Source organism: Marmota monax, unplaced genomic scaffold (assembly GCF_021218885.2).
Source record: "Marmota monax isolate L192 unplaced genomic scaffold, Marmota_monax_Labrador192_F-V1.1 WCK01_AAM20220418_F8-fsc00232, whole genome shotgun sequence".
NCBI lineage: Eukaryota > Metazoa > Chordata > Mammalia > Rodentia > Sciuridae > Marmota > Marmota monax.
In genome coordinates this window covers 610,227-854,019 of record NW_026695232.1, presented here as the reverse complement: position 1 = coordinate 854,019, position 243,793 = coordinate 610,227, and the positions used below count along the sequence as shown (strand labels likewise).

The 243,793-nt window shown below is 37.8% G+C and overlaps 1 protein-coding gene across 4 annotated transcripts; it reads left to right on the top strand.

Annotated features, from left to right (window-relative positions):
* The first annotated feature begins 9,580 nt into the window (after positions 1–9,580).
* Adcyap1 (adenylate cyclase activating polypeptide 1) lies at positions 9,581–133,046 on the top strand. 4 transcript variants are annotated; one of them, XM_058577087.1, is made up of 6 exons: positions 9,581–10,167; positions 10,515–10,625; positions 12,765–12,896; positions 13,383–13,481; positions 14,583–14,723; positions 132,793–133,046. In XM_058577087.1, the coding sequence occupies exons 2-6, from the start codon at positions 10,516–10,518 to the stop codon at positions 132,818–132,820; spliced, it is 510 nt and encodes a 169-aa protein (XP_058433070.1). In that variant the 5' UTR covers positions 9,581–10,167; position 10,515; the 3' UTR covers positions 132,821–133,046. The 4 variants fall into 4 exon arrangements, with proteins under 4 accessions (XP_058433070.1, XP_058433068.1, XP_046294461.1 ...); XM_058577085.1 differs by lacking the exon at positions 132,793–133,046 and adding an exon at positions 15,821–17,251; XM_046438505.2 differs by lacking the exon at positions 132,793–133,046 and having other exon boundaries at positions 14,583–17,245.
* Positions 133,047–243,793: the final 110,747 nt, after the last annotated feature.

Genomic DNA, 243,793 nt, shown 5'->3' with positions numbered 1-243,793 from the left:
GAATTCTAAAATCAAGCTGTTGAGCCATGCTCCCTCTGAAACCTGTAGGAAAGGGATCTTTCCTTTCCTTTTCCAGTTTCTGGTAGCCTCAGACATTCTTTAGTTTGTAAAAGTATAAACTCCAATCTTCACATAATCTTCTTTTTGTGCATTTCTATGTTTATGTCTCAATTTCTTCTTTTCATAAAACCAGTTACACTGGATCAGGTTCACCTTAGTGACCTCACCTTAACTTGATTACATCTGAAACGACCCTGTTTCTAAAACTTTCATTGAAAGATGTACTTTGTGGAGGTGAGGGGGTCTCCGGTCCTTGGTCCTGCAAAACATGACAATGAATTGGATCATACAGGAGCCAAATTTGAATAAACCACAAGCTAGATCATCCACCTCTAAATAATGTAGAATAAACTAGATTTCCAAGATCCAGTTCAACCTCATTCAGAACAAATTTGATTCAACACATTCAATTAATCTTATCAGTAATGACTTACACACAAGATGATTCAATCTATACCTTGGAAATGGCCGCCCTGGATGGCTGAGATGCTTGATGCTCTCTATTCTGTGTTGTTTTTTCTCAGACCTCATTTTGCTAAGCTTGCTCCCTTAAGTGTGGATCCACTTGTTTCTCTTTCTCTTTCTCCCCACCTGGTTTGCTTTTAGCTTTTCTTCCAAGCACAGGTGAAATGTCAGCATGATAAGACAAATAGCTCAGCAAAAAGCAGAATAAACTGTCACAAAGAGGAAGTTTAGTGTTATTAGCCATGTAATAAAAAAACTATGCATTAGACATATATTTGAAAATAAATCTGTAATTTTTTTATTCTGAAAATATTCATTTAAAAACTTTAAGAAAAAGATGAACAAACTTACAAAGAAAATAAACACAATCTGGGTACCCCTCCATAATTCCAACACTAACAATGACCATTTTACTATTTTGGTATAGTATATGGGTCCTTCCAGATGCATAGGTATAAATTTTTTGTTTTTACAAAATTGATATTGTACTATACATGTGGGTTTATAACCCGCTTTCTCTCTCTCTTTCTCTCTCTCTCTCTCTGTCTCTCTCTCTCTTAATATCTTTATTTTTGTTTATTTATTTTTTGTGTGGTGCTGAGGTTCAAACCCAGTGCCTCCCTCACATGTGCAAGGCAATCGCTCTGCCACTGAGCCACAATCCCAGCCCCACTTTCTCTCTTTTTAATGAAACATATAAGAATCTTCTTATGTCATTAAAGATTTTTCTACAGCATCATCTCATTTCACCTTTCTATAGTAGAAATTATGATCCTTTGTAGGGGTGTATTAAAAGAAATTTGATGGATTCCCTCTTACGTGACATTTTAAGGTTTATTCAGTATTTTTATTAAAATCAATGGTGCCAGTTAATCTTTGGACAAATCCACACTTGCTTATTTCCTCAGCATACATTCATAGAAATAAAATCAGTGAGTTAAATTTATGCATAATTGACAAACTGCTTTCTGGACAAGTTGGATCAATACATTTTCTGCCAGCAGTGCTTGAGGGCATGTGTCCTAGCATGTTTAAAAGTACAACATAGTAGAATATAACAAACCGATTTGTTAGATTTTTAAAATGATGATTTTTGTGTTTACCTAGCATGCATGAGACCCTGGGTTCAGTCCCCAGCACCATCAGAAGAAAAAAATGATATTTTTATTTATACTTGTGTGACCAAAGGGATAAACATAACCACATAAATATAAAAAACCCCACATTGTTATGTAATTTCCAGTGAAAAAATGTGATACTGGCACAACTGCCTATCCACTTGGGGAAAAAAAATATGTTCTTGAAGATTTTTTTTTTTTTGCAATTTTGTTGTCCATTCATGTTTCTAATTACCAACTTTACATTTATGTAATTATATTTTCTTTATGGATAAATGTTTTTCATATTTTGAAGTCCTTATTTTTATTATTAATTAATTTTAAAAATGATGCCTACATTTTCCCAATGCTTTCATGGATGTTGTTTAACTTCTTTGGATATTTTCTTTTCTTTTCTTCCTTTTTTTTGAGATAGGATCTGTCTATGTTACCAAGGCTGGCCTCCAACTCCTGCACTCATAATACTCCTGCCTCAGCTTCTTGAGTAGCTGGAACTACAGGTGTGCATTCCTATGGTTGTAGATTTTAACAAAGAGAAATTAAAAATATTTAGTCAATTTATTATTCTCTTCCTTTATGATTTTATTTTAATTACCAGACTTAAAATTTCCTTCACAATTCTAAAATTATGTGTATATACTTTTAAAGCATTTTTGTGATTTTCTTTTACATTTTATATCTTTAATCCCTTTGGATTTATTTGATTCAATGCAATTTTTCTCTTTTTCCAAATGAAGTCACTTTCCCCAGTATTCTACTCTTCCAATTGGAAGTGGAATACTAATGTTTATTTCTTCATATTTATATACTTTGATCTACTTATTCCTTTGATCTATTATTTAACCAGCACCACACTGCTTAAATTGCTGAAACTTTATCACATTTTAAAATTCCTGTGAGTGTAATCTCATTTACTACTTACCACTTTTAAAATGTTCTTGGAAATGATACTTACATATAAGTTCTTTTATTGTAAAATGTCAGGAAAAAAGTGAGAACAATTGGGCAAACTATTGCCTTATAAATGATGTTTGGTTAATCAAGTGCTTTAAAAAAATGATAACTTGTAAATAGTGGTAATTCTGTAGTTACAACAGGGAGGGCAACTGAGAGAAGACTGATTTTGGGAATAGTCAGCCATGGGTTTGAAACCTGACTTTGTCATTTGTTGGCTGTGGGTTGTGGGTCAGTTACTTCACTTTTAAGAGACCTGGTTTAGTCATCAGTAAAAATAGGGTTAATAGGAGCTGGGTGTGGCTCAGTGGTACAGAACTTGCCTAGCAAATGCTGGGTTCTATGCCAAGCAACACACACAGAAATGATGATCATGTTTTGTCTTACAGGGAAATAAGAGGATTAAATGAAAAAATATTTGCTAACACAGAATATCACTGCTATCAAAGAAGGAGCTTAATAATGTTAATTTCCCTTCCCTTCTACTGGTCTAGGATCTACTGTTGTAAAACAGTTTTTAATACACATCATCTCATTTGACTCACAAAAGTCTTGACTCACCAGCAATCATAGGGCTTCTGTAGTATTGAATTACATGATGATTTAATAAGATATAGTGATCTTATAGTGGACGTTAAAAGATGAACTTTAAAATAGTGAATTTTTAAAAACTTAGACCCATCACTAAAACTTTAGCTACATTCTTAAGTATGGGATCATTTTAAACAATGACTCGGGACAGCAATATTTCTAACCTTTTGAACAACTTAGTGTATGCAAATAAGAATATTCAGTATACTATTAATGCCTTTGTTTTTAGCAGCATACCTATTCTTCAAAAAAAAAACTTAAAAATATGTGATATGTTTGTAGTTTTAACTTAGCCAATTTCAGTGATGTTAAGAGCAGTTGATTTCTATTACTTTAAACACATTTTTTTAGTTGTAGATGGACACAATATCTATTTCTACTTATTTATTTTTATGTGGTGCTGAGGATTGAACCCTGGGCCTCACACATGTGAGGCAAGCACTCTATCACTGAGCTACAACCCCAGCCCTAAACAAAATTTTTGATTGGAAAATTAATAAGAAACTGATTTTCTTCTCAATTGTCTTAGATTAAGGCTAATATTAAACTAGTTATTTGTATCTATGACAACTCTAGAGAAAATAAATACTTAAGCCAGCATAACATACTATGGTCATAAAGATTCTCTGGAGTCATTAAAATTCGACTTTGAATTTGGATAAGAACAGTGTCTACAAAGAAGATTGTTGTGAGGGGAAAGAACCCTGTATGCATTAACCAGGTATTGTTGTTGTCTTTTCTGTTATTAACTAGGGAATAGCAACATCATACAGTCCCTTTGGAAGGAAAGATTTAAAATAATTTAAAGCAACAATAATTAAAAATTTCATGCTGGGCTCCATGGCACAGGCCTATAATCCAAGTGGCTCAGGAAGCTGAGGCAGGAGGAAGGTGAGTTCAAAGTCAGCCTCAGCAAAAGTGAGGTACTAAGCAATTCAATGAGATCCTGTCTCTAAATAAGAGAGAAAATAGGGCTGGGGACGTGGCACAGTGGTCGAGTGCCCCTGAGTTCAATCCCCAGTACAAAAAAAAAAAAAAATCAAATAGTAAACTTATGCCAAGTATAATTGTATTCCATGCAGAGGATAGTTTTTTTTTTTTTTTTTTTTCATGCCTGTATCTACTTGGGTAGAGAGAGAGATTATTTAAAAAGTATTTGCATGGGCTGGGGGTGTAGCTCAGAGGTAGAGTACTTATGTACCATGCGGAAATTGGGTTCTATCCCCAACACTACAAAAAGAAAAATAAAATTATTTGCAAAATTATTACCAAAGTTAGTAATAAAAATAATGGCAAAGTTTTTACAAAATTATTACAAATAGATATTTAGAACTGAATCTGAGCCTGCAGGGCAGATATCTGGGAGGTTGTCAACTCAGAGCAAAATCCTCTTTTGATTTTCACATAAAACCTTGTTATTTATATACAGATCTGTCTTTCAACATTTTCAGAAGCTATCTCAAAAAATCATTTAGGATATTGGGTTTCCTGGCTCCTCTCCAAGTTCTTCCTCCCGCATTTAAGTCTTCCTGAGCAGAGGATTTAAACTGAAGTAGAAAGCTTTCTTCTCCTAGATTTTTAAGAGATGTTTTAGAAATCTCAGGAAAATTTGGCATATGCTTCACAGTAAAGTCTGGGGACTGTATTTCTGGTTCTCAGTTAACTAATGTTCAGAGAATTAGGCCTTAGAAGAAGCATGGATAAGGGATACTTGAAATCAACCAAACTTACAGCAAAGGTTACTTACTGGTTTGTGTTTTTTGGGAGTCTGATTTGTGTCTTAAAACAACTAGCAAGGTTTCTTGGCCCTGTGAATATGTAATTCTGTTCTTGAATTAAAGAGAAACACTTTGCTCATGTGGTTTAGAAAGGTTTCCTTTTCTGGTTGTTTTCAGAGTGTGTGAAGCACTACATTGTGAAGGTCAGAGAAGTCATGACACACTGTGGGTAAGCTCATCAGCTCCTTACTTCACAGTGAGTTCAGAAGAGCATGAGGCAGGCAGTCCAGTAAGTGATGGTCATGATGTTCTGCTGCAGAACATTTGGGTTTCCCTACAGGTGTAATCAGTATGAAGTGAGTCATTAGTCATCACATTTTCTGGAAGAGTCAGAAGAGAAAAAGTTTAGGGTGAAATTGAATACAATGTTATAATTCACTTTTGTCATTCATAGAAGAGGATGATGTTCTGCATCAAACTTGTTTACTGTAGCCTGGTTCTTATGCTAAGAACTGACTAGTAAAGAACAGAATGAGACTGTATGGTTTTCCCATTCTTGATTTATTATTACAGTGGGCATTGCAATAGGAATTACAATGGAAATGTGTGAGGATGCTTTGTGCAAACATGTCCTTTCATATGGTTTTAAAAAATCTGATGGGGTAGGTTATGGAGATAGTGGTGGTAAAGGGCACTGTAGAGAGCTAAGTGGCCAGTGAAAGGGATGTGATATGTGGAAACTATGAGTACCATGAGTTAAGTGGGCCAGAAGGAAGGTACTGGGAATTTCCTTACTTAGGGAACTGGGCACCCATTCACTGGTCTGCTTAAAGGCTCAAATGACTTAGTTGATATCACTGATTTGCAATATGTGGGCTAAAAGGGAGGAGCAGGAAGGTGATTTCCATGCAACAGAGGGAAATTAAATTTCCCAGGCAGAGATGGTTCAAAAAGCAGAGATTTGGCATAGACAAGACAATACAAGTACTATAGTATTTGCTAATGTTGTGAAACCATCTGCAAATTCAAACTGTCAGTAAATATACCAGATATATTCCTCCTGCTTCAATAAAAATATCTACTTCTTTGTGGGCTAAAGAGTTTACTGAATGGAGGTTTGAGTCAAGGTTCAAGGCTTGAGCATCAGAAAGGTAGATGTGCCAGGAATTTTTTTTTTTTTTTATCCAAAATGGTAGTGTTGACCATTTTGGATAAAAAAATATTTTCACCTCTGGACAATTGATGGGATGAAAAGGAGTTGATACATTAGAGACTTGAAATACAGGGACTTTCATGATTTCCAACAAATATTTTCTTACAACCTGTTCCTGGAAGGTCAAGGTTTAGCCCCAAAGGTCTTGGGTCATTCTGCCTCCCGGAGGGCACAGGTGAGACCTTTCCACACTGAAGATTTCCCTGGTTCCTCTAATTTTTCCAACTCAACATTCCTTGTGGGAAAAACTTCACCAGTCCGGGAAGTCTTGGAGGAGGGTGTATGGGTGAGAAGTGGGGGTGTTGGAAAGAAGACTTGAAATTCCTTCGTGTTATCTGCAAATAGAAAGTTCTACTGTCCTCCCCAACCCTGTGCCCCCCTTTTCAATTATATATAGGCGATCAGGAGGTTTCTCTCATGCTCTTACTCTCAGTTACCTTAGGAAGATCTAAAACCCCCCTTGGGAGAGAAACTGAGTAAGAACAAAATAGTATTAGAAGGCTCTTCCCCCTTGTTTGCCCTTCCCCATTCTCCTAACTCCTTTCCTTTCTTCTTTCTCCCAGAAAGGGCCCTTAGTGGAGAGGCCTTTGGATCCATAGCCCAGGCTCCGCCCTACACCTCCAGCCAGGCTGCCATCTGCATTCGTAATTAACAAGTGTACCTGACCGGAGTTTCCTACCCTGTTCTCATTGGGACACCTCGTGCGTGTGTGCAGGGTGGCTCCCAGTCTCTCTAGCCTGGCGTCTCGGGCTGATGGGTGCCCTCCTCCTCGACGCTCCGGGAAGAGCCCAGACACAAAGCCCTCCACACTCCCGCCCCAGGCAGCCTTAACCCTCCCACTCTTGGGAGGAGGAGTTGGGGGAGGTAGTTTTGGTCATTTGAGACTTCACTCTCCATCCAAAAGAAAGCCGAGATCTGGGTGGAGGCTTGAGCAGGAGGGCTGCAGCCCCAGGCTCCCGCAGTTCGCAGACCCCTCCCGCCAGTGCTCAGCTTCTAGTTCCTCCACTCTTTCCGCGTTCTTGGCCTCTGCGGGACCAGGGGCCCAAGGCCAGAACTGTCAAGATCAGGAACAACTCCTCGCTAAACTAGCCTAGTTAAACACAGCCTTTGGCAATGGGGGGGGGGGAATCGACCGGACGATCCTGCTGGGGGTTTCAATATCCTCAAGCAACTGTGGGGCGGGGCTGGTGAGTCTTTAGATTGAGCTGAGCAATAGATTATGGGTCTCCAAAGCCTGATTTTTCTGAGGCCAGTGATCAAGGCTCTCAAGTCCTCTGCTTATACTTTTATTCCAGCAAATGGGCTCCCGGCTTTAGGATTGTGATTTTGGGGTGCTGGGCCCCGAGTTCGTATAAGCGTACCTCAACCGAGAGGAGTGCAAGAGGCCACAGCTTTTGTAAGCTAGAGAGACATGGTTCAGATCTCTAGGGGCCCTTGGAATCAGCAATTGAACCACCTCACCAAGTTATTCTTGTTTGTGATTTTCCCCCTTTCATAGGCCGTGAAGTCAACAAACTCCCCACACGGTGGCTCCCTTTACTAAAGCTGAGTGAATTGCACAAGGAGTCTTGGAAATTTTCAAATTTTCTCCAGATTGAACTCATTTCGGAATTCGCGTGGGAGGAAAGAGTAAGGATTTTAATGGGGTTCACCTTTGACGTGAAGCAAGGCGGAAGACAGGAAAGCCACAGTAGGTAATAGCTTTTGGGCGCTTTAGTAAGAAAGGCTTCTCTGCTTGATTATCCGGTGGTGTTCACCGCAGGCTCTTTGTGTGGGAGCAGAGGCAGAACTGAATAGCGAACACACGCATGTAAACACTCCGACATAAATCAACGGACATGTGCAGCCAAGACAAAGAGATTCATCCCTATGTAGATATGTTTTAAGTTTTATTGAAGGCAGGAAGCCTAGAGCATAGCTAGGAAGAAACTGAGGAAGCAGGCAATTTTGGTCCACTCCTGGCCAGGAATAAGTACAACTTTATCTTTTTGGAGGAAGTATTAAATCTCAAATAAGAGCGGGAATGGCATTGAGAATGAGAAGCATTATGTTTTTGGAAAAGCATACAGAACTAATACAGCTTATTTAAATGTTAGATTCAAATCATAGTAACAGGAAACACTCCCACTTAATTGTCAGACTCTAATTTTTGTGTTAGATCCAAATAATTAAAATGCACATTAATGTTATGGATGTGATTCCCTTTAAAAGGAAGTAGACCCGAAATCTCTTACTGGAGTAAAAATTTATGAATCTTTTTGATTACAGGGACTTGGAAGTTCAGGGTGAATGTGCTCTTCCCTTATTGCTTTTCTCTTCATACGTCATTTTCAGTTAAAAAAAATTAACCATTCCCAAGGGAGGGATTTCTATTAGAAATCCTCAGCAAGTGAACTTGTACTGGGAATCCTCCTGTTTTCCAGTCTGGCTGTATTTCCCCAAACAGAATTCAACTTGTAAAGTAAGTGTAAAAAACATTTCTCACCACCAAACTCTTAAAATTTCAATTCTTGTGGAAAACATGATGTCGCAGTTTCAATTTTTAAAATCAGTAAGAGCCACAGAAAGTGCGAAGGTGTACAAACAGGAAAAAACTAGAGATCCAGGACTGAGAACAGATTTCTCTTTACTGAATTCTAAGGCAGGGATGGAGATGGTTGTCAGCATTAGGACATTCATGAACATTGCAAGGGTGTTGTATCTGAACAGCAGAGTGATTTAGACAATGAATTGCTACATTAATAGCACCACTGCCAAGTCTTCAGATTGAGAGGCTCTGGTGAAAATTAAACTGGTGGCAATTTTCAACATTTGTAGCATCTGCGCCCAAACAGTTCAGCACCTAGAGTATGGACAGCTCCACAGGCCGGTTCCTGAAGTGGCCTTAGCTCTAATCAATCTACTGGTAGCCAGACTATCAACCACAGCCAGACGCATTAGAAATTTACTGAAAATCCTCCAAGACTTCCCTTTAAAAACAAAACGACTTCCACATTTAATTGTCTATTTGAAAGAACATACGCAAGAAATTAGGAGATCTAAATTAAATTTATTAATAGGAGAGCTTGATGGTGCTTCATTCCAGAGATCAGAGCTCCCATTGGTAAGGCTTGATGAAAAAGTAAAAGAGAAACAGTAGGGATATAGTTAAAAACATAACTTTTACCCTCCTAGAAATTCTACCAATTCTTTACCTGTCCTTGAGAAATGGGTGAAATTGAAAACCATCAAAATAATTGGACTTCTTAAAAATTGGATTGTATGAGTGAAAGGTGTTTATGAGAAGTCGATGACTCCGGATCTTATCATCCTAGAGGACAGCACAGAATAGTTAATATGTTCCTTGAGGGACTGGGATGCTGACGTCTTTTTCTGATACTCGATCATTACGTGACTGAAAAAAAAAAAAAGAGGAAGTCACTTCATGAATAAAAATCGGAGCGCAACAGTGCAACAAAATATTCTGTACTTAAAGGCAAGAGGCAGACAGATGTTGGCAAAGAGGGTTCTCCTAAAACCATGTTCGGGTAGATTTTTTGCTAACTGCATATATAAATACGAGCAGACGTCCGGTCACCTCTGTAACCACCGGCAGCAGCAGAAGAAGCCGCATCTTCAGACGCAGCCAGAGGGACCTCAGAGCAGAGAAGGAGCTGCCTGACTCTGGAAGCTGCCTGACCGGGCAGCCCGGCTGCACGGCCGGCTCTCTCTTTTTCCTTCCTCCCCTTCTTTGACTTTCCCTCTTTTCCTCTATCACTTGCTTCTTTCTCCCGGCGGACTTAAGCGCCACTCCGTTCCCCCTCCCTTAGGCTCGTCGCTTCCTCTTGATTATACATCTCTCCAAGTCACGCTCCCTCCTAGTTCTGAGTCTACAAACTTTTGAACGGAATACTAGCCCCAGCAAACAAGTCCTCCAGCTCCTCCTGCTGCTTCTCCTCAGACACCAACGCCAGACAGTGATGCCTCTCGGGTTGTGATTCCAGCTCAGAAACTTGAAGGAGCCCTTTGCCCGCCATCCTTTTTGGCAGCAAACCCTCTCATAGCAGCGGTAAGAGTTGAATAATAAGGGGGAAAAAAATCTCACCAAACCAAACGACTCACTTGACTGCTGATTTTTTTTTCTTTTTCCCGCCAGCATTGGCATCAGGGTACGAATTAGCTTTTCTTGTACCAGGTCTGTCTAGTTATCGGGAGCTGGGTGTATGCAAACATGTTTTCTTTCTAACTATAGCAATCGAGAAGTGGCAGGGCGCGCGCTGGCTGTCGCTAAGTGGTATTCAACGCAGGGAGCAGAAGCTGCGCTCCCTCCCCCTGCTCCCGGAGTTTCTTGGGGTCGCAGGTTAGAAGGCCAGGGGCGTTCTCACGGTTGTGTGTCCTCTTTTCCATCCTGCGCAGAATGACCATGTGTAGCGGAGCAAGGTTGGCCCTGCTGGTCTATGGGATAATAATGCACAGCAGCGTCTACTGCTCACCTGTCGCCGCCGGACTCCGGTTCCCCGGGATCAGGTAGGTGCTGGGCGCCTGTGTTGAGCTGGGGCTTCCCTTTGCCGAACACTTTCTGACGGTCGCCCTCCTTCAGTTCCCCGGGTACAGGCTACTAAGCATTGTTCCCCGTATCCCCAGTTCTCTCTGTCAATCTTGGCTGGGCCCGGGGTCCTGGCCCTAGCTAATCCTCAGGGCCAGGCAGGCTCCACAACGGCTCGGCACCCCTCCCCCAACCTTACGCATTCCTGGGACCCGGGTACCGCGAGTGAGCTTCCGAGTGTTGGAGAAACCTCCCTTCCTCCAACCTGGCCCGAGGGGGGGGCAGGGCAAGGTCCCCAGCTTGGCTTCTTTTACCTATTCTTAGGACGAGTTCGGAGAACATCGGTTCCCAACGCTAGTCAGGGGGATGAATGTGAAGCTCCCTGGACTTTGCTTTGTTACAGCGCTTTCTGACTATTGGGGCGGGGTCTCTCTCCCCTCCGCCCTTCCTCTTCACCTCATTCGAATTCTTTCTCCTCAAGAGCTTTCTTTCAAGGGATCCATGTTCCAATTGCATTTTGTGTCCCAGACTGTCTTGGGGAGGGCAGTGTTGGCAGTTTATTATGGCTAAGAAAAAGCAACTTGAGAAAAGAACAAGAATGAGCCTGCGAGGGAGGGGGAGAAACGGATGCAAAGAAGGAGGAAGAGAAAGCATGCAGGCAGACAGCCTTGCCTAGCCCAGGGTGGAGGAAGCCTGGCTTTTCCCCTTAACCCCCGGTTTCTAATCGGATGGCACAGCCCGGGTTCCCCATCGCAGCCCCAGAGGACCCCCACCGATGTGCGGGATAGTGAAAACGCGTTGGGCAGCGCAGAGTCTCGGTGGCACTCCGGGCAGTGAGGAGGGTAGCTCTTCCCAGCCGCGCCCAAAACGTTTGGCTAAGGGGGCGGCCGACCGTTGTTTTGGCGGTAGAGATGGGTTCTAGCTACAGTGTTAGGATTCCAGCCTCTAGGTACAGGGCAGGACAAAAGTGGTTAAAAAGACCTGGTTCGGGAGTACCAGGGCCAGGGCTGAGGCGCGTCGCCAAGAAAAGACGGGGTGTGGCGCGTGCTGAGGGATGTGCTTGCCTTGGTCTGGCCTCTCCAGGGATGGAGGAAAGGCAACCAGAGTAACAAGTAGGACTCCAGCCCTGACTAGGGAGAGCTACTTGTCCTGGTAGAGTCTCTCCAGCGGCCCAAAGCGATGGGGCTTTGAGCTTTAACCCACCTCTTCTGCCCAATATCAAGGATGGAGGCGGTATGTGAGGGAGACTGTGACGTCCCCAGGTACCCGCGATGTCGGTCCCCTGTTGACCTGTGCTCTGGTGTTGAGATGGGGTCCCTCCGCCCCGCCATCACTAACAGATTAGCGTTAACTATTTATTTAGTGTACTTAAAAGCCTTCTTATTTCACCTCCAGCTATTTTCAAAGTTGTGTATGCCTGGCACTTTCCCGGGGTGAGAGGCACCGGAGGGCATGTACACAACACAGAAAGAGCCGCCACCAAACCGGCTAAGTTTAGGGGCATCTATTATTCATGTTCCTGCCAGATCCTTTCAGGCCCAAAATAGAAGCTGGAGGTTCTCCGTGACCTACATCCGTGCAGGGAAGGGCTCCCCTGGGCTCAGAGGCTCGGGTGGGGGTGGCTGCCAGAGTTAGCCGCCACACATACCACCCCCCCTACCCACCTAGCCTCTCCATTCGGCTCTGGGCCTCTCCCCCTTGGGGTCTTCGCGTTGGTCAGTGTCTAATCTCCTAGAACTTTTTTTCGTCCCAGACTGTTAATACTTTGGGGAACCTCGGGTGCTGGGAGGGCACAATTCTTTCTAGTGGCCAGGTACGCATGATTAGCAGAGACTAAGGTAGACTAAGGTAGCATGATTAGCTGAGACCCGGTTTCCCAGGGCTCCTGCAGGGCAACCCTTTTGCCAGCAGAGGGGTGGGCAAGCTTCCTCGTGGAGTAGGAATTTCGGTTGGATGTACTTCCCTCCTCCTTACCATTACCCCCACCCCTGCCCGGGAAGAAAAGACAGATCTCTTTAGGGGACCTTTAGGAGGAAGGAAAATCAGTGCGATCTCCCCTCTTTGGGTCCTCGCAGAGCTGGGAGGACTTGTAATGACCACTCTTTCTGGCTACCTCGCAGTCCTGAGGATGAGGCTTACGACGAGGACGGAAACTCGCTGCAGGACTTTTACGACTCGGACCCGCCCGGCGCAGGGAGCCCCGCCTCTGCGCTGCATGACGCCTACGCTCTCTACTATCCAGCGGAGAAGAGGTACGTCCCGCGCGGCCTCCGCCGCAGCCCTGGACCACGAGCCCTAGGACCAAGGTGGTGGGTAGGGGTAGGGTGGTGGCCCACAGAGTACGTCCGTTTTCATGAAAGTCCTAAAGTCTCTCTTTTGCCTGGCCCGATCCCACGAGACCGAAGGGAAAATAGGAGCTGGAGGATCTGTGTGGACCTAAGGACCGCGTAGGGACCGAAAGGTCTGTGGCCCGAGGAATGTCAGTGAGTGCGGGCCTCGGTAGATGGGGAACGCAGACTCCTGATCTGCCACCTTCCCAGGTCAGATCTAACTCTAGATCCCAGCATTCACTTTCGGGAACTTCTTAAGAGAGTTAGTCTCAAGTTCCTTGCCTCTAGGCGTTTCCCGGTCATCCTGCTTGAATGCCGAGAGGCGCGCGCGCCCAGCAATGGGGTCTTGGGCTGCCACGGTGGGAGCGCGAGGCAGTGACCATGGGCATAAATTTTGCCTCCCGTTAGAGATGTCGCCCAAGGGATCCTTAACAAGGCCTACCGCAAAGTGCTGGACCAGCTGTCTGCCAGGAAGTACCTGCAATCCCTCATGACCAAGAGTGTGGGGTAAGAGTTGGTGAAAGAGTTAACCCGCGCGCAAGGGTGCGCGCGCCGGGGTGGGTGATTGTGGAACGCGCGCGGGGTGGGAGGGGCAGTTTCTACGTCTGTGCGTACCGGTGAGGATCGGGGTGCGTCTGAGCCCTGCCGTGTGGGGGTACTCGCCGCCAGCAACAGGCAGAGGTTTTGAAGTGGCATGTTTAATTTGACAGGAGAGACGGAGATCAGGTGAGAGCGGAAAAGAGAAGGAAAACGGCGGATTTTGATCCGTTTTGAATGAAAAGAAAGAGAAACCAAACGAAACCCCCTAGTCATTCTAAACCTTTAAGGTTCTCGGGAGGATTTGCTATAATTTCCAATGAACGCGACATTTTTTCGGGGGAGGGGCATTGTGTTTATTATAAATTCAAATCGAAGTAAACAAATCACTAAATTTGGACACTTAGGGAAACAGTTTTTGCTCACGCCAGACAAACCCAGAGCTTAGGGCTTGCGTGAAGCCTGCCTCAGCAGAAGGCAACATTTTAATAAAGCTCACGGGAAAACAGATTACATTTTCGCAATGAATAATTCATGCGGTGAAAAATATTGCCTACAGCCTGTCGACTTATATTATTATCACGTTTTTCAACTTAGCGTGCGGAAGGAGAGGAGTGCTTGTATTTGACTAGGAAATGCGGGATCGATATAAACACCAGGGTAGCAGCCAACGTGGCATTTAGGGCCTTTTGGTTATTTTCTTTGTATATCAGGGATGAGAGGAACAGTTAGGGAAATCGAGCGCAATCGTAACGATGGCCAAATCTTAAAAGGCAGCCTTTGGAGAGACTTAGATCATGGGCCATCTTCCCTGATCTCTTTTTTTTTGGGGGGGCCCTACTGTAGGAATTGGTGCCTGGAAATCCTGGGTGGTAGGGAGGGCCTGGGGGGGCTTCCATCACAGCCCTTTCCAAAGCCGCTCCCTGGCAGAGAGAAGGCGGCGCGGTGGCCAGTGCGAGCCCCTTGTCCCCCCCTGGAGACTCCCGCGTGGGGTGGGGCGCGTCTGCTCCCGCAGGTCTTGAATCTGTATCTCCCGCCTGGTCACCCTTTTCCCGACCCCTTTCCTTGCAGTGGGAACCTTGGCGGCGGCGCGGAGGAGGACTGGGAGCCGCTCTCCAAGCGCCACTCGGATGGAATCTTCACAGACAGCTACAGCCGCTACCGGAAGCAAATGGCTGTCAAGAAATACTTGGCGGCCGTCCTGGGGAAAAGGTATAAACAAAGGGTTAAAAACAAAGGACGTCGAATAGCGTATTTGTAGCGATGAGTTACTTACTACCCTGTGTATACAACCCTGACACAGTGAAAAGTCGTTTTCCAAACTGACTGAAGTCATCGCTCATGTGTTCTATCCAAACATGTATTTATGTATGAAGTAAAGCCATTAAATGAATATTTTGATAATAATATTGTTTTTCTTTTTACAAAGCACTAGAGAATGCACAGATATACTTTGTGGACCAATATATATTATAAGTATATATATTAAGAATATATATAAGTATAATAGAGAGCAACTCATACAAAGTGTGCACAAGGATTGAAAATTTGCCTGAGCTGTTTATGTTTTTATATAAAATAAATAGAAAAATAGACAATCATTGTTTTGAATATTACTCCTATTTTTGTAAACTGGAATTAAAAGGATAGTATTTTTATCCACGACAGGCCTGAAGATATTAATATTGACCATTTGCTACTGTACATAAACAATGATGCCCTGCTCCAGGGGGATTTTGAGGTAATGATTTGGAGAATTGCTGGAGGGCATTCTTTCCCAGTGAGTCTCTGGGGCAGGCTGCTTCAATCCCAGCCTAATATATTCAAGTGGGCACTGTCCCACTGGCTGGGGGGCAATTCCAATATTTTCGCTTTCTTTGATTCTACTTTTATGTGTATTTGTCTCTCTTCAGACTCTCAGCCCAGAAGGAAAATTCTAATAAAACAACAGCTCAATCCAAATTGTGCTTCTCCCCAGAATTGATTCCCTTCCCTGGATGAAGAGTGAAGGGACTGTACAGAGAAGGGGAGCTTGGGTAGGAAGCTCTCTTTTCTGTACTTCCTGATTCACCAGGGAACCAAATATCCCAAGGCTAGGGCAATTGGAACAAAAATGAAGGAAATAGAGGTATATTGGAAGAGGCAGAGCATAAGGCAGTAGGAGGAGACCCTGGAGCGGGACTGGTATGAGGCTCCCCAAGTCTGGGAAGCTGGGAGTGAGTCCAGTCCCACCACAGGTCCACTGCCTGCCTGATTTTTGGGTGCTGGGTATTGGAAACGGATGCAAAGTACAATGTGTTTTTCTCCAGTGCTGTCCATGCTTCTCATCTTGTGAAATGGCCAGGATTCTCCCCGCCTCTGAACCCAGCTCTGTAGAAGCCACCCTTTTCCTTTGTGGTTTTTTGAAGACCCTTTCTTCCCACCCTCCTGCACTGTTTAAGTACTGTTTACCATTTTTTTTCATTCACTTATCTTAAACTTGTGAATGCTTCTGTTTTTTGTTGTTGTTTGATGCAAGCAGTTATTGTAAAGTTTAGGAACTCCTGTGTAGCTACCACTAAGTAATTATGCACTAAATATGAACCTTTTGTTTCTTGTTTATTGAGTTTGTAGGTAAAATGTATTTTTCTACATTATGGCTTATTGCTTAGTAAAATTTATTTCATAAAACCAATCTTTGTCATAATAGAATGTGTAGTGTTCACATGTTGCTCAGTTTTACTAACTGATAAATCATTTAAACCTCATCTTTCTATGTATGAGTACTATCTTATATCTGTGGTCAAGAATGAGGTAAGCAAGCTCCCTAAACCACCCTTGTATCCTTTCTTGGCTAAAGAAAGCATGTCTGTTTCCTGTCAATTCCTTGAACATATAGAGTAATCTTTATAAACAAAAGAACCTTCACCCAGCAACCAGATCAAGCAGCAACAGATTAACCAGTCAGTCCATCTCCCAAATTTCAGGCACAAATTTTTAGGAAAAAAAGAAAAAAAAAATAAAAAAAATAAAAAAAATTAAGCATTAGTTTTTAAAATTTAAAGGATCTTTCCTTTTCCTTTATGGATTTGATCAGTATGAAGTCAGACATCAAAGAAAACAATTGTATTTCCATTCCCAAGGCGGGATGGATGCTGCCAGGAGATCACATTGCAAACAGTAAAAACAGAGAGGCATTCGATCTATGCCTGAGTCCTGCGTATAGGATCAATCTTTCTTGAATTCCGCAGTCTCCTCAGGCAATGTGACACGGGATGCAGTTTGCAGCTTTAGTGCCTTTCTTCGCCTTTTAAATCGCCACGAATCACAGATGGCTATTTAGTGGCCCTATAATGCTGCAACACATCAGCTTGCATTTTAGTCTTAATTATTTGTTTCTTGGATAATGGGCAGAGTTTTCTGTATTTGTGTCAGCTGTTAGTGGTGAAATAGGGCTCTAGTTAACCTTTTATTTATGAAGTCTAATTTAGTGTTCCCGTGGCTAGTTGCAAGCATTTTACAGTGATCACCCAGTTTAATCTTTTGTATATTTTTTAGAAATGCCAAGAGCCTTACTAAACTGGAGCAGATTTATGATATAGTGATAATTTAGGTAGATGTTAGTCTTGAAGCTCTTATTTTGTGTGCAACTGATTATCAAAACATCTTAACCAAGTATTATTACACACATGATATCTATAACTAGGACTTTGATAACTGTTATATAAAGTGTGTAAAATTTGTATGAATAAATTTTTGTAAACAATGCAACTTGGTCTAATGTTTGGAGAAAAAAGACATTCAGGAAATAACTACTTTAAAATCTTTTAAAGTACTATATTTCTTTAGCAGTCATAAGATTTTTCATGTCTGGAATATCTATGTAAGCATCCACATATTTTCAGAAACTGTACTCTGATATCTGCTTGATGGGTTACTGGATTCAACTAAAAATTTAAAATAGCTGTTCAGACGGAGAAGCCTAAGAAGACATTAAGCTCATAAATAGGCATGGATGTTGGAACATTTATAAGACATACTTTAATTTCCATCCCCTAGTGTGTATACACATTGCTCCATATTCAGAAAGTTACTAGGGAGTGGTGGCAGACAATACTGGAGTATTAGTTATACTTCTAAAATAGCTATCTAACATTGTTCTTTTTACAAGTAACTGTATACTAAATGGGTCTTGATAAAATTTTGTATGAAAATGATTGACATCAGTTTTGGAGGTTTAAAAATGTGTTCAGAGATACACAAAGTTGTCTCTGACTAACATGTTGTAGGTAGATGGAACAAGAACTTGATAAAATAAGGAGTTAACTAGATAGACACCTTTAAAAGAAAATGTATTTTGTCAGGTATGGTGATGCATGCCTGCAATCCAAGTGGATTGGGAGGCTGAAGCAAGAGGATTGCAAATTTGAGGCCAGCCTCTGCAGTTTAGGGAGGCTTTGAGAAACTTAGACAGACCCTGTCTCAAAAAAAAAAAAAAAAAAAAAAAAAAAAAAGCTGGGGAGGTGGCTCAATCCTGGGTTCAATCCTCAGTCCCCTCACAAAAAAAAGTCATTTGTGAATTAGTTTTTAAAATTTAAAGGAACTTTTCAAACAAAGCCTTCACATGAAATTCCCATAAATTCCCAAGTGGTGTTTATTTTGGAGCCCTCAACTATTTCTGGGTTTAAAAAAACATTGTACTGAAAAACACTTTAAGTCTTATCATTTAATTTAAAATGTCCTAACTTGAATTCTAAAAATGTATTCAATTAATAAATCAATAAATATGTCACAATAGTATTGAAGGAACAGCAAGGGTTCAGAAAGTATTTTTAGAGCTCAGCAGTTGAGGCCCAGAATCATATAGGGAGGAATCCATAATAGAAATCCCATTTGTAGTCAATTTTTAAAAAAATGAATATAGTCAGTTCACATTTACATTGGGTTTTATTGGATAAGGAGTTTGTCTTCCCCATTTTAGCCTGCCCCTCTCCCTGCCATGTAGTCCTCCTATGGTAAATGGGAAAATGAAGAAACATAATTTATTTGCTTGAAGGATAATGACTTGTCAAGAAAATAAAGATAAGCCCCAGACTTGACTAATACCAAGTGAAGTTCATATATCTGGCAAGTTGCTATATTTTCTTACGTGGGATAACTCCAATTATGACTTTTCTTAGGAAGACGATGTAGTATTCAATAATCCATGATATGTGCCTTATTGCTGCTGAGGCTGGGAACACACTGATCCAACCCAATATAAATTTATCAAACAACCTGAAATGGGCCAGGCAGGCTGATAGAAAGAGCTTGACTAACCCCTGGGAGGAAGGTAGTATTTTTCTGTAACAGTCATCTGGGAGATTTACTAACAATGCAAATTGTAGGGTTCCATCAGAACCAGTGAATCTGCATTTTCAACAAAACTCTACATGAATATGCACGCAAATTTGAAACTACCTAGATTTTAAATTTGGTGATATACATAGGCACCTATATATGCTGAGGCTGGATGTTTTTTTCATATTGAATAAGTAACACTTCACTGTCCCAGCACACAGGAGTAAATATACTAGTAAGCCACATTCTCCCAGAATGGACATTAGGCTCTTGGACAATTGCAGTATTTCCTTCAAGTCATTAAGGTCACTAGTTAGTGTTATTTTTCTTCTACATTCTAGTTGGACCTCTCTGTTACAGGCACTTTTGGAAGGAGAATGACCCTCCAGGGTATAAACTATTCCATCACATGACTTGGGAAAAATCAATGCTATCATGGAGAGAACCTGCACAGCTAGCTGGCATTAGTTCTGGGGATCCAGAAGTCAACTTCCAATTGCATTATGTCCCAATGTTCACAGAGTGATTTTGCTTAGATGCCCCACTGTGGCCTTGAACACAATCCTGTTCACGCTGTTAACAGGATTAGAAACCAAGATGGAGCTGGGCCTCTTCTCTTTCCTTGTTATCCTTCTTTGGAGAAGGGAGATGTCTGCTTCCCTGGCGGCTGCCTCTTGCCTACCACTGGGTTCTTACATTGGTTTGTAGCTGATCATCAGGGCCTTGCTCATTTCCCCTTCAACCAGGTAGCTTTAACTTCATATTCCTCTGATGAGATATTTCAGAATAGCCTCCTTTGTTGTAGGGTTTAGGTTCTTTGCTTATCAGTCTTTCCTGTCTGTTCTTCAGTACAATCCTGTATCTTTAGAAAGACAGGTTCTTGTCAGTCTTTGAAATGCAGATGCACATTTCCAACTCCCGACAATCTCCCATACCTGGAACTTCTTCTTACTTCCCCAAGATCAATATTCTTTCAGGTTCAATAATTCAAGTCCTCTTTTTCTAGGAATCTCTCTCAGAGTCATCATCATATCCACTCCCCCACATCAACCCTTGCACTGTTTTTCTGTATTGCCATTTCTGATATTTATTTATTTATTTTTGCAGTACTGAGGATTGAACCTGGGGTGCTTTACCACTGAGCTACTATCCCTATTCCCTTTTTATTTTGAGGCAGGGCCTTGTGACTTTGCTGAGGCTGGCCTTGAACTTGGAATCCTCCTACCTCAGCCTCCCCAGCCACTGGGATTACAGTGTGCACCACTGTGCCTGGCCTGATCTTTAATTTCACACTCTTCTGCCCTATTTCTTAATTGTTTCATAAGTGCTTATCAGGTCTCTAGCTAGATGACCTCTTGGAGGGCATGGATGATATATTGTACTTTGATGCCCAATACACTGTGAGAACATAAGAAATATCTTTCTTGAGTGAATAAATGAGCCAGAAGACGTGCAAAATTCACCATGACATTTCCTTCATGTTCTAATAGGACAGCTGCAAAGCATATATAGGAAGTAAAATGAACTTATTAATTAGGTGTTCATCAAGAATCTAACTTGATATCCCTTTAGGAAAAGCTACATAGAAAAGAATGGCAAATTAATTAGGTATATTTCTGCAACAGGATAAAATGAACTTTAAAGCCACATGTAGGCAAAAGGCTGCAATAAACTCAAGTCACACAAGTCTTTATTTTCTCATTCTAATAAGGAAGGATTATATTTTCAAATTAAAGAGAATTCACCTTATGCCTCAAGACAGTAATACTTCTTCCTAGAATAAAAGAAAAGGGATATCTTGAAACACAGACTGGGAACTGGACTGCTCTCAAAGTGATAATTAGCAGAGCAGTTATGTATAGCTGCCTAAGAAATGTCCCCCATCAACTGAAATATAATTTGAAGCAAGGATTCATAGACAGGAAAAAGGACATAATGGAACAATATTTTTTAAAGAAACAGTTTAGCATTGTAGTAGGTGATGTCATGTGGTCCAAGTTAATTTTCTTCTTAGCTATGTCTTTGCTATGTATTACAGAATCCTAAATCAAGGAGGAATATTACCGATAAACCACAAAGAGAATAATATGACATGTATCTGTGCACATTTCCCTTTCTCTTTTTTTTTCATTTGTTCTAATTAGTTATACATGACAGCAGAATGCATTTTGTTTCATTGTACACAAACGGAGCACAACTTTTCATTTCTCTAATTGTACACGATGCAGAGTCGTTCCATTTGTGCAATCATACTTGTACCTAGGGTAATGATGTCCTACTCTTTCCACCATATTTCCTATCCCATACCCCCTCCCCTCTTCTACCTTCCCTTTGCCCAAGCCAAAGTTCTTCCATTCTTCCCATGCCCCCTCCCCCTAGTATGAATCAGCGTCCACTTACCAAAGAGAAAACTCAGCCTTTGGTTTTTTGGGATTGACTTACTTCGCTTAGCATGATATTATCCAACTCCCTTTCTCTTAACTACCCTGATTCTTGTTTGGTTAATCACACGTCCTTCGTGCAGGTTTTATGGAGATTCTAACTCCACTTCTAGTTATAACCAGTCAGGATAATTGTATCCTCTGACTATATTTCATAGCTTGGCATGTGATTCATTTTAGGATGGTGAGATTAGAGAGGAATTTTTTTTTCTGGAACCTTCCAAAAAAAGTATTCTTTCTTTTCTTCTGAATGGTATGGTGTGTAATGTAATGCACCACATAAGAAACCTCACAGTGGAGCTGACACTGTGCTTCCACAGGAGTGACAGGAAAAGATGTCCCTGACAACATCCCTGAGACCCTGAATCAAACCAAAACCCGAAGCTAGGACTTCCTCTGGACTTTCCTGTAAAATAAGTCAATAAATCCCCTTCATTGCTTAAGCCAGTATTTTTTTTTTTTTGGTAATATCAGGGCCTGTGTTTCAAGTGGAAAGCCAACTCTAACAGGCTTAATGTCTTTTCTTTAGAACATAGGAATGTGTTAAGACTGGTCTGCAGAGTTTCTAGTGTCCCAGTGTTCCAAAGCCTTCCTGCCCTATGATAACATTTTACTTTAACATTTCTTTCTTTCTTTTTTTTTTTTGGCAATGCTGGGGATTGAACCCAGGGCTTTGTGCATGTGAAGCAAGCACTCTACCACTGAGCTATATCCCTAGCCCCTTACTTTACCATTTCAATATTTAAATATTTACAATACCTAGAAATGAACCCTGGTAACTGTTTAACTATAATGGGAAATAGCCTTTTCCCATCAAGGATACTTCTTGGAACCACTAGTGCCTCAGAAGGGGTCTACACTGAAACTTTGTTTGAAGTTCTGCTCTCAGTACAAACTAGTTTCACTGCTGTCATTCCCTAAACACCCTTGAGTTTTGATGCTTTAAAACTCAATAGAGCTGGGGACAGAGGCCTATGCAATCCCAGGGATTTGGGAGGCTGAGGCAGGAAGATCACAAGTTTGAGGCCAGCCTCAGAAATTTGTTGAGGTCCTAAAGCAACTTAGTGAGATCCTGTCTCAACTTAATAGAGACTCCTGCCCTCCAATTTTCCAATCCAATCGGTCCCTCCATGTTTTCCCCACCCATCTTGGATCAGCTCAGTGAGTCTCCCTGGGCCCCTATGCTTTCTTTCTCTCTTCCTATATTTGCCACCCTCATAGTTAACACTCCTCCAACTTGAATCAACTCAGTGTGTTTTCTCCTGTTGTTGAGGACTATTGGGGAATGGATTTGTTTGGATACTGCACTACCATAAATTTATGATTCCCTGTGTGTGTAGGGCTGTAAGTTATCCCCTTCCTATCGGGTTCCATTTCCTGTGCTTGTTTGATTCATTCTTCAGGATTTCCCGCCTGTTCTGCCTTTCAGACTTTGCCTTCCATGTTCTGAAAACAAACCAAAACAAAACAGAACTCCCTTCATTTGTTTCCCTCATCCTCCTTGTGTTTTTTCACTTCAAATTCCCATCTCAATTTCCTGCTGTCTGTATTTCCTCTAGCACTTTATTGAAATTTCTTCGTATTCGGTTGTCGCATATCTGCCAAATCCAATATCTTTGCAGTTCCATCCTGAGTTATCTCTTTAGAGCATCTCCTTCATCCTTGGAGCTTTCTTTTCCCTGGGTTCTTAGGGCTTGACTTTCAGGAGTTTTTGTTTTCTTCCTGAATACTTTTCACTCTTCTCCATCCTCTCCTCTTTCTTCTTTCCTGTGGATGGCTTCAAGTTCTTTCCTTCCTTCCTTTCTCCTTTGACCTTGCATGAGCTCATCGACTGTAGTCTGATGGCTTCCATTCCTGCCGTCCTTGTATGAGAGTTCAGATGCCTAATTGACCCATTCACCTGGGTGTCCAGTGGGCACCACAAACTCAGTTTGTTCCCAAATGAAATTATTATCCACAGTCTTTCCTCCTCTCTGTTATTGGTACCACTATCCATCATACTCCCAATCTATGGATTTCAGGATAGTCTTCTCTTTCCTCTCCCTTACTCCATTCATTTAATCAGTCATGTAGTCTTATAGATTTTCCAATCTAATTTCTGCATAGCTCTACATTCATAGTTCTATTGGTTGCTTTTGCAATAGCCTCTCCATACTGGCTCTAGTTATTTCCTACTATGTGGTCTCCTTTGCTTCCATACTGATTGGTCTAAAATAAGGTGCTGGTCATTTTGCCTTCAGATATGGGCTTGAGTATCTTTTTTGAATGGCTTCCTGTTGCCCATAAGATGGAGTTCAAGATCTTTGTCATGTCTTTGCTAGTTTTCCTTTTACCTACTTTTCTGTTCTCATCTACTACCATCTGTCTAGAATGGTCTTCTATGCTTTCTTCCCCAGTGAAATGCTACTAATCTTTAAAGGAAGGACAAACTTCAGTTTTCTTGCTGCATTTCTTTATGCTACTGTTTTTTTTTATGCTACTGTTTTTTTAATATTTATTTTTTTGGTGTATTTGGACACAATACCTTTATTTTATTTATTTATTTTTATGTGGTGCTGAGGATCGAACCCAGGGCCTCACACATGCTAGGTGAGTGCTCTACCGCTGAGCCAAAACCCCAGCCTCTATGCTACTGGTTTAATATTTAGTTGCATATATATCTTTTGCTGATAGGATGAGGACCATAATTCTTCAACATCCTATTTTTTTGGGCCTATATTTCTGGCACATCACAGGGCCTCAATCACTACTGGTTGGCTTGAAATCAATTCCATGGAAGTTAGTGAATAATTATTCTCTACACAAACAATAGGAAAAAAAAGTAACTTGAGGTATAATATAAAGGATTTTGATTAGATATTTACAAGGACTTGGGCATCAAGAAAAATTCCTGTTGAATAATTGAGTCAAATCTTACTCTTTTGAATGCCCAAAGAATTTGTGTGTTGAGGTTGTCTGAGAGTTGAAGATTGTTCTCCTTTTCATTTTTTTTAGTTCCCTTCTGATTCAAGCAGCTGATAAATCTTATGCTCTCAGATGACAGGTGGGGATAGTAACATTGAACTTGTTCATACTAGGTGCTCACTAAAAGCTCTAGATTGACTCAGTGAATTTGTTTTCTAAGAAAATATAGGCAACCAATAGAAAGCCCAGATTCCTTGGAGTTGCTTAAACACCCCAACTATATTTGATTCTGTACACTGACTTGGATATTTCCAAAATTTATTTATTTATTTTAAAAATTTTTATTGTTGGTTGTTCAAAACATTACATAGTTCTTGACATATCATATTTCACACTTTGATTCAAGTGGGTTATGAGCTCCCATTTTTACCCCGTATACAGATTGCAGAATCTAAGCCTCCATGAAAAGTAAGAAAAAGAAGGCATTTAAACAACAGATATGGATAAGAGACTTTCTTCAGTTTGTAGATACAGATGTTCTAGGATGATCCCTTGTTAAAATCTTTCCTGTCTATTTTGCTCTGGAGTGTAAATGGGGTTCATTAGAGAAAGGCATGCTAACTTATTTACTGTCATAGACTTTCTTGCATGTGGAAGCCAGATGCTGTGTCTTAGAGTGAGTTCAGGAAATAAACAGGTGTTTTTTTTTTTTTTTTTTTTTTTAGTATTAATGAGATAGAAGCTCTCTTGGGATTGTGATTTTGCAGGGGGCACAACTTTCATCATTATGTAAGGAACTGATGATCCCATTTGCAGACTCTGTCTTCTGATCATGACATTGTTGGGCTTCAAGTGGAGAGAGAGGAAAGGAAAAGAAACAAAAGTACAAGCCAGTTCAACTTGCTGATGGCCCAGAAACCTGGTGGAAGGGCTGGTAGAAAGGATAGGAAAATTGCCAAAGTTGGATTCTGGATTTTCCACCAAACAGTGCATACTCCTCTCTATTACCATTGGTAATGGAGAGAGGAGCCTGTTTGGTCTTGCTGGGACCTTTGATTTGTAGAGTAAAAGGACCTCTCTTTATTTGTTTCTATTTTTTTAAAAGGTTAAAGTTGGTGATTTGTCTATCTTAATGGGTAGTTTATGCCCCTGAGATTCCTATGAAGGGTGTTCTACCATAGGCAGGAAAAGTAAAAAAACTTAGTCCAATTAGACCTTAAAATAAATACCTTTTTTTTTTTGGATCATTCTTAATAAATTATCTCTGTGTAAACTAAAGTCATTTAGAATAGAGTGAAATTTTCCTCTTCATCTAAGTTGTCTAAATACTGTAGGCAACTTGGTTGCCCAAGTATCACAAAAACACTCAACTCTAGTCTCTGAAAGTATTTCTTCTTTCTGGTTCCTTTAGATGACCCTCAAGGAATCCTTCAGAGAACAGAGCTGAAGGCTTGGTGAAAATGAGTTTTGGTCCCCTACATGTTCTAGAAGTTATTGTTACTGTGATATGTGCAAGGGATACATTTTTAGCAAAGGATATCATCAGACATTAGGCTGAAGGAAGTTTGATGAGTTTCCAGGTCTCCCGGGTCCCAGGTGGAGAAGTACTTGGGAAGGTAGCAATGGTAATTTGTTTCCCAGGGGTAGATCTTGTCAGATAATAGGAAGTCCAAACTAAGGGATTTCCAAGCCTCTTTTACTTCAACCTACAATGTACTCCCAGCTAAATTACTTAACATGGTCACAAAAGCTTCCTTTAGCAAGTCACCTGTTTCTAACATCCTGACATTTAAAAAAATTTTACAACCTTTGTTCCATCTTGTGCAGATTATTTAATAATGACTGGACACTACCACTTTCCAATTTCGTGGAAAGATCTACATAAGTGTGTGAACAGACATGTTCATCTGCATGATTTGTACACATGCAAAATGAAGATGAGGTGCCCCTTTAAAAAAATTATTAAGAATTTCCAGATGGCAACAGCAGAGTATTAAACTAAGTTTGGGCCTTTTGTGAGCATGGGGTACAGTTCACACATCCATGAACTTGCGTTGGTTCTAGATCTGGGAGTGCTGGGCATAGCAGGCTTGTCCTGAGCCTACACCAGAACCCCATCTTTATTTGTTTTTAAATGCTCTCCCCTCGTGTGTGTGTGTGTGTGTGTGTGTGTGTGTATGAGTTTGTCATGTGCATTATTTTTTTGTCAATTCAGTTTGCCATGTGCATTGCAGAAGAGGGTTTTAGAAATTTGTGGTAAAAAGTATATAACATGAAATCTAAACTCTTAATTTTTTTGAGTGTGGGGTATAGTAGGTTAACTGTGAACACAGTGTTGCACAACAGATCTTTAGAGATTTTTTTTCATCTCATATAACTGAAACTTTATACCCTTTGAATATCTCTCCATTTCCCCCTTCCTACACTCCCTGGAAACCACCATTGTACTTTCTGTTTGGATGAATTTGACTGTTTTGGATATAAGTGAAATCATATAAGTGAAATCATGGTAGGTGTCCTTCTGTGACTGACTTATTTGACTTAGCATGATGTCTTCAAGTATTTCTTCTTTCTGATTCCTTTTGATGACCCTTTAGATAATAGGAAATACTTTCCTATTATCTGACAAGATCTACCCCTGGGAAACAAATTACCATGATGTTGTAGAATTTCCTTGTTTTATGACTGAGTACTATTCCATGGTATGTACAGACCACATGTTCTGTATTCACTCATCCCTTGATAGGCATATCAATGAATGCTTATTTCCAAATATCAGCTATTGTGACTAATGCTGCAATGTACATGGGAGTGCAGGTATCTCTTATTCTTATTGTGTATTCAATTTCATCAATAATGGTACATCCTTTCAGAAATAGATTTCAAGTATTAAATGAAGATAATCAAATAATTTTGCTGGTGTCCTGGCTACTCTCTTTTGAAATGTCCATGTTAGGTTGCCTGGCTGGCAATGTGGGCATTGAACCAACATTCCAGAGAGCTAACCTTGTTCTGGGAGCATGTGTGATGGCCTGCGGCCCTAGGCTGCATGCTCTGGGTCAGTGGCACATGGAGCTAGCTCACTGGCCTGCCTTTCATCAGCAGAGTAAAGAAAAATATCACTGTGAAAAGAATGTTTTGAGGCTGAGTAAATATTTGCCAGCAGAGCCTCAGCCCCTCAAGGCAGAGAGACCCAGGGCATTCAGCTGCAAGCACGTCTCTATTAAGCACTGAGGCTTCAAATATGGGAGCTGGGAATGTCTCCAGCAGCATCAGCAGGCTCTCTACTGATTCTGGAATCTGTGTTGTTGGTTGCCTAAATCTTAGTTGTTGGGGTTTAGTTATCATTCTTGATATGAATGTTTCTGGGCCTTTTACTTATACAATCTTATTTTTTGCTTTAGGGAGGAAAAAAAAAAGAGAGAGAGAGAGAGAGAAAGTTCAGGCTGCAATGGATTCCTTCCCTTCCTGAGGAGCAAATAGCTTGTCTTAATATGCACAGGGAAAGAGAAAACAAGAGAGAATACTGGCTAAGATATCGCTTGTCCTGCTGAGATCAATATTCTCACAAGCTTTAGGTACTTCTGGCTTTTTTAGTTTGAGTCTCTTTGCCTTTAGACAGACCTGTTGTATAAAGCATCTGCAAATATCCTCAGACTATTTGTACCTATAGAAGCCTCAGTGGTACCTATATGTATTGGGCATTTCTTGTTTTTTCTTGCTACTGGATGCGACATTTCTCTCTCTGTCTCTCTCTCTCTTGTTTTAAACTTCTGTGACTCTCCAGTCATCTGTGATAATGAGAAGTGGCTGCTCTTATCATATTTTAAACTTTTGAACTCCCATGGATCTCTCTTCTCCAGTGGTGCTGTTCAGAAAGGGTTAGGACAGGGTTATGTGCAGGAGCACTTCACATAGACCACCAGAGATCCACCGGGGAAGCAGGCAGCCAGTGGAGCACACGGTGAATGTCAGCCACATGGTGCTGTTATATATTAGTGATATTTTGGTATGAACATGACCCTGGCTTTTATTGTGTGATCTTCTTTCATGAGCTAGAAACCAGCTTTTTATTGTTCTGTTCCTCAGAGTATTGCATCCAGGGTACTGTGTTGTGGTCTTCGCATCTTAAGGTGAATGTGATAAAATTGGAAAGGGACCACAGATGAGCAATGGAATTGATTAAAGGCATGAAAAAAAAAAGAAGTATGCCTTAAGAGACGTCAAAGGAGCTGTGGCTGTTTTAATGGAGAAAAAATTTGAAGGGGGTTCTTAGCAGGCTTTAAAATATTAAATACATTATTTAAATGTCCCTGATTATCTCTTCTTGAACAGACCTAAGAAAGCTGATGTATTAAAACATTAAATTAGGCATAAAAGAGTGTTTTTAAAAAATAGATGACTGAACATAGGAATGAATGTCTTTAAGGAATTGAAGAATGCCTCTTCTTTACTATTTATGGACAGATTGCATGACTATGTGGATTGGATAGTTGAGGTTTGGGCTGTCGAGAGGTACGACACACCCTCTAGAACTCTCGTAGAGCTTATCTTTCCTACTTTTTTTTTGGCACTGGGGATTGAACCCATTGAACTTTGCCACTGAGCTACATCCCCACCCCCTTTTCATTTTTTATATTTTGAGACAGCGTCTTTCTAAGTTGCTTAGGGCCTCCCTAAGTTCCTGAGGCTGGCTTGAACTTGCAATCCTCCTGCTTCAGTCTCCTGAGTCACTGGGATTATAGGAGTGCACCACTGAGCCTGACTCTCCTACTTATATTCATCTTCCTCTTAATTTTCTCCTGGTAGCCATTTGCTCCATGTTTTAGGTTATACCAGCTCTACTGATACAAGCAGATGGTAGACAAGTGCTGGGTTGCTTGGGTCAGTTCTGGCTGCACCAAGTAGAAACCCAATGTGTGTTGGAGGGTCCAGAACCATTTGGCACTGCCACTGCTTGGCCTGACACATACAGGCAGAAATGTGTGATAAAAAGACTTCCTGGATTTTGAAGACCTTGGTTTGCAGCCCAGTTCTGTCATTTACCAGTTGAGTGACCCTGGGTGAGCCATTTAATTTTGTAGACTCTCACATCCTTTCCCTATAAAATGTGAATGAAAATAACAATACCTAATTCACTGGGATTTTATGAAGTTCTAATGGGATGATAAAGTTCTCTGCAAATAGCAAATTCCCATGCAGTGCTCAATTTTGACCAACTTGCCTGGCTTCTTGCATGCCTGTTATCTCCAACCAGTACTTGTTCCCTGGTGCCCAGGACCCTCAGGCTGCTGGGATGTCCAGGTTTCTGACTTTCTCCCTCCAATCAAGATTTGGGTTTTCCTAAATCTTTCTGTATGTAATCTTCCCTTTCCTCATTCTTTCAGGATCCTAATGTTAAAGAGGTGCCAATAAGTGGACAGTCATGGATTGATCAGATGCACTAACCTCTTCAATCACTCAGATTTTAAATGGGCAACTTTTGCCAGATAACATGGTATCCTGATCTGGGTAAAACTCATGAGCTCATTAAGAAGGCTCTTGAAGACAAAGTAATGCTGGTGATGAGTGGAACCTCAGGTTTTTCTCGAGGCCTGTGGAGAAGTATTTCTGATAGACAGACCCTGTTGGTTTCCAGCTTATACCAGACAGCATTTTCCTGTGTAAGCCACATAGGAGCCAGAGGCCAGGGCAAGGCAAGTCTTCCCCTAACACACACACACACACACAGGCACACACAAATACACGAATCAAACCTAGCCTCTTTGAGAATAGTCATTTGATAGAGGTTAGACTGGGGGCAAGTTAGAGTGCTAAATTCTGAACATTTGTCAATAAAATAGTGCTGTCTCTTAGAATAGCTCAAGGTGCTTTCTGTGGGAATGGATATATATATATATATATATATATATATATATATAAAATCTATCTCCATGCAGAAGGTATATCTTTAGCTGCAGTATGTACATAAACACATTTAAGCACATGTCCAAATAAAAACCATGAAAAAAAAATGAGGGAAGTCACATAAGTTACAATATTTATGTCCTGAGGATGGCTAAACTTAGCTACAACATCTAATTTGCAGTGACGTCTTTCTTTAACAAGTTTTATAAGAGGGATGATTTAAGTCAAGGAGGAGCAGTGACTCATTCACATGGTGCCCAGTGGCTGAGCTAAGTTTAGAATGCAAGGATGCTAGGATCTTCTGGGGCTTAGATTCTTGCTGTTAAGTTATTTTGCTTTTCCACAGTTTTTTTTTTTTTTAAATCATTCACTTAGGTAAAACCAGGAACTTGTAATGCAATAGTAAAATTCTCATTCCCCTTATTTAATTAGTTCACTTTATATAGCTCTCTGTTTTGGGTTTTATTTTGGGACTCCATTTAAATCATTTGGGTTTATTTTGGTTGTTTTGCAATTTTTGGTATGAGATTTTTATCAAGCTGGGTTTTACCTTTAAATTATAATAAAGGTAAAGATCTTCAGCAATTAGATAGGAAAATGGAGAGAAAACTGGGAAGAGTAAGAAATTCTTTTGCCCAAAAGGGACGAGTAAATGATCTGACGAATGCATTATTCAACATTCTTTCAAACAACGTTCATTTAAATACCTGAGCTATGATAGGTCCTAGGGCTATCAGGAAGAGAAAGATTACCCTGCAGGATCTAGTATATGTGTATGTGTATGTATATGTATGTGTATGTGTGTGTATATATGTATATATATATATATATATATATATATATATATATATATGTATTTCTGAAAGGAAGATGGAAATGCAACCAAGTAATTATGAGGCAGGGAGAGAAATATAACTGGAAAGATGAGGTTATAAAAATTACTATGGGAAATAGGAAGAAGGACTGATCAAGTTAAAGAGATGCAGAGGCTGGAATCCAAGCAGCCTTAGAGGAGCAGATTGGGGTTTTATTGGAAGTCATGGTAGGGGAGGCCATTCCAGGCAGCCACTAATATGTGCACAAGCTTGGAAACAGGATGTGTGGGGAGCAGCCAGGGCTGAGTCTCTTTTGGATGGTAGAAGCTCAGGCTGTTCAAATGCAGAAAGGTTGTTTCAAGGGAGGCTGTGTAGATGTTGCAGAAGGAGGAATTCTGGAGACTATGGCCTTTTAAGATTCCACAAATCCCTCACTAACTGATTCTTAAGATTTTCCAAAGATGAAGATCAAGATATTTTTGCTTCTCTTGTTTCTTTTAAGGTGAAGGGTAGGTCAAGTCTTAGGACCTGCACCCCTTTTCACATCCAACGTAACTTGAGGTAGGGTAGTGATTTGCAGTCTAGTATTACTTGAAGGAACTTTAAACAAATCTCAATGGCCAGACTGCCTGCAAACTAGTTAATCCAAATATTGAGGTGGGAGAGGACCCAGAGTTCCCCCAGCGTTGCTAAGCTCTCTAGGTTATTCCAACGTACTGCCAAGGTGGAGGGCAAGGTGTGGTCCTTGGAATGGTATCATTAGCATCGCTGAGGAGCATTTTAGAAATACCAATTTGTGGTTCCCAACTGGAAATTCTGGAGGTAGGAGCCAATCATTTGTGCTTAAACAAGCTCTTCTGGTGAGCATGCTAAAACTTGAGAATGGTTGATCTGAGGAGATGGTTTACTTTAGAAACTTCACCTTCTTATCAGCAACTCCAAGCTTCACTGATTTTCTGAGACGATTGCTGCTGTAACCTCACTTGACCATAGAAAGGCTCTTTTCTTCATGGCTCACAGGTCTAGGTATGACTCAATTCCTCTCTTGTTTTATCTGGACAATCTGTAATTTTCAAAAGGAACTTTATGAGGGAGATAAAAAGGGCAACAAGTAATATTCAAAAGCGTAAAACCATTGATGATTTAGAATACGGAAACTAAAAGTTGACTGAAGTTTTTTCATTTAACAAATACATGTACATGGGACATCAGAGGTGCAAAGAAGAATTAGAAACATTTCTAATGTGAGGGGGCACACGGTTTTAGGGTAAGACAGGTATAAAAAAAATGTGTGTCATGAACCATGAGAGATAACCATTGTAGAAATCTGTTCTTCACAGAATGCATCAACGGAGATGGGGCCAGGTTTTGTGGCATCCATAGTTGGTACATTTCTAGGAATCCACTTAAAGAAAAAAATGCAAAATTATGGAAAAAAATATTTGGTGTAGAGCTTGAAGTGGGGCCTGTGCTGCAGCTTCATTAGACTGTTGGTACAGAGGGCTATCACAGGTAGTGTGGAGCCTCCTCAGGGCAGGGCTGGGTCAATCTTTCTCACTTCCATATTCTTTGCACTTAGTGCAGTGTCTGGCTCTTGGTAGGGATTCAACTATTTTTTGAAAGAATGATTCTGTATTTATTAAGAAAGGAGAAAAATTAGTTGTGGCCTTAGCCTGAAAACCCCCCAATGGCAATAACTTTGGTCCTGTGGAAGTTCTGGAAAGAACTCTTCTTCTAGAGCCCACTCTTCTGTAAGAGGTGGTTCTCATGGGACCGTGCTGCCTGTACTGATTATCATTAGCTTGTTCTCTCCCTCAGCCCTGAAGCCTGGACCACTGTTTGAGAAAGTTCCATCCCCTCCCAGCTTCAAGAACTCCAATCTGTTTGTTTTTTTTTGGATGTCACGGATACATCTTCTGTTTATTTAGAATTTTTTCTTTTTTTGCTCTGGCCCCTTGAAACACTTTCACTTGTTCTTGATCTCTATCTCAGGGTCATGTTCAGTTTAGCCATACTTATTCATAAGTCAGGAGGTAATGGTTACATCGGTTGGTTAAGGTTAGCATTCTCATGTTCACAACGTGAAGTATGATGGTGGATTCCATCTTTTCTCAGCATGGAGGACTTGTGTCTGTGGCTTCCCATCCTTAGTCAGATGGCCACCATACCTGCTTCTCCTCTCCGTGATAGCTTACTCTCCTTCCTTCAGTGTTTGGTATAAGGAGCATGTCGATGTAGACCTCATTTGAATTGCCATGATACGTGACATGACTTGAGTCCAGCCTTTGCTCAATGCCTTAGCTGCTGTGATCCTCCCTAGTGTTCCTCATAAAGGCCAGTTAGTACAATTTCCGGTTGCCTTAACCACACTTGTGCTCATGCAGTTCTTCAGTAGGAGGGAAGATCATCCTCTTGAGAGTGTTTCACTGTGGCTCTCAATCTTTATATTTACTGCTTTGTCTTGTTGCCTTTGGAATTTCTAGATGTCTTTATTTAAACTGCTTAAAATTGTTCTGTTTGTCCCCTCTTAAGTTTTCCTCTATTGTTGGAGAGCTCAGGGTTGTAGGGAAAGACAGGTATAAAAAATGTGTATCACGAACTATGAGAGGTACCATTCTAGAAATCTGTTCTTCACAGCATGCATCAATAGAGATGGGGCCATGTTTTGTGTCATCAATAGCTTGTATGTTTTTAGGGATTCATTTACAGAAGAGAATGCAACATTATAAAAAAAAATTGGGCAAAAACATTTGTTTTTGTTTAAAAAACCTATTATATTCTGAGGTGCTGGTAATATACGCTTCTTTATTTGGATGATGTTTATTATGTTTGTGAAAATTTATTAAACTGTCTGCCTATTGAAGATATACTTCTTTTTAAGTATGTTGTACTTTAATGAAAAGTAGAAGATTTATTATTAAATATTATCAAAGTGTTCATATTTGGACACAGATCTTTTAATTTTACAGGCATAGACCTACTGGGTTATAAACTTTATTAAAGGCTCCTGCTAACTTGCTTTCAAAGGAGCATATCAGTTTGCATTCCTACCATCAGCACTGAATCTTATTACTTAAAAAATTTTTGATAAAACATAAGCAAAATCATTTAATTATTCTAACTTAAATTTAAGTATTCATATAAACAAACATGGACCAATTTAGAAATTTTAAATTATTAAAAGAAGTCTTTGTTTATTTACATACATACATATGTATTTTTATACACACAAAACATGCATTAATATGCATATTCACATATATGTAAGGATGTATATTGTATCTATCCACATGCCCATTATGCAAAAACTAGAAATGTAGAAACCTAGGAAGAAAAAATTGAGCTAGATTATCTTGAAGCTCCAAATGCTATAACCATAATATAAAAAAAATTGTGTCTAGGTTCCTGTGGTCAAAGTCATGATAAAGGAGTGTGGTCTTGAAATCTTCTCTAAAGAGAACTAACTTTTTATTCTTAAGTAAAAACTTAGATACATTTTAATCTACTTGAAAGCCACCCTGAAAGAGAAGACTCTGTTACCATGTGTCTACAAGTTGTATCTACAATTATAGCTCTGAGGATAGATTCTCTTAGGTAAGAATCCCATTAAACATTCAAGTGATGAATATTTCACTCACACTTTTAGTTGTATTTCACTTCATTTGGGAACAAGCAACAATGGAAAGTCTGATGACTAATTCAGGAGTGATGGTTGCCCAGAAGGTGCATCTTGTCCCCAAATGATTTCTCACTTTACACCTCTCAGCTCTAATAGTCCTCCATCTTTCATGCAAAAGGACAAAATGCCTATAGCTACTCTTTCAAATTCTCAGAGAACACTAAAGCTGTGTGTGTCAAGCCTTGCTCAATATGGACGATTTCTCACCCAGATATTTCTAACTATGCTTTTAAAGCAAGTACTTGGTCTGCTCAACACCAGTCTGTCTTCGGTTAGTTTCCCAGAAGCAGATCTTGAGAAGATTCATGTGAAAGCAGTTTATTCAGAAGTGGCTTCTTTTAGGCTATTGGGAAGTTTGACTGGGCAGGGGAAGAGGCCAAACAAGGGTGTAGTGGAAAGCCAAGTCCTACTAAGGGGACCCTGCAGTTGTTGCCATCAGGTTGCAACAAGGCTATGGTCTTGTTTTCTGTACCTGTCTGTCATGGATTCAGGGCTGTTCCCCTCCTCTCCCAGATATTCCAAGATAACTGTCATAATCCATGCAGGCAGCAAAGTGGGTTCAGAATGCAGGAGGGGTGGGCCACCAAAACCTAGACACAAGTTCTCACAATGGTGAATTGCAAATAGTAGAGGGACCAGTAGACAGGGGAGTGAGTCATTGTTTGCTGCATCAGCCCACAGATAATACGCGAGGGAAAGGAGCAGGGACATCGGTGTTTTCATTCAGTGGTGCTGACTGTCGGTGACTTTAGTTCCATAATCTCTGGAGCCTGCCCTTTTCATTGCCATCACAGGCCACATTGGGAGACCTGGGTGTGGGAAGGAAGTAATGATAATGATAATCGAAACTCATATTTATATTACGTGCCAGGTTTGGCTAAGTGCTTTGTACGTATTTCTTCATTTGCTGAAACCCACTGAGTTTTAAGAAGCTTTGTTTCAGGCCACTTGATGAGGTCATAGCAGAGCTGGGTCTTCTATGGTGGACTGAGAGCAAGTTCCCGTTCTTAGTCACTGTGCAAAGCTGTTCCCAAGTGCACTCTTTTAGGCCCGTGCTTCCAGGCTCTGCCTCTGCCTTGCCAGGGAGAGGACTCCAGAGGACAGAATTTTTAATAAGGACGAGGACACGATTCTTTCCTAGGGCCCCATTTCCTTAACGACACTGACCATGACTTGTAATTACACGGGTTTTTGTTTGCTTGTCTGGTCTGAATTACATCAGTGTGTCAGCCACATGAGAACCAAAACCAAACTGTTAGTTCACCAACGACAGGTATGTTGAGTGAATGAGTGGGCTGCTCAGCATCTCTTAGATGGTGGTGGACGGTAAGAATGGGCTTCTCTTAGTACCTTTAAATGCTCATTTAAAGATGAGTTTTCCACATGATGGCTGTGTGATCCCGCCCACATTTTGCTTCTGTGGGCATTGGTGTTCCTGGCGAAAAGTGGGATAATGGCACCTACTTCAAAAAGGATGTTGGAATGAGTCAACATAATAATCATGAAGAGAGTCTGGTATATGACAGGGTTCAAAGAATGCTGAATGGGGTCAGGGGCAAAAATATATCTGCTGTAAGGGGAGCTGCGAGACAGACTTTGTTATTTTTCTTTTGAGTTATATTCAGACAGATTTTAAAAGGGTTTTTTGGTGTGGTTTGGGTATGGTTTGAATGTGTCCCCCTCTTATGGTTTAGATGTGGTGTCCCCCAAAAGCTCACATGTGAGACAATGCAAGAAGGTTCAGAGGAGAAATGATGAGGTTGTGAGAGTCTTGACCCAACCAGTGAATTAATCCCCTGGTAGGGATTAACTGAGTGGTGACTGAAGTAGTGGCTGGAGGAGGTGGGAATTTGGGGCATGGCTTGGGGGTCTATATTTGTATCTGGGATCAGCTGTCTTTCTGCTTCCTGATCACGTGGGAGCTGCTTCTCTCTGCCACACTCTTCTGCTATGATATTCTGCTTCAGCTTGAGCCCCAAGGAATGGAGTCGGGCTTCTATGGACTAAGACCTCTGAAACTGTGAGCCTAAACCTTTCCTCCTCTACAGACATTTTAGTCACAGCAGCAAAAGGCTGGCTAAAGCACTCCCAGAGTCTCATGGTGCTGGGAGCTTGGTCTCCAGTGTGGCAATGTTAAGAGGTGGTGGAACCTTGGGGAGATAGGACCTAGAACAAAGTAATTAGGTCTGGGGGCATCAAGCTTGGAAGAGATTAATACAGGTCTAGTGGGACCCTGGTTCATTTCCTTGAAAGTGGATTTTTATAAAGTGAGGCCATCCATGCACTTGGCCCCTTATATACATGGTGGTTTTCCTTCCTGACTTTCTGCCATATTATAATGCAGACAAGGGTGCCTTTCTTAGGGATAGAACAGATGAGATCACCTGGTCTTAGACATTCAGCCTCCAAAACTGTGAGCTAAATAAACCTTTTTTTTTTCTTTATAAAGTACCCAGCTTTAGTTATTTCATTATAGGAAAAAACTAATACAGGGTTTTGGACTTTGTCTCCAATAGGCTTTGCCTAGGAACACCATGCACATGTCTGAGCTCCACACAATGCCCCAAGACTCAGGTATTCTAGCTGCCACTAAGATTTAACAGAGGACTCCCTGTGAACTTGATCTGTACCCATTCATCAAGAGAAGAGCTCCGTTGAATGCATTGTCCCTTAGCCATATAGTCTAGATCCTGAAGAGAATCAGGTTCCTGAAGGCACTTCCATTAACCACTTAATACACTTAGGAGCTGGTAACACTGGAAGTGTGGTGTTATCAACGAGAAAGTACGTCTCAAGTAGGTTAAAACATATTTGTTTCCCTACTCCTCCTGTCCATTCAGAGCAGATGCTTGTTGTCATGGTAACGGAAACACGGAGCAAGTAAGAGTTTCCGAGTGCCCTAGATGCTTTTGTACAAGGAGAAGGGTGAGGTTGAACTGAAATGTGGACTTAAAATGAAATATCATTTTCATCTCTCTTTCTCTACAAAGGGCAGAAGTCATGATTGCGCCTGAATCTATTTTCTGAAAGTAAGCATATCCAGTCAGTGCATTTGAAGATTAAAGGAAAGGGGAAGGGAGGTGGAGAGAAAAGGGCTCTCTTTTTTCCTTCTTGCTCCTTCCCAAAATGTTTCATTCAGTGATTTGCCTCTGGGAACATTCTCCCCACCCCCTCTAGGATCAGGGACTGTAACCAAACACAAACATCAGTTTTATAACTTTTACTCCTCTTGGTCTCTATATTTCAGGTTAGGCTCTACTTTTCTGAAACATAGATCTCATTTAACTAAAGAGACAAAAAGAATTGGATCTGATTTTGAGTTTAATGAAGAGTGAACTTGACTTATTTATTTTTTCTGACCCCAACTGAGCTGCTGCCTAGGCTGGGCAGCCCTCTCTCCTCCAGAGTCAGCCTCTTTGTCCCAGCCTCAGCACCGAGGCTCATATTTGTATGTCCCCTCAGTTCTGACCTTTTCTGCCCCTTCCTTCTCGGGGTGTGCTTGACACACCACATGGTCACTCACATAGCGCACTCCTGCTCCAGCGTATACCAGGTCACCAACCTCACACCTGGGCTTAGCGACTCACCTTTTACAATCTCCATGACTCAGTCCAGGACTCTCAGCCCCATCAGAGGTAGGGATTCCTAATTTCAAGTCACTCCCTCATTCCATAGTACCTCCCCTTTCCTCTGTGTGTATTGGAACGCATCCATCTCCCCCAAGTCATGTCTATGGCCAACAGAATAAGCACTAGCCTCTAGAAACCCAAGGCTGGACAAAGGTAAGGACGGCCGGGTCTAAGGAGGAGAGGAGATGGAGACTGGGAGAGGACAATGATGCCAAGAGGAGAGGGACCGAGAGCAGGTGCTGTGTAGCTCCTGAGCCCAGTTGGCACCTGTGATGCTGTCCTTTCCTTTTTCTTCCTCCTCCCCTTCTTCTTCTTCTTCTTCTTTTTTTTTTTTGGTACTAGGGATTGAATCAAGGGGTGCTTTACCACTGAGAAAAATCCCCAGTCTTTTTTATATTTTATTTTGAGACAGGGTCTCACTAAGATACTAAGGGTCTTGCAAAGTTGCTGAGGCTGGCTTTGAACTTGCTACCCTCTTGCCTTGGCCTCCCAAGCAGCTGAAATTATAAGCATGCATCACTGTGCTCAGCTTGATGCTGCCCTTTTGGGCTGTGGAAACTTGGACAAGTCATTGAACTTCTTTAAGCCTTAGTTTCCTCATCTGTAAAATGAAATAACAGAACATACCCTAGAGCTGTTTTCTGAGTATTGAATGAAATAATGCATGCGAATTTCCTTGGTACTATAGTTAACCCATGTTGAATGTTCAATAAACTTTATTATTAATTGTTCATATTATTGTCACCGTGGATTAACTTTGTTGATGTGTGTAAGCTGCTTCCCAGGAAAACCTGTTTTATCGGAGCAAGCTGAGACTCCGTTGGTAAGAGAACATTAAGACATTTCAAAGGTTTAAATGGGCAGGTTCTCACTTGTGATACTTACTAAGTATATTCAGTATATTTGGATATTTAAAATACAAGAAAAGAATCCAAGAAAGCACACTTAATATCACAAAGCCAGGGGCAAAGGTATAAATAGAAGTCCATAAGCCAAGGGTCTAAATCAGACTATCAAATTGTAACTTTGTTAGAACCTCCCATCCTAACCTATACATCTTCAAGGCAACTTGAAGGCAGCTTCGAATGTAGAATCTGTACTTGCTTGGTGGTTTTTGCTGATGTATGGTGGCCTTGGGAGAACAAGCTTCTGTCCTTGGCCTGAGGCCAACCCCACCTCTCCCCAGTCCTGATTCTGTCCTGCATGTTCTTGTGTCAGGCATCCCTCCCAACTGTGCCTACTGTCCTGGATCTAGGAGCAGAGCTGTCTAACTCTATGCTCTGGAGGGGACCCCTGGATAGCAGTGTTGCACAATTCCATGGGGGCAGGCTTGGGGTTGTTTGCCCTGTGGTCTTTGAGGTCCCAGATACTAGGAACATGGCTAGGAGATGGGTGTGGGCTTTAGATGCACACAGCCTGTTGGCCCTTTGGACTCCCGATGGGAAGTGTTGCAAATGGATGAACACCAGAGGGGGGATCCGAGGACAAGTCTCCTCTTGCTTGGGCCTAAAGGAGGTATTTCTGTGGAAAGAGAAATCTGGTAGTTGAAACATTTAAAAACCCCTGTGCAAACCTAAGGAAGGGCTGATTAAAACATATTAATAGTCTATATTTAACAAATAAGTCTAGCAATGCATTGCTCTAATTATATTCTGGTAGCAGAATTACTTTTGTAGTATCAGTATCTCAGTGCTTGCTTATAGTTTAATAAGGCACATTTAGAATCAATACCATATGTTGCTGAATTAATTAAAAACACCATTTGTATTTTTGCAGTCTAAAATATGAGTCACAGATTTCAACAGTTCTTTCATTCATAGGGCAAGTGTTTATTAAGTGCCTAGTCAACAGGGACCTGCCAGGCACTGAATTAGGCTTGCTAGATACTACTATTAGTAAAGAGAGAAGGACTGGGTCTGCATTTTTATAAACTATTGACAGAAAAGGCATTAAACTGGAGATTCAGGCTTGGAGTGGGAAAAAACCAGGAGTTTTCTAGAGATGATGAATCTCGTGTGAAATATTTCTTAATTCTTAAAAATGCTCTTTTTTTTTCCAACACCCTGATTTAATTTCCATTTGCTTAAAAAAGTTAGGGAATTTAGAAGCTTCTTACCAATGAATCTTCTCTGTGAATTCCAAATTATTCTCACTTAACCATGTCTCTATGGTAATATTCTAAGCATGTACAGCTGGGATGACTCACCTATTGGTTATATGACCATCCTGTGGGATGCTGAGTGAGGTACAATGGGGGTTATATAATGGTAGCCTTATATTAGTCAGTTTTCCATTGCTAGAACAAAATACCTGAGGCCATGTAATTTATAAAGAAAAGAGATTGATTTAGCTTATAGTTTCAGAGGCTGAAAGCCCATGATCCAGCAGCCCCATTTGTTTGGCCTCTGGTAGGGCCCTCATCATGGATGGCATCACAATGGCAGGAACATGCAGAAGAGATCACAAGGTGAGCCAGGAAGCCAAAGAGTGGAAAGGGGATGGTCTTGCTCTTTTATAACAACCCACTTTCCTGGGAACCAACTCACTCCTGAAGACCTATACTAATCTTTTCTGAGGTTACATTCCCAATGGCCCAATTATCTTGAACTAAACCCCACCTCTTATGAGTTCTACTACCTTGCAGCATTGCCAACCTGGGACCAAGCTTTCAACACATGAACCATTAAGGACACATTTAGACCATATCCAAACCATAGCTGGCCTTATCAAAGGTTTTCTCCAGGCATGAAAAAACTGGGGTAGGTATCATCTTTAAGAAGAGGTACTAATATCCCTCTCTTCCCCATAATGCTGGTATTTTAAAATTTTCTCAGGCACACAAGGTGAACTCCATATTTCATCTATTAGGAATATATGTGGATAATTAAGTTCTACATTGAAAATATGAATACCCTGGAAAATGGATCTTAGAAAGAATGCTTTCAGTCTCCTCACTTTCTAATGTCTTGCTGAAATCGGCCACACTGAAAGATGGACCTTTGGTGGGAGGAGGAGGGGTTTGGTGAGAGGAGAGCAGGCCTGGTTAAGGTCCTGGGTGCAGCTGCTAGGGAGACCAGGACACCAAAGGGAGAGAGGGGAGGGATATTTTAGGGAGGAGTTCCCTCAATTTTTAAAATTTTGCCATTTTTCTCAAACCAAATGATCTAAAGGGGTGTAAAGTCATTCAATACCTTTTTATTCTAATAGAGAAAGTATGTGAATTAAATAGAAGAATGTTACACATTGTCTAAAGCAGTTGGACAACTCTTATATGTGTCTACGTTAAAAAAAGCACAATCCCCCCCCCCCCATGTAGGTTGCAGTGGTCTCTAGACAAGGTACAAAGTAAGCAGGGGTGGGGGAAGTATTGCTTTGCTCTATCCAAGGCCACTCAACTGACTGGGCCAGACGGGTCTGGGATCCTGCTCTTGTTCTTGGCAGACTTTTTCTCCATCATCCTGAGTCAGAAAAAACAGATGGTCACTGGGTCCATGTGGGATCATTGTAATTAGTGTAAAGAACTAAGGGCACTTAGACTAGTCACAGTTTGTTTACTTTAGGTTTGTGTAGGGTGGAAATATCTGGATTGTTGCTGTAACATTTTTACTGGGAGTCACAATTATCCTATGCCAGATTGTTATTTTAATTTATTATTTGTCATTAGAATTGAAAGACTTTTGCATGTCCACAAGCCATGGTCACCTCTTACATTTTCTTGAATGGATAAATAGATGCCTAATTCAAGAATAAAGGAAGTTTACAAAGTCCTTGCCATTTAAATGGGATTCTTTGAGGAAGCAGGCTGAGAGTCTGAGTCCTGCATGTGTGTTTAAGGTAGTAGTGACTAAAGTTCTCAGTTATGGTGGAAGAGGATCTTTCAGATTAATGAGAGTTATTTTAACCCTTTGGAGGGAATTCAATTTTTAACCCTTTGGAGAAAATTCAAATTCCTTTTGGAGGAGGTTCATCATGAACCAAGAAGGATCAAGAACCTCTACTAACATCCTGCTCAGGGTGAACTTCCAGGAATGGCTGCAAATGTTGAGCCTTGAAGAGGGCTTCAAAGTCTGGAAAGTAATTTTCTAGCTTCTCCAAGCTATTTTTGTGTGTAAGAACTCAGGACTGAAGGTTATTGTTAACCCCAAATTGCGATGATTAGCAGAAAGACCTAATGGAAGGAGTGTTACAGACCTCATCAGGAAGACCCAGCTTCAAGGCAGGGCTCTGTCCTCACTTGCTTCATGAGCATGGACAAGTCTGTGTGCTCTCAGCTTTCGCATCTGTACATGTGGATGGTTCTCGATTCTTATACTTCTCTCCCGCATCCTGTGTGGGTTATGAAATTTGGGTTTCCCTTGCGTGAAATGTGCTGGCTGAAAAATATGATGAAAAAAATCACAGGACACAGAAATAATTTTGAAAAACGAGAGTGGGATGGCTCTGTGACCTTAGGGGTCCTGCTTCCACACTGGAAGGAGAGTGAGAGAGAGCCTGCCTATTCTTTATCTATGCCAGGGGGATTCAAAAGGATTTCGATGGAATATTCTTTTGCCAAATAAGGAAGGACAGGGGCTGTCCAGGCCTAATGGGTAATGCCCAAGTCTGGAGCTATGAGAGCTGTCCTACTGGTAGAGCGAGGGCAGAGATCTCACATCTTGGGCTGTCTAGAACATACGGGAATGTCGGGATCTTTCCCAAGGGGAGATCTAAGTCCTCGTGACTCAGTAATAAGTAAAAGCCACTCCAGTAGTGTCTAGGGTGGTGCTACGTGGTGGCGTCATGGTGATTGCTACATTGCAGCCTTACTATGACAATAGTGATAAGGTATGTAACATTGATTGCACAGTGTCTGGCGTGTAGCATTCCACAAATATGGGCCCACTCACCACCCTTCCCTCTCTGTCCCTATGTGGAGGCAGCACAGAGTGAAAGGGAGAGTTTGGAGTTCATGAATTTGAGAACTGCATCATGGATTCGAACTGCTGCACATTTTAAAAATAAAACAAATTTTCAATGAAGCAGTGAAGCAAATCACACATATAATTCAATGAATTGTCATCAAGTATTCAGATCTGTTCAGTCAACACCAGGACGAAGAAATGACCAGCATCCCAAAGGGCCTACCCCACACCTTGCAAATGTGGCACTAACTTCTAACAAGATAATTTTGTCTGGTTTTGAATTTAAATAGGATCACTCAGAATATGCTCATTTGTGTTTGAGTCCCTTGGCTGAAAGTTATACTTTTGACTTTGACCTGTTTGGTTGCAGGTAGTGATAATTTGTTTTGAATCATGGGGTTTTTTAAGCTGGTAGACATCAGAGAGTTTCTCTTATCTACTCCTCTTATTTTTCAGGACAGAGAAGCAAATGACCCACATTTTCAAAGTTAGATAATAGAAGGAAAGTGATTAGATTCCAAGTATCCCAATGTCTAGCCCATGGCTCCTTCTTCTTCTTTTTTTTTTTTTAAGAGAGAGAGAGAGAGAATTTTTTAATATTTATTTTTTAGTTTTCGGTGGACATGACATCTTTATTTTATTATTATGTGGTGCTGAGGATCGAATCCAGCCCCCACGCATGCCAGAGGAGTGCGTTACCACTTGAGCCACATCCCCAGCCCCCACGGCTCCTTCTTGAACTATCTAAAATAGTGGCCTACAAGGTTCAAGTGCACAGTTCAATATTTATATTTACTTTCCCATTCTCCATCAGGATATAAGGGGAAAAAAAAAACATGCATGAAGACCAACATGTGTGTGTGTGGATATGTGCAGATCCTAGACTGGATGATCCTACTGTCATCTTTGGATTGGATCCTCTCCTTTACATGAGAATGTCAAGACTAATCTCTATTCTCAAGCTGGAAATCAGCTGTATACCTTTGAGTGTTAGTGCCAGAATCATCTCCACCCACACCTTCCCATATTGAAAAGATGCTATCCTCATTTTTAAAACTTTCAGTAGAGAGCCTATAATTTTTTTAAATTTATTTTTATTTTTTAATTTTTTTTATTGGTTGTTCAAAACATTATAAAGCTCTTGACATATCATATTTCATACATTAGATTCAAGTTGGTTAGAGAGCCTATAATTTCTACTACTTTTTGATTCATGAATTGAATCAGCCATTTAATTCAGTTTAAGATTAATTTACTTTTATTTAAACCTAAATGTCCACTGGCATACAAGGCTATACATCTGTATTTATAACACCATGTATTACATAGGTCCTACAACTTAGTATCATTCAGGATGCCCTTAATTTGATGAATTCTCTGGAGATATCCTCTTCTTAATGCAGATACCCAAGTATTCCATGATGCCTGCCGTCCTACAATTATAGTTGTTCTGTTAGGTTTGAGCCGTGCTTAAAGGACTCTGTTAAAATGCATATGTGTTGCCATGTTTTTTGTGTGTGTGTATCATCAGTATGCTTTGCTGCTGTAACCCAGAGAGAATGGATCCATGTGGTTGGGATGGAAATGGAAGGGAGAATCTGGTTGGAAGCTGCAATGTGATGGAAGACAGCTTTTCCTGAGTGAGAAGGTAGACTAGACGGTGTCTCATGTAACACAAAATCCTATCAAAAATCAGTTTCCCGGGCTGGGGTTGCGGCTCAGTGGTAGAGCACTTGCCTAGCATGAGTGAGGCACTGGGTTTGATCCTCAGCACCACATAAAAATAAATAAATGAAATCAAGGTATTATGTCCATCTATAACCAAAAAAAAAAAAAAAAAAAAAAATTGAAAACCCCCAATTTCCCTTTTTCAATCATTCTCTTTCCTTATCAAAAGACATATGAACCCTTGTGTTTGTAGAAGAGGTGATGGTAGAAAGAAAATACAAGTGAACCTTAATTCTTCCTCGTTATTAGTGGTTAAAACCCAGATTCTGGAGTTTGAATTTTGGTTCTTCCATTTAATCAGGGTGACCTTGGGTAAGTTATCTAATTCTGGGTGCCTCAGTTTCCTTACCAATAAATTCTCATAGGATTTTTATGAGGATTGAATAAGTTTCTTTATGTGAAGAAATAGTGTAATAGTACACAGCTTGTAATAAGTGCACTGTCATTATCATGACAATTATGCCATCCAAATCACAAAAGGGGCAGAAGAAAGAAATAATCCCTATTAGGCTCTAACTATATAATTTGATTTACTTGACTACATGCTAATGTGAAATTGTCACTTGTGTTTTTCTTTAGGCCTAGTAGGTTAGAAGTAGGCCTTCCAGAATAATAATTTTCCTGGAGCAAAATATTAGGGAAACCCTTGGAATTAGCTACCATGGAATTTTTGTTAGTTATGATCTTTCTTTATTTGCATGTTTTATTCAAGAGCCACTTAGTAGCTGTGTGTGTGCCCTTGGGCAAGTTATTTTAGCCTTCTGAATCTCAATTCTCTCGTTTGCAAAATGGGGGACTTATCCAAATGTAGATTCCAGTTGGGATGGAGTACTCACCTGAAGCAATATGTACCTTGAAGGATTATTGGGAATAAGAAAAATGATACTTGCCAAGCATTTAATTTAGTTCCAGGCAAGGAGAAGGTGCTTTCCAGGTGTTAGTCCCTTTAGTAAATTCTGAATTCCTTTATGCATAGATGATGGTGTTAACTTGGATATGTGCTAATTGGTCTTCTCAGCTCCTGGGATTTAGGTTGTTTGATATCTTTGGGTTACTCTCAAGTATATAATTGCACACACCACTCAGTTATTAAGTATTTATTAAGCTTATCCTAATAACATAGGCTTGTTTCAGCGCATATTTTCCCGATGATGTTGAAGATATAAATGTGTAAATGTGTTTAAGTACATCTGTGAATGTATGCAGACATATGTTCTAGGTTCGGAGGACAGTTCCAGCCTTTGCATATGTGCTCTATTGTTAATCCTGGTGGGTGAAACCAGTCTTACCACGTGTGAATTACTGCTTTATCAAGTGATACCTTAATGTTACCAATCTAGTAATTAGTTCACATCATGCTGGGTTCCTCTTGTACTTGGTAGATTGGGCTGGGAAATAAGAGGTTATTGAGATGGCAACCAAGACTGTGAAAATAGCCCCTGAAGAAATAGGAAGTAAAATACATAACCTTGTCTTTCCATATCTGTGGAGGATTAGTTCCAGAATCTTCCTGGATACCAAAATCTGTGGATTCTCAAGTCCCTTATATAAAATGAAATAGTATGAACATCCTCCTGTGTACTTAAATCATCTCCAGATTTACTTATAATATCTTTATTTTATTTATTTTTATGTGGTGCTGAGGATCGAACCCAGCACCTTGTGGGTGCTGGGCAAGCACTCTACCACTGAGCCACAACCCCAGCCCTCAGATTACTTATAATACCTAACGCAATGTAAATGCTATGTGAATAGTCATTATACTGTATTGTTTAGGGAATAATGATGAGGAAAAAAGTTTGCATATGTTCAATACAGATGCAACTTTTTCTCCCCAAATATTTTCTATCTGTAGGTGGTTTGAATCGCTGTATCTGGAACCTCTGGCCATAAAGGGCTGACTGTATACTCCTACATGCACACCCACCCATAATAGTTACATAACTGCTTAGAAGAAAGAACTCTCAGATATTCCATTCCAACTGGAATCTACTTTATGATATTTGGACAAGTCTAACTACAGTCCTAGGTTTTACATCCCTACCTAAAATTTAGGATAAAGCTGGAGCTGTGAGGACGAATTGGTAAAATATGTGGAGTACTTAGTGCAAGGGATAAGTTTGTAAAGCTCAGAGCCAGTTTAAAAAATTACTGTAAGAATGCACTGGAGGCCAGAAACACCAAATTTGGATTTTCAGTTGTAGCCTAAGAATTATCAAACCGACAGTAGACTTATCTGATAAAACTAGAAAAAAACCCAAAAAACATTATTGCTTCAGGCAGTGAATAGCACATCACACACTGCCTAGGTTTGTTTACCCCAAATCGATCACACTGGGCCTAGTTCATGGGCTTCTTCCAATGCCATGTACAGTCCTGGGAGGGAAACAGAAAGAGTTTCCTGAAGAAGGGTTAATGGGATTAATGAAATGGGTGCATCACCAAGGCCAGTTAAATAATTTAGTCAGCTCCTTCAGTGAACCCTCAGGTTCTGTGTATGCTCTTCTGCCAGGTCTTCTGCCAGGCTCCTCTATCTAGGAAATATCCAAGGCTATTTTCAGGGTTGGGGAACTCAGAGGCCTTTTCTGTTTCCTGGGTGTGTACCCCTGGACACTGGTTAACCCGGGCACAGTGCATCTGATTTTGTGTACTTCTGAGCTGGATCTGGTTCTAGTTTACTATTGCTGCTTAATAAATTACCCCACACTTAGTGGCTTCCAACACTGAACCCATGTTCATAGTGTCACAGTTTTTGTGAGTTAGGAGTCTATAGACAGCCAAACTGGTCTTCTCCTCCTTTAACCAATGCATGATCTGGGCTGTGTTTTCATCTAGAGGCTTCGAGTCCTCCTCTGAATTCACTGGCTGTTGGCAGAATTCAGTTTCCTGTGGCTGTAGAGCTGAGCCCTGTGCAGGCTGCCTGCTGCTCTCCTGCACACAGCCCTCTCCACAGTCAGGCAGCTTAACTTCCTCATGGCCAGTAGTAGGTGTTTGCTGCTGCTTACTCTCTGGCTTTTTTTTTAAAGTCTTACCTGATTCTTATAATCTCCCTAATTTAAAACCAACTGATTAGGGAATTTAATTACATTTGCAGAATCCCTTCACAGAAATATCTAGAAGTTTCGTATACCAGGGAGTGAGAATCTTGGTACCATCTTAGAAATCTTCCCATAGTAGCTCCTTTTTTTCTGAGAACTATTCTGTCACCGGTTGCCATGTGGGTGACATTCTTAGCCTTATATGAATGGGTTCCAGATGGTTCATAATGTGACCTGTCCCTGAAGGAGTAGAGGATGACTACAGGTCTTCATTTTCTAGGATTATCCTTATTTCTCCTTATATTTCTATAAACTCTCATTTAAAACTCTTTGGTTCTCTTTGCATATGAGCACTTAACTTTTAAGTTTTACAGTTTGGACAGCTGAAGAAATCCTTTCAGTGTTATTTTGTACTCAAAAGCAGCTATTTACTAACAAATGGTGGCCCAGAGAGCACTGATATCCTCTGTCAAATGGGCCTCTTCGTTCCCAGCAGTATTTTTATTCATCAGGAAAACCTGGTATGTCTTCAGAAGCTGCCCTGAATTCTTTAAGTAAACAGATGAAGTTCAGTTTGTAGTCCCTTTCAATCTCCCTCCAAAGTCCAGTCGATAAGAGCAATTTCTAATGCAGGAACATTGTCTTTTGAATCAGGTGACTATCCTGCCTACTTGCTTTTTATTCTTGGGCAAGTTTCTTTATTTCTCTGGCTCTGTAGTGAAAGTAATAATGACAATATCATTGTATTATTATAAGAATTAAATGAAATAATATGTATAAGTGATTTAATTGATCCAATAAGTGACAACCTTTATGACTGGTTCCATTGTATAATGGACTGTCAGAGTCGAAAGTCTGATAAATGTTTTCTGTTTTGTTGTCAGTGTCTCTTCAGAGGCAATTTTGTTGAAGTTAGATTTTTTTTGAGACAGTTCCCAAAGATTTTACTTATCCTCCATTTCCTATCATATACAGATATGTCCACTCTGTTCCTGTCCTATTATTAAGGTGAGAATCTGGAATCGTGTGACTTGTTCAGGGACATGGAGGTGAGCTTAGCTTTCCTGATCTCTGGGGGATGAGAACAGAGGGTGCCTACTTCCCTAGTCAAGTGTGGTGGCCAGAAAAATTACCTCAGCAAAGATATATTCAAGAAGTTAGATTAGATCTTGACAGGATCTAATCTAATCTTCCTCTGAAGGATAATAGGCATGTGGCTAAATCAATAACATATTTTTCTGATATTGAGGTCATCTTTCTCTAGAGGGATAGACATTGTTGGTTGATAAAATTAATCCTGGGGTTCCTTTGGTCCTTATATCTAGCTTTGAGGGTCCTTTCTAAAGAATACTAAGATTCACGTTCCAGATCGTCAGGCAGAATTTCTAGGTTACAGGAGAGGACTGTTTCTCATTTCTTCATTAGCAAAAGGACTGATTTCCTTAAAGATTTCTGGATAAGCTACAGTTGCTCTGTATGTTGTCTGAATTTGCCTGTTGTCTTCAACACTTTAAGTAAGCGAATGCAAATAATTCATCACTCCCCAGTAATCGAACTGATGCTTTTTTTTCTTTCCTTTTTATGTGTGAAAAAACTCAGATGATTCTGTGTCTTAGTTCTTTCTTATGATATGTCTTAAAGAAAGAAAGGAGCAACAGACAGAATTGTTGCTCACAAACTAATGAACCTCAGGGACTTCATATAATGCCTGTTCATAAGCACGTTAGTGGTAGGGGTCACCATGATAGCATTGGCCGTATAATTTGGAGAAGCACTGTTATGGCTTGGATCTGGAATGTTCCCCACTTTGGGGAAGCGATTGGATCATGAGGCTCTGACCTCATCAGTGGATTAATCCATTGATGGATGAATGCACTGCTAACAGGTAGGACCTAATTTGGGATATGCCTTGGAAGGGTTACCTTCTCCCTTGCTCTCTCTCTCTCTCTCTCTCTCTCTCTCTCTCTCTCTCTCTCTCTCTCTCTCTCTCTCTCTCTCTCCTTCCCAGATGCCATGAGCTGAACAGCTTTCCTCCATCACCCCCTTCCACCCTGATGTTCTGCCTTTCTTCAGGCCCAAGACAATGGAGCCAGGCCATGGAACTGAATTCTCTGAAACTGAAGCCAAAATAAATCTTTCCTCCTCTAAGTTGTTCTTGTCAGGTATTGTGGTCACAGTGACAAAAAGCTGAGTAACACAAGCACAATTTTTTTCCAGCCAAACAATGCATAGGCTGGAAGGCACACCTGGGGTCTTTACCCTTGGGTTTTGGGGAGGAATCAACAGTTTCCCCTCCACCACCTCTCAGGTGGAGTTGATTAGTGGACGTGTCTCTAAGAGATAATTTATATTTTGGGGGTCCTCAAACTCCCCCAGGTTTGAGGATTCACTTGGGGAATGTACAGGACTCACTATAATCATTTATTACAGTGAAAGAATACAAGTCAAAATTAGCAAAGGGAAAATATGCAGGGGTGAGGTCCTGGGTGACCAAGCATTAGCTTCCATTAGCTATCTCCTGGTGAAGTCACAGAGATCAACTTAATGTCTCTAACAACAAATTGTGACAACACATGTGAGAGACTCCACATCCAGGGATTTAACTGGGTGCTGGTCATGTAGGTAGCCTCTGCTTGACACATGCCCAAATTCCAGAATCCAGAAGGAGAACAGATGTTCAGCATAAATCATGCTGTTTGTACAAACAATTCGGTACTAAGGCACCACTCTTATCAGTACTGGAAAGGGTGGGACACTTCTTGAAATACAAGTTCCTAGACACCAGCTAAGGACCAGTTTTATAAGTAGGCCATCCAAAGGTCAGCAGTCAGGCCTGCAATGTGAACTTTTTCGAAGCAGTAATCTATAGACTTCCACTTCCAGACAACTATGTTCTATAGTGTAGTAGTAGCTCTATTACTTTGTTCCCTTGACAGAATTCATGAATGCTGTCAGGGTCAGGCACTTCAGAAGACTGACTTCTTAACATTTCTCCTACTGGCTCCCTACTTGGGGGCCTCTCTGTTCAGACAGGTGGGCTTTCCATTTGCATTGATCTGAGTTCTGGCTTGAGTGTTATGTAATCAGGCCCGTGGCTCTAGTCTCATTAACACAGTGGGTAAAGGTGAGCCTCCTGTGAATTATCATCAGACACTGTTCTTATTCCACAAGAGTATGGAGATCACTCGCTAGTGATTAGTTTAGAAGTATACTCTTTAATGTTTATAAAGAGCCCAAAGTTTTTCATTTTAGACCAGTGCTACCCAACGGAACTTTTAGGAAACGATGGAAATGTTCACATGATCGCCTCTAGCCAAGGTGGCTATTGATCATTTGGCATTCGGCTAGTGTGACCAAGGAACTGAATTTTTGACTTTGTAAATTTAATTAATTTAAAATTATTTTTAAATAGCCACATATGGCTGGCTTGTGGCTGCTCTATTGGACAATAAAGTTCTAGATTGTCAATTTTGTGATAGGAAGGATAACGTGATCATTGAGATGAAGGTACCACCTGAAGTGTTCCTCCACAAAATTTCCTATATTTCCTCAAGTCTTGCCTCATTCCTTTGGGCTCCAACTACTTCTTTCCCCATGCTCTAGTCACCATTTGCAGCCTCCACATTCAATGTGAGGATATTGTCCTGAGTCTTTTCATGGCCCGACTCTAAGCTATTAAGTATTAAGAGAGACAGGAAGTTTTTTAAATAATGTATTGTATTCAATATTACAGACCAGATGGGGCATTTGGGACTTTCAATTATAGACTATCTGGTAAAACAAATCTCTTGTTATAAAGAAATCTTCAGAACCACATTAATTTTAATAGTAATCACACTACATAAAAATATATGTTATTACAGATGTAGGTTAGCCTCCTCGGGAAGTGGACTCTGAGATGGATTTGGGTATGAGTGGCTTATTGGGCAGTGCTCTTGGGAACTGTGCTTATAAGGAATTGGGCAAAACATGAATGGGGAAAAGCGCTGGGGAACGGTGACAAAGTGGCTGTAAATCCATGTGTGTGCTGAGGCTGGGATGCCTTGGCACAACTGTCCTGCATTGAGACCAGGGGGCCTAGTTGGTGCAATTTCACATCAACCAGTCACTGGATCTTGGCTGCCCTGGGGAGACTATGAATTTGGAGATTATCATCACTAAGGGCAAGAGCAATTCCTGCAGAGGGACAAAGCTGTGAGCTCTTAGCAGAATCCTGGCAGCTGGGGAAAGAGCACCTTGACTGTAACACAGTGTCCACTACAAGAAGATTTAGTTTTCAAGTGGAAGGCAAACCTGCCTTCTTTCCTTATGCTTTTGTGCGTTTGCAGAAGGCACAACAATAGAGTGGAGAGAAACAGAGCTTTGGAGTTGGTACAAGTCCCGTGCTCTGTGGCCTTGGGCAGGTTACTTGTTTTCAATTTCATCCACTAGAAATTGAGGCTAATGTTGCCTATTTGTAAGGATTCCTGTGGAAATGTAGTAGCATGAAGTGTGGAGAGCACTTAGCACAAGGCCTGATGTTTGGGAAGCATTCAGTAAACAGTTGCTATTGTTATGGTTCTGGGGAGTTTTAGCAGACATAACCCCTTAAGCATTTCCCACTTGGGGCACCGTGGAGTCTAGTTGGCAGCTCTTGGCAACAGAGGCTGAAATGAACTCTGCTTCTCTTCTCACTATGGAGTCATTTATAAACTGCCCTTTCACTTCCCCTAGCCTTCCTATTTTCTCAGGCCAAAGGGCTCAGAATGGGGGTAAATTAAATGGGAAAATCCAGCAATAAGAACAAGGGTTGCCTGCTGCTAATCCGGGATTCAGGGTGCAGCAGAGAAGCTACTCAGGGATCCCTGATTCCAGGAAATTACAAGAGGGTTGCTCATTTAAGTTTAGATTAATGATATAACCCTTAGAGAGATTTTTTTGAAATGCTTTCTCTGCAGATACACTCCCCTCAGTTCATCATCACATTTCTGCAGTCTTGATTTGTATGCATCATAAACATAACCCTTTGCCACTTTTAAGCACTCCACAAATATTAATTAATCCATTTCATAAAAGAAGAGTTTTTGGGTTCAGTTTTGGCAGCCTGACTTTTGAGTCTCAATGATGTGTCACAGAGCCAAGGGATCCACTTTATTAATTTCATTAATTTATCTTTTTCAAGTTGGACTTCCAGATGAAGGAAGAAATAGCTGTCAATCCCAGCCTACTTCAGCTGACCACAGGTGGGAGCTTCTTGCTCTTGCTTTTGTAATATTTTTAGGCTTCTTATCTGTTAATCTCAAAAGAGATGGGGTGGCGGTGGAAAGCAGGGTGTCTTAGACTTGACTTCGTATACCAGTCGCTTTCTTTTACCCCCTCCAGTATTGGGGATTGCTCAGGGACATTTAACTACCCAGCTACAGTTGTGGTCCTTTAAAAATTTTATTTTGAGACAGAGTCTCGCTAAGTTGCCCAGGCTGACCTCAAACTTGTGATCCTTTTGCCTCAGCCTCCCCAATAGCTGGGATGAGAGTTGTGTACCACCACACTTGGCTACCAGTAGATTTTTAAAAATGAGACATAGAAAAGCCACTACTATCTTTTGTCAGCATCATTTTATTAAAAGGAAGGGAATTTTAACAGAACAAAATAAGGAAGATAGTCTTGGAATAAAAGACTCCTTTTGAAATGGAGCACAGGCAGATGAATGGAAACCTACATTGTCTGTATTTTTTACCTTGGGCCCTCAGCATGTGCAAGTCTCATCATGGATTGGGCCTCATCCATGGGCTAAGATCAGGCCACCAAGGGAAGGGAGGCTCATGTTCTGGTGGTCGTCATATTCATGGAGATCTAAAAGGGCAGGAACCAGGGCTGTTTTTTTTTTTTTTGTGGTACTGGGGATTGAACCCAGGGCCTTGTGCAGGCGAGGCAAGCACTCTCTACCAACTGAGCTATATCCCCAGCCCCAGGGCTGTTTCATTGATCACTATATCTTATGCTTAATGCAAGGAGGGCCTCAATAAATACTTGTTGAATAACGAGTAATAAATACTCACTGAATCTATAAATAAGAATATATAAATATTCAATAAATGTTTGTTGAATGTACACTTTATTCTAGCTGTGACAGCTTTGCTGGGACTCTCCTCTGTAAAGTTAGATCTGTGCAATTCATTCTGTACAATAGAGAAGTCCTAGTACATGCTTCTAAGTTCCTTTTGTTCAAACAAACAAAACCTGCACACTAGGATTAGAAAGGAATAGTGGAGTATTTTCAATTCTTTCTTTTCAGGAGAATTCCAGTTTTTGGGCCATGAGGACTTTTTCAGTGGCGTGTTGCAATGTTTTTCTCCTGACGGAAGGTGCTGATTCTTTATGGTTTAACCCTGCTTGTCAAGAGGCGAAGCTGAGGAAGGGCACCTTGGAGACTGAGCTATTCACTTAAAAACTAAGTGTTAAGGGCTGAGAGAAGCTTGTTGTAATTTTTATATTGAGGCCTAGAAATCAACATTAAATAACTTTGTTGTTTGTTTTTCTCTTTCAAGAGAGCTTTTTTTTTTTTTTAAAAAAAGATCTATTTTGTTACACACTTTGTTATTATTATGATTGTTGTTCTAAAGTGTCCCAGTCACTATGTGTAATTGAGTTTAAAGGTCTGATAAATCTTTGATGAATAATACAACAGCCACCTAGCTTAGACTCATTTCAAAGCCAGTTAAATCCCAGGAGCTGGATGCAAGCAAAGGGGTGAATACACATCATGTGTCTCTTTCCATATCCCTACTCAATGCACTTTCTTTGGGGAAAAGCTTTTTGTCATGATCAACCAGAGGTGAGGAATGTAGGAGAGATGGATTTTCATTAAGAATAGAGGCTTTGTATGATTTTTTTTTTCCATCTGTCTGAACATCTGATAGGAGCAGGGCTTTAAGAATGACCTTAGATTGGATTGTATATACATTTTGATTTTGAACCATGTTGAGTTATGCAAACATTTTCCTGAGTTATGACAAATGTTTAGCTGAAAAAGAACTCTGAAGACAACATTAATATGGAGTGTCTGCTTCCCGAAATGATGACTGTGGTGTGCATCCTATTGTGTTTCTTTGGGAATATAGAGAGTTAATTTTTTTTTCCATTAGGGATTTCAGATGAATTAAGGGATTTTTTTTCATTAAAATTTCATGGTACGGTTTCTAGCTCAGACATGGCTAGAACATAATGACACTAATTGGCATTAGAAAAGTTACTCAATATTATAATATCTTTAGTGAATTATTTCAAGTGGAAGTTGCATTTTCTAAGACATTGACAAACTATTTTTTTTTTAAATTTTGATCTTTGATTTTTTTGGTGCTATTTCTTTAAAATGGAATGAGGCTTCTGGTGTATCTGAGGATGCCCCCCCCCACCCCCACCCCATCCTGGGTCACCCTGCTCCCATGAGTGTTTGCTGTTTTATTTTATTGCATATACCCAAGAAATCTTTCCAATGTTCAACTTTCTTCAGACTGAAATATTATTGATATGTGTAGAAGAATTGCTTGATACTGACTTGGGTATCCCATTAGATAAGTGCTTTACAAAATAATTTCACCTTGATCCATAGTAAGAATTACATTTTTGCATTATGTCCACTATAGACATGCATTTGCTATATTTGGATAGTGTCCCTCACAGTTCCATAGATTGAAGGCATGGTCCCCAGGATGTGCTATTGGGAGGTGGTGGAGTCTCTAGGAGCTGGGGCCTAGTGAAAGGTTTTAGGTCTTTGAGAGTGTGCCCTTGAAGGGAATTGTGAGACCCTGGCTCCCTCCTTACTCTGCTTCCTAGCTCATGATGAAGTGAACAGGTTTGATCTGCTACTTGCTACTACCATGATATGTTTGCCCACAGGCCCAAAGCAATGAGGCCAGCTGATCATGGATGGAACCTCCAAAACTGTGAGCCAGAATATCCTTTTTTTTTAATAGGTTAATTACCTCAGTATTTTGTTATAGTAATGGAAAGCTGACACTCTCTCTCTCTCTCTCTCTCTCTCACACACACACACACACACACACACAGATGTGATACTATTTTACCCTTACTCAGTGGGATATATTCTATTTTATTCTTGTTCCCTAAAAATGAACCCTCAATATCAACTAAATTTCAGTTCTGAGTAATGGGTCATAGACTACAGTTTTGTAAAACAATCCTTAAGCTGGATTGTGTTTGTCATTTCTTTTAAAAAAAGTGTTTTCCATATTTTTTAATTGGTGTATTATAGTTGCACATACTAATAGGATTCCTTCTTACATATCTGTACATTTGTACATAGTATAACAATAGAATTTGACGTTTGTCATTCTTCAGAAATAGTCTGCACAGAAGTATACATTTTAGGATCTCTCTAGGGTTTTTCAAATGGTGAGGAAGACCCAAGGTGAAATCAGTGTTAGAGGACTCTGAGGAGGTTGGTGCTCTCTCTCAAACAGGTCAAGACTAGAAATCTGGCTTGTATTGGAGCACGGAGAACTCCACTTAGAACCAGGGCCCAGCAGAGTCACACCCAGCATGACACACAGTCCATCTAGCCAGTGAATAAAAGGCTTAAAACCCTGATCCTCTTGGGGCAAGGGTTCTTTAAGAGAGTATTCAAGGATAAAAATAATCTTGGACTTTTAATAGTTCCTTTGGCAGAAACTCACCTCTCACCCCTCAGAAGCATGTTGAGGAGAACTCAAGTGGCTCAGGGAATTTGCTGGAGCAGATTCAACTGCTGAGAAGCACTGCAGTTATTGGCTTCCCAGTCTTCATAGTGTCATAGGCCAGCTGCTCCCAGCAAACATGACAAAAGGGAGGAATCAAAATGAAAGGAGAAAAAAATACGACATTTAGGCACAATCTGTCCACTTGGACATTCTCAGGCACCAGTTGTTTTGTTACTTATTTCTTATTCCCCTGTTTGGGTGTAACTGATAAGAAAGGACTTTATAAGAGATAACATTTATCTGTAGCTTTGATACTTACTCATGGCCTTATATGGATTGTCTCATGAGTCCTTATAAAAACCCAATAAGGAATGAGATTATTTTCCCATTTTCCCAATGTGAATGTCGAGATTTAGGAAGGTCAACTAACTCTGCAGAGGTTTTATAGGTAGAATGTAGTGGACATAAGGTGGGATCCAAAGATATTACTACTGACCAAACTTCAGTCTGATGATTCTGTTCGTCTTCATTGGCCCCTGGGGTATGAGTTTCTCAGGAAGGATGTGGAGTTGGTGTTGGAGGTGTCTGGCCTGACAGATGCACTCTTGTTCATCTTTCCTATATTTGGTGCATGGGTGCCTGCTGTTCTGCTAGTGAAACTTCTACTCACTGGTTCTTCACATTCTCAGAATAGTTGAACCTTTCTGGATGTTTATATTCAAGTGCTTGGAATCTAATACTTTGGTGGTCTATCCAGGTGGCCGAGGAGGGGACCTGAGAACAATTGTGGTGTCCAGGTTGGGCAGGTCTTGGAGGAACATGAGCGGTGGCTCATGATGAAAGATGATATGGACAATCTGGCAAAGCATGAGGACAGGAGCCATGGTGACAGACAGACAGACAAACAAAAAAAACAAAAAAACCCCACAAACAAACAAAACACTGGAAATCATGAAGGTGGTGAGTGGCTTCTTGGTGGGCTGAGCAGCCAGGAGCCGAGGAAACCAGACTTGGGTTGAGATTCTGGGACTAGACTTCAGTTCTCAAGAGGCCTTGCAAAATAAGGGGAGTGTAGATGATGGAAGACCTGAGAATTATAGGTCTGGAAAGGAGAACTTCAGGGAAAATAAGTCCTGACTGTGTTAGGAATGGGGACACAAATGACTTTGTTCAAAGAAGCATATCTGCTGGCCAAAATCCATAGGAGGAAAGGTTAAATGTTGAAAATGAAGATGTTACCGAAGGGAAAAAAAATCCAATAGTTTCTTTTTGTGATTTAAAAAAAAAATCAATGTCATTACAGAAGCTGGAAAATAATTGTGTGTGTGTGTGTGTGTGTGTGTGTGTGTGTAACCTGGAAATCTATTAGAAAGATTTTTCTTAATTGACCATCTCCAAGTCCTTTGAAAGTGAGAATAAAATACAGAAGTATTCAGTTGTTTTAAGAGACTTAATATCATTCCAACTTATTTGGCTGTTTTGTATTTTATTTTGTGGCCTCAGGCGAATGACTATGCAAACTTCAGCAGAAGCTCTTGGAAAAGGAGGTAGATGGTTGTAATTGATGGTTGGTACCAAGCTCTTGGCTCACAACTGATTCTCAGTACTCTCTCCAGAATCAAATATTTCCATTGTGACTTCGATTCCATGGACTGTATTTTTTAACTTTTTAATTTAATTTAATTTTTTCCCTTCCCGAGAAGATAGCTACACATAGAGAAAACCCCACTTTTAATTTGTAGAGGAACATTGTCATTTGGATGAGCAAATACATTCTGAAGGCTCAATATTTCCAACTTTACTATGAGTCACTCTTTCTAAGATGCCTTTTGTACATCGGTAAAAATGGAACAATTAATCTCCACCTGTGTCATGGTACTGTTATAAAAATGAGTTACAGAATGCCAGCAGTATACTTCAAGCTTCTTTTGGAGAAATACAAAATATTACGATTGTGTGGAATAGATAAAGTTTAGCACATAAGTATGCATTTTCATAGTAATAGAAGATGAAATGGAAATAAAATTGACAAACTTGGATTATAATATATACTGACATAGATTGTCTGGATAATAAAATTGTCTCCCTAAACAAAATCCCCTAAATCAAGAACAAATTAAAAATAAATATTCGTATATAGCATTTAGAAATTCTTAAATCTTGGCACTAACTAAAATCCTGAGGCATGTTTTCCAAATTGTATTTATAATTTATTGTTTTTATTGTTTATTATGATATATTTTATGGAAAAATTAAAGGGTAGCCAGCAGATAATTTGTTTGATGCTCAAATAAGTTTAAGAAATGCTAGGTTGAACAAATAAAATTGAATAGCCTTCCTTTTGTGCCTAGTACTGCTCCATGAGAGGAAAATGGTTGGTAGAGTTTCTAAACTGTGGCCAGGGAACACAATTTGGAAAAAGTCTGAAACAAATTTTAATAAGCTTATGTTTAAAAGGACTGCTTAGTTTTTTATTTCATCACTATCCTTGGTAATTAGTTATCCTGAGATTCAATTAATTTGCTACTTTTGTACTCTTGTTAAGAGAATTTAAAAATAATACTTTAATTTCTGGAGGGGTGGTTTCACAGCCTGCTTATTACTTACATCCATAAGTAACTAACTATATAATACATGATCCTTCTCTTATGTGCATAGATTTCTATTCATACACATATGCATATCTGAACAGAGTACAATCCTCCTTTTGAATTGTTTTCTGGGTCTTTCTCTCCATGTCCAAATTCATCTTTCTTTCTCTATGTGTTTATAAACTAAACAGAAATGGGAATAGATGATTTTGAGGAAAGAATCATTAAATATATATACATTTTTATATATATATCAATCACAATTTAATTCTTTTTTTGGTCCCAGGTGGTTGGTGCCAAATCCTTTTGTTTATAGCTAATGGTGGAATCTGCCTGAAAGTCCTCTGTCAGAGAGCTTGTGAGAGACTTCAAAACAAAATTATTACTACCCTTAAAGTTAACTGTTATTTTAATTAGGATTTTTATTTTGTGCTTCAGGATCACAGGATAAAATAGCTACATTCAGCTTTTTTTTTTTTTTTCCAGGGATGCTTTTGCCAAATATCAGCTACAGAGTCATCTTCCTCCCCACCAGGCAGAGTAGTAGCTTTACTCTAACTCACAGAACTTTTTGTAATTGACTCAAAGTCTTCATCCATGCTGCTTGTGTCTGCCATCTTTTTGCCATTGATCTGTGGCAGAAATTGTGCATAGTCTATCCCTTGCCGCTTTTAGGAAAGCATGTAGGCAGAGTCGGTGTCAATTTCATCAGGGTGAAGTTTCTTATAGCTAATGTCATTGTAACAGTACCACTTGAAGTTTGGGCTTTTGGCAAAAGTGACAGAATGGCCCCCACCCAGAATTTTTAAATTCTGCATACAGATTTTAAATAGTTTTATCTTCTCTTTGTATATAGATTATAAATGATTATCTTTTCTTTGGTCATCAGTGCTGTCTTCTTCACTGTGCTTTCCAAACTGACCATTGCTGTAGCTGCTGCCATATGTCTTATGCTCATAAAGGAATCCATTAGCCAAAGTGACCTCGTGGTCCTGGGTGTGGGGGGGTGGTGGTGACCAGCTCAGGTGGCTGCTTCCTAGAATGTATCCTTGGCTCAAGGCATCAGCTGGCTCACAGATCTTCCCAGACCCGTTCTCTCTGCTGGTATTCCAGCAATGAATACTAGTCACGGGAGCCTCATAAGCCATTCATGTTACCCAGATTTCCTTTCTGTGATATGTTAAGCAAATCACTTTTTGCTCCTTAAAATTAGAAGATTTTGTTAAAAAAAAAACCTATGATGATGGAGGTTGTTTCAAAAACAATAACAGATTTGTCAAAGAACATTAGGGTTCTAAAATATTCTGCTCATAGGTGTTGTCCATATTTAGTAAGAGTTATGAAGGTTCTGGCTGGAGAAATTTTTTGGATGTGGCTCCTTGAAGTAGCAACGAAATTTCGCAGCGACCCCTGGAGGCTAGAGTTTTAACTGTCACTAGCATAATTTTGTTACAGTTTTATTAAACACTTCTAGTCATGGAATTTGCAGGGAAATGGATGGCATTAGAGCAGATTATGCTAAGTGAAGCTAGCCAATCCCTAAAAAACAAATGCCAAATGTCTTCTTTGATATAAGGAAAGTAACTAAGAACAGAGCAGGGAGGAAGAGCATGAGGAAAAGATTAACATTAAACAGAGACGAGTGGTGGGAGGGAAAGGGAGAGAGAAGGGAAATTGCATGGAAATGGAAGGAGACCCTCATTGTTACACAAAATTACATATAAGAGGTTGTGAGGGGAAAGGGGAAAAAACAAGGGAGAGAATTGAATTATAGCAGATGGGGTAGGGAGAGAAGATGGGAGGGGAGGGGAGGGGGGATGGTAGAGGATAGGAAAGGTAGCAGAATACAACAGTCACTAATATGGCATTATGTAAAAACGTGGATGTGTAACCGATGTGATTCTGCAATCTGTATTTGGGGTAAAAATGGGAGTTCATAACCCACTTGAATCAAATGTATGAAAGATGATATGTCAAGAGCTTTGTAATGTTTTGAACAACCAATAAAAAAAACAAAAACAAAAACAAAAAAAGAACACTTCTAGTAAGGAAAACAATCTTCTTTGCTTTTTTTGGCAGAGGCCTGGGATACAGCTAGCTGCTGTGTCACCCAGTCCCCAGTTATCTGCTGTCCTGTCATTCTGTTTCCATTTCCATTGCATCCTTTTAGGGCACCAGGGGTTTACAAAAATGGTTCCATTGGATGATTGTGTTGCTCGGGTCTCTCCAGTTGTTTAGGGATTGTTTTGAGTAGGATGAGAAAGCTCTTCCTTTCAAACAAACACGGCTTCCCTAAAGAGAAAGTGATCAACATTTAAAATCCCTCCTGGGGAAGGAACTGGCAAGAAAACATGTTTCTCTGGAGTTTTGTGCCTTATCTGCCAGGAAGATCTAATGATGGAAAGTTGGGGAGATGCTCAGACATTTTACTCCAAGAGGCAGGTCTGAAGTTCTTTTGGAAAAACATTTTTTTTCCCCTGGAACTGTTTAGTGTACTTCTGTCTTTCCATCTCAAGGTATGAGATGAGAAATGGTTTGCAGAAGAGTGTCTGCAGTACACCCAACACAGAGCTTGAGAAGACTATGAATTGTTATTTCTGGAAACATTTTGGACCACTTATCCAAAGGAAATAAATATTAAATGATTTCTTTCCAAACATAATACCTAGCTATTAAAGCCAAATATTATATATCCCCAAAAGCATATGAAGGAAAAAGCAATTAAGAGTTTAAACTTAAATGATTTTTATTACTGATTTGGGATTTAGATCTTTTTAATGGTTGCCCTCTTCTGAGAGCATAGTAGGCAAGATGTTCCGAGTCCTCACTGGCTCTGTCACTATTTGGAAATCCTTGAGTAAGTGGTTTGTGCTCTCTGTGATCTCTACAATGGGAAGTTGTTTTTTTTTTTTTTTTTTTTTAGTACTAGGGTTAAACCCAGGGGCATTGTGCCACTGAGTTACACCCTTGATCTGTAAAACAAGGTACAAGTGTCTGTTCAGTCCACCTTTCAGAATTCCCATGTTGTTAAAAAAAATCAATGAGATCAATGTGTATTCTCAGAATACAATTAATACAACTGAATGATTGTGAGGTTACATTGGTGTTATTTTTCTAATGCTTTGCACAGAGTGGAAACTGACTTGGTTTCTGTTGTCTTTGGCAACAGCAATAGGAGAATTGGTGAAAAAGGAACACTTATGCTTTTGGAGATGAGCATGGATGCAATTTCTAACTGAGGGCCAGAATGAATTCCCTTTGCTGCTGAAGGAAGAATTTGAACCCAACCCTTTCTAGGGGAACTATTAGAAATATTTTAAAGACCCTTCAGACTCCATTACCAGTGAAACACCTTGTTTGAGATGGGCAAACGAACAGAATTAAAAGTCACACTGGAATAGTTATTGCTAACAGACATTTAAGGTGAGTTTGCCAAGAAGATGATATGGGCTGATGGCCTTGGGGTGTCAGAGAGCACTGGGAACCAGCAAGTTGGTCAGAGGTCAGGAAGCATGCTCTGTGACAAAGGAGAAAAGAGATTGATCTATGTCTTTGTCTCATAAATACAAGGCTGAGAGTGACCCTGAACTGGCTACATTTAAACAATTTTCTTTTTCATAGTACAAACCATCTTTGGGCTAATAGAACAAGAACAGCAAAGGATATATTTTTTTTAAAAGGCAACAAGTGATCAGATTTCATAATTTATACTGCATATCTAGTACTGCTTAAGTGAGACACAGTTTTTAGCTGTTGGCTAAGTAGGAATTCAATTCAATTTGATAAGAAACAGGCAGTTGCACAGTAGCTGATTCCCTCCTTGCCTGGCAACTGATCCACATTTGCTCACATTTTACAAAAGAGTTTTGTGCTCTTGGAATTCCGAGGAGCTCGGCATGACCCTGGGTACATGTTAAGTATATGTTTATAGTCAGTGTCAGTATTATTACATGTATTCCTTACCATCAGTGCGTGTAACCGCAAGTGGAAGGATGGGGGAGCTGGATTTAGGGATGCCTAGATCCAGCGAATCCAACCCCACCTCTCTCATTTCTGTGATTCTCTGTGTGGCAGCCTTATTCTCTTTAACCAGCTGCTTCTCAGCTCAGCTGGGGACATGGCAGCAGGCAACCATCCTCCTCCTTTGTAACTTGTAACCAAAGGCTGTGTCCACACAAATTAAAAAATCCTCAGGCAGTGAAGTTCCTTCATTGGTCAGAGGTGGCTCAGGAACCCACATTTTGAACCAATTAAGGTTTTCATTAAATGGTGTTATTGATAAACAACATCGTTATGGTTTGGATATGAGGTGTCCCCCCAAAGGCCTATGTTAATGCAGGATATTCGAGGTGAAATGGTTAGATTCTGAGAGCTGTAACTTAACCAATCCATCCTAGTTTGAATGGACTATGTGGGTAGTAACTATGCACAGGAGGGGTGTGGCTGGAGGATGTGCCTGTCCCAGGAGTGTGTCTTGGGGATTATATATATGGTCTCTGGCTCCTTGTGCTCTCTCTGCTTCTTGGCTGCCATGAGCTGTGCAGCTTTCCTCCACCACGCCCTTCCACCATGATGTTCTGCCTCACCTCAGCCCCAGAGCTCTGGGGTCAGCCATCCATGGACTGAGACCTCTGAAACCATGAGCCCCAAATAAACTTTTCCTCCTCTAAGTCGTTCTTGTCAGGCATGTCAGTTACAGTGATGAAAAGCTAGCACAAATATTTTAGAAACTGTGAAGTCATACAGAAATACATGGTATTATAATTATATCATCGATTTTGACACTTTCTTCTTTCTCTCTCTCTCTCTTCTACTTGGTCTTCAAGATTTGCGGCAAGTGTGCCTTTCCCAGAGGCCTCCTCTGACCCCCCCCTCAGGATGGGCTGCCTGTTCTTTCTTTGTGTTCCATAATACTTTGTACCTTCGTTGTCCCTGCACTTATTGGGCTGGAGTCACCCCTAGACTCTGAGCTCTTTGAGGGAAGAAGCTATATTTCATGTCCTTGTCTTCTAGCATACAATGAGTGCTTAATGAATATTTATTGAATAAATCATTATTCATAGGCGAAGAAGCATTGAGCTAAATGCATACTGAACTGAGGATGTCCCTTAGAAGTTATTTAAATTAAATGCATGAACAGAATCTGTCACCGTGTGGTCTGTCTTTGCCTGTCTCATGACTGTATACTAATTACACTGGAGCCAAATTATCTGTGGATAATAGCAAGAATCAATTTCTGTTGAACAATTATTATATGTCAGACATTATTCTAAGTACTCTATGTGTATCAACTCATATGATCTTCACAAGAATGAATTTGTTGTTATTATTCCCATTTTATAGACAAGGAAACTAAGACACAGAGAAATTAAGTAACATGTTGAAGGTCACTCAGCTAATAAATAAATGGTGTGAATGGGTTTCAAATGTAGTTAGTCTGGTTTGAGAACCTATACTCTGAATTATATTACTAGTTCCTAGTATTTTCTTAAATGAGTTTTAATCATGAAAATATAACATAATCAATAAAACATAACAACAAAACAAAACAAAAATCACATGAACTAAGGCAGCCCATTAAGTGCAGGAATAGTACGAGGTTTGGCAATATCAAGAGAGCCATGGCATTAGCCTTTGCCTTCAAATAGTTTACAATCCAGGTAGCAGTATGGTCCAGGCACATGGAACATAAATATCATTCCAGAAAATCGGTGCCAAATGCTGATCAATGAATAATAGAGACATAAGTATTTTAGGTTAATTGTAGTATTTTAAAAAGTGGCAGAAAAATCTGGATGTAGACCCATGAGATGAGGCAAAACCTAGGAGACCGTCAGTTCCTCAGGTAATGCCTGGGTCAACTTGGGGTGAACCCACACTTGCTGCAGAACAGGTCCTTGACTATGCTGTGAAGGGGGCTGGATTCCATCTCTGTCCTTTACACAATGGACATCACTGGCTAATCAGCCACCCTCTCCATGTGATGGTTGCCTTGTTTTCCTCTCCTTGCTCTGTTACTTATGGAGGGTACTGAGACCATCTTGTGACTGTTTGCAGCTGAGTTCTTAAATGCATCCAGTTCAGGATGCTCTCACTGAGTGTCCACTGTCAATCTAGAGTTTGGGAAGTGGACATACCTGCAGTCTGATTCCAGTGGCTCTATGTAGCAATCCTGGGGGCATTGAGAGAGGAGCACACTCCTTAGGATTTTCTTCTGAAGCTGCAGGAGGGTTTAATCAAGTGTGATGTCTCCAGTGACAAACTTCCCCACAGGGAGCCTTGTGGTTGCAGTTGCTGGCATCAGCTGGGTGTTGGAGGCCCCAGAGATGTAAACTGCTGAGATGAACCCAGACTTCAACTCAAAACAAGCCATCGTAAGTCAGCTGCCAGTTCTTCACACTTCTGCAGGCTGAGCAAAGCATTTCGCTGAAAAGTTGGCCCACAAAAATTTCCTGATGAATCCCAACTAGTTCATAATTTGTATATGCGACCGAAACCAAGAACATTTCATGTTCTCTTACATTCTGTTCTCCCAGGCTCCTGTGGATCTGTTTTTTCATTTTTCTCACATTGTTGAAGCTATGACACCCACCTCTTTTTAGTGCTTGAATCTTCTTCTTATAGGCATCCACGGGAGTCCGGAGGCATGATTACTGACAGAAAACAGACTCTCTACATCTTTCACTTTTCCTGCTGCACAGTGGGAAGGTGGCAGGAGAAGGAGTGCTTTCTCTTTGGGTGCTGAAGCCCACTGGATGATAATTTTAGTTCACAGACTTCAATTTCCCACTGTGTTCCATGATCAAGTTCACCAGCCGTCTGAAACAGTCACTCTTGGTATGTTTCAAATGTGAAACACCTCAAAAGGCCTTAACCCTTGTGTTTCTGTTGAAGCTCACAACCTCATTTCTGACATTTCTATTCTGTGCTTGGCAGACTCACTATCTTTCCTCTTTCCTCTGTTGTTTGGTGTGTAGACAGGAGAGAAGGGGCTCGGTCTGTTTTATGTTGCTCTGATAGAGTACCTGAAACTGGATGATTTACAAAGAATAAAAATTTGTTTTGCTTCATAGTTCTAGAGGCTGAGGAGTTCAAGAGCAGGTGACTGCATTTCTTTAGGGCTTTGTGCTACATTCTAGCATGGTGGAAAAGCAGAGGGGCAAGTGGGCTCATGTGGAAGAAAGATAACAGGGCTTAATTCCATGATAGCTAACCCAAGTTCCACATGAAAGATATGAATCCATTCTAGAGGGCAGGATCAGTGGACCGAAATGCCTCCTGCAAGGTCCTGCCTCCCAATACGGCCATGTGGGTACCAAACCTCAGCATGAGTTTTGGTGGGATCAAACAATATTCAAAACACAGCAAGGACGGAAAGGAATGAGTCAACTTTGAATCTTGGCAGGTAGGGTGGCCACTGCCAAGTCAACATATAAGCATTTCAGGTTTTATCTTCTTCTGGGAAACACTTTTGTATAAAGGTCAAACATCAGGGCTAGGGAACCTGAAAAGTTTGAGTTTTTTCTCCATTATTAGCAGTATTTTTGTGTCTCAGTTTCCTTACTATACAAAATGGATTTATTAATATGTAAAACTTGCATAACAATTATATGAGAGAGGCGTTTAGAGAATCTAGGAATATCTCTAACAAAAAGGAAACAGTGGGGTTATTACCTGGTGAAAGCACTAAGCCTATAACACCTTGAAGTTGGAGAACAGATTGTAGGGTTCTTGCATCTCCCTTAGGAGGGTCTTTCTGCCTCAGCTTCCCGAGTGGCTGGGATGATAGGCATGTGTCAACACACCTGGCTGCCTCCATCCTCCTGGAAGGATCTACCGGAAGCCTCACCAGCGCAACAGGCTTGCCATCAGGAAGTGAGCCGATGCAGAAAATTACCTACGACCCCTGGGACTTTACCAAAGGCAGCTGCCTCATTCTCCTTGAAATTCTGGAATATCCAAAAGGGAAAAGAGGCATTTTGATGACATTTTAAAGAAAAAATATTTTGAGTTCGTAAATTGCAGACTCTGGGAGGGTGGCGATGGGGGCCACCACTATTCTTTGCTCCTGGTTTTCTGTTTCTGTATTTTCCCAGCCACATCTTGCCAAAAGCCTTGTCTATTCAGGTACCATGTGCTTTCTACCTCTGTCTTTTTGACTCTTACCCACTGGGTTTCTGTTCTCAAAACTGCATCATATCATTACTTAGTAGGTGCTTGGTGTTGTTAAATCCAACCGACTAATTTAGCTCTTATTTTACATTATTTGCAGTGACATTCAATATTTCTTTCTTTTTCTTTTTTCTTTTTTTAAATTTATTGTGTATATTTGAGATTGGCAACCTGCTGTTATGGGATATATGTAGAGAGTAAAAATTTGCTGAAGCAAATTAACATTTCCATCTATTGTGATAAGAATAGCGAAAATCTACTTATTTAACAAAACCCCCAAACAATATAATATTATTAATTTTCGCCCACCTATTGCACATTAAATCTCTAAATTTGTTCAACCTACATATCTGCTATTTTGTGTCCTTTGACTACATCTTCCCATTTCTTCCATCACCCCACCACCCCCACCATCCCTCGCCCCGCTTGTGGTAATCTTTGGTTCCTTTTCTATGTATTGGAGCTCTTTTTTTTATGTAAAACAAAAATCACCTATAAGTGAAATCATGCAATATTTTCTTTCTGTGCCTGACTTATTTCACTTAGCATAATGTTCTCCAGGTCCATGTATGTTGTGACAGAAGGCCATATCTTTTATAAAGGCTGAACAATATGTATTTATATTTATATGTACATACACAAACAAATATACACCACATTTTCTAATCCATTCATCCATTGATATTTCCATATCTTGACTGTTACGAAAAATCTTTCAGTGAACATACAAGTGCAGATATTTTCATGAGGTGGTGATTTCATCTTCTTTTTCTATATACTCAAAAGAGGGATTGCTGGGTAAAATGGTAATTCTACTTGGGCTGGGGATGTGGCTCAAGCAGTAGTGCGCTTGCCTGGCATGCGCAGGGCACTGGGTTTGATCTCAGCACCACATAAAAATAAAATAAAGATGCTGTGTCCACCAAAAACTAAAAAATAAATATTAAAAACATCTCTCTTTCTCTCTATTTAAAAAAAATCTTAAATATGGCATTATGTAAAATGTGAATGTGTAATCGATGTGATTCTGCAATCTGTATTTGGGGTAAAAATGGGAGCTCATAACCCACTTGAATCAAATGTATGAAATATGATATGTCTAGAGTTTTGTAATGTTTTGAATAACCAATAAAAAAAATCTTAAAAAAATGGTAATTCTACTATTAATTTCTTTAGGAACCGCCATAATGTTTTCCATAATAGCTATACCAATCTACATCTCTAACACTGACAGTAACCTAAATTTGCCTTTCCTGTCTCCCTTGCCAATGTTTCAACATTGCTCTACTGAAATGCTCTCTTCCCTTGACTTCTCTGGTACTAAGCACTTTTTTTCCCTCCATCCCATGGCTTCTCCTTCCAAGTCTCCTTGACCTTGTTGGAAATGCTGAACCCTCTTCTCTCTCTCTCTCTCTTTTCTTATTCTTTTCCTGGGCAATCTCACTCATTGCAGAGGTTTTCTGACTGTCTATATGTGCTGGTGACTAATCAGTAGCTCTTAGATGTGGATATATGACTGTATTCTAGACACATCCTCTTTGGTGGTGACAGACATTTTTAACTTGAATTGTCTAAAATTAGACTCTTAAATCTTTTCCCACTGCCCGTTTCCGTCCCCCGTCAGGACTTATTATGTGTGCTCCATTTAGTAGGTAGTACCATTATCTATCCTGTTGCCCAGGCCATGGTGATTTGAATTTCAAGTGGGTCAATTCTACTTCCAAAATATTAAATCCATCTTTACATTCTCGCCTAAGGTAACATTGTCTCCCGCCAGCATTGCTGCCAGAGCCTCTTAATAGCTTCCCCAGATACACTTTTATGTTTCTCTGATGCATTTGGGACACTAGTCACAATTTTTCTAAAGGCAAAGTTTTGATCAAGTCATTATTTCTCATTGCATATAGGATAAAATACAAAATAAATAACACAAGCAATAAGGCTCTGCCCTATCTGGTTCCTACCAGCTCTTGATAGTCTTCTCTTTGCTCATGATAGTCCTGAGAATGTCCCAAGCTCTGTCCTGCTCTGAAACTTCCCTCATGTTGTTCCCTCTGCCTGGAACTCATATGCCCCCATTCTTTACCTGGCTAATTCCTGGCTAATACCTCAGGTCTCAGGAATGAGGTTCCCATGGTAGAAATGCTCTCATGATATTCCCTACTTTTCTGTTGTAGCACTTATCACAATATGTGTCCTTATTTATGTGATATTTGCTTTTCTCTCGCCCTAGCAGATTGCAAGCTCTAGGAAGGCAAAGATGATGTCTGCCTTCCACTCTCGAATCATCAGCAACCAGCACATGCTAACACATGATATGGGCCCATTAATCTATTCTGAATCCATAAATGCTCCCTAAAAATACCCTGGGCTCTCTGGAGGTGGTTATGTAAGGATATGCTTATTCATTTTTCATTCATTCATTTACTTATTAATTCATCCAACACATATGGAGGTGTATTTGAATCCAAGGCAAGAATCAAATTGTTCTCCTTAACTTCTCTCAACTCTTTCATATCTCAATACTCCTGAGCAAGTTTCCCTGGGTTCTTCAGGGAAGCAGTCCCTGACGGGGACCATACTTGTCGCATCCGTCTGGTATGCTGGATATATCAGGTTCTAGGAAAGCATTTTCTTCAGTGTCTTGTACTGTTCTGTTCCTGAATGCACTCACTGTCCTTAATTCTGTCCCATATAATATGGACTCACCTGCCAAACATGAGATCAGGTGGGCCTAGAGGGTCAATTATATCATCTCTGTGTATTTGGTTAAACAAACATTTATCGGACAACAACTTTGTGCCAGGATTTCATAGACTTTGTCTCGTTGAATTCTTATGACAACCTTTATAGTGGGTTTTATTATTCCTACATTATAGGTGAGAAAATTGAGGCTCAGGGAATTAGATGGCTCTACATCATGGAGATGAAACTGCTCTCTTTTTGTTCTGGTATGATGTTTGCATTTTTTAAGATCGTGAATTCATGTTTAAAAATGAGCACAGCCGAGTGTTGAACTGTGCCTGGTAATTCTTCTTTTGGAGGACTTAAACACACATTTTAAACGATTCTATTTTATAAGAGTAAGATGCTAGTGACCCAGAGATCCTGCAGACTGGCCAGAATTTAGCCATCCCCTGAACTTTGGAGGAGAATGTACGGGATTCACTCTGCAGCAAGTCAGGCAGAACGTGGTACCGCCCTTCTAGACAGACATCTGTTCAAATATAAATTTCCTGTTTATTGAGGCTTCTGCTCTATTGAAGTAAAGGTCTCGATACGGCCGAACAAGTCAATCATTATAAACCTTGTTAGTGTGACAGCCCCCTGTGTATTGTTTAACTGGAAATGAAACACAAATACACCGAACCCCTGCAAGTATCCGCTTCACGGTGCATAAATCTACCCTGCATCATGTCACTTGAAATTTGATGGCAATCTACCAAATGGTGGAAAAGACTTCATCCTCAGAGGGCTATGCAAATGAGCGCGGGGCTCTGAACAATAAGGTGAAAGGACACTGCCTGTCCTTTGCTCCCCTCCCCCACATCCTTCCCAGAAAGCATTCCCTAGGGTAATTTCTCAGTGGCAGCCGCTGAATTATCCAAATACAAATGACCAGTGTTCAGTTCCACATGCAGATCTGGCTTCAGATGTACTAAACAGGATTGAATTCTTCTTCCTGCTCACCACTATCCAAGCTGTATTGTTATTGCTTGCAGCAAAACCCTCTCAGACCCCTTATTAAGCCTTCTTAATTGCTTTCCAAGGCTTTCTTTCCCTTTTATTCAAACCTCAGAGGTGAGGGATAATCTGCTCTTAGTTATGCTAAGATAAGATGCTCCTCCTGCCCACATTCTCCCTCGCGCTCTCCCCTGTTTAACACCCGACCATGCTATTGGGAAGCCTGCTTTTTCATTTTGGAAAGGTTCTAAACTGGCCCATGAGTCTGCTGATAATCTGTCTGGACTGAGGTTAAATTATTTACTGTTGGTCGTATTTTCATTGTTTGGGTTTAAAAGGACAGAGCATTTCTTTATCTGCCTCTCCTGGGAATAGTTATTCATAAATTGTTAGAATCAGAACCGAAAGTCTCAAGGTATTATCCATTGCAAATTGCTAGTCCCCAGCAGATTAAATCATTCAAAACAAACAGTTGGCTGTCTGAATCAACCCTTCTGGGTCAGGGCCCAGTCTTGTCTTGGTTGCCCCTGAAGGCAAGGCCCAGGTGTAGGGAGGCTGGGACAAGCCAGTGCAGGTTCATTAGCAGTTCATAGGAGGAGGAGACTAGAAAGATTGGGCCCTCTGAGTTGTACATAAATAGCACTCCGAGCCACGCCAAGAAAGCAGATCAGCAGAAGGTTGGAAAATAAAGCAGGAGTTCGGAATGGTGGCCAGATTATGGAAGGCTTATTTCCAATAAAGCCATTATCTACCTCACTGATTCTTTTCGGAATATCTCAGGGAAGTTGTGAGTTTCTAAAAAGGCTGAAGTCATGTGACAACCTCTTCTAGGACCAATGACTTTCTTGAAAACATTTAATGATCTTTTTCTCCCCTATAATATGTAACTTCCCCTTTATCATTAAATGCCCAGTTTCTGAGCAAAGAAGGAATTTACTGAATGTTACAACCCAATATATCCCTATTCTTCCTTAATAAGACGTCTCTGTTGCTTTTGAGGGGATAAAACATATTCCATACAACTATTTGATTATATTTAAAAATTTATCCTATTGATAAGCTCATGAAATAATCAAACAGTGAATAAAAATAATCTTGAACCCTTCTAGGTCATGTGTACCTTATGGGTTAAAAAAAAAAGCAGGTTCTATCTCCTGTTGATGGAGGGAGAAAATAGCTTTTCTTTGGAAGGCAAATGGTTTTTGTCCTGGAGAACATTTGGTTTTGTAGGAAAGCTGTTGATTTCCTAGAAGAAATAGTTTAGTTTCTCATCTCAGGATAAGAAAATTGCTCAAAAAAGTTTTTTTTTTTTTTATCTGATTCAGTAACAGATAAATCTCTACAGATTTCAAAACTGTAGTGTTTATAGGAACATACACAAGCTATGTAGGTTTACATAATGCTAAACCATCTTACAGAATTAATATCTTTTCATAATTTCTGGGGCCAGAGAATGTATTTATCTCAAGTTTAGGTTGGTTTTTGTTAAGGAGGGAAAGAATCAAATTTTAAGCTTTTTGTTTTGAGAATGGAGCAAGACACCCCAATCATGATAATCCTGTGCAAATTTGACTTCTAATGCTATTCCATTAATTCTTCCTGAGCAGGATTATAAACCATCATTTTCAACGATGTGATTTTGTGATGTTTTTCTTATGGATGGTCAAACCCAGTAGTGTGGGACTTAGGCAGTCATTGTGCCACAAATAATTAGAGAGTTCAAGAGAAAAATAAGACATGGTTCCTGCAAAAGGAATATATACTGATGTAAGACATTTAAAGACAAATCTACAAAGGTATCTTTATCAGCATTTACATACCAACATATACTAATTTCAGCTACCATTTTCAAATGGCTCCTATGTATCAGAAACTTTGTAAAACATGATATAGGACACTGTTATTTCTGTTTTACAGATGAGGAATCTGGTGCTCAGATAGGTCATATGACCTCCCTAGGATCGCCCAGCTTGGAAATGACAGAATCAAGAGCAATCTAGCTGGGTCTGACTCCCAAGCTTACTGCTGTATCTCCAAGAGGCAGCAACTGTGTCTGTCTCATTCACGACTTTACCTTGGCACCTCACACAATGTTTGGATGTTTGGCACAGAGTAGGTACTGAAGGATGATCTACAGATTGACAGAGCACAGCTAAAGCTCATAAAAGAATTATCCTGTTCCAAAGCTGTAAACATGTCATTGAATTAAATTTGTTTTCTCTGAAATAGCTTTTGTAAGGTTGGGTGCAAGGCTTTTTTTCCTCCCTGGGATGTGAGGTTCTATCTTCTCTGTTCAGCTTTCTGATCTGCACCTGCCTTTGGCAAACCATGAGGCTGATTTTGGGTCTACGGAGGGTGGTGTTTGGGTGGTACTCGCCAGTGCATCCTCAGATCTGTAGATCCAGCAATGCCTGCTTGGCTCTGCAGCCAGGATCTCCGCTGCTGTGGGGGTAGGGATGCCATTCTCTGGACAGCTGGCCTTCTCAGAGGCTCTAACATGGAGAGACAGGCCAGGCCTTTATCTCTGAGCCAGACTTTGTACTGCTTGTGCTTTCTTAAGTGCAGCCTGGGAAATGCGACTTATTATCCCTCATTAGAAGATCACTCTAATTTACAGGCTGTAGAATGAAGTTATGTGCATGCTGCACTTTTGAACTCATTACTGACTATATTAAATCATATCAGAATGCTATTCGTGTAGCAGGTGTACTGGTGACTTGAGCTCAGACGGGGCCCTGGGTATGAAATGTCAATCTGGCAACGTTATTCCCCTTTCTTCTATTGTCATATTCCTTCCCCAATTTGGAACATCTGTTCATATTTGTTTATCGAGCCCTTGGGGCTCACTTATCCAAAATCATGCTTAACTTCATGAAATTGCCATTTGAAGGACAGTTTTCTGCCACTGTGGTAAAGATGAACAGCAGGTCTTGAAAGAGAACGGGGGTGGGAAGGATCATGACATTGTAGCCCTTTTCATTTGCTGCGGACGATTAGAAGACACAGACTCGACTCACAGAGGGAAAAGGCCTGGGTGCTCTCTGGTGACTGGCTGGACTTGCAATATAGTATTTGAACTTAGCTTCTGGAGGGAGGAAGTCAGGATCAGAAGATGACAATGATGGCAAAGGCGGCGAGTGCTACTGCTCCTGGTGTCTAGGGGGCCCAGTAGCTATGATCACCACATATTGGATGGCTTAATAGCAGAAATCCACCATCTTCAGTTCTGGAGGCCAGAAGTTGGAGACCAAGGTGCCAGTCAGAAAGTCAGGTTCCTTCTGAGAGCTATGAGGGAGGGATCTGTTCTATCCTCCTAGCTTCTGGTGGTTTGCAGGCAAAGAAATATCTTTGCTGTTCTCTAGCTGGTAATTAATGCTTTCTGGTTTCCACCTTCATCTTCTTGTGACAGTTTCCCTGTGAACATGCTTGGGTTCAAGTTTCCCTCTTCTTATAAGGAATCAGTCATGTTAGATTGGGGCCCATGCTACTGACCTCATTTTAACTTGGTCATCAGCAAAGATCTTTTTCCAAATAAGGTCAGATTCTGAGACACTGGGGATAGGATTATATTATGAGGGGATATAGTTCAACACATAATGCAAGGGTAGGGGGATAAAATAAAGTATTTTTTTTTAAGAGAAAATACATGACTTTGTTGACATTATTCTGACTTCTGGATAATGCCGTTCTGACAACATCTCCTGTTCTTACACAGTTGGAAAATGACCATATACCTCCTTGACCCTCTTCCACTGGGGCTATAGGTCTCCCTCCAGTGGGCTGGCTGTCAGCCAGTAGGACACATGAGCATTCATGGCCAGCAATGTTTATATTTATTCAGCTGGGCAATTGGAGTTTATCGACCATCATTGGTTTTCTTGTAAATAACTTCTTTAACAGCTGATGAGACTCAATATAGAATATGTGGGGTTCACTTCTCTGCCTCCCAGGAAAGAACTGGCTACCATCCACAGTTAAGCTTATTTCAAAAAAGACAGGCATCTGCTGATTAGCACCACCTCGTGTACAAAGATAGGCTTAATAGATGCTTTGAGGAGATTTGTTTGTTAATTTTTCACCAGGCATTTGTTGACATTTACTTATTGGTGCCTGCTTTGCACAGGGCGATATACCTAACATGGTGTGGAATTCACAAGATAGTTTGTCTATAGTGTAGGAATTTCTTCTGCAGCACTTTGGATACAACTGTCTTGAGTAACTCTTGGTGAGCATGTTTATTTCTAAGAGTAGAAAATACTTTTAAAAAAATTGAACCAAATTCTACCTTGTCGCTTATAATGATATAATGTCTGCTAATTTTCCTTAGCATGTTTTAGGAGTGCTTGAAAAATTGAGATCTAATTCACATGCCATAAAATTCACCTAAATATACTCTTCAGTGTTCTTTTTTTTTTGTATATTTGCAAAGTCGTGCAACTATCACTACTAATTCATCACTCAAAAAGATACCCTGTACTCAATAGACACTCCCCATTCTCGTTTCTCCAACCCATGAAAAATCACTACTCTCTCTTTGTATAGATTTGCCTCTTCTGAACATTTCATATAAATGGATTCATATAATATATAGCTTTTTGTGTTTGGCTTCTTTTACACAGCATGGGATTTTACACATCTGTGTTGTAGCATGAAGCATTTCACATGTATTTTATTTCTTCATTGAAATATGTACTTCATTTCTTTTTATGACTGAATAATATTCCATGATATGGCTATATCACAACTTGTCTATCCATTCATCAGATAATGGGCACTTGGATATTTTCCATTTTTTGGCTCCTATGAATAATGCTGTTACAAACATTTATGTACTCTTAAGTTTTGTATGAATGCATTTATTCAGTTTGCTCAGATGGAATTATTTGGTTTTATGGTAATTTCGTGTTTATCTTTTTGAGGATCCACTAAACTGTTTTCCAGAGCAGAAGTACCATATTACACTCTAATAAGAAATGTCTCATTAGAAATGTCTCTACATCCTTGCCACCACTTGTTCATCTTTTTGATCATGGCCATCCTAGGGAATGTGACATATTTTCATATTGTGGCTTTAATTTGCATTTTTATTTATTTATTTATTTATTTTAAAGAGAGAGAGAGAGAGAGAGAGAGAGAGAGAGAGAGAGAGAGAGAGAGAGAATTTTAATATTTATTTATTTATTTTTTAGTTTTCAGCAGACACAACATCTTTGTTTGTATGTGGTGCTGATGATCGAACCCAGGCCACACTTATGCCAGGCGAGCGTGCTACGCTTGAGCCACATCCCCAGCCCTAATTTGCATTTTTAAAAATGTGAGGCACTTAACCAATAAGCCACATCCCTAGCTATTTTTATTTTTTATTTTGAGACATGGTCTTGTTTTTTTTTTGTTGTTGTTGTATGCATATGCTGCTTTTATTTTGATTCATAGTCTAAATGACATAATTATTTCCATATAAGAAACTATTATTTTTGTTTTGTTTAAATAAAATACATCATTTATATATTTTTAAATTATGAAATATGTCTTCTACATTTATTATCTAGTAGACTTTTCTTTACATGAATTTGATGGAAATGGGATGATTTTTTTTTTTTTTCATTTTTTTTATTGGTTGTTCAAAACATTACAAAGCTCTTGACATATCATATTTCATACATTAGATTCAAGTGGGTTATGAACTCCCATTTTTACCCCAAATACAGATTACAGAATCACATCGGTTACATATCCACATTTTTACATAATGCCATATTAGTAACTGTTGTATTCTGCTACCTTTCCTATCCTCTACTATCCTCCCTCCCCTCCCCTCCCATCTTCTCTCTCTACCCCATCTACTGTAATTCATTTCTCTCCTTGCTTTTTTTCCCATTCCTCTCACAACCTCTTATATGTAATTTTGTATAACAATGAGGGTCTCCTTCCATTTCCATGCAATTTCCCTTTTCTCTCCCTTTCCCTCCCACCTCATGTCTCTGTTTAATGTTAATCTTTTCCTCCTGCTCTTCCTCCCTGCTCTGTTCTTAGTTGCTCTCATTATATCAAAGAAGACATTTGGCATTTGTTTTTTAGAGATTGGCTAGCTTCACTTAGCATAATCTGCTTGAGTGCCATCCATTTCCCTGCAAATTCCATGATTTTGTCATTTTTTAGTGCTGCGTAATACTCCATTGTATATAAATGCCACATTTTTTTTTATCCATTCATCTATTGAAGGGCATCTAGGTTGGTTCCACAGTCTAGCTATTGTGAATTGTGCTGCTATGAACATCGATGTGGCAGTATCCCTGTAGTACGCTCTTTTAAGGTCTTCAGGGAATAGTCCAAGAAGGGCAATAGCTGGGTCAAATGGTGGTTCCATTCCCAGCTTTCCCAGGAATCTCCATACTGCTTTCCAAATTGGCCACACCAATTTGCAGTCCCACCAGCAATGTACAAGAGTACCCTTTTCCTCACATCCTCGCCAGCACTTGTTGTTGTTTGACTTCATAATGGCTGCCAATCTTACTGGAGTGAGGTGGTATCTTAGGGTGGTTTTGATTAGCATTTCTCTGACTGCTAGAGATGGTGAGCATTTTTTCATGTACTTGTTGATTGATTGTATGTCCTCCTCTGAGAAGTGTCTGTTCAGGTCCTTGGCCCATTTGTTGATTGGGTTATTTGTTATCTTATTGTTTAATTTTTTGAGTTCTTTGTATACTCTGGATATTAGGGCTCTATCTGAAGTGTAGGGAGTAAAAATTTGTTCCCAGGGTGTAGGCTCCCTATTTACCTCTCTTATTGTTTCTCTTGCTGAGAAAAAACTTTTTAGTTTGAGTAAGTCCTATTTGTTGATTCTAGTTATTAATTCTTGTGCTATGGGTGTCCTATTAAGGAATTTGGAGCCCGACCCCACAGTATGTAGATCGGAGCCAACTTTTTCTTCTATCAGGTGCAGAGTCTCTGATTTGATATCAAGCTCCTTGATCCATTTTGAGTTAACTTTTGTGCATGGTGAGAGAAAGGGATTCAGTTTCATTTTGTTGCATATGGATTTCCAGTTTTCCCAGCACCATTTGTTGAAGATGCTATCCTTCGTCCATTGTATGCTTTTAGCCCCTTTATCAAATATAAGATAGTTGTAACTTTGTGGATTGGTTTCTGTGTCCTCTATTCTGTACCATTGGTCCACCCTCCTGTTTTGGTACCAGTACCATGCTGTTTTTGTTACTATTGCTCTGTAGTACAGTTTGAAATCTGGTATCGCTATACCACCTGATTCACACTTCCTGCTTAGAGTTGCTTTTGCTATTCTGGGTCTTTTATTTTTCCATATGAATTTCATGATTGCTTTATCTATTTCTACAAGAAATGCCATTGGGATTTTGATTGGCATTGCATTGAACCTATAGAGAACTTTTGGTAATATCGCCATTTTGATGATGTTAGTTCTGCCTATCCATGAACAGGGTATATTTTTCCATCTTCTAAGATCTTCTATTTCTCTCTTTAGGGTTCTGTAGTTTTTATTGTATAAATATTTCACCTCTTTTGTTAGGTTGATTCCCAAGTATTTTATTTTTTTTGAGGATATTGTGAATGGGGTGTTTTTCCTCATTTCCGTTTCAGAAGTTTTGTCGCTGATATACAGAAATGCCTTTGATTTATGCATGTTGATTTTATATCCTGCCACTTTGCTGAATTCATTTATTAGTTCTAGTAGTTTCTTTGTAGACCCTTTTGGGTCTTCTAGGTATAGAATGATGTCACCCGCAAATAGTGATAATTTAAGTTCTTCTTTTCCTATTTTTATGCCTTTAATTTCTTTCGTCTGTCTAATTGCTCTGGCCAGTGTTTCGAGAACTATATTGAATGGAGGTGGTGATAGAGGGCATCCCTGTTTTGTTCCAGATTTTAGAGGGAATGCCTTCAATTTTTCTCCATTCAGAATGATGCTAGCCTGAGGCTTAGCATAGATAGCTTTTACAATGTTGAGGTAAGTTCCTGTTATCCCTAGTTTTTCTAATGTTTTGAACATAAAGGGATGCTGTACTTTGTTGAATGCTTTTTCTGCATCTATCGAGATGATCATATGGTTTTTATCTTTAAGTCTATTGATGTGGTGAATAACATTTATTGATTTCCGTATATTGAACCAGCCTTGCATCCCAGGGATGAATCCTACTTGATCATGGTGCACAATTTTTTTGATGTGTTTTTGTATCCGATTCGCCAGAATTTTATTGAGGATTTTTGCATCTAGGTTCATTAGAGATATTGGTCTGTAGTTTTCTTTCTTTGAAGTGTCTTTGTCTGGTTTTGGAATCAGGGTGATGTTGGCCTCATAGAATGAATTTGGAAGAGCTTCCTCTTTTTCTATTTCCTGAAATAACTTGAAAAGTACTGGTATTAATTCTTCTTTAAAGGTTTTGTAAAACTCCGCTGTATACCCATCCGGTCCTGGGCTTTTCTTGGTTGGTAGTCTTTTGATTGCTTCTTCTATTTCATCCATTGATATTGGTCTGTTCAAATTGTGTGTATCCTCCTGACTCAGTCTGGGCAAATCATATGACTTAAGAAATTTATCGATGTCTTCACTATCTTCTATTTTATTGGAATATAGGTTTTCAAAATAATTCCTAATTATCTTCTGTATTTCTGTAGTATCTGTTGTGATGTTGCCTTTTTCATCCCGTATGTTAGTAATTTGAGTTCTCTCTCCTTCTCTTCGTTAGCATGGCTAAGGGTCTGTTGACCTTATTTATTTTTTCGAAGAACCAACTTTTAGTTTTGTCAATTTTTTCAATAGTTTCTTTTGTTTCAATTTCGTTGATTTCTGCTCTGATTTTAATTATTTCTTGCCTTCTGCTACATTTGCTGTTGTTTTGCTCTTCCTTTTCTAGGGCTTTGAGATGAAGTGTGAGCTCATTTATTTGTTGGTTTTTTCTTTTTTTGAGGAATGACCTCCAGGCAATGAATTTCCCTCTTAAAACTGCTTTCATTGTGTCCCATAGATTCCGATATGTTGTGTCTGTATTTTCATTTATCTCTAAGAATTTTTTGATTTCCTCCTTTATGTCTTCTGTAACCCATTGATCATTCAGTAACATATTGTTCATTTTCCATGTGATGTAGGATTTTTCCTTCCTTCTTTTATCATTGATTTCCAGTTTCATTCCATTATGATCAGATAAAATGCATGGTATTATCTCCACCCCTTTATATTTACTGAGGGTTGCCCTATGGCATAATATATGGTCTATTTTTGAGAAGGATCCATGTGCCGCTGAGAAAGAGACATGGTCTTGTTAAGTTGCTTAGAGCCTTGCTAAAGTGCTGAAGCTGGCCTCGAACTTGGGATTTTCCTGCCTCAGGCTTTGGGGCCCCTGGGATAATAGGCCTGCACCGCCACACTGGGCTTGATTTGTATTTCTGTAGTGCCTGATGATGTTGAACATCTTTTCATGTGCTTATTGACCATTGTGTGTATCTTTTTTTTTTTTTTTGTAGATCTACAATCTTCTTAAATTTTCAGTTTGCAAAACATTCCTTGTTGATTCTTTAGTAAACATTTACTAAGTATACATTTATATGTCAGTCGTGGGCTGTTCACTAGAAACAGAGATGCATGGGATACTTTTAGACTGAAAGGTGAAGTAGTCAGTATTGGCATGAGGGCTTCATCCTAAAGGCAAATGTCAAGGTCCTTGATGACTCAGGTGAGAATTCTGAAGACAAGGGGGATGTCCAGAACGTATTTTGCTTCTATCCAAACTTCCATAGATTTGAGTTCTCACTCAGGAGACAGGGATGCACATATAAGATTTAGAATCATGTGACCAAAATTTCAGTGATGAATGTACCAATATACTGCCTCTGTAAAACAAAAGGTAATGAGGATTCAGTTCTCTTTACTTTTGGAGCTCACTGGACAAAATTTGGAGCAAAGGCTGAGGCTTGAGCAGAGGGCTGGGCTAGCAGGAATCTAAAACTGACTTGACTCAAGGACGAGGGCATGGGATTGGCTTCCTTGGTGGACTCCCAAGGTAACCTGTGTGATAGCTATAGGCAACAGTGTGGTGCTGTCAACAGCATCATGGGGGAGACTTTTCGTCAGAGAAGGTGCTACTCCTTGGGTTGAAGCCAAGATGACAGATAACACATGATGACCAAGAGAACCGAGTACCCCTACAGAACTCCTGAGTTGAAGGGATTTGGAGGCTTTTCAAAGAGTGTGTGTGGACCGAAGCAGAGAAATACTAGTTTTGATTGTTAATTTCACTCTACCTATATTTCCATGCTGGCATGGTATGGAGATGTATAGGTTACAGATAAAAAAGACATGGTCTTTCCCTGGATAAGCATATAAAAAAGTGTGGGAAACAAATAGAAATACATAATTTTACCATAATGAGATATTTCCCAAGGGATAATTACATAAATTGATTGATGCCTCGAACAGCTTCCTCTCTATGAATGTCTGAGTTTACAGTACCCCCCAAACTGGTGCATCTAACTTATTCATATGTTATCTGGGTGGTCTTCTCTACTCCACCCCATGGCCTCCTATCTGGCCCAGGACTTTGGAATATTTTATGTATCTATCAGTGTACTGGTGTCCCTGGGTCTTTTCTATCTAAGAGAGGAGACATTTAGGGTCTCCAAAGATGGATAAGAATTTTGAATAGAATTTTGAATTGAATGTCAAGATTTTTCTTGTGGATGTGGAGTAGGAAGATAGACACAGGAGCTTGGCATAATTTAGTATGTTTTAAAGAGTTTGAAAATAGTTTGGTATAAGCATAGGATACTGTAGAGAAAGGACAAGGCCAAATTATGAGAATATTGGGTTTTACTCTGAAGGTAAGCAGAGGGCAACTGAAGGATTTTTAATAGAGGAGCTATGTGGTTAGTTTTGGCTTTTAAAGCTGATTTTGGAAACATTCAGGAAATCTTAAGGAGGGAAGCTATTGCAGTGGTCCAGGTGAGAGATGATGGTGGTCAATGATGAGACATTAGACCGAAAGAGAAGTAGGGGGATTTGACAAATCCTAATAAAACAGCCAAAAACCATTGTAATAAACTGGATATGGGGAAGGAGGAAAATAATGACTTGCAACATCAGCCATTGGGCCAGTGATGTAATTCTCAAGATGAAGAATGCAGGAGGAGGGATTTTGTGAGAAACTGGGCAGAACATTTTGTTTTCTTGTCTATATTGCATTAAAAATCTTCAGATGTTTGAGTTAGCTGTCATGATTGCTTGTGTTTTTTATTCTGTAGCCTAAAAATAAGTCATCTAATTTCTTCAAATGTTCTTCATTTAAAAAAAATTCTTTTTAGTTGTCAATGAACCTTTATTTTATTTATTTATATGCAGTGTTGAGAATCGAACCCAGTGCTTCACATATGATAGACAAATGCTCTGCCACTGATCCGCAACCCCAGCCCTGTTCTTCATTTTAATTGCTACTTTTTCTTGATTTTCCCATGTGCCTCCTAAAATAGAGTTCCCTGACCACGAGGGTTGGACCAAGAGACAACAGGGTGGGATTGCTATTTTTTGTGATACCCCAGTGATGTTATTTATGTGATACTTACCTGTGTAGATCAAGGGGCCCCCCCTCAACACTGCACCCCCAATTTTAGCAGCTTCATCAAACTTTTAAGTACAACTACAAACACTTGGGTCACTTTTTCATTTCTTTAGTGTTGACAAGTATATCACTTAGGATATTCTTAGTTCATAATGACTTAAACTTTAGGGACATGCAGTATCTATTTAATAAAGAAGCCCAAAGGAATGCAATCTCAGGACTATTTGCTGAATGGATGATGTCATTAAGTATCTAGTTTCTTCTCTTTTTTCTGTTATGTCACCCTCAGAGGATTAGTTTCATCCTCCAGGTTGCGGCCTCATGGTTTCAAGGTGGCTGCTCCAACTCCCAGGAGACAGTTCTCACATTAAAATATCTGCAGCAAGAAGGAAGGGAGCAGGGGCAAGAAGAACTTTCTCTTCATATATCTTTCTTTTCTTCCAGGAGGAAAATTTTCTCTTGGAAGTGCCCAGCAGATTTCTCTCTTTATATCTCCTTGGATATGCAATCTCTGGGCCAAATGGATTGAGATTGCTATGCCTGGCATAGACCAATGAAGATCCATTGCCTGTAAAATGAAATACTACTGATTAAACAGAATCATTGGTTTGTTATCAAAGAAAAGGGGTACATGGCAGTCAGCAGTGTCTAACCACAGAAAACCAAAGAAATGTCCGATCAAATACAGGAACAGATTGGGTGAGTTTGAATTTGGAGTGGTCTAAAATCTATATCTATTCATTTATCTATCTATTTACCAATCATCTATCTCATTATCATCATCATTTATCTAGAGACCTGCTTTCTAGTTCCTCTAGCTACTATACAGAAAGAAAAAAATCTATTCCCGTCTAACTTGCAGTTTATTATCTGATCCAGAAACATTAAGGCAGAATTTTTCAAATGCTTTAGTGAAAAAGAAAATGAGAATAACTTGCCATCATATTATTAGTCACTTAGCTATTATTTGTGGATACTTTATTTTCTGTATATTCATGAGTCTTTTGTCTTTATATTAGGAGTGAATTCATAAATATATGAAACAAAAGATTGCCCCGGGGGTGGGAGTGAGGGAGGAGGACCAAAGAACTTTCTAAGCGTACTGGTAATGTTTTGTTTGTTTGGAAGGGTGGTTCTCTAATGTTCACTGTGTTAGTTTTCATGACTTTGACCTTTTCTAGTGTTTCTGGGATACATCTTTTCCTCCTTTTTGGTAAATTGGGAGTAATAGTCACATTATAAAGAATAGTCTGCAAAAGATATTTTCAGTGCTTTGGAGATAAGATCTGGACATTCTCTCATCTTCTTGGGATGGAACTCTTTTGGCCCTGAAGGCTTGAACTCATTTAACATGATCCAGGGCTGCTTTATTTTCACTGTTACCTTGACCTGCTTTGCCATTTCTCACCTTGTCCCAGCCCTTCCATGACTGACTGCCTGCCTGTCTCCCCCTTCTCTGGCACACAAACTAGGAATTCTGTACAATAGCTTTTTTATGTTAACTATTAACAGTCACTTTCCTTTCAAAGTTAGAGGTTTATCTTTACCTTGTTCTTCTGGCTTCAGAAGAACATATTTTTAAAATGCTTTTATTAGTGCACTGTAGTTATATGTAATAGTAGGGTAATGCAATATTCATAAATGCATGTAAATAGTTTGTTCCATTTCAGTTCCCATTTCCCTCCCACATCCCTTTTCTCTATTCTAGTAATCTTCCTTCTATTTATTTATTTTTAGTTGGTGGATTATAGTTATATATAAAAGTGGAATGCATTGTGATATATTCATACATGTACTTAGCATAATTTGGTCGACTTCACTCCCATTTCTTCCCCTTTCTCTTCCTTCCTTCATTCCTCCCCTGAAATACCCCACCCAATGTTCAACTGATCTCCCTTATTTTTTCACGAGATTCCCTTTAATTATTAATTTTTTTCTCCATAGCTCCCATAAATGAAAGAGAACATTTGACCCTTGACTTTCTGAGTCTGGCTTATCTTACCTAGCATGATATTCTCCAGATCCATTTATGCAAATAGCATAATTTTATTTCTCTTTATGGCTGAGTAGAACTCTATATTATGCATATATACCACCTTTTATTTATTTATTTGTCTATTGACTGGTTCCACAACTTGCCTATTTGTAATAGTGCTGCTATAAATGTTGGTATGTGTGCTAAAAGAACATATTTTAAGTACTAGTCCCTGGTGCACTCTCTTTGCATTTCTGTCCTCCTTCTTCCTATAATCAATATCACATTGAAGGTGGGGTCATACGGGTTAAAATTGATATATTTGCTTAATAGAGGATAGATGAGTCAAAAGACTTCCTGACCTTGCGAGGTAAAATTTCTTGTTTGCTGACTAGCTGGAAATATTTACTTTGGTTTCCATGTCTGAAGATTATTAAATCTGTTTTTACTTGTGTAGTAATAAATAATAATCAAATGATTTTTATTACTTAAAAATTATGTATTATTTTGTAGTTGAGTGATTAAACAATAAGCGCAATCCTATATTAAAGTTTTATATAAGGCAAAACTCCGTCCAGGCCTAGTTAAAGAAGTGAAATGGCCATACTCATTTTTATTTCAAGACATCTGACTTTTTTCCTTAAAATGGTTCCTTTACAGACATTAGATTCATGATAGTTCTTACCTCTGGGTAATGATGGGGGTAGGAGCGAGGGAGGAGAACACAAAGAACTTTGCAATGGTATTGTTTGTTTGACAAGGTGCTACCCTTGTGTTCACTGAGCTAGTTTTAATGACTTTGTATATATTTAATATTGTATACTTAAACATTATTATTTCTATAAAGAGAAACTTTAAAAACAAAAGGAATAAATTGACTGAAGAATCTTCACTATCATTTTTTTAAGAAGTTTTAATTAGCAAATCCTGACAGATTCTTGCATGGGAAAAATTTATTTATTTGGTCAATAAACACTTAGCACTTACTGTGCTGTGTGATAGAACTATAAAAATGAATAATGTACCAGGCCACATCCAGCAGATTGTGGTAAACTTGTAAACGAATAATTATATGGTGCCATGATCAATATTGCCCACAGAGTTATTAAAAAGTGAGCTATGGTGGTGGTGGTGGTGGTGTGTGTGTGTGTGTGTGTGTGTTCATATGTGTAGTTAAGTGTGTTAGGGGAGTCATTGGATGGGTTCACAAAAATGAGATTCTAAGTCTTTCTTTTACTTGATTCTATCAACAGCATGCTTGCTGTGAGCTTCATTCTGTGCACTGAGGACTTATGGGAAGTATTTATCCCAAGGCCCCACGGGGTGATGGGAGATGAGGTATCAACTAGCACCAGTAGCTGGTCTTGTTTCCATGTGCATCTGGGTAACTCTGAGACAGCTTTTCTGATGAGTCCTTTTGTAAATTTCTATTAGAAAGAATGGCTATTTCACCCAAAGGCAGAGAGCTTTATTCAGGTCACACTGGAAGACTGTGTGTCAGAAACTACTGATCTGATCATGTGGAGAAGAAATACAGGCCTCTGTGATGGGTTCCTGCCTTGCCCTATTTCTATATTTTCTCCTTGAGTTCAGAAATATGGGGAAGTGGTAGAAACACTTGGGTTTTTTTTAAAAACAAAAACAACTTTTTTTATTATCACCATCTATTTTATTTAAATTTATTTATTTATTCTAATTTGTTATACATGACAGCAGAATGCATTTCAATTCACAGTACACATATATAGCACAATTTTTCATTTCTCTGGTTGTACACAAAGTAGAGTCACACCATTCGTGTCTTTATACATGAACACTTGGGGGTTTTATAAATTGATTTTGACGCTGATGAAAGATATGACTTAGAATCTTGGTGTTAGCTTTGTTCCCTTGAGGCAGAGGTGGTCAAAAGCAGCAGTGGAAAGATAAGTTAAACTGGGAGAGAACCCGGGGCCCCAGGTCCCAAGGAGTTAAAGAACATCCTCTGCATCTTCATGCTCAGGAATTGCATTACCAAGCTCACTTAGGAGACAGAAGTAGGGATGCTCTGATCAAAGGCTGAATAGCAAACGTTCTCTCACTCCCCCAACACTATACATGTGGGTTTTTTTTTTTTTTTTTTTTGGTTTTCATTAGAATAGGGTTCTTGTCTGCTTCTCCAGACTGGAAACATTCCTCAGTGTCTTTACAATAATTCCCAGGTTAGAGAGTGGTTTGGGGACCTCATTATGTTTCTAAGATTTAAGTATTTGTATTTGAGACACTTGATTAGAATAGTTATGGAATAGTAAAGCTGATGGTAATTCAAAACTTTTCCCCAGCATAATACTCAGGGCTGATATCTTCTTCCTGGAGAGTATTCAAAATATTCCTTAGCTTCTATTTTTCTTGACCCACTAATAATTCTCCCTGAAGGACTATTGAGACTGTCATTTTATTTGTCATTGTACGACTGTCATGGAAATACCAAGTGATCATTCTTAAGAATTTAACTTGATAAACAGATGCCTTTTATTTTCTAAAATTGATGAAGTTTAAGCAGCAGTCCAAAATCATACCCTTATAGTCAAAGTGAAATAACGCTGTCAGGTAAATATCTAGGCATTTGAGCAAAAGCGATAATGAGAAAAATGCCTCATTAGTTTTCTGTGCTTCTATTCATTCACTCATTTGTTCATTGGTTAAAGAACGTTTATGGAATACTCATTGTATGCTAAGCATTGAGCTGAAGTGTCAAGGAAAAAATGATGAACAAACAGAACTCTTAGCTCTATAAAACTTCTCTGGTAGTAAAGACAGATATTGAATTGAACTGCTTACATTCATCATTGCAAGTCATAATAAGTGCTCTATGGAAAATTTATGAGTCACTATGAGAAATTGTTATAGAAGGACCTGATTTAGCCTGTGGGTCAGGATTATTTAGCCTGTGGGTCAGGAATCTCAGGATTCCCTGAGAAAGTAGGTTTAACTGGGATTGAAGGGGAAGCAGAAGTTAATTAGGCAAAGAAAACAGCGTGGAAGCTGTACAGGTATGGAACAATATGTACAAAGGTCCTGAGATGATAAGGAGCACGTGTACTTGGAGAGGCCACTGTGGCTGAAGCTCTGAGAGAGAAGTAGAGGGCTCCTAGAAGAAGTCGGTAAAGGCTGTAGCTCCGTGGTAGAGCACTTGCCTAGCATGTGTGAGGCATTGGGTTTGATCCTCACTTAGCACCACACAAAAATATATAAATAAAATAAAAGTATTGTATCCATTTATATCTCAAAAATATTGAAGAAAAAACAAAACAGAAGTTGTTGAGACGGACAGAGGCCAGATCATACAGGGCCTGGTAGTAAGAGTTAATATTTTTTGATTATCCTAAGAAAACAGGAGAATAATTCAAGGGCTTTAAACAGGAAATAGTATGATCACACATGCATTTTGAGGCACCAACAGTTGTAACTGATGGATATCGTACAAGAGAGGAAGTTGTGGGGCAGAGAGGAGGCTGTTGCCCAGTGCAGGTGAGAAGCTATGGTAGCCTGGATTAGATGGTGAAGGTTGAGCTGGAGACTGATGGATGGTTTGAGCTATTTAGAAATAAAATTGGTAGAATTTGAGGTTAGGCTGGAAATAGAAGGGAAGGTGATGAAAAGTGTCATACCTTGTTCCAGATACCTGTTTTTTTTTTTTTTTTTTTTTTTTTTACTTCTTACCTATTTATTTATTTGTTTTGCTCTAATTCTTAGTTGATGGTGCTCACTATTATGAAAAAGATCACTGGGAGAAAAACAAGTTTGGGCTGGAAGTTATGAAGCTTGTTTTGTACATGAACATTTGAGACATTTAAATGGATATATGAATGGACAGAGTATACAAGCCTGGAGCTCAGAGGAGAGGTCTGACTGGGAGACGTTGAGTTGATTTTCTATTGAAGCCATATTTTGGTGAGATATGGGTTGAGGTTGAGGGGCTTGTTAATGCATTTTTCATTCAACCTGACCACACAAGGAATTTCATAAAATTTTAGCATTGGATGAAAAATTAATTACCTTTAAAGCTTTGTTTCTCAAATAGTAAAATATTTTAAAAATTATTTCCATTATAAAGTAACACATGCTCATTATTAAAGTTTTTGGGAAGCCTACCCATTTCTTTTCCCTCCCTGTTTTGGTAAATAAATGAGGAAAAGGAGACCTCAGAAGATGAAAGTAGCTCATTTTTAGCAGCAGAACTGGGTCAAGAACCCTCAACTCTTTAATTATGGTTGTTTTATGTCAGGGTCATGAATTAGTTTTTAATCTAGGTATTCCTTTGATATGGAGGGATAAGATCTTGAGGAACAGAGAAACTTTCTTTTATTATTATTTTAATTATTATCAGAACCATTTTTTTAACAAAGAATCTTTAACACCAGGACATTTGTAGGCTCTGAGCAACACAAATAGCGCAGTGTACAAGTCATCCTTTTGTCTTTCCTTTCTCCTCCTCTGAAATTTATTAGTTAGCTAATTTCCCTAACATTGTTTTGATAAAGAGAGGGCAAGGCCATACTTGGAGATTTCTGTTATTTTTGGAAAATTTGTATTTTTATATCTAGTTGAACTACTCCATAAATTCATGTACTTCAACTGTTGGAAAAGACAATAGTATTTTCTATCTTAGTGCCACATCAGGGGAACAATGAAGAGAAGAGTTAAGGTCAGTAGTTTTCTTGTCCTCTCCTAGAAATGAAAAGGTCTTGAGCAATGAAGTGAATTGATCACTGGCTTAAGTAATAGGAGGGTAGCTGGATGAACTGTGCCTTTTGTTTTTCTGGGGTGGCTAAGATGGGAGATCTTAGAGCAAGAAATTTCAGAAACCACAAGTGATGGTCCGACCTCAAGCATTGCTGTTGAAAACCAGAGAGCTATCTGGTGATGGAGAGGGCTAGCCCACTGCAAATGTAATTAATCTTTTTGGCTGTTCCTTACTTTTTCAACACAAGAATGAACCAGGGATTTTATCTGAAGATGATAGTGATTGATCTTTGATGAAAAGTAGAATCAAACTTCAGACCTCTGGGGCCACCTTGGCAGATAAGATTCTGACCCATTATAGTAAAGTAATGTCTCATCAATATTTATATTTAATGAGGAAAAACTATGATCAACTGATTTTATTTTTGCTAGTCTGTTAATAAATAGATAATGATACAGAAAAACTGGGTAGTAAATGTATTTTTATTTATCAAGTACCTACAATTTCAAAGAAAGAACTTACTTGACAGACATAGATATTTTTGGTGCGAACATAGGCTGGGATGCTTTGGCAGCAGATTCTCGAAGAGAGGACCTTCAGGGGTTGATTAGAAAGTGACTTTGTGATGGATATCTGTGAGAGGGAAGGAAGCAGCTTGGGGCAATGGTGAGATGGCCTCAGCAGAGTCCCAGCCAGCTGTGTGGAGCATTCTGAAGCTGGAATGACCCTTTGGAGGTATCCTGAGTTGGGTCAGGGACAAGGACATTGTAGACAGATGCTGGCTATCCAAGGAAAGGGATGTGACTTTGGATGAGGCAGTTCTCTTTAGCTGAGGAAGTCCATGGTGGGGCTTGAAACTTAAGATCTTCTGCTTCCAGCACTCCAAGAAGGTGAGAGTAAGTCCTTCATTCCTAAAGGATTTGGGTGACCAGTGGTCAACAAAGTCTATTCTTGGGTCCAAACTTCTTTGTATGAGTTTTAGAAACAACTAACTCCTTAAGTATTCCAGTGAGTCTCTCTCTCTCTCTCTCTCTCTCTCTGATGCAAACTTAGAAGACAAAGGTAGTTGGATAAACGATTGTCCCTGCATTTGCAGCTGGTCTTAGGGCCACAAATGGTACTCATAGTTGCCCTCCTCTATTCTTTGTTCTAGGTTACCATCATCATTAGTTAACACCTCTGCTGATCTAGTGGCATATTTGCTGGTGACCCAGACCCTCATTCCTGAAGGAACTAAGCCTTGGTCTTAGGCTACTGCACTCATCTACTCACCATCAAATAGGGCAAGGAGATACCAAGGAGCAACCAAGTGGATCACCTGGGCGATAAATATATTCCTTCCTCCTTAATTGTATAATAGCAGCCCTACATCCTCCTGATGGTGAGGGTCACTTACCTCTCCTACTACAGTAATTCTTCTTGCCTGCTGGTTCCTTGGTATGGGAAGCCTCAAGTGCCCAAGTAGAAGCTGTAACTTATTGTTTAATGAGATTCTTGCTTTGTACCCTGGAAAAAGTTTTCCCTCTTTGGGTACAAAACCTATGAAATCATAGCGCTCAGAGTTGTGGGGGCAGGAAGCACAAATTCTCCAAGTGGGACCCTGGAAACAATGGTATGTAGGGCCACTCCTGCTTCTACTCCTTGGCTCTCCAACTCATATTTTGTATCTACTGGGGACAGAGAACTCACATAAACATCACTGACTTAAAATGTATACTGCATCTTGGAGGATGGCCCCTCAATCCTTGCAAGGCAGTATTTGAGTTGGCACCTCAGTTGTGCTTCCAGTAAGATGCTCATCATTCTACCAGGCTGTAAGCTTCTGGGTGTAGCAGTACAGAATATGAGAAGTAGGTTCTGGGGTTATTGCCCTCCCTTACAGCTCCTTTGCTATACTATGCATTACCTAGTTCTATACAATATTAGGCAAGATACTTTGTCAGTGAATCAAATCCTCCATCAGCCTTTGGACACTAGTGCTGGCTGAGGCCCTACGGTAGGAAAGGCAAACCCTAACCCAGAGCATGTGTTTACCTTTATGAAAATGAGTATCTTACCTATGGAGGAAGAGGTCGAATGTAATCAGTTTTCCATCATGGGTGTTTGGCTCTTTGGTGGATGGTGCTATACTGGGGACTCAGCATTGGTCTCTGCTGTTGGCACTGTAGATTTTCAGCAGTCACAGTACCTAGGTCATTCTTGGTAAGTGAAATGTCCCTCTGGTGAATCCACAAATTGACTCCATCTCTGCCACCATGGCTTCTTATGTGTGTCCATTGTGTCTATGATGGGGTGGCTATTGACAGAGGATGGCTGCATCATTCTGACTACCTGCTTAGTGCCTCTTCTGTGGTAGATCATCTTTAATGGATATTGACATAGGATATAAAGCTCTTCAGACTTTGTTTCCATCTTATATATCGATCTACAGTGTCAGCCTAAACCTCATGATCTGCTCTTTCATCCTCCAGATAGATTCCTGACCAATCATCTAAGTCATTTATTGTTGCCAATGAGTCCATGCATATTCTATCCTTGAGCCACTTCTCCTTTCATCAGGTGGCTGACCATGTCCATGGCCCAGAGCTCTGCGTGTTGGGAGGATCTTCTCTCACTGCTATATTTCAAGGCCAATATTGAGTGGGGTGGTAACATAGCCACTATTCATTTTTTACTTTTACTCATATATTGAGCTGATCCATATATGAACCAAGGTCAGGTTTTCCCTTTTCCATGAACTGGTTAAAAGGAATCTCCTATGTGATCACAGGTGTGTGTCAAGACAGGCTCTGGTGCAACAGTGGTGGATGAGTGTAGGTCTGGGCTATACGCTCATACAGCTTGCATATGCCCTCTGGCCTAGTGTGCTCAGTACCCCCAGGTACCTTTTCCATGTTACAGTAGATTACTGCTGAACCTGCACAACCTATAGCTTGATAGTTCTGACATGTACAGTCCACATGGGATAGTTCTAACTGCATGGCTATTTGGTGTCTCCTCAGACACTCTATCTGTACTAGAGCTCAGCAACATGCCAGAGTCATTTTCCAAAATATTTATTATTCTCTGTTACAGAAGATATTCCCCAAAACCTGTGGATCTGTCTTATGATTTGTCCATTAATACTTGCTATGAAGTGCACATTATCTTTTCTCATTGTATCTATTACCATAGGATATGCTGGATAACACTTATTACAGTGGGGTCTACTAGAATATTTGGTTCAAAAGTTGGGTTATTTGAACTATAGCCTGGACATGCTGCATAGGAAGGGTCCTACTTTGACTTTGTTAAAAGATGACAACCTATCTTGCTATGGACCCTCACTAGAAGCTAGAAAATTGGTATATATGTTGGAGCATTATTTCTAGGTATGGAAGGAATATGCTTGTTTTTGGAACTCAAAGTAACCTCTTAGGTCTTACACTTTCTTCTTCATGGTGGGACATGTGAATTATAGTATTTGTCCTTTACTTTGGAGGAGAGGACCTGGCCTGCCACAGTCAATTAGACATATAAATTATTTTTACATTTAATTTTTAATTTTTATCTTATTTTAGCAAATTATTCTTTTTAATTGATTTTTTAAAAAAATAAATGTCAGTGGAATGCCTTAAAATTCTTATTACATATATACAGCACAATTTTTCATATCTCTAGCTGTATATAAAGTATGTTGACACCAATTCGTGTCTTCATACATGTACTTTGGATAATGATAGATATGTAAAATTTGTAATGATGTGTTGGTGCCTTGGATTATTGGAGGGTGTATCTCCCATGCTCTAGAGTTCCTGGGGCTTATCATGACTTCTGATATATATGCCACATTGCGATATATACTTTGATTTGAATAGTATCATCAGAATAGTGGGATGTCACTGGGATGTCTAGTCAGTCTGGTTATCATCTGGTTATATTATTACCTCTATCGTTTATTATGGTAGAGGGTGAAGAAGTTAACAAAGTCCTGGGTTAAGAGTGTAAATGTTTATTGTCATTCTTTTAGGTAATTGAAAACTGCTTCCGTTCTTTTCTGGTGGGTTACAAAGAACGTAAATGTCGTATCAATGGCTACGTATTACAGCTTCAATGGCAACAATTTCATCTATGATAGCAGCTGAAATTGGGATTAATTCTTAAATTCGTGGTAATCGTGTAATTATCTGGGATACTTACAGTTTTTTCAAAGGACTAGAATGGTCAATCAAATGACTAAATGATGAGGTGATGATCCTTATCATTCTTGAATTTTAGTTTTTTAAGTATGTCATAAGCTCTGCCATTATCCTTGGGAGACTATTATTTTTTGCTTTTTTGTCTTGGTGGTGGTGTGGGTTTGGACTTGCATACTTCTCTAGGTCTCATTTCATAGGCAAAGGATCAGAAGCAGGGGTTATGCCATCCAGCAAATATGTCCACCCAGTGACACATGTGCGGACCAGAAAATGACAATGGAATGACACAGAATGACACAGAATCTCACTGTGAACTGGACCTTGGTAGGAACTCTGATTATTACTGGCTTCATGTGCTTCCGCTTTGATGAGGGGGCCATGATGTTACCTCAATTGTCTGGATTTCTGTGTCAACCTTATAGGATGCCATAGCAAGGAGGTGTGTGTCTTGGGTGAATGGCTTTCTTCAGCCAACAGGGACCAGTAACTGAAAGCACTCTTCTTGTAGCCCTCCTAAAAGCTGAGGAGTAAGTTCTTCATTCTGAAGTGGTATGTGGGTGGTGCATCACAACATTCCTACTACACCTGCTCACCCTCCATCCCTGCCATCAATATTCTTTTATATTCATCCAGAGGCATATGGATAATAGCTAGTGAAATTTAAGCTTTAGAGTCTCTCACTTGCATGAGCCCCTTCCAAGACCCTGGATATAATTTTGTATTCTTTTTTAAAATAGAGTCCCCCAAATGTAGAAAATTTACAAAACTCCAATCTTTCTGATTCCATTTCATTTACTCTGAGTTTGGGAAAGAGAAGAGAAAGGAGATTGACATTCGAGTGCCTGCATGTGTACCAAGCATCATATCTGATGTTTTGCATGCATTGTATCCTTCAAGTTTGGGAATGTTGTTTGCATATTTCTCCAGTGTTCACAATCTTTGATACCTCAGTGTTTTCTTTGTGTACTCATTTTTCTCTTGCCTGGAGATCTTCCTCACTTTGTTTGTGTTTGGAAGCCTTTCTCATTGTTTTACCTTTAATGCATTACTACTGTCTCCTCACCAAGTCCTTCTTGATCCCTGAAAAAGGGCTGGGTGTTTCTTATTAAGCTCTGTTCACAAGTCACAATTGCTGTTTACTTGTGTGTCTCCCTTGCTTCTCTTTGAGTTCTGAAGTGGCAGACTCCATGTGTCCTCAGAATTGTAGCACAGTTTGTGTCATTGAGTGGGAGCCCAATAAATGCGGGTAGACTACTTGAAATGGGATTGATTCTCAGTTCTGGAACAAAAAGTCTCAAGAGCATTGCATTCCCTTTCTTTTGAGGATAAACTCATGAAGACACTTCTGATAAAGAAACTTGATTTCCTAGTTTCTTGATAACAGGGTAAAGATGTTCTTAAAGAAACAGACATTTCTAGTAAGGGAAGGTATATTTTCATTGCAAAAGGACAAAAATCAACAATCTAGTTTGTTAATCAGACTCTTGAGAAAATATTAGCCAGAATCAATCTCTCAGAACTGGAATGCTTCTAAGGTAATGTATGAGATTGAATTTTATAAGCTGTTTTTTTAATCAGTTCTTTTGCTGCTGTGACCAGAAGACCTGACAAGAGCCATTTAAGAGGAGGAAACATTTATTTGGCACTCAGGGTTACAGTGGTCTCAGTCCTTTGATGGTCAGTTCCATTGTTTTTGGCAGTGAAGGCAGAATATCATGACAGAAGAACATGGTAGAGAAAAGCAGTTAAGGACATGGCACCAGGAAGTAGAGAGAGTGTTCTGGTTACCAGTGACAAAATATATACCTCAAAGTCATGCTCTCAATGACTCATTTCCTCCAGCCACCCTACCTGCCTATAGTTACCACCCAGTTAATCCCTATTGGTGGATTAATACACAGATTAGGTTAAGGCTCTCCTAACCCAATCATTTTATCTCTGAATTTTCTTGCATTGTCTCATACATGAATTTCGGAGGGATACCTCATATTTAAACCATAACAGATGCTGCAATGAAGTTGTAAAATTAGCACTCTAAATGGTGAATAACTAATTAACTAGATATTTGTGCTACAAAAATGGGCTTATCCTGCATATCACAATTTGTAAATTTCATTTCGATCAATAAATCAACACCATTCTTGTTTTGTGAACAGTAAGTATAGCATTATAGGAAGGCACCAGAATTTCTTTAACCAACCTGTTTAATAATTTTTAGGTAATTTCTAATTTTTTTGCCACTATAAATAAAATATCAGTGTCCATATTTTATGCATGTATCTTTGCCCATGAAATTATTTGGTCAGATGGTACAACTATTTTAAGATACATACATTCATTTTAAGATACATACATTCATTCATTTTTATGTGCATATTAATTTAGCTACCTTGGCAGAAACAAGGGTAGGTTTGTTGCCAGGAAGCAATGGCTTCCTGTTCTCCTTGCATTTCCGTGAGCTCAGATGCCTGATTCTTTGGAGTAGAAGTAGGTTGTCACTTTATGGCCAAGGTTGTTAAAAGTAGATGAACTTTCTCTATGGCCTCCCTCTTCGCTGATTTCTCAGGTGAGTGAAGCCATGAAGGTGGTGGAGGCTGCCAGTCAGTTTCTATTATTCTCTATCAATGAGATGACACTACTACCAACTTGGATCATCTGTTTCAGAGTCTAGGTATGTAAGAAATAACTTGCTGTATTAGGCCACTGATATTAGGGATTCATCTGTGACAGCATGTAGTACTTCCTTATCTGCTACCATTAGCTTGTCCTCTAAAAGATGTCCTCCTCCACCAACAATGTATGATGTACTATGTATGATGTACCTTTCCTTGTTCCCTTAAGTCCCACTTTATAATGTTTACAAAAATTTCCAACTTCATAGCTGGTTAGTAGGCATCTCATTGTTTAATTTTGCAATTATTTGAACCTTACTGAATTTAACATACTTATTAACTTCTTGTATTTCTAGCCCAGAGATCTGTGACTTCAAAATTCTTGGAAGGCAAAAAAAAAAAAAAAAAAAAAGTTTTGAAAGTTCTTCTACATGCATATTTATGAACACTCAGAGATATTGCCTTTAAGCCAAAAATTTTAGGCTGAATGAATAGCAATAAGAGAGTAACTTCAATATAGTTGATTTGGGCTGCCAAAAGCTTCTCAGTGGGGCTGTAAGCCAATCTGATGGAGTATGTATGAATAAAATAAAAAAAAATTCAGCAAAAGTTTTCAATGGCTGTAATGAGTCTTGAATCCCATGGATTAAGTGAAAAATTCATCTGATTTAATTGAGTGACACTAATTGGTGAAGAGAAGGCAATCAATAGGCTGTGTAGTATAGTTATTCAAAGTTCATGTTTTCTTCTAACTTACTTCTGATGTTTTACCCTTCTTCCTTTGTTCTCTATGGGCAGATTCTAAAAATACCACAGTGTTACTGAAACACCGCAACAGATTAGGAGATGTTCTGTGTATTTCAGTTTGCTTTTATGTTTTTAAATCAGGGGTTATTTTGTTTTTTTGAGTCAGATCATTGAACACAAAAATAGCCTGTGAGAAGTCATTATCATGGTTTGGATCTGGAAATTCTCAAAAGCTTATGTATTAGAAGTATGGTCCCCAATGAAGCAAGGTTTAGAGATGGAACTTTCAAGCAATGATGGGATTATGAAGACTCTGAGCTCATCAGTGGATTAATCTATTTGATAGATTTACCAATGGATTAATCCACTGATAGCTGAATGGACTACTGGGAGGTGGAATCTGGTTGGAGAAAGTAGGTCATTGGTGGAGTGCCCCACAAAGACTTATCTATTCTCTAGTCTCTTCTCTCTCTCTCTCTACTTCCTGGCTACCATGAGCTCATCTGATTTTCTCTGCCATGCCCTTCTACCATGATGTAACAACCTTGGAGCCAGCCAACTATGGCCTGAACCTCTGAAACTTCGAGCCAAAATAAATTTTCCTTATCTAAGTTGTTCTGGTCAGGTTATTTTGGTCACAGCAATGAAAATCCTACTAAACACAGAAATCATATTTGTTACTAAAGTTCACAGGGGGATGAGGTGCTTTGCAGAGGAGATAGGAGGGAGAAAGTAGTTATGTGGGAAGATTAGATTGGCTTGGAAGAAGTGGGAAGCCTTTAAAATAAAATTAAATTCAATTTAGCCTTTAATTTCTGGGGGTTATGTGTCTACTGATTCAACCAATGATGGATTGAAAACATTAAAAAAATTCTTCCATACTGAACATGTACAGACTTTTTTTTCTTATCATTATTCCAAAACAGTGCAGTATAACAATAATTAATATAGTACTTACATTGTATTATATATTAAAGCAATCAAGAGAGGATTTAACGTATACCTAGAATGTACATCTGCTATATAAAATATGTCATTTTGTATAAGGGGCTTTGAGGGGGATATAGCTCAGTTGGTAGAGTGCTTTCCTTGCATGCATAAGGCCCTGGGTTCAATCCCCATCACTGCCAAAAAAACAAAACAAAACAAAAAAGGGACATTGAGCATCCATGGATTTTGGTATCTTTAGGGGTCCTGGAACTAATCCCCTGTGGATATCAAAGGAAAACTCTTTGTGGTTTTATTGGGATGAAGACAAGCTGAGAAGGTGGGCCCTGTGTGCTAGAAGCCCATCAAGAGAAGATCCAAGCTCATCTTCAGGATGGGAACTGGTGAGACAGCAAGATCCCAAAGACAATGGCTGCTCGGGGTCTCAGCCTTACATGCACCACTCTAACTATGGCAGAGCGTAGAAGCCACAAGAATTTTCTGGATTAGAAGAGACCATATAAATCGGAGACAGTGAGCATCCTGGCAATAATTTATGAAGACAGATGACCCCATATGACCCTGAAGAGAGGGCCATCATCCCCCCACCAAGCTGCTGGATGCGTTTGAGTCAGAAATTAAGTTTATTTATTAAAACTTGGATTATTGTGCACACCTGAGTCAGTAGACAGAGATTAATGCCTGCTTTGACCACATTTCCTGGGGCCAAACATCTCAGATCGTTATGTGCTCATGAAGAGCCATAGTTTTCTTTAATTGCATTTGTTCATTTACTATAATTTGATAATATTCCCTATGAGTACACATTTAAATAATTATTCAACTAAAACAATGTTTTTAGAGTTTGCCTGGCAAAAGTGGTTTGGAATCAGAAGATTCTGGTGATATATGATGCCTTAGCCCATAGTTTAGATTTGCATTTCATCATGACTTAGCAGAAATCAGAGCCAACTTACTATACGTATCTGTGGGTGGAGCTACATGCAGGGAATGTTTCTTCAAATCATGAAATTAATACAAAGTGCTATGGACCTCCAGGCATAGGGTACTGAATCCTAAATTCTAGAGGGGGGACCCTAAAGTTTCCTCTTGAATCTTTGCTTAGGATTATATGCAATTTTTTCCCCTTGTATTGAGTTTTGCATTATCTTGAAGAGGAGAAGTTACAAGGATGCTCCTAAGATTGGAGACTGTGTTGGCTCTGGCCCCAGGGATGAAGCCTTAAATCTGGAAGGCTGAGATTCTTGTCTTATGCGAATGACCTTGACCTTCCTACCAAGTCACCCATTCTATTAGTTTGACTTAAGACTTGGGGCACCCTGGTGATGGCTGGGTTCCCACAGTGGTTTCTAAGTTACTGCTTTCCTTCCTGTGTAGTTGGATTTTGATTAGTATTTAAGAATTGATTCTACTAGGGCAAATCACATTGCCAGGCAGGACAAACCCATCCCTGGTTTGTTTCCTACTCATGGTCTGACTTTCTCAGAGTGGAGGTTGGTTCTGACGCTGTCTGTGAGTGCAGGTGGTTAGGAAATCAATGTGATTTCATTCTATTTAGATTTGTGGCTTCTTGGGAGCCCGCTTTGACTGAGGTCCACCCTTCCTCTGGGGCCACCTCTGTGTGGCAGCTGCTGCCATAGCTGTTTCTGTCAGTTTGTGGCTGAAGAACTTGAGCCCCTGTTTCAGCACATCTCAGGAATGTTTTGCTCACTTGTTTGGACTGCAGTTTCTTCACTTCTACCACACACAGCAACTTCAGGTGTGCTAAACATCTTCCAGGCAGGCTGGTTGCAGCAAAAACACCCCAGGCTGCAGAAGGTCGCCTTGTGGGTACAGCTTGATTTTATGAATCCTGTGGAGACCACTCCTAAGGCAGCTCTGGGTCCATCTTGGAGTTTTCCTTCGTGCAATGGGAATTCTGTTAAGCACCAATGATAAGGGAAAGACTTACCTGATACTGTCTTAATCCTATATTTGCATCTGCTGTGGAAGTAAGGTTCGGGAACTGATCTGGGGAATTGATCTTTGGAGCAGGCCTGAGCCTCTATTCTGATCTTTGATCTATGCATTTAAAAAAACAAAGCAAAACAATTCTACTTGTTTCAGATCCTGAATTATAATGATAAGACTTTATAGAAAGTTCATCCCCGCTCCTCAATTCTCTTTTATTCAGCATACTGATTCGAAGTCCCAGTGAGATGCCAGGATAGTGTTCACAGGTGGAAGCAGAGAGTGGTAGTGAGATGCAGCACAGGATGCTGGTTCTTTTTCTTGTGGAGTCACCCACAGACAACAGAAGGTAAAGTGACAGAATTTATTTCTTTAAACAGAGAGGAAACAGAGCTCCCTAGAGGGAAGGGTCCTGAATTGGTAGCTGCTGAGTAGAACCTGTTGGGATTTATATGGTGTTGCTAAATGTGACCTTTAAAGCAATTGGCTTAACACTTTTGGGAGGGGAGTTTATTAATCCGATCAGAGTGAGACACTTGGTGATCATGCAGGCCCTGCTCCCCTCCAGTCAGGGTGCTGATCCTGTGTTTGTTCACATGCTTAACCAAGCACCATCTGGCCCATTAGATACTTTGTACATGGAATGGTTGCATGCAGGTCCTGTCTGCCTCTCCTGTTTTTAGCTCCTGCTCTCAGTAGCATGGGGATGGGAGAGAGGAGGAGCTGAGTCAGAATAGGCTTAATAGTGCTCCAGGACAGTTACCACTGCAATCCCAATAGTTCGATGCAACAAAGAATTGTTTCTTGATCATGCATAGCATCTTGCAGGCCCTGAGGTTCTATAAGAGCACTTCTGTCCCAAGAAGTGACTTAAGAATCCCACCTGCTTCTCTTTTTAATGTCTGCAGTGTTAACACTTGGATTCTAGTCCACAGTAGCAGGAGAGACAGGGATCGAGGCTGGTATAAGTACTTTTTCAGTACATTCATCCAGAAGGGGACATGTGGTATTTCTTGGAGTTCATTGCCCAGAATTAGATAACTGACCTTGCTTAACTGCAAAGAAACTGGGAGGAGGAATGAGAGTGGATCCTGGTATTTCTGACCAATAGTAATGTTTAGTATAGTTTAGTATAGTAAATAGTAAATAGTAATAGTAATGCAGAGGAAGCTATAAGGTAATAAAACTAAGCCTCCCGCCATGAGGGGGGTTGCTATGACTGGCGTTTTCCTACAGTTTTCTTCTCATCAGGGGCTATATTGCTGACTTAGCTTTGCCAACACAGGATGTCAACCTTGCATCTGGGATCAACTACATTTCTCCCTGACAGTTTCTGCCATGGCATTCATTTCAAGAGAGTAGGGATCCCTGGGAAGCAGAGGACAGCAGTTGGTGCAACTCTATTGCTTGTCTCTTGTACCCAATAAGGTTACTTCCTCGTTGTAAGACTCTTTAAAGAACTCATTTTTGCTTAGACCATGTGGGTGCGGAAGTAGGATTTTGAAAAGCTGCTGCTGATTTCCCTGGCTCATTTAGGAGCCATCTGGAAGAGGCCTTAGGGCCAAGGCTGATGTGCTGTTTCCCCCAGCCTCTGGGAGCTGTCCCTAGGGAGCAAATGCACACACACTTAAGCAATAAATCACTTCTCTCATTGGTGCTAAATTAACTTTTAAACCTTCTAAACTCCTGAACCAGCTGATAGCAGGATCTTGGGTTGCAGGATGCTCAGCCCTGTGCTTGGCATTGATTAAATATAAATTGCATTTGTTGCAAGATTTAGTGCATGTGTTAATAGAGGCAGCAGGGGTTTCCAATTGCTGGCCTGTGACTGGCTGAAGCAGAATCATCTGGGATGTAGGTAAAAGGATTCCCAGGTCTCGTTTCAGGCCCACTGAATCAGAATCTCTCCGACTGAGGCATAACATTTTTATTTGAATAAATTCATTATCTAGATGTGCTATTAGGCTAGGGAATCACTGTGAATGTGGAAAAAGAACTGTAAGTTTAAGGTCTGCTGCCTGGGTTCTAGTTTGCTTTAATGCTGAGAGTGTGGTCCTTTACAATCACATAACCTCTCTGATTTCAGTTTTGTCACCCGCACCATGAAGGAATTGAACTGATTTCTTTGAATGAGATATTACTAACAGTCCCAATATATAAGCAGATAAAAATAGGGCAGCTCTGGTGGAAGCAGTGGTTAAGTGATCCTTTTGTTCTCAAAATGGTCCTTAAGGGCTGCCGAAGAATTCTTGGGATTTCTGGGACACAGTCTCAAACACTTCTGGGAGGGTGATCATTATAGTTCTTTCTGTCCTGGAAGTCTTTGAATTGTGGCCATAGGGACTGGTGTGTGTCTCTGTCTCAGTTTCTCTTAGTTTCTGTCTACCTATCTGTCTTTCTGTTATTGTCTCTGTCTTGAGTCCTGTCTCTGTCTCTCTGTCACTATCTGATTCTGTCTCTATTTGTCTCTCTGTGTCTCTGTTTTTATTTTTGTTTCTCTGTCTCCTAGAACAGATGAAAGCACAGGATATATATTTCTTTTTTTCGGGTTCTCAGATGAAACATGGTAGAGATTTGGGAAGAGAATATCTGAAATCTATTTGAAGGTACAAAGTTGTTTTGCCTATAGATGTCTTTCTTTTTCTTCTCCTCTCCCCTTCCTTCCTTCTTCCCTTCCTTCCTTTCTCCCTCCCTCCTCCCTCCCCCTCCCCCTCCCTCTTTCCCCCTCTCTTCCTTCCTCCCTCCTCCCTTCCTTCCTCCCCCCTCCCTTCCTTCCTCCCCTCCCCCTCCCTTCCTTCCTCCCCTCCCCCTCCCTCTTTCCCCCTCTCTTCCTTCCTCCCCCCTCCCTTCCTTCCTCCCCCCTCCCTTCCTTCCTCCCCTCCCCCTCCCTCTCTCCCTCCATCCCCCTCTCCCCCCTCCCTCTCTCCCTCCATCCCCCTCTCTCTCCCTTCCTTTCTCCCTCCCTCCCCCTCCCCCTCCCTCTCTCTCTCCCTCCCTCCTCTCTCTCTCCCTCCTTCCCTCCCTCTCTTTCTTTCTCCCTCCCTCTTTTCCTTTCACCTTTAGTGGAAATTTCAGGTTCAGGTCATGAATTTTTGAAGTGGAATTTATCAAGTTACAGGATTTAATGTTTCCTGACCTATTTGACCAAAGTTCCTGGCAGGCAGTCAGGCACATATTTAATAAAATTGTATGATATGTGGTGTAGATTGCATAAACAGACTTTTGTTTTTATTTTTATTGCATTTAACCACTTAAGCACCCACTAGACTCCTGATTATTTTTGTTTTGGGGATGCCGGGTATTTATTATATTAGAATGATATGAGATCAGGCATGACACAACTCCTTGAGGAGTAAGAGGCCTTAATTAGGTTCCAGAATTGTCCTGGTTTATCACAGGACTGGATTCTTCAAGATCTGAATTTAGCACATTTAGCAGTTTTATTTTAAAAACAAAGTCATTATTTCCAACATCAACAATGATGACAGCTACCAAGTGACTTCTTAAATATTTTTATTCCTGAATATACTTTTCCCTAAGAAAAGGGCATTCTAAAGGTACAACCACATAACATTCTAACACAAAACAATAATAAATTTAGGAAAATTAACATTAAGATAATACTATTATCAAATATTCAGTCCAGAATAAAATTTCACCAACTGCTATCATTTTTTTCACGATAACAATATGAAATTTTCATATTTATTTTCAAACTTGAATGTGATAGACCTGTAATTGTTGAATGAATAAAGTGCTATGTGACAATTTATTTATTTATTCATTCAAAAACACTGATGGATATAGGAAAAGAACTTCAAGGGGTGTATAAACATTCTTTACCCTGAAGATCTTACAATTCAGAGGTACTCATAGAAGTAGGAAGAAAATGACAAGTGATATTAAAACCTTGGGATTTATAAAATGAATGGGTACCACTAACAGAAATGGGGAGATCAGAAGAAGGCCCTTGGATGCCTGAATCAGAACATATTTTGATAGAGTACAAAACTGGTGGATACTTCTTATGGTCACATAAGTCTGTGGCTCTGGAGAGACATTAAGCCTAGAGTCACAGCTTGAGAAATGTCTTAGAGAGGAGAAAGTTGAAATCTTAAAGGTAAGTACATCTTATTTTTTGGTACTGGGGATTGAAACCAGGGGTGCTTTCCCACTGAGCTATATCCCAGCTCTTTTTAAATTTTTAAAAAATTTTTGACAGATGGTCTTGCTAAGTTGTTTAAGGCCTCACTAAATTGCTGAGACTGTCCTTGAAATTGCAATCCTCCTGTCTCATCCTCCTGAGTCCCTGCAGTTGCACCGCTGTGCCTGAGTCTATATTCAAATAAATAAATATGTGCCAAAGTGCATTCTACTGTCATGTATAACTAATTAGGACAAAAATAAATAAATAAATACAAGAAATACAAGAACATAAGAAACTGAGGAAAGAAAGTTGGAGAAAAGATGAAGAAGATTCAGAAAGCCCCAATGCACAAGTTTCATATAAGAGCTCCCCAAATATTTTTTATCAGGTCATTGCAATTTAAATGTTGCTCTGCCTAAAAACGCTCTACAATCCCTCCTCTGCTTTGGATTAGAGGACTTGAAGGAAACTGCCTCCATACAAATTTAATAGAAAGTTAAAAATTCACCATGGCCTTTTTTTCTGTTGACATTACGATATGAATGACTATTATTTGGGAAGCTTTTTGCTGAAAATAGGTAACATCCTGTAGATTTGCCTCTCACAATTCTTTTAATTGATGTGTTGGCATGTTTTTGTTTTGAGACCTATTCCAGCACTATTAGATTCTCCCATGAAAAACGCAAAGAGCAGTTCCACCTAGGAGATAATCAATTTTTCATGCTCATTATCATTTAGATGAGTCTCTTATATGGGACTGGTTGCAGCATGACACATTTAATGCTGAGTAATACCTCCTTCCTCTAGGTAGCAAAGGGGAAGACTTATATGCTCCATGTGAAAATGTTAAGATCTTTTAAATCTCAGGGTAAAGAGAAAATCAAAAGGAAATTTGTGAAAACCAAAATGAGAGCCAGAGAAGTGATCAGATTTATTGCCAGAAAACTTTCCTGCTTCATCAATATTTTTATAATTGTTTAACCTTTGTCATTCTTTGTATGCCTTCTGCCCTGAAAGAAAACAAAGGCATGCAAAACTTAAGCATTTTATTAAACCTTTTATACCTGGACACCATTTGGAACCATTTTGTATAGGGAAAAAAAAAGATATCTTATATTTCTCTGAAAAATTAACATGGAAACAAAGCTTCAGTTACAGTGGTTCCAACAATCACGGCCCAAGATGGAGCATTGACAGCCCCACTAGCGAGAAACCTCGGATATCTGATTATTGGAAGGTAGAAAGTTCTATTCTGGTACTTGAATTAATCAAATTTGATTTTTGTCACTTTACTAGATCTTACACTTCAAATGGGAAGAGTGACATTCCAAATCATTTCCCTTTCTTTTATTCTGAAATATTTAAGAAAGGTGTCCATGCTGCATAGGCGCATCCCTTAAGGAGTATGATTTACAAAGCCACCCCTTAGCTGTGCTTTCTTCTTATTGTTAAAAATAGCTTTGGCCTTTGGCTCTTGCTCCCGGGTCTCCAAGCTTAAATTCATATTGCCTTTCTTACTGTTCCTTATCCCGGGGGATGACCCAGCAGAATGTATGCACGTGGTTTGCAACACACACACACACCCATCAGATTTATATGTCATACAAAGGAAGATGAGGAAGAAGAAGTGACTATTTAGATATGTGAGGATAGAAATGGGGGAATCAGAGGCTACTGCTGCCTTCCTTCAATATCAGATTATGTATTTTTTAAAGTATAGAGAGTGTTCTTTTCACCATAAAAGCCTGTGGCAGGATGTGTGATTTCCAAGATAGTACATAGCACCAGAAGAGCTCCAAATAATGTGCCCAGCTTCAATCTCAGCGTTGCTCATTAGAACAACAATGCAAACCAGCTGTCCCCTGGTGTTTGGAGAAAAAAGATCCAATTAACTGGCCATTTTCCACCTGGTTCCAGATTTAGCCTTCTCCTTATGAGCCTGTAAGAGCAACCAGTTTGCATGAATTTTAGTCATTAAACGCAAACCAGGGGGTGAGGGGACATAGTGAGGACCAGTATTCTCTGAACTGCATAGGGGGTATAAAGTGAGATGCCCTCTAGAGCTTGGACATCTGGAAAGGTAGCTATTTAGCAAGATATTGACCTTAAAACTGTTCCTTATTGTGAGTATGTTGATGCAAAGACCAGAAATACACTGTTTCTATAAATGTAAATACGAAGCATTTTGAGATGTATTTGTTTGGATTTTTCTCCTTAGTAATAGTGACATTTAAAGCGTGAATAGACAAACTCTAGTTAGGGCAAAGGGGTGGGAGGGGAAGGGATGGGGAGCGGGGGTAGGAAAGATGGTGGAATGAGATGGACATCATTACCCTAAGTACACGTATGACGACACAAATGGTGTGAATATACTTTGTATACAACCAGAGATAAGAAAAACTGTGCTCTATATGTGTAATATGAACTGCAATGCATTCTGCTGTCATATAACAAATTAAAATTAAAAAAAAATAAAGTGTGATTTTGGGGGGCTGGGACTTTAGCTCAGTGGCAGAGCACTTGCCTATCATGTGTGAGGCACTGGGTTCGGATCCTCAAAACTGCATAAAAATAAACAAATTAAATAAAGGCATACTGTTCATCTACAACTACAAAATAAAAAATTATAAAAATTTATAAGTGTGAAAATAAAGGGGAAATACTGGGGAATAATATCAGCCACATTGTATTGTTATATTGTGTGCATGTATGAATATGTAACAATAGATCCCACCATATGTACAACTACACTGTACTAGTAAAAATATGGAAAAAACCCCCACACCATGTTAATTGATAAAAGATTAAAGTGTAAATCACTTAATTGTATTATAATTAATCATATGCCTATATTGGAATATTCAAATTTCACTGGAACTAGTAACTAAAGCTTTCCCTTTGTGAATTTGTCAAAAATATCACGATTAACTCAGAAACAAAAGCAATGACTAGAGCCCTTCAGACATCATTATTCCATCTTTTAGAGTCAAGCACATAATTGGTATCTAACCATTTAGGCCCTGAAATAAAACATCTTGTGATATGGCTCTTGGAGATGTTACAGGCCTATGCGTTTCTGGAGTAATATCACATTCTCAATAGAGCCATCAATAAAACAATAATTTCTCAGCACTGAAGACTGAAAAATCTGTTGTATTACACTTTCCAATCTCTTCAAAATCACATTTTAAAAATCCATTTTGTTGCAAGATGACCAATCTCATCTGATTTATAAGCTATGGCCTCAGAGGAAATATGGAAGGCTTGGAGTTGAAGCCAGGAAACAAATGTGCCTGTTGGAAACAGACACTTCATGCATTTCGAGTAGTTTCCAGGACATGCTTTGGAATGTGTCTGTTAGCAATTTTTAAGTCATACAGCAAATAATTATTTATTAGGAAGCCTGAGTGTGAAGTATGTATTTCATTACATGCACCTACACTTTCTATATGGCTAATGACAGCATGCAAGTGGCTGATTATTTTCTAGAAATTTTCCTCCTTATCCTTCTAATTTTGAAAGAACTTTGTGAGTTTTCACTTCTTCGACTATCAGATGTCCTTAAAATAAGCAGATTTTTTTTTCCGTGCTCTCTTCTCGCTCTAAGTAATGTTGCAATATATATCAGAAAAATTAAGATCCCTCTGTTGTAGTTTGCTGCAATCTGCAGTATACAAGAGCCAGAGCTCTTCATGTGGTATATTCAATAGAATTTCCTCAGATCACTTGGGGTGTATATATTTTAATTTTCTTAATTTTTCAAAGTTAGATATTTAATCCTACCCACAACCTAAAACAAATAAACAACTTATTTACCTTGGATTTCTATGACCTTGACTAAAAGAAGTAAACGAAGAAAATGAAACACTCCAAACTACAATCCAGTCTTTAATGTTTAACAATTATTCTTTTAGGAGAAGTTGTTTATTTGCCTTTGTGAATTGATTTTGAGTACATCAGATCAACATCTTAAATACTTTTTGGTAATTTTCAAGTCCTTTTTCCTCTCTGTCTTTATCATTTAACCCTCCTGATCTTGAAGATATGCTCATCATGTGACTCAATATTTTTCTGAAAGTTGTCCCTTTCATCCTTCTATCCTCTTCTTTGGTCCCGACTTGTATTAAGTCAACCCTTTTTGACTTAACCCAAGGTGAGCAGGCAGGTATTTAGCTGGAACTCCCCAAATAGATTCAAGATCCCCTGAGAATACAGTAGGTAAATGAAATTCATGGAGGAATCCCAACCAGGGCCTGGTGCTGGAGGCTTTGTTGGGGACTCTTGGTCATGTTTCCCTCCCAACACCTGGTCACTATGTACCCTGTTCTGTGTATAGATGATTTTTTTCCTCCACATAAATAGACTTACATCTTTTCCTGTGTTGGATGATGTCCTTCTGTCATCCCCTGAATCCTGTATCAATTGCATAAAAAATACACAAGGATATTGATCATTTTTGTATATGAGGTCAGTCAGTATCTGAGAGGGATCTCTCATGTATTGTAATGGGAGTATAAATTGGTACAACCTTTAGGAAAACTGGCAAAACCTACGAAGGCTGAAGATATGCATTTCTAGGAATCTGTATTTCTACACTTAGCTTTATACTGAATAAAAGCATGTATGTATGTCAACTAAATGACACATACTAGAATAGTTGTAGCAGTCTTGTACACTATGGCCCCAAACAAGAAACTATCCAAATGCCCATCAATAGGCGATCTGATAGACCAGAATACAACAACGAAAATGAACAAATTATAACAAAATCTCCAATGTGGATGACTGTCACATGCTTGAAATATAAGAACAGGCAAAACAAAGCCCTGTATTCTTAAATTGGATGCCAGTTCATTTTTGAAAACTTATTGTGCTTTACTGTGACTTATGCATTTATTTATAGGTGAGGCTCTATTTCAGTATGAAGCTTAAAAAGGGTTGGTTCTTTGTGTTCTTGTAAAATTTTTCAGTTTGTTATTTTTAGATATATATGACAGTACAGTGCATTTTGGCATATTAGACATATAGGGAGGATAACTTATTCTAATTCTTGTGGTTGTATATGATGTGGAGTTTCACTTGTTTTGTATTATATTCTTCCTATTGAACTGAGGACTCCTAAAGATAGTTTGAGTTACAGGAGTAAAGTACAGAAAGTTACCATGTAGGAAAAGAGTTGTCTTGTTACACATTTCAAATTGGTACTCTGTTTGAAAAGGAATCATCAAGTTAGCAGGGGGTCTTTGAATGAACATTACACAGATAACAATGCTTGTACCAGTAATTGCAGAACTCTTGGATGAGCTGATTGAGAGTTTGCTTCCCTATTTTACTCTTAGTTGCTAGTTTTCTTTTCACATGGATCTGATAACCTTAAATAAGAAGTATTTCACTTTTACTATGTAAATCGCTCTTAAAAAATGATAGGTTAGCCACAGAATTAGTATTCTGGTAGAAAACTGCTGACTTTTCCTTGAAAATGAGACACTGGAGAATGAATAAACTTTTATGTTGTTGCCCTTTCACATTCTCAGGGAATGGAATATTTAGAAAATCTATGTAAAATTAGGAAATATCAGGTATGGAAGATGGCTTTTAAAAATGAATACAGTCACAGTTTTGTTTTTTTCCCTTGTGGTGCTGGGGATCAAAACCAGGGCCTGATGCATGCTGAGAAAACACTCTACCAATGAGGTACACCTCCGCCCTGTAGTGATTTTTTAAATTACACACATCCTTGGCTGTTTACCTGAATAAATTTCTTAAAACCTTTCCTGATCACCATTTCTATCAACTTTCACAATCTGATGAATCTGAACTCTGAACCACAGTCTTAGAGAGGATCTTTGTATTTAGACCAGTACTCAGTTCTTGGCAAGAAAGTCTCTGGTGGGCTCTAATCTGGTTCACCTCTGGCTACATTTCTGTCTAGATGATAAAGAATCTATGGGGCTAAGTCTCCCTATTCTGGAGCCTTTACTGCTCTTCTCAGTCCATTCTTCTGGATTGAGACTGTCACTGGGCTTCTAGACCCAAAGGTTAGTCTTAGTCATCTTTCCACTGCTGTGACAAAATATCTGAGATAATCAACTTATAAAGTGAAAAGGTTTATTTTTCACCCAGGGTTTCAGGGATTTCAGCCCATGGTTGCTTGGCCCATTGCCTTTGGACCTGTGTTGAGAAAGTTCATCATGATAGGCATATATAGTGGAGGAAGCTGCTCATCTCCTGGCAGTCTGGAAGCAATGCAAGAGAGAAAGAAAGTGGTCACAATATTTACTTCCAGTAAACTGACTTCCTTCTATTAGGACCCACTTTTTTTTTTTTTTTTTTTTTTGGTCCTGGGGATTGGATCCAGGGGCACTTAACCACTGAGCCACATCCCCAACCCTTTTTTATTTTTAATTTTGAGACAGAGTCCAGCTAAGTTGCTGAGGCTGGCTTTGAATTTGCAATCTTCTTGCCTCAGCCTCCTGAGCTGCTGGGAACACAGGTGTCCACTACCATGCCCAGTTTAGGCCCCACCTCTTAAAGGTTCCACAGCCTCCCAACAACACTATGAGCTTGGGACCAAGATTCAACACATGGGTCTTAGGGAATATTCAAAATCCAAATTATAGCAGATGGTCAGGAGCGCGGGTTCTCGTGGACTGAGCTTGGATGTTTATACTGGAACATATATACTTGGATGTTTATTCATGGCCTCTTAAGGACAAAGTCTGAAGTGAGAAGAGAAGGGAGGAAGGCCTGATGATGGGCTGTCTTGAGGGCCAAGGCCTGGGCTGTCATTAAACCCCCACTTGCTATTGAAGAACTTGAAGAGACTGGAGAACTCTGGCCTTCAGAGGTGTTGTGAAGATTTGTTTGCTAAGGTAGGCGGATATTTAGGTTGGCTGGCTTGATTCTTGACATACACGTACTCTACAGATGTTATATGGACTTGCATTTGTACTGTTGTCCTGGACTCTCTGAGCACTAAGGATGAGCCTGCCTTGGACAGCAATGACTCATGAAGTAAAGGAGATACATTTTCAAAGTCCACTCTCAGTTGTGACTTTTCACAACAAATGTCTAATTTCTTTTAATAACTCATAGGCACGGTAATGATTCTAAAATGTGTGCCGGTATTAATCTGGTCAATTGAGGTTCAATCTTTGACTGCAGAACTTAGCATAATTAACTGACTCACTATATGCATAACCAGCTTTGTTGACCTAGTTGGAAAATGGTAAATGGAACTGTTCTGCTAGTTAGTTCTGACCAAACAGAACTACCTACTGGCAATAGATCTTCATTAGGATAAGATTAACTAAAAATATTCTGGTGGAGATTTTGGGGTCTTATAGGTATAGAATCATATCAGCAAATAGGGGATAGAGTGAGTTCTTGTTTTCCTATTTATATCCCTTTAATTTCTTTCTTATTTTGACATCTCTTGATATCAAGGCTTCCCTGTCCTTTTCCAGGTTTTAGAGGGAATGCTTTCAATTTTTTTCCATTTAGGATGATGTTGGTCTTTTAGGATGATGAGTTTAACAGATATAGCTTTTACAATGTTGAGTATGTTCCTTCTATCCCTAGTTTTTCTATGTATCGAACATGAAGGTGTGCTATATTTTGTCAAATACTTTTTCTGTATCTATTGAGATGATCATGTGGTTCTTGCCTTCAAGTCTATTGATGTGATGAATTACATTTATTAATTTCTGTATGTTGAACCAACCTTGCATTCCTGGGATGAACCCCACTTGATCATGGTGCACTATCTTTTAAATATGTTGTTTTTATATGCGATTTGCCAGAATTTTATTAAGCATTTTTGCATCTATGTTCATCAGGGATATTGGTCTGAAGTTTTCTTTCCTTGATGTGTCTTTGTCTGGTTTTGGTATCAGGGTGACATTGGCCTCACAGAATGACTTTGGAAGGGTTCCCTCCTTTTCTATTTCATGGAATAATTTGAGGAGGATTAGTGTTAGTTCTTCTTTGAAAGTCTGATAGAACTTGTCTGAGAATCAATCTGGTCCTGGGCTTTTCTTTGTTGGTAGGGTTTTGAGGGTGTCTTCAATTTGATTGCTTGAAATTGATCTGTTTAAATTTTCTATGTCCTCCTGATTCAGTTTGGGTTAGGTCATATGTGTCTAGAAATTTGTCAATGTCTTGAAGATTTTCTATTTTATTGAATATAAGTTTTCTTTTTTTTTGGTACTGGGAATTAAACCCAGGGGTACTCAACCACTAAGCCATATCCCCACCCCTTTTAAAAATATTTCGTTTAGAGACAGGGTCTTGCTGAGTTGCTTAGGGCCTAGCTAAATTGCTGAGGCTGGCTTTGAACTCTTGATCCTCCTGCCTCAGCCTCCCAAGCTGCTGGGATTACAGGCCACCATGTCTGGCTGGAATATAAATTTTCAAAATAGATTCGTATTATCGTCTGTATTTCAGTAGTGCCCGTTGTGATATTTCCTTTTTCATCACAAATTTTGAGTTTTCTCTTTCTCCTCTTTAGCTTGGCTAACTAGAACCTTACTCACACCAAGACCTTTTTTTCAATTTAGAGCCGGAAGGCTCTGTCATTCATTGATCTCACTTTATTTGTGTGGTCACGATTTAGCAATACATTGAGTACCTACTCTAGAGGTACTAGTCCTTGGAATCTAGTGTTGAATAGGACCTTGGGCCACAAAATACTCATGAAGGAGGCTGTCCAGGGAACAGCAGACTAACTGCTGTGATAAAGATGGACACACCAGGGCTGGGGGTTGTAGCTCAGTGGTAGAGTGCTTACCTAGCATGTATGAGACACTGGGTTTGATTCTTAGTACTGCATACAAATAAATAAAATAAAAGTCTGCTGACACCTAAAATAAATATTAAAAAAAGATGGCCACACAAGGTCAGGAATATATTCACTGATCGCTATGTGCTTGGTATGTCTCCGGAATGTTATGTTCTATATATAATTTACAAGACTGCGGGCACTGTACCAGAACTGTGTGAACAACTTGTGAGAGCATCAGTTTTAATTTAAAATCTACATACTGTTTCTGTACTTGGAAACCTCTCATTCTGCATCAATTAGACCTTGCATTTGAGTTTGTCTGTTTCACCAAAAGCACATAATGGGTAATTGTTTCCATTTATCTATCAATTTCACCTTGTGGTTAGGATATGTGAATGTTCAAAATAGAGTGGTTCAAAAGAACACTTTTAACTTGTTGATACTTAAGTTAATTTCTTACTCTGGAATAATATTATGCATATTCCTACCTTATACAAATGTACCTTGACCGGATAAGCAACTGGGTCTTGGATAAATTCAGAAGGCGTATGAAAAATCCATTATATTCCTCAAATTTAGAGCTCTTAGAATGTTATAACCATAACAATTAATAAAAACTCCCCCCTTTTAATTGTTCCCATTTTTTTCTGTAGAGAAGGAGTGAATAGGCACATTTTGCTTCTCATGAATTTGAAGGCTCCGAACTCTCACCAAGTAGTGATAGATTTCCAATGAGGATGTGTGTCCTCTGAATACAATGAGGACACAGGTCTTCTGAGTAGAGGACTACTGATGAGAAATGGGTGCATTCTGTATTTGAAAAGACTTAGAACTGTTTTGAGAATATTGAGTATACACATCCTGCAGTTCTAGAGGTAAGTAGGAAGAGGGATAGCAACATCAACACCCACCACCCTCCCAACTGCAAGAATTGATTGCAATACTTATTTGACTTGATTTAAAGTTTTCAGAGTGAAGACTAACAAAGTTTAATAATCATTAGTGCCTTGAGTGTTTTAGCACAATGTATGGATTCAGGGTGGGTGATTATCCAGTTTATTTGAAAAAGGAACTCTCTTGAGGAGAATACATATTGGAAATCATACTGGGTATATCAAACTGAATCCTGCCATTTTGCTTGTCATTTACAATTGATATCTCACCATCCCATTTAAACCTCTTTTTGAAATAGTCACAGGTATGTCATCATTTGATCACTCTTTTATTATTGCACATGTAAACGGCTTGCAATTGAAAAACACTTTCTGTGGCTTTCTATGTATATTTGAATGAATCTTTTTTTTTCCCTTTAAGATACCATTCTAAAGGATAAATTACTGGATCAAAAAATATAGTATTTTAAAGACATGATATCTGTTACTAAATAATCCTCAGTAATTATACCAATTATATTCCTACTAACAATGTACAGAGATATCTATTTTTGAAATCTACTTCTGCTTTGAGTGCTATCAGTAAGATTTTTTTCAGTATTTTGATAGGGAAAAAAAATATATTTTTAGTATTGATTTTATTTTTTTTAAATACACAACAGCAGAATGCGTTACAATTCTTATTACACATATAGAGCAGATTATCTTTGTATATAAAGTATAATATTTTGCCATGTGATTTTGTGTTTCCTCAGTTACTGATGAGACTGCATGATTTTTTTTTTATATTTATTTATTCCTATGGTCTGTTTTGTGACTTGCTTTTGGCCATGCTCTCTGTGCCCCTTGTTTTGGTTTTAAGATCGTTTTTTTAAAATCAGTTTTTGTGAGTCCTTAATATATTATATATTGCATGTATAGCATTTTCTTTTAAAAACCAATTCTATTGAGGTAAAATTTACATGCAGTGGACCATGTCCATTTTAGGTGTACAGGACAATGAATTGGACAGGTGTCCTTATATAACTGTCACCATCATGAAGATATGGATTTTGATCATGTTGAAACGTTCCCTCTAATTCCTTCACAGTATCGTTACAAATCAGTTTTGTTTGTGATAGAATCAGAAAGTATATTTGATTTCAACTTTGGTTTGTTGCTCAGCATAATGATCTCGTGACTCACTCATGTTGTAGAATTCAGTGATCTTTTCCGTTTCATTGCTGTATGACTATACCACAGAGTGTTTATCCATGCACTTTTTGAGTTGTTTCCACTTTTTGGTTATTGTGAATGAAGCTACTATGAATAAGTCTTTGTGTGGACTTATATTTACATTTCTTTAAGGTAAATACCTAGGAGAGAAATTATTGGGCCATATAGTAAGTGTATGTTTAGCTTTTCTAAGAAAATGCTAGACGTTTTCCCCAAAGTGTTTTACAATTTCATCAGCAATGGTTGAGGGTTTCAAATGTGCCACATCTTTGCCCACACTGGTTATATCCAGTCTTTTAAATTTCAGTTATTTCAGTAGTGTGTTGTTGTTTCTCATTCTGATTTTAATTTATTTACATTTCTCTGAAGACTATGGTGTTGTCTTTTCACTTGCTGATTGCCCTTTATGGCAATTTCTTTAGTCTTTAGCAATGCTTGATTTAATTTAGTTATGATGTACTAAAAAAATTAAATTAGGTAATTTGTAAAAATGGTAACATTTATAAAACTCCTTTTGTGGCGCAAATACTTTTAATACTTAAAGACTCTATCATATTACGAAAATATCTAGGCAATATATTTTTACATTTCACTTGGACATAATGTATAGAAAAGCACACATATTTAAGTATACAGCTTGAAAAATTTTTACTAACTGAGCTCATCCATATGGATGGAATCCAAATGGAATATCCCCAGTGCCTGGTATTTCGTTCTAGACATTAGTCATCACTTTTTCAAGGGTAATTACCATCTTGATTTTAACAGTATAAATTAATTTCATGTTTTAATACTTTATAGAGTCACCATACATACTTTCTAGTGTTTGGCTTCTTTCACTCAATATTTTGATTGTGTGACTCAACCATATTTTTGAGTGTTCATTCCCATTGCCATTTTGTATTGCAATGTAAGGACATACCACTGCTTATTAGTTCATTTTATTGCTGGTGGACATTAACCTATGATTAAAGATGCCCCTCACATATGTTACTATGTATTCTTTGGTGAACATTGTATGTGTGTTGTATGCTGTTGGGTATACATCCAGCATTTGAATTTCTGGGTGATAGTTAATGTGTTTGCTCAACTTTATTGGATACTGCCAAACAGTTTTCCACAGACATTGTTTCCCCCTACAGAGGTCTGGTTAATCTCTGTTTTCAATGATCTCAAGGTATTTTCTGTTTAAATTTTTTGTCAGTGTTAACTCATTCCACACTTTTAGTTTCTTGTGTTTTCTCACTATAAATTTAATTACCATTTCCTTCATGACTAATTATCCTGGGAATATTGTTATATCCTTTTAGGCCATGTGTATCTGTCTTTGGTGAAGTGGCTATTCATGTCTTATGCCCACTTTGTGTATTAAATTGTGTGTCTTTTTATTGATTTGTAGAATTTCTCTCTCTCTTCTGGACAAGTGTTGTGTTACTTGTATACATTGTGAATAGTCAGTCTATTCTAGAGTCTATTTCTACTCTTAACAGTGCTTTTCCATGAATAGAGATTCTCAATTTTCATCTTTCCCATATATAATGTTTTTAAAATTTGTTTTAATTAGTTACACATGACAGTACAATGACCTTGACATATCATACATTTGAATCAGATGGAATATAACTTCTCATTTTTCTGAGTGTACAGGTTGCAGAATCATATAATCATACAATGTTTTCATTATATCTTCTTTATGTATTTCCTCCAAGGTTATTATAATCTAAGTTTTCTTCTGATAGCTTATTTTTATTTTTAACTTTCGTATTGAGAACTGCAATTTTTCTTTTCAAATTTTGAATTGATGTTTTGTTAAATACATAGAAGTAAGTAGAAATTGTTCCTTATTCTATGGAAAAGAAAGTTTCTATTCTTTGAAAGTATTTTTTGCTAAATTGGTATTTTCTCTCCTTATGTGTTTGGCTGATTTCATTGGTAAAAACCATTTGTGTCTAGGTATTGTGTTTGTGCTCGTGAAAGTTTAAATAATGGATTTAGTTTTGTTAATGAATATCACAATGTTTAGATATTTTTTTCTTTCTTCTTTGGACAACCTTGATAAATTGTAATTTTTGAGGAATTTTCCTGTCACCCAAGTTGTAAGATTTGTTGATCCCTAAGTTTTAAGTGCTGTCATATCTTCTTTAGAATCTGTAGTGTTGCTTTTTTTTTTAGTCCTAATACTGGTATTTTTTATTTTTAAATTGCCTTTCTTGGTCATTCTTAGGGGTTTTCAATATTACTAATGTTTTAGATCACTAAGGTTTGATTGATTTCATTATTTTATTCTCTTACCTTTCTCATTTCTTCACTTCAGATTTCTTAGATTTTTTTATTTTATTTATTTTTATTTTTTTGAATTTTTTTAAAATTTTTTATTGTTGGCTGTTCAAAACATTACATAATTCTTGATATATCATATTTCACACTTTGATTCAAGTGGGTTATGAGCTCCCATTTTTACCCCATATACAGATTGCAGAATCACATCAGTTACACATCCATTGATTTACATATTGCCATACTAGTGTCTGTTGTGTTCTGCTGCCTTTCCTATCCTCTACTATCCCCCCTCCCCTCCCCTCCCCTCCCATCTTCTCTCTCTACCCCATCTACTGTAGTTCATTTCTCTCCCTTGTTTTTTTTTCTCCCTTTCCCCTCACTTCCTCTTGTATGTACTTTTGTATAACTCTGAGGGTCTCCTTCCATTTCCATGCAATTTCCCTTCTCTCTCCCTTTCCCTCCCACCTCTCATCCCTGTTTAATGTTAATCTTCTTCTCATGCTCTTCGACCCAACTCTGTTCTTAGTTACTCTCCTTATATCAAAGAAGACATTTGGCATTTGTTTTTTAGGGATTGGCTAGCTTCACTTAGCATAATCTGCTCTAAAGCCATCCATTTCCCTGTAAATTCTATGATTTTGTCATTTTTTAATGCAGAGTAATAGTCCATTGTGTATAAATGCCACATTTTTTTAATCCATTCATCTATTGAAGGGCATCTAGGTTGGTTCCACAGTCTAGCTATTGTGAATTGTGCTGCTATGAACATCCATGTAGCAGTGTCCCTGTAGCATGCTCTTTTTAGGTCTTTAGGGAATAGACCGAGAAGGGGAATAGCTGGGTCAAATGGTGGCTCCATTCCCAGCTTTCCAAGAAATCTCCAGACTGCTTTCCAAATTGGCTGCACCAATTTGCAGTCCCACCAGCAATGTACAAGTGTACCCTTTTCCCCACATCCTCGCCAGCACTTGTTGTTGTTTGACATCATAATGGCTGCCAATCTAACTGGAGTGAGATGGTATCTTAGGGTGGTTTTGATTTGCATTTCTCTGACTGCTAGAGATGGTGAGCATTTTTTCATGTACTTGTTGATTGATTGTATGTCCTCCTCTGAGAAGTGTCTGTTCAGGTCCTTGGCCCATTTGTTGATTGGGTTGTTTGTTATCTTATTGTCTAATTTTTTGAGTTCTTTGTATACTCTGGATATTAGGGCTCTATCTGAAGTGTGAGGAGTAAAGATTTGTTCCCAGGATGTAGGCTCTCTATTTACGTCTCTTATTGTTTCTTTTGCTGAGAAAAAACTTTTTAGTTTGAGTAAGTCCCATTTGTTGATTCTAGTTATTAACTTTTGTGCTATGGGTGTCCTATTAAGGAATTTGGAGCCCGACCCCACAGTATGTAGATCGGAGCCAACTTTTTCTTCTATCAGACGGCGTGTCTCTGATTTGATATGAAGTTTCTTGATCCATTTTGAATTCACTTTTGTGCATGGCGAGAGAAAGGGATTCAGTTTCATTTTGTTGCATATGGATTTCCAGTTTTCCCAGCACCATTTGTTGAAGATGCTATCCTTCCTCCATTGCATGCTTTTAGCCCCTTTATCAAATATAAGGTAGTTGTATTTTTGTGGATTGGTTTCTGTGTCCTCTATTCTGTACCATTGGTCCACCCGCCTGTTTTGGTACCAGTACCATGCTGTTTTTGTTACTATTGCTCTGTAGTGTAGTTTGAAGTCTGGTATCGCTATACCGCCTGATTCACACTTCCTGCTTAGCATTGTTTTTGCTATTCTGGGTCGTTTATTTTCCATATGAATTTCATGATTGCTTTCTCTATTTCTACAAGAAATGCCATTGGGATTTTGATTGGCATTGCATTAAACCTATAGAGAACTTTTGGTAATATCGCCATTTTGATGATGTTAGTTCTGCCTATCCATGAACAGGGTATATTTTTCCATCTTCTAAGATCTTCTTCTATTTCTCTCTTTAGGGTTCTGTAGTTTTCATTGTATAAGTCTTTCACCTCTTTTGTTAGGTTGATTCCCAAGTATTTTATTTTTTTTGAAGATATTGTGAATGGAGTGGTTGTCCTCATTTCCATTTCAGAGGATTTGTCACTGATATACAGGAATGCCTTCGATTTATGCGTGTTGATTTTATATCCTGCCACTTTGCTGAATTCATTTATTAGCTCTAATAATTTCTTTGTAGACCCTTTTGGGTCTGCTAGGTATAGAATCATGTCATCTGCAAATAGTGATAATTTAAGTTCTTCTTTTCCTATTTTGATGCCTTTAATTTCTTTTGTCTGTCTAATTGCTCTGGCCAATGTTTCGAGAACTATGTTGAACAGAAGTGGTGAGAGAGGGCATCCCTGTCTTGTTCCAGATTTTAGAGGGAATGCCTTCAATTTTTCTCCATTCAGAATGATGCTAGCCTGAGGCTTAGCATAGATTGCTTTTACAATATTGAGGTATGTTCCTGTTATCCCTAGTTTTTCTAGAGTTTTGAACATAAAGGGATGCTGTACTTTGTCGAATGCTTTTTCCGCATCTATCGAGATGATCATATGGTTCTTATTTTTAAGTCTATTGATGTGGTGAATAACATTTATTGATTTCCGTATATTGAACCAGCCTTGCATCCCAGGGATGAATCCTACTTGATCATGGTGCACAATTTTTTTGATATGTTTTTGTATCCGATTCGCCAGAATTTTATTGAGGATTTCTGCATCTAGGTTCATTAGAGATATTGGTCTGTAGTTTTCTTTCTTTGAAGTGTCTTTGTCTGGTTTTGGAATCAGGGTGATGTTGGCCTCGTAGAATGAATTTGGAAGTTCTCCCTCTTTTTCTATTTCCTGAAGTAGCTTGAAAAGTATTGGTATTAGTTCCTCTTTAAAGGTTTTGTAAAACTCTGCTGTATACCCATCCGGTCCTGGGCTTTTCTTAGTTGGTAGTCTTTTGATGGTTTCTTCTATTTCCTCAATTGATATTGGTCTGTTTAGGTTGTCTATATCCTCCTGACTCAATCTGGGCAGATCATATGACTTAAGAAATTTATCGATGCCTTCACTATCTTCTAATTTATTGGAGTATAAGGATTCAAAATAATTTTTGATTATCTTCTGTATTTCTGAAGTGTCTGTTGTGATATTGCCTCTTTCATCCCGTATGTTAGTAATTTGAGTTCTCTCTCTTCTTCTCTTCGCTAGCATGGCTAAGGGTCTGTCGATTTTGTTTATTTTTTCAAAGAACCAACTTTTAGTTTTGTCAATTTTTTCAATTGTTTCTTTTGTTTTGATTTCATTAATTTCAGCTCTGATTTTAATTATTTCTTGCCTTCTACTTCTTTTGCTGTTGTTTTGCTCTTCTTTTTCTAGGATTTTGAGATGAAGTATGAGATCATTTATTTGTTGGTTTTTTCTTTTTTTAAGGAATGAACTCCAAGCAATGAATTTTCCTCTTAGAACTGCTTTCAATGTGTCCCATAGATTCCGATATGTTGTGTCTGTGTTTTCATTTATCTCTAAGAATTTTTTAATTTCCTCCTTGATGTCTTCTATAACCCATTGATCATTCAGTAACCTATTGTTCATTCTCCAAGTGATGTATTCTTTTTCCTTCCTTCTTTTATTGTTGATTTTCAGTTCCATTCCATTATGATCAGATAGGATGCATGGTATTATCTCTACTCCTTTATATTGTCTAAGAGTTTCCCTGTGACATAATATATGATCTATTTTTGAGAAGGATCCATGTGCTGCTGAGAAAAAAGTGTAACTGCTTGATGTTGGGTGGTATATTCTATATATGTCAATTAAGTCTAGGTTATTAATTGTGTTATTGAGTTCTATAGTTTCCTTATTCAACTTTTGTTTGGAAGATCTGTCCAGTGGCGAGAGAGGTGTGTTGAAGTCACCCATGATTAATGTATGGTGGTCTATTAGACTCTTCAACTTGAGAAGAGTTTGTTTGACGAACATAGCTGCACCATTGTTTGGGGCATATATATTTATGATTGTTATGTCTTGTTGGTGTATGGTTCCCTTAAGCAGTATGTAGTGTCCCTCTTTATCCCTTTTGATTAACTTTGGCTTGAAATCTATTTTATTTGATATGAGTATGGACACTCCTGCTTGTTTCCAAAGTCCATATGAGTGATATGATTTTTCCCAACCTTTCGCCTTCAGTCTATGTATGTCTTTTCCTATCAAATGCATCTCCTGTAGGCAGCATATTGTTGGGTCTTGTTTTGTGATCCATTCTACTAGCCTGTGTCTCTTGATTGGTGAGTTTAAGCCATTAACATTTAGGGTTATTATTGAGATATGGGTTGTTCTTCCAGCCATATTTGTTTACTTATGTTACTAAACATGGTTTGTTTTCCTCTTTGATTTTTTCCCCCCTTTACTGTCCTACCTCCCACTGTTGGTTTTCATTGTTATTTTCCATTTCCTCTTCCTGTAATGTTTTGCCAAGGATGTTTTGAAGAGATGGTTTTCTAGCTGCAAATTCTTTTAACTTTTGTTTATCGTGGAAGGTTTTAATTTCATCTTCCATCCTGAAGCTTAATTTCGCTGGAAACACAATTCTTGGTTGGAACCCATTTTCTTTCAGTGTTTGAAATATGTTATTCCAGGATCTTCTAGCTTTCAGAGTCTGTGTTGAAAGATCAGCTGTTATCCTGATTGGCTTACCCCTAAATGTGATCTGCTTCCTTTCTCTTGTAGCTTTTAAAATTCTCTCCTTATTCTGTATGTTGGGCATCTTCATTATAATGTGTCTAGGTGTGGGTCTCTTATGATTTTGCACATTCGGCGTCCTGTAGGCTTCTAGGATTTGGGATTCTGTCTCATTCTTCAAGTCTGGGAAGTTTTCTCGTATTATTTCATTGAATAGATTGCTCATTCCTTTGGTTTGAAACTCTGTCCCTTCCTGTATCCCAATGACTCTTAAATTTGGTCTCTTGATGTTATCCCATATTTCTTGGATGTTCTGCTCATGGTTTCTTAACAGTCTTGCTGAGCTGTCTATGTTCTTTTCAAGTTGAAATACTTTATCTTCATTGTCTGATGTTCTATCTTCTAAGTGTTCTACTCTGCTGGTAGTATTCTCAATTGAGTTTTTAAGTTGGCTTATTGCTTCCTGCATTTCTAGGATTTCGGTTTGTTTGTTTTTTATAACCTCTATCTCCCTGTATAGTTGGTCTTTTGCTTCTTGGATTTGTTTATGTAATTCATTGTTGAAGTGATCTTTCATTGTCTGATTTTGCTGTCTGATGTCTTCCTTGAGACTCCAGATCATCTGAAGCATGTATATCCTGAATTCTTTATCTGACATTCCATCTGCTGTAGCTATTACCTCTTCTAATGTTGAGTTGAACTGCATTGCTTGTGGTCCTTTCTTTCCTTGTCTCTTCATACTGTTCGCGTTCCTTTCTACTTGGTGAAACTGTTGTGCTATTGAATTTTCCCCCTATATATTTATATTGGTCTTGTATAGTTGCAAAGTCTCCCTCGCAGGCGCGGGTGGCGGCTCTGCCTCTCCTCCAATTGGTGCAATGTGCCTACCACGCTGGCAGGCCGCTGGGCCTGCTCTGCTGGTCGGTAGCAGGTCCGCCTACCTTGCAGGCGTGGGCGGCGGCTCTGTCCCTCTGCGGGCCGATAGGCTTGTTCTGTCGGTGGTCGCAGTTCTGCCTACTTTGCAGGCGCAGGCAGCGGCACTGCCCCTCTGCAGGCCTCTGGGGCTGTTCTGCCAGTGGGTCGCAGGTCCGCCTACCTTGCAGGCGCGGGGGGGGGGGGCGGCTCTACCCTTCCTCAGGCCACTGGGCCTGTTCTGTCTGTCGGTTGCAGGTCTGGCCTGTTCTGATGGTGGTCACAGTTCTGTCTACCTTGCAGGCGCGGGGGGAGGGTGCGGCTCTGCCTCTCAGCAGGCCGCTGCTCCTCTTCTGCTCCAGATTTCTTAGATTTAATTTGTTGTACAATTATATTTTTGATTTGTCTCTTTGCATAAACATTTACAATATATTTTATATATGAAACATATGAATATAAGTCTCTATATATGATATCTCTATCTTCCTTCCTTCCTTTCTTCTTCTCCTCTCCTTTTCTTTCCAGTGAATTTTTTTTCAGAATCCAAGTATAAATGTGAGAGATGAACAAAATGCATTTAGTTTTGAGATGTCTAGCTCCTGGCAAAAAACCCTATGTGTAAATTTTCAGACCCAATCATAGGATAATTACAAAGACATCATGTGACACACCTCTTGGGGAAAGTCACCTTCTTCTTCTTCTTTTTTTTTTTTTACATTTTTAAAATTTCATTCTAATTTGTTATATGTGACAGCAGAATGAATTACAATTTTTTTAAGGGTACAATTTTTCATGTCTCTGGTTGTATACAAAGTAGAGTTGTACCACTCATATCTTCATACATGTATGTAGGGTAATGATGTCCATCTCATTCCACTGTCTTTCTTACCCCTATGTTCCCTCCCTTCCTCTCCTACCCCTTTGCCCTATCTAGTGTTTGTCTAATCCTCCAATGCCTCCCCCCGCCGCAACCCCATCATAAATCAACATCCTTATATGAGAGGAAACACTTAGCATTTATTTTTTTGGAATTGGCTAACTTCACTTAACATGATATTCTCCAACTCCATCCATTTGCCTGCAAATGTCATGATTTTATTCTCTTTTATTGCTGAATGATATTACATTGTGTGTGTATATATATACCATATTTTCTTTATCCATTCATCTACTGAAGGGCATCTAGGTTGGTTCCACAGTTTAGCTATTGTGAATTGTGCTGCTATGAACATTGATGTGGTTGTGTCCCTGTAGTATACTGTTTTTAAGTCCTTTGGATATAGACTGAGTAGTGGGAGAGCTGGGTCAAATGGTGGCTCTATTTCCAGTTTTCTAAGGAATCTCCATACTGCTTCCCATATTGGCTGCACCAATTTCAGTTATACCAGAAAGCTGGCTTCTTTACCCTGGGCTAGGTGCAGAGTCAGTATACTGCAGTCTGTAGCAGGAGTTATGGTCAGCTGTGCTGTCATACAGAGCTGCATCCCCAGTCCAAATGCCTCCATTCAGAAGCCTCTTTATCTGAGACTATCAGCAGAGACTCTTACTAGAGGGGGTGAGTGGGAAGAGACCTATGAGACATTTGCATCTCTCTGATTCAGTACTTAGCACTTTTCTACCCTAGCATTCTCTGTCTGCCTTCCTATATTGCCTTCCTTCTGTTCTGCTGGAACTTTTTGTTTAGGGGTCCCTTGGTAGTGAAGTGATTTCTATGTCTGTGCTGATCCCTCTTGACCCTGGACTGGTGCTGTTCTCTTTGGGGAGACAATTAAATGGGGGGAGTCAACACTTTTTTCTGTGGTTTAGCCTCGTGCTTTAGACTATGGCAAAATATGCTAAAGCCTTGCTTGTTACTTTCATTTGAACCTGTTGTCTCAATCAGCTGCTTTGACACTTGACAGCTCAGCCCTTTCTATCTCAGGTCAGCCCTTAACAGCTAGAACAATCATCTTGGAATTTTAAAGAATTTTTTTTATAGCAGACAATCTGAGATCCTATTTTTCCTGCTAAAAAGTAAGAAGCTGAATAAAACATAATTTGGTAGAGATTGACCATATTAATCTTGTTCCTTTGGTGCAAATAGCAAATTTCCCTCCAGAGGATTTTCCTTCCTCAAATCAAAATATCTCCAAACTTTTCTTTTTTCTTTTTTTTTTTTTTTTTGTATGCAGGCAACGAATTAAGAATTTTCATTAACTTCTCTCTTTCCCTAAGGAATGGGAAAGTTAAAAAATTTTTTTTCCCAAGCTTATTGATTTAGAGTTTTGCTTTACATAGAAAAACATGCTGGTTTTCAAACTACTTAAGATTTAGGTAAAAGAATTTTGAAGCCAAACAGAGTTCTGAAGGATAGCAGACCCCAAGATGAGAAATATTTGTTCCTTGAGGGTTCTAATCTCTTTCATATTGTTTGGGCATTTACACTTTGTAAAGTATTTGACTTTGAAAAGCATTTGACTTTGAAAAGCATCAAAAAATAGATTGACTGATGGATGGGCAGATGGGGTAGCAAAATAACAATGTAGAATTGAGTCAGTGAATATATGTGTGTTCACTGTAAATTTCTCTCATTGTCTCAGTGTATTCAAATTTTTTAAAAATAAAATATCGGGAGGAAGAGAATGTACTGAAGGAGAAGTTGAATGAATCTCAGACACAATAAGTAAAAGAAGCCATGTTTGTGTAGTTTAAGAGATGCATCTCTGGTATAGTTGGATCCTGAATGTCCCCCAGAGGCCTATGTGTTAAAAAAGGCTTGGTCCTCAGCCTCGGCATTAGTAGGTAGAGGGAGAAACTTTAGAAAGAGATGGGACCTAAATTGGACACGATGCTACAGGCCTGTAATCCTAGCTACTTGGGAGACAGAGGCAGGAGGATTGCAAATTTGAGGTCAGCCTAGACAACTTAGTGAAGCCCCGTCTCAAAAAACAAAAAGATGGGGTGTGGATCAGTGGCAGAGCACTTGCCTAGCATGTATTAGGCTCTAGTTTTAATCCCTAAATTCTGGAAAAGAGAGGAGGGGGTGAGGAGTGGGATGAGAGAGAGAGAGAGAGAGAGAGAGAGAGAGAGAGAGAGAGAGAGAGAGGTTTTAATGGGAGATTTCAGGTCTTTGGGGGACATGCCCTTGAAGAGGATGACAGGAAGCCAGTGTCTGTCTTTCTCTTTCACACCTGGCCGCAAGGGAACATTCTTTCTCTGGCATGTGATCCCTCTGTGATGTACTGTGTCATTCTGGGCCCACAGCAATGCAGCCCAAGGTCAGGGATTGAGATCTCTAAAACTATGAGCCAAAATAACCTTTTTCTTTTCTTTTTTTTTTAAGATTTATTTTTTAGTTGTAGTTGGACATACTACCTTTATTTTATTTATTTTTTTTTATGTGGTGCTGAGGATTGAACCCAGGGCTTCGCACGTGCTAGGCAAGTGCTCTACCGCTGAGCCACAATCCCAGCCCCAACCTTTTTCTTTTTATAAATTGATCCTCTCACATGTTTGTTTCAGTACTGGAAAGCTGACTGACACAACCTCTGAGCTGGCTGGTAATGTCATGTGCGGTTTTCTGGCACACTTTGGTTTGTTTCTACCTTTGTTTTGCTGTCATCACAGATGTTCAGTATGGCGTATCTGTAGAAAGTGACCTGATTTGCCTGTCAGTTAGGATGTGCATCGGATTGTTATAATTTTTAGATGAAAAATACTGGTGGAACTGGAGCTCCTCTGTCACCCACCTCTGCATTTCAACTTCACCGTTCAGAGCCTTGTCTTGATGAATGAGTTCATCATGTTGCCTCAGCCTGTTCCATCCAACCTCACCAGGGAGGAGCTGGGGAGGCATTAAGGTGACAGATGGAGAAAATAACAATACGGCTGATTGTTCCCTCTGCATACGGGCTCAAGGAAGAGTAGCACGACAGAATGAAAAGCCCAGATTGGAACTGTGATTGTGGCTGACACTGTGTTTATTTCTTCTTTCATCTTCTCGCTCCTCTTTTCCTTCATGGAGACTTTCTAAATGGGGGGGGGGGTCACCTTCAACTTTGGACTTATCTTTTGTAGAACTGTTGTTTGAAAAAAACGTTTTCATGTCTCCAGAGGCTGCAGTTTGGCATCACCTTAGGAGAGCAGGAGGGAAGTCAAGTGAACCTGGAGGAGTCTTGCTCCTATGTGTGGGCAGGACGCTCTTTGTTCTATAGTTCAAGGAAATACCACATGAATTATACCAAGTTATCAAAAGAATACAGAAAAGTTGTATGACTACTTTTTCTTAGAAAATTATTAAAAGATTTGTTATGAAAGACCGCACAGATTTGAAGAGTACAGCTGCATGAATTTTTATGTCTCTCTCTGTTTATCTACCTTCAGATCTATCTGTTCTTCAGGTATCAAGAAAGAGAATAATAAATAAACCAAGATGTAGAACATTTCCAGCACTGTAAAAGATTTTCTCATGCTCTTTCTCAATTAATATTTTCTCATCCTGAGGTTTCCACTATTCAGGTTTCTGTTTTCATAGATTATTTCACTCTTCTTGACCTTTCTATTAACAGAATCATAAAGTATGTGCTCTTCTATGATTTGGCTTCTTTCACTTACTGTGTTTGAAATTCATTCAACTTATCCTTCAGTACATTCTCTTCCTCCTAATATTTTATTAAAAATTTTTTGAATACACTGAGACAATGAGAGAATTGTACAGTGAGCACACACATACTCACTGACTCAATTCTACATTGTTATTTTTCTACCCCATCTGCCCATCAGTCAATCTATTTTTTGATGCATTTCAAAGTCAGTTGCAGGCATTAGTATACTTCATCCTAATTCATTTCAAGATGTATAGCTTTCCTTTAGTATATTCTTGAGTTCTGAAAAATTTAGTGGATGACTCTTAAGAAAGTTTGTGTATTTCTGAGAGATAAGGTAAAATAATTTAAACATGGGTGCTTGAATTTAGGATCCCCCATTCTAAAATCTCATAGTTTGGGCTTCAGTGGTTTTGTCTACAGGGCTGGGAATTGAAGGAGAAAGTAGGTCTTGATTTGTAGCTTGTTTCTCTTTTGGGGGCTGGGAGACAGAGGCCCTGTAGATCCCTCAGAAAGCAAGTGGGAGGGTTTCAGAATTCAGGCAGGGAAGATATTCATCCACGCAGGAAAAAAAGAAATAAGATCTGAGTGGTACTTTCTGATTTTGGAAAAGAAAAAAAAATAGGAAACTGTTTTTCATTTAACCCTTAAGTATGCTCTGGCTATGTGCTTTTTAATTATAGGAAGCTGCTGAAAATAGCAGTTGTTTAGACAAACCAGAGGAAATACGTGTAGAGAGAAATTCTGAGAATGGAGATCTTTTTCTCAGATTTTTATCTTAAAGGTGGTAGGCAGGGACATGAAATACATCTCAGGGTAGGGATAATATGTGATTTCTTAAATGAAAGAAGGACTCACAGGGACATTAGAGACCAACTAGTCTCCATTCAAATCAGTGCCGTTTGGGGAACATTTAGAAAACCACTTGCAGGATTTTGATCTGATTGAATTCAGGTGGGCCCTGGACGTTGGCGTATGTGTTAGAAATTTTCCAGGTGATTCTGAAGAGCAGCTGATGCAGGATCTCCTGACGCTATTTAAGCTTTTGGTATCCACTTTTGGAGATGTAGGAAGACTGAAGCACAAAGTAAAAAAAAATGTGAGTCCCAAATTACCATCCAAAGAGGAAACTCTCCATGAGTACTCTGGGCCCAGAGGAATTCTTTCTATAAATGGCTTGTTTTTCTGATGTCAGCAAACAACCAATTTGGAAGTTCTTTTCCATATGAATTGAAACGATCATATATAGACTCTATGGGGGCGGATTTTACAGAATCCCATAATAGCTGAAGAGGTCCATGTTCTTACATTCATATGAGCTGCTCTCGGTGGTGGTGTTATATGCTGATCTTGAGGCAATAGATAAAGCAACACTCTGTGGAGAAGACAGTTGATATATATTGAGTGACTGCAAAAACTATGCAGTCAGTCACATTTGAGGGGACTTTGTTCAGTCTAGCTAGGTGATATTTAACAAACATGCTTCTAAATGTTTGCTTATAAGGTCCCAAATCAGTTGTAAGTACAGATTATGAACTGAGTTGTCTAGATTCATATTTATATGACAAAGATTTGAGTTGACTGCAGCTAATGGAAGTCAACCACGTAGGATCTCTCTAGTCCATTGTTCAATGAGTAGGAATGTGTGGAAACCACAATGATTGGTAATAAAAACAGGATGATTCTGAAGGGCTTCATTGCCATATGAGAATTATCCTTTTTTTCCCCCTGAAAGTCAAACTAAGGTAAATGAGTGGGTACCAGTTAGAGTGAAGCTAATTTGACTCTTTAATAATTACAGCTAATATTTATTGACATTTGCTATATGCCAGTGCTGAACATTTATGTAGTTTATTTCCTTAAATTCTAAAACAACTCCAAGGGATACTCTAATCTACTTTATAGATAAATGGGGAGATGGGCTTTGAGAGAAACTTAAGATCACACATTGAAGACCTGGTGCGATGGTGCACGCCGGTCATCCCAGTAGTTTGGGAGGCTGAGGCAGGAGGATCACGAGTTCAAAGCCAGCCTCAGCCAAAGTGAAGCAACTCAGTGAGACCCTGAGAAAAAGAAAACAGTGGAAGGTTGAGGGCCCCTGGGTTCAATCCCTGATTACCACTCCCCCACCCAAAAAAAGATCACACACTGAAACTGAAACCCACAGTCTGATTCCAGAACTTTCATTGCTGCTTCCCAAAGAAAAAACCTTCCACTGTTTTCTTGACTGCCTCTAGATTTTGTGTGTTCTCTGTTCTGTACCAGGTGGGAGGTTGTGCTACTGAAACTTTGGAGACCGTTTCTAACGGTAAGACCCAATGTTGCACCCGAATTAGAATCTGATAGGTCAAGTTGAGAGTGCCGAGTCTCCTGGAAAAGATTTATGTAGTCAGGAGACTTGGGTTCATTTCCTTCCCAGCTCTAGCACCTTCTGGTGGGCTTGCCTTGAGTAACTTCATACTTTTTAAGGTCTCTCTTCCCTCATTTATTAACTAGAGATAAAAATGTCTGCCTTTCTTCATTATTGTGGACATTAGAGATGATTCATATAAGGTGCCTACCACTTAATACATAGTTATCATCATTATTTCTTAACCTGATTTGGCACAGCATGCAGAGTGTGCCCAGGGATGACCCCATACGCCTGACTGTAGTGATTTGGTGGAAGATGAGTAAGGAAGAAAGAATTTGACTTTTAATTGGGCTTTTGACTGAACAGCCATGTGTGAAATTGCACTAGGTTTTCATATCCCCAAATGAATATGAATGATTGTTTTGGATTGGGAAAACTGATTAAAATCAATTTAGTTTCTTTAAAACATGCTCTTTTTTTTATCATAGGGAGAGTAGTATTCTACTTGTTATCTGAAACTGGAGGTTTTATTCTCTCATAAAAGGAAGATGTTTGTCTGAATATTTCATGCCTTAGAATTGCCCTTTGAGTCAGGAAGATTGTATATAAGTGCACATTATTTTTGGGCCACTTTAGAAAAAAATGGAAACATAATATGTCCCTTTCGTTTACTTAGATTCTCAACATCTGATCACATATTTAAAATCTTCTGTGTTTCCTCTGTGTACCCAGAAAGACAGATAACTGCAGGTTCTTATATGTGAAGCTGAAAAGTTGACCTCAAAGAAGAGAAAAGAATAGTGGCTTCCGGGGCCTGGGAAGGGTGTCTGGGAGGGAGAGACAGAGACAAGATAGTTAATGGGTTACTGGGGTGTTGCTGGACAGGAGGAGTAGCTTGGAATGTTCTGTAGCACAGGGGGATAGCTATGGTTGACAAGAATCAATTGAATATTTCAAGATAGCTAGTAGAGAGGGTTTTAAATGTTCCCAGCACAAAGACATGATAAATGCTTGAGGTGATAGATACGCTAATTACCCAGATCTGCTCATTAAACCTCGTATACAGGTATTGAAATGTCACACTGTACCTCATAAATATGTACAATTGCTGTGTTAATTAAAAATAAAAATATATTAAAAAAATAAAATCTTATGTACGTAGACAACAGCGAGGCTTCTGACTTCCTACTCGTAAATGAGGAGCTGCCCAATTATCCCAGGGAAAAGAGGTTACTTAAAGGATAATTAGTATAGTTTATACCACTGTATTTTTTAAAAATCTTTTATCATGAATTCTCAATAATAAGGTTAGGATAAATTAAATCATTTTCCTTGCATATTCTATTCCTATATAATTATGGAAAAGTTGCTGGCCCTTCTGCCTAAGGTAATATATTTATTTTGAAGGAATTCTTTTTCCATTGAATATTCATGATTCTTGGGCAAAACATTATTTGAGAAGTTTTTAAATGAAAGGATAATTTTATCAAGTTTTCAAAAAGAAGATAAAATGTTCACTCATATTTTTTTTTTAAAAAAGAAACCAAATATTAGTTTAAACTTTTTGACATAGTTAAAGCTTTAAAAAAGTAGGGGAAAATAGGATTGGGGAGGAGGAATCATAAGTTGAAGATAGAGCAGCAGATGACAGAGACATGAGGAAGAGAATGTTATCAAAGAGACCAAGGCACAGAAACAGAAGAAAGAAAGGGAAAAAATGAAGGGAGAGAACATGCTGGGCTTGGAGGTGGGTGGGTACACCACTTGGTCACTGCTGAGTTCTACCATGATTGAGCACTTCAGTCTGGGGGATTATTATCTTTACAGCTGGAATGATCAAATTGTACCCTAGGGGAGGGGACATGTTAAATATCTCCAGACCTGTCATTTAGGGCCTTAGTATCCATGTTAGCACTGATGAATTCATAAACCATTCAAAAGATAAAAAGTAAATTCAAATCCAGCCTGGTCCATACCCTGTTCATCCCTTCTCAATGGATGGCTCTATTGAAGTTGAGAATGGATGCAACTTGAATTAAGCTAGGACTTCCCTACCGTGGAGGAAGGAGCGAATAGAAGTGGATGGTCAACAAATAATCTACACTACAAATAACCTGTAGGGATAAAGGGCTGCGTATGACACCAAGAGGAAAAGACAAATGAATACTTCTATAACCCTAGGGAAAGAGGAAAGATCTTTTATACTTCTAAAACCCTAGGGAAAGAGACAAGTAAATACAATTAAAAATCAAGTACTGTTAAAAAGTCATGAATGTTATCCAAACAAAAAAACCAAATAAGCAAAAGTCATAATTTTCAAGTAGAAGTGTAAACTCTGAAAAGACCTTTCCTTTTGGGGCACAGGGTTTAAAGGAATAGGGTAGATATTTTTGCTTTTACTTATTTATGTCTTTTACTTATTTATGTCTTATTTATAGTTTTCTTTAAAATCAGTGCTTTATAGATATACACAAAGGTGAAATTCACTGTGGTAGATTCATATATGTACATAGGGTAGTTCAGTCAATTTCATTCCACCAGTCCTCCCATCCTGTTCCTGCTCCCTCACCTTCAATCCCCTTCCTCTACTCCACTCAACTCTCTTCTCTTTTTTATGGGATCTCCTCCCAATGTTTTCCCCTCTTATTTTGGTCTAGCTTCCACCAATGAGAGAAAAATTTGTCCCTTCACTTTCTACCTCTGGCTTATTTCACTTAGCATAATATTCTCCCATTTACCAGAAAATGCTATAATTTCATTCTTCTTTATGGCTTAGTAAAACTCCATTGTGTATATCTGCATATCATATTTGTCCATCTGTCCATCTGTTGACGGCAATCTAGGCTGGTTCCATAACTCAGATATTGTGAATCGCACTGCTGTAAACATTAATGTGGCTGTATTTTGTCTGTAGGGTCCTCCTCTGTGGCTTATACTCCCTGCTGGCCAATGGCCATCAGGGAGGAGGCTATGTGGAAGACCATAGTGGTGGCTTTGATGCTGTCTCCCTTGCCTTCCTTGATAAACCTGAATGAAAATTCAATCAGTTCTTAACTTCAAGTAACTTTCCCAAGTCAGAATGACTTGGGAGAAATTCATTTCTGGCTCATTTGCAACCTATCAAATGAGGACCCATCACCTAAACCCAGGCTGTCCTACATTGACAATCTTCTATTCCCTAACTCTTCCTCCCCTCTTTACTTTCTCTTTAACTTGTTTCTTGTAGGTGGCCTTGGTGCCTTTCTGTATTCTGAGGATGATCTGGAGATGATCCACATGGCCCCCTTCCATTCTCTCTGTGGGTTTGGTGGACCTCGCTGCCTCCATGGTTAAATGGATGCCAGACTTTTTGTTCTGCTCGGCTCTATTGGCCTTGAAGAGAATGATTCCACAAATGGGGACAGAGTGGTGGGGCGGAAGGAGAAAAACTGTAAGTGATGTTTACTCTGTTTGGCAGCTGGCTTTATCCCAGAGCCTGATATTGGTGATTTTTTTTTTTTAATCAGAGAATTGAATTTTCTTCCACATTAATAATTTAAGATTATTAATATTTAAATAATAATGAAAATATTTCTAATATTTTTTTCTTGAATGAGTTGACTTGATTACACTAAGGCAGCATTTACATGCTTTTCTTCTCAGGCTTATAAGAGACACTTAGATAGGCTCTTAATGAGGAATCACAGCCAGATTGTTTCTCTCCAATTCTTGGGCATAACCCATGACTAGTGAGGGGAGAGGTAGGAATGGGAACTAGAAAGAATGACTTATGATCTAGTGACATAGGTTATTTCTAGGAAAGAGGTGGCATTTGGACTGTGATTAAAAATGAAATGTGTGGGGGTTGGGACTGTGACTCAGGGGTAGAGTGCTCGCCTAGCACGTGTGAGGCCCTGGGTTTGATCCTCAGCACTACATAAAAATAAAGGTATTGTGTGCAACTACAACTAAAAAAAATAATAATAAATGTTAAAAAAAAAGAAATATGTGGTTGGCAAGACCAAGGGATGAGGATGGGGAGTTTGGGGGCTGAGAGAAGAGCTGGATATAAAACATGGATACATAAAAATATATATCCTGTGCAAAAAAAATGTTATCTTTGAAAGACTGAAATTGTATTTTGACAATTTGATTGTGTCCTTAAACCTTTTCTTCTTTATCCTCATATAAAGTCCTTCTTTGTGAAAATATTTTTATCTAAATCTAAGAGGACAAGGATCCCCCCGGTCTTATTTTTAATTCTTGACTTGATTCAATCCAGGTAAGAGTGACAAATGAAATTGAGTTTAACTGCATTCATTTTTTTTCAGGTTAAAAATAAAAGTAAGTGATGATCCCATGTGGTGAGTCAACACCTCAGAGCAGAGATGAGGATTGGTGGGCGATAGTACAGGCAATTTTTACTGAGGAGAATTACGGCTAATAAAGGATATTTGATTTTGGTTATGTCTTAATTCTTCATGTGCCAAATTAAAGTTCCAGGCTAAGAAATTAATTTCATATCCTGATGATTTCCCCAAAGTATCAATCATTATACGGTAATTCTCTTAAAGCCTAGCAATATAAAACGACAAGTCATCCAAATTCTACATATTAAAATCTGATTATATTTCTTTGCTGTCTTTTATTGCTTCTCATCTTTCTCTCTTGCCTGTCTAATACTTGACTGCTAAATGAAATGGAATGAGTGAATAGATACCTTGCCCCTACATTTCATGGAAAAATTAGCTTAAAATGCTTGTGAAAAACTTGTTCTGATCCTTGGGTATCTTTAGGGTCAGTTGGAGGTATGTTCTTGGGCCTGCCATTGGATGATAACAAAATATTTGAAAGAAATAGAAGGAGGCACTGCTGTTGCTTAGGTTTTGTTCTTTTTTAAACTTTTTATTGTAGTTGGACATAATGCCTTTATTTATTTGTTTGTTTGTTTGTTTATTTATTTATATGTGGTGCTGAGGCTTGAACCCAGGGCCTCACATGTGCTAGGCGAGCACTCTACCACTGAGCCACAACCCCAGCCCCCATGCTTTGTTCTTGAAGCATTTAGTTGGGGAAGGAATTGTCAAAGATGATGTGAAGCCTGCAGTGTACTGTGGTCAGAGAGTAGCCAGGATTGGCTTAATGTTTGCTGAGATCTGCAAAGAGACTTTTATCATGGTATGACAGGGACGTTTCTTATACCCTTGATCTTTTAGCTTAAATCTTGTAGAACTACATTTGTATCCTAGCTTCATATTAAAGGCCCAATTCCTCAAATAGTTGGAAGGGATGTTAAATACCATTTAAAGTCAAAATCGTGGGACAAACTTACTGAGTTAGAAGGAAATTCAGATTGGATTTTGAGGAATGATCTTAGAAGGAAAAAAGACAACAGAAGTCAGGGAATAAAATTATGAATATAAGTTACTCTTGGCATAAAACACAGCTCTTCTCCAGAGAGGCTTAAATTTGAGAAGGCAAAAAAAGAGCAGAAAGGAGACCTGAAGCTTGAAGAGGTTTAAAGAAATGAGAGCATCATGTTAAGTGAAATAAGCCAGTCTTAGGAAGTCAAGGATCATATGTTTTCTTTCAAATGTGGAAGCTAGAGAGAAAAAAGAAGGGAAAGAAAAGAGATCTCATGAAAAATAGAAGAGCGGCATTAGGGGAGAGGAAGGGGGGGACAGGGAGAGGGAAATGGGAAGGGCAAGGGGGAGGTACTGGGGAATATCAATGATAAAGCAAATTATGTGATGTGCCCGTACAAATAAGCCACAAGGAATCTCATATTATGTATAACTATTATGCATCAATAAAAATTTAAAGTATCTCATCAAAGCTGGTAAGTGAAAAATTTCAATTTGGAACTTAGCCTTTGAATTGTCAGGTTGGGTAGCTGTTACCCTAGTATGGATGCCACAGGAGTAAAGATTAGGCTTCAGAAATACTTCTGTTTCCTATTCATCTCCACTGCTCCTAAAATTCAAGAATGCTCAATCTTTTATTTTGAAAAAGATGATCATTTCAGATGTGCCTCACTTAAAAATATTGGTTTGTTTCCCTCCACGAATGGCTATAAAACAAATTTCAGATCATAAAATTATTTTCACTATGATTGGTATAATCAATTAGAGGATGATAATCTTTCAGGGAATTTTTTTATATCAACATTAAATGAGCAACAAATCAAAAGCTCTATACATAAAAAATTATCTGGCCTTTTGGAATTATATACTACATTAAACTAAAATAATATAAAATGTTGTTAACCTCCGATCTCAAAATGCAAATAAGCTGCCAGAAATTTTATTCTTTGGGGACTCTATTTCTGTGCAGAGAATGCACAAATGACCGTGCCTAGAAAGTCAGCCTTTAATGACAGTATGAAGGGATATTGCTGTAACAAATTGCTATCTTGGTGGCTTAAAACAATCCTCATTCATTTTCTCATACGTCTGTGGAGATGGGAAGGGCAAGGGGAGGTACTGGGGAATATCAATGATTAAGCAAATTATGTGATGTGCCTGTACAAATATGCCACAAGGAATCTCATATTATTTTTTTTTTGCACTTACCATCTTTGATGAGATACTTTAAAATTCTTATCAATGCATAATAGTTATACATAATATGAGATGGGTTAGAACTGGAGATGGGCTACTGTACTCAGGGTCTCACAAGGCTGTGGTCAAGGTGACATTGCCCTGGGTTCTTAACTGAAGCTTCTGGGGAAGAACATGTTTCTAAGATCATTCAGGTTTTTGGCAGAACCCAGTTGCTTGCAGCTGTAGGTGTGAGGTCCTTGTTTCCTTGCTGGCTGTTGGCCAGAGGCTGGTTGCTGTTCTAGAGGACACCCATATTCCTTCTCACAGGGTATCCTCCATCTACAAAGCCTCCATAGTGCATCAAGTCCTTCTCACCCCAGACTCTCTTCAATTTCTTCTTCTGCCATCTTCTACATTAAAGGCTCATATGATTACATTTGGCTCACTGGGTTCATTTCTCTTTTGCCATATAAGACAACACAGTCACAGGAGTGATATCTTATTGAATTCATGGGTTCCACCTGTACTCAAATAGGAAATGAGGCAAGAATGAGGGTCATTGGAAGATGTTCTTATTGTTATGCCTACTTCAAAGGATAAATTTGAATCTCTGTACCTCAAATATTTTCCTTTAAAACCCAAAAGCATATGGTAAAAATCAAACATGTTTTAGTTTTTGCAGTGATTTTGTAGCTAAGACATGCTCAATAGAGCAGTACTTCAGAGAGTTTTAATGTTAAAATTTTTAGCCCGATTCAAAATTTACTTTAATATGTATTGGTTTTTGATTATGATCCCCTGTAGTATTATATTTTATAAAAATATGTATTTATATATAATATATATAAGGAACATAAATAACTACTGTCAATGCTTGGGGAAATAGTTGCAGTGTCTTTTTTCTATGTATATGCATGTATCATATATTTGATTTTTAGTTCTATTTGTCACACTATCTTTATTTTTCGCTATCTGTGTAACTATTCCTTATATCACTAACATATTTCATAGGCGTATTATTCATGGTTACCTAATGAATGCTGTCTGTTAATCTGATGTTTATATGTTTAGCTTTATTGAGACATAACAGGCAAATAAAAATTTTATATATTCAAGGTACACAACATGATGATTTGATATACCTATACATTGTGTGATGGTTACCATAATCAAATTAATCAATGCACTGATCATTACACATAGCAAGCAATTATGTGTGTGTGTGTGTGTGTGTGTGTGTGTGAGAGAGAGAGAGAGAGAGAGAGAGAGAGAGAGAGAGAGAGGAAGAGAGAGAGGAGGTGGTATTCAGAAGGTTAAGATCTATCATTTTCACAAATTTCAAGGAAAAATATACAGTTTTTAAACTTAACCATGCTATGTATTAGATATCCAGACAGATTCATCTTATAATAACTGGAAATTTTTATCCTTTGTTCAGCATTTCCTTTCCTCTGAGCTCTCCCAGTGTTCTACTCTCTGCTTCTATGAGTTTGAGATTTTTGGGGGGGTTTATTTTCACATATAAGTGAGATAACACAGTATTTGTCTTTCTACCTGGTTTATTTCACTTAGCATAAAGTCCTCTAGCTTCATCACATTTTCCTAAGTAGAAGAATTTCTTTTTGGTTGAATTTTTATGGTTGAATAATGTTCCACTATATATGGATGTAGATGTACACATCTATATCCATATATATGGATCTATCTATCTATGTATATATTTGTGTATGTATATACATACATACATATGTATGTATTTACTCTGGGTCTATCTACTTATATCACATTTTCTTTATCTTATTCCCATATCTTGGTTATTGTGAAAAATGCTACAGTGAACATGGGGTTCAGATATCTCTTCAAGATGCTGATTTCATTTCCTTTGAATATAAGCCCAGAGTGAGATTACTATATCATAGGGTAGCTCTAATTGTAATTTTTTTTGAGGAACCAATTTATATTCTCACCCATGATGTACAGGGATCTTCTTTTGTCCACATTCTCAGCCACACTTGCAATCTCTTGTCTTTTTGATAGTAGCCAGCATAGCAGGTGTGGGATAATGTCTCATTTTATGATATGGATTTGCATTTCTCTGATGGCTGGTAATGTTGAGCACCTTTTTCATGTACCTATTGGCCATTTTTCATATGGAAAATCATATCTTCTTTGGAAAGATGTCTATTCAGGCCCTTTGTAATTTAAAATGGATTATCTGCTTATTGCTATAGAGTTGTATTGATTTCCTTATATATTTCAGATATTAACGCCTTATCATATAAATGGTTTGCAAATATTTTCTCTCATTCCATACGTTCTTTCTTTTTTCCCCTTTTTTTCTTTCTTATTTTGATCATATCATTTACTGTCCAGAAGATTTTTTGTTTAACATAGTCTTTCTTACTTATTTTTATTTTCATTGCTTTCTGATTTTAGTGTTCTGTCCAAAAAATCATTGGCAAGGTCAATGTTATGGAGTTTCCCTCTTTATTTTTTTTTCCTGGAGTTTCAGGTATTACATTTATGTCTCTAATCCATTTCAAGTTGACTTTTGTAGATTGTGTAAGACAAAAATCTAATTTTACTCTTTTTAAAAAAATATTTATTTTTTAGTTGTAGTTGGACACAATACCATTATTTATTTATTTTTATGTGGTGCTGAGGATCGAACCCATGGCCTTGCATGTGCTAGACAAGTGCTCTACTGCTGAGCCACAATATCAGCCCCCCAATTTTATTCTTTTATATGTGGATATAGAGTTTTTTGAGTACCACTTATTGGAGAGATCATCCTTTCTCAATTATGTATTTTTTGTGCTCTTAATAAATATTATTTGGCCATGTGGTTTATTTTTGTGGTCTCTATTTTATCCCTCTGCTTTATGTGTCTCTTTTTATGCCAATACCATACTGTTTTGATTACTGTAGCTTTATGATACAGTTTGAAATCAGTAATTGTGATTCCTCCAGCTTTGTTCTTTTTCAAGATTGCTTTGGATTTTTATGCTCTTTTGAGGTTACATACTGATTTTAAGATTGTTTTTTATTTTTGTGAAAAATGCCATTGGAATTTTGATAGGAATTGCACCAAATCTGTAGATTCCTTTGAATGATATGGACATTTTAATAATGTTAATTCTTCTAATTTATGAGCATGGGACAGCTTTTTATTCATTTATGTGATTTTTAATTTTCTTCATTAATGCATTATGGTTTTCAGTGTATAGAACTTTTACCTTCTGGTTAAATTTATTCCTCTTAAATTATTTTGATTCTATTAAAAATGAGACTGGTTTATTACTTTCTTTTTGGACACTTTGTTGTTAGTATCAAAATATGTAGATGATTTTAGTACGTTGATTTTATATCCTATGACTATTGAATTAATTTATTAATTTGAATAGTTTTTTGTTGGAATCTTTAGGTTTTCTATATTTATATTAGGTGTCACTGAAAACAGGGACAATTTAATTTCTTCTTTTCTCATTTGGATGGCTTTTATATATTTACCTAATTGCTCTAGTTGGAATTTCCAGTACTATATTGAATAGAAGCAGTGGGAGTGGACACTTTTGTCCTTGATCTTAGAGAAGAAGCTTTCAACATTGACCATGTTAGCTGTGGATATATCATATATGATATATCATATATGTTTAGGTACATTCCTTTTGTATCTAAATAGTTCAGAGTTTTTATTATGAAGATATGTTGAATCTCATCAAACATTTTTTCCTGTATTTGTTGAAATGATCTTATGTTTTTATCTTTCATTGTGTTAATGTGGTATGCTACATTTTAATGATATGTGTATGTTGAGCTGTATTTGTATCCTAAGGGTAAATTCCAGTTGTCATGGTTAATACATAGTTAATAAACTATAGTTAATAAGCTATATTAGCTCTTTATGTACTATTGTATTTGGTTTGGTAGTAGTTTTATTTTTTTGGCATTGCTGCATCTACGTACATCAGGAATACTGAACTCATATCTTTTCTTATAGTGTTCTTATCTGTTTTGGTATGAATGTAACACTGTCATCAAAACATGAGATAAGTATTTTCTTCTTTTTAATTATTTGGAAGAATTTGAGGAGAATTAATATTAGTTATTTTAAAAGTACTTGGTAGAATTTACACAGAGTGCCATCAGCTCTGTTCCATTCTTCTTTTGGAGGATTTTGATTACTGACTGAATATTCTTACTCACTATTATTTGTCTTTACAGATTTTCTATTTATTCATGATTCAATCTTGGTAAGTAGTGTCTTTCTAGAAATTCATCTATTTCTTCTAGGTTATTCAATTTGTTGGTGTATAATTGTTTAAAGTATTCTCTTATAATCCTTTGTATTTCGATGGCATTAGTAGTAACATCTCTTCTTTCATTTATATTTTTACTTAAGCCCCGCCTTTTAATCCAGCAAAAGGCTTGTCAATTGTTTAGTTGTTCAGAAAACCAATTGGAATTTATTGATCTTTTAAAAATTGTCTTTCTAGTCTGCATTTCACTTATTCCCACTCTATTCTTTGTTATTTCTCTCTTTTGCTAACATTTTTGTCTTTGATTTTAGAGAAGATCAAAGGCTCATACTTAGTTTGTTCTTTTTCCATTCCACTGAAGTATAAAGTTAGGTTATTTATTTGAAGTCTTCTTTCTGCATGTATGTGTTGAATACTGTGTACTTACCTCTTAGAACATCTTTTGCTATGTCCCATTAGTTTCAAAATGTTGAGTTTCCAGTTTTGTTTGTTCCTTTCTTCTTTTCTTGCTATCTTCCTTGTGATTTGTTGATTTTTCTTATAGTAGCATGCTTTGATTCCTTTCTCTTGTGTATTTACTAGAGGAGTTTTATAAAGTAACTATGGGGCTTACATGAAACATACATTAGTTATAACATTCAATTTTGAGCCAAAAGCAACTTGCACTGTATTTAAAAAAAAAAAAACAAAAAAACTCATCACTCGAAAGAAACTAAAGAGATAAGAAAAGGAAAAGAGGAATTCAAACTATCACTATTTGCTGACAATATGATTCTATACTTAGAGAATCCAAAAAAATTCCACCAAAAAACTTCTAGAACTAATAATTGAATTTAACAAAGTATGAGGATATAAAATCAACACACAGAAATCAATGCATTTCTGTACATTAGTGACAAGTCCTGTGAAAGAGAAACTAGGATAACTATCCCATTTATAATAGCCTCAAAAAAATGCTTGAGAATCAACTTAACAAAATAGGTGAAAGACTTCTATAATAAAAACTACAGAATGCTAAAGAAAGAAATTAAAGAAGACCTTAGAAGATAAAAAGATCTCCTTTGTTCTTGGATAGGCAGAATTAATAGTGATCATACTACCAAAAGCACTATACAATTTTAAGGAAATTCCTATTAAAACTCCAATGACATTCTTCATAGAACTAGAATAAGCAGTCATGAAATTCATCTGGAAAAATAAGAGACCCAGAATAGCCAAAGCAATCCTTAGCAAGAAGAGTGAAGCAGGAGGCATCACAGTACCAGACCTTAAACTATACCAGGGAGCAATAGTAATAAAAATGGCATGGTATTGGCACCAAAGTAGACTTGTAGACCAATAGTACAGAATAGAGGATGCAGAGACTAACCCACGTAAATATAGTTATCTCATACTAGACAAAGGCACCAAAAACATACATTGGAGAAAGGATAGCTTCTTCAACAAATGGTGCTGGGAGAACTGGAAATCGATATGCAGCAAAATGAAATTAAGCCCTTTCTGTCACCATGCACAAAACTCAACTCAAAGTGGATCAAGGACCTAGGAATCAGACTAGAGACCCTGTGCCTCATAGAAGAAAAAGCAGGCCTAAATCTTCATCATGTCAGATTAGTCCCTGACTTCCTTAACAAGACTCCTATAGCACAAGAAATAAAATCAAGGATCAATAAATGGAATGGATTCAAACTGACAAGCTTCTTCTCAGCAATAGAATCAGTGAGGTGAATAGGGAGCCTACAGAATGGGAGCAAATTTTTACCACACGCACATCAGATAGAGCATTAATCTCTAGGATACAAAAATCTTAACACCCCAAAATACCCAAATAACTCAATCAATAAATGGGCCAAGGAAATTAACAGACACTTCTGAGAAGATGGTATACAATCAATCAACAAATATATGAAAAAGTGTTCAACATCTCTAGCAATTAGAGAAATGCAAATCAAAACTACTGTAAGATTTCATCTCACTCCAGTCAGAATGGCAGCTATTATGCATACAAGCAACAATAAGTGTTGGCGAGGATGTGGGGAAAAGGCACACTCATATACTGCTGGTGGGATTGCAAATTGGTGCAGCCAATATGGAAAGCAGTATGGAGATTCCTTGGAAAACAGGGAATGAAACTACCATTTGACCCAGCCATTCCATTCTTTGGTTTATACCCAAAGGACTTAAAGACAGCATACTACAAGGATGCAGCCACATCAATGTTTATAGCAGCACAATTCACAATAGCTAAACTGTGGAACCAACCTAGATGCCCTTCAGTAGATGAATGGGTAAAGAAACTGTGGTATATATACACAATGGAATATTACTCAGCAATAAAAGAATAAAATCATGGCATTTGCAGGGAAATAGTTAGAGTTGGAGAAGATAATGCTAAGTGAGGTTAGACAATCCCCAAAACCCAAGTGCTGAATGTTTTCTCTGATATAAGTATGCTGATATATAATGGAGATAGTAGGAGAGCATGGGAGGAATGGAGGAACTTTAGATAGGGCAAAGGGGAAGGAGGGGAAGGAAGGGGGCACGAGGGTAGGAAAGATGGTGGAATGAGCTGGACATCATTACCGCAGGCACATGTATGAAGACACAAATGGTGTGACTCTACTTTGTGTATAACCAGAGAAATGAAAAATTGTGCTCCATATGTGTACTATAGATTGAAATGCATTCTGCTATCATGTAACAAATCAGAATAAATAAAACAAAAACAAAAACTCAACACTCCTCCTCCCACATTTTATGCTATTGATATCACAGTTTACATATTTTTTAAAATAGTTTTTTAGTTGTGGTGGGACTCTGACCCTGTTGTACTTTGCCTGGCATCCAAGGCCTTCCTTTGATATCTTGGTGGAAGCCTCTATGACCCTCTAACTCCAGCATCCTGCAATCCTGCAGAACTAGCATGAAGGTCTGTAGCCCTCTCAAGCAGTAGCCAAGCCTCCAGGGACCATGGCTGCAGCAGCCTCTGAGTGCCTCAGTGGTTGAGTATGGTGAAACCACTTCCTAGGCTGCCCTGTGCAAACAGGGTGCCCAACTGCTCTTTTTTTAAAAAAAAATTTTTAATCTTATTTTATTTGTTCTGATAGTTATACATGACAGTAGAATGCATTTTGACCATCGTACATAAATGGAGTGTAACTTCTCATTCTTCTGGTTGTACATGATGTAGAATCACACCAGTCATGTAATAATATATATACATAGGGTAATAATGTCTTATCCATTTTACTAACCTTCCTACCCCCACACCCCCTTCTCTCTATTCACTTCCCTCTGCCTAATCCAAAGTACATCTATTCTTTCCTAGCCCTGCCTCCACTGACCTTAGTATGAATTAGTTAATCTGCATATCAGAGAAAACATTTGGCCTTTGGTTTTTTTTGGGTCTGGCTTATTTTGCTTAGCATGATATTCTCTAGCTCTGTCCACTTACCAGCAAATGCCACAATTACATTCTTCTTTAAGACTGAGTAATAGTCCATTGTGTATATGTACCACATTTTCTTTACCCATTCATCTGTTGAAGAGCACCTAGGTTGGTTCTATAGTTTGGCTATTATGAATTGAGCTGCTATAAACATTGATGTGGCTGCATCACTGTCGTCTGCTGATTTTCAGTCTTTTGGGTATAAACCAAGGAATGGGATAGCTGGGTCAAATGGTGGTTCCATTCCAAGTTTTCTGAGGCATCTCCATACTGCTTTCCATAGTGGTTTCACCAAGTTGCAATTCCACCAGCAACGTATGAGTGTACCTTTACTCCCCGATCTTTGCCAACATTTATTGTTGCTTGTATTCTTGATAATTGCCATTCTGACTGTAGTGAGATGAGATCTTATAGTAGCTTTGATTTGCATTTCTCTAATTGCTAAAGATGATAAATATTTTTATTTTTATTTTTTTTATTTATTTTTTTTAATTTTTTATTGTTGGTTGTTCAAAACATTACAAATTTCTTGATATATCATATTTCACACTTTGATTCAAGTGGGTTATGAACTCCCATTTTTACCCCATATACAGATTGCAGAATTACATCAGTTACACATCCATTGATTTACATATTGCCATACTAGTGTCTGTTGTGTTCTGCTGCCTTTCCCATCCTCTACTATCCCCCCTCCCCTCCCCTCCCCTCCCCTCCCCTCTTCTCTCTCTACCCCCTGATAAATATTTTTATATATTTATTGATCAATTGTACTTCATTTTCTGTGAAGTGTCTGTTCAGTTCCTTAGGCCATTTATTGATTGGCTGATTTGGATTTTTGGTATTAAGATTTTTGAGTTCTTTATATATCCTGGAGTTTAGTACTCTATCTGAGGTGCGTATGGTAAAAATTTTCTTCCATTCTATAGGCTCTCTTTTTGTGCTCTTGATAGTTTCCTTTGCTGAGAAAAAGTTTTTTAGTTTGAATCCAACCCATTTATTGATTCTTGATTTTACTTCTTGTGCTTTGGGAGTCATGTTAAGGAAGTCAGGGACTAATCTGACATGATGAAGATTTAGGCCTGCTTTTTCTTCTATTAGGCACGGGGTCTCTAGCCTGATTCCTAGGTCCTTGATCCACTTTGAGTTGAGTTTTGTGCATGGTGACAGATAGGGGCTTAATTTCATTTTGCTGCATATCGATTTCCAGTTCTCCCAGCACCATTTGTTGAAGAAGCTATCCTTTCTCCAATGTATGTTTTTGGTGCCTTTGTCTAGTATGAGATAACTATATTTACGTGGGTTAGTCTCTGCATCCTCTATTCTGTACTATTGGTCTACAAGTCTACTTTGGTGCCAATACCATGCCATTTTTATTACTATTGCTTTAGTTTATTACTATTTACTTTAGTTTAAGGTCTGGTACTGTGATGCCTCCTGCTTCACTCTTCTTGCTAAGGATTGCTTTGGCTATTCTGGGTCTTTTATTTTTCCAGATGAATTCATGACTGCTTATTCTAGTTCTATGAAGAATATCATTGGGATTTAATAGGGATTGCCTTAAATCTGTATAGTGCTTTTGTTAGTATGATCATTATTATTTCTGTCTATCCAAGAACAAAGGAGATCTTTTTATCTTCTAAGGTCTTCTTTAATTTCTTTCTTTAGCATTCTGTAGTTTTTATTGTAGAAGTCTTTCTCCTCTTTTGTTAAGTTGATTCCTAAGCATTTTTTGAAGCTATTGTAAATGGGATGGTTTTCCTAGTTTCTCTTTCACAGAACTTGTCACTAATATTTGATGGATGCATTTGATTTCTGTGTGTTGATTTTATATCCTGATACTTTGCTAAATTCATTTATTAGTTCTAGAAATTTTTTGGTGGAATTTTTTGGATCCTCTAAATATAGAATTATGTTGTCAGCAAATAGTGATAGTTTGAGTTCTTCTTTTCCTATTTGTATCCTTTAATGTCTTTCATCTTTTTAATTGCTCTAGCTAGAGCTTCCAGGGCTATGTTGAATAGAAGTAATGAAAGAGAGCATCCCTGTTTTCATCTCTAAAATTTCTAGAATTCCTCCCACAAACTCCAAAACTTCTGAATGACAAGGTCAGCTTAGTTATAGCAACAACCCCACTCTCTATACCAGTCTCTTTTGGACAGCGTTTTTGTTGGTGTAACCAAAAGACCTGAATAGAACATTTAGAGGAGGAAAATTTTATTTGGGGGTTTGTGGTTTCAGATGTCTTAGTCAATAAACTGCCAATTCCATTCCTTGGCTCCTGAGGTAAAGTAGAACATCATATATACATAAGCTCTTATAACCCAATCATTTCACTTCAACATCTCATGCATTGTCTCACATATGAGCTTTTTGGGGTCACGTAATATTAAAACTTTAACAGGTATAGTGCTCCTGTTTGTCATTTTCTTGATTCTTTGAATATATCATTATCTCTCATGGTCTGCAAAGTTTCTTTTGAGAAGTCCATTGGTAGTTTTATGGGGGATATCCTTGCATGTGATTAATCTCTTTTCTCATACGGCTCTCAAGATTCTCCCTTATACTTTTTTAAAAACTCTTTTTCATTCCTTTTTTCCCTTCATTTCTCTAATTAGTTAATTTCAAATGACCTGTCTTTGAGTTTACTGATTCCTCTGCATGATTGAGTCTGCTGCTGAAGCTCTCTCTCAATTGTATTTTTACTTCAGCTCCAGCATTTCTGTTTTGTTTCTTTTTAAATGGCTTTTGAAGGACATAACTCTCCTATGCTTATCTATAAATACATGACCAGGGTAACTTCACATCATGTTCTGCTATGAGAATGGGATCAAAATTGTAATGGGTTGCACCCCATGTATGTATAATATGTCAAAATACACTCTTCTGTTATTTATATCTAAAAACAACAAAGCAAAAAAAATGGCATTTATTAAATTTCCCATTTTATTCATTCATTGCTTTACCAATATTGTTCCAATTGTCATCTGTTTTATCTAGAATATCATTGACCTTCTTTAAGCCTTTAAATCTTTTGTCAGACAATTCATAGGCCTTCAATATTGGGGGGTTAGTTATTAGAGCTTTTTTGATTTCTTTTAGCGGTATTATGTTTTCCTGATTTTTTGTAATAAGTGAAGCTTTGTGTTGGTGTCTGTTCACTTGAAGGAGCAAACACCTCTTCTAGCTTCTAAGGGACATAACTCTCTTTTGGTCCAACCAAAGAAAGACCTTGTACTGTTGGGTATGCTGGGATTTCATCCAGGATCACAGGGTTTTGAACTGGGTCACATAGTTGTTGATGTGTCCGCAGTTGGGCCCAAGGTTGATGGGCTTGTTTCCAGAGATTTGAGTGACTGTGAGTCCTGTTTCATCCCTAGGCAGACTGCATGGCCTCAAGAGCCTTGGTTAGTAGGGACTCATGGTAGGGACTCAGATTAGGGTCTGCTTCAGGATTGACAGTGGAGTCTGCTGACAGTGAATGGGCCTATTATAGGTGCACAGATAGGTGTGGCTGCTCCCTTTTGGATGTGAGGAAGGTTTCCAATGTGTTACTGGGTAGGTTTCTGCCTGGACCTGGGCTACTATTGAGAGGAGTGGAACTAAGTAACAGCCTGCTTCAGGGTCTACAGATGAGACCAAAGTCTGCAGTTCTGCTTCCAGAAGCAAAGATGAGCATTCTTCTGATGGGTTAGTAGGCAGGCATGACTACTCTTGTACCACAGTTAAGCAGGGTTGGAGCTAAATTATAGGACCATTTTATGATCTTCTGTGTGGGAACTGAGGTTGTAAAGTCTGCCTCCCAGGACAGAAATGGGTATGACTATAATTGAATGTCAAGATGTACAGGATTGGCCTCAGATCACAGAGAAGTGGGGGCTGAAACTAAGTTACAGGGTCATTTCAGGGTCTGCTATGTAAGATTGGCAAGTCATGGCTGGGTATGACTCCCTGTGGGTCCCCCAAAGAACTCTCAGAACTGAGAGGGACTTGAGCCATGTCAAAGGGTCCATTGTGGAGACTGAGATCCTTAGGCTCATTATCCATGACACAAGTGAGTGTTCCTCCACCTCTGGGTTCTCCTTGGCAGATGGTTCTGGTGACAGGACCAAGACCAAGTGGAGCTGTAGTCAAATCCACAGGGAGATGAGGCTATTTCAAGGTCTGTTGCTTGTACCACAGTTGGCAACACTGCCACATGGTATGAGCTTGCCCTTTCAAAATAGCCCTTTGAGGTCTTGGGCTCTACCAGGAGTTTTCAAACTCCTGTCTGAGTTCTAAAACTCCCACATGGCAGTTTTGTCCATGTGGTGTTGCTAAATTCTTTTGGGCATGAGAAGATATGAGTAGGGGACCTTTACTTCTGCCATTTTGCTGACATTCCTGTTGATCCTTTAATTGATCTAGAACAGTATTAAATTTACATAACATGGACTTTGCCACTATTTTTAAAATTTCATGTGCATACATTATTATTTCCATAACAGTGAATTTTTGTGCTATGGTTTAGTTGTGAAGTGTCCCCAAAATATTCATGTGTGAGACAAGCTTTAGAGGGGAAACAACTGGGTTATGAGAGTCTTAACCTAATCAGTGAGTTAACCCACTGATATGGATTACCTGGGTGGTAACTGTAGGCAGATAGGGTGTGGTTGGAGAAGGTAAGTCACTGAGGGCATACACTTTGGGGTATATATTTTGTCCGTGGTGAGGGGAGTATCTTTCTCTCTGCTTCCTGGGGCCATGTCCTGAGTCATTTTCCTGCACCACATTTTTCTGCTATAATGCTCTGCCTTGCCTTGGGTCCAGAGCAATGGAACTGGTAAACTATGGACCAAGACCTTTGAAACTATGAGTGCCAAATAAATTTTTCCTCCTATAAACTTGTTCTCATCAAGGTCTTTTGGTCACAGCAGTAGAAAGATGACTATAACATTCTGCATATTGAGTTTAGGTTGATACAACGGCTCTATCAATCACACATCTGCATCGAGTTAGGAAATTCTCAAATGAAGATTTAAACTTTTTTCTTTCAAGATTTTTATTTTTTTTCTTTAGAATGTTATGATTAAAACTTAATCTTTGATCCCTTGTTGAATGAAACAGATCCATCTAATAATAATAGCACACTGACACATGTGGTTTAAAGTAATCTCTATATCTACTGCAAACAGAAAAGAAATAAAGAATCTCTAGGAACAAAATTAGCTGCTCTTCATCAAGTTACATTGCCATTTCAAACAAATTTATCTTTGTATTATGATTTTATTCTTCATTATTTGAAATTTTGAGGCATTTCAGTTTCAGAATTGTGGAATTTCTATTATTAAATACTCATTACTTCTTTTTTGTTGAATCTGAACCCTGAACAAGTGCTTTACTCCTTTTTGGTGGAAAAAAGACTTATTCTTTGTAATATTGATGGAATTTTATTTATTTAAAAAATTTCTTATGTTCCACATTTAATTTTGAAGATGCTTTAATGATATGATAAATATTATTGACTCTTCCATTGAATTTTTAAATGGTATTGTCCCAGATTGAGTGGTTTTTTTTTAATATTTATTTTTTAGTTGTAGTTGGACACAATACCTTTATTTCACTTACTTATTTTTATATGGTGCTGAGGATCTAACGCAGGGTCTTGTATATGCAAGATGAGTGCTGTACCGCTCAACCACAACCCCAGCCCCCAGATTGGGTAGTTTAAACATGGTGAATACAGAAACTTTTGGTGAAATCACATTTATTTATTTATTTTTGTACTGATTATTGAACACTGGGGTGCTTAACCACTGAGCCACATCTCCAGCTCTTTTTATTTCTTATTTTGGGACAGGGTCTCACTAAGATGCTAAGGGTCTTGCTAAATTGCTGAGGCTGGTTTTTAGCCTCCTGAGTTGCTGGGATTATGTCTGTGTGCCCCCGTGCCCAGCAGGGAATCACAATTTTAACTTGACTGCCTTCTCTTACTAATTCCACATTCCACAGGTACTGACTTCAAACTACTTAAATCAGTAGATTAAGAGAACAGTAGTATAGCACTAACCTATAGTGACTGCACTCCCCAATATAGATTTAAATAAAAGGGAGAAAGCTATGTTTTGTATGTGTATATATCATCCAGTTGCTTTTACCTTACATTGCTTTGCTCTATTAAGGTTCTGTTTTGTCCAGGTGGTTGTTTTGCAGCATATTTTGCTTTCAGAATCTATTGAAATATTTACATATGATGAATCTGAAACCAGCTCTCAATAAACAGCACCTGCAGAACTTAGATTTTTGTCTAGATTTGGAAGCCAGAACTGAGGACAGGTGATTTGGATCATTCTAAGGAACATGACTTTGTGGAAGTTCATTTCAGAAATCTGAAGTAAAACCTTGAATCAACCTAAATTGCTAGAATTCTTCATTTGTAATGTGTGTTGCCATTTTATTATGGTCACAATTGTTTTTAAATTTAGTATGTCAGGTTACCCGTCTTTTTGGTGATGAAGAAATTTTATAAGCATTATAAGCATTTGTAGAACTTATTGGTTAGTTAACTTGGGGCTTAAAGTTCCTCTGTTTTAAGAACCAGAAGGGTCACTATGTCTCTTCTAGTTTCATCCTCTACCCAAGGTGTTCTGGTAAATGCTTAACAACCAGCTCACCAAAAATAATTCAATAAATAAAAGTCTGAATTTTCAGGTTTTTCAATTTTTAGTTTCATGATTTCCATGTAGATAAATTCTTCATAGCCTTCTTCAAGGTATGAAAACTTTAACTGCTTGATTTAAGCATTCCTGAAAATTTAATAATTGACTTTCATGAACTGGTGCTGTGATTGGAATAATGGAGTACCCTCCAAAATTCATGTTAAAGCTTAATTTCCAATTCAGCTATATTAAGAATTTTGCTTTTGGGGAGGCAATTAAGTCATGAGTATTCCAGCTTCATATAGGATTAGCACTCTTTTTTGGGGGGGGGGGAGGAGGGGGCTACTGGGGATTGAGCACAGGGCCAGTTATCACTGAGCTATATCCCCCAAACTTTTAAATTTTTATTTTGGAACCAGCTCTCACTGAGTTGCTCAGGGGTTCCCTGAATTGCTGAGGCTGGCCTCAAGTTTATAATCCTCCTGCCTTGGCCTTTCTAGTCTGTGGGATTCCAGGCATGCACCACCACTCATAAGTAGGATTAGCACTCTTATGGAAGGGCTTAAGATTTTGAAGGTGTGCTCTCTTGCTCTTACCCACCCCTTCTTCATGTGAGGATATGACATTCTTTCCCTCTTCAGGATGCAGCCACCTTGCTGTGTTAGCTTTTGGTCACTGTGACCAAAATACCCAATGAGAACAATTTATAGGATGAAAAAAGTTTCTTTTGAGCTCACTGTTTCAGAGCTTCAGATAATGGTTGGGCACAGCACGGTGGTGAAAGAGTGTGGCAGAGAAAAGTAGCTTGGACATGATGACCAGGAAACAGCGGCAGGGAGGAAGGAAGAGCCAGAGGGTCAAGATACAATCCCCAAGGGGACACCCTAGCACCCCACCTTCTTCTGCCAGTCCCCATATACCCACAGTCACGACCTGGCTCAGTAGTTCTTTCAGATTTTTAATCCATCTGATTACATCACTGATTACATCACAGCTCTCATAACCTAATCATCTCTCCTCTGAACATTCATGCATTGTCTCATATGAGTTTTGGGGGACACCTGCTATCCAAATCATAACACCATCTTGGAAATGGAGACCAGCCCCTCACAAAACATGAAATGTTAGTGCTTTGCTCTTGAACTTTCCAGTTTTCAGAACAATGAGAAATACATTTATATTATTTATAATTTACCCTGTCTGTAGTATTTTGTTCCAGTAGCACAAACAGACTTACATAGTTGGTATAAGCCTGCTTTACCATACTACTGTCTGAATCATGATAAATTATCATCTATCTCATACATCTGCAATTTAAGAATTTCCATCTTTATGTTGTTGCTGCATTATGTTCATGGAAAAGCTGAAGTTTTTAGAAAGTTCTCACTCTTTTAATTTTCACAAGACAAACTTGTCAATAGTAACTACTTGCCAATAGTTTCGAATGGCTCCTCTGCATTGAGAACAAGGAATCCTATTTTCCCAAGGAGAAAGTAAAATTCATTATCTGTTTCTCTCTTTTTCAAAAAGAAGCAAATGCACACATATGTGTGTGAGAGAGAAAAGGAGAGATATTTTTATATAAAGATAACATTTATTGTAATGCTATTCTTTCTCTTTATAGAATTTATGCAACTTTGTAAGTGTAGACGCTTTGCATTCTGGTGCACAGTAGGTTCTCAATACAGAGCTGGAGGAATGAAAGGTTGCTTGTTTAACCTGAAGACAGAGAATCACTTAAGCTTTTGTAGAAGTTGCACCAACTCTCTGAGGCTGTTTTACTTAGAGGCTTTAAGTTAGTGAAGCAGAATAAGAGAGAGGACATAATGGGATGATGGTATTGTCAACTCTTATCTGTCTTGCTATTTCCCACTGTTCTTGTAATATGTAGATCTCTAAGAGTTTTGGGACTTCAGTCCTCAACTGTGAATAAGCAGGCCATAATCTGCAAAGTAGCTCGAGGGTTACAAGTATTGAGCTTTTCAGGGTTAGGCCAACTAGTTAGGTCAACTAGTTGAGAGAGAATGAATTCTACCCAGTATTCTAGGAACAAAGTTTCCATGATCTTTGCTTTAACAACATGTCAATTATTTACTAATATTTGTATAATTGTAAATTCATTCACCTGGACAAATAATTGTATTGCAATGATCTCTCCAAGAAAATAAGGAATCTTAGTGATCATAAAAGCTGTGGCTAACCTTTAAAAATGTGGATGTGGACCATTGAGTATATTCACATGGGAAGACAAAACATTAATCTTGGGAGTACAGAAAACTCAGATATTTGCTTAAGTGGCACTTTCATTGTGATTATTTTCTTACATAATTAATATGTAAATAAAGTGGATTTGGGATGCATTTTGTGTAATTTTGGGAAACTTGAAGTTACATTGGTATGAAAATTCTAGAAATTGTTTTTCTTATTTCTGGCAATGATAGCATATACTATCAGAATTGCATGAGGGTAGACTTGGTTAATTTCTCTATTTTTTCAGGCAGTTTTATTGAGCCATCAACTCAAACCAAAGGCAAAGGTATACTAGTTAAATCCGAGGGCTTAATTAGGTAATAAAGATTAGAAACAATAAAGTTTGAACAGAAACCAAAGCATAAGAGATTAAAGTTATCAATCGGTGTGTAATATTCTTAGAATTAGATAAGTGTCTCATATGTAAACACAAAAAATGGATGTTCACTTGTAATATTTTTATTGAGGTATAGTTGATATGCAATAAAGTACACACATTTAAAGTGTACAGTGTGGTCTAACCCATTTCCTGCCTTCCTCCTTACTCTGTGTCTTAAGACACTTAATCATTGAACTGTGAATATTCATGAATTTTGGGGAACACATTCAGTCTGTAACAATTTAGTAATATGGTGATTTTATTTTATTTTTTTTATTGGTTGTTCAAAACATTACAAAGCTCTTGACATATCATATTTCATACATTAGATTCAAGTGGGTTATGAACTCCCATTTTTTCCCCAATTACAGATTGCAGAATCACATCGGTTATACCTCCACATTTTTACATAATGGCATATTAGTGACTGTTGTATTCTGCTACCTTTCCTATCCTCTACTATCCCCCCTCCCCTCCCCTCCCATCTTCTCTCTCTACCCCATCTACTGTAATTCATTTCTCTCCTTGTTTTTTTCCCCATTCCCCTCACAACCACTTATATGTAATTTTGTGCAACAATGAGGGTCTCCTTCCATTTCCATGCAATTTCCCTTCTCTCTCCCTTTCCCTCCCACCTCTGATAAATGTTAGTCTTTTCCTCCTGCTCTTCCTCCCTGCTCTGTTCCTAGTTGCTCACTTTATATCAAAAAAGACATTTGGCATTTGATTTTTAGGGATTGGCTAGCTTCACTTAGCATAATCTGCTCGAGTGCCATCCATTTCCCTGCAAATTCCATGATTTTGTCATTTTTTAGTGCTGCGTAATACTCCATTGTGTATAAATGCCACATTTTTTTTTATCCATTCATCTATTGAAGGGCATCTGGGTTGGTTCCACAGTCTAGCTATTGTGAATTGTGCTGCTATGAACACTGATGTGGCAGTTTCCCTGCAGTGCCCTCTTTTAAGGTCTTCAGGGAATAGTCCGAGAAGGGCAATAGCTGGGTCAAATGGTGGTTCCATTCCCAGCTTTCCCAGGAATCTCCATACTGCTTTCCAAATTGGCTGCACCAATTTGCAGTCCCACCAGCAATGTATAAGAGTACCCTTTTTCCCACATCCTCGCCAGCACTTGTTGTTTGACTTCAAAATGGCTGCCAATCTTACTGGAGTGTGATTGTATCTTAGGGTGGTTTTGATTTGCATTTCTCTGACTACTAGAGATGGTGAGCATTTTTTCATGTACTTGTTGATTGACTGTATGTCCTCCTCTGAGATGTGTCTGTTCAGGTCTTTGGCCCATTTGTTGATTGGGTTATTTGTTTTCTTATTTACATGTGTTGATTTTATATCCTGCCACTTTGCTGAATTCATTTATTAACTCTAGTAGTTTCTTTGTAGACCCTTTTGGGTCTGTTAGATATAATATCATATCATCTGCAAATAGTGATAATTTAAGTTCTTCTTTTCCTATTTTTATGCCTTTAATTTCTTTCGTCTGTCTAATTGCTCTGGCCAGTGTTTCAAGAACTATATTGAATAGAAGTGGTGATAGAGGGCATCCCTGTCTTGTTCCAGATTTTAGAGGGAATGCCTTCAGGTTTTTCTCCATTCAGAATAATGCTAGCCTGAGGCTTAGCATATATAGCTTTTACGATGTTGAGGTAAGATCCTGTTATCCGTAGTTTTTCTAGTATTTTGAACATAAAGGGATGTTGTACTTTGTCGGATGCTTTTTCTGCATCTGTCGAGATGATAATGTGGTTCTTATCTTTAAGTCTATTGATGTGGTGAGTAACATTTATTGATTTCTGTATATTGAACCAGCCTTGCATCCCAGGGATGAATCCTTCTTGATCATGGTGCACTATTTTTTTGATACGCTTTTGTATTCAGTTCACCAGGATTTTATTGAGGAGTTTTGCATCTATATTCATTAGAGATATTGGTCTGTAGTTTTCTTTCTTTGAAGTGTCTTTGTCTGGTTTCAGGATCAGGGTGATGTTGGCCTCATAGAATGAATTTGGAAGATCTCCTTCTTTTTCTATTTCTTGAAATAACTTGAAAAATATTGGTATTAATTCTTCTTGGAAGGTTTTGTAAAACTCCACTGTATATCCATCTGGCCTAGGGCTTTTCTTGGTTGGTAGTCTTTTGATGGCTTCTTCTATTTCCTCCTTTGTTATTGGTCTGTTTAAATTGTGTGTATCTTCTTGACTCAATCTGGGCAAATCATATGACATAAGAAATTTATCGATATTTTCACTATCTTCTATTTTAGTGGAATATAGGGTTTCAAAATAATTTGTAATTATCTTCTGTATTTCTGTAATGTCAGTTGTGATATTGCCTTTTTCATCCTGTATGTTAGTAATTTGAGTTCTCTTCTTCTCTTCGTTAGCATGGCTAAAGGTCTGTTGATCTAATTTATTTTTTCAAAGAAACAACTTTTAGTTTTATCATTTTTTTCAATGGTTTTGTTTGTTTCAATTTCATTGATTTCCGCTCTGATTTTACTTATTTCTTGCCTTCTATTACATTTGCTGTTGTTTTGCTCTTCCTTTTCTAGGGTTTTGAAATGAAGTGTGACTTCATTTATTTGCTGTTTTTTTCTTTTTTTGAGGAATGAACTCCAGGAAATGAATTTCCCTCTTAAAACTTCTTTCATTGTGTCCCATAGATTCTGATATGTTTTGTCTGTATTTTCATTTATGTCTAAGAATTTTTTGATTTCCTCCTTTATGTCTTCTATAACCCATTGATCATTCAGTAACATATTGTTCATTTTCCAGGTGATGCAGGATTTTTCCTTCCTTCTTTTATCATTGATTTCCAGTTTCATTCCATTATGATCAGATAAGGTGCTTGGTATTATCTCCACACCTTTATATTTGCTAAGAGTTGCCCTATGGCATAATATATGATCTATCTTTGAGAAGGATCCATGTGCTGCTGAGAAGAACGTGTATCCACTTGATGATGGTTGATATATTCTATATATGTCAGTTAAGTCTAGGTTATTAATTGTGTTATTGAGCTCTATAGTTTCTTTATTCAGCTTTTGTCTGGTGGATCTGTCCAATGGAGAGAGTGGTGTGTTGAAGTCACCCATAATTATTGTGTTGTGGTCTATTTGACTCTTGAACTTGAGGAGAGTTTGTTTTATGAACGTTGCAGCACCATTGTTTGGTGCATACATATTGATAATTGTTATGTCTTGTTGGTGGATGGTTCCTTTTAACAGTATATAGTGGCCTTCTTTATCCCTTTTGATTAACTTAGGTTTGAAGTTGATTTTATTCGATATGAGTATGGCCACTCCTGCTTGCTTCCGAGGACCATGTGAGTGGTATGATTTTTCCCAACCTTTCACCTTCAGCCTGTGTATGTCTTTTCCTATCGTATGAGTCTCCTGAAGGCAGCATATTGTTGGATCTGTTTTTTTTTAATCCAGGTTACTAGCCTATGTCTCTTGTTTGGTTAATTTAAGCCATTAACATTTAAGGTTACTATTGAAATATGGTTTGTGCTTCCAGTCATGTTTATTTATTTATTTATTTTAGTTTGGCTCATTTTTCCCTTTTTGGTTATATTTTTTGTTCTTCCCTTTACTGTGTTACCTCCCAATATTAGTTTTGGGCACTATTTTTCAATTCCTCTTCTTGTAGTGTTTTGCTCAGAATGCCTTGCAGAGCTGGTTTTCTGTCTGTGAATTCTTTTAACTTTTGTTTATCGTGAAATATTTTAATTTCATTGTCAAATCTGAAGCTTAATTTTGCTGGATACAGTATTCTTGGTTGGAATCCATTATTTTTCAGCGTTTGAAATACGTTGTTCCAGGATCTTCTTGCTTTCAACGTCTGTGATGAAAAATCAGCCGTTAACCTATTTGGTTTACCCCTGAATGTAATCTGCCTTCTTTCTCTCGTAGCTTTTAATATTCTCTCCTTGTTCTGTATGTTGGATATCTTCATAATTATGTGTCTTGGAGTTGGTCTATTTCAGTTTTGTATGTTTGGGGTCCTGTAGGCTTCCAGGATTTGGCAATCCATTCCATCTTTCATATCTGGGAAGTTTTCTAGGATTATTTCATTCAATAGGTTGTTCATTCCTTTGGTTTGAACCCCTATGCCTTCTTCTATCCCTATGACTCTCAAGTTTGGTTTTTTTATAACATCCCATATCTCTTGGATAGATTGCTGGTGATTTTTTAGCATCCTTTCTGTGTTGACTATATTCTTTTCAAGTTGATACACTTTGTTTCATTATCTGATGTTCTGACTTCTATTTGATCTAGTCTATTTGTAATATTCTCGTTTGAGTTTTTAATTTGGTTTATGGTTTCCTGCATTTCTAGGATTACTGTTTGATTTTTTTTAAAAATCTCTATCTCCTGGTATAGCTTGTTCTTTGCCATTTGAATTTGCCTATTTAATTCGTTTTCAAAATATACTTTCATCGTTTGGACTTGCTGTCTAAAGTCTTCTCTAAGATTCCGTTCCATCTGAGTTAGGTATGCCTTGAGTTCTTTCTCTGACCATTTTTCTGAAGCCTCTAAGTTCTCCTGTGAATTTAAGTGGTACTGCATTGTTTGTAATCCTTTTTTCCCTTGTTTTTTCATGGTGCTCACGTTGCTTTCCAACTCTGTTTGACTGTTGTATTTCTGTTTTCTTCTTTAAATTTGTTTTGGTTTTTATAGTTCCAATATCTCTCCTTTGTGTTGGGAGACAATGTTTAGAGATGTTGGATTTAATTGTGATTTAAGGTAAATTCGTTAGTTTCATTAGAGGCCTACAGAATTTGATGGCATGTATAGAATTGAGGTTTGGACTTAGGATTTTATGTTACGGTCGGGTGATTTGATGGTATGGAGGTTAGTATATGTTAGCTTCTTTGGGGGGTTGCTCAAATGGAGGCGGATATTAATAAGAGAATAGACAGGAGTACTTGGGGGTAGTTAAGGGCTTAGGCGGACTATGGACCGATTCGTAGAATTCATCTATTTGCATTTAGTAAGTTGTACGTAATCTGGGTGGTCATGCTTAAGAGGAAAGATGGGGAAAATGTAAGGAAGCAAACCAAGAAAGAGAGAGGGAGAGAGGAAAGAAAGAGAAAACAATGGAACAGAAAAGGAAATGATAATAAAAAAATAATAAAATGCAGTAAAATAGAAATTACATTTAAAAAATAATAGTATAACTGTAGAAAAGAAAAAAAATAAAATTAAAAAAAATAATAATAATGATTAAAAAAAAGGGACACTGTTAGGCTTCTATTTTCTTCACTTCCAGTAGGCGGTGTTGAGCCTTCCAGGCCAAGATTTTGCCCTCGGCTGTAGGAAACAGTCCGTGTGAGGCCGCTCCCTCCTCCCCCCACTGGTGTCTCTCAAAACCTGTTAGCTTAGATTAATTCCTGGTTTCTAGTCCTTTGGCTTCTCCTGTCATCCAGGCCTTTCCCAGTGTGATACCTCTTGGCATTTCAAACTGCACTCTGTGCCTGCAGTTTCCAGGACGTGGGGCCGGGGCTTTTGGGAACCGGCACCTTATTGTTTTGACACCTTCCGCTAGCCCCTCCTCCTAGAGCTGGCGAAATGGGTTTCGTTTCCGCCGCTGATGGGAGGGAGGAGTTGGGGGTCGGGTGCCCTTGCCTTTCCCCCACGCGTCTACTCACTCTCACTCTGTTAATCCCGCCCCCGGGAAGCCAGGGAGAGATTTTATGTGATTTCCCTGCTGTATGGCAGATAGACTAACTGTCACAGACCTGTTGTTCTATAGCTGAATGAGCTGCGATCAGTCGGAAACTGGCGATGGTGACGTCAGCTCTCCAAGATGGTGGCCGCTGGCTTCCTCGGTGGTCTGACCGGTGTGGAGAACCGAACTGGACTGCTTCCTTCCCCCGTCTCAAACCCAGAATTCAGCACTGAGCACAGTGAGGGCACAGCCGGAAGGAGCCCGCAGAATCCGCAGTGCCGTATCTTTGCGTTGCTAGCTTGTCGTTTCTGGCGCGCACCGCAGTCTCTAGCAGCGGGGCGAGTTGCTGAATAAGCAGTTTGACCCTCCTTGCGGACAAATCGCTCGCGGTTGAGCCCCAGTAACTGATCCTCGGGCGATGGAAATCCTTCCTCTAGGTTTTGGAGCACCCTAATTTTGCTGGTAATTCCTAACAAGATAGCTTTTAGCCGTTCTAACTCGTCATTCACCCGCACAGTGATGCTGTACATGGGGGTGATGCACTCCATTCGCCGCCATCTTTCTTCCTAAATAATATGGTGATTTTAAAAGGTTAAACTAATTTTGCATTTTGGAGATAATTACTACTGGGTCATGATATTTTATCCTTCTTTTTATATATTGTTTGGTTCAATTTGTTCAAATTTTAAAGATATTTTGAAACTGTCCTTACAGAATGAGTTGGAAAGTATTCCCTAGGCATCAGATTTCTAGAAGATTTTGGGTAGAATTGGTAACATTTCTTCCTTCAGTGCTAGTTAGAATTCACCAGGGAAGTCATCTGCACTAGGGGCTTTCTTTGTGGGAAGACTTTTAATTAAAAATCCAATTGCTATTCAGTTTAGCAATTTCTTTTTCTTTATGAGTGATATTTAGTCATTTATATGTTTCAAAGAATACTTCTCAAACTATTTTATGAAGTATAAAAAAAGAAGAAACACTTCCTAACACATTCTATGAGGCCAATATCACCCTGATTCCAAAAGCAGATAAAGACACATCAAAGAAAGAAAATTTCAGACCAATATCTCTAACTAATGTAAATGCAAAAAAATTAAAGAAGACCTTAGAAGAAGGAAAGATCTACCTTGTTCTTGGATAGGCAGAATTAATATTGCCAAAATGACCATACTACCAAAAGCAATCCCAGTCAAAATCCCGATGATATTCCTCATAGAAATAGAAAAAGCAATCATATCTATTTTGTATGATATTATAATAGCACTTGTAGATATCTTTGTTTTGGAGTGGGGTTACTGTGGATCAAACTCAGGGGCACTTAACCACTGAGCCACATCCCCACCCCTATTTTGTATTTTATTTAGAGATAGGGTCTCTCCGAGTTGCTTAGTGCCTTGCTTTTGCTGAGGCTGGCTTTGAACTCATGATCATCCTGCCTTAGCTTCCCAAGCTGCTGGGATTACAGGCATGCACCACTGTGCCTGGCTCTAGGTGTCTTTTGATCATGTTAACATGATATATCTTTTTCTGATAGTTTAAAGTATTTGTGTCTTTATGTTTAATGTGAATTTCTTATAGGTTGTGTATTGATAAATCTTGCTTAACAATTCTGATAATCTCTGTCTTTAAATCTAGTGTTTAGATCATTTATGTTTATTTGATTATCCACATGATAATCATAATATATTTATTAACTGTTATGTGGTTAGGTTTAGATCTACCATCTTGTAATTTGGGTCTACCAATTTGTTCCTCTTTTCTTTTTTCTCTCTTTTTATGGTTTTATTGGTTCTTTGTTCTTTTTTTTCTTCTTCTTTTTTATTTCTTCGTATTTGCAAAAATTTCCGTTTTCCCTCCTTTGCTGGATTATTAGGTGTAACTTGTTATTTTAATGATTTCTTTAGAGTTTACAGTATATATTATTAACTTAGCAGTGATATTATTTCACATAGATATATATAATAGATGTTCCTTTCTAAAAGAACATTCCTCTCCTAGTCTTCAACTGAGAACTGTCCATGCATGTGAGGAAACTAACTTAGAGAAAACCACATGGAAGGATAAGAACAAAGAATGTCTGGAGCTCACACAGAGCCAGGAATAATTTCTGTTTCAACTAGCTAAAATAGAAAACTTAATTATTTAGAGGGCTCTGGGTAGGTTTTTGCGTCAAAAAGTGGAGAAATGGCAAATGCTGCCTTACCAAGTGAGGAAAGTTAATATCACCAGTAATGTCTTGTGTCTATCTTGTACCCCCTTCAAGTGATATTATTTTACGTAGATATATAACAAAGAAAATTTCAACAAAATACTTTCATTACTTCCCTCCTGGCCTTTGTGCTTTGGTTATCATACAGTTAACTTCTGACACTATAGATCCCATGATACATTATATTGTCAACATTGCTTCAAGAAGTAAATTATCTTTTTAAAGACATTAAAATAATTAGAAAAAAACTTTACCATTTTATGTAGTTAATACTTCAAGTGCTTTCTTTCTTGTATATCCAACTTCCACATATATTATTTTCCTTCTGCTTCAAGATCTTCCTTTAACATTTTTGTAATGAAGGCCTGCTGGTAACTGACTCCTTCTTGCATGTATGAAAATGTTTTTTCTTTTCCTTTTTTTAAAAAATAAAATATTATTTTGGAATAATTTCAGAATGACAGAAGAATTTCAAGGAAAATACAGAGATGTCCCAAGTACCCCTCTCCCATTTCCCCAGATTGTTATTTTTATATTACTGTGGTTCATTTGTCAATAAGATAAAACTGACATTGGCATATTACTAATAACTGTACTCTGGACTTGATTTGAATTTCATCAGTTTTTTTTTAATTAATGTCCCTTCCTGTGACATGATATAATACAGGGTATCATACTGAATTTGTCATGTCTCTGTCGTCTCTTCTCATCTGTGCCAATTTTATGACCTTGACAGTTTTGAGGGGTATCGAGTGTTTTGTAGGATCCCCTACAATTGGGTTTTGCATTTTTTTCTCATTATTGCACTGGAATTACAGGTTTTTGGAGATACTACCACAAAAGTAAAATTCTCTTCTCACTAGATTCTATGAGGGGGTACAAGATAGACACAATACATCACTGGTGATATTAACTTTCCTCACTTGGTTTAAGCAGCATTTGCCATTTCTCCACTATTTGAGGCAAAATCCTCAAAATCCTATTCTACTCACAGAGTCCTCTAAATAATTAGGTTTTCTATTTTAGCTTGGAACAGGATTTATTTCTGGCTCTGTGTGAGCTCCAGACACTCTTTGTTCTTATCCTTCCATGTGGTCTTCTCTAAGTTAGTTTGCTCACATGCATGGACAGTTCTCAGCTGAAGACTAGGAGAGGAATGCTCTTTAGAAAGGAACATCTAGAGATCTCTAGAGTTGTGTTTCTGTGCATTTCTTTCCTTCTCAACACTGTGTCCTGCAAACTCTAACCACCTTACTTCCCCAGAACACTAGCTCCATCTTCTCAAGTCTGAATGTCTGCTAGACTCTGCCTTGGTTTCTTCTTTTAAAAAAGTACTCTTTCTAGGCAGTAATCTGGGCAATCCTAAAAATCCCTCATTTTTTTTCAATCTTGCAGGAATCATTTTCCTTATCATTTGAAAATCATTGTTTCATTTATTTGTCTGTTTTCTTAAATTTTTTTTTTTGAGAGAAGGAAAACTTGTTTCCTCCATTGTGACCAGAATGAAACCTAATAGTCACTTTTGATCTCATTTGTTCCTATCCATAATGTCTTTTCCACCCTTGTTCTCCTGAAGAAGTTACAGCCTGGAACCTTCAAGAAGTACCAAGACAGCAGAATAACACCTCATCGTTTCTGCCTTCTGATATTCACACTTTTGAGCAGTTCTCTCCTACATTTTACTCGATTTGGTTGGTGTTAATAATAGCATATGACAGAAGGAATGGTAATGTCACTTCTGAGATGAAGTTAAAAAAGACCACAGCTTCCTTCTTGGGTGTTTTCTTGCTTTCTTACCTCCACCTTCCAGATATGGGGAGAAGCCATGTTGGAGCAGCTCTATGGAGGGGACCCCCATTGTGAAGAATTGAAGCCTCCTGCTCACAGCCACATGAAATTGAAAGCACGTTCTCCTGGCACCGTCAAACCTTTCAATGATTGCTTCCCTGAAAGTCAGCCCAATTATAACTTCATGAGAGACCCTGAGCCTACTCCAGATTCATGACCCTGAGAAACTCTGTGAGATAACTACTGTTTCATGTTTCAAGCTGTTAAATTTTGGGGCAATTAGTTACACAGCAATAGGCAACTAACACATAGATTGGACAGATTCTGATGACGTACACAGGATGTTGGATGTTCACTGTGCCTACAGGATGACATCTAGTCTCTCACACGTGATACCCAGAATTCTTTAGTATCTGCCTCTTATCACTTCAGCCTCTTATTTTTACTACACTAGATCATCAGAGCTCTGCTTTATTCTTCACAACTTGCTGGTATTATTCAAATAAATTATGCAATTCTTTTCTTCCCTCAATTGTTATTCTTTCATTTATTTGCTGAATTCCTGATTATCCTTTAAGACTCGGATCAACATTACCTCATTCTTGACCTCCCAGGGTATTTTGTCTCTTTCCCCACCGCTTAAGATTCTTATTTCAAGCCACATAGCCCTACAGTTTTCTTAACATTCTTGGTAATTCAAGACTAATTATTTCAAAGTTTACTTCTTTCATAAAATTTATCTCACAGCCAATGTAGAATTAGACCCTCATTGCCTTGGATACTCATCACTCGCTATACGTTCTACCAGAATACGTATATCGTATGTTTTATATTTGCTTACAGATTTTTGCTTATTTTATTATTTTCTTCATTTATTAAATTTCAATTTTTATAAATGCATTCAAGATTTCTCACATTTTGGCCATGGTTCTTGTCTTACAGTAAGGGTCAAATAAATGTTGGTTAAATACATTTAGTGTTCTTAGCTTTGTTATATGTCCTTTAGTCTAAATGTTTGTTGCATAAGACCATAGTTTTGCTTTTTTAAAAACATAAAATTTTTTCCTTTAAAATTTGTTATTAATTTATAATTTTATTGCATGATTGTCAGTGTGTCTAATCTGTATATTTTACTCCTTTAAAAGTAAAGGAGTTTGGGGCTGGGGTTGTGGCTCAGTGGTAGAGCGCTTGCCTAGCATGCGTGAGGCACTGGATTCAATTCTTAGCACTACATACAAATAAGTAAAATAAAGGTCCATCAACAACGAAAAAAATATTTTTAAAAAAGTAAAGGAGTTTACTTTTAAAGGAGTTTTTACTAGATAGGGGTAAACCATGTAGTAAATATTTTAGGCTTTGTGAGCCATATTGTTAGTCACTCTTACAACCATTCCCCTCTTCCATTGTAGCCATAGATCATATCTAAATGAATGGGTGTGTTTTTGTTCCAATAAAACTTTATTTATAAAATGAAAAAAATATTGAGTTTTTCTCTGTAACTAGCACTGGAATTAAAAAAAGAACAATTTTCAAAGTTTTCAAATACTATTTATTTTTATAAGTGTTATAGAGACATTTGAAAGGACACTGTATTCTTTGCTCATAGGAAATACAATATGAACGTGTTTAAAAATAAGTAATTTTCATCATGTATACATTTATTATAATTTCATAGACTGAGAGAAATACCTCTCCCTCTATACTTATGATACTTTCAATACCTCTTTGTAATTATATTAGGCTTTTTTTTGGATATGTTTTAATGCTGTGTTGCTTAATGTGTAATACTTCACATCTTATTTTTTTCATCAAAATAAAATTACCATTTGCGTACTATTTGTGTAGTGACTAATTTTTTTGGAATGGGATCATACTTTTACATTTACATGATTATTGATTATATGTAGGCAAATTGCTGCCTAAATTAGGTGATAGTGAAAAGTTGCCTGAACTTGGAAATAAGATTGGCTCATGAAAGTTAAGTTTAAAAATAATCATAACTATTCAAAACAATATAATAAAATGTCAACTTATAGAGAGAATGGCTTTCTAGATAGAACATCCTTACTTTTATGTTCTTAATTTTGATTCATGTTTTATTATTCCGGAACACACCACAAATCAGTTTGTGAAATAGTTACATGATGCAATCATTTGCTGAAGAAAAAAGACGTTTTACTTTCATAATGCTTCTTCCTGTGTATTTCTGTGTTTGCAGAACATTAGCTACTTGACTTTACAGTTGAAATGTTAGAAAATAATTGATGATTCATTTGTAAATAGAATTGAGGGATCTCTAAAATTATAATGAATGTACTAGAAAAGTTTTGTGATAGGCACATAATTGATTTATCACTTTTAGTATATCTTACTATCATATAGGACAAGGACATTTACACTAGACTTAACAATTGGGTTGAGGTTTGATTTAGTTGATTTTGTACATCTCTAAAGTTCTGAACTCAGAAATAAATGCTCATCAAAGTTCAATAGTAGCACCTTATATCACTTTATACCAGTTCCTTAGAGGAGTCTGAGACTTAAAATGCTTTTGATTTAAAAATGAATAGAATAGCCTCTTTTTTTCTCATTGTCAATACTCCAAGAATAGAAAATGATGAAATCTCTATATTTCTCTGCCATTGACCCATAATTTTTATGAGTAGTTTATCTCAAGTTAAAAAAAGAAAAAACATAACCAGAGTAAATAGTCATCTCTGTCCACAGTGTTCTCTTGCTGCTCCAAAAATACTTACATGAAATCTGGTGATTTTTTAGTCTTTCTCTGTATATGGTTGTTTTGAAAAAGGATTTAAGAGGTAGAAGTTGATTTAAAGAAGGAATATGTACATAGAGTAGCAAGATGGTAGCTAGTAATCAGATTTAATCACCTCAACTCTTAAATATAGTCAAGATTCTCAGAAATAGAGACAAAACCATAAGTGAATAATTAGTGAACATGAATTTCATCTGTCAAAGTCTCCATGATATGTATTTGACTCCACTAAGTCCCTATAGTTTCACTTAGTGTCCGTTTCTACTTTAGACAAAGTACTGGCAAACATTTTAAAAGTTGATAAAACTAGAGTCTAAAGAATTAAGAGAAGATGATGGCTAGCTTGACAGCAAGGAAAGAGATAGAAACTTATAAAATTAGATACATAAATTAAAGACACAGGTTTGAGCTCTTCAGTGTAGGTCAGTGTCTTTTGAGAGTTGTCATGTTATTTCACAATAAACATCATTTACGTATTCATATAGATTATTTTATGGTATAATATTTCATAAGGATTAGCCCAAAACATAGAGAAAGCACAGCAGGAAAAGGTTTAAGCAAAGCGTTAGCATAAACCCGGGCAATTCACCTTTGTGGGTTACTTCATTTTGTCATGATAGACAAATGAGTTGCCACACAGGTGGATTCACCATTGTGACTTTTTGTATGCTGTGAGCTCTTTGTTTAAAAGCTGTTGCTTCTAGATGATTTGGAAATTGCCTAGTTCTATTATGCTGTGGAATGGAAACTTTCCCATTGGCTTCACCCTTTTAGAGCCAGGTCAGGTGGAAACAAACAAGAGTTTGGTGACTTTATAAATAGAGATGAGTCAACAGAGTCCATTAACAGCAGAACTGTCCTAAATTTTTGCTTGGGACTCACACTAAATCACAGTTTAGAGTTTGTACATATGGACTAATGTCAGGGCTAAAATAAAAAGAGTAAAACCATATATGTTTATAATTGTAGCTATAGGAGAGACAGAGAATTCGTTTTTTATATCTGTAATTTGATTCGAAAATATATTTCATGGTGACTCATTGTCTTCTTTGTTGATTGAACATTTTTAAAATTTAAGCTATTCAAACATCTGAGTATTTGGAACCATGAATATTTAATTTTGTATGTGGAAAATTTGGAGAATAAAATCTCGTTAAAATTTGTTATCAGGATAGGGGATATTGTTTGTGAGAATGAAAAGCATTGGGTGCCATTACAATGCATTTTGTTAATAAAATTATTTTTTATGCCTTATTTCAGTTTGTTATAGAAGGTAAGAAAGTAATAATTTTAGGTCCTGTAACACAGAGACACATAGACACGCACACACACAAACACACACACACTTTAAGATGAAAACCTACCATTCTTTTGGATTGCATTGTGTTTGATTGGCATGTTTCTCTCAGCAATTAATTTAGCATTCTGCTCTTAGTAAGAATTCAACAAAGATTTGTGTATCATTTGACATTTTTTTTTAATAACAAAACCATTTGTTCAAAAGGATAGGTAAATATTTGAGTAGATGCAAGTGTTATTTTAAACCATGAAAGGTAGGGTATTACATTCTCACAAACACTTTTACAGATATTTGTTGAAATCCAAGGAACTATAAGAGTTAATACTCAGTGCGAACATTTTTCCCAACCAATAATATTCATTGCATTTTCCTGTGTATCTCACAGTTGCTCTGAGCTCAGCCTGCCTACTAATTGAGTTCCTTATTTAAATGGTGAAATGGTTTCTTAATAACTTCTTTAATTATTTAGCTATTTAACAGAGCTTGATCTTTTTGTCTAGAAGACAGTGACGTTACAACTGTAAGCACATGATCCTAAGTGCTGGCATTATTTCTACTTAATGATAATAACCCAGATCTCTAGTAATGTTTTCATATTGGTATTTCACTTGCTTTTTTTGTTTGTTTGTTTGTGTTTTTTGCTTTTGTGTTGCCTTGGTACAAAATTCAGAGCCTCAACATATTGACGTAGGCTATCTTTAACCACTAAAAGCACAGCTTAGCCCCAGACTCATTTATTTTGAATTAGGCAAGTTTGGCACCATCCCTGCATAGATGAATGGCTTTTGACTAAATTGTGCTCTGTTCTCCTCAATCGGAAACAGCTTTTTCTCCCCCACTGAACAAACACTGTCACTTTTATCACCGACATTTAATGGGTCCTCTTGATGCTACCCCTGTGATTACATATTCATTTACTACATGCACCGTGACAAATAGGTTTCATGTCTGGTTTCCTTGTGATCATTTCCAGATAACAATCAACAGCCAGCTTGTTTCTGAACCCTGACCTTGTGATATTGCTTGTTTGGTGTTGTCTTGTTTGTTAATTTGTTCCTTGATTACACAGCTCTTAAGCCTAATACATTTCCATCACACACTGTAGTAAATTTCTATTATCTTTAGAACCCAAAGCCACATCAACACCTTGGAAATACTATAACAAGCCTCTTCATCAGGATGGGGGAAGGGAAAATGTTGACTGAATTCTTAGATTTTATGTCCCAGAGACTTGGCAAGGGGGATGATATGCCCACTGAATCTGTTCACAGCCAAGTATTTTTTAGAATCTTGGAATTTCCTTTTTTGGAATACTTCATTGTGTGGACCCATTGGAAAGCTGATAAAACAGATTGCCTCTAAGAGAGTCAATATAAAAATAGTTTTCAAGAATGCCTGCCACCATCTGTGTTGTCTTACCTAGCAATCGTATCTGCATCTCAGATTGAATTTCAAATTAATATGCTTATAAATATTAATCGAAAGGAAGAAATTAGATAAAGTGTAAAAGTGTGCATGAATATGATAAATATAGATATACATATACATTTTAACACATACACAGTTTTGGCTGAGAATTTCTTTTGAATTGGCAGATAAATTTGATTTGCTGGTTCCTTTTGAAATATGTATTCATCAAAGTACATATAAGAGTTTAAAAATATTCTCTCTTATTATAGCAGTTTTTAAAGTCAAAGGTTAATGACAGAGACACACGTCAAACACAGCATCCTTGATGACTCACAAAAGCACTTAGAAATACATTTACTTCTGGGTGACGTATGAATGTGCACAGGACATACAGCTACCATTTATCAGGACGTATAGAGGGAGAAGAGAAAGAGAAATTATTTATAAGGCAGAGGTCAAAAAGTCAGGCTGCTATGGTATGAGGGTAAAAACTTTACTTGTCCAAAATAATATCTGAAGGAAAACAAATAAGTAAACATGCTTATATTTGGTCCAAGTTGCTGTTCTAGTAAAAACTAGTCATAGTTTCCTTTTAAAATGTACCCCTTCTTTTAAAAAAGAAATCAGTAGAAATGCAATCCCAGAAGTTCCCATCATCTTGAGTTATTGACATTGAAGCTCCATGCCTGGAGAAAATCTGAGAACCTTGTTACATAGTCCTTATTATGAGTTTTCCCATGTGTTTTTCTAATTAAAATGGTTTTCTGTAGCCTAATATTTGCAGGAGAGATATATTTGGAAATGAAGTGTGATAATCTCTTGGTTCTTCATTCACGTAGTTTCATTTCCTACACTGTATAAAGTGCTTTTAATTGGACAACCTAGGAAAGATGATCCTGGCGGGGCAGTGACACTAGAACATACACAATCTCCTTCAATTGTCTAGAAAGAAATAACTGAACCACGTTAAAAGTTGCTCCCCTGCTTTGTCTTTCAACTTACTATTGTAGGTTTATTTTATTTTTTTAAAACTTGATACCTTCTATTTTTTTCTTTTAATGTGGTCCTGGGGATTGAACCCAGGGCTTTGGGCATGCAAGGCAAGCACTCTACCAACTGAGCTATACCCCCAGCCCTATTGTAGGTTTACTGCATAGCTAGATTAGGCAGTTAGATCTAGCTTGGTATGTAGGAATGAACAGATTTCTATTGGGTATTGACTCACTCATGCCAAGAAGGACTATTCATGGAAAAGAAATCTCTACTTGCATAGAATCCTTTAAAGGAGGGCAACACCCTTGGCTCCACTATTAGAGTTAAAATCTAAGAGGCAACACAAGAAACGGATACCTATTAGTAGGTAAATTCTCATCAAGTCACCTCTTAAGAACCCGTTTAGAGAGAAGAGATATACAAAGAAATGAAAACCTCGGTTCTTAAAGCAAAGCAATTAAGGGGCCACAGTGGGGTATTATGGTTTGAATAGGAAAAGGCTCCATCAAGCTCATGTGCTGCAGACTTGGTCCTCAATGTGGCAATGTCCAGAGGTGGAAATTTTAGGCAGTGAATGGATTATGAGGGCTCTAAACTCATCTTTGGATCAATCCATTTGATGGATTAATAATTTGAATGTACTATTGGAGGATGTGGAAACTGTACACAGGTGGAGCATGGTTGGAGGAAGTAGGTCACTGGAGGCATGCCCTTGGGGACCGTATGTTGTCCCTGAATGCTTTCTCTCTGTTGTTTTTTTTCCTTCCCTGGATCCAGGAGCTGACTAGCTTTCCTCCACAATATCCTTCTTCTGTTTTATTTTGCTTCACTTCAGGCTCAAAGCAATGGAGCTAGTTAACCATGGATTCACACCTCTGAAACTCTGAGCCCAAACTAATCTTAAATCTTTTCTCCTCTAAGTTATTTTTCTCAGGTATTTGTCACAGTGACCAAAAGCTGACTAATATATGGGAAAATGCCACAAGGGAGCCTAAGATATATTGAGAGAATTCCCATTACTAAGCTTATTCATATTCAAATATAGCAATTTCTAATATGTATTCTCTGCTTAGAAAATTAAAAGAAAAAAGTCTAAGTAGGTTGATGTGAGCGTGTGAGACAGGGAGACAGAGAGAGAGAGAGAGAGAGAGAGAGAGAGAGAGAGAGATGATGATGATGACGATGAGGAGATGATCCCAGAATGATGTTATCTCTGTAAACAAATTAAAAAAATACTTCTTCAGAGCAAGGGACACCTCCTGTAAGCATAGGACATACGACCTAACAGGTGGGGAACCTAGAATATAGTCTCTGAGCCTGCACCCTAGTTTGTGCATCTGGAGCCTGCTGCAAATAACTAGAGATAGCCATGTGACACCAGTGATAGGAGGCCCCTCATCTCCCACGTGTGTGTTCAGTGATCAGAAGAACCTAGAAGAATGCACCTGAGGCCGAAGCTGGAGTACTTACCAGAGCTCAGCCTGATCTGCCTTAAAGGTATCTTTTCCAGCCACTGTATTCTGCTTGAACTGTCTCACACCTGATCTCTACCTTGCTGTCTATGATCACATTGGGGAAGCAATCTCCAGCCTACCTACACACATTTTTCAGAAATGCAAATGCTTGGGTTCTGAACTTGAACTCCTGAATGAGGGTTCCTGATGATAGGCCTGGACTTTGGGTCTTTTAAAATCTCCCCATGTAAATAGAGTGTATTGTAAGGTTAGAAATTACTATTTTTTTAAAAAAAATATTTTAAATTAATTTTTTTCTTTTTTTTATTGGTTGTTCAAAACATTATAAAGCTCTTGACATATCATATCTCATACATTAGATTCAAGTTGGTTATGAACTCCCAATTTTACCCCAAATACAGATTGCAGAATCACATCGGTTACACATCCACATTTTTACATAATGCCCTATTAGTAACTGTTGTATTCTGCTACCTTTCCTATCCTCTACCATCCCCCCTCCCTCCCCTCCCATCTTCTCTCTCTACCCCATCCACTGTAATTCATATCTCTCCTTGTTTATTTTCCCATTCCCCTCACAACCTCTTATATGTAATTTTGTATAACAATGAGGGTCTCCCTCCATTACCATGCAATTTCCCTTTTCTCTCCCTTTCCATCCCACCTCATGTATCTGTTTAATGTTAATCTTTTCTTCCTGCTCACCATCTCTAGCAGTCAGAGAAATGCAAATCAAAACCACCCTAAGATACCATCTCACTCCAGTAAGATTGGCAGCCATTATGAAGTCAAACAACAACAAGTGCTGGAGAGGATGTGAGGAAAAGGGTACTCTTGTCCATTGCTGGTGGGACTGCAAACTGGTGCGGCCAATCTGGAAAGCAGTATGGAGATTCCTGGGAAAGCTGGGAATGGAACCACCATTTGACCCAGCTATTGCCCTTCTTGGACTTTTCCCTGAAGACCTTAAAAGAGCGCACTACAGGGATACTGCTACATCGATGTTCATAGCAGCACAATTCACAATTGCTAGACTGTGGAACCAACCCAGATGCCCTTCAATAGATGAATGGATAAAAAAAAAATGTGGCATTTATACACCATGGAGTATTATGCAGCACTAAAAAATGACAAAATCATAGAATTTGCAGGGAAATGGATGGCACTAGAGCAGATTATGCTTAGTGAAGCTAGCCAATCCTAAAAAACAAATACCAAATGTCTTCTTTAATATAATGAGAGCAACTAAGAACAGAGCAGGGAGGAAGAGCAGGAAGAAAAGATTAACATTAAATTAATTTTTAATTAAAAATTTTTAATGTTTAAAAATTCCTGTAGGCATAGATGAAAAAAATATTTAATGATATCCAATGATAATATTTTGGTTCCTGAAAGCAATAAAAGCATTAATATTTTGAAATAATGCCTATAAAAGGTAGTTTTTATTTAAAACTATTAAAATCTGTTCTTAACTTGTGTCCAGTTTCACTAAAATAACTGGCGATTGAACCATGAAAAGAAAAATGTACAATATGACTTTAATATAAGTATTTTATAAGGAGTTGTACGTTTAGTACTTATAGAGTAACAATTTCATATTTTGATTAACTCAAGATGCCTCAGGTTAAACTCATTAAATAATAGCAGTTTTGAAAATGACTAATTGCCGTAAAACAGGCATTTCACTTTATGAATGTGATGTGCATACAAGCCCCTTTACCTAAAGGATGTTGTTATGTGAAAGAATATGACATGTGTCCAGAGGAAAACTTCCTAATGGATTTTTTAAAAACTCGTTTTATTCTTACTGCTAGTTAAATGTCTTCAGGAAAAAAAAGTGTTTCAAAGTACATTTAATAAGACCTGAAATTTTCTTTCTTTCTTTCTTTGGTACTGGAGATTGAACCCAGGGGTGCTCAGCCACTGAGCCACATCCTCAGCCCCCCCTTTTAAACATATTTTATTTAGAGACAGAGTTTTGCTAAGTTGCTTAGGGCCTCACTAAGGTGCTGAGGCTAGCTTTCAACCTGGCTATCCTCCTGCCTCAGCCTCTCACGCTGCTGTGATTACAGGCATGCACCACTGCTTCCGGCTGAAATTTCATTTTTAAAAGATAATTATATCCATTATCTATGCTAAATTTAAATATTACACAAATATAAAACATTTATGAGGTGGTATTTGACACAGGGTAAAGAGATAAAATGGGCTGAGGATAACTAGCTTAATAATTTTAGGTACAATAAAAACAATTTTAAAATATGTCTAATGATGAGTGCATTGCTCATGGAGGTCCACATGTCACGTGGATATTTTTTTTTCTTTGGAATGCTGTATGATCACAGATCTGGAGTTTGTCTGCAAGTCTTCTGGTTCCTCCTGCCAAAAAGATGTGGATGGGAAGGGGAACAAAGACAGAAGTCAATTGAAGAACCATTGTCCATGAAATAATGTTGGGAGTGAGGAGGGCTCAGGCTACAGGGTCTACTGGGCAGCTTAGTTGTGATTGAGGCAGCCATGGACACGGGGTTATTTTCTTTGTTTTTTAAAAATGTTTTAATTAATATATTATACATGGTAGTGGAATTCTTCTTGACATAGTCACACATGTGTGGAAAATAATTGGCTCCATTTAAATCCCTAGTACTTTTACTTTTCCTCTCCTCCTACCTGCCCCTATTCTGCTGCATTTACTTTTCCTCTACTTAAATCCCCAGCCCTTTTTATATTTTATCTTGAGACAAGGTCTCATTAAGTTGCTTAGGGCCTCATTAAATTGCTAAGGCTGGCTTTGAACTCGTGATCCTCCTGCCTGAGTCTCCCAAGTCACTGAGATTACAGGCATGTACCACTGTGTCTGGCTATTTATTATTTTTTAAATTAGTGCTTTATAGATATACATGGAGGTGGAATTCACTGTGGTATATTCATGTTTGGTTAATTTCATTCCACTGTCTCTCCCTTTTCTGGTTCATCCTCCCTCCCCCTCAACCCCCTTCCTCTACTCCACTGATCTTTCCCTCTATTTTTGTGGGATCCTCCATTTGTTTCTCCTTATTTTGGTCTAGCTTCTACATATCAAAGAAAACAGTCCGTCCTTAACTTTCTGTGTCTGAATTATTTTACTTAGTGGGATGTTCTCTAGTCCCATCCATTTACCAGCAAATGCCATAATTTCATTTTTTTTTGATACCTGTGATTGAACTCAGGGGCTCTTGACCACAGAGCCACATACCCACCTCTATTATGTATTTTATTTAGAGATAGGGTGTCACTGAGTTGCTTAGTGCCATGCTTTTTCTGAGGCTGGCTTTGAACTCGAAATCCTCCTGCCTCAGCCTCCTGAGCTGCTGGGATTACAGGTGTGCGCCACTGCACCTGGCCCATAATTTCATTCTTCATGGAGGAGTAAAATTCTATTGTGTATGCATAACACATTTTCTTTAGCTGTTCATCAGTTAACAGGCTTTGAGACTGGTTCTATAACTTGGTTATTGTGAATTGCACTACTGTAAACATTGACATGGTTGTACCACTATAGTAGGCTGATTTTAGATCTTTTGGATAAATACTGAGGAGTGAGATAGCTGGGTCATATGGTGGTTCCATTCCTAGATTTTTGAGCAATTTCCATATAAGTTTTCAGAGTAAATGTACTAATTTGCAGTTCCACTACCAATGTATGAGTGTTGAGTGTACCTTTTCCCCTAGCATTTATTATTATTTGAATTCTGAAACCTCCTCCTCCCCACTGGGGATAAGAAAAGTGGGGTGGAGCAGTCCAGAGAGCTAATTACTCCCTGGGAATGGTATACCTGACCCAGGATTTAACACAGCCTCCATGGGAACTCAGGCAAACCCTGGAATACTGGAGAGGACACTTCAGATTCACAGCTGCAAGGCAGTGAGATCTCAGACACAGGTGGGACAACTGTGGGTAGCAGAGGGGAATGGTGCCCACCATTCATAACCCTGGGTAGTAAGAGTTCAGATATAGGTGGCCCCACCCAGGGTTTCTACCTAGTGCCCAAGCTGGGGACTCTAATATCTACCTGGGCTGGAGAAAGATACAAGGATCAATGAACAGATGACTAAGTTAGAATTTATAGATGGGGCTTCTTTGAATGGCAGAGTAAGGCAGCATGATAGGAATTGATGCAACACCCTTCTTGAATGGTGGCATCTGAAGGTGGGGAGAAGTCCTCCAGTGGAACAGGTGGAGGTGGGAAGCAATAGCAACTCAGAGTTCCTCAATGGAGCAAGGAACAGACAAAAATAACGCTCACGGAGCAACATCCTATATTTTGCCCAGACCAATGGACTGAAGCAATGAATGTTCTGTACTGGGAGGTTTGTCTTAGAAGAACAAAGGGTAGAGTCTTCATAACCAGAGAACAGAGATGTCCTGTCCTGAGGAACTGGAGAGGCAGGCAGGAATTGAGGCAGGGATGACATGTTTGTATATCTGGCTTGTGGCTCACAGCTGAAGGCTGCTCTTTACAGCCTGGTATTATTGGCCACTTAACCCCAGGCTGCTCAGTGCCTTCCCGAGGGCATTTCTCTGATTGCAGGTGGCCAGATGAGGCTTTTGCAATTTGTGTCCTTCAGACTTTCATAGACATGCCATATATTTTTTAAAGAGGGGATGGAAAGAATTTCCCCAACCCACCCCCCCTTTTTTTTCTAGTAACAGATACTTCCAGAGGCTCATAAGGAACATGAACCTAATAATGGGAACATTCTTTAATTCATCACACGTATTGAGTAATCACTATACGCTGCCTTTGACACTATCATGGTGAGCAAATAGATAAATAGCTTCTGATCCCAGAAAGCTTGAAATCCCATGGAGTGGGAGATGATCATCAAAATATCACACTAGTATATAAGGACTTTGTTATCCATGGTGACTGGTACTGGAATAGTGACACCTAATATGGATATATACTTAAAGTGGGGATTAGTGACTAGTGGGGGTATTAATTTTTATTGCTGTGTAATAAATTAACACAAACAGTGACTTAAACAACACACAAGTATTATTTTACAGGTTTCATGGGTCTAGAGTCTGGGCATGTTTCTTTGGGTTCTTTGCATAGGGTCTCACCAGGCTTCTGAGGTGTTAGATGGAGCTATAAACTCATATGGAGCTTAGGGTACTCTTCCCAGATCTCTAGTTATTAAAAAATTGGTTATAAGATTAAGGTTGCTGCTTTCTTTCTGGCTGTCAACTGGGGGGCCAGTTCTCAGCTTCTTGAGCTGCCTGCTGTTCCCTACCATATGGCCCTCTTCACAATACGGAACAAGAGGATCTCAAAATTCTGATCTCTCCAACTTCTGTTATGTGCTCAATTGATTAAGCCAGACCCACCCAGGATACTCTCTATTGCTTAACTCAGTGTCAAATGAGTAGGACCTTAATCCAGCTGCATTAGATGGCCAAAGAATTTTGCAGATAAAATTAAGATCTTTCACTTGGATTTTTTTCTGAAAGTTAGTGTGAATCTTTAAACAACCATTTGCCTTTATTCTTTCCAATGAATACTATTTGTTGATTTCCTCTATCAATTTGGGTGCCAATGTTTTCATATGCAAAATTTTATGCATACTATAAAATTGACTATATTTTTGTGTTATTCAAGGTATTTCATTGATTTGACTGTCGGTTATTGTTATAGAACTATGCTGCTTACTGGTGAATGTTTTTGCTTCATAATATATTTTAAGCCTGGAAGGACAATTCCATCCTCAGTGCTTAAAAAAAAAGTCATAGCTATTTTTACTTATTTACTCTTACAAGATACTTTAGTATTTATTCATCCAGCTTTGGAACAATTTTTACTAATGTTTATATAACCACTGGGGTAAATATGTAAACTGATTTTGGAAATTTACATCTTTAGAGTATTAAATATGTCTATTCAGGAACATGACCTCTGTGGGAATTTTAAATGTTTTGTAAAATTTGGTGGTTTTCCTCATACAGGATCAAAATGTTTTTGTTACATTTATTACCAGTTATTATATATATGAAATGTGTATATAAATATGTATATGTATGTGTATATAAATATGCACACATGTAAATATTCATATGTATGTATGTGTATATAAATATTATATATAAAATATGTGTATATAATACATGTGTATCTCTCTCTCTGTATATATATATATATATACACACACACACACACACACACACACATACCAGTATGGGGTGTGTGCGTATATGTGTGTGTGTGTTTGTATATGACTGCATTTTCTTCTCCATTGCACTTCTAAAGGATTTTTGTTGGTATTTAAAAAAAACATTTCTTGTGTATTTAAAATTTTTCTTAACTGGATTTCACTAAGTAGATAATAAAATCATCAGCAAATTATGATTCCTTTTTTCTCATCTTCTGCAATTGATATTTTTTGTAAAATTTTTGGTTTTATTGCATTGATAGCTCTAGAAAGATCTGTAATGACAGATGTGAGGGTGGGGAGTTTTAAATTTGAGTCCAAACAGAAGTTTATGCACTTTTTCATGATGTCTGATTTTGGCTGTTAGATTAAGGGAGACGGCCTGCATCCTGTTCTCTGTTGAGTTGCTACAGTTAGAAACCAGGGGTTTCCTTTTCTGGTGTTCTCTACCCATTTCCTCCAAATCAATTAAATCTACCAATACATTATCTTTCCTACTTGAGGTAGGAGAGACATGTAAAATAACATGTAAAATATAAATAAGTTTAGGTACAAGACAGATCCAATATAACAATAATTTGAGAGAGGACAGGGCCTGCTTTTTCTAGGATCTTCTTTTCCTGAGAAGGTGACATTTGGAGTGTGACCTGAATGGAAATCAAAATGAGGGATCTGAAAACAGATCTCATGGATCCAAATTCTACCTCTGACCCACCTGTTAAATGGTGATTTGCTGTGCCTCATTTCCTCATCTATAGATGGAGATAATAAGTCCTTCTTCATAGTTGTTGGGAAGATTAAGGGATGTTGTGCCCAGCAGAGCATGCCCCTCAGATCTCTGACCGGAGGGAGTGCCATTGATTGGCAGCCCATGTTGTTGTGCTCTGAGTTCATTGTAACGTTTGCCCTGGCAGACCCACTCCTGGGGGGCATTGGACTTCCCTAACAGGTGACTTTGCACTAAGGGGCTTAAATAAGGTTTTTAAAGAACTGACAGGTAACTTAAGATGCACACACCTTTTCCTTCCTCCCTTCCTCTATTTTTTTTCTTCACCTGGGATCATGATCTGACAGCTCTCCCAGCTTCCAGTTTCCTCCCAATTTTCTCTTACACAAGTTTCCCCAATGAATTTCTTACATGTTCAATTCAATCTTGGCTTCTGCTTCTTGCAGGACCCAGGCTAACACAGATGAGTGAATATGTATTACATTATTTGCTTAGGGTTTGGCACATGTTAGGTCTTGATAGATTTGAGATTTTAAAAAAAATTATTAACTTGTGGAAATAGAGCATTTTCCTAGCTGGAGGAATGAGAATGCCAAGGGCCGAACTTGGGAAAGAGGTTTGCAGATTCAAGGAAAAGAAAGAACAAGTGGATCCGAATCACAGTGAGAAAAGAGGAGAATAAAACAAAATGAGCACAGAGCAAAGCAGAAGCCAGATCATAGAAGTCCTTGGAGGTCATTTTAAAGAGGTTGGGTTTATTCTGCTATAGATGATCTGAAGTTAATTCTATATGTCTATCTATCTATCTATCATGTATCATCTATCTGCTTTATAAAACCATCTGGCTTTTTTTTTTTTTAATGGAGAATGGTCTGCAAGGGAGAAGATCATAGGCAGAGAAACCTATTGGCAGCTAATTTCAGCAGTTCAGATGGGATATAATGGTGGCCAGGGGGATAGAAAAGAGGAGAAAGTAAGATTGTTTGCCAATGAGATTGATGAAGTAGTGGGAGAAATTGATGCAGGAGAGAATTGTATGCACAAGGTCTTTGGGACAGCAAGATGGGATTCAGAGTGTAAGTGGAGGGACCAACCTTGTAATAAGCCAGGAGATGGAATATGTAATGAGTAGCAATACAGGTAAGTTGGTGGAATTGACATAGAGAACGCCTTATGCCTTCTTATATATGGCAATGGAGAGCATGGAGTATGAGCAGTATGCTTCCAGTACTGAGGTTCATGTGGTGAGAGATGAAAATCAGTCTCCATCAGAAAGGATTGCCAGGAACTCATTGTCTTCAGGGTGCTGTCAGGATGGAGTAAGAAGGTGAAGGAAAGAGCTTGGAAAGAAAGGAATATGGGTTTAGATTGGGCTCTGCAGAGTCATATGGAGATACCTGGGGTGGTCTACATGTGGGGCTGGAGGGTTTGGCTTTTGAAGGTGACAAGTGAAGATGAGAAATGGTTATGGGGTTATTTACCTCTAGAAACTCAAGAGCTGTTTAAGGACTTAGAGCAACCAGTCTGTATACAACTGGAGATATACATATTATGCATGATTTTGCCTTTTTTATTTTTTTTGTATTGGGAATTGAACCCAGGGGCTCTTAAACATTGAGCTACAACCCTAGCCATTTTAAAAATATTTTATTTAGAGATACGGTCTCACTAAGTTGCTTAGGGCCTCACCAAGTTGCTGAGACTGGCTTTGAACTCATGATCCTCCTTCCTACCTCAGCCTCCCAAGCCTCTGGGACTACAGGCATACACCACCATGCCTGGTGGTTTTGACTCTTTCTTACTTTAATTATAGTAGAGCATAAGCAAAATACATACATACATACATGCATACACAGACTCACATATGAACACATGTGCACTTCAAATGGGCATGTGATATTCCATCAAGTAAATTTTACACAAGTGCAAAACTGACTAGTTTCTAATTTATTGTCAAGCACATTAATTTTTTCCTTCCATTGTTAGGATTCTTTCTAAAGTACAGTTTACCAGGTTTGGGTTTATTGAGCGAAGGCCTAAGAACTTTTTTTTTTTTTGGCTAAGAACATTTTTGGCTGTCGAAAAGATCTGTTTCCAAAAGGATTCTTTTTGTTTTGTTTTACACTTTTATCAGTAATGTGTGAAAAGGTCTGCTTCACAGCAACTCCTCTGTGGGCTTCTAGACCCAGAGGCAAGGCGGTACAAGGCCAGCTGGTTTTGCAATCTCCAATTAACAGTTCTGCTCTTTACTTATTTAAAAATATTTGGTGCCAAAGATCAGACTCAGGGTCTCATACATTCTAGGGTCAACTCTGCTTGCTGGGAAAATTGGAGAATTTGAAGGAGGCTGCCCCTCCCTCATCTTCCAGGGTGTAGTTTTATTTTAGGATGTAGATTTATGGTTTGATATAAAGGCGTTTTCTAGTCTTTTAAAATTAGTGTGGAAGTGTGTGGCAAGTGGTGCATGATTCTGACCCATCTTAGATTTTTATTACCAATTTTGGGAAGGATATATATATATATATATATATATGTAGGTTTATAGACATATACACATACACATACCCATAGGTGTTTAAAATGTTTTAAAAAGTCTGGAGAAAGGATTTTTTTGTGTTTATTCATTCCATTTCATCTTTATGGAAGTATTTGTATGTAAGTTCTTAAGTGCTATGATTTTGAAACACAAATATATCTAGTTTATTGGTAAAACCCAGGGGTTTGTCAAACAGTAATAGAGTTTGTTGGTATTTTAGTCTTGTTGACAAGTAACTTCAGCTTTAAGTTTTTCTTTTTCTTTTTTTTTTAATAGGAAAGTAGAGCCTAGATGCTCTAGGTGGCATTTTAAAATTTTTCTCAATGTAAAAGGATCTAAGATTCATGTCAGAATCCATGGAACTGGAGGGGATCCAAGATGGCGGTCCAGAGGGAGGCAGCAAGCAGCAGGCAGCATTCTGTGTGGCTCCATAACCCAGGTCTCAACTAGTGGGAATACTGCTTTGCTGAGAGCTATAGAGGATCCCTCCACAGCTGATCCTGTGCAGGAATAATGGCTGCAGTGCTGCGGGGCCTCGGGCCTCAGTGTTAGAGCAGGACTCCCGACTGCTTGTCCACACAGGTCTCGTGGGTGCCTCAGTGGGACCACCTGCATCAGCACCAGTGCAGAATTCCCAGATGCCGCTCCCACAGACACTCAGCTGCTACCCATGGGCAGGAACTCTGGCAGCCACTCCAGTGTGGACCCGCATGTATTAATGTGGGGGCTCCTTCGGTTGCCTCTATCTTGGACTCAGCAACTACTTCCATAGCCCCCTACTTGGAGTAGCCTGTCCACATCTGGGGACATCACAGGCTCTGAAGAAAGTGGACAGTTTACCAGGTTTGGGCTCTTTGTATGCCACAGAGCTCTTATCTGGACACATGTCATCACCTGGTTCCCCCCACTTGACCTGACACCCCATTGCTGAAAGCAGCTGCCTCCATCTTGGGTCACCTCCATCATCATCTTTAGTCGGGGCAACTACCCTTTTGGAATACCGGATAATCAGGTACCCATAGTTTCTAATTCCCCTCCAATCCCCAGCAGCTGCTAACTCTGCAGAGTGACTGCCCAATACAAAACAGCCCTCCGTGACAGGTGCGCAGCCACCAGAGCACAACACACAAGACCCTGGGAGAGAAATGTTCCTGATTAGGAAATAGAAAGGGAGAGGGTGAGGGAGATAAACTTTAGAGACTAATTTAGAGGGCAGGAACTGTGAGGTCTACAGGCGAGATGAGGAGATAAGACCTGGCACCCACATCATAGAAGCAGACTCCAAAAGAGATCCTTGAGTGCAGTCTCCCAATGGGATGGCAGGTGCCATACTCCACCTCCAGGTGCCCTGCACCCAAGACCAACTCTTACACGTGGTAACCCCCACTATCCTGAGGGCAGAGATACTAACTAAGAACAGACAACCCCACCTATTGGATGAGAAGGAAGGCAGGAAAGATACTGATGGCCTACCAAAACAATCCTTGTTTCTTCCTTCAAGAGGGAGCACTTCCAAACTCATTCTACGAGGCCAATATCACCCTGATTCCAAAAACAGGCAAAGACATATCAAAGAAAGAATACTTCAGACCAATATTGCTAATAAACATAGATTCTGGCAAATCAAATACAAAAACATCAACAAGATAGTGCAGCATGATCACCATGATCAAGTAGGATTCATCCCAGGGATGCAAGGTATGTTCAACATATGGAAATCAATAAACATAATTCATCACATCAACAGACTTAAAGATAAGAATCTCATGATCATCTCAATTGATACAGAAAAGGCATTCAACAAAATACAGCACCTCTTCATGTTCAAAACACTAGAAAAACCAGGGATAACAGGAACATAGCTCAACATCATAAAAGCTATTTATGCTAAGCCTCAGGCCAACATCATTCTAAATGGAGAAGAATTGAAAGCATTCCCTCTAAAAACTGGAACAAGACAGGGATGCCCTCTTTCACCACTTCTATTCAATATAGTTCTTGAAACACTGGCCAGAGCATTTAGACAGATGAAACAAATTAAATGCATATCTGTATATCAGTGACAAATCCTCTGAAAGGGAATTGAAGAAAACCACCCCATTTAAAATAGCCTTAAAAAAAAACCCCTTGGGAATCAACCTAACAAAAGAGGTGAAAGACATCTATAACAAAAACCACAGAATGCTAAAGAAATAAATTAAAGAAGACCTTAGAAGATGAAAAGATCTCTCTGGCTCTTGGATAGGCAGAATTAACATTGTTAAAATGACTCTACCACCAAAAGCACTATACAGATTTAATGCAATTTCAATCAAATCCCAATAACATTCCTCATAGAAATAGAAAAAGGAGTCATGAAATTCATCTGGAAAAAATAAGAGACCCAGAATAACTAAAGCAATCCTTAGCAGGAAGAGTGAAGCAGGTGGCATAAGTATACCAGACCTTAAACTATACTACAGAGCAATAGTAACAAAACCAACATTGTATTGGCACCAAAATAGACTGGTAGACCAAAGGTACAGAATAGAGGACACAGAGACTAACCCACTTAAATATAGTTATCTCATACTAGATAAAGGCACCAAAAACATACATTGGAGAAAAGATAGCCTCTTCAACAAATGGTGCTGGGAAAACTGGAAATCAATATGTAACAAAATGAAATTAAGCCCCTATCTGTCACCATGCACAAAACTCAAAGTGGATCAAGGACCTAGGAATCAGACCAGAGACCCTGTGCCTAATAGAAGAAAAAGTAGGTCTAAATCTTCATCATGTCAGATTATGCCCCAACTTCCTTAATAAGACTCCTATAGCACAAGAATTAAAATGAAGAATCAATAAATGGAATGGATTCAAACTAAAAAGCTTCTTTTCAGCAAAAGAAACAATCAGTGAGGTGAATAGACAGCCTACAGCTTGGGAGCAAATTTTTACCACTCGTACATCAGATAGAGCACTAATCTCTAGGATATATAAAGAACTCAAAAAGCTAAACACCCAAAACAACAACAACAACAACAACAACAACAACAAAAAACCAAACCAAACCAAAACAAAACAAAAACAAAAAACAAAAGCCAAACAACAACAATAACAACAACAAAAACCAAACCAAATAGCCCAATCAATACATGGGCAAAGGAACTGAAAAGACAACTCACAAAAGATGACATATAATCAATCAACAAATATATGAAAACATGTTCAACATCTCTAGCAATTATAGAAATGCAAATCAAAATTACTCTAATATTTCATCTCACTCTAGTCGGGATGGCAGCTATTAAGAACAGAAACAGGTTCCTGGCCCATTTATTGACTGGGTTACTTGTTTTTTTTTTGGTGCTTAGCTTTTTGAGTTCTTTATACACCCTAGAGATTAGTGCTCTCTCTGATGTGTGAGGGGTAAAAATTTGCCCCCAGGATGTAGGCTGTCTATTCACCTCACAGATTGTTTCTTTTGCCAAGGAGAAACTTTTTAGTTTGAATCTATCCCATTTATTGATTCTTGGTTTTAATCCTTGCACTTTAGGAGTCTTATTAAAAAAAATTGGGGCCTAATCCCACATGATGAAGATCAGGGCCTATATTCTTCTATTAGATGGAGAGTCTCTGGTTTGATCTACTTTGAGTTGAGTTTTGTGCATGGTGAGAGATAGGGATTTAATTCCATTTTGTTGCGTATGGATTTCCAGTTTTCTCAGCACCATTTGTTGAAGAGGCTATCTTTTCTCCAATGCATGTTTTTGGCACCTTTGTCTAATATAAGATAATGTAATTTTGTGGGTTAGTCTCTGTATCTTCTATTCTGTACCATTGGTTTACCAGTCTGTTTTGGTGCCAATACCATTTCTGTTTTTGTTACTATTGCTCTGTAGTATAGTTTAAGGTCTAGTATAGTGATACCACCTGCTTTACTCTTCCTGCTAAGGATTTCTTTAGCTATTCTGTGTCTCTTATTTTTCTGGATGAATTTCATAATTTATTTTTTTATTTCTATGATGAATGCCATTGGGATTTTGAATAGAATTGCATTAAATCTGTATAGTGCTTTTGGTAGTATGGTAATTTTGATGATATTAATTCTGCCTATCCAAGAGCCAGGTAGATCTTTCTATCTTCTAAGGTCTTCTTTGATTTTTTTCTTCAGGGTTCTGTAGTTTTCATTGTATAGATCTTTAACTTCTTTCATTAAGTTGACTCCCAAGTATTTAATTTTTTTGAGGTTATTGTAAATGGGGTAGTTTTCCTCATTTCCTTCTCAGAGGATTTGTCACTGATATACAGAAATGACTTTGATTTATGGGCATTGATTTAGTATCTTGCTACTTTGCTGAATTCATTTACTAGTTCTAGAATACTTTTCAGAAGAGGATATACAGCCAATCAACAAATATATGAAAAATATTCATCATCTCTAGCAATTTGTAAAATGCAAATCAAAACTACTTTAAGATATCATCTCACTCCAGTCAGAATGGCAGATATTATGAAGACAAACAACAATAAGTGTTGGTGAGGATGTGGGGAAAAAGGTACACTCAGACATTGCTGGTGGGACTGCAAATTGGTGCAGCCATTATGAAAAGCAGTACAGAGATTCCTTGGATATCTGGGAATGGAACCACCATTTGACCCAAAGGAACATATTAGTAAGTCTATATACAAAGGATTTAAAATCAGCATACTGCAGGTACACAGCCACATCAATATTTATAGCAGCACAATTCACAGTAGCTAAACTGTGGAACCAACCTGGATGTCCTTCAGTAAATGAATGGATAAAAAAATGTGGCATATATACACAATGGAATTTTACTCAGCAATAAAAGAGAATAAAATCATGGCATTTGCAGGTAAATGGATGGCATTGGAGAAGATAATGCTAAGTGAAGTTAGCCAATCCCAAAAAAACAAATGCCAAATGTTTGCTCTGATATAAGGAGGCTGACTCATAGTGGGGTAGGGAGGGGGATCATAGGAGGAATAGATGAATTCCAGATAGGGCAGAGGTGTGGGAGGGGAGGGAAGGGGGCATGGGGGTAAAAAAAGATGGTAGAATGAAATGGATATCTTTACCCTAAGTACATGTATAAAGACACAAATGGTGTGAATATACTTTATATAAAACCAGAGATATGAAAAATTGGGCTCTATACACGTAATATGAATTGTAATGCATCCTCTTGTCATATATAACAAATTAGAATAAAAAAATAAGAATCCATGGAACTGCATAACCTTTCCTATTGTTTCATTTACATTTCATGGCTGGTCTTTCATTGTTCTGACTTTAATTCCATCAGTCACTTAAAAAATACCTGATTTTTCCACCTCACTGTACCTTATGCATACATTGGAAATTTAAGTTATCTTTTCCTTTATTATGTTGATAAATGTCATCTTTTTGAGTGAACATTCCTAAAGTCCAGTCCCCATACAAGTGGGATTATTTCAAAGAGTTTCATTTAACTGAATAGTTTTCTGCCCACCCTCTGTATGGAGTACAATTCTGGTTTGCCTTAGCTTGTAACTTACTAATATGTTCCTGGTTTCCAAGTATCTTTTGCTTTATCTAAAGTCGACTGCATTTTGATAGCCTCACATTGAACTCTTCTATGCTGTGTTCTATTACTTTTGACTTCTTTGCCTTTGTATTTGTGAAGAAGGGAAACACATGCACTCACAAAAAAGTAGGTATTTTGAATTGTTTGGATAGAAAAAAATGAATTTTAATTTGTTTTGCCCCCGTTCTTAGTTTAATCTTTCATGTGATAGTGGCTTGTGTTAGTTGAGTTGGTAGTTGTGTGTAAAGGCCGTGACTTCAGGGCAGTAATGCCTGCTTAGAATAATAACCTCATGATGGAGATTAGTTCTGTTAAAACTGTGGGATGAATTACACAGTATCTAATCTGAAAAGTCTCAGAGACTCAGAGATTTTTAGCATATGGGATGGCTGGCACATAGGTAGTTAAAAATATAATAAATGTTATAATGGTGATATACGTAATATATCAGGATCATCAAGATGAAGTACCCATGTCTTCTTGGAAATATTGGTATATTTCTTTGTGGGTGTGATGTTGAACTCTTCTGAAGGAGAGTTAAGATCTCAGGGCAGGTAATCTGGGAAAGGGCATGCCAAACAGAGGCACAGAAGAAAGGGCATGCCAAACAGAGGCACTGTGGCAGCATGAACTCAGTAGACATATGAGGGTCAGGGTATGAAGGGTCTTGTGCACCCTGCAAAGCACTTTTCTACTTGAGTTGCTATCCTTTGCTCATTAAAGCCTGTCTCTGGAATACTAATTGTATTTTGACTTCTTTAGTCTTTGGGTTTCTTTTTGCTTTGTCTACACTCACTGCTTACTTCTTTTGGTGTTGGTTGATCTCAGTTTTTGTCTCTCTTGCTGGAAGCATAGTTTATTCTGTCTATTTTTGGAGCTACTGAGTCTTGGATGTTCACCTTGAAATACTCCAGGAAGTAAGAGAGTTACATGTATATCAGATAGGGGAAGTCTCCCCTTGTGGAAAGAGTTTATTGCATGGAATCATGTATTTTTGCTACAAGTTGCCCTGGCCAGATCATGGTAATGGGCACAATCCCATTGTTATTTTTGCTCCAGTTTATATTCTTATTTGTGTAATTTTCTTAAATTAGGAAGTATAATTTCATTTTTTTCCTGTGATATCACATTTCACACATACATAATTGCCTCTGGTATTATCCAAATAAAATCAATTTCCCAAAAATACTTATGGGCGAATATGGAATCTGATTTCTTTTCCTCCAATTAATGATGATTGGAATATTTATAACCTTTTCTTTCTCCTTTTCTGGGTTTTCCTCCACTCACTATTGCTAATTTCCCTTCTAAGTTTGGTCTGATACCATATCTGTGTTTTTAAAGTATTGTGTGCATTATTTTTTTGGAAATTTATGCCTAATTATCCTTCCCTGTTGCTTTGTAGAAAAAACGAGGGAATCTAATCATTTTGCCTCTAAGAACTAATAGGTACATATTTTTGCAAAATTCTGTTTTATACTTGTTTTCATCAGCTTTTTTTTGCAACTGTGAGCAAAAATCTGACAAGAAAATTTAACCTCTCTCACCCTGTACACAACTCAAATCAAAGTGGATCAAAGACCTAGATATTAGGGCAGAATCCCTACACCAACTAGAGGAAAACGTACAGCCAACAATCCAATATGTTGGCTCAGGAATTGACTTCCTCATCAAGACTCCTAAAGTGCAAGAAATAAAATAAAAAAAAAAATCAGTAAATGGGATGGCATCAAATTAAAAAGCTTCTTCACAGCAAAGGAAACAAGAGTGTGAAAAGAGAGCCTACAGAATGGGAGAAATTTTTGCCACCTGCATCTCAGATATGGTATTATTTACCAGATATACAAAAAACTCAAAAAGCTTAACAGCAACCCCTCCTCCAGATAACCCAATTGATAAATGGGCAAAGGAAATAAGCAGATACTTCTCAAAAGAAGAAATACAAACCGTCAGCAAACATATGAAAAAAATGTTCAACATCTCTAGCAATTAGGGAAAAGCAAATCAAAACTACACTGACATATTTCATTTCACTCCAGTCAGAATGCCAATGATCAAGAATACAAGTAAAAACAAATGTTGGTGAGGATGTGGGGAAAAGGGTACATTCATATATTGTTGGTAGGACTGCAAATTGGTACCACCATTCTGGAAAGCAGTATGCATATTTCTCAAAAACTAGAAATGAACCATCCAGTTATCCCACTCCTTGGTATATATCCAAAGAAGTTAAAATCAGCATACTACAGTGATCCAGCCATATTAATGTTTATAGCAGCATAATTCACAATAGCTCAACTATGAAACCAACCTAGATGCCTATCAACAGATGAATGGATAAAGAAATTGTGATACACACACACACACACACACACAATTGGATATTTCTCAGCTATAAAGAAGAATGACTTTATGACATTCACTGGTAAATCAATGGATCCAGAGACTATCATACTAAGTGAAATAGGCTAATCCCCAAAAAACAAAGTTTGAATGTTCTCTCTTATATGTGGATGCTAACCCACAACAAGGGGGGAGTGAGGGAAAGAACAGAAATTCAGCGAATTGGACAAAGAGGAATAAAGGGAAAGGGGAAGGGACAGGAATAGGAAAGACAGTGGAATGAATCTGACATAACCTTCATATGTACATGTATGAATCCACCACAGTGAATTGTGTACATCTACAAAACTGGGACCCTAATTAGAATGAGATATATTCCATGCTTGTATAAATATATCAAAATACATTCTACTGTCACATATAACTAAAACATCAACAACAAAAAGAGCTGACAAGAATAATTTTAGAAGATGAAAGTTTTTTGGGAGCTCATGGTCAGAAGTCCCATTCCATACTCAGCCAGCTCCATTGCTGTGGGCCTAATGTTAGGCAGAATATCATGATGGAAGAGTGTGGTGAAGGAAAGCAACTCAGGACTCAGGATATGACCACCAGGAAAAGGAAGGGAGAGAGAGAGAGAGAGAGAGAGAGAGAGAGAGAGAGAGAGAGAGAGAGAGAGAGAGAGAGAGAGACTCCACCATTACCCATCTCCTCCAGCCATATCCTATCTGCCTACAGTTGCCACCCAGTTAATACATACTATGGGATTGATGCACTGATTAGGTTAATCCTATCATAGCCCTATCACTTCACTCTAAACTTTCTTGAATTATCTCACATGTGAGCTTTTGAGGAATGCCTCCTATATGAGTCATAAAAGTTCTTCAAAAAATAAGTCTTTGGTGGAAACCTAGGGAAAATATAAAAGGGATAAAGTAGAAAATTTCATAAAATATACCTGGGTTTCAGATACCCATGTGCTTAGAATTTGGGGGTTGTTCCTAAAGATCATAGATTATTCTTCCTTCCATAAGAAGTTATAAAATCATTTAAATTTCTGATAAAGGTTTTCCAGATTTCCAGCTTCTAGATGAAGTTAAGGAGTAGAATTGATTTGAAAAATAAAACCAATAAGAATGAAATTACACAAATTTCAATTTCTTGTTAGTAGAAATCAAGAAAGAAAACCGAGTACCTTAGTTCAAGGTCAGATGCAACATTTAGTGATTGACTCATCTGTAATTAGTATAGTTTCCCCCCAGATCTACACAATAGTTAGCCTTATCTAACAGATATGTGTAAATACAAATTTTATGTGAAACAGTATAGTATGGTGGAGAGAATATTCTATTTGTAGTCATGTATAACTAAAAAGAACAACAGATGTATCAGTGTGTAGTTGTACCTGTGTAGCCTTGGCAAAGTCACTAGGTATGTTGGGGCTTTTCCTTCTCATCTTCAAAGTGAAAGGTTATACTAAATGAATATCATTGAACTTTTACAGAAAAATTCATAAATGTATCCCTGATGAAATGGGAAGTGATATTGGTGGAAGACACCACCCCTACAACTGTGACCTCCTTCAGGAAAGTCAGAGAATATGAGGGCAATGTGTTCCCTGACTTGGATTTGACATATAAATAATATTAAAAAGAATTTACTATTGTCTTTAAGATTCAGTCAAAAGGTGAAATACTTTTCTTTTAAATCCTCATCTTTTTTGAATAGTTCCTCAAGCCTCGTAGAATTTATATTAAGAACTTCAAATATTCTATTCTAATTTTTTATATTTATAATTCTGCTAACACTAATTTTTGTATCTGTATAATTTTGCCAATAATCAAGTGTGTTATTTATTCACTACAAGTACCCCTTTTGTTAAAATGCTAATTATTAGTGCAGAGCTGTGGTAATTAGGGTAAACCCATCTGTAACAAAGTACCCAGCTTTGTGACTAGAATAAATCGTTATGTAGTAAGAAGAATGACCACAGGATGAATCTCACAGTGATATTATAAAAAAAGTAAACAGTTTAAGGCTATAAATACCTTGCTATCAAGGGGGCAATTAGTTAAATAAATTTAAATGTATTTGTGCATTTTCTAGGGTGATATCATGCTGGTACATCATTTTAAAAAAGATCTGGCTTAACTTTTTCTAATTTAAGGTGGAGGCCAACTGCTGCAATGTCCCAGTGTATAATTATTGGACAGCCAGAAGCAATTTTTAAAGCAAATTTCACACTATATCTGAGACTAGTGTCATACATTGCTAGTTTGAATTAATTTGTAAAAGTTATTTATATATCACACACTTTAAATTAATGAGAGAGAACATTTCAGTAATAAATTTGGCCTGGAGATTTATGTTTGCAAAGGTGATATCACTTCAAATAGGTATGTTAAGCAAAGGTAAAATATTTAGATTTTAAAAATCTCTTTTGTGAAAAATCACTTATTTGTTTTTTCCTTCTCTTTTTTTCCCTCCATTGGGTCAGCTTTCAATATGCACCAGAAAACAAGAAGCATGATTTCAGTTTAGCTTTCCCATAGAACCTTCCCTATTGTCCCCTGCTCCCCACACCACTCCAAGTCAATTCTATCAGTGTCTACCAGAACAGTTTCTCCCTTCTTATCTCATGACTTCATTTTCCATAACAACTTGCAAGTAACATTTGGTCTTGGGCTTTTGAGTTATCAGAGGAACTTCCCTTTCTTGGCCTCTCCTCCCACACACATATCCTAATCAATATAGGAAGAGATAAATGATGAGGTTAATCATAACATATACCTTATATATGTTAAGTAATATTATTAATATTTTCCCTTCTTAAAGAGTACCTTAGACAAGACACTGTTGGGCTTATTATTTTTTTTTAAAGAATTCGTGCAGAAAATAGCTATGGTAGGATTGTGGCAGTACAGACAGGATTTAGGGCAAGATGCACAGTCAGCAGGTAGAGATCTAGGAAGATCAAAACTGTAAAAAGACTGAGGGATTAAAGGCTTGTTTATAAGCAGGACATACAGGCAAGGAAAAAATGGGATTTGCTTAGCTGGTAGAATCTGAGCATAATGTGGAAAAACAAACTCAAGCCAGGTTTGTTTACTTAGGTCAGCACCATGGACAACTCCCATGGAACCCCTCTGAGCACAGGTGTTTGCCCTGATGGTTGTCTCTGCCAGCACAGTTATGGGAAGCTGTAGGAAATTTTGGCCCAGTGACTAAAGACTTGCTATCATGCCAGTAACACAGTAGTATACTCTGAAGTGGATCTGAAGTAGATCATAGCTAGTCAATACTTCTTTGTGTGCACATTAAAATTTAGTAATGGATGCTTGTGCATACTTGGCAGTTTTGCATTTGAACAATTAAGCTTGCCCTCAAGGACTGGAAAGGTATGATATTTTCTTGTAGAACTGTATGAGAATTGGGAGGCAGTAAATATAATGGTTCAGAGTAAAAGCATTTCTGGCTTTGAGTATCAGTTTTACTTCCTAGTTGCCTAAAATCCTAAATCAAGCACAGAGTCAATCAAAGCACCATTAGTATCGTGAGTATATGCCACCTGTAACATAGATAATAGTAGTAGTAGTTTGATAGGGTTTTTGAGAGAATTAAATATTAATATTTATAATGGTACTACTACTACTGCTACTACTACTACTACTACTACTACTACTACTACTTACGATTACTACTACTACTATCATAATAGTGTATGGAATTTGCCATAAAATTCTACCTATTGCATCAAGCTTTTTAAAACTTGTCACTATCACATGGTCCTGAAAATCCTGGTGAATTAAGTCTACCAGGCTTCTGTGTATAAAAGCCCTTTTAAGAATGAGTAGATAATTCTTACATCAGAGAAGTGTGAGAAAGCCTTTATGTTTCGGTATGAATGGAAATAACTGGCAAGAATACTTTATCATGTAAATTAAAAACCAGAGCTGCAAACCTAGAGATACAAATGTCCCGGGGTCCTTGGCAATCAAATTAATAATGGCTTCTTCCACTAAGGGATGTACACATTGATTTCTGATTCATTTCTTTTAATCTTGTTTGCTACTTAATCATGTAAGGAAATAACCTGAAACAACCCTATTTGAGTTCACTGTACAGTGATATAATAAAAGCAGTTGAATGAGCAGTTGGATGAGAATAGTAACAGGTTTGTTGTAAAATCACATACATTTCTGCTATAAACATTGATGTGGCTGCATCACTTCACTCTGCTGAATTTAGTTCTTTTGGATAAATACTGAAGAGTAGAATGGTTGGCACATATGGAAATTCCATTCCTACTCTTTAAAAATTTTTTTTAGTTGTTGATACACCTTTATTTTTATTTATTTATATGTGGTGCTGAGAATTGAACCCAGTGTTTCACACATGTGAGGCAAGTGCTCCACCACTGATATACAACCCAAGAGTGGTTGTACTAATTTGCAGGCCCATCACCAATGTATGAGTGTACCTTTCTCCCCACATCCTTGCTAGCATTTATTATTATTTGTCTTCCTGATTGCCATTCTGATTGAAGTGAGATGAAATCTCAGTGTAGTTTTAATTCACATTTCCTTGATTGTTAGGGATGTTGAATATTTTTTTCAGATATTTGTTGGCTATTTGTATTTCTTGTTTTGAGAAGTGTCTGATTAGTTCTTTTACCCATTTACTAGTTGGGTTATATGTTTTTTTGGTGCTAAGTTTTTTGAATTATTTATATATTCTGGATATTAATCCTCTGTCAGCAGAACATCTAGTAAAGATCTTCTCCTAAGTTTTGGAACCAGCCTAGGTGTCCATCAACAGAAGAATGGATAAAAAATGTGGTGTATATAAACAATGAAGTTTTACTCAGATGTAAAGAAGAATGAAATTGTGGTGGGCACAGTGACACACACCTGTAATCCCAGTGACTCGGGAGGCTGAGGCAGGAGGATTGTGAGTTCAAAGACAGCCTCAGCAACTTATCAAGGCCCTAAGCAACTTAGCAAGACCCTGTCTCTAAATTTAAAAAAAAATGTAAAAAGGGTTGGGGATGTGGCTCAGTGGTTAAGTAAAAAAAAAAGTAAAGAAAAGAAATTATGGTATTTTCTACAAATGGATGAAACTAGAGAACATCCTGCTAAGTGAAATAAACCAGATTCATCAAATCAAGGTTTGGCTGTTTTTCTCATATATGTAAGTGGGTGATTCCATGAAAATAGAGGGAAGATTAATGAAGCAAAGGAAGGGAATTGATAGGGAGGAAGGAGGGACAGGAAATGGTGAGAAGGAGAGGAATGGTGGAATTAAATTGGCCAAATCATGCTATGTACATATATAAGCATACCACAGGGAATTTCAGCTTTACATATATCTGTAAAGCACTAATTACTAAAAGTATAAATAAATAGAAGGAAGACCAATAGAGTAGAAGGGGGTCAAGGGGAGGGAACAGGGAAGGGAAAGGGAAAATACCAGGGACTGAATTAGAAGCAATTATATCCCATGCATGTAAGATTATGTCAAAATGAACTTGAATAGTATGTGTAACTATAAAACACTAATAAAACCAAAGAGAACATATACATTTCAATGCACAACTATAAAACAGCAATAGAAACATAAAGAGAACATATACATTTTAGTCACTAATTTTGTGTACTTGATGTGTGTGTGAGAAAGAGGGTTTTCTTTTCTTGCTCACACAGAGCACACAATTCACTGATTTTTAAAAAATGTCCATAATCATCATCCCATTGCTTAGGGTATAGATTAGCTTCAGATATCTCAGAGTTAGAGCGTGGTATAGTGGAGAATAGTTAGGATTATTTTGGGACCAGAATAGCTTAAACATGAATTTCAGAACATTCAGAACAGGTTACTTCACCTTGAACAAGTCACTGAACTTCTTGAACCTCTGATACTGCTTCAATAAAATGGAGATAATATTTATTTTGAGGGATGTTATGAAAATTGCATTCAATAAGTGTCAGATATCATATTTATTAATTAAGGCACCAATTTAGCAAGTTGTTTGGGCAAAATTTGTCTATAATTAAAGTTTTCTTGTGATTTTAGCAAAGCCTAACTTTATTCTTTAAAAGATTCTGCTTAAGTGACAGTTGAAGTTTTTTAAAAAGTTAATATGTTCTTAGGTTTTGGTTTATTTAATTTAAATAGACTAAAGTTGAATATTCCCTTACTTTTTTTATGATTTTTTACATTATTAAATAATGTGAGGTATTGGAGTTATTAGTTTGATTTAATCATTTCATAATATAGGTGTTTATAACAGATCACATGGCACACCATAAATAATTATAATCTCTCATTTGTCAACTAAATTTTTTTAAAAAAATCAATATGTTTTTTTTTCCAGACATTTCCATAAACAATATTCCCTCTATTGCATTTTCAGACCATGTGACTGTACATATTGGTATGTAACTGAACAGTGTATATGGCTGTTGAACTTAAGCAGTGTGTTCTTTTCATTATCTTTAACATTTATGTGCTGTTATGTTTAAAAACGAACCTCTCCATTCCAGAGAAGACACATTTCCCTTGTGAGATGAATCACTGTTGACTGATTCATCTCCCTCTCAGGGCGGAAGCTCGGTCTAGTGGTTCAAGCTGTGGTGTGTGAGTCAGTTGTTCTGTTTCCATTCCTATTTGGCTCTTTGGGTAGTTGGTTTACTCTGTTGTCCAATGGAAATGCTGCCTTCCTAAGTATACTGCTCAGAGGGACTGTCAGAAAGGATGAATTTGTGCAGGGAGAGTAAGGAATGGGATGATGGGGAAAAGTGAAGAAACAGTCGCCCTCTATTAAGCAATGCATCTGGCATTTCACCTTTTCCTGGGATCAGGATTGACTCCAGGGATTCAGTGATAAATCAGCAGTGGTTGGGCACTGGGACCTCAATTGCAGGCTGGAGGAGATAATCACCTGTATAACCCCTTCTCCAATAGTGACACTGAAGTGATTGAAGAGGAAATTGGGATTGATTGTAAATCTGAAGTTAGGAGGGCTGTTAAAGCTTTTATTATAGTGGTGTTTTCCTTTAAGATACAATTTAACTGAAGATTTCCTCAGTGTGGTTTTATTCTCTGACAGAAGGGGCACACAGGGCTAACAACAAATGCATTGTTAGTTCCTTATATTACTCTGTGAGCTTTCAGTTGTACACAGGCTATAGATTTGCATTTAGGAGATCTCTAAAGCTGACTGCATTGGTGTATGCTATTGTACAGTTGTTTAAAAATGATACATAAAAAGAAGAGGTTTTCTTTAAAGATTCATCAATAGAATTATAAATTCAACATCAGAATAAGCCAGTCATCTGCTTATTAAATAGAATATGAAGCATCCTTCTAATGTTTATGATTTGACATGTTGCTGATTTAAAAATATAGGCAAACCATCCATTAGGAGAGAGTTTGTGTATGTCCACTTTTATGTCATGTTAATGTTTACTTTTTCTCCAAACCTTGATCCCTTGTATATCGTAATGATTGTTATTTCCCTCATGGTACTCTCCTTATCTGTGCTGTGGGGGAGTGATTTTGTCACAGTCTTGAATTTTGATTGTGCCTTAGATTGGAATCATGCAGAAGGAGAGACCCAAAGATCAGGAATTGAGTACAAGCAATCTGGGAGATGATTCCAGAGAAAGAGGAGACAGAGAGAACAGAAGGAAACCAGTAGTGTGTTCTCATACAAGTTATTTCAGTGTTCAGTGGCAGGTCAGTAGCTTAGAAGAGCTCTGGGCATCAAGTAGAATGTGCCTGAGAATTATCTTCACAGGGCGCAAGGACCTGAGGTGTTCATTCTCTTTCAAATGTGGCTGAGGGCTACTTCCAGGCTTCAACTTTCCTCCAGTTTGTCCTTGACAAGGTGGAGCTAGAAAAACACTCAGACAAGAAGACAAAGGTGTTCCTAGATAGTAGCCTTCAACATGGAGAGATGGTGCTGTGGGTAAGAGAAGCATGAACAGTGGCTGCCACATGCTCTTCCTTTGCACTTTTTTTTTAATGGAAAAAAAATTCCCCAGGTCTCCAACAACACATCTTTCTCTTTTTTCCTTCTCTTAGAGGTATTGCTGTGTTTTGTATTCTTTCTTTTGAAAATGGTGGTGAAATATTCATAAAATTTAATATTTAACTATTTAAATGTACAGTTCACACTGCATTAAGTACATTCCCACTATTGAGCAAACATCACAACCACACATCTTCAGCGCACCTTAATCTTCCAAAACTGAAACACTATACACACTAAATGATAACTCCACTCTTTCCCTCTTTCCCACTCCTAGTAAAAACCAGTCTAGTTTCTGTCCCTATGAGTTTGTCTATTCTAGGTAGCCCATATAAACAGAATTGTATAATATTTCTCTTACATCTGGTTTAATTTGCTTAGCATTATATCCTCTAGGTTCATTCATATTCTAGTATGTGTTAGAATTTTGTTCCCTCTTAAAGCTGAATAATATTCCATTATAACTATACACCATGTTTTATTTCTTACTTCATTTACTGATGGACAATTGTGCTGCTTCCATGTTTTGGCTATTGTGAATAATATTATGAACATTGGTGTGCACATATCTGTTTAAGACCTTGCTTTCAGTTCTTGTGGGTATATTTCCAGAAATGAAATTGGTGGATCATATGGTACTCTTTTGAGGAATTGCTATACTATTTTCCACAGCAGTGATATCACTTATCATTTCCAATAGACAGGCACAAGGGTTTTAATTTATCTATATCCTCAGCAATACTTGTTATTTTCTGCTTTTTGGTTTTTGGGGGATATTCTTTGAAGTTCATCTCTGTCCTTTGAGCATCTTTGTATTGCTGTGCTAACTTTTCAAAGTATTTATTAAATATTTAGTTATGAGGTAAAACCATTTCTCAAATTATACTACAGAGCTATGTAACAAAAACAGCATTGTATTGGCACCAAAACAGACATGAAGGTCAATGAAACAGGATAGAAGACAGAGACAAACTCACATAAATACAGTTATTTCATACTAGACAAAGGCACCATAAACATACATTGGGGAAAATATAGCTGTTTCAACAAATGGTGCTGGTAAAACTGGAAATCTATATGTTTATATAGATTTGAATGAAATTTAACTCCTATTTCTCATGTGGCACAAAACTCAACCCAAAGTGAATCAAGGCCCTAGACATTAGACGAGAGACCCTGCATCTAATAGAAGAAAATGTAGGCCCAACTTTCCATCCTGTTGGTTTAGGAACTGAATTCCTCAACAAGACTCCTAAAGTGCAAGAAGTAAAAATCAAGAATCAATAAATGGGATGGTATCAAATCAAAAAGCTTTTTCACAGCAAAAGAAACAATCAAGAGCACGAAGAGAGAGCCTACAAAATGGGAGAAGATCTTTGCTACCTGCACCTCAGATAGAGCATTAATCTCCAGGATATGTAAAGAACTCAAGAAACTTAACACCAAAAAAACCAAATAACCCAATCAATAAATGAGCAAAGGAACTGAACAGGCACTTCACAGAGGAAGAAATACAATTGGTCAACAAATATATGAAAAAATGTCCAATATCTCTAACAATTAGAGAAATGCAAATTAAAACTACACTGAGATTTCATCTCACTCCAGTCAGAATGGCAACAATCAAGAATACAAGTAACAATAAATGTTGGTGAAGATGTGGGGGCAAAGGCACACTCATACACTGTTTGTTGGTAGGATTGCAAATTGGTGCAACCACTATGGAAAGCAGTATGGAGATTCCTCAGAAAACTTAGAATGAAACCACCATTTGACCTAGTTATTCCACTCCTCAGTATATACCTAAATGACTTAAAATCAGCATACTATGGTGATACAGTCACATCAATGTTTATAGCAGCTCAATGCACAATAGTTAAGCTATGGAACCAACCTAGGTGCCCATCAACAGATGAATGGATAAAGAAAATGTGCCATACATACACAATGTAATATTACCCATCCATTAAAAGAATGACTTTATGATATTTTCCAGTAAATGGATGGATCTGGAGACTATCATTGCCAAATGAAATTAGCCAGTTCCTCAAAAGTGAATGTTATCTTTTATATGCAGATGCAAATATATAATAAGGTGCGGGGAGGGAAGAAGAGAAGTTCAGTGTATTAAACAAAGGGGAATGAAGGGAAGGGAGAGGAGTTGGGAATAGGAAAGACAGTAGGATGAATAGGACATAACTTTCCTATGTTCATATATGAATACATGACCAATGTAACTCCACATTATATATAACCACAAGAATGGGATCCTAATTAGAATAAGTTATACTCCATGTATAGTATGTCAAAATACACTCTACTGTCATGTATATCTAAAAGAACAAATAAAAAAATTAAAAATAAAATAAACCCCCCCAAATTTAGTTGTGGTAAAATGTTCTTTCAGGACGTAATTTATTTTTTGTGTCATAAATTGATGAATTATCATTACAGATAATTTGAAAAATATAAAAATATAAAGCAGATTTAATTCATATATAGTCTTATGAATTAAACACAATTGATGAGAAGATAATTTATTTAGTGATTTATAAATAATAAATACATAAATAAATCATATAATGGTGGTCTTTAAAGCTTGTACTCCAAAGCCAGACAATCTGAGGTTAAATCCTGATGCAACTGAATATCTGTTTGACTTTGGAAAAGTTACATGACCTCTGGAAACCTCAATTTCTTTTCCCACAAAGATGGGAATAACAACAACAACTTGGAGGATTAAAAATTCATGCAATGGTGAACAAAGAGAGATCTGAGGCTTATTGCTATCTAATAGCCTAATGGGAAAGGAATATTCATAAAGAAATCACTGTAATGAATATGTAATTGCAAACAAGAAAAGTTCCAGGAAGAAATTAAAAAAAAAACATTCTAGAGAGTTTATTAAATAAAAGGTCTGATTTAGTCAGGGGTCTCAGAAGCGATGCTGGGAAGGATCTGAAGGTTGAGGAGGCATAAACTGGACAAAAATATTGGGGTAAAAATCACTGAGGGTCTTATGTAGACAGAGAAAATGTTTGTTTTATGATGGTAGAAAATGGAAAATACAGTGGGAATATTCAGGAAGTAGCACTAAATTTGATCTTGGAGAGTCAGGAAACAATTTATAAAAGAGGAGATATTGACTTAATGTTTGAAGGAGAAGAAAGATTTTTCTGGATGAAAATTTGAGGAGCAGCCAGTAGACTGCAGCACAAGGAGTATTTCTAACTATTGTTCGTCCTCCACAGAGGCCTGCTTATCATCTGTGGCAGTAGGATCCCTGAGTATGAAGAGGATAGCAGAAGCACATGGAGTTGTGGAAGCAGACAGATGGCAGATGATGAAAGATGTCGAAGCTGTGCAGAATTTAGCCTTTTACCTGGAAAAGCCAGGAAGAAGAATGTGATCAGATCAGCATTTTTGAAATATAACTCTGCATCAAGTGTGAGAAATGGATTGGGAGTTGAAGTGAGATAGGAAGCAGGGAAACTGATTAAGGGCATTAGGGCAATTATTTTGATAGACTTTTCAGGAAATGATGAGGATGTAAGATCTCTGATTGTGAGCATGGGCAGGAGGGAGGTTTGAAAGACTCAGAGTTAGAATTAACATTTAGTGACCCATATAATGTGGACAAAGAGGGAGAGAAAATACAGAATATTATACTGCTTTCTGTTTTGGTGCTTGGAAAGACTGGAAGTATGGAGTGTCACTTTTTAGTAGTTGGGGAAAATAGAAACAAAGGATCTCAGTTTGGATATGTTCACTATAAGGTGGTTGAAGTTGTATGTAAAGAAATACAAATCCGAGATATTAGTGCATAGCATTTGAAACCAATGAAATATCTTTTTTTCTCCCCGGATTTCCTTCTCATCTCCTCTTCTCAGTGCTACTTCCCTCTTATACCTTGTGTTTCAGCTTGAAAATCACTTCCTTTAGGAAGTCTTCTCTTATCCTTGAGTGAAGAAGGTGCTCTCTTTGCACACTGAGCTGAACCTTGTTGAACCTCAGAATTCTCCTAAAATATATGTATATTTTTGGATGATCACCGAAGGCAAGGACCATCCCTTCTATATATCCAGTGTCTAGAAGGATTATTGACACATAGGAAGCACTTCAATAATATATGCTGGTCGATTGATTGAATAAAGAAGACTGCTCAGGGAACATGAGTACAATGAAAAAAATCTCTCAATAGCAAATTGGGAAGGAGATCAAATAAAATGAGCATTTAAATGTCCTTAAAGAGGCAATTATCGATCTTGGCCACTAATGTTTATTGTATATCTGTCTTTTTTTATATAGTTTAAACATTCAGCATAATTATTATTCCATGTACAAAGGATACTCTTTTTTTCCCTAATTAATATTTTAGCACAAGGATTTTCCTCATTATTGAAATGTCTTTTTTTTAAAAAAAATTTACGTTGCATCTCATTTTGTAGGTTAAGTAGTAACTTTTTGACACTGGTGCTATATGGCAATGCATCTTAGTCACACAGGGATGGTTTCAGAATCCTGTCACCTTGTCTTTGCTTGTGGCTCATCCACATGCATAAACAGTCATTGACAGATGTGAGGTTATGTGTAAGATCCAGACATTGAACTCACCACAGGATGAAAGGAGACATGTACCTAGCTAACTACAAAAAGAGAATAATATTTTAACAGCTCCATGCTAAGTACTTACTATGAGTCTACAGTGAGGGAGCACTCTTGAAGTTTTTACTAAATATAAATACCTGCTTCAGGATGGTCTTTTAAATTAAGTGCAGTTGTTTCTCTTTTTAATTTTGCATGAGATGAAAATTTTATTTTTGGATGAGTAATTGTCTTTTTAATATGCTTGACTGTAAGCTTTAGACTATATATTTTCTTACCTTTGTGCTTTGAGGGAAGGAAACTCATGTTTAATAAGTAATTGCTATATGCATGGCCCTGTACTAGGTAGAACTATTCATATCATTTACTTTAATCTTTCTTATTTCCTTCAAAATAGCTGTAGTTATCCTTATTTGACAGAAGAGGAAAATTGAGGCTCAGAGGAGTTCAATTTACCTCCTTTTGATCACACAAGTTGTAAATTAGGGATTCAAAGTAGTAGTATTCAAATTGAGGTTTGCCTCATACCAAATACCATGTGCTTTTATTATACTCTAAATATATAATTCTTAGTCTGATTCTCAAGAAGACTCGGATCTTGAAAAATGACTTTTGTATGATGAACATCTAGAAATCTGCAGCAAATTTCATATACAACATTTTAATATGTTATAGTGTCCAAGAATGCTAACTTGATTTTCCTTGCTAATGTGGAAAGGCAATGATATAGAAAATGATATTTGTACAGAACCCCATACTTTCTTCTTTATCAATTGTTTTTCCCTCTTCCTCTCCTTTCCCATTAAGTCTTCCCAGATCTATTCCAAAAAAAAAAAAAACAAAAACAAAAACAAAAAAACAAAACAAACAAACAAAAAAAACTGACTTATGTCCCAATTCTCTTAAATGCCTTGTGATAGCAGTAATGAGAGAAAATGAATCCTCCCTATCCCTGGTCAAAGAGAAAGAACACATCTATATGTGGGTTGTGTTCTTCAGTTGTTTTTCATATACACATCTGATCATCCCAACTGGCCTCCACTGAGCACCTCACCACAGTGCTGTGTTTAGAGCGTGGCCTTAATAATTTTATGTTCAGTTGACAAAAGCAGGAGCCAGGGGCTGAACTGATGATCTCACAGTATAATGTCAGCTCCTGAAAAATGGAGCATGGTCTGTGTGATTAATGTAGTTATATATTCAAGTTGTATTAGCAATATCCTCCCTGCCTTCTTCCTGCCCATGTCTCTCATTCTTCAGCCATGCATTTGTAGAAAGGCATTCTATAAAGTGTGTTTGTTAATAAAATAAGCAAGAGGAGGCTTGCTCTAGGATAAAGGTGTTAGGGAGTTATTTATTTGAAAATACTTAAACAATTCATGTAATGACCTGCTTTATATGTATACACAGATTGTAAATATAGATAGTCAACTGTTTCTTAGTAGCAACAACTGAGATTGAAAAATGATATATTCATGAGATGATAACTTTATTACACTAACCAGGGCTAGTCTTTTTTTTAATTTCTTTTTTGTTTTTTTTGACAATGTAATGCACAATGTAGCAAAACAAAAACAAAAACAAGACAAAAAACCTGTATTTGAGCTCATAAATAATGTTTTATTTCACAGAAATATATTGTGTGTTTAGCATTAAGTAATGATTTCCTGTTTTGATTTAAATTGAAAAAAATTACTAGAAGAAATAAGTATTTTTTTTTAGTTACTAGCAAAAGAGAGCACACATATTCTTGGATGATTCTTCTGTATTTTGTTTAACCCAGGAGGTGGAAGAAGAGGTAGAGCAATGCAGATTATTCAGTTTTTACATATGTATCAATATATAAAGAATAGTGTTGGTCAGTTACACTTAGATTTAGCTACATTGTTTACCTTAAGTATAAAGTAGTAGTACCTTGTTAGCAAAAAGTTGGTATTACAATTGTGATCTACACATTTCATGGAGGATTACAATTAAGGTTTTTGATGCAGACAAAGCTATCTATATGTCTTTTGCTTATACTGTCAGCTTTTCAGACCTCATATGGAAATCTGGCATGGCTCCACTGGCCAGAAGTAGCCAGACATCCTTAATGGAGCACATGTTGTTTTGTTGGCTCAGTTCTCTGGGGGCCTCTTTTATCCTGATTTCTGGATCCACTCCACAATGTCTTGATCTATTTCTTCTGAACCACTGACTGTCAGTCTCTAGAGAATTGTGCTTCTTGTTGCTAGGCAGATTGAGAGATTCTAATGTTCTCACTGTGGATCCTTTTGGGTCAAGTTCTTACTGTCAGGGCTTTGGTAGACCCATTCTTCTGGGTATATTGTGGGGGTGGTCTTTATCCTTGCTGGATATAAAATATATTATGTAAAATTTTCAATTTTGTTTATTCATTCAGTTTTTGGATTGTAGTTCTGAAGTTCTAAAGTTTTACCTTTTTTGTGACTGATAGCTCCTTCTGCAGTTTCAAGGTTCAACTCAATAGTGGACCAACATGGACAACCGATCCAAAGCCACTAAGTGCAAAGAGAATGGATTATAACATTCTCTTTCTGAGAATTTTCGGGATCCAAACTAGTAATTTGGTAATGACCAATGACTTACTAAATGGCCAATGAAGACTTCAGGTTAGAGCCCGTGTTGAAACTTTGATTGGCTGGACATTAGTCCAATTCCAACTACAATCAATCATATAAACAAAAAGTTCTGTTACTGATTGGTACATTAGGAAAATAATTTCTGCACCAGAAAGTGGAAAGCAGAAAATAACAATAAATGTATCCTCACATTTGCTGATATTGAGAATCTGATGTATTATTTAACTGTTTTATTATTTCATTTTCCTTTTCTTCCCTTGGATAACAGTTGTGACTCTAAGAGGCTAAAATTATTTAAGTAACCTGACATTTCCACATGCAACAATTATGTGATTATTGCTAGAAAAATTATACAGAATTATCAAAGTAGGCTCATTTTGAAATACGATGAAAACAGGCGTGGGATGGTGGCAACATGGCATTATCAGGCAATTTTGCTGAGCTTGTCGAGTGTTCAGAAGAAATGAACTGAAAAAAAGAATGAAAAAAGCACTGGGAGTCTTTGGAAGAACAGTGAATACGGCTTTGGAACACCAGGTTAAGTTTTAAGATGACCCTGGGTATATCATCACTTTCATTTGATGTCTAGATAGTCAGTGGTACTGACTATCTTGTCCTCAGGGAAGAAGGCAAACTCCAGAGGCATTGGAAGCCTTCTGTTCCTCTAAGAACATGAAGACTCTCTTCTTGTGGGTGCTGAACTTATGTATGGTTAAATTGGAGGTATGGTTGAAACCAGGAAGGATATCCTTAAAGGGAAGGGTTATATATTATATAGGAGAAAATAATGTCTACCATTTATTGTGTGGCAATATGTGTTGAGAATAGTTTTAGGTAGCTAAAATTATTTCTATCTACAGTAAGCCTGTAACATGTGTTATGTCTATTTTATAGAACAAAAAATAAATGCTTATGGAGATGGTGTCATTATTTGCTAATAAACGGAATGAAAACCCAGACCATTTGATTCCAAAGACATTTCTGAAAGAAAATTGCTTTGTTGGACTTTGGAGAATTTCTCAAAATTTCTGGTAAAACCCACCACAGAAAACAGTCCATTTGGACTTTATTGTTGGATAAATGAAAATACATATGCTAAAACAAATAATAAATAGAAAACAAAACAAAACAAAGCAAAAAGCCTGACCTGTATTCTGAAAAATCTTCCCAACAGCTGGTTTCCTAAAAAACATGTAGTTTCAATAAAAAACATGCAATGTGTCCCCTATAGGAGGAAGTCTATACTATTTAGATTGACATTCAAGGCCCTTGGCTTGAGTCATCTATGAAATTCTCAATGTAGTCTTATCCTCTCCTATCAAATTCTTTCCTTTCCTATCTTTCAAGCTACTCCACTAGAAAACACTGTATCCAGATCATCCTGATTTTCTCTTTCCTCTTGCTTACAACCTCCAGATTATGGTGGCCTCCACCACTATCTTTGTAAAGCATTTCTAGTTTGCTTCTTTGCATTTTAATGTCTTTAACTTGTATTTCTTTTAGGGATAAACACATTATAACTAAATATACTTATTTAATAATCTCTACTAGAGTCTATATATCTGGATGAAGGGAGGAGTATGTCTTATCTTTATTATTCAAAATGAATATTATAAGCAAGTAACATGCTCACTCATGGTGCCAATTGCTACTAGCCATTGGCCACCACATGCTGAACATATACTATGTGTAAGATATCATGTTAGACATTTTATATAAATAGTTTTTCATTTCATAACAGCCCATCTGGGGAGAAAGGAGTTGAAGTAGATGGCCTGTAACACAATATTCCCTATTACTAGGTGAGAATTATGGTTTGTATGGGAGGTGTTCCCCAAAAGCTCACATGTGAGACAATGGGAGAGGGTTCAGAAGGGAAATTTTGGGCTGTGAAAGCCTTGAACCAATCAGTGAATTAATCCCTGAAGGGATTAACTAGAGGCAGGTGGGATATGGTTGGAGGAGGCAGAGCATTGGGGACTTGGCTGTGGGGCATATATTTGTTTCTGGCAAGCAGAGTCCCTCTCTGCTTCTGATCCTCATGTGAGAAGCTTCACACTCTTCTTCTGTGATGTCTTGCCTCACCTCTAGTCCCCAGGAATAGAGCTGGTCATCTATGGATTGAGATCTCTGAAACTGTGAGCCCTTATACACTTCTCCTCCTCTACAATTGTTCTGATTGGGTCTTTTGCTATTAGCAGCTAAAAGTTGACTAAAACGGTGATAAAAATAGAAAATAAGTGACCTAGTATAATCTCCTTGAAAACATGAAAAAAAAGTGACACTCCAGGTAAATTGCCTGATGATATTTTGTAGAAAGATATTCTTAATCTATGGATGCCTTGAGTGTGACATCCCAAGTTTAAAATTGTTATATGGTGAGCAAACCATTAATCTATGGTTTATGAGGCATGGCTCTCTGGTGAATGTCATGTATGCTTACAAATATTCAGGGTATAAAATGGAGATGTTTCATCATTTGAATGTTCCTCACTATATGGGGTGCTCTTAAAGGCGCCATTTATTATTCTGGGCCAGAGAGCCTATATATAAAGCAGCAGGGAGGAACCTCGGGAGCCAGCACCTGTCTCAGACCTTGCCCTGCTTTGCATGGATCTCTTAATTGTTTGTATCTCCTGAAACTTGTGAGTGAATACATTACATTACAGGGCAAAGGGGAATTAAGGAAGCAGATACAATAGAGGTTCCCAAGCAGCTGGCTTTAATATAGAGAGATTACACTGGATTATCCAGGTGGGTCCAATGTAATCACAGAAGTCCTTAAAAGTCAAAGAGGAAGGCAGGAGAGTCAGAGTTTTTCGAGGTGAGAAAGACTTGTCTAGTCTTTGCTGACTTTCAAGACAGTAAGAATTATAAACCAAGGAATGCAAGCAGCTACTAGACACTGAAAAAAGTCAAAGTGGATTCTCTCTTAGAGTTGCCGGAAGAAATGTGGTCCTGGAAACATGGTGGTTTAGTCTAGGGAGACCTGCATCAATCTTCTGATCTCCAAAACTGTAAGTTAAACTATGTGGTTTTAAGTCACTAAATCTGTGGTAATTTGTTACAGGAGCTACAGAAAAACATATGCAGTTGGATCTATCCTGCATATCTTCATTTGTAAGTTGATTTGCTCAAGCTGATGTGATTTTTTAGGGGGCATGGCTAGCATTTAAACTCAGATTCGTCTCACCCCAAGTCTCAGAGATTTTGGCCCCATTTGAGGACTTTGGCTCATTTTAAAGGGTGCTGTTACAATCTGTCTTAGACAGTAGATACAGTTGCTGGTTTTCTAATTTTATTTATAACTCTCTTGTTACATTTCTGATTTGTTTACCTCCTCATGGGGGAAATGCCTTCCACCCGCTGCCATGTCTAGTGCAACCTTCTCTTCAGATTTTTGAATAGGGCTTAAAAATAGTAAGATTCATTTGAACTCTTGGGGTTAGAGTGATTCTGACTCAGGAGTCATATAAATTAAAAATATTTGAAATTCTTATAGAAATAAAAATTTACCTAAGTATGGTTTAAGTTATGAAAGCATATTAATGGCTTTAGAGTGGTATATTAAGTCAAGAGCAGTTTTTTTTTTTTTACCTAAGTAGTAATTTATGTGATTAATAAGAAACATTTAGAGTCAAACTTTGGTTTATACTCAAGATTCTACTTATTTTTGTGATCTGAGCTTCAATTTTCTGATTTTTTTTTTAAAAGATGGGGTTAATATAAGGAAGGTTCAAATGAGAATTCATGTGAAGCCCATTGCAATCCATAAAACACTCTACAAATATATGCTGCAATAATGATTATTGTTAGACGCACATTTTCTCCAAATCTCCCATCTGAATGCAATTCACTTGCTGTATGAAAAGTTTGGCTATTTATCAAAACTCTAAGGAATTACTGCTGTCAGTTTTGTTTGAACAGTTACTTGCTGATCAAGGAAAAAATTAAGATCAATTTCAAAAATTCACATTAGCTTTCTCAAACTAATTTAGAGCACAGAGGCCCCTCAGTATTTCAAGTTCATAACATTTATTATTATGTTCACAAACTTGACTACACATTAAAATCACAGGTGGAAATGAAAGAAAATCCTGGATCCCATACTGAGATACTGTGTGTTTATGTTTTAATTTCTGGTGATTACTATGGAGATTCAGAGACTACTAGTATATGGCAGTCTTTTGGTAGCCAACGGTCTTATTTATACTGATAATTTTTTTTCTGTTTCAAAGTATTTTTGGTGAATGTTATGAGTCTTGTATCTCCACATGAAGTGGCTCTCACTGAGTGGTATTGCCAAAAACATTTGCACAAGGAAAAGTACTGGATTGTCTGCAGGCTACAAGTAGTGGCTTGTAGTTCAATTATTTGGAGGGATAATAGCAAGTTTTAAATTATTCATGACACCTGCTTAGAAAACTTGGAAAAAAACAGAAGAAACTGTAGAAATTATCTAGTTCATTTTATTTCCAGCCCCTTTGGATTAAAAAAAAAACAAAAAACAAGTTGGACCCAAAGAAACTAAAAGGCCCATCCAAGGTGACTCTTGCATTTATCCAAACTAGAATTCCCATACCTTGTCTTTTTCCTTGATTTATAGAAATTGTAGAAGTCACAACTGAAATTCACAATAGTCAAGTACTTTGTCTTAACCAGAGCTCAATCTTCTCTTTTACTAGAATTCTTAATAAATGGTAAAATGCATGGACACTAAATTTTTTTCTCTTGTATAAGTATATGATGGATGTGCTAAGCAAACATCTTCAAAATTTAAAAGGGTAAGAAATCAACAGGAGTGTTTTTGACACTCAAGTGTTTTTGTTAGTTTTCTTCCCTATATTGTTACCCAGTGTTTAAATTACTGCAATGGTAATCCCCTTCAAAATCTTCAGTGGGACTGATTCAAACTAAAGTGAACACACTGGTGTTACAATGTAAACCAAAGACCACTTACAAAGCAAAAGAAGAATCAACCTCGCTAAATAATGAAGGACTTTTCTTCATGAGATTTTTATGCATATTCATATAGAAAGAAATTCTTTTATATTTCAGCAGAGTGGTAATGTTTCAGGAGCTACACATTTCAGGAAGAAGGCTACATGTGTTCTAAATTTCTCTTGTCTCTTTCTCAAGTAGCATAAATTGTTTACTCCTTATCCTTGCTAACCCTAACATTTTTTCACACCTGAATCATATCTTATTATCTTTGACCTTCTAGCACCTACTTCATAGATGAGTGTCAGTAATCTGTCAAACTGAACTGATGAGGGAAAAAATAAAACCTCGATCAGAGTTAAGCACTATTTTTTTTTTACAACTTCAGAGTTATATATATTTTTTTATTTCCAACAGTGTTGTAACGAAAAGGATTTTGTTCTAAAATTTATCTAGAAATTGATTGCTTTTTATAAATTTCATCTGACTTTTGACAATTACATAATAAAGATATGACAATGTTTTGAGTTTTAAGGATAATAAGATATTTGAAAGAGGTTATATTGAAAACTACAATGCTGACATAAAAGTAATTAGGATGGGGTAAAGTCTACTCTTAATCAATACTAGGCTCTGTTCCAAGTAGACAGGATCTAACAGTGAATGAGAATTTCAAGTCTGTGCCTACTCCAAGAGGATGATACAAGAGAGACAAACATATACTGTCAGGTGATTAATGTCAGGAAGAAAAAAAGAGTAATGGGATAAGGGATGATTATGAAGACTGCTCAGTTAGGGAGGAAACAAGGACTTCTCAGAAAATGTCATTAAAATCAGCTAAATATATGATCACTCAGCCTATGTGATTTTGGATGCAAAGTATACATTTAAGTTGTTGACCCTTTTCTAAGTCTAAAATAACCAAATATTCTTAAGGGTGCAAGATATTTTAGAGTGCCTCTCTATTATAAGTCCTTCCATTTTTACAAATAACCAAACTGAGGCCCAGTTTGGAGAAAATCAGTGGATGACTTAAGTCAAACCTGGTTTTCTGGCCTCCAGGCCAATGTTCTTCCTACAATATTAAGTTCTTCATCAGTTTTTGAGTGGGAGGAATTCCGTGTATTGAGCCTCAGGTGTGTTTTCTTGGCGCAAGTTGGTGGAACAAGTTCTTTTTGTACGGAATGTTTCCTCAAGCTGAGACTTACTTGCTAACACCACAGAGGCCCTAAATATTAAGACCTTGAAAAATTTCCTTTATCTACTCTATGGACTCTTAGGCCATTTCTATTTGCTTTTAGGAGATGTCTGGTTATTGATAAAGAGATAAGAAAAAAAAGACCATACAAGCCAGCAAGGGGAATTGGTGAAGCAGAGGCTCAGCTGGTTCATATCATGTCAGTTGTACCTGTTCTAACCTTCAGATTTCAGTATGTGTGGGGCACATGAATTGATAACAATTAACAGTATATAGCAGACATTTTAGTTTTTTCAGTGTCAGCAGTCTACTTAATTTCTTTGAAAGTCATCTGTATCAACACATAACTTAAAGGAAAAAAAACCCAAATTTGGGAGTCTTATTTGAAAGATTTAAGTTGATACTAATGACAGCTTGATGTCGTAGTTCTTGTTCACTTCCTATAAAAGTACATTTTAATAACATCACATACCAGCTAATTGGTGTCAGAGAATGGCCTATTGGGAAAAATAGGACAAGGACTTGTCTTGAAGTTACTTTTACATGGCAAATATTGTTTTACCTTGCCCTATGAATTTATATCATGTGGCTCATCACTATTATATAATAAGCTTCTAGTTTTCTGTCTTCCTTAATTTTGACAGGGTCTTGCAGTGTTGTTCAGGCTGTCGTTGAATATTCTGTCTTCCTGCCTAAAATTCCATAGTAGGTGAGGTTATGGACCTGCACTATTTTCTCCTGTTTTCTTTTATACTAGGGATTGAAACCCAGGGAACTTTAGCACTGAGCTACATTGCCAGCCATTTTTATTTTTTTGAGACAAAGTCTTGTCTCAAAAAGTTGCTCAGGCTGGCCTTGAACTTGTGATCCTCCTGCCTGAGCCTCTGGAGTAGTTGCAATTACAGGCGTGTGCCACTGGGCCTGCCATTTAACTAATAGTCAATATAGCACAGTTATTAAAAACATGGTTTTTATTGCCAGTTTATGCCTCTTAACCTCCCTGCTCTCTCAGCAGTTTGACTTTGAGTAAGTTTAAGTTCTCTGTGTCTCAGTATTCTCATTGTGGAGGTAATATTGGCACTCATTTTATACAAATGTTATAGAGAGAAGAGGAGTTAATATATATGAAGCATTTGGAACAGGGGCAGTAGAAACCTTATTAAGCATGCTTCATGAATACTGGCTACTAAATGGTGGTGAGTCAGCTCGTGGAAAGGAAAGACCATACTAAGGTTGTCAGCTTAGCTGGTGGGTTTTTTTTTTTTTTTTTTTTGCTGGCCACAATGTGCAAAATTAAGAGCAAAATCTATAGGGTGGTCCATAAGGGAAATTTTGGGTTTGCGTATGGAAAACAAGGTGGAGTAATCTGATTTAGGTAAGACTAAAAATAGAAAACAAAGTGGAAACAAATGAGTATAGTCTCATCTGGGCTAGATGGAATGTTCTAGGTAGATTCTGCAATATTAATTGATACCAAATTACTCTGTGACTATAATTTTAGTTTTTTGGATAATCGGGTGGGTCATGTTTTCCAGTGTGTGATGCATTGCATGTGCCATAAAACAGAAATGGATGAGTGGGAATTTTGTATGTTGTCAAGTTCAAGGGATTTATTTAACTGAGATAATAAAAATAAAGGAAAAGAACTATGGTGGGCTTTGGATAATATAGTTTATATTATTATAAAATGGTCTTTTAATAAGACAGATAGTATTAGGAAGTTTCACCTGAGTATGGGATATTGAAAGAGTCGAGGATATAATAGTTTTCATAAGTGTTACAAGTTATTGGAAAAATATCCATTAGGTTGAACATCCTTCTTTCATCTCTGAAGTATAATTCAAGTGAGATTCCCTTACTTTCTACTGACTCTTATAGGTTTTTTTTTTAATGAGGAAAATTAAAAATTATGTGTATCCTTAAAAAGGATGTACCTGGCAGTTTTGATTATATATGGGCAGTTTTAATTATATATGGTCAGAGAGGTATTTCTACATTGTTACTGAGGCTCAGTTTTGTGTTTACAATCTATCATGCTTTCCTTAAATATGTTTGCATGGCAAGGGGTAATATCATTCTTTGATATTTCATCTTTTTTGAAAGCTTAAATCCAAATAAAAATCTTGTTACACATCTATATTATTTTTATATTTATGTTTATTACATATAATTGAATATCCTACTTTTTGTTAATTGCACTAATGGACAGGAGATGTGGGCTATGCTTTCTCATAAATTATTAAGATTTGGGAATATTAAATAAAATTGACACTTGGAAGGAAAAAATTTTAAGAGTAGTTTCATGGAGTTGTAGATGGGAAAGACATTGACTGTCAAGCATTGTATCCATTACCCATCTCCCAGAAGCATGGCACTGGAAATTCCTTCTGAAGATGTAGTCTCTTGGGAAACGGGCAGAACTTTCTAAACATAGCTCTTAGTAGCTTTTTACTGTCTTTTATGACTCGAATGGTGGGAAGCTTTCTGTGTCTAGCATTCTGTTTCTCAAGCTTTCTTCTTTTTCAATCTTCAAGGGAAGTGGAAAATGGTTCGATATCCTTTTCTAAATCGTGGAGTTACCAACAATCAGAAGTCTTCTTAAGATCCTCACAGATTTCATACTTCAGTGACCCTCAAATACTCATATTCTTCAGGACTTTGGGATTTGGAGAAAGGCATCAATTCCTGGGTCTTCTGATTGGAAGCAAATGAATACATATGACATTCTGATACTTGGTGGAGTTTGGAGATGTTTATAAAAACTATATTGAACCAACTGTCTTTTGAACCTAGAAAACACAACTTGCAGATCTTTTTTTCTGCAAAAATATAAGCCACGTGTAATGCCACTAAGGAACTTCTATGTCTCAAAAACAAAACAAAACAAAAACGGTCTCATGGCATGGGGAGAAAAAAATCTGAAAGTGTTATATTTTTAGGGACTAGAATTTGTTAATGCAACTATCTTATAAAACTGGTCTGAACAATAGGTAAGGAGAGATGTTATTTGCAGTATCTTTTTAGCAAGTGGGCCATGATGAACCACTGGATGGTCTCACATCCACTAGTAACTGGGCTAGGTGGGGCAGAGATTGTATATTACACTGATTCTTGATGAAAAAAGTAGCCCTAAACTTTCTTAGACTCTGCTTCCACAGAGTCTTTTGTTACAGAAGAAGGCACTGAAAGGAAACTTGACCAATATTGTTAAATTTCTTTTGATGGGAGTACCTGACCCACTTTCTCCTCCCCATTCCACCAATTTAGAAATCTCTTCATGTACTTGTTAAATGAAATATGTGCAGTCATCTGCAGGGAATTGGTTCTAGGACTTCCCTGGGAATACCAAAATCTGGGTGTTCAAGTCCATGTATAAAATGGTCTAGTATTTTCTCATAATCCATGCATATTGTATACTTTAAATAACCCCTAGAAGACTTCTAATACCTGATTCAAGGCATACATTTTGTAAATAGATAGTGTACTATATTATTTAGGAAATAATAACCAGAAAAAAAATCTGTACATGATCAGTACTGACACAATTTTTATTTTTAGAACATTTTTGATCCAAGATTGGTTGAATCAGCAGATGGAGAACCAATAGTTAGGGAAAGATGACTGTATATGACATTTTCCAAATAAAATTTTAAAATCTTGATGGAATGCCACACTGTGGGACTAATTAGGACAGGAAGAAATGTGGACCTAAAATCCAGAGGGAAAAAAATCAAGTTCTATTATTGACACTTGCTAATTTTTTACCGTGGGCAAATCACTTCAGCATTTTGTTCTCAGATTTTTTTTTTTTTTTAAATCAAAGAAGTGTGTGTGCATGTGTGTGTGAGAGAGGTATGAGGAAAGAAAGAAAAACAGAAGGATATTTGATTGATTTCTGGGTTTTCAAGGTGATATCCCCAGGGAAATGCTTGGAAAACTGTATTCATTTTGACTTGTGACAATGACTTGGGATGTTACTGGCTCTCTGGTTTTCCTGCAGTGCAGAGCATCATCTCACACAGCGAAGTATTGCCCTGCCTCCAATGTCAATAATCTGGATCCCACCTGAAGCCCTAGATGAATCTTTAGGATCTCTTCCAGTTCTAGATACAAATCACACAATTGGTAAAAATAAAAACAATAGTAGACCTTAAAAAATTGCATGGATTCAAAACCATAAATATAAAGAAATGCTTAAAAAATTTATAAGATACTTGAGGCAAAGGTAGTCTGTGTGATATTTACTAGAAAAAGAAACTGCAATTTATTGAATCTGTTTGTCCTAGCTATTTTCTCAAATGCAATCACACACGTACATTTCAATCAAACTGTTCAATTTAGATGTAAGTATTACTATTTTGCCAATGAGACTGAAGTTAGGGCGTACCACTTGTCTAAGATTAGCCTCTGAAAAGGGGCAGAACTAAAATGTCTATTTGAACCCTCTGTCTCCAAATCTGGGGCTCTTTCCCCACATTATTCTCCCCTGAAAATGGAAAATAGTAAAGAAAAGGGTATAAAAATACATGTGTCCATACTAGCCATTATGAATGCTTTTCAGTCCCTTGAATGCACAATACTCTGACCCTCAAGTCTTTGCAAAGTGTCCTTTCATCTTATCTTCTCCACACATGAAAACTGTCCTCATTCCTCAGCTGTGGCTTGTCCTTGGCTTCCTCTGGGAAGCCTTTCCTAACCGGGGCCCTGTTTCAGGAACCCTTTGTGTTCCAGCAGCCTCCTGTGCCTCCTCAGTCTTAGGCTTAGTCCAACTCTTTGTCTGCGACAGTTAGCTTCTTAAAGATGGGGTGTGGAGAGCATGTTTTCCCAATTTCTAACACTGCATTTTGCACCTTACTCATTGTTTGAATAAAGGGATGGAAAAACTGAATGCAGCAATTTATTTTAAGAAACAAAGTGATGCTGGGCGCAGTGGTACATGCGTGTAATCCCAGCAGCTTGGGAGGCTGAGATAGGAGGATCACGAGTTCAAAGCCAGCCTCAGCAAGGCACTAAGCAACTTAGTGAGACTGTCTCTAAATAAAATACAAAATAGGGCTGGGGCTGTGGCTCAGTGATTGAGTTCCCCTGAATTCAATCCTCGGAACCAAAAAAAAAAAAAAAAAAAAAGATGTTAATGGTGAATACTTTGAACACTTTTTCTTTGAGTATAACATTAGATTATAATTCATCTTATATAAACGTAATTTTTATATGTACATTTATTCCTATAATTTCAAGAAGACATTTCTAAAATCCATTCATCACACATATGATTTCTTATACTATTTGATATCTTTTATGTGTCTTCGTATTGTTTTCTTTAGACACATTGTGTATGAACTAAATGATACTAATTATACCCTTTGATAGAAGAGCTGAAAAGGGAGAGAGCAGACTCTGGGGCCAGATGGCCTCAGTTTGAGAACCTTGGTTCTACAGCTTACTAGCTGGATGGATTTTTGGCAAGTCACTTGGCTTTTACTCATGTGGAAAAAAAATCAGGGAATTGTGGTGCTTATCCTTTGTGACTGTTTTGGACTACTGAAGGAGGTGACAAACAGAATAGAAATGCTATAAGCACTTGAGGGGCCTGAAGAAAAAGTGCCATGTAGTCAAGTGCAGTATAATTCTTCTTTCTCTTCAATTGGGGCATTTTTAGGTGGGATCAAAAGAAAAAATATAGTATGAGAAAGGGTGAAATGATTTAAACTTGATCTTTACCTCTCAACGAAAGTTTACATAGAGCAAATGTTGACTCACAAAACCCAAGGTGACTAATTTCAATCCACACTAGTGCATAGAAGTGTTAGGAACATACTGGTTATCCTAGGAGGGTCTCAGAGGGCAGCACCCTGAAAACCCTCTATCAGCCATTTGGGGTCATTTCACTACTTCCATACAACTTTGTTCTTTTCCAGTCTCCTCTGTGCTATTTCTATAATATATAGGCTTTTCCATTGCTCTTTGTTGAAGGGGTGGAGTTGAAGGCTGGTACACCTAAGAAAAAGTAAATCTTAGAGCAAATTTTGGTGATGGATTTTTACAATATGGCTATATGCAACTTTAATGCTTAGTTTGAGGATTTTTTTTCTCATTTTTCTGAATGTACAGGTTGCAGAATCACATTGGTCAATATTCTTTAGGATAATTAACCGTCTTATATGCACATGAAAGAATTAACACATTACAAAGTTTTTCTCTTTTTTGGGGTGCTTGACCCAGATTAGGCCTCTCAAGAACCAGATACACATCTAAAACAGACTTTAATATTTTTCCACTCTCATCTCAAATGTGGATCACTGTACATCTCTGGATTGCAACAATTAATAAATGACAATTATACCTCTTTCCTCAATGGTATGTACTGTTATTCTTGGCTGGCCATACAACTCCTATGGGAACTCATTTTAAACCATACCAATAAATTGTAGTTAGTCAATGGCGTATAAAGATTCTCTGAAAACGTGTGTGTGTGTGTGTGTGTGTGTGTGTGTGTATATATATATATATATATATATATATATAAAAATCCTTGTGAGTAATGAGATTTGGTCTGAGAGGTGGGGAACTTTTAGTTGAGTTTTATTTTTTTTCTTGCTTTTGTAATATAGAGAGTTTATATTTTAGTTGTTTACTAAGCCATGTCACATTGTGCTATGATATGAGAGCTAAAAGGCCAATTATTCAAGACAGCATGATAGATTTTGTAGATAAGGAATAGATAGAGCACTGTTAGGAAAACCAGATCTTAGAACACCACCTACATGATGGTACTAATGACATTTTCCATTAAGAATGCTTAGTTACTCCAGTGGAGAGTGTCTTATGTCCTTAAATGGTATGTATCTGTGTAGTGGGGGTGGAGGAAATAAACCAAAAGAAAATTGTTTTTTGAGAATTGAGTCATAGAGTTACAAAATACTGGTTAAGTTTTGCCTTTGTGATTACCAAATACTTATCATTCTGAGGCTATTTTTTGGTTGGTAACTATCTTATGTTTTTATCTAATTGTTCTTGCTACTCAGGAACTGGGTAAGTAAAGCAGGAGGAGATAACATCTATTCTGTATTCTTCTGTGAATATATTTTGTATGTCCTCACATAAATGCTAAGGTTTTCCAGGTGTGTAAGAATTTGCCTTAGTATTTTTTATAAAGTGGTTCTGCTAACAGATTTTCTCAGTTTTTGTTTTCTTGGAATGTGTTTATTTTGTCCTCATTAAACAACTGAGTTGTCATTCAGAAACCATGTTTGCCCCATGTGGTCATGGCAATTTGAGGACTGTATTGGAATCTCTCTTCATTCCTAAGTGGTTAAAGAGAACCATAACTAAATTATAGAAGCCAAGAGAAGAAAGGAAGACAAGTATGTATTTATAAACCTTGTTGTATTAACCTTATTTACCATTTTGGATCTCTTCTTATGGCTTCAAGTTACCACATAATGTAATTTTCTTATTTCAGTAGGACTTTGTTCTTTTCCATCTTTTTTGTGCTATTATTAAAAAAAACAACACTGCATTCTGTATGTGATAGGCCCCCAAATATAATTATCATCAATTGTTTTACCAACAGAATTATTTTCTTGGCACTATATATTTTTTTTATATTTGTATGTGTAGACTCAAATTACTAATAGCTCTTGTTTTCGGTCCAAAGACTTTGCCTTAATATTTCTTGTAAGGTGGGTCCGCTAACAACACACTATCTTAGTGTTTGGTTATCAGGCAATGTATTTATTTTGCCTTCCTTATAAATTGAGTTATAATTCAGAAATCATAAAATTCACCCCTTTCAAATATATAACTAAATAGTACTTAATACATCCATGAAGTTGTGTAATAGCACTGCTATCTAATTTCAGAATGTTTATGTCACTTTGAAAAAACTTTGTACCTATTAACAGTCATTCCCTATCCCTCTGCCTCTCGCCCTAGGTAATCACTTGTTTTTTTTTTTTTCTGTATTTGCCTATTCTGGACATTTCATATAAATGCAATCACATGATATGTGGATTTGTGTGTCTGGATCCTTTGACTTGGCATAACATTTTCAAGGCCCATTCACGTCGTATCATGTATCAGTTCTTTTTATGGTTACATAATTCATTTATAGATAAATCGTATTTTCCCTTTTATCAGTTGATGGACATTTGAGTTTCCCCCACTTTTTGAGTATTTTGATGAATGATCCTATGAATACATTTATGGAAGTTTTGGTATGGAGATATTTTAAATTTTCTTGAAAATAAAAAAGAAATATATTTTATGTGGAATTGCTGGGTCCTAGACTCAATGTTTAGCTTTTTGAGAGAAAAAGTAATTCTTAAGAAGCTGTTACCATTCTGAGTTCTCACCAACAATGAATTGGTTCCAATATCTTAATGTCCAGGTGAAAACTTATTATCCTTTTTGATTTCAGCCATCCTAGTTGGCATGAAGTGGTATTGTGGGTTTGTTTATATCATCTTACTGCCTTCCGGCCTCCATGGTTTTGATGAGAAAGAAGTCTGCCATGAACCTAATGTTTCCTTAATCATGAAGAATCTATTTTTTTCCCTTGCTCCCTTTAAAGTGTTTGTGTTCTGACACTTTGACTACAATATGCGGAGGATAACTTGCCTTTATTCTACATGACATTTGTTGAGTTTCTTGGATGGGTGGATTAATGTTTTTTTTCATCCAATTTAGAATGCTTTTATCACTCTTCCCTATATTCAAGTATATCTTCTGTTTCCTTTTTTTCTTCTGATACTTCCATCATGCATATGTTGGTGTATTCATTGTGTTTCAGCTATCTCTGAAGCTCTGTTAATTTCTTATTTTTTTCTAATTGTGCAGAGTCCATAGTCTCTTGATTTATCTTCAAGAATGCTGATTATTTTTTGATAGCTCAAATTACTATTGAACCTCTAGTGAATTTTTCATGTTTCAATAATTATACTTCTCAACACCAGAATTTGTTTTTATGATTGTTTTAAATAATTTCTTTATTATCTATTGAGTAGATGCTGACATCAAACATTCTTTCGACTCTTTTGATCGCTTTAATATGATATTTGAATATACTTCCAATAGATGCTTTGAAGTCTTTGATAAATCCAACATCTGGGCCCCCTCAAATACTTTCCATTGTTTACTCCTTTCTTTTCTTTTTTGTTAAATTGATTTTATTTTTTTAAACACATGACAGTGGAATGCATTACAATTCTTATTACACATATAGAGCAGAATTTTTCATATCTCTATTTGTATATAAAGTGTGTTCACACCAATTCATGTCTTCCCATCCCATCCTCTTGTGTATGGATCACACATTATTTCTTTGGATAGTTCATATTTTTGGATAACATATTTTAGATAAAATATTTTGAGTTAATACATATTTTGTCACTCTAGATGCTTATTTCTTACTCCTTGGACCTTAGAGTTTACTTCTTTGTTGATTTAGTGACTTGGGTGGATTAATTTGATGAAATTTCCAGTATAATTGCAGCCTCCTCTCTGAGTGGGCATCACCTTAGGTATGCTCATAGTTTTCTGCTTGACAGGAATGACTGTGATTTTAGCAATGGCCTCTTTGTATCTCCTCCTCCCTCTTAAGCTTCTTGCTTAAAGCTGTTAGAACTGCTAGTTGGTGGCTTGGAGCTGAATAATAAACTGTTAGCTGACAGCTCTATTATTTTTTGATAATTACCCTAGGATGTTAAATATTTCATGATCTGATGAAATGGAAGTTAAGCCTCTTGGCAGATTTTTGCTAGTCTTTTGAGAGTTGTTCTAACCCTTACCTGGACAGAACCTCTGTGCTTTGGATCAGGAACTGATGGGATAATCTAGGTCTTCACAGGCCTTATAGAGATGGGACTGTGAGTATGTGTGTACTTGGGTAGGGGGTTAGAACTAGTACCACCTTCTGGCTGTGGCCACCACCCAGTATGGATCTTCTGTAACCCAGTGCTTTAGAGCACATGAATTGCTAATATTTGCTAGGTGCCATGTGATGTCTGTCTTAGGAAGCTGGTAGAAATGTAAGCTGGCTGCCAAGCCCAGTAGAGCAACTTAGTGCTATGTAGGAAAGGGACTGCAGTCTTCATCAGCTGTCTGCCAGGTACCTACCTAAATGGCAGGGAGTTGATGGGACAGACCAGGTGAGTCCCAGCTGCCACCAACTGCTTGGCACAGGCCCTCTGCTACACAGTGCTGTGGAAGACAGGATCTGCTGATATTCACTGGCTACGCAAACCATCTAGAATACTAATTCCAGGTATCTGGGGGAGATGGGAGCTGCCACTTGGCTGCCAAACCCACAGGATACCACTGAAACTTCTTTACTGCAAGGCAGAGCTGTTGGTAAATGGGTACAGTCCCTAGCTTGAACGCCACAGCCTTCCACTGTTCTTGCTGAGTCTTCATAAATTTTGTTGAAAAAATGCTTTTTAATTTGATGCAAGCCCCTTGATTAGTCTCTAGAGACTTTAAATAATTATTTTGTTTTTGCTAATTTTGACTAGCTTAATTGATCTCTCCAAAGGACACATTTCACTGGATTATGATATCGCTGCCCACCCACAATTAAATCATTAATTATAAAAGTGTCCTGCCTCATCTTTTAAGCACTTTCAAATTTGTTGAGGAATTTTCCTAATTACCTCATTTTACCTCCACTAAAGCACAGAGACCTAAGCTGAGACATTTTCTTTCCCAATTTGCAAATGACAGAAGTGAAAGCATTGGGGGTACATGACTTACCATAATTGGTAACTGGCTTACAGGAAACTCAAATAAGATGTTCTCCCGACCAGTTTATTAATGTGCTTAGATCACACTACTCCTACCAACAAGATCTTGGCTAGTTATATTTTACTTTGTTCCAAGAAGTACAATCTCTATCTCCTGGGTTACTCTGTTGGCACTTCAAATCCTTAGAAAATGAATTCCATTTTTCATGTCTTCGTTTTCTTGGTACTTTATCTATTTTGAGAGAGACATCAGAGAAACACTCCATCTTCATATAATTTTCTTTATGTCTTAGTAAGTAATCATCTCTCTGGTTTTCTGGTTGTCCTGGGAATCTCTTGGCCATTGGAAACAGAGAGCTTCAGGTGAGCTGGGATCTGTGCCTGCAACCATATTTCAAGTACAGGTGGTTTCTGACTTAGGATAGTTCAATTTATGATTGTGACTTTACAGTGGTGCAAAAGCATATGCATTCAGTAGAAATGGAATGTTGGATTTTGCTCTTTCCCAGCCTCGCTATATGTGGCATGCTATTCCCTGCTATGTTGGGCGGCAGTCGCAAGCTGCTGCTCCCAGCCAGCTAGGCGATCGTGATGAAAAGAACAAGCTGTACGGTGTACTCTGTGGCTAAACTTTGATGTTGGCTAGGTTAGGTGAATTCAATTGTTCAGCTCATGATGGGTTTATCTTTATGGGGGTGATGGTGGTGGTGGTGGTGGTGGTTAACTAACTATCCCCAGTAGTCAAAGGCCCAGGCAGAATTAGGAAGAATCAGTGTGTGACTCCTATGTCCTTCCAACATTTTTAACAATGTACTTTACACTAGCAAACATTATCAAGAAAAAGCTAAACAAATTTTTAGTTAAATTAAAAATTTAGCTAATACACCGTTTGTATAGAGTTCAAATAGTGACTTTGGACTTTAAACATTTGTTCCTTGAAAACATAACTTTATATACAGTAAGAATATGAAGATGATTTCTCTTTCCTGGAAATTTTAGGTTGTCTGGAATACAAACAAAAGGGCCGCCGGTTGCCCAAAGCACATGTGAAGTATACCAAATCAGGCTTCTGATTGGCCCCAGCCTTCTGGTCTCTATGGGCCTCATTAATTTGATGTGCTTTGTTTCTATGACAATAGAACACTGGCTAGTCAATTATTTGCACCTGCATTTCTCAGCTTGTCACACACACCCGCTCTCCGCTCTCCTTTTGGGTGTGAAAATAAATGGGAAAGAAAAGCCATGTTGAGGGAGGGAGATACCTCCAAATTTGTTTTTCTCTAACACCCAGTAAAAGGATGTAAATTTGCCTTCACATTTTGTCAAATAAGTAAAGGTAAATTTATTCATTTTAAGATTTAAAAAATGTTTTGATTGCAAGATATGAAAACATCCAGATTTTAAGAATAGGCAACTCTTTGGTATAATTAGCACTTATTTCTTTTTCAATGAAGTATTTTCCCCTATGCTTTCATATAAAGAGAAAAGCAATGTAGTTTCTCTATGCTTGAAAACATACCAGTAAATACTGCCAATTCCAATATTTTAAAATAGCTATTGTACAGAGTAGTTTTATTCCAGGCCATAATTACATATACTTATTTCCTTTTTTTTTTTAAAAAAAATAATGCAAATTATAGTCCCATTCACTTTCCAAAAAGGAAAGAACTATGGTGAAAATAGGACTGGTAAAAACCAAACTTCTTGTTCTAATAAGTTACTGGAGACTCAGAATCTCAATGTTTCCTTCAGTCTTCTAAAGAGTTTGAGGATCTCTTATGTAAGCAACAAACCTTATGTTGGGTCTATTTTAGTAAAAGACACTTTTCTCTGAAAAAGTAAAGAATCTGTTGTTAACTTAGTTTTTCTCTTCAAATGCTATCTTTTACAAACTGTTTTATTTTGGCTATTCTTTCCTGATTTTTCAATTTAATTCTTCTTCCTGTGTTTTTATTCTATTTTTTCCAATTCTTCCTTTAGTATAATAAATAGTTATTGGACTCAAATTAAGCAAATACTTCCAGTAACACTATAAAATGTCTCTCTCCATATTATAGATAAGGAGTTTGTCTTGAAGAGACCAGGTATGTGTGCAAATGCTTGCAAAGAGTAAGTGGTAGAGTTGAGGTTTAAACCAAGATTGACATAAAGCCTGAGCTTCTGTCCATGGTGCCAAGTGATTAGTTCTAGTTTTCTCATCTCTTTCCATTATGTTTTTTTTTTCCTTCCAATTTCTATGTGCCAGTGTTGCTTTATTTAAACCAGGACCAGATATTTCTTCCCTAGACTCTACCCTTCCAGCTCATCTTTTCCCTTTCTTTTGTGGTCCAACATCTTGATAGCTTAACTGCACATAGGATTCCATTTTTTCACCTTTATCCACCCCCCAACTCACAGCCACCTGACTTTTGCCTTTACCATAGTAAAAACTCTTTTCAAAAGTAAATAATTAGTTGCTAAATCTTGTGGCTTTTTCTTTAAAGATTCTAAACTCTAGTATAAGTGAACATATTTTGAGTGTGCAGGTGGATTATTTTTACATTTATACACCACTCAGATGGTTATAAAATATTTGCAACACTCCAGAAGGCTCCCATATGCTCCTTGATAACCTTATCCTGAACCTAATTCTATTCTATTCTAAATTAAATTTATCCTAATTTGAACACCCTAGAAATAGGATCACACAGTTGTGTCCTTTTAAATCTAGATTTGTTCACTTAACATTATATCTAGTAGATTCACACAGGTGTGGCATCCAGATGTTCATTCTTTTTAATTGCTGGATATTATTCAAGGTATGAATAAGATACAAATTACTTATTAATTGTACTCTTGATGGACCTATGGGAATTTTTCAGTTTTGCTATTTTTAATAAAGCTGCTATAAACAATCCTGGGTGTGACTTTTGGTGGACATGGCACCATCTTCAGTGTATACATAGGAGCAGAATTGTTGTCTCATAGACTAGGCATTTATTAAGTTTTAGTAGATGGTGCCAAATAGTTTTTGAAGGTGACTTTACTAATGTCCACTAGAAATATTGGAGGTATTTAACTGCTTCACAATTTCTTCATTACTTGATATTGTCAGTTTTGTTTTTAAAATTCCATTTTCCAATTGTCCATGCTAGTATTAGAAAGAATTAAAAACAAAAACCAAAAAACGTTATTTATGTGTAATTTATATACCATACAATTTACCCTTTTAAAGTATGGACTTTGGTAGCTTTTAGTGTATTCAGAATTGTGCAATCATAACATGATCAACTTTAGAACATTTTTACCATTCCAAAAGCCGTCAGTCTCCAACTTCCCATTGGAAAGTTCCTCTTTATCTACTTTCAGGTCTAGGAAGCTGATAATCTACTTTCCTCTCTGTAGAGTTTTCTGTTTTAGCTATATGATATAAATGAAATCTTACATTATGTGATCCACTGTGATATCTTCTTTCACTTAGCATAATGGTTCATGCATGTTATACCATGTATCATACTTCATTCTTTTTTACTGCCAAATAATACTTCATTTTATGGATATGCCACATTTTATTTATTCATTAGTTGATATTTGAATTATTTATATTTTTAAAATATATGAATAAGATTGCTATGAACATCTGTGTATGTTTTTATGTGGACATGTGATTTCATTTATCTTGGATATATACCTAGTAGTAAAATTGCTAAGTTATATGATAGCTATCTTTAGACCTTTTGGGGAACTTTCAGATTGTTTTCCAAGGTGACTGAACTATTTTACATTCTTACCAGTCATGTGTGAGGCTTCCAATTTCTCTGCATAATCAACAATACTTGTTATTATCTGTCTTTATTATAGCCATTATAGTGTATGTATAGTGATTAGATAAAGATTTTGGTTTGCATTTCCCTGAAGTTTAAAGATGCTAAACCTCTTTTCATGTAATGGTGGGCTATTTGTACTTTTTTGTGCAATGTCGACTTAGATCTTTTACCTATTTAGTTGGGATGCCTTTTTATTCATAACAGTCATTTATATATTTGAGATAAAATACCACATATATAGTTTGAATATCTCTTTGTGTATTGTCAATTGTCTTATACTTTGATACACTTGAATCTTAAAAGGTCTCAATTTTGAAGGTTGCCTTTACTGTTGGGGTCACAGCTAAGAAACCAATGCTTACGGTCGTCAGGATTCATGCCTCTCTTTCTAAAACTATAAGAGCTGTAAAACTATATAGAAATATAAAAATATAAAAATAAAACTATTATAATTTTAGCTTTTACATGTAGGCCCATTTTGAGTTCTTTTTTTGCATGTTTTTAGATAGATGTCCAACTTCATTCTTTTGCATGTAGATATTCATTTGTCCCAGAACAATTTCTTGTAATCATTATCCTTTTCCCATTAAATTGGCACCTGTTTTGGTTTGGGTATTAGGTATCTCCAAAAGCTCATGTGTGAGATAGTGCAAGAAGGTTTAGAAGTGAAATGATCGGATTAAGATTCTCATAATCCAATCAGTGATTTTGTTTACCATTAAGGGGTCTTGGATTCATTGTCGCCACTCAGCCAGGAATTGAAGAAGATGACAGAGGGATAGAAAGCAGCAGGTTTATTGCAAAAGCAACAATAACAGACTTCTCCCAAGAGAAAGGGCCACAGAGCCAGGAGTCTGGTGGGGAAGATTGGGCTTGTTCTTTTTATGGTCCCTGGAATTTCTTCTTTTCCCTATCTCATCTCCTGTCCATGCTCCCCCTCACTATTATTCATTGGTGCTCCTGAGATAAGTAGAAATTCCAGCGGTCCATTTTCATAATATAGTATTTAGCCTTAATTGGATCCAATTGTAGCCATCTTAATTATAGCTCTTTTCTTTGCCCACCCCAATTTAAAAATTAGCCAATTGTGTAGATCATAAACTCCAAACGCCTCCAATCAGAGTGAAGGGCAGAGCTGCATTAGGGATATAAGCAGGTGTACTGCCCACCCATGTGTGTTTAGTAGCTAGGTTCTGTAGCATGCTCATCTGGCAGAGTAAAGTTGGTCTTGCCCACCCACTTTACAGCATGTGTTCTTGTGGCACCTTGGAATTTCTAATGTCCCCTGTGTCCACATGTCTAATTCAGTTTTTCTATTGGACCTCCCACTTAGGAGCATGGATATGGAAGTTTCTGGTCCCCTGCTTGTGTCCATAAGCACTTTCATCACCTGGGAAGTTGACCTCATTGAAAGACACTCTCCATGCTCCTTTGGTCTGTCCTTGCCCTAGACTTCCTCACTCAGTATCTTGCCCTGGCTGCCTGTGCCCTTCTCCATCTCCCTCAATTAAGTCTCTCTGTCCCTGCTTCCTGGTGGGATGTCTTTGAGCTGCTTCTCTCCACCCCACTCTTCCACCGTGATGTTTTGCCTCATCTGGAGCCCCCAGGAATGGAGTTGGCTGTGTATGGACTGAGACCTCTGAAACTGCGAGCCCCCAAATAAATCTTTTCCCCTCTAAAGTTGTTCTTCTCAGGTCTATTAGTCACAGCAGTGAAAAAGCTAACTAAAATAGAAATTGGTACTGAGAAGTGGGGTCATTGCTATGACTAACCTGACCATGTGGTTTAGAAGCTTTTGGAGGTTTTTTGGAATTTGTGGGAGGAATTTTGGAAAGTTTAGAGATAAAAGCTGGAGAAGTTTTAGCTTGTTATAAGTGGAGTTTAATAGGCAATTCTAGAGGGAGCTCGGACGACTAGAATGCCCATACAACTCTGGACAGTAAAGACAGGACTCAAGATATTTCAGAGGACACTATTGGTACTTGGACTAGAGGTCATCTGTGTTACATTCTGGTTGAGAAGTTCTCTACATTTTGCCCATGTCTTGAGACTTTCTGTGAGGCTAATTTTAAAGTGATGAACTTCTTAATCTGGCAGGAAAAAAAAATTCTAGGCAGCATGGTATTCTGGCAGTGACATGGGTATTACTAGTGGGCTTTTAGCTAAATTTATTATGATATTCAGGAACAGAAAGCAGAGCAGAAGGATTTGAAAAATTTGGACTTGAAAGTTGGGAGTAGAACGGGCTAAAGAAGTTGCAGTTGTTAAAGACATCACTGCCACTGAAATGCTAAAGACTTTGCCCAGAGACAATAAGAAAGATGGTTCTAGGGCATCTCAGGAATTGGCAAGACCACACCCCTCTCAGATTCAAGAGACTAAAAGTAAAAATTAATTTGAGGAGATCAATGGGGTACCCTCCTGGCACAGGGCTGCCTAGAAAGTTGTTTCCCCAGGCTCAGTGGCCCCCACACTCAAAAGCTGCTGTGACCATGACTCCTGGAAGCTTGGCTACTGTTCAAGATGTTGGCAGGCTTTGGCATCAACCATGTGGTGCTGGTTCATCAGGAATTCAGGATGCTGGAGGCAGACCTGGGAGGCCAGGCAAAGTGCAGTAGGGTCAGAGTCCCTGTGGGCTTCCCTTAAGAGGGTGGTGCATGGAGAGGTGAGGAGGAAGCTGAAGCCGCCGTGGAAACCCCTAAGATTAAGAAATGCCAGAAATATGGGATCTCTGCTGAGGAAAGCTGCAGGAAATTGAGTAGAGTCAAGCCAACAGAGAGGCCATGTGAGCTGCAGCCAGTAAAGCCATGGGGCAAAGCTACACAAGTCTTTGGTTGAGAACCTCAGGATGCCTTGTACCCCAGATGCTGGATGTGGAACTATAGGACTTATTTGCCCAGCTGGGTTTTGGTCTTGGTTTGGTCCCATCCCTTCTTTCTATGTCCTTATTTTTTTAATATTTATTTTTTAGTTATAGGTGGACACAATATCTTTATTTTGTTTCTATGTGGTGCTGAGGATCGAACCTGGTGCCTCACGTATGGTAGGCAAGTGCTCTACCTCTGAGCTATAACCCAGCCCCCTTATTTCTTCTTTTTTGGAATGGAAATGTTTATCCTGTACCTTTTGTATATTCAATACATGTAACTTGATTTTTACAGGGGATTATGCTGACAGGTTGCCTTAAGGACACTTGGAAATGAACTAAACATCTTTTACATCATGAGGTTAGCTTGAGCTTTTGGGGACCAGGCTCCACCGAATGTTATGGTTTGGATATTGGGTGTTCCTTAAAAGCTCATGTGTAAGACAATGAAGGTTTAGAAGTAAAATGATTGGGTTATGAGAGCCTTAAATCAATCAGGGAATTAATCCCCTGATAGGGGTTAACTAAGTGATGACTGAAGGCAGATAGGGTGTGGCTGTAGGCGGTTGGGGGCATGTATCTATTTTGTATCCGGCTAGTGGAATGTCTGTCTCTCTCATCTTTCTGGTGTGACAATTTTCATACTTAGTCTCTAGCCAGTACTTCTCTGAGCTGCTAACTTTCATAGTCGAGGCACTTTGGACACACCTATTTCTCCACCAAAATGTGAGCAGAGCTTTTCTTTCTTCCATACTGTTTTATCTGTATTACTTAGAAAGAATACTTATGATTAAATAGATGCTAAAAATACTCAAAATTAATAAATGTTAAACTTTAGCCATATATGACATTTTTAAGTATGTGATGACCTTTCAGACCCCTTTAGTTGAAGACTACCAATTTTTCTACCCTTAGTATACCTATGGTTGGGTGTGTGTGTGGAGGGTACATTGAGAGTAAAGTACAAGTCAAGCATTGAGGTCTTCTGTGAAGCTGGGATCATTTTATGGAAAATTTGAAGAATAAGATGTAAAAGTGCCATTAAATTTAGATTAGCTTTATAAATTGTTGTATGAATGTATTGGTTTTTTTTTTCCTGTCTCTTATTAGTCAGTGGATATTTGGGATATTTCTATTTTTCTGTGGTTAAAAACTTAATTTGACTTTGCTAATAATTTGAATAATAAAGTAAAAACATATAGAAAGTATAGTCATGGAATTTGTGGAAAAAGGTGCTTCAGTAGTCAAAGTGTCCTGATGTCCTGGAAATGTTTTCTTGAGCAGGTGAATGAGGTTAGAGTTAAGATAGTGATTTTTTTCCCACATTCCTCCTTTATTTTAAAGTTTGTCATTCAAAAAGAGTATTTTATGTAACACATACATCTGAATGTTGGTTATCCTAATTGCTTAAAGAACATTTATAAACCCATTTCTCAATCCTAGAATTAGAACATTAAAAAAAATCTTTCAGCCACCTATTCCCTTCCTTCTGCCCATCTCTCTGCCTTCATGCCACTTCTATGCCACAGAGGTCACCACTATTCCCAAAATTTGCATGAATTTTTATATTGTTTCTTTAACAGATCTTTATCATAAATATGTGTATGACTAAATATGCCCATTAACTTTGTTATTGATCTCTATGAAGACGGTATCACCATATGTGTAGTTTCTTGGGATACACATTTTTGGGTAAATATTATGTTTTTAAGATGTATCTACATTGTAGAAGGTGCTTGTAGTTCACATTTTTGTTTGCTTTTAATTTTAAAAAAAGTTATTGGTGCGTATTAATGATTTAGAACAGTGTGTTTCGTTGTGGCATATCTTATATGCAGATTACATAATTTGATCCATGTTACTCCTCAGTACATTCTCTTGCGTACCTTTCCTCCTCTTTCTCTCCTCCTCCCATTCCCTTTCTCTACCCTAATGGTCTCCTTTTTTTTTTTTTTTTTTAAATGAGATCTTTTCCCTGTCCCTTCTTTCTCTCTAGCTTACCGTGAGAGAACAAATTTATTATTTGTCTTTCTGAGCCTGGCTTATTTTGTATAACACAATGTGCTCTAGTTCCATTCATTTTCCTGCAAAAAACGTAAATTTAATTATTCTTTATGGTTGAATAAAACTCTATTGCGTTCACACATTTTCAATGCTGTATAAGTAGGCCACAATTTTATTTTTTTTGTCTGTTTTTAACAGCATTTGTGACATTTCTACTTCTATGTCATTAAGAACGTTCCCAAAACTTTTCAATCTATTTTATAATGATTTTTATTTACTGTTTTAAAACATATCTAATGACATATTTCTTTAACACTTTACTGATGGAAAAAAATCTTTCCAAATGGCTGTTTTTAGACATATTGTATGGAATGATTATTTTTTTTGACTTCCTCTAAAATAACTAATTTTCTCTTACCCCGGGGCCTTTGCATATATTACTCTGTCTTGAAGTTTTGCCTCCCTACTCCTTAATCACATTTGCCTGAGTACTTCCCTTTCATCCCTTAGGTTTCCTCTCAAGTGTCACTTTTTCCAGGAGTCCTTTCTGGCTACCCAGGGTTGTGGTAGGTAGTTCCCAGTCCTATCACATACTCGTGTACTATGCATATTTCCCTTATCAAATCACTCATTATGCTCATAAGTATGATAGTCTCTGTCTTGCTGTCTGGCTTACTGTCTACTAACCCATCCATTTGTAATGGCAGACCTGTGCCTCATTTTATGATATACTTTTGGAATCTAGGCTAGAGCCTGGAAGAAGAGAGACATTCAATAAATTTAAAATAGTCAATGAAGGAATTTCTAATTTTTCACCACCTGCTCACCAAAATTACTAACAAAGACAATTATGTGTTGGTGGATAGAATAGTCATATTTTCTCTTTGGATCAGGTGTTTTAATGCTGTCAGCTATCAAAGATGGAGATCAGTAGAGAACTAAACAAACTGGGCCTCTATTCACTCCTGTCTTCTTGGCCCATGGAGATCTACTCCACAAAGACAGCTATTGATTTCTACCATTAATCTGCCAGGCAAGCTAGCAATAATTGCTTTAGGAATTTTGTCCGTGAATATTTCCTGTTAATTTCCCAGGAGTAAAACCAGCTGCTGCTACTCTTTTAACAAAAAAAATTAGAGCAGGTGGAAATTAACATACTCATAAATGATTGTTAGAAAAATATTATTTAGCTGAGTTTGGGCTGGTGAATAAGAAGCAAAAATACAAAGTATTTAAAGTTTTCAAAGGATTTTAATTTGCAATATGAATAAATAGAGCAAAGACAAAGGTAGAAAAAATATATTTGATTTATGGAAACAGTTTCCCATTCCATTTAAAAATATTTCATCTTTACAGAATCTGATAAACTTGAAGATGTACAACTCCCTCATTGCTCAGATAAAGGAACAATAGTTTGTCTCCGGAATCTTCATTGCTTGTGGCATCTCTGACCCTTTTTTGGAAATCATTTTTCTTTTCCCCGAAGTACATATTTTTAAACATTCTTTTGGGCTGGTCTCCTCCTGTCTTTTGTCTGCCTGTCTGTCTATAATGGTTAATTTTGTGTGTCAACTTGGCTAGGTCACAAGACTCAGATCTGGTCAAACACATCTGGATACTACTGTGAAGATATTTTCTTTTACATGAGATTCACATTTGAATCAGCAGAATGAATAAAGCAGATCATTCTCCATAGTGTGAGTGATGCTCATTTAATCACTTGAAGGCCTTAAGGAAAAGGACTGACCCCCTCCTGGAGAGGGACTTCTATGTCCAGACTTGAAAGGCACCGACCCTTCCCTGGGTCTCTGATCTTCTGTCCTCTCATCAGATTTTTGAGCCTGCCAGCTTCTATAAGCACATGAGCCAATTTCTTAAAATAAATCCTTCTATAAATATACAGTCGTGAATCACTTAATGATGGAGAGGCAGAATCATTAGGTGAGTTTTGTTGTTTTTTTGAACATCATAGGATGTACTTATGCTAATGAAGATGGTTATGATGTCACTAAGGGATCTTATTGGATCACCATTGTATAGATGATTCCTTGTGAGTTATGACCAAAGCATTATTATACAGTGTATGACTTTATGTACGCACGCATTCTATTTGTTTTGTTTCTCTGGAGAAACCTAACTAAAGCCATGTCTTTTTTTTATCCTTTCTATTGAAGGATATTTTCATCAGATTCAGTGTTTCCTTTTTATTTGCTGGGATATGTTCCAGGGCCCCCAGTGGATTCCTGAAACTGTCGATAGTGCTGAACCATATATATATATATATAAAAAATATAAATTTTTTCCCCTATATATACAGACGTATATAGTTGGAATCATATACCTTGGATTCTTTTTCTTATGCTTTTAAGGCTAACGTATGTGTTTTCATGGATTTTATATATACACACATAAATATGTATATATGCATGTATATTTATATATAATTTGAACGTTTTAGGCTTTGTTAGTATACTATAGTTACAATAATAGTTGGGTTCATTTTGACACCACCATATGTTGTTCTATACATAGGTGGAACTTACTTTGCTCCATTTCAGTCCCTGTGCCACTTCTTTTTTTTTTTTTTTTGTTCTTTTTTTTTAATTTTTTATTGTGGGTTGTTCAAAACATTACAAATTTCTTGACATATCATATTCCACACTTTGATTCAAGTGGGTTATGAACTCCCACCTTCACCCCATACACAGATTGCAGATTCACATCAGTTACACATCCATTGATTTACAAATTGCCATACTAGTGTCTGTTGTGCTCCGCTGCCTTTCCCATCATCCACCCTCCCCCCTCCCCACCTCTCCCCTCCCCTCCCCTCCTCTCTCTCTACCCCCTCCACTGTATAACCCTGAGGGTCTCCTTCCATTACCGTGCAATTTCCCTTCTCTCTCCCTTTCCCTCCCACCTCTCATCCCTGTTAAATGTTAATCTTCTTCTCCTGTTCTTCGTCCCTACTCTGTTCTTAGTTACTTTCCTTATATCAAAGAAGACATTTGGCATTTGTTTTTTAGGGATTGGCTAGCTTCACTTAGCATAATCTGCTCTAATGCCATCCATTTCCCTGTAAATTCTATGATTTTGTCATTTTTTAATGCAGAGTAATACTCCATTGTGTATAAATGCCACATATTTTTTTTATCCATTCGTCTATTGAAGGGCATCTAGGTTGGTTCCACAGTCTTGCTATTGTGAACTGTGCTGCTATGAACATCGATGTAGCAGTGTCCCTGTAGCATGCTCTTTTTAGGTCTTTAGGGAATAGACCAAGAAGGGGAATAGCTGGGTCAAATGGTGGCTCCATTCCCAGCTTTCCAAGAAATCTCCATACTGCTTTCCAAATTGGCTGCACCAATCTGCAGTCCCACCAGCAATGTACAAGTGTACCCTTTTCCCCACATCCTCGCCAGCACTTGTTGTTGTTTGACTTCCTAATGGCTGCCAATCTTACTGGAGTGAGATGGTATCTTAGGGTGGTTTTGATTTGCATTTCTCTGACAGCTAGAGATGTTGAGCATTTTTTTCATGTACTTGTTGATTGACTGTATGTCCTCCTCTGAGAAGTGTCTGTTCAGGTCCTTGGCCCATTTGTTGATTGGGTTGTTTGTTCTCTTATTGTCTAATTTTTTGAGTTCTTTGTACAAACTATACTACAGAGCAATAGTAACAAAAACAGCATGGTACTGGTACCAAAACAGGCGGGTGGACCAATGGTACAGAATAGAGGACACAGAAACCAATCCACAAAACTACAACTACCTTATATTTGATAAAGGGGCTAAAAGCATGCAATGGAGGAAGGATAGCATCTTCAACAAATGGTGCTGGGAAAACTGGAAATCCATATGCAACAAAATGAAACTGAATCCCTTTCTCTCGCCATGCACAAAAGTGAATTCAAAATGGATCAAGGAGCTTGATATCAAATCAGAGACTCTGCGTCTGATAGAAGAAAAAGTTGGCTACGATCTACAGTCGGTGGGGTCGGGCTCCAAATTCCTCAATAGGACACCCATAGCACAAAAGTTGATAACTAGAATCAACAAATGGGACTTACTCAAACTAAAAAGTTTTTTCTCAGCAAAAGAAACAATAAGAGAGGTAAATAGGGAGCCTACATCCTGGGAACAAATCTTTACTCCTGTGCCACTTCTTTCCCTTCTCTTATCCTTCCCCTATTCACCTTTCTCTACTGTCTTCTTCTTACTTTAATTGGTGCTTTATATTGATGGATTTTACTGTGGTGTATTAATACATGCACATAGTATAATTTTCTTCAATTTTTTTCTGCATTTTCTCCTCTTTCCTGTCTCTCTGCCCTCTCCCTCCATCTCCTTCTATTTCATTGATCTCCCCTCTAGTGATGTCTGATTCCCCTCTGCTTGTCCCCTTATTTTGGTCTAGCTTCTGCAGAAGTTAGAAAGCATTTGACCCTTGATTTTTTTTTTTTTTTGAGTCTGGCTTATTTCACTTAGCATGATGTTCTCCATTTCCATCCCAAAATGCAATAATTTAATTCTTCTTTATGGCTGAATAAAACTCCATTATGTATATATACCACATTTTCTTGACCCATTTACCCATTGTTAGGCACCTGGGCTAGTTCCATACTTTTGCTATAGTGCTGCTACAAATATAGATGTAGCTGCCTTGTTGTAGGGTGCCGATTTTAATTCTTTTGGATAAATACCAAGGAGTGAGATAGCTGGGCCATATGATAGGACTATTCTTGATTTGTTTTTTTTTAAGGAATCTTTATACAACTTTCCAGAGTGGTTGTATTCATTTGCAGTCCTGCTAGAATGTATCAGTGTACCTTTCCCCCCACACCCTCACCAGCATGTATTAACATTTGCATTCTTGATAACTTCCATTCTGACTTGAGTGAGATGTAAATCTTAGTTCTGATTGGCATTTCCATGATTGCTAGGGACATTGAACATTTTTATCAAATATTTGTTATCTATTTGAGTTTCTTCTTTTGAGCAGTGTCTGTTTAGTTCTTTTGCCCATTGATTGATTGGGTTATTTGGCTTTTTTGGATGTTATTTGAGTTCTTTATATATTCTGGATATTAATTCTGTCCGTAGTAGCTGACAAAGATTTTCTCCTATTCTGTAGGCTCTCCATTCACAGTCTTGATCATCTCCTTTGCTGTGCTTTTTCATTTAATGGTATCTTATTGACTCTTGGTTTATGTTGAACTTAAGGATCTTGTTAAGGAAATTGGTGTTGCCAGCACCAGTATGATGGAGTTTTAACCCTCTGTTTCTTCTAGTAGTTGTAAAGTTTCTAGTCTAATTTCTGTCTTTGGCTCAAAAAATATATATATATTTTTTTTAACCAGGGATTGAACCCAGGGATGCTTAATCACTGAATCACATCCCCAGCCCTTTTTTCATGTTATACTTAGAGACAGGTTCTCCCTAAGTTACTTAGGGCCTCGATAAATTGTTGAGGCTGGTTTTGAACTTTAGATTTTCCTCCCTCAACCTCCTGAACTGTTGGGATTACAGGCATGTGCCACAGTGACTGGCCCTGATTTAATTTTTTAAAATAAATATTGACTCTTTAAATTGTTTGCCAAAACTCACACAAAGAAGGAATAGATTGTGTCTTTTAGAAAATTGGTCCATTTTACTTAGGTTATTAAATTGGTGGGCATATATAGTTGTTCACACCTTTCTAATGTCCAGGGAATCAGCATATGGACTTTCCAGAGTAGCTTCTTTTACTGGGCAATGTGTATCTAAGACCTCCCTCCACTGTTTTTCCGTGGCTTCATAGCTTGTTTCTTTCTTTTGCAGAATAATATATCACTTACTAAACACCCACAGTTTGTTCACTTGTGGATTGAAAGACATCTTGGGTGCTTCCAATTTTGGCAATAAGAAATAAATCTGTTACATTTTTGTGCAGGTTTTTGCATGTGTACATTTTCTACCCATGTAGGTAATTAAGTTTTGTGAAAAATATAAGTTCTATATGTAGTTTTTTTTAAGCTTATGGATGTACCATTGTTTCAACCTCCTTCATTAAAAAAATAATTATTCTTTGGGGAATTGCCTTTGCTCTTTTGAAAAAGCCAGTTAACTATAAGTGTGTGTGGGTCTATTTCTAGGTTATTTTGGTCCATTGATCTTATTTTTGTATTTATTTCAGCAACAACATACTCTCCTGATCATTATTCTTTATAATAAATCTCAAAGTTGAGTAGAATCAGTCCTTGGTTCTTCAATATTGTTCTGATTCTTCTGGCTCTTTTTCCTTTCATATAAAATTTAGGATCATTTGAAAATATCTATAAAATAGCAAATGAACTTTCATTGCAGTTGTATTGAACCTATAAATAAGATTATTAAGATTGGCAACCTAACAAAATTGAGTTCTGTTATCCACAACCATGGAACACTTTTATTTTTTTCATTAGATTTTTTAAAATATAGATTTTATACATTTTTAAGATTTATACCTATTTCAGTTTTTTCCAACTTTATTGACAAATACAATTGTATATTTAAGTCATGTGATGTTTGTACATTGTGAATTGAGTACCATAATCAAGTTCAACTAACATTATCAGTTCACATAGTTACTTTTTTTGTGTGTGTGTGTGGGAGAACATTTCAAATTTGCTCTGTCATTTTTTTAAAAATCTTTTACTTGCACTTATTTTATGCTGAATTTATTGCCATGCCGTAGGTTTTTCTTTCTTTAGTTTCTTCTGGGGTATCTTTTTCTTCTGTGCAGCCTCCTCTTCTGGTTTAGGAACAGTTCATTCCTTTGCAGCTAATCATCTCATTGTGGCAAGGGGATCTCAAGTATGGGTTAATCTGACCATGAGTTCTATAATAAGCATGGCAGCTCATTTTGGATGCTTTTTTTGCTTGGATATGTTCAATGACCAGAGAGTCTATATCTACATCCTGGAGTTCAGCATTATTATCTGTATTTTTAAGCACCTGCAGCAAAAATTCAGCACTCTGTTTTTGGCCACTGATCCTGTATCCTGGCCTGATCACATCTCCCAACTCCGCCATTGTAATGGTGGAATGGCACACATGGCTTCTTTAAAATTATGTCTTTAGGGTACTTGGCGGCTTTTCAGATATGCATTCCCTTGATGACCTGTGCAGTTTCACAGGTGTTCTTAATGAAGATTTGAACCTCTTGATTTGCGTGATTTTTGTAGGGTTTTCTGGGTGGAGAGAATAGCAAACCATTTTCACAGATCACCTCAGGCCACTAAAAAGAAAGCTGCTCTAAGTCTTTTATTTTCTAATGTACTAAAGCATTGACTGTAATTATTATTGCTTCTAATCCCATTTCTTTCCTGCTGTTTCTCACTCGCAGTGCCCAGTTTTTCTATATGCTTATTGTTATTGGACTGGGAATATTTTATTTGCCTTGAATCAATAAACTCGGTAATCTTGATGAAATCCAGAAGTAGGTTCCTTCAGAAAAGATCTGTTTTGGATTCTGTCAGGCTTTGAGCATTACTAGTTGGTGGCTATTTTATACTAAAAGTTCACCTTGAGCTTTTTGAGCCATCTGCTGTATAAATTTGGGTTGCAAATCTAAGGCTATCAATTTTCAGGGTGATTCCCCACCCTTCCTTCCATTCAGGCTGAAATTGGGCAGTACATCTTAGTTTTAAGAATAGTATCCTGGGGTCCTGCTGGAAGATGTGGTTTATTTCCAATTTATTTCTGTCTTGAGCACTCTTTCAGATACTACCTTTATGGAGATGTAGTTCTTTTATTTGACTGACCTTCTTGGTAAGGTCAGGGTTTGAGAAGCTCAGTTATGAAAACTGAAATGTAAGTTAACCCAATTTTCTTTTTTTTCATCAAAGAATATGTGCCCAAAGTGTTCTGCTAACAACTCTGGTTACCTTTCTTTACTCATTCTGGCCTGATTCTTCTTCTTCTTTCTTTTTGAATTATTATACATGAGATAAATAAATTTTCTTTTTAAAAAATAAAAATATTTTATCTAGCATTTCAAGTGACTCCCTCCACCCCATCAAGAATAGTAGAGAATAGTAGACTCAGATAACGAGTCTATCAGACTGTCAGATGATTATATCCAAATGCTCTGAAAGTCTCCAGTCTCAGTATCTGACACTTACTGGAGCAACTGTGGCAACAGCTGTACCATCTGCACCCTTAACAAGCTGGCACTCCTCCCTGGAGTGGACAGTATGGAAATCCTCTGTCATAGTCAAGCAGGACTTGAGACAGGCTTATGAAGACCGAAAGGCCATATTTTCTGTGTGTTGAGGCTGAGATGGGTCCTAGGGTGACTGTTGAGGGTCAGGTGGAGTGAGAGGTATATTGGGCAGGATCTGCTTGATGATGATGTCACCATGGTCTGTATTTAGCAGCATCTGGTGTATAGCTTGGAGATTTCTAAGGTGAGTAGGTATCTACACCATTGACTTGTACTCCATGCTCTTAGGTGGTGAGGGTAGGAGGAGAGCATGGCCTTGTCTGGGCTGGGGTTGAGAGGGCCTAATCCTGATAGCTTATCCTTGGCCCCTGAAGGACTCGGGGAGAAAGCTGTGACATCTGTTTATTCATATATTTGTAGATGGACACAATATTTCTATTTTATTTATTTTTATGTGGTGCTGAGAATGGAACCCAGTGCCTCACTCACACACGCTAGGCAAATGCTCTACCACTGAGCCACAACCCTAGCCTGTTACATTTTATTTTTTGACTTTAAAATTAATCTCGTTTCTTTTATCTGTTTAATTACTTTTATGTTCTAAGTTAGAAGTAAAATAAAATTATTTTGTGTAAAAAAAAAAAAAAAAAAAAAAAACTAGAATTATGTCAATTCATTTCTAAGATTTTCTAGTTTTAATATATTTATTGCAGTTTTATTTCATGAACATATTTATCTGGTATATCATTTTACTATTGAAGTATTTTGTTTTCATGAGACTTGAGAAATTCAAAAACTGTTTTGTCGTCATTGATATAGCTCCACAATCTTTATTTATATTTTAAACAGATAATTCACACAATGAAAGTTCCAAGTGTGGCATATGGAAGGTGTTTCCTTGAATTGAACACAAATTGATAATTTTGCTGCCCCTCCTTAGAGATTGATGTCTTAGTATATTCTCCTTTTCCAGAAACTTTTTAATATTTACTATGATATCCCTAAATTAACCTAATTAATTTGAGGCTTTCCTTTATTTTATATGTATCTGAAAATATTAGAAATAATTAAACACTATTTCCTCTTTAAGGCATGTTTACTTGGTGCAAATAGTTTTCCCCTCATTTCAGGGTAATTTTAAATGTCTTTCTCCAAGCTATATATCTTTGTTAAAATTATATTGGTCATATCACCAAATAATGCTTGGTACCTAGAGAAACAAAAGAAATTAAGCAGAAAATATGTTTTGTTTGGAGAACATTTCAACACAGTAAAAGTATAATGGATTTTCTTTCCCATTTTGAGGGCAATTTTGGGGTACCATGGGATATCCTTAGGTAGTGTTAATGGAAAATATAGTGTTTTTACAGTTTTAATGATGATTTATGACTGTCAGGATTTGTTTTTTAAATTGGAAAATATTTATGTTTTGGAGATTTTTTTCCTATTTACTTCTGTGCTCTTGAGTTTCATTCTAAAATTCATTTACATGAAAATACAATATTTCTCTTATAAAATGGCTTTATCTCTTATTCAGAAGACAAATTTAAGTCTACAGTCTTAGACTTTTGCAGAGACAAGATATCTAAAAAATATTTTGTTGAAACTTATGAATTCTTAAAAGGTAAAATACATGTCTTTTCATGCACTTATTTTCAGTAATCCATATCAAGGCAACAAAACAAAAAACCTAATTACTTCCAATTGAATTATTTTAACAAAATTGTGACTGATTATCAATGGTGTAGGTTTGTCTAAGTGGAGTTCTGCTTATTTAGAACTACTAAAGTGAATTTTGATTCATTTGGTAATATTTTAAAAATATCTTTGTGATCTTTTGTTCACATATTTTAATGGCTTCCTTTCTTAGAGTACATATTAATGACAATTAAATTTGTTTCTTTTTTAAAAAATTAAAGTTACATATAATGAATATACTTGAAGCATTTAACCAAACCCCAATACCTGCCTGACCACACTACTAATTTGATATCAATCCCAATTAACAAATTGTCTATTATGCTATTACCATATCATCTTGTTCACAATAGGTGTTGTATTAAACCTTGAATCCAAGTAGGGTAAAATATCCAAATTCTTCTATTTCATGGGTGTTTTTGGCTATACTAGGGCCTTTGACTCTATATGTTAATTTTAGAATCAATTGGATAGATTTATCAACAAAACCTGCTGGTATTTTTATTGCAGTAAATTTAACAAATAACTTTGGTGAAATACAAATCATAAAAATATTGAATCATCTAGTCTATGAATATGGTATGAATTTCCGTTTATTTTTGCTTAAATTTTTCTTAGCAATGTTATATAAATTTTAAGGTACAGACCTTGCAAATGTTAGATTAATTTCTGATTTGTTTGTGTTTTGGTGATATTATAAATATTTAAAATTTTTCATTGTAAATAAAAATTGCTAGTATATAAAAATACAACTGAACATTTCATACTTCTTAAGGGAAGAATATATAAGCAGGTCATAATAATTATAAATATTTATGCCCCAAACAATGGAGCATCTATGTATATCAAACAAGCCCTTCTCAATTTCAATATTCAAATAGACCACAGTATGATAATACTGGGTGACTTTAACACACCTCTCTCACTACTAGACAAATCTTCCAAACAAAAATTAAATAAGAAAACTATAGAACTAAATAATACAATCAATTATTTAGACTTAAGTGACATACATAGACTATTCCATCCACCAATGAGCAAATATACTTTCTTCTCAGTAGCACATGGCTCCTTCTCTAAAATAGACCATATCTTATGCCACAAAGCAATTCTTAGAATGCAGGGAATTATCTCTGTGGTCTGATAGTAAATACAAAAATACAATGAAATGAAATTAGAAGTCAATGATAAAATTCAAAATAGAAGATACTGTAACAAATGGAGACTAAATAATATACAATTGAATGATAAATGGATAATACAAGAAATCAATGATGAAATAAAAAAAATTCTTAAGAGGTAAATGAGAACGCTGATATAGCATATCAAAATCTCTGGGACACTAGGAAGGCAGAACTAAGAGGAACATTTACTGCATTGAGTGCATTCATTAAAAGAATAAGAAGTCAACAAATAAATGACCTAATACTACATCTCAAATCCCTAGAAAAAGAAAAAAAAAAACACTGAAAGCAGCATGAGACAAGAAATAATTAAAAATCAGAGCTGAAATTAATAAAATCGAAAGAAAAGAAACACATGAAAAAATTGACAAAACAAAAAGTTGGTTCTTTGAAAAAATTAATAAAATAGACCCCTGGCCATGCTAACAAAGAGAAAAAGAAAACTTAAATTACTAAAATACAAGATGAAGAAGGAAATATCACAATGGACCCATCTGAAATACAGAATATAATTAAAAACTATTTTGAAAATTTATACTCTAATAAAATAGAAAATATCAAAGACATTGCCAAATTTCTAGAGACATATGACCTACACAAACTGAATGAGGAGGTCATACATGATTTAAATAGATCAATTTCAAGTAATGAAATAGAAAACACCATCAAAAGCCTACCAATCAAGAACAGCCCAGCACCAGATGGATTCTCAGCTGAGTTCTACAAGGCTTTCAAAGAGGAATTAACACTGATATTCCTCAAAGTATTCCATGAAATAGTAAAGGAGGGAACACTTTCAAACTCTGAGACTAATAGCGCCCTGATACCAAAACCAGTCAAGGACACATCAAGGAAAGAAAACTTCAGGCCAATATCCCTGATGAACATAGATGCAAAATTCTCAATAAAATTCTGGAAAATCACATACAAAAACACATTAATAAGATAGTGCACCACGATCAAGTGGAGTTCATCCCAGGGAGCAGGGTTGGTTCAACAAATGGAAATCAATAAACTTAATTCATCATATTAATAGACTTAAAGACAAGAATCATATGATCATCTCAATAGATGCAGCAAAAGCATTTGACAAAATACAGCACACCTTCATGTCACAACACTAGAAAAAGTAGGGATAGTAGGAACATACCTCAACATTGTGAAAGCTATATATGTTAAACCCAAGGCCAGTATCATTTTAAATGGAGAAAAATTGAAATCATTCCTGCTAAAAACTGGAACAAGACAAGGATGTCCTCTTTTACTGCTTCTATTCAACATCACCATTGAAACTCTAGCCAGAGCAATTAGACAAAAGAAAGAAATTAAAGGGATACAAATAGGCAAAGAAGAACTCAAATTATCCCTATTTGCTGATGACATGATTCTATACCTAGAAGATCCAAAAATTTCCACCAGAAAACTAGAATAAATGAATTCAGCAAAGTAGCAGGATATAAAATCAACACCCATAAATCAAATGAATTCCTATATATCAGTGATAAATCCACTGAAAGACAATTTTGGAAAACTACTACATTCACAATAGCCTCAACAACAACAATGACAAAAACAAAACCAAACAAAAAAACCTGGGAATCAATCTAACAAAAGAGGTGAAAGACCTCTACAATTTCTTTCTTTAGTGTTCTGTAGTTTTTGTGTATGATATATCAAAGTGCATAAATGCATTCTACTGTCATGTATAAATAATTAAAACAATTAAAAAATACAATAGATTTTTGTTTGTTGGTCCTGAATCCTGTGGACTTTTTAAATTAATTGATTTGAACATATATTTGTCATATTAAAATTTTCTTTTTGTTGTTGTTTTCCTTTTTATTGGTGCATTATAATTATACACAACAAAGAAAACTACAAAACACTAAAGAAAGAAATTGAAGAAACCTCAGAGATGGAAAGATCTCCCATGCTCCTGGATAGGCAGAATTAATATTGTCAAAATGGCCACACTACTAAAAGGATTATTACAGATTTAATGCAATTCCTATTAAAATCCCAAAGACATTCTTCATAGAAATAGAAAAAGCAATCATGAAATTTATTTGGAAAAATAAGAGACCCAGAATAGCTAAAGCAATCCTTAGTAAGAAAAGTGAAGCAGGAGGCATCACAATACCAGACCTTAAACTACACTACAGAGCTATAGTAGCAAAAATGGGATGGTATTGGCACCAAAATAGACTTGTAGACCAATGGTACAGAATAGAGGACACAGAAACCCACATAAATACAGTTATCTTATATTAGACAAGGATGCCAAAAACATTCAATGAAGAAAAGATAGCCTATGCAACAAATGGTGCTGGCAAAACTGGAAATTCATATGTGACAAAATGAAAATAAACCTCTCTCTCTCACCCTGTACAAAAATCAACTCAAAGTGAGTCAAAGACTGAGGCACTAGAACAGAGACCCTGAGCCGAACAGAAGAAAAAATAGACCCAAATCTTCACCACGTCATCAGCCTAGGATCTGACTTCCTTAACAAGACTCTTAAAGTGCAAGAAATAAAATCAAGAATCAATAAATGGGATGGATTCAAATTGAAAGCTTCTTTTCAGCAAAGGAAACAATAACATGGGAGAGAGCCTACAGACTGGGAGAAAATCTTTACTACATTACACCTCTGATAAAGCAATAATCTCTAGGATATATAAAGAACTCAACACCAAAAGGGGGGGGGGCAAAAAAACCCCAAGTAACTCAATCAATAAATGGGCTAAGGAACCGAACAGACACTTCACAGAAAAAGAAATACAATTGATCAACAAATATATGAAAAAGTGTTCAACATCTCTAGGAATTAGAAAAATGCAAATCAAAACTACTCTAGGATTTCATCTCACTCCTGTCAGAATGGCAATCATCAAGAAGACAGGCAACAATAAATGTTGGCAAGGATGTGGTGAAAAAGGTATACTCGTACGTTGCTAGTGGGACTGCAAATTGGACAACCACTATGGAAAACAGTATGGAGATTTGTCAGAAAACTGAAAAGGGAACCACCATTTGGCCCAGCTATCCCACTCCTTGGTTTAAACCCAAAAGACCTAAATTCAGCATACTGATTTTATAGTATGTTTATAGCAGCTCAATTCATGATAGCTGGACAATGGAACCAACCTAGGTGTCCCTCAATAGATGAATCGATAAAGAAAATGTGGTATATTACTCAATGGAATAGTACTCAGCTTTAAAGAAGAGTAAAATTATGGCATTTGCCAGTAAATGGTTGGAGTTGGAGAATATCATGCTAAGCAAAATAAGACAATCCCACAAAACCAAATGCTGAATGTTTTCCTAATACATGGATGCTAATTCACAATAAAGTGGGGGGCACTAGGGAAGAATAGCATTACCTTAGATTAGGCAGAGGGAAGTGATGGGGTAGTGGTGGAGAGGATGTGGGGATAGGAAAAATAGTAGAATGAAACAGACATTATTACCGTATGTATATATGTGACTATATGACCAGTATGATTCTGCAACATGTACAGTCAGAAAAATAAGAAATTATATCTCATTTATGTATGATATATCAAAGTGCATAAATGCATTCTACTGTCATGTATAACATAATAATTAAAACAATTAAAAAATACAGTTGATTTTTGTTTGGTCCTGAATCCTGTGGTCTTTTTTAATTAATTGATTTGAACAGATATTTGTTATATTAAAATTTTCTTTTGTTGTTTTCCTTTTTATTGGTGCATTATAATTATACACAACAGTGGGATTTGTTAAAATATATTCATATGTACACACAATAAAATAGTATAGTTTGAGCAATTTAATTCTCCAGTACTTTCCCTTTCTTTCTCCTCTGTCCTCTGATCCCCTTC

What these genes read in the sequence shown, in the direction of transcription:
- Adcyap1 (XM_058577085.1), top strand. Translation starts at nt 10,516, where the DNA reads ATGACCATGTGTAGCGGAGCAAGGTTGGCCCTGCTGGTCTATGGGATA. An exon ending in TACTATCCAGCGGAGAAGAG is followed by an intron (nt 12,897 to 13,382) that starts GTACGTCCCGCG and finishes GCCTCCCGTTAG; the next exon opens with AGATGTCGCCCAAGGGATCC. An exon ending in GCGGCCGTCCTGGGGAAAAG is followed by an intron (nt 14,724 to 15,820) that starts GTATAAACAAAG and finishes GTTTTTCTCCAG; the next exon opens with TGCTGTCCATGCTTCTCATC.